The sequence below is a fragment of the Alosa alosa genome, chromosome 6 (assembly GCF_017589495.1).
Source record: "Alosa alosa isolate M-15738 ecotype Scorff River chromosome 6, AALO_Geno_1.1, whole genome shotgun sequence".
Lineage (NCBI taxonomy): Eukaryota > Metazoa > Chordata > Actinopteri > Clupeiformes > Clupeidae > Alosa > Alosa alosa.
In genome coordinates this window covers 1,354,130-1,579,129 of record NC_063194.1, presented here as the reverse complement: position 1 = coordinate 1,579,129, position 225,000 = coordinate 1,354,130, and the positions used below count along the sequence as shown (strand labels likewise).

General features: G+C 44.2%; 10 protein-coding genes and 4 long non-coding RNA genes across 25 annotated transcripts; 5 read left to right on the top strand and 9 right to left on the bottom strand.

Moving 5' to 3' along the window:
- Positions 1-10,129: 10,129 nt before the first annotated feature.
- LOC125296003 lies at positions 10,130-24,283 on the bottom strand. The gene is made up of 4 exons (XR_007193703.1): positions 24,108-24,283; positions 18,043-18,105; positions 17,739-17,827; positions 10,130-10,657 (listed from the first exon to the last, which is right to left on the bottom strand). It is a non-coding gene; the product is annotated as an uncharacterized LOC125296003 (long non-coding RNA).
- A 210-nt stretch (positions 24,284-24,493) lies between these two features.
- tob1a (transducer of ERBB2, 1a) lies at positions 24,494-28,174 on the top strand. The gene is made up of 2 exons (XM_048246935.1): positions 24,494-24,738; positions 26,003-28,174. Exon 2 carries the CDS (start codon positions 26,230-26,232, stop codon positions 27,256-27,258), a length of 1,029 nt encoding a protein of 342 aa, XP_048102892.1. The 5' UTR covers positions 24,494-24,738; positions 26,003-26,229; the 3' UTR covers positions 27,259-28,174.
- Positions 28,175-42,252: 14,078 nt separating this feature from the next.
- LOC125296747 lies at positions 42,253-63,898 on the bottom strand. The gene is made up of 4 exons (XR_007193847.1): positions 63,821-63,898; positions 43,347-43,503; positions 42,678-42,767; positions 42,253-42,559 (listed from the first exon to the last, which is right to left on the bottom strand). It is a non-coding gene; the product is annotated as an uncharacterized LOC125296747 (long non-coding RNA).
- Positions 63,899-70,256: 6,358 nt separating this feature from the next.
- On the bottom strand, positions 70,257-73,977 carry wfikkn2a (info WAP, follistatin/kazal, immunoglobulin, kunitz and netrin domain containing 2a). Its single transcript, XM_048245911.1, has 3 exons — positions 73,792-73,977; positions 73,058-73,658; positions 70,257-72,653 (listed from the first exon to the last, which is right to left on the bottom strand). Exons 2-3 carry the CDS (start codon positions 73,253-73,255, stop codon positions 71,109-71,111), a joined length of 1,743 nt encoding a protein of 580 aa, XP_048101868.1. The 5' UTR covers positions 73,256-73,658; positions 73,792-73,977; the 3' UTR covers positions 70,257-71,108.
- A 7,149-nt stretch (positions 73,978-81,126) lies between these two features.
- ankrd40 (ankyrin repeat domain 40) lies at positions 81,127-88,030 on the bottom strand. The gene is made up of 5 exons (XM_048246838.1): positions 87,404-88,030; positions 86,467-86,615; positions 85,722-86,336; positions 85,107-85,288; positions 81,127-82,895 (listed from the first exon to the last, which is right to left on the bottom strand). The coding sequence occupies exons 1-5, from the start codon at positions 87,535-87,537 to the stop codon at positions 82,746-82,748; spliced, it is 1,230 nt and encodes a 409-aa protein (XP_048102795.1). The 5' UTR covers positions 87,538-88,030; the 3' UTR covers positions 81,127-82,745.
- Positions 88,031-94,809: 6,779 nt separating this feature from the next.
- Positions 94,810-122,245, bottom strand: si:ch73-281f12.4 (Ras-associating and dilute domain-containing protein-like). The gene is made up of 16 exons (XM_048245099.1): positions 121,292-122,245; positions 120,334-120,672; positions 119,496-119,731; positions 117,462-117,820; positions 114,695-115,396; positions 114,482-114,519; positions 112,902-113,128; positions 112,249-112,361; positions 108,285-108,504; positions 107,673-107,845; positions 103,597-103,741; positions 101,731-101,900; positions 101,019-101,388; positions 97,565-97,689; positions 95,850-95,989; positions 94,810-95,138 (listed from the first exon to the last, which is right to left on the bottom strand). Exons 1-16 carry the CDS (start codon positions 121,417-121,419, stop codon positions 95,039-95,041), a joined length of 3,585 nt encoding a protein of 1,194 aa, XP_048101056.1. The 5' UTR covers positions 121,420-122,245; the 3' UTR covers positions 94,810-95,038.
- Positions 122,246-123,893: 1,648 nt separating this feature from the next.
- On the bottom strand, positions 123,894-132,005 carry luc7l3 (LUC7-like 3 pre-mRNA splicing factor). Of its 4 annotated transcripts, none has more exons than XM_048245100.1 (11): positions 131,771-132,005; positions 130,311-130,377; positions 130,147-130,186; positions 129,907-130,051; positions 129,611-129,688; positions 128,996-129,115; positions 128,366-128,527; positions 127,699-128,045; positions 127,194-127,390; positions 126,537-126,736; positions 123,894-124,536 (listed from the first exon to the last, which is right to left on the bottom strand). In XM_048245100.1, exons 1-10 carry the CDS (start codon positions 131,867-131,869, stop codon positions 126,570-126,572), a joined length of 1,422 nt encoding a protein of 473 aa, XP_048101057.1. In that variant the 5' UTR covers positions 131,870-132,005; the 3' UTR covers positions 123,894-124,536; positions 126,537-126,569. The 4 variants fall into 4 exon arrangements, with proteins under 4 accessions (XP_048101057.1, XP_048101058.1, XP_048101060.1 ...); XM_048245101.1 differs by having other exon boundaries at positions 129,611-129,685; XM_048245103.1 differs by having other exon boundaries at positions 129,011-129,115; positions 129,611-129,685.
- A 2,314-nt stretch (positions 132,006-134,319) lies between these two features.
- Positions 134,320-138,739, top strand: LOC125296468. The gene is made up of 3 exons (XR_007193761.1): positions 134,320-134,707; positions 136,844-137,065; positions 137,652-138,739. It is a non-coding gene; the product is annotated as an uncharacterized LOC125296468 (long non-coding RNA).
- A 2,553-nt stretch (positions 138,740-141,292) lies between these two features.
- On the top strand, positions 141,293-159,174 carry unm_sa1261 (un-named sa1261). Its single transcript, XM_048246806.1, has 4 exons — positions 141,293-141,577; positions 147,130-147,361; positions 150,010-150,212; positions 154,391-159,174. The coding sequence occupies exons 2-4, from the start codon at positions 147,184-147,186 to the stop codon at positions 155,279-155,281; spliced, it is 1,272 nt and encodes a 423-aa protein (XP_048102763.1). The 5' UTR covers positions 141,293-141,577; positions 147,130-147,183; the 3' UTR covers positions 155,282-159,174.
- Positions 159,175-163,869: 4,695 nt separating this feature from the next.
- On the bottom strand, positions 163,870-178,033 carry LOC125296095 (retinoic acid-induced protein 1-like). Of its 2 annotated transcripts, none has more exons than XM_048245773.1 (6): positions 177,855-178,033; positions 175,235-177,066; positions 174,876-174,969; positions 174,365-174,414; positions 173,746-173,813; positions 163,870-164,586 (listed from the first exon to the last, which is right to left on the bottom strand). In XM_048245773.1, the coding sequence occupies exons 2-5, from the start codon at positions 177,062-177,064 to the stop codon at positions 173,784-173,786; spliced, it is 2,004 nt and encodes a 667-aa protein (XP_048101730.1). In that variant the 5' UTR covers positions 177,065-177,066; positions 177,855-178,033; the 3' UTR covers positions 163,870-164,586; positions 173,746-173,783. The 2 variants fall into 2 exon arrangements, with proteins under 2 accessions (XP_048101730.1, XP_048101729.1); XM_048245772.1 differs by having other exon boundaries at positions 173,754-173,813.
- A 154-nt stretch (positions 178,034-178,187) lies between these two features.
- On the bottom strand, positions 178,188-198,219 carry LOC125296094 (myosin phosphatase Rho-interacting protein-like). Of its 3 annotated transcripts, XM_048245769.1 has the most exons (22): positions 197,963-198,219; positions 197,068-197,145; positions 196,863-196,928; positions 196,037-196,188; positions 195,352-195,442; positions 194,721-194,832; positions 193,575-193,824; positions 192,128-192,233; positions 189,518-189,604; positions 189,177-189,233; positions 188,131-188,199; positions 187,889-187,978; positions 187,310-187,419; positions 186,627-187,173; positions 186,333-186,425; positions 181,711-183,828; positions 181,148-181,295; positions 180,874-180,991; positions 180,498-180,657; positions 179,911-180,006; positions 179,530-179,616; positions 178,188-179,093 (listed from the first exon to the last, which is right to left on the bottom strand). In XM_048245769.1, the coding sequence occupies exons 1-22, from the start codon at positions 198,086-198,088 to the stop codon at positions 178,923-178,925; spliced, it is 4,932 nt and encodes a 1,643-aa protein (XP_048101726.1). In that variant the 5' UTR covers positions 198,089-198,219; the 3' UTR covers positions 178,188-178,922. The 3 variants fall into 3 exon arrangements, 2 of the variants coding, with proteins under 2 accessions (XP_048101726.1, XP_048101728.1); XR_007193714.1 differs by lacking the exon at positions 178,188-179,093 and having other exon boundaries at positions 179,585-179,616; positions 179,911-180,295; XM_048245771.1 differs by lacking the exons at positions 178,188-179,093; positions 179,530-179,616 and adding an exon at positions 180,182-180,295 and having other exon boundaries at positions 179,915-180,006.
- A 204-nt stretch (positions 198,220-198,423) lies between these two features.
- Positions 198,424-206,739, bottom strand: LOC125296541 (splicing factor U2AF 65 kDa subunit-like). Of its 2 annotated transcripts, XM_048246499.1 has the most exons (11): positions 206,622-206,739; positions 205,536-205,731; positions 205,312-205,415; positions 204,844-204,995; positions 204,246-204,362; positions 203,988-204,126; positions 203,196-203,275; positions 200,830-200,952; positions 200,615-200,701; positions 200,180-200,422; positions 198,424-199,964 (listed from the first exon to the last, which is right to left on the bottom strand). In XM_048246499.1, exons 1-11 carry the CDS (start codon positions 206,668-206,670, stop codon positions 199,833-199,835), a joined length of 1,422 nt encoding a protein of 473 aa, XP_048102456.1. In that variant the 5' UTR covers positions 206,671-206,739; the 3' UTR covers positions 198,424-199,832. The 2 variants fall into 2 exon arrangements, with proteins under 2 accessions (XP_048102456.1, XP_048102457.1); XM_048246500.1 differs by lacking the exon at positions 204,246-204,362.
- LOC125296542 (dehydrogenase/reductase SDR family member 7C-B-like) lies at positions 206,618-212,027 on the top strand. Of its 4 annotated transcripts, none has more exons than XM_048246501.1 (9): positions 206,618-206,740; positions 207,592-207,758; positions 208,377-208,456; positions 208,705-208,861; positions 209,108-209,220; positions 209,509-209,719; positions 210,214-210,306; positions 210,620-210,856; positions 211,167-212,027. In XM_048246501.1, exons 3-9 carry the CDS (start codon positions 208,439-208,441, stop codon positions 211,364-211,366), a joined length of 1,029 nt encoding a protein of 342 aa, XP_048102458.1. In that variant the 5' UTR covers positions 206,618-206,740; positions 207,592-207,758; positions 208,377-208,438; the 3' UTR covers positions 211,367-212,027. The 4 variants fall into 4 exon arrangements, with proteins under 4 accessions (XP_048102458.1, XP_048102459.1, XP_048102460.1 ...); XM_048246502.1 differs by lacking the exon at positions 206,618-206,740 and adding an exon at positions 206,782-206,834; XM_048246503.1 differs by lacking the exon at positions 206,618-206,740 and having other exon boundaries at positions 207,327-207,782.
- A 162-nt stretch (positions 212,028-212,189) lies between these two features.
- Positions 212,190-213,281, top strand: LOC125296059. Of its 2 annotated transcripts, XR_007193713.1 has the most exons (4): positions 212,190-212,399; positions 212,597-212,692; positions 212,822-212,874; positions 213,192-213,281. It is a non-coding gene; the product is annotated as an uncharacterized LOC125296059 (long non-coding RNA). The 2 variants fall into 2 exon arrangements; XR_007193712.1 differs by lacking the exon at positions 213,192-213,281 and having other exon boundaries at positions 212,822-212,913.
- Positions 213,282-225,000: the final 11,719 nt, after the last annotated feature.

Below are 225,000 nucleotides of genomic sequence, written 5' to 3'. Positions count from 1 at the left end.
ACATGTTATTTGCAAAGCCAGTGCTAAATAAACAAATAGCATGCGTGCAACACACTGCCTCACCTAAGCAACAGAGCCCAAATATGCCCGTGCTCTCCACTCTTGTTCCACTTCACCTCCATACACATAAACTCTGCCACAGACTCAACGAGAGCACATGCCAGCCGTGGTGGCGGCACCTTCCGGAATCCATTCACTGAGTCGCCGGACACAAAGCACCTCACAGCCTGAACGCCTCCTATGAGGTGCAGAACTACTCAGGTTCACACCAGGCCCAGTAGCAACACACACACACACACACACACACACACACACACAAAAAAACGCCTTCTGAAATCTGCAGGTGTTGCTTACAAGAGGTCTATTGACACATGGGTGTGTTAGGCAGCTAACGCCTTACCCTTTATCCAAACACAGCGCTCCTCCAGGGCCGGCCTACACTGTAATGAATAGGGAGTAGGGGGATACTTCATCTACATGTCACACATGTGTGGGTGTGTATCTGGGAGAGTGTGTGTGTGTTTCTGTTTTTTTTTTTTTTTTGGGGGTTCATCGGCTGGTCGAGCCATGCGGAAAATTAGTGAATTTGATCTGCACTTTTGGACAGGCATGCACGAGATGAGGGTCGGAGCATAGATATTAGAAAGCTAGAAACCGCATTGGGCACGAGTTCTATTAGGTGGCATACTGTTGGGGGCAGCACGTTCACTGTCTATGGGGGAGTGACAGCAACACTGCAATCAGAGACACCTGTTTGATTTCCAGTCAGAGTCACGTGTTTCTCCATTGGCCTCCAGTGATTGTTGCCCCCACCAAGATGGCGACGCTATTTACGTACGTTGTGGAGCCCAATGCGGGATCTAGCTTTCTAATATAGATAGATAGATAGATAGATACTTTATTGATCCCCAAGAGGAAATTCATTAATATCTATGGGTCAGAGGAGGTGGTGGAGGAGGGGGAGTTGAGGGAAGCAGGTGCATTCTGGGATTTTTTTTGTCGTCCGTGTGGCTGAAACGTGCTTGTACAAGCAGCTCATTGTTTGTATTGTTTACAGGAGATGATGAGGTGGGCTGGATGGAGCTGAGCTAAGCTAGAGCAGAGGTGTGGAGTGTGCGATCCTCTAGCAATAGTATTGACTGATGCAGTAGTAATTCCTACCTAAGGTCTCTGCACTGTAGCTTAAAAGTTATTCCTCATTCTGTGCGTCGCTTTGGATAAAAGCGTCTGCTAAATGAATAAATATAAATGAACATGTCTAGAGAGTACCATCTGTGACATCTTCAAAACAAGCACAAGGGACTGTCGCTGGGACTTTCGATCCAAAAAGCTCTTGGGACGAACTCGCTCCTTGTTTGTCCTCCATTTACATTCTGCCCGAAGCACAGATAGCCGCGGAGTCTTAGCTCATTATAACACATGCTATCTCAAAAGCCGCGGCTTTCATTACGCTTGCAGAGGCGCAGCATAGTTTCTGAGAAACCATCTGGAAACTATGGGGCAAAATCCAGTTGGGCCATTAAATATGTTGCATAAGGTGTGTTTGCCCACGGCGTTCATCAGTGGCCCACAGCCGACCAGATTATTTCAGAAGATCTTTGCGCAAGAAACCCTGCCAAAGTGGAGACAAGACAGCATGAAGGATGAGAGTGACTCAGCAAGTATGGAGTGCATGTTGATGTACTTCTCTGACCTGTCAGTTCCCTTTCTCCTTTCACAAACTCTCTCTGTTTTGCAAGAGAAACTACTACTTTGGCATAGTAAGTGGCCCATAGTTGTTCTGGGAACAGGACTTAAGTAAATGGCAGTTAAATGAAGCCACTCTTTCTGAAAGAGAGAAATGATCATGTTGGGGCATGTTAGGGCATGTTGGTGCAGATATATGCCCCACTTAATACCAAATGGGTGTGGCCAAGTGTGAGGTTTATGCAGATATATGCCCCACTTAATACCAAGTGTGAGGTGCCAAGTGTGAGGTTTATGCAGATATATGCCCCACTTAATACCAAGTGTGAGGTGCCAAGTGTGAGGTTTATGCAGATATATGCCCCACTTAATACCAAGTGTGAGGTGCCTAAGGACACGTGTTCTAAAACATGATCATATCGTAGTCATATCATATCATATCATTGTAGTCTTTGGTTATGTGGTTTTGGTAAGTTCACATACTAATATCCCTTACATTTAAAATAGGCCTACATGTTTCTTGAAAATGCCATTTGTGCCTGATTCCCTGTCCTAAAATGAAATATACTTATCTTTTTTTTTTTTTTCACCATGATACAAGTTTATTAGCTTGCCAGCAAGTTCAGAGAGTTCAAGAAAGGTCCACCCAACCATATCGTAACTGCAACCCAACCTTGCCCTTTTTTTTACTTTATTGCAATTGTTTATCTACATCCATGTAAGGTACCCACTTCACTTATTTCACGTTACATTGCAATTTTTGTTTTTTGTTATTTTATACATACAAGAAACAGAAAAAAGAAAATACTTGACCAAAAAAAAACATGATAGTAAACTTATACAAAACATGACAAACAGAAAAGAGGGGGAGCGAAAGGGTGGGATTAGTAAGGGAAGTGGTATTTGAGCCAACTTGTGTATTTTATTCTATGTGCAATTGTACTTGTTTTTAGGTATTTATAGGTGAGTTATTCATGGGTTTCAACAGGTCCCTTTCCACAGGTGTATTAATCAAGCACCATGCAGTCTGCTGATAATCAAGATGCTTGATTTTATACACCTGTGGAAAGGGACCTGATGAAACTCATGAATACATGTTGTTGACAGATGTGTGCATATCATTTCTATTATTGAAATAAATAATTATTTTATGTAGTATTTTTTCTGGGTATAACTCATTCCTTTTACTAAGTTGGTTCCTAACTCTAAAAGTAAGTCTTTCCATATCTAAAATGTTTTCTATTGTGCTATGCCACTTACACAGATCTGGGGCTTTTTCTTGTTTCCATCCCCTTGTTAGTTGTTTTATTGCAGATATACGTACTATATTGAACAATTTTTGATATTTAGGTTCTATTTTCTTGGACAGGCTTATACCTAAAAGGTTTTCTAATGTTAAGATCTGTTGCAACTCAAAAATATATTTTATCGCTTTAGCAAATTCCTTCCAGAATGTTTTTTAATACTGAGCATAAAAAAAATATGGCTATAATTTGCGTTTTGCTCTCCACAGCTTCTCCAACAACTAGTCCCTAACGGCTGAGATTTCCCGCATTTGTCAGGTGTAATAAAAAATCTCTGTTGTAATTTCCACGCGAATTCATTCCAATATTTTGATTGTGTTATTACAATATTTCCTTTTAGTGACTCTGTCCAGTTTTCCATTGTAATATCAATTTTCAACTCTTTTTCCCATTTTTCTTTAACTTCAACCTTAAGGTAAGTTTTTGGAGTATTTTGTATATTTTTGAAAGATTCCCCCTACATGTTTCCCTATTCTTAATTAAATATTGTACTAAATCTGGTTGCTCCGCTAAGTTTTCCTTAACATAACTTCTGACCTGTAGATACTTGAAGAAGTGTTTTTTATCTAAGTCATATCTCAAAGCTATATTTTCATATGTATCCACCATGTGTTTGTTCAAAACTTGTGAAAATTATATTAATCCTTTATTAGCCCAACAGTCCAAGATTTGGTCCATTCTATTTGGTAGGAAGTCTGGGTCATGCACCATCTCCCTGAGATATACATAATCAGTCTTTATTTTTAGTTTTTTACAAATTCGTTTCCAAGTTCCTATTGTGTTCAGAATGCTAAAATTTTGACCTGTGTGAAGATGTTGAGTCTTTTTCCCTAGAAAAGGTAAAGTCCCTAATGATACAGTTGCCAATTCTCTTTCTATTCTAATCCACTTAGTTTCTACTTCCTTGTTCATCCATATCATTTTTGTTTGAATTTGTGTTGCATAAAAGTAGTTTTGTAAGTTTGGCACACCTAACCCCCCTTCTTCCTTTTGTTGAGTTAAAGATTTTAATTTAATTCTATGTCTTCTATTATTCCAAATAAAATTAGAAATTAATTTGTTCCATACCTTAAACTGGAATTCTAAGAGTGCCAATGGTAATGCCTGAAACAAAAATAAAAATCTTGGGAGGACCATCATTTTAATAGTTTCCACCCTTCCAAACATTCCTTCTGGTATTATTCTCCATCTATTCAAATCCACTAGTACTAAACACATAAAGCAGAGAAAAGCGCAAGCTTTCTGAGAAAATTTAGCTCAGAGATGGGTCTGGTAGATGTGTGGAGAGCACTTCATCCAGGGGAAAAAGAGTACACGTTTTTCAGGAAGGCATTCAGTACACAATAGGTTGGATTATTTTTTTATGTTTAAAGACAATATAACACTGGTTAAAAGATGTATAATCAGCTCGATAAATATGTAGACCATGCAGCTGTGACACTAACAATAGCACTAAACTCTAAGAAAGGCAAAACATTGTGGAGATTAAATAACTCATTGTTACAAGATACAGAATTCATTGATACAATTAAAAAGGTATTAAAAGAGATCAATGATCAACAGGATAGATTCAATCTTGTTATGGGAAGGAGCTAAAGCTGTTATGAGAGGCCACATAATTTCCTATCCATCTGCTAAAAAAGAGCAAGGGAAGCTCAACAGAAATGGTTAATTGAAGAAATAAAGAGGATAGAAAACCGACATAGCAAGACAAATAGTAATGACGACAAAATAGAACTAAAAGAAAAACGTCTTAAATTAGATCAATTACGTACACTAGAAATTGAAAAATTAATGAAGTTCACGGATCAAGAAAATTACGATGATGGCCCAAAGTTTTTAAAAACCTTGGCATATAAATTTAAAAAACAAATGAAAAGAGTATATATCACAAAACTAAAAACAAAACATGACAAATTAATTATTGACAAAGAACAGATTGCAGAGGAATTCGCCAATTACTATGAAGATTTATATAGAGAGGAGGTAAATGAAAATACAGAATCAATTCAGAATTGTTTGAGTAAAATAGAAATGCCAAAGTTAACAGAATAGAATAACATGGAATTAATAAAAAAACCATCACAGTAGAGGAAGTAAATACACAAATTCGAGACATGAAAATATGAAAAGCTCCAGGTGATGATGGTTACACAAACGCATTTTATAAAGTCTTTAAAAATGAATTAACTCCCATACTGGTTGACGCATATAATCATGCACTACATACAAGAAAATGGGCACAAAATTGGACATCATCTATAATAACTCTTATACACAAAGAGGGGAAGGGTGCCACAAGGTGTCCTTCTTATAGGCCCATATCACTACTCAATACAGACCACAAAATAATATCAGCCATATTAGCAAACCGGTTAAAAAAAATATTGCAGATATAGTAAACATTGATCAGTGTGGATTCATACCGGGAAGACTATTGGGGGATAATATTAGAAGAACCTTAAATATAATTGATTATGCTCAAAGACAAAGTAAGGATATCGGTTTAATTACATTAGATGCAGAAAAGGCATTTGATTTAGTTAGCTGGCCATTTATGTTTGAAGTTCTTAATAAAATAGGTTTAAATAAAATATTCTGTTTATGGTTAAAAGCAATATATAGCAATCCAACCTCTAGAGTAAAAACGAATGGTACATTATCTAGAAATATTAAAATACAAAGAGGTACTAAGGAGACCTTCTCTCTCCTCTTTTATTTGCAATATTGAGGTGCTAGCAGCAACAATAAGACAAAACAAATATACTTATCAAGTAAACTTTCAGACAAAAACAATTTGCAGCTGCATTCACCAGACACCCAGTCAAAGCAGATTCAAGGTTTCCTCATTTCAATTAATGAACGTTGCTGTCCAGTCCTTTGAGGAAAGGGTTTGGATTGAAACAACTCTCAGTGGCCTGTGTTGGATTGAATAATCATGCACATAAATGGCATTGCCTTGCACTGAACACCTCCTGTGCTTTGAACACTGTTGGCGTGGTCTGCAACTTAATCATAAAACCAAGAAAAAGTAACTTTTAATGCTGTTACTTTGAATGCACAAATGAATGGCTGGATAGGCTTACAAATGCAGACAGGGACAAAGAGAGAAAGAGAATTCTGAGGGTAGGATGGAGTAGAGACAGCTTTTGATAAGAGAAGAGGTTTTGGGTTAGAAGACTATGGATGAGACATTCTCTGTATTTTATTTTATTTGTATAGTATCTAAAAGAGCCATAGATTATTTCCATATAGCGTTTCAGAAATGTTAGCCCAGCTTAGCATAATTCACTAGAAGTGGGTTACTTATAGCAGTTTGCCTAACGCTAAGATAACTACTATAACCCACCTCCAGTGAGTTATGCTAAGATAGGCTAAGATAACTGGAGTAATCCACTTCCAGTGAGCTATGAGGATAAGATAACTGGTGTAATCCACTTCCAGTGAGTTATGCTTAGCTAGGTTAACAGTGTCAGACTGGGTTACTGCATGCACATAAAGAGAAGGATATATCTTTTTATCTATAACATCTTTGGTTAGACAGCAAATAAGCTCATTTCCCAAAAAATTGATCCTTCAAGTTTTAAGTCTTTTAGTAGGCTACTTTGCACTTCCATATTTAATTCGGTTTCAGCAATATGATGAAATGTTAAAATCAAATGAAATGGGCAGATATCTCCTACTCTGTGGTTTCAAGATTTCAGTTCAGTTGCAAAATGGCAGCAGATATTGGGTCTTACTTTCAATCCGAAGGGAGAAAAAGTGTGATATTAATCCAGGCCCTTAGCAGATGAAAAACAATCCCTTGCATTCTAGGATAATGACAAACCAGAGGGGTGCGACCTTCAGCAAACGAAACCCAATCCCAGTCAATGTGGCTGCATTAGACATTCATAATGTGCCTTTTGTTCTTGTCCCACATGAAAGGAACAATGGCCGGTGACGTCCAACCCATCTGAATTGCTGATGGAACAAAGGCCCGTGTGCTCTCCATGGGGATCCTCCTGTCCTCTTCCTCCTTGTCCTCCGTTTCGTTCTCCTCCTCAGGTCTCTCCCCTTAGCACTCTGTCCCTCTGTACCAGGGACGCACAGAATGCCGCAACACTTTGGTGACCGTCCGTCATAAGACTTGCTATAGAAATGCCATAGAAAGTCATTTGTAGTGATCATGACAGTTGATCGTGATAGTGTCTAATATGATATCATGTTGCCATCAACCATTTGTAATAGGAAACTCCATCCTGACATATGACCTATCTTGTTAGGAAATGTCAGAGTAAAATGTAAAATTTCCCAATATGCAAAATTACTTTTGTAAAATGACCTATGCAAAAGGTGACTAAATTTTTTTTAATTTCTAAATAATTTCATTATGACCATTATACTGTACATTACAAAATTACCTAAGACATGTGCAGTCTCTTTTAAGCCATGTTCCCCTCATATTGCCACCCCGGTTGTGAATAGCTGTCCTCTTGTATCAGCGGCAGGACCCAGGTCATCAGCATGCGGGTGGGGGCACAGCAGTGCTGGCTCAGAGATCCCTTATCGTGGGTTAAACTCCTGTGCCCTCCTCGTCATCCAGGACATTTCTCTCCCCGCTCTCTCTTTCTCTCTATCTCTTTATCACTTTCTCTCTCTATCTCTTTCTGTTTTCTCTCTCTTTATCACTTTCTCTCTGTCTCCCTCTCTTTCTCTCTCTCTCCCTCTCTCTCTTCCTGCTCTTTCTCTCTCTCATCGTGAGGACTCTATCCATCTATCCGAGCCATCCATCAACCAACCAGGCACCTAGTCTGTAATGAGGGTTTTGACCATGAGAGAGGTCTGATTATATGACTGCCTTTAAAAATGCCTGATGAAAATTACTGGAGCATGTTTAGTCCTTGGACGGTAATTGTATGTCAGAGTGTCTGATACATTTCCCCACACCTCTCACATACCTTACACCCACATCTCATACTTATTTAGTTTTTCAATCCCCTGCATGTGAATAGCTGTTTACAGGAAATCACTTCCCGTTTCATTGGATTATATATGCACAGATCTGTCTGCTGGCAAAAAGGATCGCGCCTACATGAGTAACTGGAGCCTGGGGACTGTCGGATCAGTAAGTGCTACCGTGTAGTTTTCTAGTCTTTGGGCCTCATATTTCACTTTGGTGCTGGGCTCCACATATTTTTAGCGATTTTTATCGATCGCATCAGTTTGCTTATCGTGGAGGCTGCAGCTGGAGGCTGGGGGCTATAGAGGCTGGAGGCTGAAGCCGTAGTGCTCGGTGTCCTTGAGATTAAATGCCCTCTCTGCCTCACTCTCCCCCAAACAATGCCTTCACAGGTCCTGCAGAGAGGACAAGGTTCACGCATGCTAACACAGGCTTTTATTCAAACACCTATCCCTTACTCACCAGTGGCAAAATAAAGTGAAGGCCTATGTGGATGTGAAGTCTGACTTGTAAAGGGCTAAATAAATCAATTCAGTGTTGTCACATAATGAACTGCCAATCTTAAATGGTAAACTGGCAAGTGTTATTTTTTCTCTCTTTTTTGTAAAACTGCAGAGGCAATTTTTATTTGTCAAGTAATAAAGTATGTTATTGATTTCCCTCATGCTGAAGGACAAGGAAGAAACTACCCATTAACCATAGGCCGAAAGCACCCATGAAGTCTATGGACAGCCTCATCTGTGTACACATTACAACTCACCAAGATGAGCTTAGACGCACACCCTCTAGAATCAATGAAAAGAAAAGACGTGTGTGTGTGTGTGTGTGTGTGTGTGTGTGTGTGTGTGTGTGTGTGTCCATAATAGCACTACATGAGGGGGTGAAGAGGTGACACTGACACGGTTTGTTTAACTTCCATTCCACTCCACATGGAGCCCTTCCGATCCAGACCTGCTCAGACATGACGGTTCATCTGAGCAGCACACCACCTGGACTGGGCACTGCAGCACAGTATGAAGAATTGAACTGATCTATGCTGGAAAAAGAGTCATGATACAATATGTTTCTTCTATCATGCTTCAGAGTTCGTCAACCAAGTTGGTCAAATCTATTTTACCTGTGTATATTTAAAGTGTATGTCTGACCAGTGCAGACGATTATTTTGTGTAGGTTGAGTGTAGGTTTCCTGTGTCATATTAGAGGAGTGTGACTGGGAACTCTGGTTCCTCTGGGTGAATACTATCTACCTCTTTAAAAAGCATAACCCCCCACTCCCATTTTTGAAGGCCCCTCTTCAGCTGTTGATACTTTTAGAATCATCTCTGTCTCTGAACCCACCAGCCATGTCTCTTAGTCACGCCAGGAAACCCCAAAGACGTGAGGTCTACCCTCGTTGGCTACCAGGGGGGGTCTACTCTGGGCTCAGCCGGCCAGGCCTGATGAGAGAGAGAAACAACCCTAGAGAGTCCGCCCGCCCTGTAATTCCAAAAATCCAAAAACGGTTGAAAGTTAATCTGTGAGTGGGCAGAATAGGATTTGGACCGCTATCAAGGCAGGAGCTGGCATGGGCGTTGTCTCGTATTCCGCCTCGCTACCCTCTGAACCCTGTATTAGCATGCTATGCGCTGCTCTGAACCCTGTATTAGCATGCTATGCGCTGCTCTGAACCCTGTATTAGCATGCTATGCGCTGTTGGGGAGCGGGCTGTCCCGCGGCGGCGGTGGTGGTGGTGGTGGTGAAGACGCAGTAGTGGCTCCAGAGCTGCTGTAGTCTGCATGCGCCTCTCAGTCTCTGCTGCTGCTGCTACTACCACCGGAGGCATCCACCGCCGACTCATCTCCAGTGCACTTAAAGGTCACACAATTTGATCAAACCCCAACGGGCCACTCCCTAATGTCCTATATTAGGCCGAGCCACTGACTCAGTCGGAACTGCGGCACGCCCGTCGGGAGATGGCTCTTTTCAAATCAATTCAGACCAGCACCGGGCCAGATCCAGACCAAGTCTGGCAGAGATCTGACCCTTGCCTGGAACCGATCAACTGCCAAAAGTCTGTCATCAGTGACAGTTTTTACTTGGTGTCTAATGGATTGTTGTCTAGTTGTCTAGTTTCTTCTTGCACACCCTGTGTTTCTTTCAAAGTTCTTTTCCCTGCTCTTGTCTCTTATCCTCTCCTCCCTGTGTTTCTTCTCTTCCTCTCTCTCTTCTCTTCTCTTTTCTTCCTTCTCTTACTCTCCTGTCTCCTATCTTCTCCTCCTCTGGCTCTGGTAACCCAGTCTCATGGGAAACTGATGGGTCGGAATATTCCGCAGCACAGAATTCAATTTAAAGAAATAATCTAGGCTGCTTGTACAGTGCTGTTAGATGTCAGTCTACGAGTTGTCTTGAACACGTGTATATAATTTGGCAACATCACTTATGTTCCACTGTTTATTCAATTGGACAAGTACGATTAGTCATGCATGGCTTGACTTGTTTATTGGTTGTCAGGCATGACCATGAAATGTAATTTTATAGGGGAAAAAGAGGCACCTGGTGAACATATCACGAGAGTGTTAAATGAGGTCACTGGATCGATTCTCTCCGGATGACGCACAGGAAGGTTTGACCACGGCCAACTGCACAGGTGAAATGCGGGGCATGGTGACCAAGTGGTCACTGCCAGAGACTGACTGTGGTCACTGCCAGGCCACCACAACCAGTCAGGATCACCCCCAGTTGATGTCTAATAGTCAACAAAGAAAATGGAATATGTGTCATCAACAGTGGCAGCAGTAAAAGCTGTGTTGTCGCAAACATGCACCAGCAGCCTCAACATAAATATTAGCTGACAATGAAGAGCTGACAACATAATGCTGATTTTTTATAAGGGGGGAACGAAATGCCAAATGGGACAAAAACATTACAACTCCCGGAGTCTTTAAGGGCATTTTCCATTCTTCCAACACCTGCCTATTAATAGAGCAATGCTTATGTAATCTGTGTGTCTGTGGCAAATCAATTTCAGTTCCACCCAGCAATCTATCAGGCCCTTACTTGTCACAGAGAGATAGAGAAAGAGAGAGAAAATAGATTAGGTTTGTTAAGCTCAAATGGAGTTGAGAACGCCTGTCTGAGCGTTTTCCCCTCATGTTGTCCTCATGGCCTGCAAAAGCCACCTTTTTTTAAAGACAGCAGTGCGTAGATAAATGTGTGTTGTGTCTGACGTTACAGTTGTTATTGTGCATGTACTACAAATGAGGGAAAGTGGATCGATTTGATCTGCTGGGATAAAACAAATAAAATAAAAAAAACCTCTTGGAACGGATAAATGGGAAAATGCAAGTTCAAGGGCCAAACTTTCAAACTCACCAAATACACATGTTCAGTCTCATCAAATGCTTACATCTGAAAACAGGCACAGATGCAAAGAAACTAGCTGCTTTCAGACCTAGGTGTAAGTCCGCATTTTCTGCGGATGTCAAGCGTCTGAACAACATAAGTGGACATTTGGAACTCCAAACCTTAGCCGGCTGTTACACTACTCCCCTCCTAGTATTTCCGACGGACATTATGTAAATGAGCTTGTGTCTGAATGAAGCGAAGAACATGCAGAGATTCTGTTCATGTGCGTGTTCAACCACATTCAACCTGTTCAACCACATGGAGATTCTGTTCATGTGCGTCGGTGTCGTTCACACATAATGTCCGCATGTTAGCATCATATCTGAACCACCCGAAGACAAAGATCCGCATATACTGCGGAGGATGTGTCTAAAAGCAGCGACGCACACACACACACACACAAGCACAGCACGAAACCACAGGTTGTGCAAGACAGTGAAAGTGTCTGCTGGCCACATGTCTGTCCTGCTCTGTGAGCGGGAGCCCACTACTCCGTATAAATAGCCTGCTCTCTCAGCCCTGGCCCATGGCCGTGTGTGGGGAGCCCAGCACTCTCAGCCCTGGCCCATGGCCGTGTGTGGGGAGGCCAGCACTCTCAGCCCTGGCCCATGGCCGTGTGTGGGGAGCCCAGCACTCTCAGCCCTGGCCCATGGCCGTGTGTGGGGAGCCCAGCACTCTCAGCCCTGGCCCATGGCCGTGTGTGGGGAGGCCAGCACTCTCAGCCCTGGCCCATGGCCGTGTGTGGGGAGGCCAACACTCTCGCTGGCACAGTGCACTGTCATTGTGCCTCTCTGGCCCAGCGGGAGGATCAACTTACTGATGTTGAACATGTGGAACTTCTCTCTCTCTCTTTGCCTCTCCTTCTCTCCCTCCCTCTATTAACCCTCTATCACCCTCTCTCCCTCTATTTACCCTTTATCACCCTCTCTCTCCTTCTCTCCCTCTCACTATCTATCCTCTTTCACCCTCTCTCTCTCTCTTTGGAGTTTTGCTTTTATGCAGCACTCCCGTCTGTCTGAGCGGTCATCGATCATGGTGGCAATCCATCGCATCCAAAAGGGGACATTTGTCGCCTCCTCTCTGCTTCCTCATAAATCACTGAATGAAGGAAAAATGAAGAGGACGCTGGTTCTCTCTGCCGACCCTGGAGCATCGATCCTCTATTTAAAGAAAACACCTCCTCAAAGTGCACACGTGAGGGCTCAGACGGATGATGACACGCACAACTGCTACACCGCCCCTCTGACCTTTGCATTGTCCCCAGAATTACTCTCCCTCTCTCTCTCTGTCTCTCTCACACACACACTCTCTCCCTCACTCTGTCTCTCTCTCTCTCTCTCTCACACACACACACACACACACACACACACACAGACACACACACACACACACACACACAGTCTCTCTCCCTTTGTCTCTCTCTCTCACACACACACATACACACACTCTCTCTCTTCCTCTGTCTCTCTCTCTTGCTCACACACACACATACACTCTCTCTCACACACACACACACACTCTCTCTCTCACTCTCCCCACTCCCCCCCTTCTCTTTCTCTCCAAGACATCACGTTCCCTTCACCATGTGTCTAACCCCCTCCATCTCATTAATGCCCCGCTCATGGTGGCTGGATGCACTGCTGCACTTAAATGTCACCTGCACATTGAATACAGGAGCAGCGGCCAGTCTGAGCGAGGCTTTGCTATAACCACTCTGACATGACTGCTCATACCAGCAAGACCTCTTTTTCCAGAAAAGTTTATTTTATTGTTGATGTTTGTGATGTAGCCTGATGGGGAGATAACTAGCTCTTGGCGTGGGGTTTGAACTCCGGAGAACCCAGAACACTAGAGGTCTCTGAAGGTCTTGCGCCTGTCTTAATAGGTTGTCAAGCTAGTGGTGTGTCATTCTGAAGTAATTAGTACCATAGAGGTCAATATTCACTCGCCCATCCTCTGACCCAAAATCAGCCTGGAAGTGATTTTATGGACAAAGCAATCTCAGAGAAATCAATGAGACCATTTTGACAAAAGCTCACCTTGTGAACATCTATTCAGTGACAGACATATGATGTAATTGAATTCTATACACACATTACTGTAATAGAGAAATTAAAGATACAGTCCCACAAACCTTTGGTGAGTGTATTTGTTTTGGACAAAATTGCCTGACCAATGAATAAACATAATAAACCCTTTGACTTTCACAACATCAACATTATTTATAAATATGCAAAACAGCTGTATTCAATGAAGTCAAAAGAGTACAAATGAACCAAGCTAATGAATGGTTAAAGTAAGAGTTTCTGGATTAGAGGAGAGGAGGTCTAACACATTGTTGTGTCAGGTGCAATGCTCCAGTTACTTCTGAACGTCCAGCTGACAGACATTTTCTGTCCCAGTTGGAAGCCTTTTTTGCCCCTGGTATGAATCAGAGGCCGAGGTGCGACAGCAGACAGCATCTGTATGAGGTTTTTGCATCTTTTTTTATTAACCCACCACAGCCCCCCCCCAGTGATATACTGCTCAATGAATGGTTACTGTATATGAGTCATGTTTAATTCAATTTAATCCTATTTTATGTATATAGTGACTGGGGGAAATGGAAAAGGTCCCTCTTAACTTAGACGTAGTCAGACCTTGAACAGAACCTCAGCTGAAAGGGGGGACCAATGAGCTTGGGTTGGCTGGATGGAGAGATAGAACATGGTGGATAAAAGGAAAGAGAAGAGAGAAGGAGGATACAGCATGGTAGCACCCCTGCAGCATATTATGGATGGTTTTTTAGTGTGTGCTCTTTACTTGTCCTCATTTTACATGACTACACCATATGTGCCAAACGCTAACAACTGCAATGACACATCACACAGCTGCCTACTATATGTAAAGCCTTAAGTCACATGCTGCGTGTGTGCATGCGTGTTTGTGTGTAAGTGTGTGTGTGTGTGTGTGTGTGTATGCACCCACACACCAAGGAGTGCACCTCGACGACGAGGAAGACGATACCATGTCTTACTGACATGGGTGACATTGTTGCCAAATAAAAATACTGTTTGCATGTGATGCCAGCTCAGTGGGTCAACAGATAGATTGACAGACAGACAGACAGACAGCATGGAGAAATAGACAAATAAACAAATAGACTGAGTGAGTACAGTTAATAATTAAGACAATAATAAACAAGAGACAGGTCAACAGTAAAGATGCTCTTGTGACAGCATTTTAAAGTCACATTTGTTTGCTGTCATCAGCTGTGAGGTCATTGCCACAGCTGTGCCTTTCCATTATGCGCCAGTCAGTGCCCAAAAGGATAGATGTGGTCTACCATAGCCTAGCATGTTCAAGGCAACTTTAAAGCAACACCAAAGAGTTTTTTGTACCTTAATGTTTATTAATTTGTTTGTTTCCAAAATTAATTAATCAACTCGTAACAGGGTGAACGGCACGTCTGCATTCTCTTCGCGGCCCTCTATCGGCTATAACCACACTATGTAAGTTTGCCAGATCAGGTAGCGGATCTATAGTTCGATGGAATGAGACTGATCTCATTCCTGATCTGATGTCGCAATACATCGTACTTTCATAAAATCATGCAACATATTCTATCTTGTCTGACATCGTTATTTGCTAAGGAGGTGCTGAATAAACAAATAGCGTGCGTGCGACAGAGGAAAAGTTCTTTGGTGTTGCTTTAATGATCTGGTAGGATACAAGCTCTCCAAGAGCCTGTCACTAGTACTGATCCATAAACGTGTCCCCAGTTTGATATTTTAGGTAGTAATGTAGATTCCATATCTCTGCTTGAGTGGAAAAACCTCAACTCCTCAGCAATCTAAAACTCAAATGTGTTTTCAGTCACTGTAAATATAATGTCTACATTCTTCAGGTGGTGGAGGGGGGGCGTATGGATGGGGGGGGGTATTCATAGAGAGGCAAGTGTGAGCATATGCCCGAGAAATATGTGAGTGTTTGTTCCTGCCCTGGCTGCCGCTGCGCGTGTGTGTGTAACTGGGCAAGGCGCCATCTTCAAACCGGCCCATCTGCAAACATCTGCACAGGATGTGCCTCCAAATCGAGATATTCTGGGAGTGTTTGCACAGCCCTCTCGTGCCATTTCTTCCCTTTTAACCTTTGCCCCCCCCCCCCCACACACACACACACACACACACCCTCCCCGCCAAGGTAGATGTTTATCAGCCTCACAGTTTTCATTTTGGTTCATAAATATGGAGATGATCTCTCTCTCTCTTTCTTTGTCTTTCTCTCGCTCTCTCTTTCTCTCTCTCCCTCCTCTCAACTCACTGCTGACCAACCACATCTGTACTTGTTGTTTGACTGCAGGACTTTGCAGTAAATACTGTATAATGTTACACAAGATGGAAGCTATAAGCCCAGCTGAGCACAAAAAACTGTGTGCCTATTGGCTGTTAGGGATACAGTATATTCACAGAGCCACCATGACCTGCTGATTGATCATGTTAAATTCAGTCTTCTCACGTCCACAGGCAACATGTCAAATGCACATCATGTTTCTGCATGTGTGCGAGATCCTGGTGGAACCCTATGATGGCCCTCTGGAGTCAACAGTCTTCTAATTGACCTGAAACAGCCAACAGGGACCCCAAGCGAGCATGATTAGCCTGGGGTGGGATAGGGTGTAATGTGAGTGTTCTGACATTATTATAGACACACAGGGGAAAGTGTGAAGCCAGTGTGCAGAAGCCAGTTCATGGAAAAGGAAATGCCATGAACTCCGAGAGTCTGAACACAAAGGCTTCTCAAATCAGATAAAGCTCACAAAAGGCAGGATGTGTTTTACCCTTAAAGGTGTGACGGGAATGTTGGAAAATGAACGTTTTAAAGAATATCTGGGTTCATAGAATTTTAGAACCTTGAATTGTTGCGGAGCGGAATCTTAGAATGTTCAAAAACCCCCACCTTTAAGAAGCAGTAGTGGTGTTAGTAGTGGTAGAAGAAGCAGAGCGATCCCCAAGCAGTATGAGGGCCTGTCCACACGGAGACTTTTTAGGTTAAACGCAGAGGTTTTGCTTCGTCTTGGCCGAGCGTCCAAACGAATCCTGTAAACGCACTGCCCGAAACCGCACTTTTCTGAAACCTGGTCCCAGAGTGGAGAAATCTGAAACCGTAGCCCGTTTGAGTTCGTTTAAACAGCGAAACCGCACATCCTGCTTGTGTATCGATGATGTCATCGCCACACCTCAGCTGCCCTGGACTTGCACTTATAGTATTGCCTAACAATACTAGTTTTCATACATGACATTATCTACGATTACACTCCGTTAATATATATATTACAACTGATGCTGCGCAGCGCCGATAGCTTATGACTTGGTGGACTGAACACTGTTTTTCCCTGTGTTTTTTTATGCATTCTAGCTACTGTCAGTGACGCGGGAGAACTTAAGTTATTAGGAAAGTGCGGTGTAAGTTTAGGCTACATTAATTTGTGCGTAGTGCCAGTGTCATTCATTTATTTTACATGTCTTACAACATATATACATGCATTCACAGTCGAGTGAAATCAGATATCAGCATACAAAGACGCTTAGAACTCACGTTAAGCTGATGGTAGCACACTGAATGCGAATGCACGATTTGATGCAGGCAAAAGTATTGACTGTTACTAACGGAAGGTTTTATAGCAATATTATAAATGTGGCTGACAGAATAGCCTAGAACTTGGGTAAGCCTTTGCGTTTAGTAGCCTAATTGCGGTGATAGCCAAAACTAATGTGAATCACGGACTATCCTACAACCAAAGAAAGTAAAGGTGATTAGTAGGCCTACCTGCGTTAGCCAAATAAAGGACGGGACTGCACCCTTCACAAACCGTAAAATAAAGTTTTTCAGTTTTACAGTTGACTACAGTTGACAGTTCACCATCAGTCCACACAAACAATTCTGGTTTCCTTGCACTAGCCATTTCAGCCGTAGCCTATTCTGTCTGTTTTAAAGCACGCTTTTGCAAGTTTTGGTGAATTTCTGTAAAGACACAGTGCCACCTATAGGCCTGGGGTATGAAGTAACGCGGTTGAGTCGTGTTGAGATGGATCCGTTTGGACGCAAATATTCTTGATACGGTTCCAGGGAAGACGGAGGAAAAAAAGATCGGTTTGGTACGTGTGGACTAGGCCTGAGATGACTGCTAGCCTAATTAGAAGGAACAGTTGGAATATGGAAACAGATTTCTAGTTGCAAATCTAGTATATGTAACTAACTACATCTAATGTCAATGCATGTCTGTGTGCTGTATTTTATTTGGTTTGGGGTTTGCGCAGATTCCCAAAGGAGACATGAGAGATGAGAGAGAGAGAGAGAAATACATAAAAAAACAGAAAAGAGAAAGTAGCTTGAGCTCTTTCACAAAAAGAGATTAAGGAAGTTATAAGGAACATCAGGACCTTGCTCTCTTGTCTGGTCTCACAGCATGGATTTCCTGGCATTTCCCTCGTTCTGCATGCTGACCTTTCCCCTGTAAGACCTGTGTTTTCTTCAGAGGAAATGTCACAAACACAAACAAACAAACATGAAAAACCAGAACGTGTGTCTTTTGACCAACACAGCAGTGTCCTCACACACTCACAGTCTTAATATGTCTTTCAAGGTCTCTACAGCTGCGATTCACATCGAAGTGAAGTGATTAAAAATGTGGAATTTGGTTTTGAGGATGGATCAAATCACATAGGTGCACATGTTCAATCTCACCTGCTGTCCAACTGCTTCCATTCACACGTGCAGTGTCAGTGTCAGTGTCTCTTCCACGTTCTGCTACGCCGTTTATGTTGCCGGGTGGGAACAGCCAGGCATACAGAGAGAGAGAGAGAGAAAGAGAGAGAGAGAGAGAGAGAGAGAGAGAGAGAGAGAGAGAGATCCATAATGAATGAGGTGGATATTTGAACTTTGGAATGCATTAGCTGGCCACCCATTACTCCTCAGTGGAGAATGCAGAGCAGCCCTGAAGCATCGGCGGACGCGGCAGAGGGACATTTGCTCCCCTCATCTCTTCATCTTCTTCCTGTCTAATATGATTCCAACCCTCATTTATCAGGCACCACCCCCCCCTTCACACACACACAGACATACACACACACACCCTCCATAGCCCTCACTAGGCGCTCCAGATTCTTTGGCACTTCTAATTCCTCTTGCGTTTATAATTGCTAACAACCTCCTTGTTGCTTTATTTTTCACCCTTTTGTCATGCTTTGTTGTTTCCTTTAGAAAACTGACAAGAGAGAGAGAGAGAGAGAGAGAGAGATACACACATGCTCAGTTTCCTCTGTTTCTCCCTCACCTATGCTAGTCTGTGTGTTTCCACCTTCCCAACAGCTGCTCTCTCCTATATGTTCTTCAGAAACTAATCTGCCTTCATTCAATACTGCCATGACAAAGAGAAATGGAAATGAATGACAAATATTGTGTTGCCCATAAATATTCAGTGTCGATGCTCTGCATTGATCTGAGCTCCGGGGCGAGCCGCCTCCTTTATGCTTTTATGAGCCAGTCCACTGCCTGAGGCTGCAGGTCTATAAAACGCCTGCAACTTTGGACTCGAAGGGTGGGACACCTCCTCGCCAAGTGGGACACCTCCTCAGCCACTTCCCCTCACCTCGCACTCCTGGCTTCCTTCATCTGCCCCCCCCCCCCTCTTCTCTGAGCCCCTCATTAACACAGGCACTCCTAAAACTTGAAACACCTCCGAGGCTTTGAGCTTCCAGTTGCCCCCCTGGCACTCGTTGAACATGGTCCTGTTTGATCCTCGTCTGTCAGTACCATGCCCCCCCCCCCCCCCACACACACACCCTCCGTAAGTTCAGTTCAGCATCGGTTTCCACTGGGAAAATGTAATCAGAGCAGAGGACTAAATGTAATATACTGGTCTACTCAAGATTGTGTAACTAATGAGTGTTGGTTTTCTAAAAACTCTCTTTTTAAGTAGGCTTGGTCGCATCTCTCATCTGACGTAAAGCACAGTAGGCTTTGGTGGGAACAAAATATAAGTAATCGCTTGATTTGATGATAAAAAAAAACTGCCTCATGAATCTTTGGCATTAAAATTCAACAGCTCCAGTGTGCGACATAAATAAAGGGGAGTACATTAGGCCTGTCAGAGAGAGGGAGTGAAAAATGGCTGCGATTCATTTCAGAACTTTATGGCACAGGGATTCCATTTAATCACAAATATGAAGGGATGAATCACTGTTAATGCACTACGCACAGAAACGGTGCATTCACATATCTAAATGCAACTGTCTCTACAGATGTACCGTTTTACATTTAAATGTGTGTGTGTGTGTGTGTGGGATTGTGTAAAAAGCACCAATATTTCAGACAAAAAGGTGTCATGGTAGAAACTGTGCCTCCATATTTGTGGTGAATGTCCCAAAGAGAACACAAGGACAGTTGCTGGGAAAATATTGCTGGGTAGGTGCACGGAGGCTGAATCCATTTCATCTCCATCCATTTTAAAAAGCAGCCGAATGGCATTTCATCAGTGGGATCTAAAAAAATGATGTCTTAATGCGTGATTCCGGGTAACTGTAAAGCCCCACAGCACTTCCCCACCGTCCTCATGCTTTCTCATTAGCAAATAGAGTCGCTCCTACTCGCTGAGAGGGGCATTTTTTCCCCATCATTTCAGCAAGGTTCATTTTACGCCTCAGATGTCCTGAGAGTGCACTCTTGGAGTCAGCTGAGAGCAGGGCCACCTGACCTTTTGACTCCCGCCCCCCTCCCTCCCCCACCCACACCCTTCTAATTCATTCAGTAGCCCAAGAGCATGTGATTGCCGGCTTTCCATGGAAAACAGAAAGCGAAACAGCATGCCTGATTCACAAGGGTCTGGGTAGAAAACAGCTGCATTCAAAGAAATCAAAAAAGTTTCTCGAGGCTAAAGATGTTATGCCTTCATCATAGAATGATTTTTTTGTGTTCTACATAAGCCTTACAAATTGTGAGTGTGAGTGTAATAAATCCTAAAATTTCCCTCGGGATGAATAAAGTATCTATCTATCTATCTATCTATCTATCTATCTAGGGTTTTGTCCCTTCCTAACTTAGCGGCGCATATATTTAAATGAATAATAATGCTAAAATTCTGTTAATTGATCCAAGGACAATGTGAACCTCTATGTTTTGGAGGTGGTCAAAATATGAACACTGAAGTATTGACCTCGCCTGACTGGACTCTGCATGAATTATGTAACAGACTGGGTTAAGAATGCAACCAGCATCGAAAGTACCCATGATCCAGACTAAGACTCGTGTTACTGCAGTTATATTTACCAGACGTTAACAATGTCTGATGTGTGTCCTCTGGAAATATTGCTTAATTTCACATCAGGCTGCATGGATGGAGACTAACACAAGCAGATAACAACTCAAAAGGGAGCCAACTCATAATCTTACAGTAAACATTACGTAAATAGATATGGTGTGGTCACTGTAGCAAATAAGCATGTTTGTGTTGCTTGGCAGAGATGTATAAGTATATATACTTTTTTGATTCTGTGAGGGAAATTTGGTCTCTGCATTTAACCCAATCGGTGAATTAGTGAAACACAAACAGCACACAGTGAACACACAATGACGTGAAGCACACACTAATCCCGGCGCAGTGAGCTGCCTGCTACAACGGCGGTGCTCGGGGAGCAGTGAGGGGTTAGGTGCCTTGCTCAAGAGCACTTCAGCCGCGGCCCACTGGTCGGGGCTCGAACCGGCAACCCTCCGGTTACAAGTCCAGAGTGTTAACCAGTGGGCCACGGCTGCCCACTATATTAGCACACTATGTAAGCTAGGCTCCTGTACAAAGATAGATAGATAGATAGATAGATAGACAGATATACAGATAGATAGATAGATCCTTTTTTTCATCCCGAGGGAAATTTTAGGCATCCAGTAGCTTAGACAACCATAACACAACAAACACACATGCACATATATCTCATAAAAATCACTCACAGAAATTTAAAGAGTTAACAATTTGTGAAGTTATTACAAAGGTCTGGTATAGACTGACCACGTGATGCAAACTGGGCTTTGGAAGTATTTACATGTAAACTTGCCCTGCTGAAGAGCAGGTTGCACTGACTTGGATTAAAGCTAATTTAAAGGTCTCCCTGGGTCAGTCAGTCAGCCAGCCTGCTAAGATATACACACAAAGTATTTCAGTGGTCATGATCTTATAGGCTAGTGACCCCCTCTTACATTTAATTTACATGGCATGTCATCAAGCAAAGTGTTTTCTTCACAGTCAGAATCTGAATTAGTTTTATTGGACAAGTATGCTGACACATACAAAAAATTAGTCTCGAGTCAGTGGTAACCCTGAAGCCAATATACAGACTATGTATAAATAACATATACTGTATAAGACAATGTACATCACTTTGTATAGGCAATATGTAAGACAATGTACATCACTTTGTATAGACAACATATGTAAGACAATGTACATCACTTTGTATAGACAACATATAGGCTAAGACATTGTACATCACTTTGACAGTAACAGTCAAAAGTATAGGTTGTGATGGAAAGTTCATATAAATAAAATCAAAATTAAATTACAAGCAGAGCTTTCAGGCATTGTCTCATTTGAAATCACTTTCTCTCTATCTATATTCTCATCCACCACCCCACTATCCCAGCTTTGGCCTCATCCCCTTCACACATTCCTCTCTGCAGAACATCAGAGGAACAGAGCATTTGTTTATTGTGCAAACTCGACTCCAGCCTCCATGTTAAGTAATAACAATCAGTGACGTCAAAAGCCTCCGGTCTGATCTCGATGAGAGGGAGGGAGCCAAAGGGAGAGGGACAGAGAGAGAGGGAGAGAGAGAGAGAAAGAAAGAGAGAGAGAGAGAGAGAGAGAGAGAGAGAGAGAGAGAGAGAGAGAGAGAGAGAGAGAGAGAGAGGAGACTTGGCAGCAGGGCAGAGATAAACTACGGGGTTTACTAACTCCTGCCCTGTAAGGTTTGTGTGTGAGTGGCACTATGAGGAGACACCTCAATTAGAGAAAAGCCTGGTGCTCGGTAATGTTTTCCAATAAATGAGCTGACCTTTCTCCACCCTTTGCTTTTCCCTTCTTTCTCTTGCTACTGGCAGAAACAGAAATATCACAGATCATTATAGGCAAGGACATGTATAAGCACATTTATTCTTGTGCCCCGATAAGAACTGCAGTAAGCAGACAAGAATCCTTCACCAGTCAGCAAGAGTACAGAGGTATACCTTGGCAATAAGAATATGAAACCTACATTTTCATTGCGTACCATGCTGAGGTAGGGCCATTGTTGCTACACAGCGAGTGGCTAAGACAGTGTGAGGTCTTATGGGATACAGAGGAGGCATAACCTCTCGCAATCATATAACATGAAAGCACAATTGCCTTGAGAACTAATAAGGATTAAACTTCTTAAATTGCATCCCATCACGAGAAGAGGCCATAGCAAAGAGTGAAAGGTAAAACAATATACCTCTTTTAATGTCATTACGGTGACCTGCAACATTCACAGCACCATCAAAACAAGGTGAGGATTCACAATTAAAAAAAAAATGGTGTAATACCCAGAGAGACATTTGGCTTTTTTTGATCATCACCACTGCTTGCAGCTAATTGTCAGTGTTAATCAGCTAATCAGTGTTCATCAGCTGCCTATAGTAGGAATTAAATACTTTCACAGACAAAATGTGCCCCCCTTGATCCACCTGAAAGAGCAGACACCCAAGATGTAATGGACCACCATTCCATAGACAGAACACTGTCCAGGAATGTGCATGGACAGATTCTTTTGGGTTGTTTGCTGTCTAAATAACTCAGAATGCCTGGCCAGCACTGTTTAGATCAGTGCTATTGTGAGTCATGCTTGAACTCCATGCAAGTCCAATTGTGTCCTCCACACTGTTTTAGGCCCTGACTAGAAAACATCCCACTCAGTGGATTCCTTTGTGCGTTCACAATTCACTGTAACATGTGATTCAAATGGCTTGTGAATGATGTTCAACTCAACACTGCTCCAAAGCTAGTCAAGTTTTTTTTCTTCTCTCGTTTGGTTGAAGACCCCTGATGTAAAATTATAAATCTGTTTAACCAGTCTACATGATGGCCGCATGATAAGTGGTCCACAAACCTGCTTAACAAAGCATATGGAAAATATGTCAGACTTGGACCTTTCTGGCTAGAGGGTAGGCCTATGTGACCTAATGTATCTCTTTAAAATTCAAAACCCACTCAACTGAAATATGACATATAAGACGACATCAGCACCCTGGATACGGACAAACCATTCAGGGAGAGCTCCTGCTCTGTTCCGAGCCAATCAGCATTCGTGTTTTTTCCTCACACGACCACTGACAAGATGTTACTCCACCTAGGTTCCCTCAGCTCTACCCTGCTTCTCGAGGAAACGAATCCCGAGTTCCCGTTGGTTGCTCTGACACACCTACCAAACTGCTTCGTTAAGCACCGAAATGTTTACTTGCCTGGCTTTTCTAAGCGTTCTGGTCTTTTCTGAATGCAAATATGTTTGTTTCCTGTGAGCAGAACTATGGATCGCTGACTGTATTTAAGAGATCGACGCTCGATTAGAAGCGTTATAAACTGCCCTATTGCAATTAGGCTGCTTAAGGCTATGAATAGTCAAATAAAATAAAACAGCATGTCTCGGTCCTATTCATAAGCAAACCCCTAGGTTGAACGAAAAGTCTAACTTTGCCAGATCTATGAATAGATCACTGACTGTATGGAAAGAGTTGATGGGTTTAAATACCTTGAATCGCTTTTACGCATGAACAGTCTGTTCGGAACAGAGAGCAAACAAATTAGGTTTTTATGACCAGAGATGGCTGAAATAATTACATTAAAAGGTAGGTCTCGTGTAGTGGATTCTGTTTTGGGAGATATGGTGATGGAACTAGGTAATGTGTGACGCAAATGTTCTGTATAGGCGTGACTTCGTCTCATTTAATCGTATGCCATTGACAGATAGTGCCAAGAGACCAATGGACGTGGACGTCTTTGCCACATGGGCGGGTTTAGTTAGTTTAAATCACCAATAAAAAACCTAGACGCTGTCTTCGTATTGTTTTGACCTCTGAAACCGCATCACCGCCTACCTCGTGTCCGTGGCGGAGGAAACCTATAAATACAGGGTGAGCTTCATGGTACAGACTGAAGTTGTAAAAACAGCCAGGTGTAGAGAAGCAAGACCTTGCCTGTCGAAAGGTGAAAACGAAAAATTGCTTAAAAAAGAAACTTAAGAAAGATAATCTAGCTATAAACAGCTACACATACTGGAACATTTTTTTTATGATACATGTGAAGAAAATATTTATATCCACTCTCCTATTTGCACTAACGGTACTTTAGAACTACTGAGAATCTTTTTTTTTATCGTGAAAGTAAGTATTTCCTTCTATTTCTTCGTCTTTAATAGCTAATTGAAATGCTGAGTTCTTGCATTTGATAATTGATCACCATTTTGATTAGAAACTCAATAGTTCCAGTCGTTAATCATCTTGCCATATTAAATCCCAGCCAAGTTACTGCGTCAGTCATTGTATTATAATAGGGAGGGGTAAGCGTGACAAAATATATCTATATGAAGGCTGGTTTGCAGCCTGGTGATTTGAGCCCTATAATGTTGATTGTTGAGGCTTTTAAGTTCTTGTTTGATATTATGACATGTCCTTATCGTTGCAATAGGCTATCCCATTTAAAATCGCAGGAGTTAGATGTTCTTTAAATAACGCGTTTAAATCATCTGTCGAAGGAAGGTTATCTAACTCAGCATGTTTGCTTCTGTCAGTGTGTTTTTCTTGTGTGAATTAACTGGATTTGTGTTGGATCTCTGTAGGAATAAACCCTCTTTTGTCTTGTAGTTACACCCAAATCGTTGCATGCATACAAACAATGTGTTACTTGCCGAGAAGAATTTCTTTGCCCAATTACATTAGTTGTTTACTGTGAATTCATACGTCTCCATGTAGCATAAAGCGGGTTCTACTTTGTGAACAGATAACTTCATTCGATCGGAACAACCAAGTCCGTGTGGTGCCACCACTTCGAATCGGTTATGCATTGCATTGTAAGGGTTTAGAGCGAGGAAGGCTAGTTATTATGTAACACGAGATCAGCTCTGCGAGTCCCTCTGCTGCCTGCCTCAGACGATGAACCGCACACAGACTCGTAGGGCTTTTTACATATCTCTAAAAACAAAATGCACGGTTTGCATCTGTTTGCCTTGTGAAAGACACATTGGTAACTTTAACGTTTAGGATGCGTTAATTGTTTTCTGTAGCCTTTTTGTCTTAAAAGGAGGTTGCGCTATCTAACGTTATTCAGAGCAAGTGGTGTCAGCAGGTGGACGTCCTTTATCCGTTGTATGACAGAATGATTTTTTTACTTTTATTCTGTTTTTTTTCTCCATTGATCTACAATTTAAAATGTAATTTCACTCGAACTCTTCAACCATTTCAAGCGTCAGAGTAAGGACTGGTGGGTGACCAAATGGTGACGTTGTATAGCAAGAGTAGACTTAGCCTACTTGCATAAAACCACGTTTGCGTTTATGGCAATTGCATAACACCACGCTACCTCTAGGACTCATAATTCACACTTTATGGCATCTCACTAATTTACTTTTCCTCTCTCTCTCTCTTAAAGGGCCAGAATCACTCATCTGTGAACGAAGACATTTCCTCTGCAATCAGCACTTTGTTTTGAAATTTTGCAAAGTTTTTGTTTCCCTTTTTGTTACGCTGCCAGCTTTCAGGAGACCGTGCAACCTTGGGAGACTTTGACAATACTGCTGACGTGCCAACCTCAAAATCAACGGAAGTACTTTTTTTTCCAAGGAAAAGAATAATTTACACTTGGGCAATTCAGCAGCTATGCAGCTTGAAATCCAAGTAGCACTCAATTTTATAATTTCTTATCTGTACAACAAGCTGCCAAGACGACGTGTGAATATCTTCGGCGAGGAGCTTGAACGTCAGTTGAAGCAGAAGTACGAGGGACACTGGTATCCAGACAAGCCATACAAAGGGTCCGGCTTCCGATGCATACACGTCGGGGAGAAGGTGGACCCTGTGGTGGAGCAAGCTGCCAAAGAGAGTGGGTTGGACATTGAGGACGTCCGCAACAACCTGCCTCAGGACCTCAGTGTGTGGATCGACCCCTTCGAGGTGTCCTATCAGATCGGGGAGAAGGGGCCCGTCAAGGTGCTCTACGTGGACGATAGCAATGACAACGGGCTCGAGTTGGACAAGGAGATCAAGAACAGTTTCAACCCTGAGGCCCAGGTGTTCATGCCCATTAGCGAGCCTCCATCTGGGGCCTCCCCCACATCCAGCTCCCCCTCCCCTCCCTTCGGCCAGTCGGCCTCGGTCAGCCCCACCTTCATGCCACGCTCCACGCAGCCTTTAACCTTCACCACTGCCACCTTTGCCGCCACCAAGTTCGGCTCCACCAAAATGAAGAGCAGTGGCCGCAACAACAACAATGGCAGTGGCGGTGGTGCTGGCGGTAGCGGGAAGGTGGCCCGTACCTCCCCCACCAACCTGGGCCTGAATGTGAACAGCCTGCTGAAGCAGAAAGCCATCTCCACGTCCATGCACTCGCTCTACGGCCTCGGCCTGGGCGCGCCGCAGCCCCCGCAGCAGCAGCACCCCAAGCCCTCCGCCCTCTCCCCCAACGCCAAGGAGTTTGTGTTTCCCAGCCTGCAGGGCCAGGGCAGCCCGGGCGCTGTGTTCCCCGGGGACGGCCCACTCGGCCTGGGTCCTCTCCCGTACAGCAATGCCTTTGACGTTTTCGCGGCCTATGGGGGCCTCAACGAGAAGTCCCTCATGGATGGCTTGAATTTCAGCTTGAACAACATGCAGTATTCTAACCAGCAATTCCAGCCAGTTATGGCCAACTAGGAAAATAAAAATGGGAAAAATTGTCAACGACCAGAAATGTGAGTTGGAAAACGCACATTTGGGGAAGAAAGAGAAACAAAAATGTGGGAAAATGGATAAAGCTACATGTCAACTGTAAAGTCCCAGTGTACCAGTCCAAGCGCATGAGCCCAAGGGTGATGTACTATTTGCCCCCTTGAGTTTATTTTCTGTTTTTGTTATTTTGATTTTTATTTTTTTACGATGGAAAAAGCTTGTAGTACAACATGTTCAAGCTTGGTTACCTAAACTCAATACATTTTTATTTCTTTCTTTTGCCAACCAAGCACAAAATTATTTTTATGGACTGTTTTACGGTAACTATAAAGAAGAAAAAAAAACACTTGTCATGGCCTCTTACAGTATTTAAGACATAGCTGGACAGCCAATTTTTTTTGTCAAAGGATTGGCATCAATAAGTGGGATTTCCTGGTCTTTTTTCTAATTGTATAATTTAATTTAGTACAGAGTTTGTAAAATATCAGAGTATATATATTGTTTCTACGACATGGTATTGCATTTATATCTTTTTACTACTCCAGTGATCTGTGACGGCTGCCTCAGCTTTACGTTCTCTCTTTTTTTATTGAAATTGTAAAATGAATCCATCTTTAAAAACATCGAAGATTGTGTACAGAATATTCCGTAGTGGTGAAAAATTTAAGAATATTTGCTTTTTTTGAAAAAAAAGAAGAAAACATAAGAGTTGTATTTTCTGTTTAAGAGTTTAAAGATTTTTGCTATATTATGGACAAAATGTAATCGTATATTAATTTTGTACCTACATTGTGCAATACTTGATAAAAACAAACAGTATAACAAAGTATTTGGAGTCGGTGTCTTACATGTTGAGAGGGACTGATAGTTTATTAAGTTTGTATTAAAATGCTTGAAAATATGTTCTTGTCTTAATCTTATTTTTTTACATTGCTACTTGAGTGGTATGAGCAGCATAGCAGCTGCTCGTCACCTCTCTGCAGTGATGTGCCATTTTTCTCAAAAATTACCTTTTTAAACCAAACTTCTAGGACAAATGATACAAAATGCCAAATCGTGGGAAGAGCTAAAGCCCAGTAATGGGAGTGAAGCTCCCATTAGTGTTTACAAATGACAGTGAACACACTGGCCTCTCATTCATTTGTTTTTTTGTTTTTGCCTAAAGGGGAAACATAAGTGTCTATATGTTTACTTTATTTGATTGAGTTTTTTCCCCCTCGCTATAGTAAAGCACTCATGCACTCTTCATAATGCAGGAGTAAAAGCAAGTGGCTGATCTGGAGTGGCACATTGTGACTGCCTGCTAGGGCTCATTTGTCTCTGGCTAATGGTGGAGGTGTCCTTGTGCAGGGCTCAGCAGTGGGGATGTGGGAGCAAATGGTCATGGGGATGTCTTTCAGGGATTAGCGCCGTTCTCTGCTGCCTAATCTGTTTTGGATTCACTAGAGCGGTTCTGGTTTCAGTTGGGATGTCACGACGAGGCCTGGGATTTGATGAAGGGGGGGGGGGGGGTGTCGCTGTGCACTGGTCATGGCCTCAGTGAGTGATGCAGCCTTCTGGGCTCTTTTCCCCCTTTTCTCTTGGCTGCTAAAACAGGTGGAGTTGGCTGTGTAAATGAGCAGACAAGGTGTTGGGTAAATGTCAAGCATCTTGGTGAAAAGCATTTAATGGCAGCATTCAAGCAGGATATTTTAGCCTCTGATTAAGTTGATTGAGCAATGACATCTGGGGGAGAAGTGACTTCACAGATGAGTTAACTCGCCAACACACTTCCTTTTGCATCCACGTTGTGTTTGTGCCAAGCAGAGTGGCCCACCACACCCACCGCCCCTTGGGGTGTCTTAATTAGACATGGCTAAAACCTTCTGTCTGCTTCGAGAGTGAAAACAACGTGTTTTAGCACCAAACAAGGAACACTCGTCCAGTCCTAGACAGTCAGAGTAATATTTGTGTTTTTTGATAGACTGTTGGCGTCTGTTCGCAGTGTCCTTCACAGAACAAGTTGTGCAATGATGTCAGTTCTGTGCAACAGACTCTATTTATAAACGGCTAATTTCTGTGCCTACAATACGTCTTTATTTCATCAGTCTTCCTCATGGTCAAAATCACTGGGGTCTGTGCATGTTTTATTAACTAGCTGACGATTTTGGCTGCTGGGGCCAAAGGAAATGAGAGGACTGATCCAGTGAGATGTCCTTAAAAGGGTACTTAACTAGAATCCAATATCTCATGCCACAACCAGATTTAAGCCCTATATGTCTGCAGTGAGCCATATGACATGTGTGCAATGCACAAAGGCACTTGTTTTGCCCACAAGCATCTGAAATATATAAGCTTTGCTTCGTCTGAGTGTTTCCATCTGTTGATGTTCTTTTTCATATTCAAGTGCGAGTGGGTTAGTGGTGAAGGTGTCACACTTTGGTAACCTCAGTGGAGCCTTTTTAAGGGCAAAGATGTGCATGTAGAATGTCCTGTCCACTGTAATTCAACACTTGGCCTGAGGCATTCGACACTGAGGTCAAACCAGCAGACAACAGAAACATGTTTTAGGAAGGAGTCTCTCTCTGTGCTTGTCAGGAGGGTAGGAGGATAGACTGTGTTTTGGAAACAGCGAGGGGGTGTACTGTTCAACCTACTACCATTATTCATGGTTGCTTTGTATTTTTGCTCCTTTTATCTCTCTCTCTCTCTCTCTCTCTCTCTCTCCTTAACACACACACACACACACACATACATTCTCACGTGCACCTAGAGAAGAGCTGAAAGCGTGCCAAAAACAGGAAGACAGCAGTGTGAGCTGCAGTGTTGGTAGCCTGGCTCCAGGCTCTCATCCTCCACTCCTCACCAATGGGATCAACCCACAGTACACATGCCTCTCTAGCTAATCCATGGCCCCACACCAGAACGTCCACTAAGAGGTACCACCCAAGATGGCAAATTCTCTCTCTCTCACTATGATTTGATTAATGACTTTATGCAGCTTTATGTTTGGGGGGAGGGGGGGGTTGTTGAAGTGGGTGGTCAGCCATATCAGAAGCCGTCTGAGGCATGCACTCTCTCACCAACCAACCCCCACCCCCCATAGATATCCAGTAGCACGCTGGCTTATGATACGACAGCAGGGTAGGCATGTGGAATTGTAGGCTCTCTATAGTGAACTCTTCAGAGCCATTCTCCAGAGATTCTCTACAGAGCTGGACACCCCTGGAATCCCCACTAACCCCCCCGGCTCCTCACAGCCATCCACCCTTGCTAGGCGAGTAGGCAGTGGGCCAGCAAGACAGTCTCATCATCATCGCTGCTCCTGCATCTCACTGAAGTGAATAAGCAAATGTCACGTCACGTCACGCCACGCCACGCTCACTCGCCTGTCAGCCCCCAGCACAATGGCCGATCTGCCACGGAGGGACCACGGAACAGGAGGAGGGTGACACTCGCTTGTTTCTCACGGCAAGTTCCCCTGCCAGCGCCATAGTAACCGCTCTTGGTGCTTCGGAGAGGCAGGGAAGTGTTGAGGGGGTTGGACTGTTTGAATTGGCCTGCTGTATTATTTTTCCACCTCAAGGAAATATCTGCATGCCTTTCAAGAGCTACTCTGACATTTCAGGCTGTTATGATGTTGTGCAAGGAAGTCAGTGTACGGGATGAAATCGTTTGTCATGAGCGTTGTTTGTTGTCCTTAGACCAGGAGAGCTGAACTGGTAACAGCCCTGTGTAAATTATTTGGGTGTGATCACTGAGGGGCCTGATCCTAAATCATTATAACCAGCCTGATGCTTCATAAACATAGGCCTTGATCTATTTCAAAAGAGTCCTGTTCTGCTTATATCCTTCTAATGCCACATAAGCTAGTGCAGAAAATAGAGATGGCCAGACCTCGAGAGAGTACGAACGATGATTAATTAACACGAAAACATTGCCTGGTGGCCCTTTAAACAGCCTGTTCCCTGTGATTTATCATTTTGTTTTTAGATTTAGAGGCTCTTGGAGGCTCTTTTCATGCACTAACTTTTCAGCTTAGAACATGATTAGACAAGGCTGTGGAGAGATGCCCTCTGGTTGTAAGAGACCTTCTCCAACAAACTCTTGAAAAACCGGTCAGGTCTGGGAATGGGAAGGCAACCAGGCTTCTTCTCAGACCCACCACTTTGGAATTTAAGCCTTGCTGGCTAAAAAACAGCCTCTCTCACTACATCACTACTTCATTCCTGCAAGGTGAGTTGTGAAGACACTCCAACCCCCCCCCCCCCCCCATCTCCCTATCTCGAGCCACACATCTCACCGTCTTTAAAATCATGCCCCCAAAATGTAGCACTGTAGTTTTCATAGCTTAGAAACAGCGTAACAAGACTTCTAACAGAACCTTTAAAGCCTTGCTGGCTAAACACCAGCCTCCATTGCGGCTTCATTCCTGGAAGGCTGGCTGTGAAAACACTCCCCACCCCACACTTCTCCACCTCACTCCACACGTCTCACCTCCTCTTACCCCTGATCCTCTCTATTACAAACCCGAGAGGATTCATATTGTGGGTCGCGCCTCAGTGCACTCGATATATTACATCAAAAACCTGAGCAATAAGAAAGAAAAAACTGTGAATCCTTTAAGAAGCAGACCATTTCAATAATTTAAAAGAGTGTGTGTGTGTGTGTGTGTGTGTGCACACGCATTGGACAGAAGTGTCCGCTTCGCCTCCCCCAGGGCCTTCACTGTAATAAGGCAGCAAGTGAACGAAGGTGGCTCGAGTACCCAGAATCCCACGCAAGTCAGGCTTGGGTCCAGATTGCAGGATGACTCACTGTTTAACATTTGCATAAAGCACAAAACAGCATTTCAAGCCTCCACTTTACTCTCATGAAGAGCCTGTCCGCCCAGTGCTGATGTGTTTACTCTGGTGGTGATGATGTGACAAACAAACACATGTTTTGGTCCAGGCAGCACAATACAATATATCTTAATTGCTACACTTGTGTGTAGATGCTAGAAATTGAGGATTCTAGAAATAGACATTGAATTTCAATTTCAATTTAATATCACTTATAGAGCGCCAACACATTGCACATGTCTCATGGCGCTTTACAGAGTGTTAAAAAGAGTGTTAAACATTGGATACTATACACCACATTTCAAGTGTAAAGGTCTATACACCACATCTAAATACTCCGTAGTATGTTCCAGAGCCCCTGTCCAATGTTAGGCCCCCTGGTCAAGAGTCTCTATTTACATTAGCTGACGTTTTTATCCAAAATCATTTACAAAATAAAGTAAAAAACAATCAAGGTACTGTGTGAGAATGACATGTAATAAGCAGTAATAAGTATACGCACATACTGTAGAACCAAGTGACAGTTCTAAAGGGGGATAGTCTAGTGCTAAGTGCTAGGTTAAGCATGTCCAGTTGTTTGTAGCACTAAGAGAGGAGGTACTCTCTAAAGAGCTGGGTCTTCAGGAGTTTTTGGAAGATTTACTTACCCTGTTCATATAACTAACCAGTAACTTTGGTGAGAAGAAAGGGGTCAAGCATATAGGCCAATATTAGGCCAATATTGCTCTGTTTGGCCTGGATCCGGAGCCCAACCCACAACCACATGGCTCTGCAGAATTTCAAGTTTGCCTGTGAAAGAGGCATGCTGGGCGATGGTGGTGTACTTGTTGACTTGCGACCTGGAACTGGAAAGAATTTTAATGAAGGTACCACTGGAGGATCGTGCTAACATGGCAGTCATTATGAAACAATGTGACAGATGATAACATAAACATCTGTTTTGAGACTTACAGTGCTGTTAGTTAGTGTCTGTAAAATCTTGGTTTAAGTATGTTGAGAACCAAAATCAGACATGTTACATACTGTAGGTTGTTCAGGGGTTCAGGGACAGGGACTCAAAATCACCTTGTTGAGTTTAAAAGTTATATTGTGAAAGATTTGTTCAGACAATAATGGAGAAATTGAAATGTGTATTTGGGAGCTTTTTTATTTGTAACTAAAACTAACCACCAAGCTCAGTTAGTGGGTGAGTTTTCTACCAGATTTAACCAGATTTCTGCTTAATGTTACCTTATTCCAGTGGACAACAGAGTAGCATGTCAACTGACAGGTTGCGTTTAAGAAACGACACCAAATCACTGGTGAAATGTGTAGATGTTGCCAGAGCTGACAACACAATAAAGCAATAAAACAAGACCATTTTTTTTTAGGTGATTTGGTGCTTGCTGCTCCACTCTGTTCTACCCTACAGTCATACTGCTGCCAAGCCATCCAGGAACGTTGGCACTCCTGTTAAATCAATCAAAAATTAGAGCTAGATTGATCACAGCAAATACCTACACTCTTCAAACAAACCAGTGCTATCCATGTATGCTAATATATAGCTAGCCAGACGTCCTCACTTAGCATATAGCTCATGGTAATAAAAAAAAAAAAAAAGTTTCCTGTGTGGTCTCAGGTGCGGTTTCACCACCCCGCTGACGCTCCATGTCTGGAGGTGTTCCATGTGTTTGGGGCCCAGTCGGGCTTGACTGCTGGGCCGTGTCAAGTGTGTGTGAGAGGATGGAGAGAGACAGAGAGGGAGGGAGCCACTGGCTACTCCCGAGGCAGATTTGAGTGGGAGAGGAAGGCCAGAGAAGTAGCCGCGTAAATGTGGGTGTGTGGCGTTGCATAACTCCATCAGAAGGGATTGCACTCGTGTCTCGCAGCTAACTGTGTGGTTTTGAGGAGGGTTAAAAGATGCCCCCCCCCCCTCACAGAAGGGTGGAGGGGCTGTTTTGTACCGAGAAGCTATTCACAAACTATTCACAGAGTGAGAGAGAGAGAGAGAGAGAGAGAGAGAGGAATGGAGACAAAGCTATTCAAAAACAATTAGTGGGAGTGAAGCAGATAAAAATGTGCAGTTAAATTGAACGACAGTCGCAAAAAGCTCATTAAAAACAGGCTCCTAAAGTCTTCATGCAGTGCCTTAGGTCTGTCTCTGGCTACGCATAATGTCTGCCAGTGAATTCTCTCTGCTCTCAATGACTCTGAACTCACCATCAGTGCAGCTGACCAGTACAGCCAGGGTGAGTTCGCTATAGCCTTCTGTCAGTTCCTCTCTCCATTCAGATATTAAACAGGTGAAGAATGCAAAAATGCATTTAAAGTAAAGAATAAAAACATAACACACCTGCACACAAGCTCACCAGTACAAACAGGGTGAGTTTACTAGTAGCCTCCTGCCAACTCCTGAAACAGTTCACATAGCAAACTATAGGCTACTGTTAGTGCTAGTTATGCTAATTCAGCTATGTAAATAACATTAAGCTACTGTGTAGTCCAAGGCTAATTCTGGCATGTGGCTAAACGGAATAACCCAAAAATAATGTGCATAAACTGAATACAGACAATATAAGGTGAAGCAATCTTATCGATGACAATATTTAATATGAATATTTATTAGATTGCTTATGAGGCTGCAAGCACAAGCTACCTCTCCATACAGATATTAAACAGGAAAGAGGAGGGGGACAGGGGGCTAAGACAAGGGGGGAGAGGAGTGGCTACCAGAGACTCTTACCAGTGTACCATTGAAATAAAAGAATAAGAGTAAAAATATATGACATTAACTACATCTCTTGTGCAATTATATTATTATTACATAAATGTAAGATTTAACCTGTTACACTTACAAGATGCTTTTATTTTTTGTGTATATGGGGGTGGTGGTAGTGTAGTTAAGATACGGGGTTAGCATGTAACAGCCTAAAAAGTTGTGGGTTCAATTCCACCGTTGTGCCCTTGAGCAAGGCACTTAACCCCAAGTTGCTCCAGGGACAATGGCCCTTGTAATAGAATTGACATGAGTCGCTTTGGATAGAAGCGAATGAATAAATGTAAATGTATATCACCAGAAGCTAGTCAGCACTCTCAGGCGCCCAACCATCTTCCCTGTGTGCTCCCCAGTGGGACTCTCATTATGGCTGACCAGTCTCAGGACGAGGCAGAGGGTCAACTCTCCAAGGACTCTCAGTACTTCCTTGCGGTCAGGCCAATCTAAGCTGTCTCACGCACACACACCAACCTACAGCTTCTGGTGGAAAAAAAGCCTCCCCCATCCACTGCAGGGGGGTTATTCATTAGAACGTTTTTATTTCCCAGGGCGGCCTCCAGAGTGGTGTGAGAGTGGGGAAGTGTGCGTCAGGTCTTCTGTTACGGGTAGAGAAGAGCACAGAGGCTGTGATCCCTCTTAGCTCAATAAAGCCTGTAAAGAGATAACAAAACACTGGGCAGTGCTTCCACAGTCCTAGACTGTTACCTTTTGTTGTTTAATGTGTTTGAGTGTCATGGGCGTAGATTTAGGGTGTAACGCTAAGGACTAGTCCTAATCAAAATTTTAAGATGACAAAATTGTCCCCACCAATATTTTAGCGAACTTATTTGTACTGCTGATCATTCCGACAGCCAGCACGACAATACAAGAAACGTCAGGATTATCTGACACGCAGGCAACACGTATGGAGAATGCCAATGCACAGGCTACTTTGCAGTGGCAGTCAAGCGAGCAGGTGTGTCAACGACAACGGTAAGTTACCAGGGCTGTCTGCCAATACATACCCCATAAAAGGCCAAAGTAAAACATTTTGATATTGAATTTGACTGACAGAGCTTTCAATTCGGCAGCCGTGGCCTAGGCTACTGGTTAGCGCTTCGGACTTGTAACCGGAGGGTTGCCGATTCGAACCCCGACCCCTCATTGCTACCCAAGCGCTGCTGTTGTTGCAGGCAGCTCACTGCGCCGGGATTAGTGTGTGCTTCACCTCACTGTGTGCGGAGTGTTTCACTAATTCACGGATTGGGATAAATGCAGAGATTAAAATATACTTATACTTACAATTAACCACATTATAATCAATAGGCCAAAATCATAATTGTGTATCTGTGCCGAATTTCGTAATTCAAGTCCAGTGTAGAACTGAATCTGAACTGAAAAGAAAATCATAAGGCTGTATATCTTGAACTTCCAGTGTGTGAGAAACTTGACTTGCCTTAATATCTCCAACCTCAAGTATGCAGCTAATAAGGAAATATAATTGTTATTTAATTAAACAAGGTGAACTTCTCCCCACTGTGCAATGCAGAAAAGGATGCCACAAGGAAGGGAATTCAAACACACTCTACACCTTACCATCTATTGATGTCATTGTGGTTCATTGAGATATCTGACATTTTTTCTGTTAATTGGCTTGGATACAAAAGGACATTGTTGCCTTTGTCGGTGTCCTTATGTGAACATGCACAGGTAACCTTGCTCATCTTTACTTCATGCATCGACTTCACACCAGTGCTTCAGGGCAGCCGCGGGCCTACTGGTTAGCGCTTGGACTTGTGACCGGAGGGTTGCGGTTCAAACCCCGATCAGTAGGCACGGCTGTAGTGCCCTTGAGCAAGGCACCTAACCCCTCACTGCTCCCTGAGCGCCGCTGTTGTTGCAGGCAGCTTACTGCGCCGTGATTAGTGGGTACCTCACTGTGTGTTCACTGTGTGCTGAGTGTGTTTCACTAATTCACAGATTGGGATAAATGCAGAGACCAAATTTCCCTCACGGGATCAAAAGAGTATTTATACTTATACTTATACTTCAGACCAGAGCTGATGCTTAAGCAAAGGCCGTCACTGAAAAGCTGTGAATGTCGTTGAACACAGCTGTTCTCACATTAGCTGATTGCGATAAATATTAACCATTGTTGCCTAATTACCAATTATTCATCAAGTAGTAACTTGGTGTTTTTCACATAGTATTTTGCAGTATTTTTAAAATACAAAAATACACACCAAAAAAGTATTTTGATACAAAATACAGAGCCATTTCCTTCAACCCAATAAAATAAAAATTACAAAATACTATTTTGTATTTGAAATACATATAACATGTTTCATAAATCTTGACATGTCTAAGTTTTGGGTTGCAATATACAGGTAGTGGGCTCTCTGTTAATTTTAATGAGTAGGCCTAAGCCTAAAGTTACAGCATTTCTATCACAATTGACCAGACTTTGACCTTTGGTCTGCTTTTAACAAAATTCTGGCTATGTTTGTTCCTTGTATTACATCATGAGCCATCACTGTGCCTATTGCATTCTACTGTTGTTAGCCTTAAGCCTAGCTCAGTCATTATGTTATACCACATCACCCTCCATTAGAAGTGCAATGAGCTGCATTGAGCATAATAAACTGCATTTAGAATTCCAAATTCATATTTCTAGATATTTTGGTGAAAGTAACTCAAAAGTAATACAATAGTAGTGTAATGCCTTACAATTCAGATACATATTATAATGTAACAAATTATTTTGACAGTAATGAGTAATACATAATACGATTTTGAAGTAACTTGCCCAACACTGATGACAACCATCACTTTCTATGTATGTCTGTGTTTGTGTGTGTGTGGAGGGTCAATCAAATTCTATGATTGCCACTGATGTGAATGATCTCACAAATCACACAAACCAAATCAAGTTTTAAAAAATCACAAAAAAGTATCGAAATTGAGATTCTTCACTTAGTATTGGTATTGAAACACTAATGTTGGTATTGTGACAACAGGAGTTGGGGATGTGTCCCCACCAAAGCTGAGACCAAACCTACGCCCTTGTTGAGTGTATATGGAACAGTTCGTCATTGAGGTGGTGGTGGTGGTTTGCGAGGATATGAGTTTGTTTGCGTGTGTTTGGGTTTGTGAGTGTTTTTGTGAGTGATTGCGTGTCTTTGTGACTACTGTAGTTCTCCTCCTGCTGCCACACACAGCACTCGACAAATAAACGATGTGGCTTTTCTGCCCTGCCTCTCAATCGACCCAAACGGAGGTGCATGCCTGGGATTCGTCTGCCATGACAGAGAGGTGCTACTGTTGGCTGCCTGCGTGTGTTTACATCTGGCTGTTTGTGTTTAAAGGTGTGCGCGTGTGTGTGTACTTGCGTGACTGACTGTGTGTCACAGCTCTAGATGTGCATGTGTTTGTTTCTGTGTCGGTTTGAATGTTTACATGCTCGAGGTAGAGATTATTTTAGATGGTTCAGGGGGAAATTATTTGTCAGTTGGTGGGTGAGTGTGTGCTAATAGGCTACTGCATATGCGTGTGTGTGAGAGAGCGTGTGTACGTGTGAATGTATGTGTGTGGGTATAAAAGGTGCACGTGTCTACCCTGTGTGTGCATATATGTGTGTGTGTGTGTGTGCATCTCTCTGTGCATCCGTGTGAGAGGCTTTGAGCGAGTGAGTGAGTGTGTGTGTGTGTGTGGGGGGGATTGCACGACGTGTCCATCTTGGGTGCTGGTGGTTTTTTCATTAAGAGCTCGTGTGATTTAGGGTCCCGCTGCACGGCCGCCGCTGCCGACGTCAGCACCAGTGCCCGCCAGCTCCGACCAGGAGGGAGCCAGGGAGAGAGGGAGCGATAGAGAGAGAGAGGGAGGGAGGGAGTAAACACAACCTACACAGCTTGAGCACGAGAGAAAAAGAACCAGAGGAGGCGGAGGAACACCAAACCACAATTCTGAACTACTTTCTGACCCTTTCACACTCTCCCAGGAGGAGAGAAAAGGAGCTGCCCCCCCACACACACACACACACCACCACGGGAGTGTTTCTCACTCTATCAGTAAATATTTTTAGTGTGGAAACTGTCTCACAGTATGTGCGTTAGATACAGAATCTCAACAACCTCCCTCTCCACCTGTGCCACAGAAGGTATGTGATTTTTTAAAGAAAAAAAATAATTATACCAAATAGAAATTCTCAAGGGGGGAAAAAAAAAATCACCCTCCAGCAGAAGAGAAAAATATCTCAGCAACAGGTCGAGGCCGGTAGAATACCAAACTGTGGAACAGGAGTATGAGCAGAGCTCATGGGGGAGGGCAGAAGTAGGCCAGAAAATTTTAGAACAGCTCTGGACATCTGGAGCCAGCTAGCTCCTCCAAACAGGAAGGAAGGAGAGCACCAAGCCTGTGCTGCAGAGGGAATGTGTGTAGAGATGGACTTTCTGCACTGTGTGAGAGTCTGTGTCAGTGTGTGTGTGTGTGTAGCCGTTTCCCATAGGCAAGGAAGCATACTCAACGGCCGCCTTGTCAAGGACGCCACGTTATGGAACTCCGCCGAGCACGGTTCCAAAGTCAAGAATACTCCTTTCATTCTGAGAATTTTCAAGGATGCATCTGTGGATCCTCATGTGAACAAAAATACCCACAATCCTCTGCGTTGACATGCATTGGAGCAGCGCACCTACTGAAACAGAAGTGTGCAGTTTAAAGCGGAAGCGCTCTGGTGTAACTGTGGTGACGTGCACGTCCACACTAGCTAGTCTGTTCCAAAGTAGAGTCTGACAACACTAGGGAGGCCTTTAGCCTTATCTTCGTAGAACTCGACTCGCATGGAATCATTCTATCAAGGAAGCATGCTCAACTTTGAGAAACAGCATGTGAGAGAGTGTGTGTGTGTGCAAGTGTGAGTGTGTGTGAGTGCTCTGACTGGGCAGTGGAACAGCAGAGTGGAGAGGCGAGTTGGAGAGTGGCTTTGACTGGGACACAACTCTCATTGTCCCCAACACCTGGCTGCTCGCCCACAACTGTGGCCTGCACAAGAGACATGCGCAATTTCAGCCTGCTCCATTATTACCCTCCTCCTGTTTCCCTTCTATCTTTCCCTCTCTTCCTCTTTCATTCTCTCTATATCTGTCTTTTTCTCCTGCTGTCACTTCCCTTGTGTCTTCTCTTTGCATCCTGCTGTCTCAGTTTTGTTGATTGCTCCTCGTTTATTATTATATATTATATATATATAATATATTATTATATGTTTTGTTGATTCTCCTCATCTGGCTTACTCTCTCTCTCTCTCTCTCTCTCTCTCTGGCTTTAACCGTCTTAACCGTCTCTCTCTCACTCTTTTTAGTTGTTTTCCATCCTCCCTTCTCTCCTCTTGGCCTCCCCTCTTCTCTCTCTCCACCTTTGTCTTTGTCGCTGTCTCCCCATCTCATCTGCATGAGTACAGTCTTGGTTTGTTCCCTCTGCATGCGCGGCGGCCGTTCCCAGCCCCTGGCTGCTGGCGAGCGCGGCGGCACGCTAATAGCCGGGTTCACAGACAAAAGCCCGGGGTTGTGGAGAGCCAACATGGTGGAAATCACCATTTTCTCCCCGGGCGCAGGAAACCAGTGACACTGATTACAGCTTTTTTGAGCAGGGAGGTGGAGGAAGAGAGGGAGAGAAGGAGGAGGAGGGAGAGAGAGAGAGAGAGAGAGGAAGGGAATGAGAGAGAGGGAGAGGGAGTGAGAGAAGGAGAGAGAGAGAGAGTGGCCTGCACTGTGCAACACACATAATCAGCACATAGCGACCACTGTGATTTATTCACATCACATGCACGCTTGCTCAGAGAGGACTCTCACTCGCTCTCTCTCACTCACTCACTTTTCTCTTCTTCATTTGGCATTTGGCATCTCTTTCTCTCACAAACGTCTATTTTCTATTTTCCATTGGAGTGTAATACAAACTGCCCGAGCCCCATAGTGGACTAGGAGGCCACTATTCTTCAGAGCCCCAAACATGTCTGCCATCACTGCAAGGTTATTCACACAGTTCCACTGGAGATCCTCCCTGTGGTGTCACTACACTGTGAAATTTGGAGATTCTGACTCTGTGCAGCTGTATTCAAACGCCTGCTCTTTTGAGAGGACCTCTGAGAAGACCTCTAGCTATTTTGTTTTTCCCCTTGAGGCTTTACTTGGTGAACAATTAAATTCACCCAAGTACTGGTGAAAAGTGATCTCTTCTAATCGTGCTGAACGGAACAAAAACACGCCTTAACTGTACTGAAAGAAGATACGGAACCAAAGCAAAGCGAATCTAATCTAAAGCAGCAGACAAACACAAGTAATGATGAGTAAAAGGTTCTCGTCTTTAGTATGGAGTCTGTCTCCAGGCCAGCTGTAATGGTGAGGTGTGGGCAGTGTAAATAAGAGGGAAACGGTGCTGGTCAGACACGGCCTTGTCCTGTGGTAAGCAGCCCAGATCCCCACAGAGAAAGCAGAGTCAGGTGACTTTCTCTCCCCGGCTGATATAACAGCTGCCTGAGAAAGGGACTGTATACAGTTTCCATTCTTTATACAGAGGTCTGTTATATGAACACATACTGTACACACACAGACATATACAGACAAGTATGCACGCGCTCTCTCTCTCTCACACACACACACACACACACACACACACACACATACATACAGACACTTAGTTTCCAGGCAACGCACAAGCATGGAGAAGAATACTTGTGCTCTTGTGTCACATACAGTGTGTTGTGGCTCCCAAGTGCTTTGACTTGAGAGGTGAAAGAGACACTTAAAAACACCCATTACTGTAGATGTGCTGCATCACTGCCGCCCGGAGTGATCATATTACTGTTTTTCTTTACGGAGCTACACAAAAAGTTAACTCTTTTGTTTTTTGTTTGTTCGTGTCCATTTTGGACCCCAAAACACTACTGTATTTTTAATGCACCTTTCAGGCTCCTGGACACTCATCTCACTCCTGCTTGGGTTCTTGCATACCCTGGTCACTACCTGTTTGAACTAATGCCCTCAGGCGGACATTACAGAGCAATACAAACACGGACAAACAAAACAAAACAAATTGTTTCCCAGAACCAGTACCCCTGTGCAGTACAGCACTAAATGCTGCTAAAAGTTGATTTTACATATGAAATGAGAATGCCAGCAAAATTTGGAATGTACTGTCTGTGTGTGTCTGTGTGTGTGTGTGTGTGTGTGTGTGTGTGTGTCTTGTTGCACGTTTTCCTTTTAGTTGATTTTAGTTTTTAGTTTATTATGTATATTCATTTTAGAGGATTATTATTTTATTTCAATAGTTCTTTTATTGAACTCTCTTTTGCACAGATGAAAGACATGCACTTTCAAATTCCGTTGTACTTGTACAATGACAATAAAGATATAGTCTATATTCTATATTCTAAACAGGACTGATTCTCTCGCATTGTGTTTCTATTTAGAACATTAAAACCAGCTGCAGTGTTTTTTTTTCTGTCAGGCTTAACAAGCTCAGAACTGTTTCCTTTAATTGATTTTTTCCACACAGTTCAGAGACGCTGGAGACATTGTATATTTCAATTGTCATTTTGCGGAGTAAACAAACTGTCCTTTGCACTGACAACTCCACTCACCGCAGGCACGACTGAAGCCATTCTTAGAGTGGAGTCAGGTGAGGTAGAGAGCATCCCAAGGTTGGTCTGTCCGTTTTGTTTGTACGGTGGTGTTCAGATCTACAGTAAACAAACAAATAAACATTGACTTCAGTATTTAGCAGCCTGCCCTGCATAGTAAATATTTCAGATGTGGGACTGAAACTAGTGTGTCAGGGTCCAGTCACCCCTCACACACCCTTGAGGGGATGACACGCTGGCATCTGATTCGCCCAGGACAGAACCAAACACAGCCTCGGGACACCTGAATGAGCTGACAACAACGACACTGTTGGGAACAGAATTACAAGTCAAACAGCGCCAAGGCCGGTCCACTGAAACCAGGGCCATTTGGTGTGTGTACCGCAGGGACCTGAGTAATGCATTCCATATGCTCTGGTACAGTGACACCTTCCCTGGAGAGAGAGAGTGAGAGAGAGAAAGAGAGGTAGGGAAAGAGAATATAATGACACCAGATATTGCTGCCCCGCAGCCTCCTGCTATTTTTAGCCAGCGAGAGAATATCCATCCACCATATTTTATATCTGCCGGGAATAAGAATTCTAATGCCATATTTACTCTTGAAGGAGATTACAGAAGGCATGAGGTAGATAGCCAGGCCAGAGAGTAGCTAGCCTCATTTACTGGATCCCTGATATGATAAGGTGGCGAGGCAGCCATGCATTTATGTGGATGAGGTTGAACTTAACCGTGTTCTGCATGCTGGGTTTTGAAAGGTTCCGGTTAGCTTGGTTTCTAACCCCCCCTTCTCTTCCTGGCAGAAGAGGTGCTACTGCTGCTGCTGCTTTTAACAAGGCCCCCCCCCCCCCCAATTACTATCAATACCACCACCATCACCCCCACCCACCTGCTGTGTCCTGCTAGAGCTGTTCTGGACGGCCTCCATCAGTGGCAGTGTCCAGTTCTGGTGCTTGGAGGCTGGCCATGCCAGGTCCCTGTCAGCTCGGGATAGAAACACACTAATCATCCAGGCTCTCATCTGTCCAGAGTCACACGTAGTTCACCTATAAATAGATACCATACGGATGTTGCTGTCTCTCTCATTTGGACATGGAATGATCCTCTTTACTACTTACACTACACTCTTTATTACTAAATTACATGCAAGTGAAGTTTTGCGTTCCATTCATTTTGTATTGGAGGTAGGCCACAGAGATGTAGATGAGTGAATCGAACGAGCTAATGTTGTCCGCATCGGCCAATCAGATTGATCAGATCTTTGATGGTTTCATTATTTAACTTGCTAAACACACTAAAAACAACAGTGTGTAGCACTCTTTAACGGAAGGACAGTTCTGATATAAGGACAAGTGACTACTGTAGCATAGCTGTGTATCTAGCTTGCTAGTGTCTAGTGCCGTCTGTTATACTATTTCACATGCCACGGCTCACCCACACAGTGCAGAGAGAGTGTTTCGATTAGCTTACATGTATTACATTAGTCAACACACCCTTTCTGGACAGCCACTGCTACTCATGCCACACCTGGTACAGAAGCTTATTTACAGAGCTTAGTCATCTAGGACCTATTTAATGGACCATATCAAAGAATGATATATCAAAGAATATATTGAGCTCTGAACTGATCTGAGGTGAATTACAATATAAAGGTGAAATATAATATACTAATTATATGATAATATAATGATATGATATTTTACCGATCCCTTACCAAGCATTATGCTACAGAATTTATCTTTATCAGACAACTTCTCGGTGTTGTACAGAAGACTTGTAATGAAGAAATAGCTTCCAAACTGCTCATGCAGGCAAAGTGGTTGAAGCACCACTTTCTGGTATTAAAAAAGTGAGCCACTGGCCACTTATTACTTTATTTAATTAAAAGTTACTCATTAATTAGGAGTAGGTGTACAGTCAGTTTAAAATAGACATTGGCTATTCAGGAACAGGACTTGGATGAAGCTATGTTGCCATTAATATGCTATTTCAGTATCGCATTATTTCTGGGATAGGGTGAGAGACAAATCTCTCAGAGGCTTCGCTGTTACTTTCTAAAAATGCTCTCACCGTCCGTTGGTAGAATATAAGGAAAAGTGCTAAAACTGCCACTACTCTGGAAGCCAAGGATGCAGTGTTCACTTTCTCTCTGCCCTAATTCAAACTTGGCTGGGAGGCTAGAGTGTCCAAGAGAGACTATACCCTCAAGGCTGCTGTAGGCTATACTTTTTTTAGAATGTAAGCTAGCTGTCTTTACGTTCTGATTGCTAACACTAAAATAGATGTCTCTAAAAAATGTCTCCTGAACTCTCTTGGGCCTTGTCATCTGCAGGTACATTTCCACCCATTCTGGTGGTACCAACCAATCAAGAGTCTTATAATGGGTAATGAGGCAAATATATGTGCCTCCCAATCATAATGTGTGCATTCCCAGGGTGCACTCCCAATGTGGCAGGTTTGGTGGAAGTTAGCAAGAATAGCTAACCCAACATAGGGAGGGTTTCTGGCTTTTAGCTCCTGATCAGCTCTTACTGGTAGACCAAAGCAGAACACAACCCTCATACCTAAAACAGAGGCAATACCTAAAACAGAGGCAATCTCTGGAATTTATTTTAAACTAAGGACCAAAAATGGTAACCACAATATTTGGCCTGCGTATGTGAATATGAGATATCAGTAAGAGAGACTAGATGCATAAGTGTTTGCCTCAAAAAAAGAGAGGTGTAAAAAATGAATGTTGTGATCAGATGCACTGTTTTTTTTAATAACCCTAGCAGTCTCTCAGAAGTCCACTTGTCTGAAAAACAACAAGAACAGAGCTTGTGGCATCTGAAGCAATTTGTTACAATGCTCAGAATAGGATCCTCCTATCCCCTGGCCTGCCGGTGAGTGGGCAGGACAGAGATCTGCATCTGTATGCTGTTGTCCCTGTTGCCCCTGAGCTTGTGGCCATGGTGCAGGACGGAGCGGAAACGCGCCAGCTGTTTAATGCTAGGCCTATATTTACAGGTCTTAGAAACAGAAAGCGGATTACAGGCGTCCGCTTCATGCTGCACACAAACATGAATCACGCTGAATTTGTTGCTCTTCCTCCCAGCCCCACCCCATCTCACCCTGCCCCACCCCACCCTACTCTAGCCTCCCTCGCCATCAGTTGACATGGGGGCTCAGTTACAGGAAGGGCTGTAGACATGGAAAGAGGAGGCATTACCTCATAGAACACCAGTCCAGATGCTGTTAGGAGTTCATGTTCATAGTTGGATGAATTTGGTAATATGGTGAATTAGAGGGGAATTGGAAAGGAAGCCGTCTTGTAAACATGGTGAATATGATGGAAGATGATTAGCTGTCCTAGGTCAGGACATTGAAAATCCATCCTTTACCTGTGACAGGTAGATGTATTGCAGCACAGAAAGCATTGAGCAGCCCACAATCTTTGGAGAGACTTTGGACAGGCACCCACTTGTCATTCCGGGACAGCTAAGAGCACAGTTCAAACCCAGGCTGCATGTCAAACTCCAGACGCCTGAGTTCAGGCCTCGTCTGTGGAATAAATCCGTCTGCTAGCCCAGCCCAGCAGTGGAACGAGTAGAACAGAGTGGTATTATGATTAATACAGTTAAACTGGTGGAGCTAAACAGAGAGTGGGTCATAAAGAGACGCAGTGGCTCGGAGAGCTAGACTCCTAAAGGCACTCTCAGCCCAAGGGCTGATGGCTTTAGTGCTTGTTCATAGATTACATCCATACCATAATGCCCTGCAAACGCTTTGGCACAGGCTAGAGGCAGCCACCTGCTCTGGTGCCTGGTTATATCATTCATACCTGTTTGTCTTCATTTTTACTCCTCTTTATCCCGCCGTCTCTCTCTCCCTCCCTCTCTCTCTCTTTCACTCTCACAGACAAATGGATATATCTCATTTCTCTCTCTCTCTCTCTACCCCTCCCTCCCTTCTTCTCTCCCTCCATCATTTTCTCTCTCCCCTCTGCACAGTGTGCGTAATTCAGCTGACTCACAAGCTCCCGTCCAAGCCAAAAACTGCTCCCCCTCATTCCTGACTGCTCCTCAGCATCTACACACACACACACGCACACACACACACACACACACACACACACACGCAAACACACACACAAACATAAACATACAAGAAAGAGAGGGAGAGAGATACACACACCCACACACTCACATACATAAGCACAAATACACTGACATGTATGGACAGACACACACACACATACATGCACACACACATACTGTATCCAACACACGTCAACACACACAAAGACACATAAAAATACATGCATAACCACACTCGCCTTCACACACACACACACACACACACACACACACACACACACACACACACAAACACAAACACAAACACACATATGCAGATACTCCCAGTATGAAAAATGCTCTGTTTGTTCCCTTTATACCAAGATCAGCCATCACACTCTCAACACCCACAGTTGTATCCTCTCTCTCACACACACACACACGATCACACATTACACACACACATAGATTCAGTCACACATTTCTACCACCTCCTTTTCATACATACATCAGTAGCAACACCCACTGGGACATATTGTCCTGCTACACCCTCTCTCTCTATTGCTCACCCTCTCTATCTCTCTCTCGTTCACCCTCTCTCTCTCTCCTTCTCTCACCCAATCTATCTCTCTCCCTATCTACCGCATCCCCCTCTCTTTCTCTCTCTCTCTCTTCCCCTCTGTCCCTCTCTCTCTGTAGCTGGTGGCTGGAAAGCAGCTGTGCTAGCATTTGTCCCCGCTGGCTCCTGTGCACAAAACCTGGGGGGCCTGTGGAATAATGGGCAGGCGCGCGGCGGCACCCCTTGCTGATACAGGCCTCCCTTTATGCGACCTGTAATCTGAGCTTTTGGGCCCACGGGCCCCGGGACGCCCCACCCCCCCCCACTCCGCCCGCTGAATGGACTGGCCCGGCGCGTCTGTGTTTCCTGAGCTTTCACTCTGCTTAGCTCGGCACTCTGATTATGCTGCGCCACACACACACACACACGCCTTGCCGCGCGGCGCAGAGCTGCACCACAGGGCCAGGGCCACGGCCCCTGGGTGTGTGTGTGTGTGTTTTATTTATTTTGTTTGTGCTGAGGAGACATCCCAGGGGTCACCTCCCAGGAAGGAAAAAGACAAAAACATGAATGAACATGGCAGAGAGAGAGAGACAGAGAGAGAGAGAGACAGAGAGAGAGAAGTGAAGACACACATGCACATGTGAAGAATAGAGAGCTAGAGAAGACACTAGGGCTGTGTATTGGCAAGATACAATACAATACATATACATACACGATACATTCAATATATAGCAATATATTTGAATACTGTGTGAATTTGCGATTTTTTAAGTCTAACTTTAGAAAAACTTATATTATAAAGAAGACACCATCATATGAATAAAATATTGAATAAGATATTCTCTTACACACCTTTGAAGACACACATTTACATACAGACCGACACACATACACACAGTGTCAAAGTAATCATCCACAAACCCACTTGGGTAACCTGGGTTGCTAATCACTGTAATGGAGTTTTATGGGCATAAAGTTTCCTCTCAGTCGTCAGCCTATGGTTGTGAAGTCCTTTTCTTGTGGAAGCAGACTTGTTAGTAAGCTTTGTTTGTTTGTTTGTCATGTTTCTCTCAACAGTGTTTACACGCCCTTATTTATCTGTCGAGGCGGGACGCCATTTGTGGTTAAGTGTAAAAAACAAAAAGGCGGCGGCGGCGGCGGAGAGCGAGGACCATCCTGATGCACTGGCAGAATAGAGACGGAGTAGAGAGAAGCCCACACTGACTCTGGGAGCCAGATGCAGATCATGAACTCATTTCCATATCAAAGATGTCTGCTCCAACAGCCTTCTCCGTTTGAAACTCTTATTTCAAATGCTGAAGGTAACTTAGCTGGAAAAGTTTGAAGTCTTCGGGGCAACATATGTTCACATACCCACTCTGGTATGTATGGTGGTAACTCACAAACTTGTTCAAACTGAAGCCACTCTCTTTCTCTTTCTCCCTCTCTCTCTCTCACTCTCTCTCTCTCTCTGTCTCTCTCTGTCTTGCCCTCTTTTACACCACTGCAAGAGTAATTAGTATCGTTAAGCATTAGTAGTTTGCATATGAGCCAGACCATCTGAGCCACAGTAGGCAACGCTGTGTCGAGAGGGATAGTTTTGAACATGGGTCTAAAAATAAGACTGGATTAGAAGCAGAAAGGCATCCACTGCGGAGGGGGAAATGATGGCGGGGGAGGAACATTTGTGCCTGTGAGCACTCAAACAAGAGCACGGTCATCCCGGTGGCGGCAGCCCCCCCTCCCTTTTCTTCTTTCCCAGAAAACAAACAAGCCTCCATTTAATTTGAAATGTCACACAAAGTGTCCTCACCAGCACGTCTGTGTACACAGAAAAGCAGGGGGTGGTTATGGTCCCGGAGGGGCTCGAGCAACCTACCTTGCTGCGCTCCACGCTCCTTTTTTTGACAGGTTTTTTTTTTTTAATTGTTTTAATTAGAGGGATGAGTCACGCCGGCAAACTCTCAGGGGAGCAAATTAATATGGATCCTCAAAACGGATCGTCAAAGCCTATGTAGACAACAAAAAGATGGGGATGGTGTGTATGCATGTGTGTGTGCGTGAGTGTGTGTGTGTAAATGCATGTGTATGTGAGGGGGATGACAACTCCCAGAGTCGTAACCGTAAGACATTAACACAGAAAACAGGTCAGCATCTTGTATATGTGTTATACGTTCTCTCCCATATTTAAATTGGAAACAGCCAAACCCAACTGTCACCTCCCCCGTGACCTTCTCACTGTTAAATCAGCCCGCTCCTCCACCTGCTCAAACACCTGCAGCATCCCTCATCTCCATTAAGTGCCCAGGAGTAAGAAGGAGCTCCACTGAGACCCCCACTGCATTCACACAGACTGTTGGGTAGATTTCTCAACTATTACTCTCAAAGGATTGAGTTAAGAGGACTAGTAAACCTTTCAGGCAGCCTCTATCAGTGTAGAGTAGAATGGACTACAGGCCAGCCTCTATCATCATCAGCCCTGATTGGGAGTGAAACTGAGTGGAGTGAGAATGGTTAATGATGGACTTAACCATGTTGTCCCCCTCTCCCTCTCTCTCCTCTCTCTCTCTCTCTCTCTCTCTCTCTCTCTCTCAATGGGCTTGTACTCTGGTGTGCTGCAGTCAGGACACAGACAGCTAGGCTCTGAGGGGTTGCTGGGGGCTGAAATAAAGAGGTGACTCAACTGAACGCTTAACCTCAGTAACCCAGAGTTCTACCTCTGGCAATTTCACTTTCAACAGCCATCCCTTCAAATGGGAGATGTGCTCTTTGCAGTCACAATAACAGCCGGGTTTGACTGTCACTTTTTGGCACCACTTTGGGAATGACATCAATCAACCTTGGAAAAACTCAGATGGCCCTGATAGAGCTCTCACAACAGAAAAAAACAAACAAACACACACACACACTCGCACTCATACTCACACAAATACACACACACACTAAATAAACGGTCAGTTCTGGAAGCCCATCAACACAAAATACCCCCCCCCCAACCCCAGCCCACTCCCATGCAACTGGTGATTGCGCTCATTGTGTTTTTCCCGGCGGTGTTGCGGTGGTGGTGGCGGCGGTGCGACTGAGGCCATGAACATCGCGGAGCGTCAGATACGGGCCTCGCTTGCTCGCACACTGGTGTGTGTGGAGGCTGTATAATGGATGAGATCACGGGCAGCAGCTCCACTGGCTGCCAGCGCAAGGTCCAGAGAAAACAAGCAGGCTTTATGAAAGCAGTGTGTGTGTGTGTGTGTGTGTGTGTGTGTGTGCATATCTCTGCAAACAATGTTACAAAAAAACTGATGGAGAGGCACAGAAAGAGAGCAAGTGGGAGAGAATGAGAGAGAAGAAAAATGACAGGAAGAGAGAGGAGGGGCAGAAAGAGACACAGAGAAAGAGGGAGAGAGAGAAAGAGAGAAAGGGGAGGAGAGAGAGGGAGGGAGAGAGAGAGGGGGGAGAGAGGGGAAGAGAGAATAGAGGGAGAGTGAGAGAGAGGGAGAGGGAGAGAGAGAGAAAGGGAGAGTCAAGAAGAAAGAGTGAGGTCAACTCACAGCAACTGATAAGAAACTCTTCTCATTGTTCCGCTCCCAAAGCTCCCCGTCCAAAACACGAGACTGGACATTGTCAGGACAGAGCGAGGTATGACTACATCATTGTGTTTACCCAACTCTCTGGCACCAGGCTGACAGCTTGGCTTCTTTACGGCGTGGACACTTTACCATTGTGCAGCTACATTCCTAGTCTAACACCCCACCACCCCTACACACACACGCGCACGCACGCACACACGCAAACACACACATACTCAGCAACACACACACACACGCACGCACGCACGCACGCACACACACACACACACACACACACACACACACACACACACACACACACACACACACACACACACACACACACACACACACACACACACACACACACACACACACACACACACACACACACACACACACACACACACACACGCACGCACACACACACATACAACGCAAGTACAATGAGTCTCAAGGAACGAGCAGATGTTCTACCGACCGCAATTCCTTTTGGGGAAAGGAATGCAAGGAGGAAGCCACACAGCATCACCACCGTGAGTCGAGTTTGGGCCAGGCCAGGCCTAACACAACACACGTGTGCACATCTGCTCCGTGCTCACGCTTTATAGGCTGGCTTTGTGTTGGGGTCTACAGACCCGGGTAACACTCTGTGCTCTTGTTACGTAATACTAGGTACAGCATCATACACAGTGGAAACACCTGAATGATACTGCTGCATAATGGCAATGCTCCTGCTGCATGCTTTCTTTTAAATTCACCCTAAAGCTAACCATAAACCTCACCATTGTAAATGTATACTATCTTAAATGCAAAAACGTACTAGTGCAAAGTATCAACATGTTGTACAGGTACACATGGTCTCTGCTCTACATTGTAGCTATTGCAATAAAGTAAAGGCCTACACACACGGCCGGCAACGCAACAGCGATTTACATTACATTACATTACATTTGGCTGACGCTTTTTAACCAAAGCGGCTAACAACATGGTAAACAGTAAGTTTTAGAACAATTCTCACAATTTTAGGACAGTTTAAAAAAAAACATTAGAGTACAGTAAGAATAAGTCGTCGGTGAGTGCTGTTTTAACAGTTACTTGTCAGTTTAAACGGCTGGTTAGTGCTAGGATCAGTAAGACTTGTTGTAAGTGTTGCTATGAGAGTAGATGTTCTCTAAAGAGCTGGGTCTTCAGGAGTTTTTTGAAAGTGGAAAAGGATGTCCCTGCCCTTGTAGGAACTGGCAGTGTGTTCCACCAACGAGGAACAACAGATGAGAAAAGTTTGGATTGGCTTGAGCGTACCGGTGGTAGAGCTAGACGTCGTTCGTCAGAGGAGCGCAGCGGTCTGGAGGTAGTGTAAGTCTGTATGAGGGCATTCAAGGCAGGCGAGATTTATGGCAGGCGTTTATTGCAGTGAATGGGGCAACGCATGCGGCAAGTGGAACGACGGCCGTCGCATCGCTCTTATCAGCCCTTTTCGATTTTTCAGGGTGATTTTGATACATCAACAGCTGTCTGGTCAATGTCTTTCCACTGAATCGATGGGTGATCGTGTCGCCAGTAGCATGTGTAGTAAATCAATTAACAGAATTCCAGCGTCGCGTTGGACTGTTGCATGGCCGGCCGTGTGTGGTGGGTTTTAGCATAGAGGAGCACACGTACTGTGAGGAGCAGCATGAGCAGCTGCACACGGAGCATCTGTGGTGAAGATGGGAGATTGAGGGGGTCACAGCAGCCTGGGTGGCGGGGAAGGTATCAGGGAATGAGGTAACCTTCATCTCAGAGTGAAGGACTCTGCTAGACTGGTGTGTTTGTGTGTCACACACACACACACACACACACACACACACACACACACAGGTGCGGGTGTGGTAACTTCAACTCTACATGAACAGCAACATTACAAAATATAAATGTTCTTTTTTTTCAGATATATACAGGAGAGGTATTAAATTCCTAGTGCTATCCTGTAGGTAGGGAATGTCCCACAGTGGCCAATCAAAAAGCAAGCCTATTTACCCTGCAAAACAAAACGGCCTTCGAGAACATTTTACTGGGGCTATCAAGGAGGCACCAGATACAAAACACACACACACTATCTCTCTAAAGAAAGAAAGAAATAGGTAAATAAATTGCAAGAGAAGCTGCTCTTTACAGGTACTGAAGATTCAGGAAACAGGAATTTCATATCACATGCAAGAACCAGTGACATGAATGCCTCATTTACATCTGCATTAAACTATAACACACAAACACATTTGCAAACATGAACAAACACACAAACACATTTGCATACATAAACACAAGCACATACAGTACATATACACACACACGCACACATAGAGAGAGAGACAGCCACACACACACAGACACAGACAGCCACACACACACACACACACACATTCACAGTCTATTCTGTGAATTGCCGGGCTCCTGCTTGTTTCCACTAAAAGCCCAGCACAGAGATGTCATGTGGGGATGCGCCTGGGGGCTTAGTGCGTCAGTTATTGATCAAGGCCGTCTGGTCTAGTGGAGTTATTAAGTAAAGCGGAGGCACTCGGGCGGCTGCCACGCATCCCCTCAGCCTGCCACACAAGCAAGATTTCCCCACTTCTGGCCATAAGACGCACTGATGGGACATGAAATATGCATATGATGCACAGCACAGCACACGTTCACACAGCACTTGAGAGAGAGAGAGAGAGAGAGAGAGAGAGAGAGAGATGAGAGAGAGAGAGAGAGAGATAAGCTGGCCTGTCCCATTCCAACTGTTCTGGACCCGTTTTGTTTTGGACGCCGTGAGACATCATGTATCCCCTCTTTGTCACCCCGCCCCCACAAGCCTCACATCCCTCCCCTCCCCTCCCCTCCAGGGTATGAACATGGAGGGAGTGGTACACAGTTTAGAGTGGAGCTGGTTTTGACCAGGGAAGAGAGAGTGAGAGAATTACAGAGTCAGACGGAGTGGGACTGAAAAAGAACAGTTTGTGTCCCTGTGGAACTGGTGAAATGTGTTGCAGAGAAATGAGAAAGAGACAGAAAGAGAAAAAGAGAGAAAAATTCTGTGAATTTGTGTGTGTGTGTGTGTGTGTGTGTGAGAGAGAGAGAGAGAGAGAGAGAGAGAGAGACTTTTTGAGGCAGTGTGTGTGTGTGTGAGTGCGAGAGAGAGAGAGAGAGAGAGAGACTTTTTGAGGCAGTGTGTGTGTGTGTGTGTGTGTGTGAGTGTGTAAGACAGGTTACAAGACACCTGCTCCCCGGCTGTCTGCACAGCTCTTCAAACAGCGGTGTGAGGCTAACACTAATGAGGACACATGGAGGGGGTCACCCGCCAACTGGCCACTCATCTGACGCCTATATGCACTGCAAATGGGGTAAATGGAACTAAATATACTGCTCAAAAAAATTAAGGGAACACTTCAATCATACACTGGATCGGAACTCTGACACTGTTTGGCTCTGAGCAAAAGTAAAACTTTTGAGGCAAGGGTTTTATTTTGCAAGAACTGTCAGACATTCTGTGAATAGTTTGAGAATGGAGAAAAGGGTGGAAGGTTTCAAAAAATGTGTTCCCTTAATTTTTTTGAGCAGTATACTTACCCCAGGGGACACTGGCATGTACAACTAGCACCTTGCAGACTTCAATTGTATTGTATATGGCCATTGCATCTAAGTCATTAGCTGATTTTAATGCAGCATTCTGCTGTGGGGGAATTGTGGTTCAACAAACCTTAACTTTGCGCCTTGGACCTGTTTGGGAAAATAATCTACTTGCACTCTATTTGCACAGCCCTACACCATACTTTTCCATTCCCTTGCAATACTTTAGCATTCCCACACAATAGTTTTTTATTCCCACGCAATAGTTTGGCTTTTCTTCACCATAGTTTGGCCTTGCTGCCTCCCTGCATTGACTCACCAATGCCTCTTGAGTGCCTCACGACGGTTCAAGGAGAGAGGATGGGCTGGGGCTAGCTTGTTAGCATGTTAACTTGAACATCCAAACACAGAGCATGCTCTGTTTTTTTGTCACAAATGGACATTGCTTTCTGTTTGATTTTATTTATTTATATTTTTTGACAGAAATAGTTATTTTATCACATTCTGTTGCTAATTCTTAGTTACTTACAGTAGGGCGCTTTCACACCTGGAGCTTTGAATCAGAACGTGGAGCGTTTCCCCCAAAGATCGGTTTGATTGGGTATGTGTGAAAGCAGCAATCACACTCTGTTTCGGAAACAAAACAACGGACTGAGACCGCTTTGAGGAGGTAGTCTCGGCTCGTTTCCAATCAAACTCGAGGGCGGTTCGTTTGCAGTGAGAAAGCAATTGGCCTGGTGTAACAGAACAACTCGCTGGTGCTTACATTTCTGTAGGCGTACACATTAGGCTACAAGTTTATTCCACTTTTAACCAAGTAGATATCTAGCTAGCCTATGTTTTGAAATTCAAGCAAATGCATTTTAGGCTAACTTTACCAGTGTTAACCTATGTGTGAAAACGGGAGATAGAGTGGGAGAAGCCTAGACTTTGGACATGCACACACACGCACAGATGGAGCTCTTAATAAGTTAAATGTGGGGTTAAGTGTTAGGTCTAGGTGACTGCGGGATAGTTTCTTCAGCTGTCATATGTGTGACCAATCAGGGAACAATTTAATCGCATGTGGGTTTGTTTGTATACCAAAGTTTAATCTCAAGTGGGTTTGTTATATAATTTGTTCCGATGTAAATGCTGCCATGTGAAGACAAACAAGCCCAGGGACAACTGTATTGATTTGACTCTGATTTGGAACAAACTAGGTATGAAAACGCCCTTACACTTACATATAGCACTTTAATAGTTTGCTGGTCTGTGTCTCTATATTCCAATAACATGTGCATTAGCGTGCTGTGCTCTAGAAGTCAATAAAAAACAAATTAGCATATTTCCCTACCTCAGGAGGGAGAGACATCACAGGTGTCCTGGTTAAGACAGCAGTCTCTGTGTGTAGTCTTACTCAATTTAGCAAAGCACAGGATAAGGTAATATAACCTGCATTTCTAGTATACTTTAGAAGCACTTATATACTTATATACACTTGGAAGAAATTGGCATAAAAGTGAATTATGATGATGGCCATGCATGCAGACGATGGCTAGAAGAACCCATATATGTTAGCATTAATCACTAGCACCTCAAAGAGCCAGGCAGTCGGGTTTACATTCTTGTCTGGACCAACTAGCAGCTATTAGCCAAGCCTCCTGCTGCTAGCGCATTTAGAGGCAGACATAAGCTGAACATTTACTATCTTTTCACAGCTCTGCTTGTTACCCTGGTAGGTTTTTTTCTGTGGCTCTTTGTAAAGGTTAACATTTTCACAAGGCAGTTTCCTATTCATTGTCAGCCCTGTCAAAGATAAACGCAACCCCCTTCCCATCTCCGCCTCCCTCCATCGTCACCAATGTCTAGTGCTCTCAGTTAATGTGTAATAATAATCAAGCAGCAATTACAGCGAACAGCAGTCTGAATACAGCGAGCAGCAGTCTGACATGCACATCCCTTATCTATGTAAAGTTGTCAAACAAAGACATCTTGCCAGAGGGCCTCAGTCTTGATGGGAGACATTTTTTGCCTGTTGTCACTCGCATAATAAGGCAATTTGCATGTGCAACAGAGGCGTTTGCCATTCTCACATATGGCATCACTGATCACGTGTGCCTTTGATTCGGTCGGAGGGAACAGCTTGGGGTGTATTTTAATTTCCTCTTGGTCCTACTGCTATCTTGAAACAGAGGGGCAGGGGGGATGGAGAGATGGAAAGAGAAAACCCAAACACACAAAGAAAGAAATAGATGGTCAGCCAAGAGAAAAACAAAGAAAGGGGCACAAAGTAAATAAAAAAAAGTACTAGGGAGAGGTGGAGGGAGGAAGGAATGTATTAAAAGAGAGAGAGAGAGAAAGAGAGAGAGAGAGAGAGAGATGATTGTGAGTATGAAGCTGGCTCGGTGGTGAATAGCTGAGCTGTACTGAGGTAGTATACTGAGGCAGATGGTTGATGGAGTGTGTGCCAGCTCGCAGCACAACTCTCAGCACCGATTATCCCCTTCAAGTTCATCTGCTCAGGATATTGCCCTGAGATCCACGCAAGTTTGCCAAAAAACGCAGTTTCCGCTCTCTCTCGCTCGCCTCTCCCACCAAAACTCCTTTGTGTGTGTGTGTGTGTGTGCATGTAAGTGTGTGCAGAACGTGTTTGTGTGTGTGTGTGTGTGTGTGTGTGTGTGCATGTGCATGCATGTAAATGTGTGCAGAACATGTTTGTGTGTGTGTGTGTCTGTCTGTCTGTCTGTCTGTCTCTGTGCATGTGCGTAAATGTGTGCAGAACATGTTTGTGTGTGTGTGTGTGTGTGTGTGTGTGTTTACATATGCTGATGCCCTTTCGTAGGGTGCTAAATAATACAAACACACTGACCTGGCCTGTGTGATTGCTTCCTGCACTTTTGACTGGATGGGGGCAGACGCCCAACTCCCCCTAGTGGCTACTGTGTTCAACCTTAGAGAGAGACACAGAGAGAGAGAGAGAGAGAGAGAGAGAGAGAGAGAGAGAGAGGCAGGGGGAGGGGTACAGTGAGGGAAAGAGAGGGAGGAAGAGAGACCTGATCCAATTACTGTACATAGCAGGGCCTCTGTCGTCAGGGCCATTGGAGGTTGCAAAGCTGTTGATCCCAAGGAGTAGGTGAAGTGTTCTCTCTCTCTTTCTTTCTCACTCACTCACTCACTCACACACTCACACACTCACACACTCACACACACACACACACACACACACTTTAACGCATGCACATGCATTTTCGCACACACACACATAAACAAACACCAGCACACAAACATAGCCGGTCATAAACACACTCTATATTCTCTCTAGGTCTTAAAGGACCATTCAAATGCATTACTTTGTGCAACACAGCGCTGCACGGCTCTGAGCTCTCTTACGTGTCACTGCACGGCAGACAGGTTTCCACTGCAAGCAGAGAGCCTTGTTTTTATATAAACCCAGCCATAGCCGCACTGTGTCAAAGACAGACAGACACCTCTGCGCAGCAATGCGAGGGCACTCTGCCACAGTACAAAAGGTGCCGGGCTAAATATGGCACAGTGAGTGTGGAGTCAAGGGGCGCACCTTGTCTCCTCCGTGTTTCTCCAGGAAGGTCCAATCAATGACTTGCACACAGAGTGCGCAGCGCATAAGCCCTGTTATTCGCACTATTTTTATTTGCACCTGTTATGTCTGAGTGCCTCACCTGTGAACAAAGTCAGTGTGACATTAGGGCTGGGTGAAGCCAGCACACAATCCCCTGATTGGCCTCTGCCATTGGCTTGGCAATAGCTCAGTTTCTCACAGCGTACTGCCTTTCCAGAGCCGGAGAGCTGGACTCACATTAAACATTTGCAGGTACTATGCTTGACAGAGTTTCACAGCGCTTCATTGTGCATTGTGCATCCGTACAGAATCATATTCTAAAGGAACAGTGTGTTCTGTTTATGTATCCTACTACCTGACTCTGTCTGGTTTGTATGTTGGTAGTGACATGACCCTCTGCACCTGCAAATTTCCAAGTAGGTTTGTTGTTTTCAGATCACAAAATTCTTTAAAAGCCTGTAACCCCCCCCCCACACACACACACACACACACACACCACCACCACCTCTGCTCCATACTCTGCACTCCAAACATGGCCAGGGCAGTATTACCCACTACTGTGAGGCTAAGTATAGCCATGTCTTCCCAAGCTGGGCTCCTCACGTCAGCAGCCAGCCAGTGGACAATATATCCACAAGCATACACACAAACACACACAAACACACACACACACACACACACACAGGCACGCACACACACACACACACACACACACACACACACACACACACACACACACACTGGCACGCATACATACATATACACACACATACACACACACACACACACACACACACACACACTAAAACCAAGGACACGCATGCACGGTCACCCTGGCACCGGCCCATAGACACACGTTCTGTATGCCCGCACCGCACGTCCTTCAGCACTTAAACACTCTGGCCACAGATACACGTGAGGCGACGCAGCTCAACTTATATGTACAGTCAAAACACAGAACCACGTCTGATAGGAGAAATACACATACACACACACACACACAAACATGTATGCACACACACACACACACACACCTACGTTCACTCACACACGCACACACACACACACACACACACCTACGTTCACTCACACGCACACACTCACTCACACACACACATACACCCAAACACCTACGTTCACTCACAAGCACATTCACTCACTCTCTCACACACACACACACACACACACACACACACACACTCACTCAAGCACCTACGTTTACTCACACGCACACTCACTTACACACACACACACACATACACACACAAACACCTAGGTTCACTCACGCGTACAGTCACTCACTCACACTCACACTCTCTCACACACACACACGCACACAAATTCCACATGGATGACAACTCAAGTGAAAAAATCATGAATATTTCTACAGGCATCCTTCCTGCAAGGGCAATTGCTCAGCTGAGAGGTGAGAGCTGCATTTCCCATAGACGCCCTGACTGCTAGCGCTCTGCCTGCCATGAATGAAGACGCGTCCTTGTGCTCACCCGGGCTCATTCAGGAAGAACAACCAGTGGCACCTCTGCTCTGCTCTGTACTGCTCTGCTCTGCTCTTCTCTGCTCTGTACTGCTCTGCTCTGTACTGCTCTGCTCTGCTCTTCTCTGCTCTGTACTGCTCTGCTCTGTACTGCTCTGCTCTGCTCTGCTCTGCTCTGTACTGCTCTGCTCTGCTCTGCTCTGCTCTGCGGGGGGCGGAGGAGGAGAGAAGTGAACGGTGCCCATGTCATAGCCACGCCATCAGAAGCGTTGATTGAGGAGCGGGCTTATGTTGCACTGTGCTAATTATGGCTTCACTGGCAGGCAACACTGACGGAGCGGCAGTCACACGCCGTGCAAGCAGCGCACAGCGAGCATGAGGACCAATTTAAATGTAAATGTCCCCCCCCACCCATTCTCCGGCACACAGCTCTGGCAACCTCAGTGTTCGGCTGCTGCCTACCAACAGGATCTCTACCATTATAACTTGCTTCTAATGGGCACAGATTTAATCAAAGGAGAAAACAGGCCTGTGTGTGAAATGGATGTTCCTCTCTTTCCTAAATCTCTTTCTCTCTCTCTCTCTCTCTCTCTCTTTTTCTCTTTCTCTCCCAGTCCCACACACAATTGAAAATCTCCATAAAAACTATCCTCCTTTTCTGTGGCTATTATGGGATTAGAGGAATTAAGCAGCCTACAGTTTGGCACCGTCATCTCTCTTCATCTCTCTGCCTCTTGACTTGTTTGTCCACATGCAAGGCCGGGAGCTGGTGACTGCAAAGCCAAAGCGTTGTGTTTTTTTCCTCTCCCTCCCAGTTGCAATCTGTCCATTTCTATCTCTCTACTGGCATGTGACGTGAGTATTACAGCATTTCTGTGTCTGATGGAGAAGGGCTGCAATCCTAATATCAGGTCCAGGCTATTTCAGGGTTTGTTTGTTTTCCCCCAATGTTGTTGATGAATTACATGTTGTTGATCCGGGGGTTTCCGTGCTTGTTCGTGTTCATATTGGTGTGTCACGGCACTGCAGAGGGATGGACAAGATGAATAAAAGGGCCCTTTAGGACTGAAGCTCATTCCATAAGACACACTGTACAAGTCATAAACAAGATGCACTGTAAGACAGACAGAGAGAGAGAGAAAGAGAAAGAGAGAGAGAGAGAATATGACATTGTAAGTCTTCTTCTTGGAGAGATAAGTCATTTTAATCCTGCCGCTGTCTAAATGAGAGATTGCCTTCTAGGCCCCACGCACCCCATAAAAAGGTAGTTCTCCACCCCAGCCGTGAGAGTCGTTGCACTGCGTTAGAGAAATGGGATTTGCAGCTTTCTGTCTTCCATCTCCAAAACATAAATGGGGACAGATGAAAGTTGGAGGAAATTGATCGGGTGGAGGTAGTGGAAATGGGGTGAGTTGGGGTGGGGTGGGGTGGGGTGGTCATAATTCCTCTATCTGTAATTTCCTTTTACAGAGTCAGGTAGATGGCCCCTAACCCTGCGTGCACTGAGCAGTCACAGGGCGAGAGGGGGGAGGACTACCCAACACATGAGAAAGTGATAACCACAGGAGCTAAAGGGAGAGTCAGGAAGAGAGAGGGAGAGAGAGAGAGAGAGGTGAAAACGGGGGGAAAAAAGTCGAGTCAACAGCAGCATGACCGTTCTGTGCAATTTACAGTCTCATTATGGGAGGCTGACCTTTCTGCCAAATCATTTTTCAAACCACCCCCCTCTCGCACACACACGCACACACACACACGCACACGCACACAACCCCCATCCTCCCTTTCTCTACTCCCTCTGTCTCTCCTCCAATCAGGCTGAAGGTGTAGTCATCACACACATTTTAACACACACACACACACACACACACACACACTCCTAATGCAGACCTACCACCAGCAGCACCAGCCCCCCTGTCCATCTCAGTGTCTCTTAAATCTTGACCTGGGTTGCATTACTGGAATTGCCTTATGTAAGATCTGTGCACAAGGAGATAAACCAGGTTGTGTGTGTGTGTGTGTGTGGTTGCAACGGGTGGCCGCTCTAACAGGAAATGTCCCTGCACTGAGGCATTGCCCAAATTCAATCTAAATGCAAACACAGCAATTAATAACCTCACGCCCACCACTGGCCACATGTCTGTCTATCTCTTGCCTTTGTGTGTGTGTGTGTGTGTGTGTGTGTGTGTGTGTGCGCGTGTGTGTGTGTTTATAAGCCCATAGGCTGCATTATGTGTTGTAATGTCTGTGTTGTCATCTTGTCAACTTTATCTTCAGGGGCTGGATGTTCTGAACTGAGTGAGCGAGAGACGATATTTGAAAGGGGTCTATGTGAGATAGTCTCCTCTCTCTCTCTCTCTTTCTCTCTCTCTCTTTCTCTCTCTTTCAGTGATGATACACCAGCTCTGCCCCTAAAAGACTGACATGCACACAGACATCAAAAGAGAGCTGTGGAACATGGGTTTTTGTGCGCTAATCACCGTGGTGACGCAAACCCGTGTAAAAGTTTTCACCGACTGACAAAATGAAACGGCAGCGGCTTGCTCCCGGTGCGTGTGCACTCGCTCGGCAGATATGTGTGAGTGGCAGCGGCAACAGCACTGGCGAGGGGTGATTCATCGCCAATGCAGCGTCGTCAGGGCAATTTGAAAACGGCATCTGGTTGAAGGCTCCTGACAGTGTTCCCTGTGTGGGTGGGGGTGGGGGGGGGGGTTTGGGGAGGAGCAGAGAGCTTTTGGTATGGAGGGAAATAACGGCAAAAATGTTCCAGAGATGTGCGGTTTAACAAGAGGCATTCTGCAATAGCACCATGTAGAGAACAAGCCCGTGGCAAATTAAAAGCCTGAATTTCCTGTCAATGGATCGCACTGTGCTCAATCCCTTTTTTGTTGCCAGTAGGCAAATAAGCTATAGACCAAAGTGGAGTAATCCAATTACATATACGACTATAAGTCAAATTCATTGTCATTTAACAGCTCTGAAACCTTATTGATTCTATGCATCAGAAAGGAACCTCATAGCAAAGGGTCAACACATTGTCATGTAAAGCAATAGTATAGGAAGGCAGATTGAATGGACACGTGTCGGCAGCGAAGGTCAACGAGCAGGATGACTTATTTGGTTGATTATACAGATCAGTTTCCATCGCACTTTAAGCCAAACAACACAGCAGCCCAGGCTCCACCCCTCCTGCTTCGGCCTGTGAGTCATTGCCCGCCAGGCATTCTAGGGCGCAGAGAGAGATCGCTCAGAGCCTCTTGGCCGCAAAGGTCATAGCTCCGTGGAGCAGAGTTCACGGCCCATCTGTCCAGTCCTTCTCACGCACAGCAACACAGAGACGGAGAGAGAGAAAATAAGAGTGAGAGAAGGAGAGAGAGAGAGAGAGTAAGAGAGGAAGAGAGAGGAGAGAGAGAGAGAGAGAGAGGATCATATGATTGCATATTATTTTGCATCATATGAAAGCATATTTGAATTGAATTGAGAGGAGAAGAGTAAATAAACATGCAGGCAGCATGTGTATGCTGAGTGTTAAATAGATGAACAGCAGGAGAGAGAGTCTGGTGTTTGTGGTAGAGAAGTGATAGAGGCAGAGAGAGGGCCCTGTGGCAAGATATGAAAAAGACTGTGGGAGGTGAACAGTGAACACACAGCCTAATGAGAGCCCATCTCAAGTTAAAGCCAGGTCTTACACAGACTTGTGCACAGGCAAAATCCACAATGCTGGCAAGCCTACTTCAATGACCCTGCCAATGCAAGGACACAATGCTTTCTGGCTCAAGGCATCTGTCCCATAAGGCCAAAGCCCTTGCAGCAGGTTAGGGCTACGCAGGCAAGGGCTGTGGGCTGGGTTACACAACACTGACAAAGAAAGCTGCCTCAGTCAAAACTATTTCTCTCTTTGTCTTGTTTGCTCTCCCCTCTAGTGACGTTTTACTTCAATATTCCTCTGTTTAGTTTTTGTCTGGCCACTGAACCTGGACAAAACAGTAAGCAACTGCGACTTACAAAAAAGGTTTGGACTAATGCTGGCTAGTAGGCTACTGTTCATCCACATAACACTAGTGTCTGACTCTGCTCATCATAGCAATGAATGCCCAATGGAAGAGTCATCTTCAAAGTTGCCACAGCAACCGCAAGTGGTGGAGCATGAATCCTTGTTCTCTTCTCACCCCGTACAACAATTCATAACTGAGTCTATGTAACGCCGTCAGTCTTGTACACGACTTCAGTGCTATCGAGCACTGTTGGATAAAGATGCACAATTGTTTACCTCAGTTTTGTGCATCAGACTACCACTTAAATTACACATAATCACATTCAGTCACTTCAATTAAGTCGTCTTTTTTATCGTCTATGCCTTTTTTATCATCTATGTCTTGTCATCGCTATTCGGAAGTCCATCTCTGAAGAATTGAGGTGAAATGTTGAGGTGATATTTCAGTCCATGCATTTGTAGACTAGGCTATGGCGTCCAACAGGTATAGTTTTTATTTAACAAACTCACTCACCTTGTTGACAATAGAGTAAGCGGCCAGCATTCGACACTAGTCCACTGGCCGTAATCACATGGTATCACCGTGCAAAATGCTCAAAGGGAAAATAACCAGGAGCCTCGAGTACACTGCACATCTAATGCAGTGTATATTGCTGCCACCTAGTGGCAAAAGGCTGTTCTTACATCTCAATTAACACATTTTCCCCCTTCACTTGTAGCACTTAAAATCCAGCGCCATGAGCAGCAGAAAATAAATGCCATGACCAGCAGAGAGAAAGTTCAAAATTGTTCCCTGTATGCTCACTAACCATTTGAATAGCTTTAAATAGCTTTTGGGGAAACATCTAGCATATGACATAGACAGTGGAGATCAGAAACTGATGCTTGTTAGTCAACCACACATTTTACAGATGACCTTTTAGAAAAACTAAAAAAAAAATGTTTAAAGACATGTTGCACATAAAAAATACATGGGTTTCAAGGATGTTCTGATCCTTCAGACTCTGAAGGTTTATGTTTGTGAACATCATGAAATAGGGAGACTTCTGTGCCTTTTCAGACAGCCTGGGCCAGTTTTCTGAAAGCTGTCTGTCTGTTGAAGGTCAAAAATATAACAGGTGCCAAATGTAACACAAGACAGAATGTATTCTGTTGGCCTGGGAACCAGATGAATCTAAGAGCTCATTGCAATTGCATTTGCTCTGAAACACCCGTCTTGAAAACTGGTTTCCTACAAGAAAAAAAAGGTCCGGGTCAATCAAGGGCATCTCAACATTACGTTGGAGGCCCCAGGGCTACAAATGCTTTCAAGAAAGATGTTCTAAAACAGATGCTAAATAGCCTCGCATATTAGAGTACTGTGTCGCCTGCTTGCACTCTCCTCTGGCCTAAACATGCAGTCCACCCTCGATCACAGCACCATCATGAGGCCAGAGGTAGAGGGCATGTATGACTGCTGGCTTGCTGGCGCTACTATTACAGTAAAAGTTGGTGACCTACGGTAAAGAAAGGTCATTCTGAACACCATTTAAAGGGGAACTTGGCAACTATTTAATCGTAATAAACTCGTTTAGAAATCATTTGGATGGTTAAATGACCTGTTCCGGTGAAACTGCGCCTAGCGTCCCCAGGCGGAAAACCAACCTTGCAACATTGAGACTACCGTCCCGGAAAGAGAAGTGAGAAACAATAAACTCGTTTTAAATCGTGTTTCTTACCTTGTAACATCCACATAGTTATGCCAAACGATGCTAGCCGCTCGCTAGCTTGTAAACAAATCCATGTGCTTTATCGTTACCTTTTCCCACAGTTTAAAATAGCATAATGCACAATTTCTCCAGCAGAGGGGGAAATCCTGCCAAGTTTCCCTTTAATGTAGATATATAATCGCTTCATCTTTGCCGTTAGGAAAAGTCAAGCGCGGTGCAACTACTACTAGTTAACTACTTAAGTACAAATAAACTACTACTTAATTTGCCTTTACCTATTTACCTATTTGCCTTTGCCTTCTTACATTAAGGGCAGGTGGGGCCTTGCCCCACCATCAGATGGTGCTGTGGAGTAGTGGATTATTAGGTATCACTGTGGGTCAATAATTCAGAAAGAGTAAAGGGTTTTGCAATTAGGTTTCAAACCAACCAGGCACTTCACAAACCAAAAAAAATAAATTAAAATAAAAACGTGGTATGAGTCCCCTGATTGGTTGATGGCTCAAGATCCAATAAGCCCATGCATTAAAATGCCCAGGGGACCAATCACAACCACACTTATATGAAATGGGGTGGGCTTTATACTATGGAGTGAGAATTGTCTCAAAATGATTTAAATATATATAAAATGATATATATACATATACATACATTTATAAATATCCAAATACAAAATACAAATATAAAAATGTGACAAATGTGTCTTTGTAAATATATTTTCGAGATTTGAAAATAAATATGCTTGACTTTGTATGTGGAATCTGCATTTGTGAATCTCCTTTTTGCTTTTATGTCGATGACGTAATTTTGAGACATTCCTACTGCACACCAAGATCCACAAATAAGACACCCTCCACTGAACAACCAGCAGATGGCAGTGTTGTACAACATGTCTGTTATCAACTGATAGCAACTGAATCTTTCCGACGCTGTTTTCCCTAGTTCAGTTCAGTCAAGTGGTCTATGACTAGCAGGATTAACTACATGGAAGACACTGGATTAAATGGATAGGTAAGTAATAACAACTAGCCAGAACGATTTATTATCGGTTTTGATGTGTAGTGCCGTTTTTAATTTCATAGACTGTATAAATAAGTCAATTTAGTCAGCGTACAGCTGCTAACGTTAACAGCTAGCTAAACAGCTGGTGCCTGTTCAGCTATGTTGGTGCCTGCACAAAACACATTAAGTTAAGATTTCCTTTAAAACCGATTTAGGGCCCCTTAAAATAAAATGTAGTTTTCCCTAAAGTTATTGTGTCTTGCAACTCAAGTGACAGGCTGTGTTCGTGTTCGCTGTTTTACAGATGTTGCAGATCTTATGTTACAGATGTTAACATAGCTTCTAGGTTAACATAACGTGAGAGCCAGCTCAGCTGAGATCACTATCTGACAGACTGCCATTAGCCTAATGTCAATATTGCTAAATGGACTTATTTATACAGTCTATGAAATTAAAAATGGCACTACACATCAAAACCGATAATAAATCGTACTGGCTAGTTGTTATTACTTACCTATCCATTTAATCCAGTGTCTTCAATGTCGTTAATCCTGCTAGTCATAGACCACTTGACTGAACTGAACTAGGGAAAACAGCGTCGGAAAGATTCAGTTGATAACAGACATGTTGTACAACACTGCCATCGACTGGTTGTTCAGTGGAGGGTGTCTTCGCATTCAAATCTAGTGGTATTTATTTGTGGATCTTGGTGTGCAGTAGGAATGTCTCAAAATTACGCCATCGACATAAAAGCAAAAAAAGGAGATTCACAAATGCAGATTCCACATACAAAGTCAAGCATATTTATTTTCAAATCAAAAAATATATTTACAAAGACACGTTTATTTATATAAATTTGTTTATTTATTTGTATGTCACATTTTTATATTTGTATTTTGTATTTGGATATTTATAAATGTATGTATATGTATATATATCCTTTTATATATTTAAATCATTTTGAGACAATTCTCACTCCATATTATACGATTACAGTCAGAAGAATACTATTAAGGCACATTTTTGTACCCAAATGCCTGCACTCAGCACATCAGTATTAAACGACACGGATGTCTGTCTAAAAAATAATAATATAATAATTTTAGTCTACTAGGGTCAAGCCCAAAAATGAGTTGATAGGGTCCAGACTCTGTTAGCCAGGCTAACCTTCTGTACCACAAAATTAATTATGGAATATAAATTCATTATGGAAACATGTATCACTGTTACTGACATAACTCAGGTTGAATAATCTGTTTTGTTTTTCTGTGGAGGAAAGAAGAAGGTGCTCTCTACAATATGTTGTGGGCACAGTGCTGTGTTAATGTTTTTTTTTACATGGCACCATAATAAAGTCAGTGTGTTCCTTGCACAGAATGCATTCTGTATGTGGAAAGGTCTGTTACTTGTGGCACCTCATAAGGATATTCCAGCACAAAGAACAAACACTCCAATAGGCACTAGGGGATGATTGGAGACAGAACACAGGACTGCTGTGAAGAGGCCAACAGTGAGCATATCTAAATCCCCCTGAACATCTGCAGAAAGATCTATGGCTGAGGTCAGATCTGAGAAGTGGGCCAAGTTTCATGAAATCTATGGCTGAGGTCAGATTTGAGAAGTAGGCTAAGTTGCATGAGAAATGCGGACCAGATAGCCTGCAGAGAGTACTAGAGTACACTACTTGAATTTCCCCTTGGGGATCAATAAAGTATCTATCTATCTATCTATCTATCTATCTAGGGGGAGTGATCAGTGGCAACAGGGGTTTCTTGATTTGGTCCAACTTGTATGTACAACTTCTTTAGATGTTCAAACAAACTATCTGTCGATACTGTTAACTACATTAAGGTTAAGGTTAACCTTACAGTTTTTCTCAGTCGCTTTGGTGCTTTTTGCAGATCAGAATGAAAATTCTCATAACTATTAGTTCAACCTCCACAACATTTAGTCATTAGTGCACATCATTGTAGCAAATTCTCCTTCCTCTGAACAAATTGAAAATGCTTTTGGACATGTATCAGTTGCTTTCATACAATTCTCTGCTGTTTTTTAACATTATCATTTGCTTATGTCATGTCAGTCAAAATGAACTATACTTATGGATGCTGAATAGTCGTTCCCTATAAAACTAATAGTCTTCATTTCATTGCTTGAGTCATTACATACACAATTGTTGAACTAGTTATCAAATTCTGTCACAATGCTGTAGAATTGCAAAGAGCATACAGTAAAAATGTACGTATTCAGTGTCTTGTACTCACTTACTCCCCTAACTACAGCAATGTGTAACTTTACTGTAGTTTTCAAATGGTTGTACAAGTAGTGTATAGTGCTGTCTTGAGCATGTTCAGGTAGTGTCACCTTTTTTTCTGCCCTTTTTTTGCATTGGAAAACACTGAGAGAACTGTCATAATGAAAACATGACAAAGCCATTTGACTATCTTGTTCATAAACGATGGTGTCAAGACTTCTCATTTTGATGACACTGACAGTTTCATTGACATGAATACGTGCTTTTGAGGAATGGACTATCCATTTTGAGCAAGTGACGTGCTTTTGCAGGTCATCCACTAAGTTTTGCAGTTTGCACTAATTGTTTTGAGAAATGCACTAACTGCTGTGCAAATGTTAATAGTGATGTGAGAATAGCACCAAAGCGACTGAGAAAAACTGTAAGATTAACGTTATGGTTAGGGGTTGGGTTTGGGTGATGTTCAGTAATTGTTTTACATACTGAACTGTTATTTTTCCTTTTGGGTAAATTGAGATGTGGAGGTTTATAATGCACAGCATCTACAAGTCCAACATATAACTTTAAGACTTCATTTCTTTGATAGAAATCTTTAGTATTGTCAGCGCACTTCAGTGTTACATTTTGACATGATAGTTTTAATGGAGTATTGGGGGGGGGGCGTTCGACATCTCAGAACAAAAAACATCTGAAAGAAAATATTGGTTCCTCCTGTAGCCAGACTGCCAGTGGTGTGAGGCTGGTTGCGAGACGGCCTGCTGTGTTTGAAATGCATGTGGGTGAGACACATTTTTTTCCGATTATGTTTGTTTCTTCTCCTAATTAGTATCACGTGTGTATGTGAAGCAGCTCGACTTCCACTTCCACATGTAAACGCCACAGCATGCGCTGTGTCCGAAGCTGGAGGTGTAGCACCAGAAAACCATTCAGCCATGAAATTCACTTAGCAGAACTGCTACTGAGATGTTATACAAGTGAAATATCTATGTCCGACGAGGATATGCCTGCATATGTTTTCAGTTTTGTCATGTAAACAAACTGCTCGACCACCAGTAGTGAATGAGCGTTGATCATTTCTTTTGTGATGGAATGTGATGCTATGGGAGAAGGGGGGTGGGGGAGTGGGCCTTTGTAGCTGTTGTTGTTTTCAGCAGGCCAGCCGAAGCTCAGCTGAACTTGAGCCGCACAGCCACACTTGACACTTGTCAACAGGTTTTAATGAAACAGCCCCCTTTCCTCTCCATCCCTCTCTCTCCTCACTCCCCCTCCGTCCTCCTTTCATGAGCGGCTTACGGGGTCATGGGTTGCGCTCTGTGCGCAGGCCCCAGGGTCACAGACGGCTGAGGCCCCCTGGGAAAAAGCCATGTGTCCGCCCCTCCCCCAACACCCCACCACCACCACCACCATCGCCGAACACCCGTTCGGCACAGCCCACTGCAGAGTCAAAAGTTCAAAGGCTGCCTTTAAAACAGAACTCTATCTGTGCTTCGAGACCCCCCCCCCAACTCCCCACTCCCTCCATCCCCGACAGGGTCACTGCGTGGCTGGAGCTTGGCCCAGATGAGGGGCATGGGGGGAGGGGGAGAGGGAGAAGGGGCGGGGGGGGGGAGGTGCAGCGCAGGGGCCAGCGGGATGCTGGAAGACTTTGGGGGCCCCCTCGGCTCTCTTGCACATGAAAGGTCTGCGCGACGCTGAGTGTGGGAGACCCTAAGATGCAGACACAACACATGGTCTGAGGGGCGGAGAAGAGGGGGAACTCAAGAGCTACCTTCCCCCTACCACTACAGAGCCCAACAAGAATGTGACCCGCGCCAGAATTAATGTGCAGGTTGACCGACAATGGCTGCAGTCAGGGAATTCTCTATCATAAAGTATCCTTATCCTAACTCACTATCCTAGTATCCTAACTCGCTGTGAACAATTAGGATGGAACTTGTAGAACTCACATTTCAACATTAGGCTACTAAACAAAGGCAAAATCAGGGTTTTGATTTAGAGTTGCTTTAATTTCTTTACAGGGGGGCTATCTCATTCATATTATGTACATTGTCTACAAGAGATTTTTTGTGGATTTTGAAACACTTCACTTTCAAAGCAACTACTACAGAAGTTAATTGTAGTTTGAAATGAAACGAACCAAATAAATATACAGAAAGTAATATATATATATACATATAGAGAGAGAGAGAGCAGATTATGTATTTTCATAAAATAGAATTACAAGGTGCAAGAACATAAACATTACATGTTCTGTCGTCATATATTGATTTGATATTTAATATAACCTTTTTTACGGTGATCAGCTGAGAATTTACTCAGTATATAAGTTAAAGGTTTACTGCAAGCTGCTATTCTGAATGCCCCTTCACTGAAAGTCACCATGTTATGGATTTTTCTTCAATTATTGCCCAGTAGGCATACATGTACTTCTGACAAGAAGGAAATTTTCATTTTAAAAACACCAAGAACAATTTTAGTTGCACTAAAATATTCTTACCTATGCCTTTTACAGTATAAGTGCTTGAAAGAAAAGTTAAGTTTCCGCTCAAAGCTAGATTCATATAGGATACATAAGATAAAATCTTTTAGGATGGAACAATCAGTTATACATCTGTTAGATAAATGATATATATATATGATTTTTACTACTCTGATACATTTATATATAAAGTCCCATTTGTGAAATGTGGATATTAAATTCATCATTACATCTCTTGGTAGGGCTTGATCCATCATGGACTCAATTAGCCATTGAGTCATTGAGTCCAGATGACGGTCAGAGAAGTTCACAGCCCTAGTGGACGGACTAGGTCACCGTCCTTCACGCCTCGTCTCGCCTAGGCGGCACTTAGATCCTTGAGAAAGTCACAGGTCTTCTTGCTGACCACCTCGCGGAGCTTGCGTACCCGCCGGGTCGAGGAGGCGCCCACGAAGCTGTCGGGCTGGAGCACTGCCATGCCGTTGTGCACGTCGCCCATGACGACGAGCTGTCCGGCGTCGGCGCCTCGCGTGATGTTGGGGCAGGGACAGCTCCAGTCCACGTTGAGCAGTGTCACCTCCAGCGGCTCCTTGCCGAAGAACTTGAGGCCCATCTTGTCGTCCTTGAGGATCTCCTCCACAGTGACCAGCGCATGGCCCGAGTCCTGGTCCTCGGTCAGCTCCGTCACGCGGCCCAGTATGACGAAGTCCGCGCGGCAGAAGCTGGCCACCATCTTCTGCCGCGGCTTGCACACCTTGCAGTTGCTGCCCTTGGGGAATGGGCAGGCGTCCTCACACGCTTCCCGGCTGTCGAAGTTGTTCTCGTTGCCACCGCAGCCGCCGTAGACGAACGACTGGCACTGCTTGAGCGCCCGGTTGTACGCCCAGCGTGGCTCGTAGGCCTTGCAGGGGCCCTGGACGGGCGGCAGGGAGCAGGGAGCGGTCACCTCGGCTGCCCCACACGACAGCATGCAGGCCTGGTAGCTGTCAAAGTGGTTGCGGTTCTTGTTGCACTGGCTGTAGGTGAAGGCGAAGCAGTTGTTCCGTTTGGCCTCATAGTACCAGCTCACGCTCTCCTCACCACAGACGCCCGCGTCCGGCGGCTTGAGGCACTCCTCCGCGGGGAGCCGGACGCTGCCGCCGCTGCTGCTGTTGCCCTTTGGCTGCCCCTCCTCAGCCGCGAAGACCTGCTCGCGCTTGACCACTGACAGGGGGAAGTGAGCCTGCAGCGAGCCGCCGAGGTTCCGGGCCGTGCAGGTGTAGATGCCGGCGTCCTGGAGCTGGGCGTTGTAGATGACCAGCTGGCCGATGTTGGTGACCACCACGTTACCGCGCACATGGTTGGGCCACATCACCTGGTTGTCGCGGCCGGCCAGCTGCTTCTCCCAGGTGATCTCGGGCTTGGGGCGGCCCACCACCTCGCACAGGAAGCTGGCCGTCTCGCCCACGAACACCGACTGGTGGATGGGCTTGTTGGTCATCATGGGCAGCTGGATGTCCATGGGGGTGGTCTCCAGCTGGGCGGTGGTGGGGTTTAAGGTGGTCTCCTCGGGAAGGGGGCTGGTGTTGAACCAGGGCAGCTGGTAGCGGCAGGACACCTCGGTGATGGTGACGCCCTTGTTACAGGCCTCGGCGTCCAGGTAGCACTTGTTGTAGTAGGTCATGCCGTCCGAGGCACAGGTGAAGTGGGGCTCCCTCTCACAGCGGTCCCGGCACTTGCACACAGGCTGGCCGTCCCAGATGTCGCACTCGGAACCCTGCTGGCTGCACATGAACTTCTCGCACGTCGCCTCCTTTGGCATCCCCACGGGCCCCTTCTTGCCTTTGATGTCAAAGTAGCGGGATGCCACACAGCTCTTGAGTCCGCAAACGTTGGCACAGCATTTCTCAAATGTTTCACAGTCCTTTGTTGGTAGAGAGACAAGGGGGAAAGAAGAAAGGGACGAACAGACTCAACAAATGAGCTTTCAAAAAGTTGGCAGCAATAGAATTTTTTAAAACACAAATATCACTAAATGCAAAACAAATTCTCTTATGGATTGGCAAAATTGCACATATGTAGTTTAAATAACAATGCATCACTCAATTCTTATTTAAATCTACACACAAGCAGGCTTCGTGGTGAGAGTATCTCATGGCTTGAATTATTTTGCATCAATTGCTCAATTTACATCTCATTATCCCATGCTCATGCTAATCATTTGTCCTTATTCTTCCATAATGGCGCGTCATAAATCAACATCTTTCGTTCAGTGATGCCCCCCGATATTCAACTTTGTGGAAAAGCGACAGGCGCTTGAAGTCTCACCCGATCGGATTCACACTCCCGCTCGCAGGTACTCATGGCATCCACCCACAGGTTTGGGTTCATTTCATTGGGGCACATTCCCGCGTGTGAATAAACGAGCTTGGGCACAGCCATCGCCCTGACAAGAGAGTCCAACCGCAGAAAGCAGAGGTGTCCGACAAGAAACCAAATCCATCGCGGGTACAGCATCCACCACATGTCCAGTGCAGAGTGTCGAAGCGCGATGAAGAAAATCAGATTGGGCTAAACGCAAACTCAAGTTCCACCAAGTTTCGTTGGTCCTATGCGTGAGTACAGCAACAGGTGGCGCGTAAAACTAGGTCTACAGTCAGCGGGAGGACGTCTGGTCTGTCCGAAGTGTTGACGGAGTGAGGACGTCGATGCACTGCACCACATTTAATAGTGCAATGAGATTAGGTAGCAGCATTGCAACCCTGTTACTTCATCATAGTAATTGAATTGTGCTAGTTGTTCTCCATCAAGACTACAGTGACTATTGTTCCAGGCATAGTGATTAATACAAAGACCAACTTTTGGAAATCTGACTAATTCTGACTCTGCAGGCTACCTGAACCATTGAAACACCGTTTTAACCATTTCGCTGCGAAAAAGAAGATAGAATTAACGTCATAAAATGGAGAACAAATAAAACATATGTGTATTTCTGTTTTAAAGATTTTAAGTGGTTTTGTTCATATTGTCGTGCATTGTTCAAGGCTATTCGTTTTTATTACCTGTTTTCCAGACCGCAAGTCATGTTTTGCCCAAATTGTTTTGGCCAAGGCACTTCTTGATGGAGAAAAATATATTTAAGGTCTTCCCTAGATGTTTTGATGGAAACCTAATTTCCACATGATCAGACACAGTTACATGAGCGTCATGCAGCTCTGAATATGACTTTGAGCATGATCCTGTCGTGCGCTGAAATATAGGGCAGCACCAATGTGTTTGGAATACCACCAGGGGGCGCTGTAATATCGAGAACAAGATATTTCCTCATCAGTCGTAGGAATGCACAGACTGTAACGGAGGGAATTCTAATACATTTAAGCGGAAGAGCTGGCAATGACTAAAAATGAAGACTTAATTTCATGAAGCATTGCATTGAAAAAAATGAGGCAAGGGCCCTCCAGTAGGTCTATACCCGCAACAAAAGCCTCCTGCAGTTTCAGGTTGGGGTATTTATATTAAAATAGCCAATGATCAAGAAACTGAACAATAGAATATTTAACAATAGTTTCAGCTCATTAGTTTAAGTTTCTTTTTATTAGATTTCAATAGCATAAGTAGAAGGAACCTGTTCTATACACTTATTTAAAGGAGCAAATGAAAAAAAAAAACACAATTTTCTAAACATGTCCTCCAAACATCATAACCCGACACCAAATCTGCAAAACCATACACTAATTCTTAGTGTTTGACTCAGTTTTCAATTGACTAAAACACATTTTGCAAAACACAACACACAATTTTCTACCTAACACACAAAATTCTAACAGGAAGTAACTTGATTTCGTTCTTCAAACACAACCCATCAAAATGGCACACTAAATCACCAGTGCTTCACTCTTTCTCTTCACATGTGCAAACACTCTTTACTGAACACCATCCAATCATTGCCTTAGTATAGGTCTATGAATAGATATACTCTCTATATAGGGATAGACCCTTTCAATCTGCTCCTAGAGGATTTCCGGTTGAAATTTTCAGAACCAACGCAGATACTTTGAAAATTAGAGAAAATACAGTAATCGGACTTTAGCTTACAGTAATGTTCTACAAAAAGTTGACTTTATTAAAATTTGTCTTTTTACTCTATTTCCATGTCACCATGTTACAGTACCATTAGCTCAATACATTTTTTTGTGCCTCCAGAAAATGGAACGCTTACTGTAGAATTGTTTGTTTCTGCAGTTGAAAGGGTCTATAGGCCTATGAATACATACTGTACATGACCCCACACACACACACACACACACTTGTCTTTAGAAAAAAACAAAATCAGTGTTTTCCAAACTCCATCCACATCTGGTGGTCAGTGTATTCTTCTTTGCTTTTTTTCTTGTTTGCTGTAAAATACTGTATTCACAACAGCAAATTATTTGGGAAAAATCACTATTTTTGGTTTCAACATTGCTTGCATTTTTACTGTGTATTTCAACTTCTCTTTGTTGATACAGTAACTTTCACTCTTGTATGGAAATACATATAGAAAGCCTAAGACAGAAGAGCTTTAGGTTTTGAGCAACAGTGTGTACATGATGTATCCAAAATGTCATATTATGACAAAAGTGTTTGTAATGTGAGGCGAATGTTTGCTTTAAACATGTGTTTTTGACATTTTGAATGTTGTGTGTCATTTTGCTGGAGATTTGGGGCATTTTGCATTTTGTGTGAGCAGTTGTGGGTTTTGTGTGTGGAGTTTTGAAAAATAGACACAGAGTTTTGAAAACGTGTGTAAACAATTGTAAAAAACTGTAGTATATTATAGTCCAGAAGGGGAATGCGACACACAGCGTGGGAAACTGTGCTGAGCCATTGTACCTCACATGCAGTCGACATACAGCCTTCCTTCCCAAGCACAGCTCCTGCTGGGAAGCTGAGGCCCAACACTCCCCAGACCTAACCTCACTCAGATGCAGACACACACACACACAAACACACACTGCTTAGACTGGACAAGGAAAAGGTCATCAACTGTATGTTATACCTTCATGGAAACAGTATGACTGCCCTCCAACACCAGTTGACCCCAAAGTTTGTGTTCTCGGTGTCTGTGTGTGTCTGTGTGTGTGTGTGTGTGTGAGCGTTTACACTTTGTGTGTGTGTGTGTGTCTGTGTGTGAGCGTTTACACTGAGCGTTTCACACCAATTCCACGCCACTACCACTACCACTACCACTACCACTACCAGTGCGTCCAGTCCATTCCTGCCCTCACCCCTGCCGAGGCCCCAGAGACCTCACATTCCCGCCGCTACACGGCTGGGCTGGCCTGAATGTGTGTCCAATGCAGAATAGCAGCTCCAGTGCTCAACCCCCTGCTCGCCCGACGGACACTGAGCTGGCCCTGGCCTTACGAAGCTTAAGAAGACAAAAACAGTGCAATAAGACCCTCTCCAAAGCAGGCATGCATTTGCTACAGTGCATTGTGTAATGTTGCCAAGCCCTGCTCCACTGTGTTGCCATGGCTACATGAGAGCAGGCAAAGCTGCAGCCGTCCTTGTGGTTTATATGCTGTGAAGCTTGTCTGGTTGCTAAATGCAGTACGAGTGAAGTTGTCTTTTCAACGCGCAAGCATATTTCAAAATTCTTGAAAAGTGACCCTTTGACCCCCATAGTCCCCTGACCAAGACAGTTCATTGACAAGATGTTAAAATACATCATCATTAACCATGAAACTGAATCAATCAATCAGATGGAACATGATGAGATGCAACAAATCAGGAGTGATTCTACGTATATAATGTGTGTATAGTATTGGCTGAGACAATGGGAAGTTATACAGCTTCCCCATGCACTGGTAATGCCTGTGTGGTGTTTCCTGTAGGGTATTTAGCTTCCCTGTAAGTATCATTCAACCACACCATGGACTGTGAAAATCATGTATTGTCAAAATATTTTGAAGTTTTATCTTCTCATCAATTCCTAATGTTTACCTAAACTTATTAGTCATTATTACCCATTTTATGCACGTAGGGACATATTGGCAAGTGTAATAGCAGCAGTTGCGTCCCAAAAATTATTAGTTCCGGCCCTGTTCTATCACACCTCTGAAGAACTGAAGTGAGATTGTAGCCGTCATTTAGAAAATGACGTAGGTATCATTTGAATAATGGCTTACACCTTAAAAAACCTCTCCCCCTAAGTGAACTCTTAACAGTGGAGCACATAATGTGTTTATACTATTTACATCAAAAGCTTCTGTGTGCTTAGTTCATTTTACAATGCAGCTTAAACGCTCATAATAGAAGGACACACTGGCATTGCAGTGAATGGCTTGGAAATGCATTTTTCATTTGGAACTGCCAAGTGTTGTTGTTGTTATCTCCCAATTTGGCTTTTTTTTATTACCAATCTAGATTAGGGACTGAAAAACTTGAAACGTGAGTCCGGCTGGATTGGAGTTGCTGCAACCCTGGACCACGCTGGGTGTGAGTTGCTGCAACCCTGTCTGGATTAGAGGTGTGGGCCAAGGATAATGGCCACAGACTGCCAGCCAGACTGTGGCACACGGTGCTGGGTGGTGAGCTCACCCCACCAGGACCCTCCTCTGCCTGTCACCCACACATACTGGGAAATAGTTCACAGGCTTAAGGAACGCAGGAGGGCACAGGTCTAAGCTGCTCCCCCACCCCACACACAATCAATGTCACAAGGGTTGATTCATGCAGGAACCCAAAGGGCAGGAGCAAGGCCTGCAGGTGATGAACAATTAATGTGGAGCAGAAAATAAGATGAATACAGTGCGGTATGTGATAGCTGCGAGAAGTGTCATATGACATGCTCCAGTTAATGGACTAACGTTAAAGTGCCCATCATTCGTGATGTCATCATGACTGATCGGAGACTGAGTGGAATTCGTGGGAGACTGAGAGGAAGGCTGACACTTGCTACTCCAACACCCTCCAGCTTGTGTGGCTGGTTGTAGGCATTTCACATATATGTATACACCCCAAGAGAAGAGCAGCATCAGGAGATTGGAGAGCAACCCTGACACTTTTGTTGAGGAACACAATAAGAAACCGGTTGAATTGTAAAAAATGCATGTATTTATGTACATATTTGTCTGTATAGTTGTTAATATATGCACTGTGTGTGTACATGGGTATATGCATGTTGTGCTCAGACATACTATCTGGAAACGAGACGTGCTATGTTTTGTTTTCTATTTTTTATATATTTTTATGCATACATTACTTTTCTTTCATTTCATATTAAGGCAGTGTGTATGGGTGGGTGGGGTGGGATTGGGTTCCTTATTTGGAAAAAACAAAAACAAAAAAGAAGGATGTGTCACAATGTACACCCTGTATTACGAAACTTTCCTTCAATAAAAATTTACTTAAAAAAAAAAAAAGAAACTGGTTGAATTTGACCTGGCTACAGGGGCGCCACTGTGTGTGTGTGTGTGTGTGTGTGTGTGGGGTTCTAAGGGGGGGGGTTCATTGACAGGCGGCCCCCAATACTATATATTATGGGGGTTATTGTCTGTCATAGGGCCCACATTTTCTAGCAGCGCCCCTTGCCTGGCTATATGAGGGTTTTTCAGGGTTGTAGGAAGTTATAATCTTCCATGGCATTACGAGAAGAATTTCAGGGAACAGTAATTAGGAAGGACTATGAAAACACGTGAAATTCTTACATACTCCCAGGGCATAAAGGAACAACGTTTTCCTTAATGCCTGATATAGCCTGGCAATGAAAACCCAGTTAATGTGGCGTTATGTCAAAGCCGTAAGTACCTCTGCATGTTTATCCCCAGAGAAGTGCCCTGGTGGCACGAATGCAGGCCTTTCCAATCCCAAATGAGAACCTGTGGGATTTCTACTTAGAATACAGCCTTCATTACATTCAGTGCTTTTGTGGTCTAGGCCTGAAAGGGTTCTCAAAGTGAACGTATAGACATTGTCAGATGAAGGGCAGAGGTTAATAAAGAGTATGAAAACACTGACTGGATTATGGCCGCTTATAAGATTATTGCCCTGCCTGCATGGGGACAAAGGAGAGGGGACTGTTGTATTAATCTGATCCCTTGACTGTCCAAGAGGTCAGACGTCGTCCAGACGTGTGGACACATGCTCACTTGAACAATAAGTTGTCACTCTCTGTACTTGTGTCAGCACGGTGCCATTATGTAAGAGGGTCTGCCGCTCCCATTTGAGAATGGACAGCCTGTGCTCACGACATCTGGAAGACACGCAATAGGGAACAGAGCGTCATGCACTCACTAACACATTTTGGTTTTCAAGTCAGGCACTAAAACCACATGCATGCATGCATGTCCTACTAATCTGACCTCAAGAGACATTACCCTTGGCGTGTCCTTGCTCTCAAGGCCCCAAGCACATCTGACCGGTCGTTACACTGCTGGAGTAACTGTACTGCTCTTGGGTCAAATCAGGTTCAATTAGCATTCAGCTAACTGAGTGAATTTAGTCAGGTATCAGGATCAACACATGAGGTAAGACATGTAATGCAGAGGAGCAGGTCCATCTACCCAAACTAGATTATAAGATCATCAGCTCATCTGAGTGTTCTGATGGTGACCATCCAGAACTGATGAATGTTGAAAGATTCAATCTTCCATTCTGCACTGACAAAACATAAACCTCTAAAGTTCGCCTTCAAAAAATGGGTACCATCCAGATCTCCTTTTATGGGAAAAGATGACACCTTTGGGTCCTTTTTGTAGGCGCACTTCAGATGTCTATAGTCACACCAGCAACATAACACAGGGCACAGAAGGTCAGATGGCCACCTGCTCTGAGCACCCGTGGCAACGTGCCATGACGGTCCAGCTGCGTATGCCGAGCGCCGGGCACAGCCTGGGGCTGCAGCGGGTCAGTCCAACACCACCACTGGCTCACTGGTCGCTCCGGGCTGGCTGCTGGTATGAGTGTGTGTTTTGTGTTTACGCGAGTCAGCTGAGGGTCCTGTGCCAAATCAGACTAAACAGGACAAATCGTGGGGGAGGGCGAGCATGTTATGTCTCCTTTCAGGGATTGTTGCTTTACTAGAAACTTGAGATGCTGTTGTTGACTTGGTGACTTTTGACTTAGATCTCATCCAACTGTTTTGGAAGAAGTGAGTTTACACACCTTTTAACCTATTGGTATGCTTGCTTTGAGACTAGTGTCACCAATGCAGTGCAGGACTACACTATGTGCAGCACAAACTAAGCCAACGAATACCAAGACTGTAAGATGAAGTTATATTGTGAGTTGTGTCCTGCTTTGATAGTAGCTTATTAAATCCAAATCTGTCAGCTATCTGGACAAAAGTAGTCCTAACTGCATTAATTAACTACAGGGGTGGACAGTAACTACTGTAAGTACATTTACTTGAGTATTAATATGTTTGATTATATGATTGCATCCATATGAACAGTTCCTGAATACTTAAGTATTTTTAAAAGCAAGTACTTCTGTACTTCAACTTAATCACTTGTATTGGAGTAATATTTGACAAGGATATCTATACTTTCACTTAAGTAAAGGAATTGTGTACTTCGTCCATCTCTGATTAACTATCTCCAGTATTGTTCTTTTGAATGCAGATTCTGAAAGGCAGGTAATTTGAGCAAACACTGATTTGATTACTCCCTCTTGTGGTGCGCTACAGTATAACAGCCAATGCTATCTGGACATTCTGGTTAAGACCTGTTCACATGCAAGTGCTTCCACGCCCCTGACACATTCTCAAAGTCAAGGCTGAATGACTTTATACTACATTAATGCTACATCTCTAGGATCCTAACTTGACTAGAACAATATCAGACTCTGAATGGACAGGTTAAGTTGTGTTTGCTCAAAATACCCATTAACAGTCATCTCCTAGCATCTGCCAAAATCCCTTGAATGGAAAATCAAACACACCAAGCAAAAGCGCTTTCTAAGGATCTGTAGCAGAGGAGGGACAACCAATCACAGTCCGGCTTTTTTTTTTTTTTTTTTTTTTTTTTCACCAAGCACCTTTCCCAGGGCCAGCGTTTATTTTTAAAAGCACTCAACATCCTCACAAATAGAACAAACAGCCGCCGCCGCCGCCAACGCTGCGGACATGCAGCCCGCCCAGCCTTCAACCCTGCTTCCTTCAGCACTTCCTGTTGGCCATTCTGCACGCGTCTGCAGGAGGTGGTGACGCGCTTCGCTTCATCTCCACTGTGGTGTGGTTCCACGCGCTCTTTCTCCCTCTCCACTCTCTCCGTTTCACACTCTCCATGGGCAACAGACTCCAACGGAGAAAATTATAACATCTAGTTTTGTATTTTTAAAAATAAGACACCTATCCCAAAATACAGTAAATAAAAATATTAAAGCAGATTAGTGTTTTACACATAAACAAGATGGGCGTTATAAACATTTTAATAGTAAAAATCACAGGTTTTGGGCACTCACTGCTAAAACAGAAATAATATTAATAATATTAAAGGAAAAAAGAAGAGCTCTCTCTATAGCTGTCTGTCGATAACCATGTTGAATAGCCACTCATCAACCAGTTAAAACATATATGAGTGGTATATTCATCCAATACACATAGTGCACCTCTGGACCTTTTTCCTAATATGCAAGCCGGCAATGGCAAGCGCATATTTGCAGAAGGTAAGCTCAATATTCACTTTTACAGTCTTGATCAGGTATGAAAAACCATTTGGTTTTGGAGAGGCTAAGCTTTTTTTCCATAATGGCGTCGGTGAGGGCTGCAACCTGCAACTAAACTGGTTAGAAAACAATTCCTACTGAGGCAAACACCTTGTCACGTTAAATCAAGCTTTTTAAAAATAAAGATGTTCAAAAACAATGAATAACAAAGATTTGACATTTTCCTATGTCAGATGAAACTCATCCTTTGAAACTGTGATTGTATTACATACCCCCTACCTATTAAGAGTGATCCTGGGGAAGGAAGCTAAGTGTTTGTGGAAGCTCTTTTTTTACCCTCTCCTAAAACTACCTCTAGTTAGCCTCTGAACTAGAACAAATCTGCTACATGACTCATTTCTGCTCATGAACGACTGGCTTCCTCATGCCTAATAAAACATTATGCTCTGACTGGTAGTCTTCTCTGAAGAGTCTGTCTAAATGGTTAATATAAGTATTTGGTATTAGAGTCATCACAGCTATGGACATTTCACTTTAAAACACAATCACAACAATGAAAAAAAAAAAATTCCCAAATATAACATATCATGGGAACCCAACTCAATAAAGTGCACAAGGGCTCATCCAAACAAAACATACATAGCCATAATTTGCAGCCAGGTTTCTCCTCCCCAAATAGCATTAAATCAAATGTTTCCTCACAGCATTCTTAGACAAGCAGGTTCACCCAAAGTGTGCTCCAACAGCCTTTCCCCCCTAAATAACTGGGGTTAGTGCTGAACGTTAGCACTCCACCGCTCGGCGCTACACATGGAGCTAACATGGCACACGGAGGACTAGTAAAGCCACTAGTAAATACTGCTGACACAGATCCAGGAATGTTAGAGAATAACACTGCACTGGGTGAAGGCAGAGAGAGAGAGAGAGAGAGAGAGAGAGAGAGAGAGAGAGAGAGAGAGAGAGAGAGAGAGAGAGAGAGAGAGAGAGAGAGAGAGAGAGAGAGAGAGAGAGAGAGAGAGAGAGAGAGAGAGAGAGAGCAGGTTTATTCACGTGCAGACAGCAGCACTCTGTGTGTGTGTATGTGTATGTATAGACCTACCAGCTATCTGGCTATCCGCCAAAGGACCCATGCTTGGCTAAATAACTAGTGGAGACATGATGGGTAGAAAGACACCTTTAGAATCATGATAAAGACCACTGAGGAAACGAGTCATATCATGATACAGATCGATGAGGAAAACAGGGCCTTCTTGGCTGGTTAACAGAGAGGCTATATGACAAATCGTAACAGAATTTTGCAAAGGAACCCATGCGACGATGGGCATAAGGCGACGGGCAGAGCGCCACCTAGAGGCCTCAGGAGCCGTCAGTAGGTGAGTCGAGAGGCCTTCATGTTGTAGCAGGGCCGGTCGGCCAGACTGCCTGCGCCCCCAGTGGAAAAGAGCGACAAGCCCTCAGACTTCTCCAGCACCACCTCAAGCTCCTGGAAGTCCTGCAGCCGAGCCACATCCTTGTCCTGCGGACACACAGAGGAGGAGAGGAGATGAGATGATGATGCTGGAGGTAAACAGCGTGCTGGGCAGAGCGAAGGTAATAGACCTCTGAAGTTCGCCTACAAAAAAGCTGCCATCTTTGCCCAGGTCTGAAATGCAGATGTTTTGCCCTACACACTTTTGTCATCTGATTTAGAGTGGCTCTTGTGATCTTCGTTAAGACATAAATAAGTAGATGAGTTAGTTAGCTCCCATGGTTAGTTAGCTCCCATGGTTAGTAGCCGGATCTCCTTATATGGGCAAAGACGACAGCTTTGGGGCTTTTTTGTAGGTGAACTTCAGAGGTCTCGTGTGCTCAGATTTGCTACACTATGGGGTTATAAAAGGTGCTCTAAGTGATGTTGGGCAACGTCACTTCTGTTGACTTTCAACCAAAACAGAAAGCTAGCTCGCTACTCCCTCCCCCTCCCTCCTGTGCAACTGAAACGCTCCTAAACACGCATCTTGTCGGTGATTGGCTGTAACAGTTTATGTTTTTATGGTCCAGGCTGGACCAAGTTGTCAGCAGAGACCGCATTTTTTTTTACAGTGTATTCAGGCCACAGGCAGCTAGCGGATGGTAAGGTGATGTTTGCTGTATGTGACAAAAAATGTTTCGAATTAGAAACCACGTAACATCACTTAGAGCACCTTTAAATGTGAAATTCACAGCTCCTGGCTTTGTTTTCCTGCAAGAGGCAGCGTCCTCAGTGCTGAGGTCAAGCGCTGTGATGGGTGCAGCCAGCCGGACACAGCAGCCTCAGGGCCCCGTGCTGGTGCTCAGGCCTGATGGAGACTCTCCCTCACGCACACATACAGTAAGTCTCTCTCTCTCACACACTCACACACACACACACTCACACACACACACACACACACACACACACACACACACACACACACACACACACACACAGTAACTCTCCCTCACACACACACACAGTAACACTCTCTCTACCCTCTACCAAACATACACCAACACTCTCTCCCTCACACACATAAACTACCACTCTTACACACACACATACAGTGTTAATCAATTGGGCAATGTCTGGGCAATGTCTGAACAATGTTATGCGCAATCACATTTCTGATCATGATAAACTGACTTGATGGTCAAAGTTTAAATCAAAGAGCACATGGGCACATGGCTGAACCAGAGCGGTAGAGAAAACAGAGAAAACAGGTGACACTTCCATAGGAGACTGTGGAAAAAATGGCAGCTCTTTTCCATGCCAGTTTCTGGGTTATGGAGACGGTAAAAGATCATAGAACTGCCATAACTTGGTTAGTAGCCAATGAGTTACTAGATCCCGCCCTCCAGCATCAGGAATACATATCCTGCCCTCCTGCTGTCTGTGCCAAACAGCTATAAAGCACAGCTTTTTAGGAACTATTGAGGCGTACCATGCTCTGAACCATGTGACGACGACATCAGACTGTCGCAACTCTCTCTATGGCTCTGGCACGAACCATAGTACTCAGGAATGGTGCCCAGCAACATCACTCAAAAAGTTGTCTTCTGCATCACCAGCCTAATACAGGCCAAAGGGCTCTTGCTCACAACGCTTCATTTCTCAGCTAGATGTCCACGCTCTATTTGAAGACACAAACAAACAAACAAAACAAACACTAACTCTAAATCAGTAGTAGTTTGTATATGTTGTCTTCAACTGGTTCTGTCGATTAAATCTATGCGACCAAGACTTAAATGTGTAAATGTTGGTGGACAAAGGTCCTTCTAAGCTACAAGTAGTTATGGAATTCTGAAGGAAGAGTTAAAAAAAATAGTGCCTCAATATTGCTGTGGTTTTCCTGCATCGGAATGAATATAAAAGCATCTGAACTGGTTCCTTGTGATGCTAGTACCATATGCAAAAGTGGACTGTAAAATATGTAAACCACAGCCTGAACACCGACTACCAAGAGCTCAGTTCTTTTTGCTATTGTGATTAGGAGCTGTTTAAAGAGAAGCTATGACTCTTGCCCTGATCCAACACTGCATTCCAGACCAGTCGGACATCAGAGGTTGAACTTCAATTCCGACTTTGACGTCAGGGTAGATCGCCTTCCCCCGAGTTTAGAAGTGGGAACTCAGAATCCTTGACCTCCGAGTTTGTCTGGCGGATCCCAAAAAGGGAATATCCAACTTCCGAGCCTTCTGCAATGCAGCATATGAGCCCTCTAGTGGGTACCTTTCTCAGCATGGTGTTGGGCAGCTTGCGGATCTTCTCCACGTGCTCAACGCTGATGTCCAGCTCGCGGCAGCAAACTCTCAGCAGCGAGCGGTAGGTCAGTTCCTGCCGGTCCAGTTCCACCTCGATGAAGTCGTTCTCCCGAGCATTGGGGTTCTGAATGCGCACCTTCAGAACCAGCTCTGAGAAGACAGAAGGGTTGACAGGGTGGTGTTGGAGTGTGGACAACAAAGAATACATAGGAATAACATTGATCAATCATACACTGATTGAAAAATGTCCTCCACACCATATAGCCAATTAATCTCTTGCTCATTGAACACACCATGTAAGTGCAATGTCACTAAATATACTGACAGAACAGACACATGTCTAACACTCTTTGTCCAACTGCTCAATAGTCACTGTCTAGACAACATAAGCAAAACTGCATAACTGATTAAAGGATGGATGAAGGTGAATGAAGCATTAATTCAGGGAGTGAGGGAGGGATGGATGGATGGATGGATGAAGCATAAATTCAGGGAGTGAGGGATGGATGGATGGATGGATGATGAGGTGAATGAAGCATGAGGGAGGGAGGGATGGATGACTGGTGAGGAAGCGAGTGCTCACCTTGACAACTGACGGGAAAGGTGCTGGTGAAGAAGAAAGGCTGGAAGGCGGGCATGGAGCCGGCGGCCTGGGGCCCGTTGAGCTGCTGGGGGATGGACTGCTGTCGGCTGATGGGCGCCTGCTGGCCTGAGCTGGTGCCCGGGGAGGGCACGGTGGGGCACACAGTGCCATTCTGCGCCAACATGTGGGGGAGGTGCGGCTCGGGCGAGATCTCAATGGGCAGGCCGCCATTCATGGTTGGTGTCGGGGTGGACACCACACCGTTCTGCTCCGAAACCGGGATGAATGGGCCGTCTCGGGGACTGGGCAGTGACTGTGGATGCTGTGGCTGCTGGGAAGGCGTGACTCGTGTCGGGGCACTTGGATGCATTTGCGACAGCAGGGCATGCGGTTGCTGTGGCAGCGGCTGGGGCGGGTGCTCCTGGGTAGGGGACAGTGTGGCTGGCTCACTGTCCGGGTCCTCCAGGTCACTGGAGCCGTTCTGGGTGCCATTTTTTGCAATCATCAGATCATCTTTATCGGACCCGGTGTATATGAAGGGCGGGTTGGACAGGTAGTTGGGGATGATTGGCAACTCTGGTTCTTTAACTGGTTCTGGTTCATCCTCTTCCTCCACTGAGGCACACAAACAAAAGTGCTTGTGAGTTATTTTTCACGATTCAGCCTCAGACACATTCATAATAACATGGTTTAATTAATCACTTTAGTTTACTAATTATAAAAGTAATAAGTAATGAAAACATACTTCCTAGTAGTCTTCTGATCTCCGGTTTTTTAGTCAACTGTACTGCTAACTCTTCCTTGGCGGTCACAATATTCTGATCAGCTCCCGAGTTCAGAAGATACGCCACTATGTTTTTGTGGTTTCGTTTGCATGCCCAATGCAAACATGTCCTAAAGGAAAAGAGAAATAACATGTTGAGGAAAGGAGGGACACACGCTTGTGATCCTTTCGCATTTCACCGTTTTCTATGGAGTCAATATTTAATTTAAATATATCACAGGAATAACTTACTATTTTACTATTTAGACTGCCAGGGCACAGCAAACAGCATAGCCAAGCATCTGCTTTAATCTTCTCTGGCATAACTGCAGGTAAGACTACAGTGAAACAAGTGACGACGAGGTAGAACGATGACGTCTCGCCGCCAGAAGAGTGGATACTCTATTCCACGTGCGTAATGAAGATAGTTCATCCGACTTTACATTTCACCCACTTAATATCACACTCAGGGTCACATTCATAATAAGCAAAATATCAATCTGAATTCATCCAAACATTTTAGACAGTGGCTTCTGCCTGGCACTAACGTTAAACCTCGCTTGAGAGTGTTAGGCAACACCAACCATTACCGCCAATTATCTAATCCGTTAATTGCGTGCATGCCAAAAACAACTCAATGCTTGAAAACGCCCTACTGAAACTATGTATTACCCAGCTAGCAAGCTAGACAGCCACTTGAAACACAACTTAACACTGGTTTAATGGATGATAACATTCTTCACCCATGCTAGCTAGCAAGCTAACTAGCCAACCAGATCAATTCTGCTAGCAAACAAAGCTTCGACACCTCTCCTGTTGCTTCATTTCAAAAGTTCCCATTCTCACAATAATGACGAAATAATTCTTATGTGTAAAGCATTTTTTAGCACTGTAATGAGAAATGTTCAACTTAGCTTACCAGCCGTTGATTTCATTTTGAGAGTTGACATTTACTCCGCTCTCGACCAGCCTCTGCACTTCATCAATGTCTCCGATGGCACTGGCCTCTCTTAAACGTTCTTGCAGTTCTTTATCCAACGATGTTGTTGACATATTTCAGCTAAATTGTATGACGCTTCATATGAATTTCAGGTGTAGCTAGCTTGCTAATCTTAAACGCAGTGACGTTACGCTAACTATAAATAACGCTCGCCGCCTCAAGCTTCAGCGGAGTTAACGTTAACGATAAAATGTCAAGATGTTGCTTTGTTTACAAGCTTGTCATGTAAATATTCTTGACCGGACCGTCAAACTGAAAGATTGTGATAAACATGCATTAATTAATAACTGTTATGCTTGGGGCTATTACATAAACATTTACACTTTTACCCGGTTATCAAAGTCCTCTGTTGGTTGGCTTTAACTACTCCTCCCATGCTGGGGGGCAGTTTAAAGAGTAACAACCTTGCACCGTGTTTTTGAGTTCCTACAGTGATCATTTCTGTTCCGCGCCGTTGAATGATTTGGGAGATTTTCAAACTAGTTTACTGTGTAATGAACTGCAGTCAACAATTGTGTACCCTCATACTTACTATTTATCAAATGTATAAACATCACAGTAATCGTTTATTTTAAACCGAAACAAGCACAGTAATTTCTTTCTTTTTTTATCTACCCTTTGAGCCAGTTCAACGGATCGCCTTTGGGTGGCGTTATATTACAATGTATAGGGAGGGAAAGTGAAAACCAGCGCCCCAAGCGGTTGCGTTCCTATCGAAGAGCAGCTCCATAGACCTATTTTTTTTTTTTTTAAATATTGTGAAGCCAAATCAGCGATGTTATCCACAAAAATATTTTTTCAGTGTCTATACAGTAATACTCTTCTAACTGTGAAAATGTCAGACCCTATTTTGCCTTATTTAAAAAAAATCGAAATGGCTCCTTTTGTTTTATAAACGTACTACAAAAGAAGTCACGTGACTTTACCCTTCGACTTTACTCACGGTAGCATGGTTTGTTTATTAACCTGGCTAGCATTGACACTTAACACTTACTGCCAGCTCTTCATGTGAGTAGAAGCACAACACCAGTTATCCAGACAGAAAGGTAATCACCACGCGGTTTACATCACGTTCTGTTATTACAAAAAACATGTTAAGCCAGTTAAGCAAATCGCCGTATTGATCAGTTAGAGATTAAGCACCCAAACATGTGACGTCACACGCAACTGTAGTTTGTTATCAACATGTTACGACAAAAACTCAAAACAATTCAACTGATCCTAAAAATAAGGTGACCACTAGAAGCAATAGAGGTGACCCCAGTGCCTAACATATGGAAGGCATTAAATTAATCCCAATGTTCACTGAGATATATTTTTTCTAAAAAAAAAAAATCCCATTCACTCCGCTAAACTCTAGGAACGCAACCACTAGGTGGCGATGAGATTGCTTTCCCTCCCTATGTTAGGTCTACTGGATTGTCATTACGAACGCAGACTACGGTCTGAGAGGCCTGGTTTATCAGGGCCGGTTCTAGCCTACTACATTTGGGTGGGCTGGTAAAAATGTTGGGTGGGCAACATAGCTAAAAGGTCAAGTTGGATCAAAATTGACATAGGCCTAATTGACTGCAGCAGGGCAATATTTCTGATACATGTATTTCATCATCACCATGGAGGAATTGTGGCAGATTGATTTCATGTTCAGAAGAGAGGTCAGGTAAAAGGTAACTTTTCCAGTAATGCCTTAAACAAAAAAAGGAGGTTGTGTCCTACTATCATAGAGGGAAGACCATCCTATATTTTGGTAAAGTTTACAGTGATAAGTAGCTTACCCCCAGTTATAAAACGTAAACTGGTAAACTGCATCAAGTGATTGAAGTGTGAAAGGGCTGCATGCATGTACACCATAGGACTGCCATTATAGTTAGATAATATATAAAATAAGTATTTCAAATACAAAATATTATGTTGTCATTTGTATTTCATTTTGTTGAAGAAAATGGCTTTGTATTTTGTATCAAAATACTTTATATCTGCATTTTGGCCCCCAAATATCACCTCAAGTAACACAATGTAATTTCCTTTTAATTCATAATTTACCCAGACTTGTGATCATATTAAGATTCAGGAAGATGATCCAGTGGAAGATGAGTGACTCACACACTCACACGGATGAGTTGCTCACACACACAGTACACTCCCTATTACCAACCTCAAGTTTCTTGAGAACTTTAATGATCTGTTTCTTGATAACTTTAACAATCCAATCGGAAACACATGGAACCGGGAACCGGTAGGCCTAACCAATTATGATTTGTCTCCACTTCATTTTGCTTGACAAGACTTTTTGACAAGACAAGAGTGCAAGACAAGAGTGCATCTCTGATACAGTATTTAGGCTATGAGATGTAACAGGCAGGTAAGCATATTGATCTGTTGACTGTTTGCGGGTTATGACATGTCTCGTAGGCAGAGAAAAGCTGTTGCTCTCAAACATTGTCCACTTAATCAACAGAGTAAGTGTAGGCCTACTGATGAAGGTATTAGATATCATGCTCCTTTTAAAGAGTATGTTTAGTACTTTCAAAATACATATTCAGTATTTTGGTTTTACACATGGTATGGCTATGTATTTTGTAGTTTATTTTGATGTATTCAAAATTAGTGTATTTTATATTATATTTTAAAATGCATATTTTTTATGTATTTTTGCCCATCCCTGCCAACAGCTAGAGCCGTCAGGCAGCTACAGTGCTACACCCATGCCCCCCATAGTACAGCACTGTAGCTGCCTGGGTTTTCAAGTTGTTGTTGTTGGCTGCAGCAACTCAAGCTAGGTAGCACTGATTGTTTTCAGGTTTTTTTCTGGTACCAACAGCACTCAGTGACTTTAAGAAACAGAAATCCATGTGAAAAATGGCCAGAAATTTACTTTAAGGCATCAGGAGGGGGATTACCTACATAGGCCTACCTAAGCCTACTGCACAGGTATGTACCATCTAGCTACCATTACACTCAACACCAACTCATCTACATCCAAGCTGAGTTTGAGACTGCACACTGCGCAGATGCACAACTGAAAAAAAAACTTTGACTTCTCTACTTTGTTTGGGTGGGCAAGACACAATGCTTGGGTGGGCTTAGCCCCTGCCTATAGCCGGACCTGTACTTTATCATTGTGGACATTAGGGAGTATCACCTCAAAAATTATTTATGTTTATGGTATTTGGGACACTTTAGTCCAAAGCGACTTACAGAACACCACATTAGTTAAAAATAATAGTCTCAAATTAAGTTGAAAAGCCATTAACCATAATAATAGCAACAATATTCAATATCAACAATGAAAATAATGAGTTGAATATTAACAAAAAACATAAACATACAAACCATTCTCTATAAGAGAATGAAAGTCCCAAAACTATCACAAAAATTTAGAACTTTAGGTAACTAATTCTACCAACAAAGAATCACTGAGGAAAAGAATCTTGACTGTTACCTCTTTTAATAATTAATGGATGGTCAACACAGCAGATGCTCATCAGAGGACCGCAGTGAGTGAGAGGGGATGTAGAGCTGGATCACGGAATTGAAATAGCAAGGTGCAGATCCAGCAAGTTTCTTATAGCCAGAGTGAGGGATTATAATCTAATTCTGGCTGATATAGGAAGCCAATGAAGCGGAGTTACATAATTACGTTTTCTTTGGCTGATAAAGACCAGACATGCTGCTGCATTCTGAATCATCTGTAGGCTAATGGTCTCACTACATAAGCAGCAATGGGCCAGCTAACAATAAATTGCAATAGTCCAGTTTGGAAAGAACATGACCTGCACTAGAAGTTGTGTCATATTGTGTCAGATAAGGTCTCATCTTGCTGATGTTGAATAGGATAAGCCAACATGTTTTTGTGATTGACGCTATGCAGAGAAATGTAGTCGGACACCCAAGTCACATGCCAATTTAGCTGGGGTCAGTGAAGATTTGCCAAGCTGGATGTTTATCTGTTGGGGAATAGCTGTATTAGCTGGAAACACCAAAAGTTCAGTTTTGGAGAGATTAAGATGCAATCTTTCTTCCAGACTGAAATATCCCTGACATGCAGAAATCAGAAACAGTAGTCATCAAATGGGGAGGTCAGGTAAAGTTGAGTATCATCCGCATAGCAATGATTGGCAAATCTGTGGCAGCGAATGATCTCACCCAAGGAGGTTGTGTAAATAGAGAAAAGTAGGGGCCTTAGTACAGATCCCTGAGGCACACCTGTGGTGTGGTCATGAGACTTCCCTACATGCAAGACTTACGTTTTCAACATTTGCAGCTTGTTGCATATTGAGCAGGTACCTTATCAGATGAATCAGTAATCCCGGGAATTTTTTTAGTGACTGGGTGAATATTTTTCTCGTCTTGCACCTTACAACAATATTATTACAACTTTAATCATTTACTCAGTCATCCACTTTGTGTAAAGAGGACAAGTGGGCAGAGCTGTTAATATTCACAGTGCTCCGGCTGTCACATTCTTCTCTTTTGACAGCTGAAATGGCTGCATCACCTCCCAACCGAACACAATTACACATTCTCTCATAATGACTCATTAAGTACCATAACATTTCTCTGCATTCCTCCATTTCCTCTGCTGTTTGTCGTTGTCCTGCATGACCCAGCAGCTGTGTCCATTCTCACCCCAAAGGAATGGGGCTCTGGATGGGCAGGACCCCACACACACACACCCCACACACACACAGCCAACAACTCACAGCCCGGCCAGGCCTGGACTTGCCTCAGTCTCCAGACTGGATTTCCTGTGTCTGAAGGAATCTATTCCCTTCACTCCCAGGCACCGTGGGCTGAGGCAAATGACTGATGTGGCTATGACACTGATACGAGTAATCTCTATACTTGTAGTATGTAAATATAGAAAGCCATTTCTCACCAAATGTGAAACAAGTAGGCCAATGCTGTTTAAGCCAGCTTCCGTATAGACCCCAAGCCCAGAAGAACTGGGGCGAGAAGATCACTTTACTGAAACTGAGTCACCCAACCGTACGGACCCCTGTGACGAGGCCAGCTGTAATAAAGGCACCCTGGTCTCACTGAGTTCTGAGGCTCTGATTCAGACCGCAGTAGGCACTTGTTCATTTCCTGAATACTAATAAGGCTTCCTGCTCCTCCTCACCCCTCCAAGAGATAACAGTGCCCTTTTGTCATTCAGCCAGGAGAAACACAAAAGGGAGCTGTAGTTTTGACAGGAGGAAGGGGGCATCCATCGTGACCCATGGCAACCGAATAGGTGATTTATGACATGCTTAGTAGTGGAGCCTTCCTCACAGGATAATCAGCACATTCCTTTGGTATGATGCACTAATAACTCACCACTAGAAAGCAAGACACATTTTACCATTTGTCCATTTCAGGAATTATGTTATTGTTACCTTATAGTGCGAAAACGCTCCTTTCCAACACACTCAGTTTAGACTTGGTGTAAAGTTTGTGCACGTATTCCACAATTCACAATTCCTAAATCACAGACATGTAGATGGAAAGTGCTGCATCTGCTCTGCATAGCAAAGGGGGCAGGCATCCACCCATTTGTGTTTGAGAGGGGGATTGTTTCTCCAGTCCTCGCGGTCAAACTTGGAACAAACAAGCAGACACTAAATACATACAGGCTGGCCACAAAGTGTCACAACCGCGCAAGAGGGCCGTTAGGTTGACTGCGCAACAGCAGTTTGAATAGGCGACTCCTCTCACAGGACATTTTTTTTTTAAGAGCAGTGGTGATTTGCAATTAAGACAGACATAGGCTGCAGTGAAATGAGTTTTCTATTTTGGTCACAAAGCAGAGTGTCTCACACGTCTCTTCTGGGACAGTGAGACGGCTCGCTGTTTACACCATGTAGTGTACTCTGTGATTGTGCTTACTATGAACGTGCACATTCATAATGTGTTTCTGGTTTGAAGTTCCCACGGTTGATTGATTTGAACAGCTAATGTACTTGCTGGGCAAGCGGTCTTTCCACCTGACCTGAGGCAAATGAACCTCCAGGGGAACAATTTCAGCACCAAGACTCCAGATGCACTCGTGGCATCACACACACACACAGGAAACACAAGTGTATAGCCAAGCAGCTTAAACAGCCTTAGTCATTGTCAGCAGTTGTGGCCATGCTTTTCTCATCTAGTTTATTGCACTCTGCAACAGTAGAAGGGCTTTAACTGGCCAATTAGGACAAAGCTGGTCGGTGCGAGGGCTGGAGAGGCGCAGGGGCTGGTAGAATACGCAGCGGGTGAAACACAGACACGCAGCGCAGGGTGCCTGGCTGGTGGGAAACCACAGGCTTCTATAAACGGACTCAGTCTTGCCCACTGCAGCATTCCCTGCAGGGGACACACCCATGGATCCCTGCTGCTTTTCCCGTTAAAAGCCAGTGGTTGTCCAGCAGCTGGAGTCCCACTTTATACACACACACAAATGCACGCGCACACACACACACACACACGCACGCAAGCAGACATATATACAAATAATACAGACACAGGAAGACGGGAATATATTCAAACCCGCGTACACTACAATTTCGTAACATAAACTAAAAAGAACATCTGTCGGAAAACCAGTTTGTAAATCAGAAAACATGCATGGCTCTTTGCTTTTAATTTCCAAATAATATTTATTAAATACATATGACAACATTAAAGAATACAAATATTACAAAATTATAACTGAACACTTTTCTTTGTTGATCATAAAAATCAATAACAATAACACTGCTGAAGTGGTACTAAAGAGGTCCATACAAGAAGCAGTCCTCATTTGGGCGGCTGCACGAGGCTGGATAGCGTGTCCTTCCTACATTTCTGCATTTCTGAAAGCCACTGGATAATGGAGACATAATGTTGGTTTTAAAAAGGAAGGTAAAAACAGTCAGATGGCCGCCCTGGTGAAGTCCAACACTATTTCTTTCCCTCTCGCAATATTTGGTAACATGTTTGAATATGCTGAGGGCTATTATAGGATTTGTGGTCTGGCAGGAAGGACGTCTCGGCGCTGCTCTGTTGCCAGTCAGAGTGGAAGTGACCTTGGTCGTCCTCAAATAGCCCGGCTGCGGAAGGCATCTCTGTTCACCACAGTCATCCTAACCTGACCAGAACCACTGGGCATCTGCTGAGAATGGTGAAGGGGAATTGCAAAGTGGGCTGACCATTAGCCCACAAGGCAACCTTAAATATGCCCCAAGGGAAGGGTTCCGCAGATAGCTTGCCTTCATCAGCACTATGATGCTTTTTGCAGAGTGTTCGGTTTGGGGCAAGGCAGGTCTCCAGTTATTGCTTTCTTTAGTGCTGATAGTCAACCCCCACCCCCCTCTCATACCCCAAAACTTCAGGGCTGTTCGGACTTCTCAGTTTTTTTGGTGTAAGAGATGCATGCTTTTTTTTTTTTAGAACACAGGAACATGAAAAAAAACGGATGAACACAGAAAGAGAGTCTCTTTTTTTGTAGACTGAGAAGGAGCCTGTCCCAGTCAGAAAAGCCACGGTTATTCCTTTACAGGCTTTCGGAGGCCTCAGCTGCCTCATGTCCATTTAGTGCGTGCTGTTCACGTTGTTTCAGCACTTTGCCATGGCGCTCCTGCCACTGGACCGGGCCTCCGTCTTGGCCACCAGTAACCGGAGCGAGTTTCCAGACGTCCGGATCAGCTCTCTGCCGCTGCTCGTCCCAGACAAGATATAAAAAAAAAAAAAAATATATATATAAGATATGGATTCAAATAGATAAGACCAGATATGAGACATTTTACACTGACCAAAATCTGTTTACTATTAGACAACGTCAACAGATGTTTCAACAATTACCACTATTTCCCACTATAGCACTAGACGTACATTATTCTCTTGTGTGCCTGTGCCTTTTGTGTGTGTGTGTGTGTGGTAGTGTGTGTGTGTGTGTGTGTGTGTGTGTGTGCGTGCGTGCATGCGTATGTGTGTGTGTGTGGTGGTAGTGTGTGTGTGGTAGTGTGTGTGTGTGTGTGTGTGTGCGTGCGTGCATGCGTATGTGTGTGTGTGTGGTGGTAGTGTGTGTGTGTGTGTGGTAGTGTGTGTGTGTATATGAGTATATGTGTGTGTGTATGTGTATACGCGTATGTGTGTGTGTGTGTGTGTGTGTGCGTATATGTGTGCATGTATATGTGTGTGTGTGTGTGGTAGTAGTGTGTGGTTGTGTGTGTGTGTGTGTGTGTGTATGTATGTGTGTGTGTGTGTGCATGCGTATGTGTGTGGTAGTGTGTGTGTGTATGTGTATGAGTATATGTGTGTGTATGTGTGTGTGTGCGCGCATGCGTATATGTGTGCATGTATATGTATGTATGTATGTATGTGTGTGTGTGTGTGTGTGTGTGTGTATGTGAGTACCACCACTCACGTGTGGTAGTCCATGCCCACCAGGCTCACTCCGTTCACTGCCAGGATGCGATCGCCCAGTCGCAGCTTCTGGCACCGTGCAGCGGGGGAGTCGGGCACCACGGACTTGATGAAAATGCCCTTTATCTTCAGGGGCGTTTTCTGTTAGGGCCACAAATGAACACAAGCAGGTGATTAGGTTAGGGGCTGAGGTCGCAAAGCAAATCCAAACTGGTGCGGGCTTGGCTGTATCCTCTTGGCTACCTGAGGAAGGTCCTGTTGGTCAAACATCTAACCAGAGAGAGGAAGGAAGGAAGGGGATTTGGGATCCTGCATGGGGTTTGTGAGTTGTTTTTAAACATATGATTTTCTTTACCAGAGCGACAAAAAAAACTTTAACTTCAAGGTGGCCATAAGGTTGTAATTTGACCACTCACTGGAGTTTAAAGCCCCATTGCAAACAACAAAAGAGAAAACAAAAGCCAAAAAACGAAACAACAATAAACACACCAGATGACTGAATGTAACCTGACAATGTTGAGTGTGTGTGTGTGTGTGTGTGAGAGTGTGTGTGAGAGTGAGAGAGAGTGTTGAGTGTGTGTGCGCTGACAATAGCTGTGTCTCATGTTGATGTGCCCTGAGCGCTCGATCCTCTGGTTTCTTGTCGCACCACTGAGACATGCTCTGGGGAGGGGACCTGGAATCTGCCCACTCTGAAGTGGCCCCCTTCAACATGTGCGCTTCAAAATGAGCTCTGGCAGAGGACACGTCCAGCAAAATTAATCTGCACCCCCACCATCATGATGTTTTGTGTAAAACAACGCTTCCACCCACACACACCATTTAGAAACCAATACCCCCCACCTTTAAAAAATAAAAATAACCACATGTGTGCAAACTTACTTAGGCAGCAAAAACACTATTAAAAGGACCTGATACCACTCAAGGGGATTGACAAAGAGGTCCCTGTTTTAAACACATGTTTAAATAGGATGTTGCAAGGCCAATAGAGGGGGTGCTGAGCTGTTAAGTGGGCCACAGAATGCAATGCACCAGAGAACATTTGCACAGCTGTTTAACTGAGAAGCATATGTGGGGGGAGATGGTTTAATGTCTCAAAGTGAGATATTAAGTCCCTTGAAAGATTTAAACATTCAAATTCCTAGTTTCCCTACACTCCTTCTCCATCCAAGAGAAACATGATTATTCTAGATTTAGTCGGAGATGTGCTGTGTGGTATCACCCAGGCATTATGTGAAAAACAGAGAGGTCTGACTCATCCGCTGAACATCACACAGCCCAGAAAGAACCATTTGTAGCTATGGAAACAAAACTTTCATGGGAGGAATGACAATTAACAGCCAGCATGCTCTGCAGGGTTAAGTAGGAATAATAATGGCCTACTAATCAAAACCCAAACCATGACTGTTCTCTCTAAACATGTCATGGCAGAAAAGATTACTGTTCTAGCAGCACTCACTTTACTGACATGAAGAAACAAACACTGAAGATGAATAATGGAAGAGAGTCTAGAAAACTGCAAGATGGGGGACGAGCGTCACACACACACACACCAGGATTGTGCAAAATTCCAGAATTTAATTGAAAATGGCTCTTAAAATCCAATTCAAATCTTGAATTTCACTTGCATTTCAATTGAGGTAGCAAACAGGAAGCAGAATTGAAATTCGTATTGTGCACAAACCTGGCACACACACACACACACAGTGTTGTTACCATGCCATCCACGAGGGCGAGCCCAAGGCCGTGGGGCCCTCTTGTCAGCTCCACGGTGAACACCTCCTCCCTGTCCTCTTCATCCTCCTCCTCCTCTCTGCTCCCCTTCTGCTGGTCTCCAGCACCTGTTAAGGGGGAAGCAGAGAGCTGAAGAACCAGTTCCAGCACACACACACACACAGTTACATGACTCCTCTGCGGTGCGGTGCGGAGCGGCACACTAGGCTGTGTGTTGCTGCTGTGACGCTGTGAGGTGGCTGTGGTTTTGTCTCCACTCCCGGTGGAAGTCACATGCTCATCCAGCGGACACCGTGGCTTTCGGTTCCCCTCTTCAGGTCGGGGATTTGAGTTGAGCATGGGGATGGAGTGCAAACTGTGGTGTGCGGGGGTTCACCACAGGAGAGATTGGGAAATGGGAATGAGAGGCCATGGTGTGTTTTTTGACCACATATCTTTTTATCAACTGACAAAAGTACTGTGTAGGAAAAATAAGATGACTAGATAATAATGCTGATCGGAATGTGCTGGAACTGTTGATGTGAATTGAATGTGTTGATAATGGAACTGTTTAGACTAAAATAGTTTAACAGCACTGTTGTCATCATACTTTTATCAACTGAAAAAAGTACTGTGTAAGAAAACTAAGATGGTCAGATGATAATGATGACTAATGGAACTAAAATAGTTTAAAAGCACTGTTGTCATACTTGAAATCTTCACCAGCAGTGACAGCTGGGGCCCTTTAGGGCAGGAATCTGAACATCAGCTGAGACCTGTGAAGCTCTGAGGGCCAGCATTACTCAGGACACACAACTACATCATCTACTCTCCACAGCAGGACCCTTATCACCCACCCACCCCCTTAACAGAAATCGCTGCCCTGTCATAACACACTCACACAAACACACGGTTTGTTCCAAACAGCTCCAAACTTTGACCCTCGACCCCATCCTCAAACTCCCCCCTCCCCTCCCCAGTCCCCAGCTCCATGTGCAGGAGCGGCCCAGGACAATGGCGGTCCCGATTAAGATTCCGCGCGCCAACCCAACTGTAAATTCCCATGACGGTTCATCCGCTGCTCCTTTCTCTCCGGACATCACCACCACGCCGCTAGTCCCGGCTCGAGATTATAGGATTAGTGCCCAGCTACCAAAATAGCGTGACGCGTTTCAGACCCGCCGCCCCACAGAGTTCAGCACGACTGTTTGGCAGGGCACCACCATGTGCGTGCGTGTGTGTGTGTGTATGTGTGTGTGCGTGTGTGTGTGTAAGAGACCTATCAACAACAATAAACTGTGGACGGTAGCCAGGATTGGCTGAAGTAAGTCAGGTCGAGGCCTCTATATTTTGACTTGTGACTTTTGGCTCTCGCTAAATGTCCATGTGTCCTGTGGGTGTTGGATGTGGACACAGCTGAAGTTTATGCTAAAGTAAAAAAAAAAGGAGTGCTAATCCCTTGTGAAACTGCTCTGGGAAAATAACTGCTTTTAGGGTGCTAAGAGTTTTAAAGTGAAACAAAAGTGTATCATGTGCTGGGAATGGGAACGTGTGTGTGTGTGTGTGTGCGGTTATAAGCCCCACCTAATTGAGAAGAATTAAACAATTCAGCTACTGCCTAAGGTAATATAGCTAATTCTGGCCCTAAGCTGCCTCCCCTCCTGACACTATTTAAACAGAAAACAGGTCCTCATCAATCAGTGTGACACTCCCAGACTCAACCCTGTACGCCTGTGAGCAGCGGAGACTGCCTCCACTCACTCTGATAGAGACTAATTGGCCTGGCCTTTTCCTTCTGAACTTTCCCTTGACCTTTTTAAGACACTGGCTGAGGAGGAGACGGCCCCCGAGTCCATAAAGTTCTGGGCTTGCCTGTGGTGTGTGTGTGTGTGTGTGTGTGTGTGTGTGTGTGTGTGTGTGTGTGTCTTGAGAGAGGGACAAAAGAAGCGGCACTGAGGAGGAAGTAGCCTTCGCTTTGAACCTGGAAACCACCCTGCGGAGGGAGGGAGGGAAAACGGCCGAGACACAGTCAGGCTCGGCAGGTCTGCCCCAAGACAAATTAAAAAAGATGAAAGAGCCAGGAGAGAGAAAGAGAGAGGGAGAGACAGAGAGAGGGAGAGAGTGAGAGAGAGGGAGAGACAGAGAGAGGGAGAGAGAGGGGGATGTAAGGGAGGACTGGAGAGACAAAAGACAGAGTAAAAGTAGAGATGGAAAGGGAGGTGAATAGTGGGGAGGATGAGAGGAGGAGGAGGAGGAGGAGGAGGAGGAGAGAGCGAGTGCCATGCACTAAATCTTGCTCATCTTAAGTTCAATTCCTCCCGTCCTAAGCTGCTGGGTCTGGTCTGAGTCAGGCGAGTTGCCCACCCACTCCAAAGCTGAGCTAATCAGAGCGCTCGGCAGCAGGGCAATAAAGCAGGGCAGACAGGGGAAGGGCAGGAGTGCTGGGGGCGTACAAGCAGACGCTGGGATTGGTGCTCTCTGCATCAGCAACACCAAAGTCACTCTCATTAGGATCATTTAATCAGATCCGTGTGTGAAACAAAAGCTCGGGCTTAGGCTCTACCTCCCCGCACCACCAAAAATACACACACAAGCATGCTGACCGATGCCAACAAACACTTCTTCCTGCAGTCCAAAGGACTAGATTTAACAGTATGAATGCTCTCTTGCTTCGGTAAATTAGTGGCAAAAGTCTGATATGTTGGGGACTCTTAGTAAAGGATCCTGTAGCTCAGCTCACTGAAACAGAAAAGCAAAAGAGCGGTTGTATGGTACAGTAAATGGTAAATAGACTGCACCCACACACACTGATGGCGGAGGTTGCCATGCAAGGCGCCAACCAGCACATCGGGAACAGTTCAGGGTTCAGTGTCTTGCTCAAGAACACTTTGACAGAGTCAGAGGGAGACAAACTCAAACAAACAATCTTTACAATTACTGAACGACTCCTCTACCTCCTAAGCCACCACCGCTCCATCAATCAGTATCAATCAATCACCGCACGTCTCAATCAATTCTCCAGGAATCCCTCCATAATTACATGGCTATGGAGTTCAAAGTATGTGGGAAGTTGTGGAAAAGCAGTACTCCCAAATAAAACTAAATACAGACTAATAGTATATACTGATGATGGATACCTACAGGACCTTTCAAATATATACTCTGCAGCCTACATTGTTTTGCTAACGGCTACCTTGATGAAATCGGGACAGGGGTCAAGAGCCACATGTGTGACGAATGAAACTTTATAAGGGCGCCCCACATTTAAACAGTATAAAGTAGTAAAGTATGAAATAGGATGTGGGTCGGATTGGGATTCATTTGTAACCAGAAACCAGTGTTAGCAGGGGCCATCCTCCCCTCCCTGCCCTCCCTGTGGCGAGTGGCCCTGTCTGGGCCAGGTGGTCAGGGGAGCGAGGTGGGCAGTGGGTGGTGGTGGTGGTGGAGGTAACATTACCTTTGCGGTGGCTAGCGTTGTTGTGCTGGGCCCCATCCTGCAGGCTGGCCTCCAGCTCGGCCTGCTCCATGTTCTGCGGCGTGTTGGGCGGTGTGAGCAGGCAGGACGGGTCCAGCGCCAGGCTCTTGTGGATGCCCAGGCCGGCCTCGCCCGGCAGGCTGCTCTGGAGCTCCAGGCTCTTCAGCTTCTGGGTGAGCAGGCCGGCCTCGCACGAGCTCAGATCGCTGTGGGAGCCGCGCCTCTGCGAGTCCAGCGTGCCCCGCGACAGCGCTCGCCGGTGGGCCTCCGACCAGGACGACGGGGACGAAGGGATGGACGTCTGAGACTCGGTGACGGAGGGGGAGGTCAGTGACTGGTGCCCGTCTGCAGTCTGGGAGAGACAAGAGCGACGTTAATCAAACCAAGATTTAAACCACACGTTAAAGATCACCTCAGAGCTGAAGTCAGAAACCTCCCACGACACCAAGACAGCTGAAACCTCTTGTGGGACTAGACTCCATTTCCTGTGCTGCTTTTCCCAGACAGGGTTAAATTTTAGAAAAAATATTCCCATCTACTGTAATCTCATTCCAGACCCCAGCATAGTCCTAAACTAACCTTAATCCTCATCATGTGTGTGTGTGTGTGCGTGTGTGTGTACGTGTGCGTGTGTGTGTGTGTGTGTGTGCGTGTGTGTGTGTGTGTGCATGTGCGTGTGAGTGTGTTTGCTTACCTGTGAGCTGACGGGAGTGTCGTCTACAGGGAGGGTACGGAGGAACTCCTGCATCCTCTCCAGCTGTCTGAAGAGCCCCTGGTCCACCACAGGCTTGCCCAGCTCCAGGTGGAAGCTGTGGCTGGGCAGGATGAGGGGAGGGTGGTTGTCAAAACTCTCCAGGATGTCACCTGGAACAGGAGAGATTAAATGCCATTTACAGAGAGATCTATAGGGCAGACTAAAGGGTTCTTTACACCTGTAATTAATGAAGCATCCCACTATTTGGCATATTATCGCCATGGGTATGTATTACCCTGTCCTAATCTAAAGATGGCGTGCATAATGTGAGCAGGACTCAAATCCATGTCAGCCAGCCTCTGTAGCTCTTTAATTAATTAAGACCAAAATGAAGCCCTTCCAGGAAGGTTCTTCATGCATAGCTTTCTAATAGACCCATGTCGTGAACCTCTTTCAGGTTCTTGCCTTGTGTGTTTGTTATAGACCCAAATGAAGCCCTTTCAAAAGGTCCAGGTTCTTTGAAGGGTCTCAGCATACACAACACCATTCAGCACCACATGAGGTTGGACTTGTTTTCAAGATCACTCCAATGAGAGGACTCGACTGGGCCAAGGGTCCTGTTAGGTAACTCAATCTCAAGGAAAGAGTTTACCAATGACAGCAGTCCCGGTCGCTGCCCGAGGTCAGGGCTATTTTATTGGCAGATCTACAAAGTTGTGCTGGGGATCACCGACTCCCGCTGACAAAGGCAGGGGACAGGTCAGCCAAGGCACAGATGACGGAGCACACAGGGAGGTTATTCAGGGCGGCGTGGCAGGAACACTCAGAGCACACACGCACATGCCAGGCATCCCGGGGGGTTGAGATTGACAGAGGGAGAGAGAGAGAAAGAGAGACAGAGAGAAAGACAAGGAAAAGGGGAGAGAGAAAGAGGGAGAGAAAGACAGAAAGAAAGATGAGAGAGAGGGAATAAGATACACTGAGAGAGGTTGATGGACAGAGAAGAGGGAGAGAGAGAGACAGAAAGAAAGACAAGGGAGAGGGAGTGAGAGAGAAAGACAAGGGACAGGGAGAGAAGGAAAAAAGAGATACACAGAGGGGTAGATGGACAGAGAAGTGGTGGGCGTTAAAAAGAAGGGATAAAGTAAAGAAAGAGAGAGAGCAACAAACGAGATGGATGCTGGGGGGTTACAGCAGTGAGTCACAGTGAGATCGGAGATCTAATGCCAATCTGTTCAGTGAGGGTAACGCAAGGGCACAGCCTGAGCTGCCCCGTGCAGAAACACGCCCATTAACCCTGGTGTCCAGGCCACGCCATGCCAGGGCTCTCAGCCACACTGGTGACTCCAAAGCTGGCGTGCTCAATGCCACCTCCTCCACCTGCAGCACCACAGGCAGAGGCTGCCTGACGTAGATTAGAGTCCTGTTCACATCACGCAAGTCATCTTTAGATTAGGACAGGGTAATACTTGACAATACTATGCCAATCAGAGCCATTGATGATATGTTTATGCTGGATTACAACGAGTGTACTGAGCAGTTAGTTATATAATGATGAATGGTTATGTGCCTACCAACACAGACAAAAGGAGAATTCTACACACATAGAGAGTGTTTGTGTGTGTGAGTGTAGGTGTGAGATGGTGAGTGTGTTTGTGAGTGAGTGGACATGACAGAACAATAAATAAGCGTGCGTGTTTATCTGTTATAATTTGAGACAGGGTGAGGTGAGGCGTGGTGTGTGTGTGAGATGGTGAGTGTGTTTGTGAGTGAGTGGACATATCCGTTAGTATTTGAGACAGGGTGAGGTGAGGCGTGGTGTGTGTGTGTGTGTGTGTGTGTGTGTGTGTGAGGGGCAGTGCTCACTGGTTCGGAGCGCGGCCTCGGCGTCGTCCGGCGTGGGGCTCCAGCTGGAGGGGCAGCTCCTGCCGGGGTTGTACTCCCGCAGCATGTGGTGCAGCTGCGCCGGGTTCAGGTGCAGGAACTCGGCCCTCAGGGATGTCCAGGACGCCTGTAGTCACACACACACACGCACGCACACACATACAAAAGAGACACAAACACAAACCTTTCAAATATACACTTCGAACACAATTGGAACACACAGAATGAGGATCAGAACACTGGGGAGTTGAACAAGACAGGAAGTTCAACCATACAGCAGTAAGAACAAATGAGTACAGCCCAGTGAATTTAGTTAAGACAGCACAGAATGGAAATAGGTATTTGATGACAAGACACTGCATTTCCAGACTGTTTGATGGGCTCTCTTGGGCTTTCTTAAATTGCCTGAAACAGAGTGAGAAATGAGCGCAATTTTCTACCAATAAGATTACTTCCACTCACGGGCCTCTTGCGCTTAAATATCTCCCCACATTTATCTGTAATTGGAGGCTTCTTTGCGTCGTTCCGTGGAGTGATTGTATGACAAATGGGTTGGGAAAGAAGACTCGAGGAATGAATGTGCTGTCTGTCGTGTGGAGGAACGGCACCGCAGTCAGTAATGGACTCCTCTGGCAAGACTCTCTTCTGAGAGCCTCTCTAGGTCTCTCTCTTGCCTATCATTTTCTATACATCAGACACAGACATAAGCACACACACACGATGATCACCCTCTAGCTCGTTCTTCATTAGTCTCATTCTACCCCCCCTCTCTCACACACACACACACACACTAGGCAGTCTCCCTTCAATAGCCACCTATCTAAGTGCACAGCTAGCCTATCATTAGTGTGTGTGTGTGTGTGTGCGTGCAGCAGCGTTTGTGTATGGTAAAGGAGAAACCGAGCTCTGACTGCAGTGGGCTGGCACGTCACCCAGCAAGCCAGCCAGCCAGGGGCCATGGAGAGGCCTACGCTCATCAGCGCCTCCAACCAACCCCACCCCAAACCCCCAGAGTGGAAAAACCCCTGCTGAGGGAGCCTGTGGAGGAGGTCTCCAGGCATCGGAGTGTGTGGAAAGTAGGCTAGGCCTCATAAGTCATCAGCTGTCACACTATCAAGTCTGCCTGATCTTAACTGGCCTTAGTTGAACTGAGTGTGCTCCACCTTTTCTGGTGCAGCAGAGCTAATATAATGAGTGATGAGCCTCAAACTAAAAAAAAACAAAAACAAATAGTGTCAGACAAGCTAGATTTACTTTATTCAAAACAGCTGAGGGTACAAGCATCTACCACTAATCGAGCATCTACTAATGTAAAAATACACAGTCATTATAAACAGTCATTATGTCTGACGTCTAAAGGGAATCCGTTAGTTTGCCGTGACTAGAGCCTTGACTGACTTCTGCTCAATCGGATTAAAGATGATTGTGCAAACTTAGCCCATCAGCGATGATGGCACTCATCGGCAGAATCACAATCGCATCAGGGTGTGGCCCCTTGTCACCTGACGACCGAGAGGAGAAAGCGTAACCCCTTTTTGGCCACTATTCCCTGACTTCATGTTATGAGGATGACGGTTTTGTTTGTTTGATTTTTGTTTTGTCTTTGTGTTTACTAAAAACCTAATAAAAAGTTAATCACAAAAAAAAAAAGAAAAGACCACTAAGTATGAGCTAATGCTGCAGGGAGGGCAGGCGTAGCCCACTGGAGCCAGCCTCAGAGGAGGCCCTGCAGCTGCCATGACTCAGATCGTGCCTCGAGGAGTCTTTCAAAAGAGGAAGATGCTGACAGAGGAAATGATCATTCTTTGTGTGTCGTCCTTGCACGTCGTCTGCGTCTTTTCTTTCTTCTGAAAGCAAGAACCACAAAGTTGAGAGGAACAGAAACAATGGAGATGGAGGGAGGGAACGATAGGGACGGGATGGTCACCAGATGAGTCGCTGATGAGAACAAGGAGTCTCTGCGTCTTCTGGGAACTACTTCTCTTGCTCACCCCCATCTCCCCTCTCTTTCTCTCTGTTTCTTTCCCATCTGTTGCACTCTCTAGAAAATTGCATCGAATCGAGGATTTGGAGAATCGTGACACCCCTAATAAGGACAGCTCACAGCAGGTGGGGAGGAATTAAAAAAAAAAGCGGATCCCCACTGGCTGTCCTTCTGTCTTTGGTGTGACTCAGTAATGGGTTTAGCAGGAGTTAGAGTCAAAGCTCATTTGAAAGACGACAACACCAAAGCGTAACGTAGCGTAATGTAGTGAAACTAACCCTTGATCTTCTCAATGACACCAACATGCAGCCTCTCTGAACAGAAAACAGCATTAGGCCATATGGGCCTACCATGTCCCAGTGTAGCAGCAGTGAGATCAGCAGCACACAAAGCATTCAACAATAACACATTCCTACATCCATGTGCTGCTTGTTATTCTCTAAACATAACCCCTGATGGTTGTAACCACACAAGATTGGCCCAAAGAGCTGACTGGACCTCTACTTTGTTGAAACACAGTGTGGCCTACCATACACAATCCATCCCCACCTCTCCCAGACAGACCTTATCTAAGAGACTCCCCCCACCTGCTCAGCTCGTCTTATCAACAGCTGCCCTCTCTCGGGGGGAAAACAGCTGCCCTCTCTCTCCCTACTCGCTCATATCTCATGGGAAAGAGCCTTGGGTTTGGTGTGCAGGCTGGCTCCTTTGTTTGGCGCTGTTTGGATGGGAGCGAGAGTACCTCTCCAAGTGTCAGGGCTTTTTATGGCCTTAAGTGCCCTCATGAAGCCAGACAGGCCTCTACTTCACACAAGTCAAATAGAGGGAGGGAGAGAGGGAGAGAGAGAGAGAGAGGGAAAGAGGGAGAGAGTGAGTGAGAGAGTAAGAGAGAGGGAAAGAGAGAGTGAGTGAGAGAGTAAGAGAGGAGGGAGACAGAGAGAGAGAGATATATGAGTAAGTGAGTGAGCGGGGAAGAGAAGGAGAGAGAGTAAATAGAGAGACTTTCTTCTCTGGATTACAGCAGTACTGCTCTTAAGGAGGGATTAACTTCTGACTGCCGCAAGTCTTCCAAGGTGCTTCCATCAACACCAGGCCACTCCACACGACGCGGCAGCTACCGACTGGCCTCGGACTACTGGCCACTGGCACCTCACAGAGTTCCTGGTGTGCACTAAAGTGTGAAGGTGTTTAATAACCAACCAGGAGAGTGGTGAGGTCATCCGCCTTCATCTCACGCTCACTGCAGTTTTATGGGACCCTGTGAAGTAGCGTTGCTCCATAAACCAGCTGTCGGCTGGGACTGTTTACCCAGTGAGGACTGTCCACAGCAATCTGTAGTTTTTTTCATTATAGGCGTACCCTAATTGGACCAAGTTGTGGGTGAGCTATGTAGGTGTAAAAATAGTTAAGACTAGGGAGACATGAAGCAGGCTTGTATTAGATCACCGAGTCATTAAGACAGATGACTGAAACAGATACCCGACAACGCCTGGCATGTTTGTATAATGTGGGGCGTGTGCAGGGGTGGGTTGGGGTGGGATGGGGTGACCTGAGGCTAAGATATGAGGTGATTTTAACGTCTGACAGACTGGAGGCGTGAACGAGACATCACAAAAACAAACACACACACACACACATACACACACGCGCACACACACTTTTCCTGCCTTCTTATCACTCCTCCATCTGACATAATGTAAGCCATGACTCATACATTCCTGGCTTCTGTACTTGGCTTTTTTTCCCTTTTTCCGATGGCATCCTGATGATGCTTATGCTCGCGCATCACAATCACACGGCCGCTGCCGTTTCCCAGAGGAGAGACAGAAACCCAGTTGGTGGGGGGTTTGGTGGATGATGTAAGGGGTCATTAAGGTTGATTTAGTTCTCTGGGTTCTGCTGAATGTTCTCTTCTCAGTGCCGTGGCGGGATTTGGGATTTGACTAATGCTTCACGGCTGGTCGGTCTAAGAAGGGGCATTTAAAAGTGTGTGTGAGTGTAAAGGGGCCAGAGCTTTGGGGCTTTGAAGTGTGTGTGTGTGTGTGTGTGTGTTGAGGGCCAAGGGATAGCAGACCTGAAGGAGGTTCTCCTTGGGGGTGGCCAGCAGGTTGACGGCGGAGGAGAGCTTCTGGAAGAATTCGGCAGCAAGGTCCCCCAATCCGATCCCCTGAATCCAGTCCATGAGGAGGTCCAGGTTGGCACGGATCTGAACCCCGCGGGACCACTGGTAGAACCCACCCCCAGAACCTGGAGAACCGAAGACAAACAATCAGCCACCAAAATTCCTCTCAAAAGAATGCACAAAAAAAAACAACAAAAAAAACACACATGGACTCCTCTCAAGTACTAGGTCATGATGTAACCCAACCTGTATGCTTCCTTAAGAGAGATAGAGAGTATAGCCAAGCATTAGCCAAACATTTCCTCAGACGTAGCCAAGAGGAGCGTGGAACGCTTCAAAAGGTAACCACATTGTTTATATTACGCCTGTTGGACCGTTCCCACCATACAGAAAAGAAAACCCACTTCCCCAAGCATCCCCCCAGACATAGCCAAGAGGAATAACAGATAAGATCACACCTATGGGAGGATTCCCATCATAACAAAAACAAAGCTCCCTTTCTCTGTATTAAATGTGTCTTTTGTTTTTCTCTTTTCCCCTTGTGACTGGCGGAGGGCTGTTCACCTCTCTCCATGAGCGTGTTGAAGAGCGAGGCGTTGGTGAAGAAGAAAAGGTAGGCCAGCAGCTGCGAGGAGATCTGCCCGTGCACCTGGAAGGCCTGCAGCAGCTGCAGCGCCCCCTGCAGGACCTCCAGCACGGCGCTCACGCCCGCCGGCACCCGCAGCGCGCCGCTCTCCGAGAACGGGTTGCTGTCCAGCAGCCCCGGCAGCGTCGCGTACATGCTCTAGGGACGGACAAGAGGGGGATGGTGGAGAGGGTCATAGGAGAGACAGAGAGAAAGAAAGAAAGGAAGAAAGAAAGAAAGAAATAGATAGTGAAGACAGAGGGAACAAAGAGAGGGAAGGGGAGACATATAATAATAATAATACGTTTTAACATTCTGACAGGAACAAATGAAAACTGATTATGTGCGAATACATAAGACAGGAGTCTCCAGTTTCATAGGATGGTGAACGTGACAGTGGAATCCTTTGGAAAATACCAAACGAGTGACTGGGAGACAACTCCTTCACACCTTTTCAATGGTCAGACACCACCTCCCTCAGCGCAACACCGGACGGGACGAGACAGGATAATACCTCAGCTCCTACATGACCAGGAGCACAGACTGGGACAGGAACAGCGCTCACAGCTCAGGAATGCCGGAACCTTCTCTGGGCTCCCTACTGGATCCCTGAATTGACCAGCATATCTCTTTCTCTCGCTCTCTGTCTTTTCTCTCTCTCTCTCGGGACAGGAAGGGCCAATGTGACCTACAGTAACTCCAAAGCTGGCAGTCCCGTCTCACTCTCGGGAGGAACAGGAGGAGGCTGGGAAACAAAGGGCACCCCTGACAACCCCCCCCCCCCCCCCCCCCGCACGCACAGGCAGACTCCACTCCTATGACTGGAGCTCTTAGGGAAAGCCATGACGGTTGAATCCCACAACGCTGGCAAACTGAGCCTTTAAGGGACTAGAAGGAGATAAGGCCCTTCCTAAAAAGCACTCTCAACTCGGTTAAGCGGTGCAGAAACAGGACAGCAGGACGTGTCCCCTCCTATCCCATGATTCCAGACAGCCTTCCAGTACACTTCAGGTAATTCTCACAACAATGAAGATTAAAGGCATGATAGGCTAAGCTCGCTAGCCACAAACTTAATCCGTCTGTTTGGGTCGCTCTGTGAGAGGGAATGAATTGTAAGCCCTGACTTAGTTAGAAGCAAGACTGCCTCTGGGATCATTTCAATGAGATCTGATCCTGGTGTGTGTGTGTGTGTGTTTTCACAGACTACAGCGGATTCCTGGAAGCAGGAAATTCACTTTTTCTCCCAAAAGTGACAAACTGAGCATTGGGACAAAGACGAATGAGGACATAAAATAGGTCTTAAGTCAAGTCCTGACTTTGGCTAACAACTTGGACTTTAAAACTTCACATGAATAAATCCACATGGGCATTCACACACACACACAACAATAACAACAACCATATAATGGCTACATTTCCAAATCTCATTTCAGTTGCCAGAATGTCTGATCCCTACACTGAGGGGCAGTAAGTAAGCTACTTCCTGGCCAGGGCAGCCCTTGATCTTTAATGAGGCCAGTGTGTGGATACGACTAGGCTGATGAAAACCAGCACTCCGCACCGCAACGCACCACACCACTGACCTGGGGAGGGCAGACAGGGGGGACAGGCACCTCACTTGGGCAATACAGCTCCTTCTTCCCACTGTGTCCCCCAACACACACACACACACACTTTCTCTATCCCTTTCACACACACACAGTTTTTACCCTCCCTACAACAGGCGTTCCCCTTTCAGTCTTTCAGGGATGTGTCATCAATTCTCCTGTGTGTGTGGTGTGAGTGTGTGTGTGTGTGTGTATGTGTGTGTTTCTACACAAGAGCACCGCTGGTGACCTGCTGGAGGAACAGAAAGAATGGACTGAAACGCTCACGCCATTCTGGAAAACCTCTGAACCCATTCAGTCTGGGCCGGCCAGCGCAGCGGGCACCGGTCATGCCAGCTCACCCCAACGCCTCGCCGGCGGCTACTCTGAGGTGGTCTGGCCGCCAGAGTGCCAGGTTGCTGAACAAGAGACAAAAACAGAGCCCCGCGGGTTGGTGGCCATCTATTGAGCCACGTCTCCGGTGAACGCGAAGCCCGACACATTTGATGTCTCTTATTGTTAGTGCTGCCTGTGACCTCATCTATCAAAAGGGTGTTGTAACAGTTTCCTCCGAGCGTGCTCAGTGAATTTGTGCGTAGTGAATTCCATGCTTTCCAGTTACACTCTGTTCTTCCTTTCTGTGTCTTTCCATTTCAGCGTTGGCCATCACAAATTCCTCCACGGATGCCCATCTGTCCCTCTGCCAGTGGACGTGTCTTTTCCTGAGCAGGAAGCCGGGCCTGTGAGGGCAGTGTTCTGGTCCGACGCAGAGCAGCCTACAGCTGTTTCCCTACGGTGCTAGAGCCGGACCCACAAGTCCCCTTACCATGTGCGTGAGTGCGTGCGTGCTTTAAAAGTGTCCCCTGTGCAACTGGGACTAAGCTCTCTCTCTCAGCACTGGCCAACACAGCCACACCGTAGTGGCCTTAGCATTGTGTATTATGGCACTGACACACATCAAATGATAGCCAACTTATCTGTTCCAGTCAGGCGTTGCATAGGTACACGACTTGTCATCACCATACAACATACCCACTCTGGGGGGTGGTGGGTGTGGGGGGAGGGGTTTGCTAAGCCGGTCACAATGAGAAATTGTGACAGGCAGTGCGACCGGTTGGCCTTGATGGAGGAAACAGGAAAGTGAAACCCCAAAACAAACAGATCTCGGCACGCCACCAAAGAGTATAGAAGTAACAAGAGGCGAAACTCAATAGAACGTTCCATTGCAACAAACTTCTATACTCTTTGACGCCACACTCAGGGAAGCCAGTCGTCGGGGCCGCGGTTGCCATGGGGACGAGCCACCACACATGCTCCACCCAGGCCGCATCACAGACCAGTGTCTAGGAAAGGGGGGAATGGAAAGAAAAAGAAAACAGACCAGGGGAGAAGAAGAGCGCGGTTAGAGAGAGAGAGAGAGAGAGAGAGAGAACCAGAGCCAGAGAAGAATTATAGAAAGAATAGACGCCTGTGGATGAGAGAGAAGGATGGAGTGGAAGACAAGATGAAGAAGAAGAGAAGTGGGCACTCTGTGGTCTACAGAGGCTGTGATTGGCCAGCGCTTGGCGCCTCTTTTCCCTGGGCCTCATTGTGCAGCGGAATGCCTCGTATTGTTGTTTACAGTACCAATAAACAAGCCATTTTAAGAAGCCAAACACTATTCACATAAAGACATGCTCCAGAGTAGAATCTCATACAAAAACAAAAACAGCTGAAATATACGTGTCTAGAGAGAGCCCTACTCACTCTCACAATAGATGCCATGCAACGAACAGGAGAACTTTTGGTCTTGAAATGGTCTGAGCCCAAAGAAAATAGCTGGTTATTGTTTTTGGGAGAGAGAGATAGCATGTCAAAAACAAAGACACACACACACACACATGCAAGTGCGAACATGCAAACATGCACGCACACGCACACACACACAAAAGTATGAACATATGAACACACACACACACACAAAAGTATGAACACACACACACACACACACACACAGGTCTTTAGCTAAAAGCAGCATGGAAAATCTGTGTTTCCACTGGCTTGTTGGGACTGCTTCTCTGCTCTTGGCAGCCTGTGCAGGCAGAGGGAAGAATGGTGTTTACAGAAGTCTTACGTCCTGTCGCACTATTCCAGCATCTACAGAATGGGCTCCTTCGCCTTGTAGGGAAATAAAAAAGGCTACATCCGAAGGAGAGATTGAAACGGGAGGATACATTTGATTTGTGTGTGTGTGTCTGAGTGTGTGTGTGTGTGGGTGTGTTTGTGTTTGTGTTTGTGGGTGTGCAAGTGGGCATCATTAATAAGAAGCCATGCTTACTTTGGTGAGGTAATAGACACACTGTTGGAAGGTGAACATGATGACCTCCTCCAGCACGGTCATGGCCTCCTCGCTGGCCGTGCGGGTGGACAGGATCTGGGAGTCGGAGAGGCCTGGGGCAGCAGAAAAGGGTCAAGAGGTCAACCTGGTGCTGTTGACGCCGCTATACATTTTGATGGCCCATGAAAACGCAATCCAGCTGGGAGTTCCCCACACACAGTGGCCCGAAAATAGCCCAGTTCAGAAAAACATTCTATGAATATGCACTTTTTTCAAAGCTACAAAGCAGTTGAATACAATGTCCTGAACAACAAACTATTCCTTCCATTAAGCTCTATTGAGGATTGAGAATTATAAAGGGAATAATGTGGGTCTATGCTGATTAAATGGAAAAGTAGATGCTGTTCGTAACGGCCTAAAAAAGGTTTTGAAGTAGTACAAACTCCCAGTGGTATTCTTTTGTTGTTATTCTTTATTTGGATCCCTAATAGTTTCCACAAAGTAGTTGCTAATCTTCCTGGGTTCCACAGTACAAAATGATACTCAAGTAAAAGCACATGATAAAGACAATACATTAGGATCAATAAACAAGCTCACAAAAACAAAGAGACAAACAGAAAAGGGCGTTTAAGAGGCTGCTTTCTGACGGCTACCTGTGCCATGCTGGCCGTCCAGCTCGTCCTCCGTGTGCTCCTCCCCATCCCGCTGCTGGACGGTGGTCTGACCCCAGGGCAGCAGCAGGGGCACCTCATGCTGGATGAAGTGCAGCAGCTCGATGGAGTTGGCCATCCACAGCACCAGCGGCTGCAGGCCTGGGACCAGCTGGGTCATGCCCAGAGGACGCACCTCATCCGGCTCCTCCAGCCCCACGCTAGAGCGCCTACAGGAGGATACACACAACACAGAGTCCCATTTAACCACACCAACTGCCCCATTTAACCACACTAACTGCCCCATGTACCCTCACCAACTGCCCCATGTACCCTCACCAACTGCCCCATTTACCAACTGCCTCATGTACCCTCACCAACTGCCCCATGTACCCTCACCAACTGCCCCATGTACTCTCAGCAACTGCCCAATTTACCCTCACCAACTGCCCTATATACCCACCACACCAACTGCCCCATGTACCCTCACCAACTGCCCCATGTACTCTCAGCAACTGCCCAATTTACCCTCACCAACTGCCCTATATACCCACCCCACCAACTGCCCCATGTACCCTCACCAACTGCCCCATTTACCCTCACCAACTGCACAACAGATGCTAGACATAGAGCACACATGTTTTTAGCAGAGTGTAGCATAAGAACATTACAATATACTGCAACACTGCGATATGCTGGATTTAGACCACAGAGCTTTCGCATAGTAGAATCTCAAACACTATTCTATTCTATACAGAGCCCATCTCACAGGGACCCAACAACAAGAGCAGGTCAGTATAAAGCAATAAGCAAAAAACCAGCTTTATGCAATGTTGCTGCACACACTGGTCCTCACAGTAGCCACTGCATTAGCCACCTCACACTGCTGCAATTGCCTCATAAAACACGTCTTGTGACTGATTTTGGAGTTTGGTAATGCAATGGTGGAGTTTGGTAATGCAATGGTCACATGGCTTTCCCAGAGACCCGTTCCAGGGTTGCACAGTTACTCGACTGCGCAGGAAGAGCAGCTGGGCCCCTGCTGCGCGAGTGGAAATGCCTTCCCTCCCCACCGCAGACTGTTCGCCTCGGAGGTCATGTTTTAATCAACACTGCTGGACTGTTGAAGCCCAGTCTGAATAATGGAGACCATAATAGCCACCTCACATACACACACACACACACACAATCACGGAATTGTGGAGGGGGGTTTGGCACACAATCACGGTTTGTTTATGACTGCCTGAGCCCTGATGGTCATATTAGGGACAAAAATAGATAGAGGAGTTCCTATATTGACAACCTTTGTCACGTTCAGGAAGAGGAAATGAGAAGATGACATCATGAGCCATAGTCAGGGCTGCTTAGAGGACTTAAGATAAGCTGAGTAGATATCATGGTGGAACATTAACCTCAATTAACCCTTCAAATAAGTATCTGTGTTTCAGAGGGGCTCCAGCTTGCACTTAACTCTTGACTAAACTATGCTTGAGTAATTCTGCAATACAAGCTCACGTTGAAAACAAAATGGAATGCTTTACATGTCTGTGAAGATGAAAAGTCGGACATTAGAGCATGCATACCTGTCTGGTTGGATCACGGCTAATTCTTTGGTTCTCTCCTGTAAGGGGAAAAAATTAGATAAGATTCAATTTTATTGTTTAAGTGCATAACTTTACATGCTATTATCATCACAGAGGCCAGAAGGCCAGTGAGAGCCATGTGGGGACTGGTGGTGGAGTGGACTGGTCAGGAACTGTGGGGGAAAGAGTGCGAGACGGCTGGACCCAACTCACCCACATAGTCAGCTGGATCTGGCTGGCGATGCGCAACAGGAGCCGGCGGAGGTCAGCCATTTTGAAGTGGGCGGCGGAGTGCTGGACACACAGGCACAGCAGGAAGGCCGGCGTGAGCTTGGGCGTGTCGCCCACCGGCTCCACCGCCGCCAGGATCTCGTCCAGGAGCCGGTCCTCCTGCGGCAGCGCGTAGGCCAAGCAGAGCTCACGGCCCTCCAGGTCCCTCCAGCGCAGGATGGGCCGGCCGAACCGCCTCCTGCCCCCGTCGACACCACCGAAGGCCCTGCCCGCTTTCCCGGACCAGTCCGAGGCCTCGCTGCCCGGGCACAGCCAGGTGATCCAGGCCGGGGTGCGCGGAGCGTCGCCGGCCGTGGGGTCCTTGAACATGAAGAGGTAATGCTGACCCAGGCCTACCAGGTCGCCGGGGCTGAGGGGCGTCTCGTGCTTCAGGGGCACGCCGTTGTGGGTGACCGCCGCCCCCTGGAAGGGCTCCAGCAGGGTGAGCCCGGCGTGACCGCCCCCGCCGCCGTGACTCTCGCTGACGTCGGGGTCCTGGCGACGCACGCGGCAGTGCTGCGGCAGCACGTCCGGGGCGAAGAGCAGCACGTCCACCTTCAGACGCTCCTCGTCCTCGCCCTGCAGGTGCTCGCCGCAGCAACCCAACACACAGCTGCTCCCACTCATCAGGTAGATCACAAAGTCCTGGGGTGGGGTGGGGTGGGGTGAGGTGGAGAAGGAAGTAGGGGTGGGGTGAGGTGAGGTGGGGTGGGGTGAGGTGGGGTGGGGTGGGGGTGGGGTGTAGTGGAAGTAGGGGTGGGATGAGGTGAGGTGGGGTGGGGGGGGGGGGGGGGAGCACAGTCAGAACAGAGGCAGCACTGATATCAATCTACAGAGCACAGACACAGGGATCACTCTGCCCCATGTACCCAGAGCACAGACACAGGGATCACTCTGCCCAAAATCGGATATCTGGCTCCATTGGGTCCATAGTCTTGGGGCTCCTTTCTGTTGTTGGTCACAGTTGCCTTTCCATATGACTCATTCATTGTACTTTTTATGGTCAGCAGTGGAAATTTCCCTTTAAGACTCACAATAAGCAAAATATTTCCCAACACTAGGAACGCCAGAAACCTCTAACAATTACCTGTTGTGTCAATGAATAATCTGTTCTACAAACTGGGGAAGCAAACATTGCACATTTTATGGCACCATGACAGAAACAGGATGTTTTGACACGGACTAAATGTTTTTATATTCTCCTCTTTTTCCCAGGAGCACTGAGAACACAGGCGCGCACACACGCACACACACACACACACACACACACACACACACACACACACGACTCCTCAGGTGACCATCATAAAGTAGTGTCATTATTGCAGTACTGACTCTAGCATTACCCAGCAGTCACTGGCTCACGCTGCACTGCCCTCATCCAGCAGGTACGATACCTCCCCTCCATGAGCTCAGCCCAAATTACAGCCGGTCACTCTCCACTTGCCTCACTCCTCTGGAATGTTCACTGTATGTACACTACGGCCTCTGACAAAGGCTCCCAAGGACAACAAACATGACCAGATAATTAGGAGGAACAACAGGTTATTCAGTAACAGGAGGGCATTCACTTGGGTCTTATGGGAGGGGCAGGGGGGGCACGTTCCTATGGAACTGGACTAGCAACCTTGGATGGCCGAGCAAGAGCGCTGCACACTTACAGTTCATTAATATGAGCTACTGTGTCCACACTGGGCTACACGTGCTGCCCTGATCCCGACTGCTGGCTCGTTGCGAGGGACAAACAACATGTTTGGTGGATGCCCCCCCATCCTGTCCTATCCTGTCCCTCATCAATCCTGTTAAGGGCCAGCAGGTTCACCCCAGCCCCCCAGCAGAGGTGTTGGGGCCTGACTGGTCTGCTGGCATAGCAGGAACAAGCTGTGTGTGTCAGAGAGAGGGAGCTCTGTGGGTGTCAGTGTGGGTTGTTGTGTTCCGTGCTCTCCCGCTGGCCTGTAATCTGGGATATCTGCATGTTCATTAGAGAGTTGCAGCTCTGGCGCTAGAGCAGGCAGGACAGAATGTTCTTGCATACGTGTTCCACTAATGGACGGTTCCGCCATCGCATGAGACGCCCACCCCCCTCCCCCCTTCTTCCACTCCAGCGGGCAGGAGAGTGTCCAGAGGGAACTGGGGACATACTGGTCACCTGGTTCCCACATGGCTTTGTGTCTGCTTAAACACACACACATTCTCTCTCTCAGCCACACACACACATTCTGCAAAAAGGCCCCATGCCCTAACCTTAACAATAGCCTCCAACACGCTGGCAAACATACTACACACACACTTAAGTAGCCTTGGTTCAACAGCACCAGGGGATGTTCTCTTCCAGTTTAAACATAGATGTCCAATCCTACACATGCACCATATGCCAAAACAACCAGCATGCCAGCCAGCATGCCACCCACTCACTCCTGATCACACCGCCTGACCTGGGAGGCTTCAGATAACCTTGAGGGCACTTTAATTCGTTAATGGGATAGATCCCGATTACGGAGGACACTACCTCATCCACTAAAACGAAGTTATCTAACAAACACCATTCACAAGTTGGGAGGAACAAGAAGACTTAGTACACAACATTTCATTATTATACCTACATATTTTCAATGAATTGACTGAATTTCATGACTTTTCCCAGGCGTGGAAAGTGGGATTCTAAAACGTTTTCCAGGATTTCCATGAGGACTTCCCAAGGGTCGCTCACCTGTCTGTAGTTGTAGCCCTGCAGCAGCAGGAAGTAGGGGAAGTCGAATGGCGGGTGGACAGAGTACTGCGTGCTGTTGTCGTCACTGCTCTCCGTCTCCTCCTTTTCTGTGCGCAGGCTCCGCGCGTCCGCCTCGGACGGGCTCTCCGGTGGGCTGACCGCTGCCGCCGCGGTGGGGTCCTTTTGGCCCCCGATGGCCCGCCTGGCTCGGCCGGCCTCTTGGCCCATGGCCGACACGTCCATGTCGCTCAGGCTCCTCCAGATGGCCTGTCCATCGGCCTCGCCCTCGCTGCCGTCCACAAAGAGGGAGGTGACGCGGGAGCGGCCGTGCTGCAGCTTCCGTGCCTGGGCATTGAGGCCTGGAGAGAGAGAGGCCGCAGACAGACCACATCAACAGGGAGAAGACCAGGAGTACCACCAGGAGACACAAAACTACAATTTGGCAAACTTTGACTCTCCAACAGTGTTGGAGACTCGAACTCTTTCATTCATTTTATCAGACTGATGTAAGTACATTGTTTCAAATCCCACTTTTCCTTGTTTAGTGTCCCTGTACTCCAACTGGGCAATTTCCCATAGGGGATCAGTAAAGCATTCCATCTACCTACCTGTCTGACACTCAAAGACGTTGCAAATGGTGCAAACTTTAACCACATTATATGTTTTAACCTGATAATAGCTACATCGCTAATCATCAGGAACTTGCTGTATTGTCAATGAAGAGATGTTATACTGTTATATTAGTGCAGATTCTTTCGACTACATTCTATTACTCACATGGTCACATTCCGAACACTATACCAAAAGAGGGGGAATTGAGTGCATTCATGTCAATGGTAGGTCATGGCAGAGCACAAACAGGACGCCTGCAATCAGGGACAACTAGCCCAGCTCTGTTACCACAGGCATGGCCTTCACAACAATGGCCAGCTGACTGCGCACAAACCACAGGTGATTAAAGCCACAGCTATCAGGCCCACCTGTGTATCTGACTTGATAGCCCCCTTTCTGGACAGAGAAAGGCTTCCCAGCAGTTTGAAACTCAGTTCCCACACTCATCAAGGCCAAGTGATAGAAAGAAACGTCATTCAAGGGGCTATGTACAAAGCAAAACATTGAGGGATAAAAAGGTGAAAATACAGAGAGAGAGAGACAGTGAGAGGGAAAGAGAAGGGGGGGTGACCTGATAACACCTCCTAAGCAAACGGCAGTGGGACTTCATCAGTGCCAGGCCTGCCAAAGCGGGTTGAAAAAATAAAAGCTGAGGAGGAAATCCTGAGTGAAAGAACAAGAGGTGTTCTCTCTCTCTCTCTTTATCTCGCATGAGCAGGCGTTTGGGACTAGCCTGACGCCACACTCACTTGGCCCACCTCAGCCAGGGCCATTAAGTGGCCAGATCTGCTCTGCTCGGAGGCTGGGGTGGACCGAGTGGGTGTTGAGTGAGCGTGAGGGGCATGTTATCGCTGATGGAAGTGGGCGTTTGACTCGTTTTGCATTGTTTAAACTGCAATGAGGGCACTCGCTTTTTCCTCAAAAGTTGTGTTACACTCACACTGTCAAACACACACTCACACACACATACATGCAACAAGCCCCAAGCCAAAGTCAACAGGACCACCACACATTCCCCAGGCTTCAGGAAGCCAGCACCAGCGGAAAGATAAACACACTGTCGTGGGACACATTAAAGCGCGCACACACACACACACACACACTACACACACACTACACACACACACGTCTGTTGGAAAATACCTGACAGCCCCGACCAATAAAGTGCAATTATGAGGGGGCCTCTTACTTCCTGAACAGCCCAATTGTAGGGGACAATGACACAAGAGGATAAGAAGGTGTCACAATCTATTGAGAGTGCTCCCATTATCAGAGTTTAAAGGGAGTGCGTTAAAAAAGGCTGGTGTGGTTTGACGCAAGAGGAGCTCTGCTAATCCCCTAACCAGTGGCTTCTCTGCTGGGGCTCCATTTGGCATTTCAGTTGAACTCAGGTGGAGGGCCCAGACAGTCGAGGTGGCCTACCTGCAGTGACGTCGTCCGTGTCCCGGGCGCTGCGCTCTTCCACAGCGGACCTCTTCTGGATCTCAAAGCGTCTGGACAGTCCCTGCTTGGGCTTCCACAGCGCCTGCAGCATGAGCGGCCGCTCGTGCTCCCCCACCACCCGATAGCACTCCGTCTTCCACTGGTGGTCAGCGCCCGTCTGGCCAATCACGTCGCAGAGCACGTAGTCGGACGAGTCTTCTTTCTCCAGACTGTACCTGTTAGGGGGATTAGAGCAGCCAGAACGTGCTGGTCAGCGACAAGGCCTGCTTACATCAGGACCAGTGTGCTGAGCCAAGGCCCTCGCTGAGCACACTGTGATTTGAGGTTTCCCAAATGCAGCTCCAGGGAGTGCAGACTCAGACCATAACAAAGCTAAAGTTGCTCTTAAGTTTTGATAAGATGAATAAGCCTGATTGCACTGAGCAAACACATTCCGTTTTTTGTGCTCAATCATGTTTTAGACAAAGGACAAAGACAAATTCAGTGTTATGGAGGACCAAGCCTTAGAAATACCAGTCAAAGCAATGGATACAATATTGAATTTGAAAGTGAGTTCAAAGCCTTTGGCCTCACTCTCCCTTGCCAACAGCAAAGTCAGGCATTCAAAGGATGCAAGCCTGCTACTGTGGGGAGTGTGTAAGCACCAGAGCAATTAGGTATTCAGTGATTCGTTAAAAAGGCCACTTTCACATGAGCCCTTCAGGGAGCACACCCGGAGGACACACAACAAGTAGCAGCTGACCAGTTAAGACCTGAGCCAGGTTGACCCCCCGTGACATGTCCAGACTGTAGCCCAGTGCAGTGGCCGCTCTCTCACCTCTCCAGGGCCTCCTTAATGAGCTCCTTGGCACTGGAGCGGCTCGTGGCCAGCACGCTCTTGTAGTTGGCGCCCTGGCAGATGTCGCTGCCGAAGATCTTCAGGATGCCCGGAGCGGACATCTGGCTGGAGAGCTCGGCGGGGTCATCGGCGACCGGGTGGGGGTCGCTCCTGTCCCCTACTCCACCCAGGCTCCTGCTCCCGCCGTCCCGGAGCAGGGGACTGCGGTTGAACACGGTGGACAGCCGGTTGTTGTGGCGACGGATCTTGCTCTTGGCCGGCTGCCGCACGCCTGTGGAGCTCTCCACCGAGCGCGTGGTGCTGTCAGACGTGTTGGACCTGAGAGAGAGACGGGGGGAGAGGGATGGAGGGAGAGAGCAGGGGAAGAGAGAGATAGCAGTTGAGGCCTAAAAGCTTGGTGGCGTGTGTCTGCACAGTGTTCTGTCTGACTTTCTGCATCATCTCTGTCCATCTCCCCTTAAAAGCATTCCATCATGGGACAGTAGATAGACCCACACACAAACTCAAGTCAACAGCACCACATATTATGCATAAATTACCATTTAAGACCTCTATAGGAGAGACCAATGGGAGAAGACAAATCCAAAAACTATCAGGTTGCCTCTACAGTATTTCAAATATGAAGCTGACAACTCCTAGAGTTCCATGGCGTGTGGTACATAGACACATGTGGTACATAGACTTGACATGTCAAGCATGATAATGAGTATTATTCATGTTGAAACTAGAGCAGGTGTACATCTAATTGCCCATCTAATATTAAAATCTAACACAAGATCAATGATCAAGTGCATTTCGAGTTCCACTGCAAAACGACAAACTGACACTGCCGCAGAATGGTTTATACTGTAATGTTTGACGCAATTAGGGATCCACAGTTCTATTATGCTGTGGTGCCCTGATATGTACAAACTTAATTAACTAATCTTGAACTTACTGTAAGGAGCCATTGCTTGACTTTCTTCCGAGCTTGGCCAGGCGTCTCTTCGGTGAGCGGATCAACAAACCCACAGGAAAACTGAGTGCCTGTTTGGCGATGTGGTTACTCCGTTCCTCTGAAATCATGTTAACTTGTTGAGGTGATAACTGCGTTCACTTATTTGCTTTAACTATTTTAGGACGCAAGTGCTGTCTCTTGTAAAGACAAATAAAACCTATTGACAAAATGCCAGCTTGAGAGCGTAAAACAGTTTTGCCGAAGAACCATATCTGTTGAGACGGCTAACGTTATATTCCCATTTGCACGCGGACTCTCCCATAGTAACGTTATGCCCAAGGCTGTGTTATCCAAATTGATTTTGTTAGTCCCTGATACATCCAGGCATCGATGAGGATGAAATAAGTCCGTTTCTTGCTGAAAAGAAACAGCCCATAGCCAGTAACAACAGCAAACTACAATAACATTCAGAAACTGTAAGTTTGAAGTTAAGAAATTTGAAGACTTGTTCCTCTTGAGAGTGGGCTACTTGTAAAGTTAGCCAAGTCACAGTTGCACGTCTTCAACGAAGGCACGTTTTCGTAGATGCCTCAGATCTTTCCATCACGTAATATTGATGAACAAAATCAATACATCTCCTTTGTATAGAATGTACAGGGATGGTTTAAAATATTTTGTAATTTATAGCCGTCACAAAATTTCCACCCATTCGGAGCCGGGTCATCCAGCGTCAACAGTCAATCTCAGCCTGCTCTGAATCTGACTGGGACGCTTTTGAAAAGTTGCGAGTAGCGGGCTGAGACCCTGACGTCATTCTAGAACGGGAGGAGACAACTTGACGGGCAGTCGCGGGGAAGTGTGTGATGCGTTGGTTATGTTGTAATTCAGTAACAAAAACGTAAGCAAGCAAAACATAAGCAAAAACGTTAGTTATTGTTAATCAATATTGTATCAGTTCCACTGAACAAGATAGAAACCCTGAGCACAAGTGTGAATCGATAACTTTAAACACCGGTGTCCGTAGGAAATCTTTTGCGAATTATTAGTAGTTGAGCGGGTCAAATATTAGGCTACAGGTCAATATTGTTGTCTATAAGTTAGGCTACTTCTGTGCTAAAAATAATATTGTGGATGACACTTATTGTGGAAATGATTTCACAGAGAACAACATTCGATGCCATAAGCAGTTCCCTCATCGTGGGTAGAGGGAGCAGGACTTGAGGAAAGGGAAGGGTGGGGAAGGATTTCCTTTGCCCGGTGTGAGAGTGCAGTTGCATGACGGGGACTAAATTCTGCGCAGTCTAGTTCATTCTCGACTATTCCTAGTGATCCAGAACATTGCTATTATATGCAGACCCTACTAATACACAGAAGTGTGTAAATCAGAGTGACCACTGAACTTGCACTTGCTCCCCTCTCCAATAGAAGAAATACTCCCCCTGCCGGCTAAATTAGAGCGCTCATAGTGAACAGTAGGCATGGGACATAGGTCACACAACTACAACGTCCCTCAACTTCTCAGGAAAAACCCTACACATGGTTTTAAATCGTTGCTGGAATTGGAAACCCAGTGGATATACACCACGACCTGAGGCAAAGTAATTATTAGATCAACCACATGGTAATGTTATGTCCCGCCTCACATAGGTGCCATAATCAAGGCGCCCAATGCACACTAAAATTGGAGAAAATAATTTAAAAGATTGATGGGGTGGCCTGGTTGGGGCATAGACTGAGAGCGGTGACACAAACATACAAAAAGTAAAATAGATATTATAGCCTTATATTCAATAGTAACTTGTACATTATGAAACCAAATTGTTTATTTTATGTAATTTTTTTTCTAAAGCTCATACCTTGGTATATGCAATGCAAAGATAATTTTTTTTTTTCAAGTAAAGCAGTAGCCAACTACCATGAAGTGGCGATGTGCATGGACAGAACTTCATTGCAATAGTAGAAATCAGCCCAACTGACACTTGCGATGCTACGCGTGTCCTTACATATCCATAAATATAGCCTAAATAATTTGGCCAACATAAAATCAACAGAAGATGTTTGTTTTGGCTAAGAAAACTACTTTTTGGTTGCTTTTTTATGCCTTTAATGCGACAGGATAGTGGAGTGTGACAGGAAGTGAGAGGGAGAGAGTCGGGGTGGGATCCGGAAAGGACCACGGGGCGGGAATCGAACCCGGGTCGCCGGCGTACGGTGCCCCAGCCAGTTGCGCCACGGCTGGGGCCAAGAAAAAAATGGATTTTGGGGGTGGTCTATACCCCCCACCTGGCTCTGCTTACTATGCTGTGTAGTACATTCTTCCATAGGCCTATTTCACAGGTAAAGCAGGCATGAGCGTCTTTAAAAGAGGGTTACATGTTCTAGTTCATGGCAAACGTAGCTTTGAGATACTCGTAAGTTGTGAAAATTGAGTTTCAAATTCAGTGTGCTTAAAAGCAACCACACAAGAGTGTGTGTGTGTGTGTGTGTGTGTGTGTGTGTGTGTAAGCTATTGCTTAATTAACGTTAGTAGCATCTAACGTGTGGTACATTACAAAGTCAAACCCAAACCAGTTTAATACTCAAGTAGACAATTAAGAGACTGTTCATTTTCAAACATTTTATTCAAGACAAATACATGTTCTTAAGATTTGAACAAAATTGAAAAAATAAAATAACTCACTTCTCAAAACTAAACGTGACTGATTGGGTATGCCTTACAGAGGGGAAGAGAAAAATGGAACCTTCTTGCTGTCCATTCCTAACACTGTACAAATGCTTCAAACCGAGACTGAAGGGCAAAAATAGTGACATGAATACCATTACTTTACAAACTGAAAAGAATAAAAATAAAATAAAACATGCCACGGGTACAGCTTTCATTTTTATCCTGAATGCTGGTGAACAAAGTAAGTGTAGACCTTAAAACACACTTCTCCTCTACCTGGTTTTTGTGTACTTTCATTTTTAATTCATAGCAGTAGTTAAGACGGGAAAGACATTATTAACAGAAATGAACACTACAGGTCCTGTCAATGTAGCTGCAAAAAAGGGCAACCTCTCTTAAAACATGTTTTTATTTTGCTAAATCTGTTTTTGTTTTGTTTTATGGTTTTATTATTATTTTAAACTGTCAACAGGCCACTACACATCTGTGGGTCACCTTGTTTTAAGCAGCAGAGTTGCGTGTTCTGGTCAGGGGAGGTCTTCGGTTCTTCTGTTCTCCTGTCAGGGCGATCCAGGGGTTCCTGACGTGCACAAACGTTCAGAGAGAAAACCAGATTAGAACGGGAGACGCCACATGTCCGCGTCAGGCAAACAGGCTGCTCAATATGCACCACAAACCACTTCAAAGTAAAAAAATAAAATAAAAAAGGAAATCTGCTCAAAAAGGAACACTGGCATTTCACAGAGGCGTCACCATAAGGACACCAGGGCAATCCACATGACCCATGAACCAGGAGCGGAGGACATGACTGACTGCATCAGAACATGATGAGCACAGCTCATCATGAGCTAGACCGTAACAACCCTTTTTTTTAATGCTTGCACTAGATGCTCAAAATGTAAAACAAATAGACAGAATGGAATATAGAGAGAACAGAAAAGAGAGCGAGAGATTAAGAAACAAGCGAAAGAAAGAAAGAAAGTAAGAAAGAAAGAGAGAGAGTAGTCTGCCATTTTAAAATCATTTGGAGGAAAGCACAAGGCTGAGAGGAAGGCCTGAGGTACTAAGGTGGAAGATGTCAACCTGGAGGTTAAGACTAGCCCATTTAATATCCCCTCATCTGTGCAATCAGCATGCAGACATCCATCTCACGATACAGCCCCACAGTTGCAGAGTGCTAAGTGAATTACTGTGGCAGAGGACAATTGTTAACACTTACTTATTTAGCAGTTTGTTACGCCACAGATGGGGAAGAGGCTGTGATAATGAAACTGAAAGCTATAGATTGATCAAATAGGACTGGGCCTCGGCAACAATTCTATCTGTGCTGGAGCTACAGCTCCTAGCTTTAACACCCTGTTTATTCTTTCAGGAGGAAAAGGCCCAAGTGTCAGATTTGGGGATATAAATTGGGATCTTTAAACTTTTTCTTTGTTTAAAAATTGTGTATCTTCTGGTGGGCAGCCTTCTCATAACACAAAACCACAACGTAAAATCTTAACTGTGTCAACAGAACATAATAAAACAACAACAAAACAAAAATAAAAAGTACATCAAGCTTCTGAAAAAACGTTCACAGGCAACAGCATTCAGAATAAATATGGATGTGGGTAAAGAAAGGAGTACCTTGGGTGAGTACCTGCACAGTTTGACAGTATCCTTGATTTTTAATTTGGCTTTTTCATGAGAGGGGGGGAAGAGTCGCTCACAACACCAACGCTGTGGTATGAGGTATGGAAGTCAGCTGCAATTATTCATTAGCCCTATACTTCCACTCCCACAATGCTATCTGGCTTGTCCAGTTTAAGAACACTGCGTTAAAATGCAAGGCAATGAAGCACAAAAAAAAGACGGCACACATCCTGTCGTCACTGGGAGGAAAGAGAGGCGGGACTGCAGTTTAATGAATTAATGAGTCATTAGTTTGTCTTAAAGACTCGTTTTCAGATACACCTTTAAAAAACAGTACTGAGAGTTTGAAAATACTGATTGACATGGGAGAAGGGACTTAAAAAAATGCTGTGTGCCTATATATGTCTGAGCATGTATAGACACACAAACCATTTTGTAATGCTTGATATAATGGGGCTTATATGACTTTATGAACTACTGTTTACTGTCAGCATAGATGGGTTTTTCATTAGCAGTTCAGCTTGAGACAGCACAAAGCAATGGCCACAAAAAGTCATATCATAAGAGTTAAAAATTTGGAAGAGAAACTGGTCTAGAGAGACACATGTATGTTATGACCGATACAAAACGAAGTACCTCCGAGCACGTTTCTCAGGGCTACACTGGCTTTTCCCTCTGGCTTTGAGTTTCTGTCTACCTTCTTCCATCTTCAGTGCATACTTACGATGCACTAGCCAAAAAAAACAGGAAGACAAATCAAAAGACATAACTGAAAGTAAAGGAGGGAAGGTAAGGGAGGGGAGGGAGGAGGTTGTGTGTGTGGGGGGAGGGGGTTGTTAGGGATGGCAGTGGGGGTATGGTGGGGAGAGGGGGGGAGGGAAGGAGTGGGGTGGGGTGGGGGGGCAGGGGGGAGGAGAGAGCCAAGCTGGAGGGGGACTCTGCACTTACCTGGGCCTGATCTGAGGTCCTATCAGATCAGTTTTAATTGGACTGAGTGTCACCTTCAGATTGGATGTCTTCGCGCGTGCCATTGAGCTCGGCTTTGGGAGCATCTACCTCCATGGACTCGGCCTTGGGGAGCTCGCTGGCCTTGTCGTCACTAGACGGCGCCTTTTTGCTGGTGCGCCTCTCCTCACCGTCCTTGTGGTCTGGAGGAGACACCAGCACAGCACACCACAGCACAGCTGATGAACTCAGATACAGTAAGTGTAACATACTGATATATCACTGTATGCCTGCAATGCTAAATAAATAGTACAATGGGGATGGCCTTTTAATCAAATTAATGTATAAACATGAAGTTGTGCGTCATGTTATTGAAGGAGAGTAAAGTTGCTTCCCTGAAGATGAGTTAGATGTAGGCTACAGTTAAGTTATGTTGGCCATTCATTCATACACATGTGGCTGAACAACACATTATGTATGTAATGACATGTCAATAGACACTCAAGTCTCTAGGTAAGCTTACCTTTAAACAATGACAAGGCTATAAAAGATCTGGCTTATCAGATTGCTACCTAAGAAAATCTGGACCAGTGTGGTCTAGTTGTCTGAAGTGGAACAGCTACTTAAAATGAAGGTGAGAAAGCTGGAGCTGGTTCTGACCTTTGTCTTTGGAGGATCGGTCCTTGTCCTTCTCCCTGTCCTTGTCGCGGTCCCGCTCCCGCTCCCTGTCCCTGCTCCGGCTGCGGTGCTTGTGGGACTTGCGCTCCGAGCTGCGGGACCTCCTCCTTTCCCTGCTGCGTGAGCGCTTCCTCCTGTCGGATCGGTCCCGGCTGCGCCTCCTCTCTCTGTCGCGACTCCTGTGGCCACACACACACACCACTCTTCATTTAATCTATTCCAACGTGACACTTCTCTTGGCTTCTCTCTAGATCATTAACCAACCTCACTCATAAATGGCTATTCAAATTTCCGAGAACTAAAAGGACAAGTTGTCCCACCTTAAATTGCTGCAATATGAACACTGATGTCATACTCTTCATACAGTGTTTGGACTACTGACTATATAGCACAACACACTCACACATTTACTCTGAATCTATATAAAAATCAACAGTTCCTGTATGGCCAACAATAGTGCTTGCTGTGTGTCAAGTGGCAGTAATACCTGCTGCGTTTGCGCTCGCGCTCACGGTCCTTGCTCCTGGAACGTTTGCGGTCTCTCGAGCGACTCCTCCGGCGGTCTGACGCCCGGCTGGAGTGTCTGCTGTGTGAGCTGCTGCGTCTGCCCCGTCGCTCGCGGTCCCTCTCCCGCTCGCGCTCTCTCTCCCTCTCACGCTCGCGCTCTCTCTCCCGCTCCCGCTCCCTTTCCTTCTCCTTCTCACGCTCCTTCTCCTTCTCCTCCTCTTCCTTGCGCTTCTTCTCGCGCTCCTCTCGCTCGCGCTCCCGGTCTTCGCGCTCCTTGCGCAGTTTGGTGTCCTGCTCGGGTTCCTCGGAACGCCTCCGCAGTTTCTCCTGCGAGAGGGAGAAGGCCGTCAGTATAACAGGGTATACATCACCACATACGTGTAGTCCAAAACACAGTAGGTTAGCCAGACCAGAACAGAGGCCCAGCCACTCTAGACCTAGGTTATCATAAAAACTACTTCCAGAGAGCCTGCAAAGTTTTCACTATACTATTTCAGACACTTTCTCACGATGATATTGTGGGACTGAAGCCTATGCAGTGTGACCCACATTATTATACGATCCCACCTGAAAGATGACAACTAGTCTGCACTTATACAACAGTATAAGTCGCAGGCCTCATCAAAGTGATCTACACACACACACACCTTTAGCTCCTCTACAGTAGATTTGATCTTGGCATAGCCCATGTGCTGCTTGCCCATCAGGTGGTCATCCACCCGGGACTGGGCATCGCCCACGATGAGGAAGGCTCCGCACACCTCACACACCTCCATCTGCTTCTCCTGAGCCGCAAAGCTCTCAATCGTCTGGTGGGGGGAATAAGGAGAGAGGTCGGCAAAAACAATACTTTAAGGCAGTCAAGGTGAGCTAGATAAAATAGTACTGAAGTATAAAAACATTGAAATAAATGTATTGTTATGGGCAGGTTTTATAAAGTACAGTCAGCCTTGCTAGCATCTGCTGTTTAGAACACTAAACTATAGAGTCATCTCCAAACTGTACATACTGAATGGGTGAGCATATGTTGGCCTGTGTAAGACTGTGTACCGGTATTAACAGTACGCACCATCAGCACAGCTGTGGAGTGCCCTATGGACTATATTTAAGCCTGAGTATGTGTGTGGGAGCGAATGAGAGGTGGTTGGAAACAGGAGAATGGCGCAGAGTATGTGTGTGTGAGCGGATGAGAGGTGTTGAGACAGGAGAATGGCGCAGAGTATGTGTGTGTGAGCGGATGAGGGGTGTTGAGACAGGAGAATGGCGCGAGTCCTTACGTCCGTGGGACTCACCGAGGGGGTGGAGCTGAGCTGCTCCCTCTCGTCCTTCAGCTGCTCCACCAGCTTCATCATGCCCTGCGCCTCCTCCACCCGACCCTCCGAGCCCAGCTCCTCAATCTGCACAGCACAGGCACAAAGCCACGGGGAACAAACAGATGTCAGCTACAGCATCACATCCCACCCCCACCATTATGCAGCACATCATACAGCCCAGCTACAGCACATCACACGGCCCACCCCAGTGAAACTGAGGTCAGCTGCAGCAGATCATACACCCAAGTGGTTCTCCATCCGGCTGCTGAGATTCTCTTGCATCACATGTTTCCCATCTTTCCCTGTTCTGGAAAACCTGCTTGCACTCTCAATCTCCTAGAATCACCATTAGCTGAGCATGTCTACAGTAATTAATCCAAAAGTATTTTAGTTGCACCTATCTCAGTGAAAGGTATTTGATTGGGTCAGGAAAGAGAGAAGATATTTCGGGACAGGGAGGTCCAGGGGTAAAACTGAGTATGAGGAGTATGGGAACACCATGGTGGTTTCTGTTACTGCAGCTGCTCTATATAATGACTAGCAACAGCACCATCCCATTCACACAGCACACAGGCTTACCTGCAGGACCAGCTCCTCAATCTTCTCTGTCAGAACCAGGGCCTTCTCCTCATTCTTTGTTGATGGACCAGGTCCCTGCTATTAAGGAGTACGCATAAGCATGTTGTTAAGAACACATAACCTCTTCGTAAAAAAAAAAAAGAAGCAGAGTTAACACATCTTAAAACCATTACTCGTCATTTTTGTTGTTAAAGTCAAACTACTATATACCATCTATTTTTGATAGCATGACATAAGATTGCGTTGTGTAACACTTGTTTTGCCACCAGATTACATTGAGAAAGTGGGGAACTTACCCCAGCGGCCTGCTGTGCCTGTGACAAAGCCAGCCTGGCATGGCCCCTGCGAATCCTTCGCTCCACCTCAGCCAGCAGACTCTGCAGGTATCGCAGGAAGTCCCGCTCATAGCCTTCCTTCATGAAACGCGAGCTCTTTTCATACCTGACGCACACAAAATACACGTCATTCTTTCCCATTTACCCACATAGAGAGGTTCTTTAAAATGTGAACACCTATGGACACAACACACCACTTACAATTTCCTAAGGTTTTCATCATGGATCTTTTCACAAGGACCTGTGAAGCACAGTAAGTAACATGATAAGTAATAAACATGAGGGAATTGATGTCCCTTCAATTCAGTATATATATTTTGTGAGTGTTTCTGTACTGTGTACAGTAAGGTCAATCCTTTACTTACCCAGATCTGATCGGGTGTTTGTGAATAGCTCGGCAGGACAGAATCCACACAGGTAATATTTACATACCTACAAGAGAGAAAACAATTGAATAACTAAGCATCAAATTAGGCATAAGTGCTTACAGAAAACCAGGAAAATGTGCCTGAAATCTAGCCAACCGAACAAATAGAAATACAACACTGCTGAACACCGATTCTGTGTTCATTTCCCTAAATCACTTTTGAGTAAGAATTTACCTGATACCACATAAAGCTGTGGTTTTCTCAATAAAATACGACACTGGGTCCACTTTAAATACATCAGTGTAAATAAGAACAACTGACAATCCCAACAATACATTTCCAAACTTTTAAATCTGTGCGTTCTCTCGTGCGAGTGACCGAGCAAGCCTGTTGTATAACAGGTGAGTCGACATGTTTCCATGAACATAACGCTGAGCAACCAAACTGAAAGGAACTTAGCGACAGATGCACTGTTGCATTGGCTCATTTGACATCTGTGCTGGGCGTAGTGTCACTAATGCTATTTGACTAGTTTGACTAACTTGGCATAATTATACTATATCGGCATATTATCTACTTTCAGTTCAATCATAAGCCAAGCGTACTGACGTTAGCGTCAGGTAACGTTAAATGGGGATGATGTCCGACCGACATTCGCAGCACCGCCAACTGTTGTAGTTAGTTAGCAAGCTAACCAATGGTAGATACCGAATCATACGTAAAATGTAATTATTGCTTGGGAAGTTTAACATGTCAGTATTGTGGGAACACGGGCCTGGTCGTTAACAAAGGTCGCACAATGGGCGGGAATGGTTGCTTAACATGGCAGGCTAATGGTTTCGCTGCATCTCGTCGTCAAGGCTGGGTTGCTAGGTCTCCACTCAATCGCCTGCCTAACTGTAGTATAACTTGCTAACAAATCCACTTGCTAGAGAGAGAGAGCTATCCAATAACGGCATCACTACTAGCTTATGTAGCAACTACTTGTACTTGTAGCAACTATGGCTAACTGATAGACAGCATGCTAATGGCGATAGCAAATGTTAACAGAGGTGCAGGATTTTCTTTAACAACTAGCAGTACTCCAAGATTAAAGTTACCAACTCAAAAACGTGATTAAACACACAACAATGCCAGTTATTTTAGCAATAACACAGCATCAATCTTAATTCCGTGGGTTAGTCTTACCCCAATCGCAAGGTCTTAGGGATAGACACATTGTGCTAACTAGGTATCGATAGCAAGGTGGCTAGAACCATGGCTAAGTAATATATAAACTTACATTAATCCTGACTGATGTTAAAGTTATTTTGCCGATTGACTTATTTTCACTTCTGTTCAGACTTAACATACCACATGAAATACACTCTCTGTTGTCGCGTGCATATTACTATCTTGTCAACTAAATGTTAACGTCAGCTATGCTAAATCAAGTTAACGTTAAGTGGCTCACTCACAGTCTCGTGGTCCCAGCGGACATTACTTCGTTTCTCGTCAGGGGCCAAATTTCTATCCCGGCCCATTAACTCGTCGAGTAACTGGGCAGCAGAAAGCATTTTGACAGAGAATAGTTCGCTATTCACATAAAATTCTTCTTTTTCAGCATTTAACTTAAACACTACTTTGCGCTTCCGACAACACCAACAAAATGGCAGCTGCCTCGACACCGTTTACCCAGCATGCATCTGAAGCATGTGTGTGGTGTCAGAGAATGTGGTGTGATAGTTGTGATGACGGCGGTTCGGAATGACCCCGCATCCTTGGAAGGTAGAGCCAGACAAACGTTTAATATGGCTCTTAGTGATTATGTAGACTATGATACATACTTCATCATACATGATGATATTCAGGGGTTAAATTGGGCCTTCATTCATGGTGTTGAATATGGTGATAACTAGCCTAGGCCACTACTACCCAAACTGTTCTTGTTCAACTGTTCTGGGCCCACTTCCCCGAAAGCATCTTAAGCCTAAGAGCGTCGTAAAGTCCCTCTTACGAACGTCTTAAGATTTGCCGACTGTTTCCCGAAACCATCGTAGCTTAAGAGCATCGTGAAAACACTCGTAGATCTACGAGTGCTCCAGAGTACTCGTTACCGGCTAAGAGCGTCTTAACAGTAGCCTACTTCTCACTGAGGTCACCAACAGGACATACAGAGGAATTAGGCCTACAACTTAGAATACATAATCCTTTACGTTCCCATTCTTTATTGTGTTTACCTGTGATGAATCAGATTTTAGCGTGCAAAATAGCCTACATTTAATGGTCATAATAATGTGATGAAAAGCGGACAAAAATGCAATCAAGTTATGAAACGAGACGTTGCCAGAATAGTTTGACATTATCTTTGCTAAGTGAATATTTTATTAGGCCTATGAGGTAAAAAGCAGAGAAAGCAACATGTGGTTTAGTCTGTAGCCTACTGCATCAAAATCTAAGCCTACACATTTCCTCTCTTTCTTTCTCGACTTCTTTCTTATCTTCAAACGTGTTCTTAAGTGGCACCGCGAAAAATTATTGCATGGTGCAACAATCTAATCTTAAAATAATTACAATTATTTATGTCTCTGTGTGGTATAGCCTACTTGGGATGCTTACATGCAGATGTCAAAGTGTTTCTAATTTCGTATTGATGTGAATTAATGTGTAGATCCGAAGTTTAAATGGTAGGCCTATAGCTGTGACGTGCAGTCACCTGACATCATCGTCAAATCAGAGGATATTTCAGAACTATTAACGTGGACAGCTCCCCTTAAGAGCATCTTAAGAGCAGTGCATGCGCGTTCACGCGACGAGCATGTTCGGGAAACAGTCGGAAAAACCAAACGAACGATCGTAAGATGAATCGTAGAAAACCCTCTTAAGAGCGTGTCTCCGTCGTTATCGGGGAAGTGGGCCCTGACCTGTTGATTTCTAGGCAAGTCATTCTGTCCTTTTATGTTGTATGTCTGTCTTGATTGATATGCCACAAGGATAGGCAATGAAAACATGACAAAGCTGACCTTTGAGCTTGTGCAGTACAAGGCTTTTGAGTTCCTGTGATGGCCAGGAGAAATGTTCAGTGGCAATAATACTGTGATTGTGTTGTGTAGTAAACACATAGCTATATTTTGTTAAATTAAACAGAAACCATTAATGCCCCATATAGAAATGTATTTGTGACAAGATTATATGTCATATCTGTAAGGGTTGTAAAATGATGAACTAGGCTCATGCCTTGGCATGTATAAGTGAGATGCATTATTTGCAAATTGCCAGCAGGTGGCACAGTTTCATGGTGGTTGTGTTATCATACCAGAATGTTTGGTATGGCTCTGTGTACTTTGTTGCCAGATGTTGAAAAGGTGTTGACAGTTGATATTTTATAATTACATGTATTGACATGATATCCTCCAATGACTTTAATTGTTCTTCTCCCTCAGAATGACAGACATAGCCAAAAACATTTACTGTAAAACATAGAACTGGTGGATAATTGGTAGAACACTAGCATTTGACAAGTGTGTCTCTTGACCTTTGTTAGCAGAATCTGTTACAAGATCATATAGATGAGCCTGAGGTACAGATTTATTTCATGTAGTCTCTGGGTGGCCCTTGGGGATCAATAAAGTATCTATCTATCTATCTATCTATCTATCTATCTGTCTATCTATATCAAAGAAGCAATGTCCTAGAATCTACCAATTAGAATCTAGATTAGTTCTGGTTACTGTATGTCAGGGTCAGATCTGGCCACTCTCATCCGGTTCCAAATATTTGCACCTTTATAGATCTTGTGGTTAGTGTTCTCTCTCATGAAATTTCAGGATGTTGTCGTTCTCTCCAACATCAAAGAGTCCTCTTTCTGTCCTCAAACCTCTTTCTGTTGTCTTTCCCAAAATAGACATCCTGGCTGACCCCTATAAACCCTGTGCTTATCAGGTAAAGGTAAAAAAGGAACTATAACATTTCCATAGCATTGATTTTCTGTTCTGGTCTTTTGTGTACATAATTCATATAAATTTGATCATCATGGTTCATTATGCATTCTGCGATCCCTGTTGTCCCTGCTAGGAAACAGTTCCCACGGAGGTTTAGTGTGAAACAGAAGCCATTGGTTCACACAGACCACAGTCATTAAACTTGATATCCACACCTTGCCTCCACACAGCTCCCCTGATTTCATTTCTGCTGTGCTCAGTGGCACGCTGGCTGTTGGAGCACAGCCTCTCTGCATGGCGTAGGAAAGGCATGGAACCGTGGCACCGGAGCTAAGCCCTGGGCAGAGGAACAAAGGCTGAGAGAGAGATAAGAGGAGCACCCCGTGCTTTGGGCTCCCTGGCATGCTCCTGCCACCTGCTGGCGCCTTGGATAATCCTGTTTTTGCAGTGCATTGGTCGTGCATGCTGCTAAATGTGTGTGTGTGTGTGTGTGTGTGTGTGTGTGTGTGTGTGTCTTAGATAGTGGCCTCGCTTGAAAAGCGGTCCACGTACATCCTTGCTCCTTTTGTTCGGCAGCGCATGGATACAACAACCCCTACAGCGAAGAGCTGAGGAGAGACAAAATGCAATTAAACACCAATAAGGGAAAATGACGTGTATGCAGAGCGAAAGCTTTAATCTGTCTCTGTTTGGGGAGCTCGGCGTAAATCTGTTTGTTCTGTTCTCCACAGCTGATTAGGCAAACATTTAGCCTGCTGCATTTAACAGTGAGGGATCACATGCATACAGACCAGCTATTATGAGCAATTTCACCAAATCATAACAAAATTGGGGTTGACCAAGACTACACATGATTTCAGGCTCCTGTAGCAACAGAGAGGTATGTAACAGGAAGGCTCTAAAAAAGGGTCCTAATCATTTAGTTAAAAAAAAGCTTCCCCATTTCCCTCACTACAACATGGCATTACATTAGAATACATTTTCACCTTTCGCCTTGTCCTGGAAAGGGCACATGGCTGTTTTTTTTTTGGGGGATATGTGAGCTGCTCATTTGGCAGGGGGGGATACTGTAACCTCCGTAGGCCTGGTGATGACGTAGTCAGGAAGGGAAGGCGCTTGGCCAGGATAACTCAGTCATGTGTGTCCAGCCAGAAAGCACACAGTTGGGTTAATATCGCCCAGGCCAAAGCCATATGGTCGCACACAAGAGAGGACTTCCTTCCTAAATGAGTTAGTTTGGGATGTAGTGGCTTTTGTTCTTGATCATCATAACAATCATAGCTGTTGGCCATGGCCTGTAGAACTATACCTCAAACCAGCTGTGGATGAACTGCCAAATGGTGGGGTTTGAAACATGACCACAGGTGATGCAAAAGTCCAACATTGTGATCCTGGGTGGTGAACAAACTACACGTGTAAGAACCAACACAGACAGACATAATCTCTTGCTCCTTGCCATGTCATGAAATCGTAACAAAATAGGGCTCGACCGGGACTACACGTGATTGGTGATTGTGCTCCCGTATCAACAGGAAAGGATATAACAAGAAGGCTCTGAAAAAGGATCCTAATAATTTCTTTTTGAAAAAGCTATTCTATTTCCTCCCAAACTGGGGTCACTTCAACATGTCAGTGCATTATAATGCATTATGCCCTGTCCTGGTAAGGTTGCTATTTTTTGAATAAGTGGGCGTGAGCTGCAGGTCTGACGATGACGTAGCCAGCCAGAAGATGCTTGGCCAATATGGCTTATGTGTGTGTAGCCACCAAGCACACAGTTGGGTTAATATCGCCCTGGCCAAAGCCATATGCTCACACACAAGAGAGGGCCTCCTGCTTAAACAAGTCAGTTTGTGATGTGGTGGTTTCTGTAGAAGTTTATGACCATTAGAGTCATAGCTGTCAGTAGCACATCACTGGTAAAAACAGTCAATCACACCAGCTGCTGTTAAACTGCTGCATAACAAGTAGATGTACAACTCCTTAAAAAAGTGACGGCGCAGACAGACACACCATCTCTTGCTCTTTGCCATGCAGCAGCACGATGCTGGGACCATGACCACACGTGCTGCAGAACGATTGCTCCCAGCCCCCCTGGAAGGCTGTGTCCCCTGGCCGCATCTCTTGGGCCTATTGTGCGCAACGAGGGCATATGACACGAAGCACAATGGCACACACACACACACACACACACACACACACACATAGAGGGAGGAGGAGTGCAACAATGGGTGCGATGCCATCACTCTCACGTGTACCTCCTCAGCGTCCCCACTGTCAGACACCACGGGTGCTCAAGACCGCTCGGGCTCGGCGGCTCCAGCAGAAAGGAGCTATTGTCCCCAGGCTTCTCTCATCCCCTTAGCTCATCAGCACAAGGCTGAGAAGTACCAGACAGAGATCTATGGGTATTGACAGGGAGAATATTAAAGGAAGAGGGTATGCACACTGTAAAGTTTCGAAATATAAGAATCTGTATTGGGAATAAGGTAGGAGTAGCTAGACCGTAGCATTTCCAGCTGTCTGTCAAGGTCTTATTTTTATCTCTCTCTCTATCTCTTTCTCAGACTCATGTCTATCTTTCTCTCTCTCCTGTCATTTCTTCACAAGGAGCGCTGTGCATTCTCATTCCCAGTTGCACTAAAAGACAGAGGACGAGAGAGAATAGAGGCTTGTGAACCTGGAGATGAAAATACGCCATTAATATTCTGACTGACGAGTCGAGCTAAGCAGGGAAGCCAGTCAGAACCTGGAGACTCAGGGACTACCACCAGCCTCTCAGACAGCCATACACACACATGCCCATCCATTTGTGTGTGTGTGCATGTTAAGGTGGGTATATGTGTGTGTGTCATTGTCTCCCTCCACAGCACCACTGAATCACCAGCCACCCGGCGTGGCCCCTGATGCTCAATTTGATGGTCTGAATGATAGCCGATAATACAAAACTAAACCCCGCCCAGGTCAGACAGCGAGAGGAGAGGGGCCAGCTGGGTTATTAGCGCCCTGCGCGCCGCTGCCACACGTGGCTATGTGCTGGTGCACGCGACACGTGAAGCGCCTATTCAATTCAGTCACTCTGACCTTCGTGGGCAGCTGTGAACTTCAGCGAGTGCGGCACATATGCTGCATGGCAGATGCTCATCTGTGTGCGGCATGGGATTGGTCATAACGAAAGCTCTTTTTTCCCCCTCGTCTTTCCTCCCTGCTACAGAGAATGAAAACTCTCCGTACCTACCGATAAATGAGATAGTGTGTCAGGAGAGAGAGATGGGTGCTCTGTTTATAACACTAACACTACATTAACACTACATACCCCTGCATGCCTGAGTTATGTAACTCCGTGAGTTTCCTCTACTCTAATAACACATTGTGAACAGGGTGGGGTGTTTATTACTTAGTTATTTTCTTTCTTCAGAACCCCACCATGGAGAGCAGGTTGGGGGTCGGAAACAGGGAGTCCCAAGGGTCGCCCATTGTTCTCTTCCATGGCTCCAGCGTGGTCTGGGCTGAGGACTTACTAGGGTGAGCCCCGGACAATGTGCTCATGTCTCCGCGGGCGTTGGACGCCAGCCACAGAACCTCTCATCAACTCTCCACACCTCGTCAGCCACTTCGCACACACACACACACACACTGGCGCGGCTCGGGCGCTGCTGACTCCAGCCTCCCCCCTGCGGCGGACCCCTCTCGCTGTGCGAATGCTCATTAGCGTGAGGACAATTATGTAACACCATCAGTCTTCATCACATCGCTCCCCGAGTGGTGCCGGCCAGGCAGCGGAAACAGACACACAGAGCTGTGGGACGGCAGTAGAACCTGGCTGATATCACCCGGAGCAGATCTCTGGCTGAGTTGAGGAGTTAAAGACTTAGGGGGACAAGCAATGGGCCAGCAGGGCATGCGATGTACACATCATTTGGGGATGGGAGAGTGGATCTCAGTCCCGAGCCCTGGTTTGCAAGTGGGTGGATGGTGGAGGGAGCGGAGAGGAGAGAACACTGGCTAAACATTTTATCAGTGACCTTTGACCTGTGTGGTCACTCCTGCTTTGACAGGTTACTAACACAGATGCGAGTCCTTGGTCAAAGTCAGATGGAAGAGCTTGATGGAAAAGAGGCGGTTTTAATTTATTAGGACCTTAAATGGAGGCCTACTTCTGCCCTCTCAGCAGTCTGTAGTCATGATGATGGATCACCTCAGCTCTCTCTCACACACACACACAAACACGGACACACACACACGCACAGCCTGAGTGGACAATGAGACCCACCCTGTAGTGGGATCACATGGTAAGTCTGACATCAGTGCATGTCTGACGCATTTAGATGGTTTATTCAGTGTTCTTCAGCTGTCAGCCGTCAGACAGATTTTTTTTATACACCACACACATGTGCCTGGCGGGAATACAAATAGAATCCTACAGAGAAAAAGACAGTTGATGGTATCAACTGTGACACTGAAAGAGTCTACAGGTGGATCTGGAATATTTTCCAAACTGTTCCACAATTTATAGCTTAAATTTAGAGTTACAGTGATTCAATGTAATTGTATAATTAAAGTGTACAGTGTTAAAATGAAATGGCAAGCCCGATGTCATTGTGTTTTATAGCAACACAAACGCTCTCCATCTCTCAAGAGATCAGAGGATATATGAGTGGAGTGATATGATACCTCCCACAGTGCTCTACACCAGAGGTTCTCAAAGTGTGGGGCGAGCCCCACTAGTGGGGAATAGAGACATGTCAGGTGGGGCGTGACGAACAGGAGGAAATGTGTCTTTTTTTGTGCTTATTTTTTAATAATGAAGATCAGATTCAAAACAAAATAGCCACACACAAACATAGGAGTCATAAACAGACCGACATATGAATTCAAATAGCATCTGGTCCAGCAGGAAATGCAACGGTGTTGTTGAAATCGACTCTGCCACTGGTGAGGGTTATCGGCTTAATGGCCCAGTTGACGGGGTGAGACGGGGCTTGACAATTCCCCACCATTCATTGGCCATTTATTTGATGTTCTGATAGTTGACTGTTTGCCGAATGTCTCCTATCATCTGATTAATGTGATTGCTCTAACTGGTGAGTGTTGTCTGTGCACAACACAGAGAGGCAGTGGATGTGAATCTGCCACTGTGTTTACTGCAGCACTGTGCCTGTATATTTGCCATCCCTGTGGGTGATCAACATTGTGTGCTCCCTGGAAAGAACCTGGGGAACTCATTATGCAAACTTCTGGGGAATTGATCAAACAAAGAGGGCTCAAACTGAGCGAGAATAAGCCAGCAGCAATGTAATTACAGATTCTCAGAACACTCATGCATTTTGCAAATATTTTCTACAAGGTTTTTTTCATGGGACTTCCATGAAGATTTGATCCGGATACGTCTGTAACCTATATATTCAGCCTGCCACATGAAAGGCTGAATATGCATGAATGAAGACTAAAGACACACTTGACTCACACATGTTGTGAATGCCTGTGTTGTCATGAAACTGAAAAAATATACATGCACACACCAAATTATGTTTTAATTAATAAAGCCAACTTTGAATATATCCATTAAAAGATAAGCCACCTTTAAACGACAGAATAACTATATGTTTTTCTTAATTGTGGCTTCTCCAGACTGAATATGCACCAATAAATATCTCTTATTACACATTAATCCTCAATGACATCCGTTAGGAAGAGTAAGTAGGCTAACTGGTGCTCATTTGTCATTCTTTTACGTCATTTGATTGCGCATTCCGTTATGTTTTCTTTTAAATGGCACAACCTCTGCTAAGCACAATCTACACCACTATTCTTTAGCATATTAAATATGTCCTTATTTTTCCCAACAGTTTATGGATTGCATGTTGTGCATGTAATTTTAGAAGTAGGATACTGCAGCGTCCAGTAGCTCTGGAGGAGCTGTCCCGTTTGCACGAGGCAAATCCTGTTACGGTCTGAATACAAATTCTCCACAATGACGTAGTTCCTGCGTCGGAGGGAGGAGAGCGAGCGGGCCGAACATGAATCATAGCTTACCAATTTATCTTTAGACTACCCTGCTTAGTGTCCCGTAGAAAGTGTGTCGACTTTAAACGACAAATATTAATTAAGTGTGTTTATGTGCCTTATCCCATTCCCGTTTGGCACTGCCTCTGTCTCTGTCAATTTTAGCCAGTGACCACGCACATTTGGCCAAATGTAGGGCAGTTCATTACCCGCCCTGTTAAAGCAAACAAGATGCTATTAATGAGCATATTTTAGTCAGGAACAGTGTAATTATACAACTGTCCACAAAAAAGCATCTCTCTCCAGGAAATCATTCTGTTTGAAGCAACCAGGCATAGCATGGAGAACATTGCCAGCTGTCATCACGGTTTTCCCAACATGGGACTTGCATAAAACTTCTGATCCTCCTAAAGAGATAGTGAGGCAGGCCAATGATAAATCTTACTGTATGCCTATGTTCAGCTTATCTGTTTGCAGTAGGCCTACATTTGGATAAATCTGTAGGAATTGCTCGTGGGTAGCACATCATACTCTCGTTTGTTTGGCCTTCGCGAGTCCTGTTGTGGAGATTCGTTTGTGTCTCAGTTGGGTTTACCTTGTGTGAGCTCATCCTAAGTATGACAGCTGCTGTTGTCTCAAAACCGTAAGAGCATGCCCTTTACCAAAAAAGCAAATGATTGCACTATGCATATGGAGATTATTTAAAAAAATAAAAAAATAAAAAAAAATCATGCGTTTTTTAGATGATTGAACTCTGTGAAGGCTTTTATTTTCCAGTCATTAATGTGATTTAGTTGACTGACAAGCACATTAGATGAATACAATAATGATTTTATAACGGTATAAACACTGAAACAAATTCGCTTCTGGGAAGCGTTTAATGATTTTAATTGGCCTACTGTGGTCAAGCACTGCGTCCCGCATCTTGCAGGTTCCTTTTGCGCAGAGGCACTACAGAAAAATCTGTATGGAGACAGAGGACCCCTCCCCGACAGACCGGTTGCTTTGGTTCTCTCTTGGTCGAATCTCCAATTGGCTAGTAGGCGCGGTGGGCAGGAACTCTGCCTCCCCTCTTGCTGTCATTAGTGGCATCCAGAAACTGAGGAGACAATAGGGCAACAGCAATACGCCTGGTTGAAGCAACAGAGCGACAGCACCCAGCAAGGTGACACACAGCTACTGTTTGCAGGAATTTATCAGCATTTCAACGCAAATAATTAACTAGTAAATCAATGCACTCGAAGACAGCGAGTGGATACCCATTGCATCGTGACTGAGCGACTTTCCTGTTAATGGAGTGACTGCAATATGTCCCGCATATCGTAATCGACTTGAAAGGTGAGTGTTTGCAGCGGAACGATTCAGCACAGGAGGCTATAAATATCAGCTAAGCCATTTGTGTTTATTCTTTGTGTTGATTATTTGTCGTAGCAGATGGATTTTTCAAAGCTAGCCTACTTGTTTTCAGCAAGAAATATGAATGATTTTATATCATCAACAAATTGATGGATTTTCGGTTTAACAGTTTTAACTGTTTGTTTTCTTAGAAGTCGTTGAGAAAAAGGTGTATGTGTGTCGTCAGTGTGGTTATTTTTTTTTATTTTGTATTTTTCCCATGGTTGGTTGGTTCAGGTCGTTTGTGTATCGGTATCCTTATCGTTTTTGTTTCAGATTACATTAGTATTACTGCGCAAAACAATACGGATAGATTGTCCCCAGGATAGAAAGATATGCGACTTGAACTGTTGTCACCGAACTGAACTGAGCGTTAATGCGGGGCCAGGTTGTTTGTTTTCTGTTTAGTTACAATATATGGCTGCTCTGTCCAGACACACTGTCAGACTGAGCATTTGCTTACATGCATCACATCTACAACTACAACAACAGCATTTCTCTCTCTCTCTCTCTCTCTCTCTCACACTCACACACACACACACACACACACACACACGCGCGCACGCGCACGTATCCATGTACAGGTACAAACACAGGCACACAATCACAAACAGAGCAGAAGCACTTTTAAAACGATTGTGCTGTTCCATGAAGGGTATGCATCTGTAAGCTTAAATTCATCTGAATGTTACTAAACTATGGATGGCTGTTGTCAGATAAGTGAATGCCATAGACAGACAATGGTTAATGTCACTTCTGATAGAGATATGAAACGTCATTTTGAGTGTGTCGAGTGAGTGAAGCCTGTCTACCGTGTAATGCCTTGCTTGGTTCTCATGTCTTCCCTCAACTTTGAGCACTTTCTTTTCCGCCCTTCTTTTCTCTCTCTCTCTCTCTCTCTCTCTCTCTCTCTCTCTCTCTCTCTCTCTCTCTCTCTCCCTCTCTCTCTCTCTCTCTCTCTCTCCATGTTGGCCATTCTTCCAGACTCTGCCCATACCCTTCCACTATCAGTCAAGATGAACGGACGTCTCTGTGTTCTTTTCAGAGAGAGAGAGTGTTTGTGTGAGAAAGAGAGAGAGACTGTGTGTGTGAGAGAGAGGGGGGGCACAGTCAGCTGGCCAGGGACCTCTCAACTGATCTTTCTCCAAAAGCCTGTACACAATGGGAGTGCTGCTGGCAACTGAGAAGACAGCCATTGGCCAACTCCCTTTGATGAGCTTCAACCTTACATGAGGATTCAGGAAGAATAATAAGTGAGAGAAATAGAGAGAGAGAGAGAGAGAGAGAGAGAGAGAAAAAAAAAAAGAAGATGGAGGTGGAGAGAGACAGGAAAAGTGTTTGAGACAGAGGCAGACAAGACATAGAGACTCATATGGTGAGATAAATGATGATGTCATAACAGTGCTCGAGAGAGAGAGAGAGAGAGAGAGAGAGACAATGGAAGGCAGGCTGTCAAGGGTCTCAAGGCTCAAAACCAAGCACAGACCATGTAGTGCAAAACAGCACTAACAGGGAAGACTCAGCCAAGACAGACACAGCATGACCCATTCGACTGGCAGTGCCAGTCAAGCCAAGCGAACAGCTGACCAAGCCACATCTGGCCCTCTTGAGGCCCAGGTCTTGCCCACACCAGGCAAAATGACCTCTAGACTCATCTGCCCTCTGGATGAGTGAATCGGTCTTCTAGCAGTGGTTGAGATCCGTTGCATCATAAAGTACAGGGCTGCGCAGTATTTTTGTAGGAGATTCGATTAGTTACCAAGACCCACACCTCCAGCAGCGGTGAGGAGTTAGCCTTTGTGAGTAATCTGACAATGGTGGGTAGGGCTACACTGTGCATACACACGAGAGAAAAAAGGGTTAGTCTAGGACGCACCTTTTACTGTTAGGATTCCTGCAATGGATCTCAGAAACACAACAGACTCGCAATCAGCCCTCTGTGTGATGCTGTAGCATGCCCGTTCCGTTTCACACCCATGTCTGTGTGAAAGAAAGAAAAAACGTTTTATTCAGGTTGTTGGCATGCCTACACTGTTTTTCACTCATCATTTAAAGATCCTAAATTGGATTAGCTACTCTGGTTCCTTAACAAGTATAAAAAAGAACGTGTAGAGAGGGAAAGGGGAAGAAGAGGAGATCAGCTTATATCAATAGTTCACTCCTTTTTCAGACAGAGAAAGCGAAGAATGCAAAAGAGAGCAAAACCACACAGTGAATCTCATCACACCGTACACCCACATACACTCTATTTGTGCTTTTCATTAGGGCTAAGAGGAGCCTGCCGCTACTCTCTCATGCGGTTCAAGGGCAGAGATGGGGCTTCCATGAAGATGAATGTTTTCCACCGAAGTCGGAGAGAGCTGGTGCGTGGCTTAGTGTGCTGTTTGGCCACACTGCTATTGCAATGTTGGCTATTTGTTGGTCTTGCCCACGTGGCAAAGTGTAGTCATTACTGTGATTTGTTGCCGAATGTCAAAGTACAGATTTATGTTGGTGCGCCTCATCAAAAAGAATTGGCCGAGAGAACTGGTTGCCATGGGAATGCTGTGTTGTTCGTTTTTTTTTTATTATTTTAACAGGTAGCCCTCTGTTATCAGATGAATAACTAGTTGAATATTCAGCCACCTTCATGTCTTTTCTTCAGCTGTGTCATCCAACTCTGCATATTTTTAAGGTTATGTTCAAGGTGTGTTGCATGATCTCATTTGCTGATTAGGCTTATTCACTGCACTGGAGAGGGATTTTGTGTGTGTGTGTGTGTGTGTGTGTGTGTCATGTGTGGGAGGTGAAGGTGTGAAGGTGACCAAATTGGAGAAGGAGATGATAAACTATTGCACAGCAGTTTTACTGGGTATGACTTTCTCACAATTACAAACAATATCCTTCACCAGATCTCATCTCAGTCTTAACACTATACCAGAAGATGAGCTGTGACAGGACACTTAAAGGGTCAATAGGCATACAACTTTGTCTCAGTAATAGGAATACAATGGTCATTATTATATTGTGCAGATACATACAGAAGATCCAAAAAGCTGTAGAAGGCTATAGGCCTCGGCACTGCGGTGCTCCGTGGCTGAGAAGAAGCCTTGTGTAACAAACAACTCTCCCAGGACAATAAAACCAGTGAGGCGATTAGAATAAACGTGTGATAAGCCGCTAGCTGTACTTCTGCAAACCCTCTCGGATACGGCAGCAATAATAATCCCACGGTAGCAGCAGGTAGCATCTTCTGGTGCGGGCTGCGTCAGCATTGCAGCAGTGGAGCGGGAGGCTCTGGGGCTTGCGCGTCCTCTCATGTTTTGGCCGGTATGATGTGGCGGCTGGTAATGCAGACTTTGTGTTACTGTGTGTGCGTGTGTGTGTGAAGATGTTGGGTTTTCGCTCGACCCTTTGCTTTTTTTTACCTAGCCTGCTGGAGGCCTAAGGTGAAAAATGTTCTTTTTTACGGGTGACACTGACGGAGATGAGACAAAAATCATGATGCACACACACATGCACTATACACATGCTGAGTATTCTTTCCCCCTCCCTTTCCTCTCTCACATCTCTGCCTAGCTTCTTTTCTGAAGTCTGGCTTAGCCTACAACGTTGTCTTCCAAGGTGCCCATGGAAATCACATTCTTAGACACGGTCATTTCATTTCACAGACCTCCACAGATGGTGCATATGGGCCGGATGTGCCATGCATCTAGTTTGAACGGGAACTGGCAATGCATCAGCGCCATCAGAGGTGTGAAGTCTGTCTATTCTATCTGCTGAAAGGACAGAGATTGGAAATCAGCGTGTTCTTACTCCCAAATGGCAGCTAACTCTGAAACATATTTGTTGGCTCTGATCTGGAACAGATCGACTGGAGAGCCAGGCCACATTAGGGCCAGATAAGTTCTGGAACCAACAAACTATAGGTGGCTTCAAGCTCTGCCATATAAATATGAGGCCTCAAAAATGTGTGCTTCTTTTACTAGGGTTATCTTTTTTGCATAAAAAAGAATAGGCCTAACACATTTAACATGGAAAATGCAAATATAACCATCCTGCAATAGTTGATAAAAATTGTAGAGAGATAAAATGGAATAGTAGGGCAGCTGTGGCCTACTGGTTAGCGCTTCGGACTTGTAACCGGAGGGTTGCCAGTTCGAACCCCGACCAGTAAGAACGGCTGAAGTGCCCTTGAGCAAGGCACCTAACCCCTCACTGCTCCCCGAGCGCCACTGTAGCAGGCAGCTCACTGCGTCGGGATTAGTGTGTGCTTCACCTTTCTGTGTGTTCACTGTGTGCTGAGTGTGTTTCACTAATTCACGGATTGGGATAAATGCAGAGACCATCAAAAGAGTATGTATACTTACACTTATACTTATACTTAGTAGGGATTAAGATTAATGCATTTACCTTGCATGGTTTAAACAAATTGCAAAACGTTAATGACATTGCAGTATTTAATCAAATAATTAAAATGTCCAAAATAATTAATGACGTTTTCCATATTGGAAAAGATCAATCAAAGATACATAGGAATCACACTCCTCATGTGTTTGCACGATAAAAGTTTGGTAAAGAGTTTGCATGCTTTTCACATTGAATACTTATTCTTGAATTTCCCCTGGGGATCAATAAAGTATCTATCTATCTATCTATCTATCTATCTATCTATCTATCTATCTTCTTGTTGTATGTGAAAGAAAGGGACAATAATTATGCACATTAACATATATACTATACTACATGAAAATGTCCATTTGAAGTTTAAAGACTTTTTCCATTTGGGTTCACATGGTTTCCTCCTTCCTTTGCTACCAGATTTCCCCATGAGTATGTGAGGTTGCGGCGCGGCTCACACGTTCAGCTCCCCGGGAGTGCCACTTCCGCAGGGCATGTGGCTTTGCAGCCATCACACTGAGCCCCCTCAATACCTCAGTGCTCCTCGCTCAGCTGAGCACATTCATAGCGCTTTATTGACTGACTTACGGGGTGAAATGTTAATTGGAGTTACATAAGGGGCAAAAAAGTTGGCACGATGTATTGAGACTGTGTGTGTGTGTGAGGCAAAGGCTTGAATGGGGAGAAGAGAGAGAGGGATCCGCTTTTGTCATGCTAACAGGAACTTGCCAGGCCCTTTTGAAATTTCACCTTTTTGTTTTCAAACAATGTTCTGGTTTTTGTTCTCCTTTGGTGCGCTGTTCCTGTCAGGGACCGATGCGCGCGCGTGTGATCTTTTGCACTTAAAATGAGTTCCGCTGAGTAGGAAGTAGAGCAGGATGCAAAATGTTACATAATGCTTTTTCCTCCCTTCTTTGGGCTCTGATAATTCCAGTCATTGTCACACTGATGTTTGTGATAAGAGAGAGTGTGTGCATGTGTTGCTGTCTTTGAGACAGCAAGACAAAGATATGACATTTTCAACCCCCCCCACCCATTAGTTCCAATGTTAAGAAAGATCAAATGAAAAAAGGAGAAATACATTCCTCACCTTTCTTCCATTTCTCTCCTCTCAGTCTCCACATCGTCCAGATCTCCCGCCTAAGTTCTCGGCCTCTCCGTCCAGAAGCATGACCTCATCCTCCTCGCCCCACGTCTCCCGCGCCTCCATCGACATTCTGGAGGAGCTGCAGCTCATCGCCGCTCAGAACATGGAGAAGCTGGAGATCAACCGGTACTATGAGGTCATCCGCGAGCTGGGCAAAGGGACCTACGGCAAGGTGGACCTTGTAGTCCACAAAATCAGAGGTGAGTCAGGTGCTCAAACAGAAGCAACAGAATATCTCATTATAATCTATCTAATCTAAAATAATATTGAATATGAATTTTTCTAATTCTAATCTATCTAATCTAAATAATATCAAACATGTATTTTTCTAATTCTAATCTATCTAATCTAAATAATATCAAACATGTATCTTTTTCTCTGTGTAGACAAGAATACTGAAATGAAAATGTAGAGAGTTAAAGGGGCTTTCATCAAAGGCATCTGCCAGAGCCAATTTGGTGCAGACTGTCACATTCTGAATACTCAAAGTGCTTACATCGTGCTGTTCCAAATGTATTGAATCTGGCCTCTGTAACTTGAGGCAAACTAATACGCCTTGATCCTTTATTTTCCGACTCCCAGCTGCTCTGGAGAAACCTACTTGTCAGGGTGTGAGCAGACGGCAATGCACATTCTTTGTAAAGATGGATGTACATAAAGTGAAATACCTGTGCAGATTACTTATCAAAACATTCACCTCTCAGAAATCTGACCAGGGTGCTGTGAGAATGCAAGCAAATTCTTCACCATTTGTCCTAATGCCTCGGCAGCGAGGTCTGTTTCAAAGGCTCTGTATCTCCCATGAATACACACTTTAACTCTGTGTGCAGTGAGGGCTAATGATGCTATTGAGCGTACGTAGTTTCACTGGTCTATTCTTTACCTTTTTTTTTGGTGGGCAGTGAAAAAAGAGCTCACCATCTGTTGCCGATGCAAAATGAGCAGGCCTTTTTCTTCTGAGAGCACACAAAAAGACAGGCTTTTTGAGCGACCTTCTGTTTGTTGAGTATGCCTCCGCTTTGCCTGTACATTGGCACTGGCTAACATACAGCTCACTCATGAAGTGCTTTTTGCCTATGCTCTTGAGTATATGAGTATTTATGGCATTTGTACAGCTCACGTTCTAAGACGCCCCACCCATAACTGTGTAATGGAGTATGATATTAGGGAGAAGGGCCAGAGTGTAACATAAAGGTTATGAATTACAGCTTAGGGAGTAGTTGGCAATGAAAAATAACTTTGGGTGCTTACTTAGCACGATCAATTTAGCAGCCCACTCCCTCTTGATGGTAATAGTTTTATGATGCAGTGATATACTCTGCACGTCCTATCTTTATGCACACCACTGTGATACAGCAAAAGAGCAGCGATTGCAGTCATGGAATGGTGGGTCATTACCCAAAAGCAGAGTGTGTGTGTGTGTGTGTTGTTTGGGGGGGGGGGTTGTAGTTTCTGGTGTTTGCAAATCTTTTTATGCATTTTATGCATCTTTTTAAGCATTGCAAGAATAAGATTTAAGCAAGACATGCAGAAGCATTTTAGTTTCACTGCTGCTCTGATGCATTCGGCTCTTGAGGGTGTACATCCCTCTAAATAAATGCTATATCCAGGGTGTGCTCAAGAACTGTGTGTGTTTAACTATCCAATATAACAGTGGAAATCATGCACTCCTAATTAATCTTTCATAATATGGAAATATCTTTTTTCACATAGAGAACAAATGACTCTATGAGAATACATATTTGTGCAATGAGTCTAACTGGATAATTATGTATTTGTATGACTGCCCTTTTTCAACGTTCACATCCCGCAGAGAAGATGATTGACAGGATTTCATGCAGCTGTCTGGCTGTTTCTGTGCTTTACTAAGCTGCTCAAAGCGAGCTGACTGCTTTGTAGAGTCTTGAGCGATGCACTGTATTTTACCATCCGTGTCTCTCAGTGGAAGAGCAACAGGAGTGGAAAGATTCCCATCTGGCTAGCTGGTCTCCAACAATCTCCCCGTGCTGCAGTGGGGGAATCGCAGGAGGCTTTTTAATTCCATGGCTTTGTTCTATGCAATCACGATTACGGGAAAGACAGACAGCCACAACAGCATCGCTGTCCATCAGTGTCCGTTTTCAAACTCAGTGCTCCACTCAAGTCTCGTCTAGTTCCTGTGCATTCTCGTCATTGGTGGAAAAAAAAAAACAGCATGTCAGTATCGGAGATGCTTTGGACCATTTCCTTCCCATTTCCTTCATATACGACTCCCCCCAGACTTCAAATCCATTCTATTGCTTTTAGCGTCCTTACATTATAAATGAAGAGAAAGGATTCACCGGCAGTCTGAGAGCACAGAAGAGAGTTATTATCTACCTAATTTCAGATGCAGTCGTTCTTAAAACAGAACACTTGCTTACAAGCCTCAGGCCCCTGAGGAAAGCAGAGTTGACCTTAGACTAAGGTTTTCTTGGAGCAAGACAAGCATTTGAATTTGAATAGCTTTCGCCCCCTGAAAAACATAGTTTGATATGGAGCGATCAGTATGAAGCAGAACTGTACATATTTAAGGACTGAGAAGTCGACCACTGCACAATGACACCTAATATGATGCTTAGATGAATCCACTCTGTCATAATCAAATAGGATTCGTCCAAGACCTGGTGAAAATACCAATTGTCTTTTATGGTGACATAAACGAATGTTCTTTAGTGTGCAATGTTAGAAATTACACCACGTCTTGGTCGAATCTCCTATTGCGACACCTTCTTTAGAATGTCAGCTGTGAGTTGATTTTTGTACACCTATATTATTATTTTATTCTACAATATATTGAGTCGTTGGTATGCCCTTCTGTGTCCCACAGGCACTAAAATGGCCCTGAAGTATCTGCGGAAGAAGACCACCAAGCTGAAGAGCTTCCTGCGAGAGTACAGCATCTCCCTCTACCTGTCGCCCTGCCCATACATCATCAACATGCACGGCATCGCTTTCGAGACAGACGACTACTACATCTTCGCCCAGGAGTACGCCTCCGCCGGTGACCTCTTCGACATCATTCCACCCCAGGTAAGGGAAGAGGCGTGATTTGGTGTGTGTGTGTGTGTGTATGTGTCAGCACAATCAAGTGTATGCTTCTGAGCTCTTATTACTTCAGTCGTCTCTCACAGGATATGATGAAAGGCCACCAGTATCTACCAGTGTTTCTGAGTATGGAAAGTATAATAACTAAAATATAACACAATATGTATTGTTAGTTGGTTATCTTGTTTATTGTGTGTAATAACGGCTATTAGAAATTAAACATTGTGAAATATAACAAATTGAAAAAATGAAACAAATTGACACTGATAATGGGTAAAAACGTTTTATGAGTATCAGTTCAGTTAAGAGTTTGAGTTGAAATGCTTGTATCAGTGTTTTTGTTCGGTGGTGCATCATCTAGCCCAGATTCACTTCAACTGAGAAGTTAACAAAAAATATTCCACTATTCCACAAGTTAACAAAAACAGAAAGAAAGAAAGACAGAAAGCTTTTGAAATGTAGCCTATCCCACGCTTCCACAAAGAGGCATATTGAACTAATGTTTAGGCTACATGTTTTTTTGCATGGGTAGGCTATATTGTTGTTTGGTGATTTTAGCCTACTCCTTTACTACACCCTCTTCTAAGCAAACAAGGCATATAGGTTCATCATGTAGCATAAATATTTAGCTCTTTCTTACATGAAATAACTTTAATTTATCCTCTCTACTTGTCCCTGTAGTCATGGCCTCCTCATCACTAATTTCGGGCTCATAATTTTCAGTGGTCGACTGGTTGATCAGAGGCTACAATTTTTTACCGCATAGGCCTACACAGATCAAACTTCAGTTTTGTTATTAATATTTGCATACTGCAAAGTCTATGAATCGGATACAAAAGGCTAACATTTTAAGTAATTGAATATGTTGCTTGCAAATAGCTTGACAACGCTACAAACGTCCAATATTAGCCCAATAACTGCTAATAATCATTGCCTATAGGCTATCTCTCTTTACCAGTTGCCACTTTTGTCTGTAGGCCTAATCTAGAAGCTTGGCACATTTAGCAACATCTACCTGGCCGTTTCAGTCCCTCCTGGCCTCTTTCTTCCATCCATCCTTCCTGACGCTTATGGCTACTGAAGGGCCGGCCCGGCTCTCCGCATCTGAAAAACTTTTTGGAAAAGACGGGCTATATGGACCAAACCAACTCTTTTTGGGAGGGGAGAACTCCCTCACATGGTAGGCTACAACCCATGCAGAGGCACGTACCAGAATGCGGAACGTGTAGCCTACTTTAAGAGAAGTTAGACTAACGTGACAAATGTCAATATTTTTTTCCTCCAAAAGTGAAGCGGCCCACCGGGAATTCTCCCGATTCTCCCGATTACCCACCCCGGGCCTGTCTAGCCGCGAGTCCAACATAGAGGCTTATTTGGGGGCCAAGCAGCGAAGCGTGTTTCTACGTTTTCCTATTATTATTATTATTATTATTATATGCAATTGAAGTCAATGGCAGCCCATAGAACCGTCTGGTAAAAAGTTGGGAAATTTGGCACACTAATTGGGGACGGTCCCATGATTCATGTCACCAAGTTTCATGTCGGCAACTCGAACCCTCTAGCGCCACCAACAGGCCAAAGTTGGAAGTGTGTTCACTCACGTAACTTTTGACCCGTAGGTCCGATTTTCAAAAGTCAGATATCGTTGGAATCCTTGGACCAAGCCGAGTTCAACGCACCCTATGACGTCATTTTCCGCCATGATGGATTTTCCGCCATTTTGGATTTCATCAAAAACACTTAAAATGTATCAGGGGTCACATACTTTCTCTGATTTTTTACACAGATCATCTTCAGACCAAGCCTCACAAAAGTTATCACTTTTCGTCTTCGGAAGTATTACCGTTCGCCCGGAACAGCCAATCAAAATGTGCGGCAAAGCCGCCAAACAGGAAGTGAGCTCATATCTCAGCAACCCTTGCAGTCATCAAATCCAAACTTGGTATATGGACTCCTGACCTAATTGGGAGAACACACAACCAATCTGGTAACCTTTGACCGCTAGGGGGCGCTGTAATTAGCAAAACCTTTTTTTGCCCGTAGCTGCTGAAGTGTATTATTCTGCCATGGAAGTCTATGGCAGTCCATAGAACCGTCTGGTAAAAAGTTGTGAAGTTTGGCACACTGATTAGAGACAGTCCTGTGATAAATTTCATCAAGTTTTAAGTCGGCACCTCATACACTCTAGCACCACCAACAGGTCAAAGTTGGATGTGCATTCACGCACCTAACCTTTGACCTGTCGCTCTGAGTTTTCAAAAACCAGGTGTTGTTGGTGTCCTTGGACTAAGTTCAATGCACCCTATGATGTCAATTTCCGCCATGATGGATTTTCCGCTATATTGAATTTTATCAAAAACACTTAAAAGTTTTCATAGGTCACAAATTTTGTCCGATTGACTCCAAACTTGATGCACATCATCTTCAGAGCATGTCTCACAAATGCATTGCTTTTTGTCTTTCGAACTAAAACCATTTGGCCATAATAGCCAATCGAAATTGGTGGTGAAGCCGCCAAACAGGAAATTACCTTGTAACTCAGCCAATCTTGGGTTGTTTGGCATGGAACTTGCTGTGACTGCTTAATGCTATATACCTGATGCAACCGCATTGAGTTACATGACAAATTTGGACCGCTGAACTGACTGCTTGGCCCCCTCATTGCTGCTTGCAGTTATATTTATTATATGCAATGGGAGTCTATGGCAGCCTATAGAACCGTATGGTAAAAAGTTGGGAAATTTGGCACACTGATTGGGGACGGTCCCATGATTCATGTCACCAAGTTTCATGTCGGCAACTCGAACCCTCTAGCGCCACCAACAGGCCAAAGTTGGACGTGCGTTCATGCACGTAACTTTTGACCTGTTGGTCCGATTTTCAAAAGTCAGGTTTGAAAGCCGAGTTCAAGTATGACATCATTTTCCGCCATTATGGATTTTCCGCCATTTTGGATTTCATCAAAAACACTTAAAATGTATCAGGGGTCACATACTTTCTCTGATTCCCACCAAATTTGACACATCTTCAGGCCAAGCCTCACAAAAGTTATCACTTTTTGTCTTCGGAAGTATTACCGTTCGCCCGTAAAAGCCCATCAAAATTTGCGGCGAAGCCGCCAAACAGGAAGTGAGCTCATATCTCAGCAATCGTTGCATGTATCAAAACCAAACTTGGTACATGGACTCATGACCCCATCAGGTGAATGCCGATTTTGTGACCTTTGACCTCTAGGGTCACTGCAATTAGCAAAAAATGCATTTTGCCTTGTAACTTTGATGTGCTAGACGCGGAAACTTGCTTTGACAGCTTATGGCCATACGTCTGATTGCAGCATTGAGCTAACAGCATTTCGTTGCCATGGTTACTCCGGCCTCTCTGCTTGGCCCCCTCATTGCTGCTTGCAGCTATATTTTTAGATGCTTTTTCATGACAAATGTTTCAGGGGATATACTCTGAGATTAGGCAATGTTTTAAAGCAACACCAAAGAGTTTTTTGTACCTTAAAATAATGTTTCCAAAATTGTTTCTGTGGTTCATCAACTCGTAACAGGGTGAACGGCACTTCTGCATTCGCTTCGCGGCCCTCTATCGGCTATAACCGCACTATGTAAGTTTGCCAGATCGGGTAGCGGGCTTGTAGTTCGATGGAATGAGACATATGAAACTACAAATTTGACTTGCATGATGTCGCAATACATAATACTTTCATAAAATCATTTTGTTCAGTTATTTGTAAACGATGTTTTGCTGGATAAACAAATAGCGTGCGTGCAACAGAGGAAAAGTTATTTGGTGTTACTTTAAAATTACAATAAGCTCTCCTACCAACAGTGAAGTTAAAAAAGGACAACGTGTAGCATTTTCACATGAAATGACTAGCATATACTATATTTTCAGACGTGGGAAGCTTTCAAAAGTAGGCATAATGCTATGACCTTGTGTATTGTGCTCATGTTCAGGGCACTTTTGGGTTTATACTTCTTCACTTTCTCTCATTCCGGTCCCTCACAGTTTAAAAAAAAATCTCATGCTGTCTATTTTACTTTCCAGGAAATGTTATAACAGGTTCTGATGAGCCTCTTTTAGTTCTTTTCCTTGGATAGCTAAGTCTGCTTTCTGCATATCTGACCGACATTCTCTCATTTTTTTTCCGTATCCAGGTGGGTCTCCCTGAGGCTGTTGCCAAGCGCTGTGTCCGCCAGGTGGCTATTGGCCTGGACTTCCTGCATGGCAGGAAGCTGGTGCACCGCGACATCAAGCCCGAGAACGTGCTCATCTTCGATCGCGAGTGCCACAAGGTCAAGCTGTCGGACTTCGGCATGACGCGGCGCGCCGGCTCACCGGTCAAGCGTGTCAGCGGCACCATCCCGTACACGGCCCCCGAGCTGTGCGATGCCTCGCGGCGCGACGGCTTCCTGGTGGAGCCCAGCACGGACGTGTGGGCGTTCGGCGTGCTCCTCTTCTGCATGCTCACGGGCAATTTCCCGTGGGAGAAGGCGCTGCCATCGGACGCCTTCTACGAGGAGTTCTCCCGCTGGCAGCGCGGCCGCTCGGCCCAGGTGCCCTCGCAGTGGCGCCGCTTCACGCCCGAGGCGCTGCGCATGTTCCGCCGGCTGCTCGCCATCCAGCAGGACCGCCGCTGCTCCGTCAAGGACGTCTTCGCCCACTTCGACGACTACTGGATGCTGGACACGGAGAATGGAAATGTGCCCGGCGTCATCACGGGATCGGTGTCACCTTCGGCGGTGTCGTCGGCTGGGGCGGGGGCTCACTCTTCCTCATCCTCCGCGGGCGGCAGCGGCCCTCCCGCCGAGCTCAGCTGCTCTTCGTCGTCCGAGGAAGAGGAGCTCATTGAACGTCTGAAGCAGCAGAGCCTGACAGCTGTGGTGACCAAGGGCGGCATCGTCATGGAGCCCGTGGCAGCCTCACACTACTCCTCCTCGGTCAACAGCTCGCCCGCCTCCAACGGCGGCTACGAGCGTGGCTCTCGCGACAGCAACGGCAACGGCGGCCGCATCCTGGTCACCACACCCATCGAGATTTGTGTGTAACCGTTGATAGCCGTTTTTATTTTTGTTAGTAAGCTGTGAGGCAGATGCAGTTTAGATTACTACTGAAACACTGGCCACCTTGTGGTCAGGGGAGGATGTGAAGAGAGACAAGACCGATAAGACTGTGTATATGGGACTGGATGACGGACAATGGGAAAGGACATGAGCTAGTTTAGACAGAGGTGACATTTCACTTTCCAAATTCCCAGTGTCACCGTGACAAAGTGTGAGGGAGAGAGGAAGACAATCACAGCTCATCCACCCTGTGTGTGAAGGAGGTGACAAGGTCACATTAACACCCACAACAGTAAACAAACAACAATGGAGACCAAACTGCATCCCCTGAAAACTAACTCGAAGGACAAGACGCCTGCCCTCCATTTTATTTTTGCAGTGGATCTGGCATGAACCTCATTTCCCTAAAGCAATATATCAAAAACAACATTGTGCAGTAAAGACCAAACAGGCAAACCTTTAAAAAGAAATGAACAACACAAGGAAGCACAAAAAACACAGGGATGGATGCCTCCGCAGATGAAGACGTGTAAAATGGACAGTTCTGAACCAACTGTTAAGTTATGCTTGATTATCAATTTGTAAATGCAATGTTAACAGTGGGTCTACTGTGTTTATATACTTGCGTGTTTGTGGGTATGAACCCATGGAAGAGTTTTTTTTTTTTTTTCTTGTTTGGCTGATATAAGTTATTTATTTGAATCTTAACCTTTATTTGTGGCCATTCATTTTTAAGTGGTAACATTGGGTTTTTAAAAACAACTAACCTTTATGACCACAGCTGCAGTTAGGGAACATCAAACAAGGCCTCATCGTTTGGTTTACCAAATGTACAAAGTATAGTTAAATAAAATAACAAGTCATTTTGTGAGAGCAGTCCTGCACCATCACCTCCCCGCCCCTCAACCACTGTTCGAGCTGTGGAAACAACAACAAATAGTTGCCAGTCTTACTCTGAACCAAGAAAACAAAAGAGTAATGTTTACATGCTTTGGGTTTACTACTGGAACAATAAGCTACGGGGTTCTCTGTTTTGGATGATGTCACTGGGTTAGGCCCTAGCAAGGGAGTTGAGGACTTGAGAAGACTGTATAGCTGCTACACCACATGCTCATGTACACAGATGCACATGCACATACACACAGGTGTAAAAAACACATGGAGGATTTTGTTTATCCCCCCCCTTTTCTTTGTACTCAGGTATGTCAACAAGCCTTTCAGTAATGCTTCAAAATAGCATTATTCATATTTGCTTTGTAACAGCAAGACAGTTAAATGATTACATCACCAGAATCTCAAATTATTTAGCAATTTAGCCCCCCCTCCCAAACAAAGCACTTAACCCAATAAAACCAGGTTTGGATTATGTAAGAAAAGTGTACTGTAGACACAGTGCTGCCAAGTAGTCATTTGCAGAGACACAGAGGAAATGCTTTCTGTCACAGATTGGCAGACCACCTGTGGAGAGTGCTGAGATCCATCTGCAGGGAAAGATTATTATTCTCCCTCTTGCCACGTACAGCGCTATTTGGACATTTGCGTTTGCAGTGTCATGCTAAGACCTGCTTTCTCAAGCCTGCAAATTAACTTCCCTGTGTCAAACTGCAAAAAAATGACTTCAGAACATATGGCCCACATGGACTGAAACATCTCTCAAGAGCAATGCTGCTGTTAAGGTCAGAATATTTTAAATGAAATGAGGCGGGAGATATTAATTACATTAATGAGTCCTTGTAAAGAAATTGAAATGAAGCACTGGACAGCACACTCTAACTATATCACTCGACTGCAATCTAACTAGCCATTAATCTGACTGATGAAAGACTTGATTTTAATGACAAGAACAATACACTGTTCATATGCCACCAGTATCTGTGCATGTGGACGTACTCCTGAAGTGTTTCTATAATTTGTTTGCAATTATTTGGTTTAATTTCTGGTACTTAAATATTAATGGAAATTAATGAAAGTCTGTTATAAGTGAAACATCACATTTGAAGATATGAAAATTAGCCCCAAATTATACAAAAAGCACCAGTAGTTTGTTTCAGTGCCTTGCAAAACACTCCAAGCCACAAATTCTTAAAAAAGTGAAGAATTGAATATACAAGGCATTTAAGAGAGACTGTCCAAGATTACTGATGTGGAATTGATTTAATCACTGTAGAAAGCTGGCCTCTAGTAAACCAAGAAGAGGTTACTTTATAGATATTATGGGTAGACAGGTGTGGCATTATTATATTAAAATGAAATTATTTACTACAGATGACAGCTTAATATTGGGTACAAGACATCTGTCTGCATTTTGAAGTTAAAGTCATGTAACAGCATTCTGTAAAAACGTGTTGTGTTTATATTGTTTCTGAAGTTGTTGAAAGTCAGTTGTTTCTCCATAAACTCTGAGCAGATTTCATTTAGTGGTGACAAGCAAAATGAGCCGATGAAAAGTAACAGCTTTTATGGCCGGACATCTACAGAGCTTTCATTGACCTCCAGGAGTATCTCGGTTCACATGGACAGTAGATACTGACAGGTTAACACTACCGTATCACCCTCAAGATGCAGTCTGAAGTGTTTCAAGATAATCCCTCATGTTCTGCTAATAGTTTTCTTTTTTTCTCACTTAAGTTTCTCAGTGGGTGAGGCTATTTTTTATTGGAATATCTTGATTTTCTGTAAAGCCAAGGAACTGATTGACACTTTTGTTTTTCCTCTTAGTAAGGCATTGAATGATTTGACCCCACTGTCTATTTTATACACATTTTTATGGGGTCATCATTTGTGTAGATGTGTTAAAGCCAAGAGCATTTGTTTGAAACTGCATGGTCAAAAATAATATGAAACCGTATCCACACCTATGACGTCTATTATGTGATGACATTTTGCCGTGCCACAAACTTGCATCACTGCAATGGATGTGAGGGTTACTGGTCATTTACTACCTGCATTTTACTGTACACTGAGAGAGAGAGCGAGTGCATGATGAAAGCAGCTACTGAAAATGAAGAAGAGAATATACCAGACAGCTCTCTGTCCCCCCAGTCATGGATTAACATTTGTTGGCCATCCTGCCGTGCCCTCTGTTGTTTTACCAGAAGGAAATCTGAGCACATGCGATAAGGATGGACTTGAAAATGACATAAAATTCATTCGAAAGAGACTGACATTCCCCTCTTCAAAAATGGCTGGAGTTCTGCATTTCTCAACGGCAATGACGGTGGGTAAAGGAACACTTTTGAGACAAAGTCCTGTATTTGTTTGTCCTTTTTTGAATACCTGCATGAATAAAATACTGTTCTGAAAAAGACACTGGAAATAAATACATAGCCTTCTTGTCAACAGTGGTACAGGTATTTTATTGTAGCATCGATGGAGCCGACCTCTCCAGATTCTCTTCACTACTTTGATTAACAGTTTTGCCACAGACTGTGGTACCTCTTTGTGCAATAGTCATCGTCTATGGAATTCAGTGGCTCTACTCATGTCAAATAAAAGGACGAGAACCTCACGTCTTTTTTTTTTTTTTCAAACCATGACCCAAAGCAGTCCGTGTGGGAAAAAAAAAAAACAGCAACAACAAACATAACAAAACAAAAAAAAGAAAAGAAAATGGCATTAGAGACAGCCGTCTTGGTGTACAGTGCTGTTAGAAATGTTATGGAACCTCTGTGTCTCTGATGCATCCTCTTCATGTGCCGTTGTGTGGTGTGTGGAAGAGTAGTGTGTAGTTTAAAAAAAAAAAAAAAGTGTGTCGCTAGACTCGCTACAGAACTCTTGTCTTATACCGCAGAGCCATCTAATGGCAACCTGTCCTCTCCGAGACTTCTCTTTTTTTTCTTTCCTCTCATTAAAGATGAAATAAAGAAAATGGAAGCTTCTGTCTGCATTTGCTCTGTCCCTTTGAAGTGTGAAGAATCCCTAGGTGCATGGGAGAGAGGTGTGTGTGTTTGTGTGTGTAGCTAGGGGAAACAAGTGAGCAGCCTGTTGGCAGTAAGACAGAAAAGTGTACCAGAGCACTGGAGATTACTGCCAGTTACATCACAGAAGCAGCATGCTAAGTGGGCAAAGCTGCCTCTCAAATAGTGGTGTGATGATTATAATCAAACAGGACTCCAACTCTGTTCAGGCATTTGCACAGGGACCTCCTTCACACAAGTTGTGATGACTGTCATTTTCCAGAAGTGGTCGGTGGAAATGGTAGGCCTAGTAGTGCAGATGCAATGTTCTGTACCTTTGTACCTTGTTTCCCGCCTCGTCGCTTACCTCCATTATATTTGATGCCTAGCCAAGGCCCAAGCCAAAACAGCTGACCCCAACAGCTATTAGAGCTTGAGGTGGGCGGTAGAGTGCTCTGTTCCTTCCTACTCATAACCAGCATCCTGCCTAATCTCCTCAGCGCACACACACACACACACACACAGTGATCTCTTATGAAATTGTTCAAAGGAGATTCTATTCTTAAGCCCTCACACTTTAAGCCTTCACTAGTGAGTGTAAAACAGACCAATTTATTTTCAAAGCCAAAGCAATACTTCCTTGTGATGACTGAAATACGGCAACAAGAAGCCCAGGTCTATCCAGAAAATAAAAAATGAGAAATGTGCTCTTAGAGGCCATGAGGAAAAGGCCTGTTGTCTAGACCTGCTGCAAAAAGAATACAAACATATCTGTGCAACAGCTAATCACAAAGACAAAACCAAACATATCAAGGCCGAATGATGTCCATGGAGGCGAGAAGGGAAGGGGGTCGGTGTGAGCGAGACACCAGTGCTGATACACGCTCATCCAGAGGGCTAGCTCATCGCTACAATCTCTTTCAGGGTGGACAGGCAGGAGAAAAATACGCTCACTGGAGCAGCAGAAATGCAGGAAAGGAAATGCGAGCAGTGCGCCTGCCCTGCAAAGCTGTTACCATCACCAGTCACACACACACACTGAGGGGAGGGGGAAACAGGTGGTATGGGGTTGTCGATGTGTTAGCATTAGCAACTCATGTTAAAATACACTAATTAGGCAGTGATTACCATCTCGTCTCAACTCTCATAGTGAATGCAGACACCTCCTGGTTGTGAACTGACTGAGGTAACACACACTTTCTGTTTCCCCCTGTTCATGAAAGCATATAGTGTTGTAGGCCTATCGCTGAAAGGGGCAAGGCACAAATGTAGGCCTATTTGGCCAATCAAATCAATTATTCAAAGCTTTAACAAATACACACAAACAAAAAACATGACAGCCTTGCCTATGACATGGATATAAGTGTAACATTGGGTTCTGCTAAATGCCTCCTTGACCTCTGGTTAGCCTGGTGGCCCGTCGGCTACAAATCAGCTAAAATGTTACACAAATTACAAAGTTGGCTCTGCTCCTGTAGAAGCAGCTAAAATGTTATTTACAATTCAGATGAGTGGCAACGCATTTACTGAGGGAACAGGTATCCTGGCAACAACAGAGCAGATGGAACAGACAGAGGAAGGACAAGCAGTTCTGGATTGGAATACATTGCCAGTGATGATTTCGGTTCATTTAACCTCATTTAACGGCTACAGTAAAGGGTAGCTTGCTTATATGTCAGTCTTGTCACTACATTCTTTATAATCCCATCAAGTCCTTGCATGTGGCTTGCTGACTTACTACATTAGTCCTGAGTCTACGAAAAACCCTGACACTGAAATATAGTCAGGAGGAGGAGGTAGGGAGCCAACCAATGGGGCTGTGAGTAAACATTTGCGGCCTTGCAGAGAGAACTTCTCCAAAGAGGTTTCAGGAATCAGCATCAGTAAAGCGAGAGCAGAGAGCTATAGGACAGAAGTGTGGGCAGACTCAATCTTAAAAAGGAATCTTCTGGAGTTGAGCTGCACACAAGATACGGGCCACTGTGCAAGAGCAACAACGTATTTCCATTCCCCTTGACTTCTACATGCATCCCCAACCCATTTCCAACCCAACTAAAGACAGATTGAAAAGATCATGGTGTTATAGTGACAGAGTAGACAACATCTGGAGACAAAACTGCAATAATACCACATCACTGACATTGCCTTAGGCTTATATACTGTGGCCACCAAGGCTTACTGATCATGCTTCCAGATGCCTCTGAACAGGAGGACTAGAAAAAAGACTCCATGCAGGAACACTCTGGGACTTAAAGCTGAGCTATGTGCTGTGATGGTGATCAAAGGAACATTTCTGCATGTGAACCAGGGAGCAAAGCAAGCTGGAGAGCAGAGGAGAGAAATTGAGAGGCATCAACTATATAAGTGAGAAACCTTGTGCAACAAGCCAACCACCAAACCCCACACACGCACACACAGACACACACCCTCCTTTTCCAGTTAACATCCAAGAAGATAAACAGCGGCCATGACTCATCGCACCATGCAGAAAGGCACCGAGAGGACTTCAAAAGGAGACTCGCTCGCCTGAGAATGCTCAGCGCTGATCGCAGCGCCTCCGAGTCCCCGAGCGACTTGCTGCCGTCTCCACACGCCTCGAGCTTCCGCACCGCCACACAAAAACGCCCCATGGCTCTGCTACAGCTCTAATTGAAGCTTAACGGGCACACACACCCACAGGGATGCTGAGATGCTCACCCACACAACATGCCATTGGAAATGGCCCTGCAGAACAACTACACACTGGAGCATTGGATTGTATGTATGCATGGATGATGCCCTGCATTTAGAAATGTCAAAACATATAAACTGAATTTTCAATTGATTTTGCAGCACAGGGCCAACAGGGTCAAGCAATCACAGTCAAGCAAACCATACAAAGGGCCCTGGCAGGTGCAATAGAGTGATTTTCCATAGTATTCACTTGATGATTACAGTACATTGCAGAATTAATTAAATTACATTGCAAAATTAATCTCGAAGATAGATTATGCATAGGTTTCATTTGGGTGGGGATGACTGTTTTAGACAATACATTAATCAGGCTAAGCGAAATGGAGTTAATATGGTAAACATTAATACATTAAAATGTGGAATAATGCAGACAGAAAATGGACCAAAACAGTGAATGAGTCACCGAGGATGTACTTTTCTCTCCAAGTGAACATATGGAACCCCTCTTTTGTGTAGCAACTTTCCATATGGTCTTTTAGAGGCTATTCTAAGAAACAAAATAAGGCAATGCGAATGATTAAATGCACAGGTTCATATTGATTGGCAAATACATAAAAAAGAGCAACTTGCTTGCATAAAGGCACAGTTTGTTTGTTTGTTTGTTTGTTTAATTTAAGGCCATTTCCGCAACTAAGGCTATTTAATGGCCAGAGCACTATGTGTTAGAAACAGAAACTTAAATGTTTTTTAAAATCTATGCTAATAAGATATTCTAAAACCTTCAAAGGTGGGACCTTACTAAAAACATCAGCTATAGAATTTTGATGATAAAATTGTTGTCTTTTGGTTCTCAAGGCAGGGCAACAGATCAAAATATGTCTGCATAAAGGCACAGTAAGAGGCAGATCCTACATATGGATGTGGACCAGATGCCATGCTATTTTTTCAGTCAGACAAAAGAAGACGTGCTACTCTGAGTATGCCAAAGGAGGTGATGAGGGATACAAGGAACATACAATATCCACAGGTCAGAGTGACAATCGCTATCCTCCTGCAGTTGCACTCAGCTCAGAAATATTTCTCTCCTTCTCTCTCTCTCTCTTGCTTTTGATGCTGAATATAGCACGAAAAGCCCTACAGGCAGCTTAGCACTGCATGAAAACTAGGAGGTCGGACAGGGTATTATGAGTCATAAACCAAAAAAACAATGGCTTCAGGGAGATTTCAACACAATGAAGATTTCTGGGAGGTGGAAATGAAAGTACTAGTATCTCTGCGCGGAAAGGTAAGGTATGGTATGAAAAAACATTCCAGCACCAAATGAAGGGTCCAAAAATATAACTTTCTGGCAGCAGAGACACCACATATTGGCTCTATATTTGAGCTGCAATGAGAATTGCAAATATTGAAATTATTTGATATATTGATTGAATATATTTGATTAAGCAAGCCTGTATGGGGAAAAAAGGGAAATAGTCAAAGCATAACTTCCTCCCCAGCTGGGCTGAGGAAGGGGTGTGAACTCTTGAATGAGGTCTTGATCTGGATATGATATTCACCAGCAAATTTCCATAGAAATACTAACTTTGTTAAATACTAACAATGTTAAAACTAGCTCTGATGTGTCACCACAGCTCAGTCATATAATTTAGTTTACAGCTCATAAAAACCCATTTAAGGGTGCAGTTCCACTTTCCAACCGCAATGCCATGCTGAGCAGGTAACAGGGCTGCATATGGGGATCCGTCTCTTTCTCTGGGCTTCTCCCTCCATTGCCACTACAACCCAGATGGGAGGGCTATTCTAGCGCCCCCGTTCGAGAAGAACATCCTGGCAGGGCCTTCTGCTCCCTTCCTCCCCCAACAGCCCTCCATCCTGATGGCTTATTGAAGAGGGAACATAAAACATCGCACCGAGGCCTTTCAGACACTTCACACCGAACATGGGGGATGAGGCCAGCAGCCAAAGAGCACACCACGACTAGTTAAGTAATAAAGGAATTTATTGAAATCCAACTTATTTGCAAAGCACGAGGAGTATGGTGAAATTGAGTAGCGGCAAATAGAACAGATGTATCTGCCCAGCCCAGATGCCAATGCAGCATTTCATTAGAAGGTGAGCAGCAGATGGAATGTGAACAGCAACTCAAAGGTTCCGTGGGACAATATTCCAAAGGTCCCTCCCTCACACTGATTCTCAAGTAATAAATACACATGTTAAAAAAAAAAAAGCAAGTAAGAAATAAATATTTTCACATCAATGACAAGGGTCTGGGTCCCACGTATTCATTCATTCTACTCATTCTCATTTTTTTTTGTAAAACACAAAATAAATTACAAATAAAAAGTTGGACCTCAAGGGCAAAATCGGTTTAAAACTAAAAAAGAATTAACCTTCTGCCTTTCTATCTGATGACCATAAGGTCCGAGTACTGACTCATATACGGCCTTAATGGACACCAGTTAAACTAGCCACAAACCAGGAAAGGGAACAAATAAAAAAAAGTAAAAGTCCCAAACTCCATTGGTCCTTATGAAAATTGTAAACCTATTTTTTTAAAAAAAAAAAAAAAAAAAAAAAAAAACAATTTCAAAAATCATCACATTAATTAATGTAAACATTTGCGGAGGACCCATTTCAGCCATCCCTGCAGGTTGTGTGCTGCGCTGAAGGCACGGGGTAAGGGACCGCGTCACCAGCTTCATGGCAAACAGGGTTGACCTGTAGAAGAGATACAGTGTGAATGCATCGTCCCAACTGTGCTGTTCCAATGTTAACTTCAGATCACATTCAACGCTGATGTAAATTATTATGACCGGCCGCGCAATCAGGTTTAGTCATTTTTTTTTTTTTTTTTTCTTTTTCGCGATGCCCAAATTTCCGTCAATGATTCCCGGGACACTGAAAGACTGGGGTACACGAAACTTGGTGGACATGTAACCCCACATGGATAGCATGGAACCATCGTTTTGATCTGTAGCCCCCCCCGCTGAATTGGACCCCCCGAAAGGAGGGTAGGGCAGACACAGTTTTCTGTGAATATCTCAAAACCGTAGGGGTTAGGAGGACCATTTTTTTTTTGTATGTTGATCTCAAGGGGCCATGTCAACCCATTCCATAACCACTCATTTCATGTATAGCCACCTAGTTAAACACAAAAAGTAAAAATGAGGTGGTGTAATTGAAGGTATCTGTGACCTAACATAGTCAAAACTGCACGAAATTGGAAGTGTAGGATCATTATGACACCCTCTGTATGCACGCCAAGTTTTGTGGAATTCCGTTCATGGGGGGCCACACAATAAATTAATTTATGTTACTATACACCAACTGGCCTGTAGGTTTTCTGTGAATATCTCGAGAACCGTGAGGGCCTAGGAGGTCCACCTTTTTTTGTATGTTGGTCTTAAGGGGGGCATGTCAACCCATCCCATTACCACTTATTTCATGTATAGCCACCTAGTTAAAAATTAAAAAGCAAAAAAATTAGGTGTTTTCATCTCAATATCTCTGGCTGACAAGGTCAAAACTGCACCTAAATTAAAAGTGTAGGATCATTATGACACCCTCTGAATGCATGCCAAGTTTTGTGTACTTTTCGTTCATGGGGGGCCTTACAATAAAATAATTTATGTGTACATTTAGTGACGTACACCAACAAGGATTCCCGGGACACTGAAAGACCGGGTACACAAAACTTGGTGAGCATGTACCCCCACATGGATAGCATGGAACCGTCATTTTTAAGTTTTCATCTGCAGCCCCCGCTGGACTGGACCCCCGAAAGGAGGGTAGGGCAGACACAGTTCTCTGTGAATCTTTTATGGTATGTTGGTCTCAAGGGCCCACATCAACCTGACTCATAATCACTCATTTGTGATTTGCCCCCGGTAAAAAATGAAAATCAGAAGGATTAAAAAAAGAAAGCCAAAATAAATATTCATCATCATCATCATGGCTGCATTTTCAGTATTGGCGAGAAGTAGTCGTTTGTCCACTAGATGGCGATCGTTGCAGTGAGGCGTAATTTTGTTGGAAGTTAAAAGTGGGTTGGAAAAAACAATGGACGCTTCATACAAGGACTGTAATTTACCGCAGCTTTAACATCTAATAAGGATAGGACGATGTTCACATGAAGTGTAATTCTCATTTCTTCTTGAAGCCGAAATAAATCTGAGGATGTTTATCGGACATGCTTGGTTTTTACTGCAGGTACGTTAATCTTGTAATATCAATAAGGACCTAGGTAATGTTACCGTTAGCGTTGGTTGAGTGATGGAGGCATTTGATTTATTGCATTTGTAGAAAACTATAAATGCGGTTATACCAAGCAAATGTATAGCAGCACTGTTTGTATCTTTCGACTGTCATTTATTGCGTGCTACAAAAATCATTCTGTGCAATGGAAGATTTACCAACGTTACACCGGGTCTGATACAGTTTTGCCTATACATGCGTGAGACTGAGACGCCTGTTTATTTTGCTTTAAGTGCGTGCAGGGTGTGAGAGGGGAATCGATGTGCTTTGATTACAGCTTGGTAGTTGTAGTCTGTGAAATTAAAAAGCACGTGTGTCAAGTCGGCTTTTATTGTCAATTTCTTTACATGCACTGGTCATACAAAGAATTGAAATTTCGTTTCTTACTTTCCCATGCAGACATAGACATGCTTTAAATACAGACATAGACATACTATAGACATAGCCATAGACGATAAACATTAAAGTGCAAGACTGAAATATAGAACATGTATGTATCAAAATAGAAATATAGGACATATATATATAAAAAAAAATAGAGGTAGTTGTGTTGTATATTTATATAGTCTTAACAGTTACATGAAGTTTAAACTTGTGCTTGTGTGACCTGTATATTTACATTGATATGCAGTATGCAGTAATTTCAAGTATATCAGGCTTGATGTGAAGCAGCAACACGTTAGGGCTCGCCAGTCACAGTGCAGTTCCACAGGGCGGTGTTGGGGGAGGGGGTTAGGGTAGACAGGATCCTAGTTTCCTAGGTTCCTGGCTGGCTGGTGGGTGGGGGGGGGGGGGGCTGTCAGTGATGGGAGAGTGGGTAGAGTGTTCAGCATCCTGATTGCTTGGTGGATGAAGCTACTTGCCAGTCTGGTGGTGCGGGAGCGGAGGCTCCTGTACCGCTTTCCAGAGGGCAGGAGGCTGAACAGTTTGTGTGCAGGGTGGGTTGTATCCTTGACAATCATTAGTGCTTTGCGGGTGAGGCGGGTGGTGTAAATGTCCTGCAGGGAGGGGAGTGGTGCTCCAATGATCCTCTTAGCTGTGTTAACAGTGCGCTGGAGGGTCTTCCTGTTCTGATCTGTGCAGCTTCCGCCCCACACTGTGATGCTGCTGGAGACGATGCTCTCGATGGTCCCTCTGTAGAATGTAGTCATGACAGGAGGCGTGGCACTTGCCTTCTTCAATTTGTGCAAGAAGTAGAGGCGCTGCTGGGCTTTCTTCGCCAGTGATGCTGTGTTGGTGGTCCAGGAGAGGTCGTCACTGATGTGCACCCCCAGAAATTTTGTGCTGCTCACTCTCTCCACAGCATCTCCGTCGATGGACAGTGGTGGCAGTTGTTTGTGGCCTCTCTGAAAGTTGACAACAATCTCCTTGGTCTTGCTGACATTTAGCAGGAGGTTGTTGTCTTTGCACCATTTAGCCAGCAGGTGTGTGAAGTATCCAAACAATGACACCTTCATTTCATTATGGCTGCTTTAGCAAAACACCTTAAGCTACTGTGTAGTGGGTCCCATTTAGAAGTGGCTACTTCATCAAGGCTTTCCTTGACTCATGGAGCTGCGTGAATGTTATTACAACTTTTCGCCACGATATGACAGTTTAAGTCCGCTTGATACTGTAAGGCGTAAGCCATTGGTTTCCAAAGGAGATTTTATTTGTGTCGCCAGCATAGCCTATTGACAATTTATGTTGTCAATAGGCCTACCTTATAATCCTACCTGTAGCTTAGGGAAGCTAACAACTTTCTATTAGGATCTAGTTTGTTAGTTACCGTTTTGTCATAACTCCCTGATGCATTTTTGCATTTAGAATAGCCAGAGCGTGTATATCTCAATCGTAAAATTAAACAATATCGGGTGCCTATGGACTAGGCTGGGTGAACCCAGCCTGATCTGCCCGCTATTTATTTTTTGATTTCTTAAAAGATTGAGCTTGGTCTGATGAAAGCCAGACTAGCCATGGACCTCAGTTAAACAATGCAAGGGAACATGAATCAGCCTATATTTGCACTAACAATAACGGACAAAAGCTCTTCAACTTTGGCCCGTTAAAATGTGTATGAACAGTCTAGCGACGCATTTCATCAAGGCCCATTTGGACATGTCAGTTATTTGCACCACTGGTTAGATGTAAAACAGCATTTCGTTTCAGACTAGGCTACTGTTACTTAATTTGTGCATTAACAATAACGTTTCAGACTACTGTTACTTAATTTGTGCATTGACAATAAAAGTATTACATGAACTAAAGATGACTAAAATCTTATGTAGAAGAAGAAACATTCACAAAAAATCCATCCATCCAAAAATGACCTTTGTTTTTGATAGCTGTTGAAAACGGCATGGAACTGACAGAGATGTTTTTGTTTATAAATACATAAAAATAAATAAATAAATAACATTATGCTGATACCTTTTGCTTTTCCCAAATACAATGTAGCCTACAGGTGTAAGTGACCTTTCATCAATCCAGTTGCAATGGATGAACTGTGATGAACTGCCCTACTTGTGATTGTTTAGAGATTTTAAAGGTTTTATAACAATTCTACATCTTCTTTGGCTATTCTACAATCTATTCACCTTTTCAGCACCAGTAGGGTACTTTCTGTGCAGCCGCACACACACACTCAGGCATGCCAAACAAGCATACACAAAAGTTTCAAGAGTGGGGGATGGAGTAAAATATGGAGACAAATTGAAGTGTGATTTATTTTCGCGGAACGGATGTACAGGACTGAGCGGCGGTCATATTTTGTACCGCTATGCGGTACATCTAGTTTTAGATATTGTTATTATCACTATTATTATATAGCAAGTCAGAAGTGACTTGAAGAAGTATCAAACTGCTGTTTTGGGAGGTATAGATTTCACAGTCTCTCTAAAACTGTTATAGCACTAAAGCTGGGTTATGTTACCAAAATGCACTAAATTTCCTTCTAAAAAGACTGGTTGAAATGCTGGTCAAGAGAATAGCGAGCTTACTCCTATGTGACCTGACTGAGCTACTCCTTTCTTGACTCTATTCAGCTCTATTCAGTTATCGCAAATGCTCTTGCAAGGTAGACCACAGAGGCAATTAGATGAGTTGGTCTTTCTGTCCACTCTCTGCCAAAAATTACCATATCAACTGCATAAAATTACTGGTACACACCTTCGTCATGTCATACTAAAAGGCCAGCTTACCGATCCACTTGGAGGTCCACATGGCTATATTTTACTGTCTGACTGGGTTATTATGAGAAGTGAGATGTTAACCTCAGGCATTTTCCAAGCCTCACGTAAGACTGCAGGTATCAAACCTCTCCTGAAGAAAAGAAACCTTGACTTCTCAGTCAGTTAACAACTACAGGCTGATGGTAATTTTGATACCACAGATGAATAGAGACCCAGTCAGACCAATAGTAAGAAAAATCAGGAACAGAGTTTATTTTTCAATGATGCGCATCAAGGGAGAGACAGCATGACTTCACCTAAATATCTATCAGCTGCTCTAACTAGACAAGGAAATAGGGTTTAAGCATCCTTCCAGGCTGACGGGAGATGGCGTTGGTCATCCCATCTCACGTGGACTACACTGAATCAGACTCTGATTAGTGGCAACCTGGCAATCCGGAGCAGATAGCTACTGACACAGCCATGCAGGACAGTGAAATACTGTAAAGTCATAATATTCCCGCTTATCTAAATACATAGTCACACACAGATATACTCAGGGACAGTACAGATATCATACAGTCATTATAGAATCATACTTTTAGTATCAAAGTGACCCACTAATGAGAAATGCAGAACATTAAACCACATATTGGAATATTGGACATAATGCAGAACATTAAACCACATATTGAAATATTGGACATAATGTTCTATTCCACTTTCTCTCAAGGCCCATTTCAAATTATTTAAGACAGACGTTTTTAACCAGATCAATAATAACTTAAAAACGAATGGCTTCTGTGATAACCTCCACAACATTTGACAAAGACTGAGAAACAAAGAAGAAAGATCGAAAATTGGTGCCTTTTAAGAATCTAGGGCACTTTGGATGAGTACACATGTCAGGGCGGTGTTAGAGTAGTGGTTAAGGAGCTGGGCTAGCGTGCAATAGCCTGAGAGTTGTGGGTTCAATTTCCCTGCTTTGACCAAGCCCAAGTTGCTCCAGGGACAATGTAATCCCTAGTTGACATAATGTTAAGTCACTTTGGACAACAGTGTCTGCTAAATGAATAAATGTAAATGGAATCTTAATTTCAATAATCATGAGTCATCACCAAATCACCATTTTGGCACCTCAGAAACATAGCTAAAATCAGAGATTTTGTTTCTAGGCAGGATTTAGAAAAGCTCATCCACACTTTCATATTCTGCAGGGTTGACTAATGAAACGTTCTTCTCACTGGCCTCCCCAAGACATCCATCAGACAGGTACAGTTAACTCAGAAGGCTGCCAAGAGAGCAAACTACTCCAACCCTCAAGTCTTTGCACAGTCTGCCAGCTAAGATTCAGAATTGAATTCAAGCTCCTACTTACTTTATGCAAGACACTAAATGGCTTGGGCCCTAAATACTTTGCAGAAATGCTAATGCCATACCTGCTAGAGACCTTAGATATACTGAAACCGTCGACTGAAAAAATAGTAGTCCCCAGAACCAAAACAAAACAAGGTGAAATGGTATTTTGGATTATTTAATAAAGGAATAATCACAAAAAAGGTAATTAAGCCATCCTTAAAAATATTTTGTTTGCCGTAACCCGACCGACCCTGTCAATTTAGAACCGACTCAAATATTTATTTTTTTCCCCTTTTAGTCTGACCGACTTGCCGGTTGTAAACTTGCGTTAATACCGACCGATTGTTTTTTTTTTTACTCTAAACAACCAATACAAATGCAATAAAATAATATTTTTAGTAGGCCCAAGTACTGTGAATATAAATTGCCTACATGCAAATGTGGCTCACTTAAATAAAACCCTGTGGCGTCATCTCTACACCATTGGTTTTACGCATGTCACACTATGGCCTAGGCTATTTATTTATTTAACGAAACTTAATAGAACGACGTTGTTTTTTGGAACTTTCTCAGAAACAGAGCAGAGACTGTATAATACAATACTCAATGCTATACAGTGTATAGTCAAATTTCAATATAACGTGGCCAAGAGCTATTGTAGCCTTCTTTCTGGGTACATGTAGATGAGCCCTATGACCCCAAAGTCTGCCATGACCGGGCCTCAGGTCAAAGAAGTTTGAGAAAGGCTGGTCTATATAACCTGCATTAGAATGATGTTTGCAATGGTGCGCCTGAAGGCACGGGTTGAAGACCCAGTCAGTTACGGCCACGATATGCACATTTGTGTAAATTCATTCCCTACGTAATCACCATGACCAAAATTGTACTTTTTTTTTTTTACTTTGAATCTTGAAAAAAAAAAAAATATTGACCTACCTACCGACCCATTTTTTATTTTTTTTGGCTGTTACTGCAAACAAAAATACTTTTTAAGGATGGCCTTATGGTCACATTTTACAGTGGGCAATGGGGTAAGTAGCTCCTCGGCGACTGTTTGCCCAACCCATCTGACTGCAAGTCAAGACAAGACGCATGACATCTCTACAATTTGACAGGACAAATACTATGCCAATAAATAATATATGCCAATAATCCTAATAGGGTCATTCTGTGTCAAATCAGATAAGGTTGTTGTTGTAGATTTGGGAAAAAGTGCAAAAAGAGTGACATTATGGGTAGTATAAACTTGTTTTCGTACGCATTTGGAATCATTATTTTTTTTCTTTACATAATATATTTTATTAAAGGTTGTATCAGCGATTTCAGGCCCAAAAAAGGCCCAAACATAAATGATCCTCTAATCTTCCCTAATGATCTGCTAGCTGCCTGCCCCATAAGCAGGCCATCAAAAAAACACGTCTCTGTAGGCAGCCTAGGCTCCGAGATCTGTACACAAAAACAATTGCTACCAACAAGTGTTGGCAACCACTCAAAGGCAAAATAAAGTGTTTCAACCAATAACCGGCCGAGATCTTGGCGTTTAGAAGAGTTTCAATTGCACGGGAGGGAGGGGGAGGGAGTAGCGAGCTAGCTCTCTGTTTTGTTTGAACATCAACAGAAGTGACGTTACCCCGCTATCGCTGATACTACCTTTAATGTTGTACCAATATTCGAGATCTCCACATTTAATGGGGAAGTTGTGTTTTTTGGTCATTTTCATAGGATTAAAATTGTATGTGGGGTAGCTAGTAGGCACTTGGTATGTGGGGTAGCTAGTAGGCACTTGGTATGTGGGGTAGCTAGTAGGCACACTTGGGATGTGGGGTAGCTAGTAGGCACTTGGTATGTGGGGTAGCTAGTAGGCACACTTGGGATGTGGGGTAGCTAGTAAGCACTTGGTATGTCGGGTAGCTAGTTGGCACTTGAAAATATATGTGATATGTGAAAGTTTGGTCAGACTAAGAATAATACTTTTCAAGAAATTAATGCCCAATCATGGCCTCCAAGATAAGGCATTTCTGAGTGTAAAAATGATACAAAATCAAGTGTGAAAAAATGTATGAAAACATTGGAATTTCACAGAAATATTTTACAGGTCTTAGTTTTGGGTCCTAAGTATTAGGTAGACTTTGAGCTTTGAGCAAAAACTATTCCTGGATTTTGTCTGACTTGACACGGAAGGACCCAATACATTTTTGGAGCCATATTTTAGTTTACATGTTTAATTTAATAAGTAATATTAATGCAGTAATTTGAGATTTTCTTATCGATTGTAGAGATTCTGAGCTTTCTATTGACAACACAGTTATGCATGTACAGTAGCATATACTGTTGCTTGGTGATTCTATTTGGATCTCATTTGGCCCAGCTTTTTCAAAGTTTAGGTCTCTTGTAGATTAGATGAACAAGATATATGCTTAGTTCATCAACCTTTAACAACATTCCTGAGTTGTATGTGCAGTAATGCACCAGGCTAAGGTTTCTGCCGAAATTTCTCTACTGACAAGATGCATGACACCCCTAGATTTTAATTATACTAATTTATAATAATATAATTATATTATTTAATGACATACTACTGACATTTCCTAACATTGTGGTTGCTGATGATGGAAGCAGTACTTACTGCACCTACACAGCACCTCGACTGTAGTCGCAAAGAAGTGCAGCAGCCTCTCCTTCTTGTCTTCTCTTTTCAATGTACCGGTACACAAATTAATATTGTCATGTAGGAGTAGGAATGGATTTCTTCAGGAAACCTTGCAGTGTTAATGTACTCAATCGTGTCAAACTGTGTCTTCCTCAAAATTAAGCTATGGCAGCGGTGACGCTTAACTACAGGCCTTGATGTTAGAAAATCTTTTCCTGCCTGCCTTTTATGTAAATAAATACAAAATGCACTCATATTCCAAATAGCATTCTTTGCTGACAAATTACCCAAGATGCCGAGAAAACATTCACATAAACTCTTTGTTCATAAGCAATGCTGTTCGTGACAGTGCTGTTGTTTTAAATGTCAAAATAGTTTATACATATGTCATTCTGTTTAAAAAAGGATTAGTTAAAAGAGGAAAGAACATCGGCTTTCCAGCCACCAGTGCAGAAATAAGCTCACCCACACACCTTCACTGGCACCCTGTCTCCTCTTGCTCGTCATCTAGTGACAGGTCGGTGCGACTTGTTCTGGGGAGGAGACGGAGATTAACACTGGCTCACATTTCATTATCTCTGGCTGTCAGATAATTTTTTAATCTAAAAGTCGGTTTAAATGAATCAAAGTTACTGCTGACATTTTGGCATGAATGAGGATTGAATCATCTACATCCCTCAACCAACCAGGTCCTTGTTTCCCTGACAACTTCATCACACCACATTCATCATTAAATGACCCAAGAAATACCATTTGAACAATGTTCAAATGTTCTATTGTTGTGGCATGCCCTAACATTGTGATTAAAGGGCCATCAAGTATTTTATTGTGGTATAATGCTTCTGGATTTAGAAGAAACTAAATGTATAATAAAAAAAACAATGTTTCCCAATATAATTCCCTGAAACATTTTGCCCTTGTTTCTTGCTTTCAGATCTTCTTAATGTATTTGTTTCTTTACATTTCTATTTTACACAATGAAGGTAAATGACTTGACTTTTAACAATTACAGTGACACTGTGTGGGTCTAGGTAAGTTGAGGGGGCATCAGGTGTATACAGTAATATATGTCAAAAACGCCTACCTTGTGCTTGGGGCATCTCATGGAAAAGTTGTCCTCACTCAGTAGACAGCCTAAAAAAAAAAAAGAAATGTATGGATTAGATAACAGGAATGAGACATCCCGTTTAAGTCTCTTTCTCCCTCACACTCACACGGTCACATTTAGACAGCCAGACAAACCAGTTCAAAGAAGAGGCCAGACAGTCCAGAAGTGCCTCCCACACACAGGAAGAACAAAAAAACAACAGACAGTTTCCGTGACCTGTCTTTTGTGACTTATGTAAATGCTGACCTGATTTACCAGTTTTAGGTGGATGAAAGAGTGGGTGCGTAATGTTTTTGTAAATTGGTTACGTATGGGTAACTTTTTAAATTTTAGGTGAACCCACAACTTTTTAATCACACAATTTGACGCTGCAAAAATACATATCTATCTGTTTCCAAACTGTGCCCTTGTCTCTTTTCAAATGCACGCTTGCTCCAGTGAGACTGTGACCATATAAACTGTGGGCTCGTTGGCGTGCCACACTCACCTGACTGCAGGGCACAGATGTAATGGTACTTATTGCAGCATCCCTTAAAGAAACAGCCGAGTGTGGCTCCCACTTTGTGGCAGCATGAACAAACCTGCAGAAAAGACACGTCGTAAGGGCACTCAACTTCCACCAGAATACATGATGCAATGATATAAGAACTTGGACCCTGACCTTAAAATACATACTTGTACAAGTATTTTTTTTTTACTTTTGTACCTTCTAAAGCTATAAAACAATAGACAAAATCCAAATATGGATGTGCCTGAATGTAAGGAAATCATCACACTATTTCACAAAAGTGCTTTACTGGGCGCTATTCCACAGGTGTTCTGTTTAAGTGCGGAGTTTTAACTCACAGTCTCCTCCGCGAGCCTGATGGCCTCCTCCAGCCCGTACAGCCTCCCTTTGATCAGGAAGACACCTGCAGACCAGATGCTGCAATCCTCATGCAGCCAGCGCTCGCCAGAGTTCCGGTCCGCCACCAACACAGCAGCAGCTTCGGAGCAGTCGTCTTTGGCCCAGTCTCTGCGGGGCCTCTTGCTGGGATTCCCTGGGGAGTTCTCTACGGAACCCTGACTGGCTCCGGCGCATTCTGTGTTTTGCACCTCCCTCGGGTCCCACTGGTCCAGCAGCTTCGAGGGCGGGTTGCATTTGGAGGGGTAGTACGGCCCGTGCAGGTCTCCCAGGCCCATGCTGTTCGCGGGCCAGCCGCACAGGCTGCAGGTCTGTGTGGGCATCCCTCTGCTGTCGGCGTTCAGGCGGCCCAGGCGCAGGCAGGAGGTGCTAGGGACCGTCCCTGTGGCCTGAGCAGCAGGCCTTAGCGGCGCAGCGGAGCGTTGGCGCCCCTTCTTCCGCAAGGCCTCCTCTTCCTCCTGCCAGTTGACCACGGTGCAGGCGGAAACCCCCCTGACCTCAACGCGCACGTAGGGGCAGAAGTTGGCGTCCGCCCGGCTGTCCTTCTTCTCTTCCTTCTGGCTCAGGTTGGCATATTTCAGCTTGATTTCTGGTTCTTGGGGCGCGAACATGGAGGAGGAAGATGACGGGGCCTGGCGATGCTTCTTCCGCTTGCGCTTGGCAGGAGGGACTTTGCCAGCCGAGGCCTTAGCCTGTCCAGGGCTCTTGGTCTTCTGCTGCTTTGGTGTCGGTTGTGCATTCACTGTTGTCACTTCACAGGGGGCTCCAAAGTCCTCGTCAGAGGATGCATTGCAGGATGTGGGTTCTGGGGGCTGTGCAGCAAAAACCCCTGAGGTAGAGTATTCACTTGCCCAAATGTACATGGCATCGTCTCCACATTCTCCTGAAGAACCAGTGCTATTTGTGTTAGTGTGGTTATTATGATGAGTCTGTGCACAAGCTGATAGCTGTGGGCTCGTGGATACTTGGGGACTTGGGGTGTTTTTGCTATAGTTGGACACAGGCACCTCTACGACATCACTGTCATCACTCTCGATGTATACAGGGGAGGAAGAATGTCTGACCTCAGCAATGTGCTTAACCATTACTTTTTTATGAATCGGGCTGACCTTGTGCCCCTGTGAAGTGATGGCTTGATATGAGACATTATGCGATGGCAGCTTAGGAGGAGTACCAACACTACTTTCAACAACAGTCTTATAGCCCTTTGAGGGACATACAGATTTAGACACCCATGGTGTTGAAGAATTGGTCTGATTACTGTTACACCCAAGGGAGCCCATTGCATTTTTCCCAGCAGCCTTTGGCATTGGCAAATGGCTGGCAAGTCCATTTTGGTGGTTCACCCTGGGATGTCTACTTGAGTGACGTGGCACCTCCTGATCAGCGTTCCTGACCATGTCTTTCTTCGGTAGTTCTGCCTTGCAGTTGTAGACTACAGAGGGAAAATGACTAGCAAGCAGGTGTCCATTAGACCTGCTTTGGGAGCCTAAACGAGGACTTGTATCAAATGGTTTCCTGTGAGCAACCTTTGGGTCATCCTGTGTTGGAGTCTGCGGACAAGGCTGGGAAATACTATGTTCTGCTCTGACACCAGAAAAACCCATTGGACTTTGGCCAGCTGTGCCAAGATCACACCAAGTCGGCTTTTTCACCAATGCCTCTGTGGATCTTGAACTAATGTGGCTTTTTTTGAAATTCATTGAAAGATCCAAAGCTGGCAGAAGGGAATCTTGACAATGGATCAGGTTTGACTGGTTCAGAGGTTCCATAACTGTAACATAACATGTGAACGTGTCAATATCAATCAATAAAAAAAGACATTATGAGACTTTGCATTTTAGTTTACTGTTGATATTTCACTTAACTCCCTCCAACCATGTTAAAACTGGAAGTGTCAAAATCATTGAGAACGTCAAAATGTATTTAAAAAAATAAATAAATAAAATCATTAATCGTTGCTATAACGTTAACCCCGAGACTGGCGAAACTGGGTGACTGAGGTAAAGTTAAGGGAAGGAACTGACAGAACACTGTGTGTCGCTAGTGAGACAGCGCATCCATAGTGTGAACTCTAACATTGACTGCATACATCTGTGGTGGTGTGACCCATTCAGTGTAAAATAGGGTCGGCAGCAGTCAGACACATGAGAAGAACACAAGGCAATCGATATAACAAATTTGAAGTGGGGACCGGTGTCTTAGCAGAAAAACCCATTTAAAGAGCAAAACAGGAAGAAAACGGAGTTGATTCTTGCCCAATAAGTTTAGAGTTACGTGTTGTTTCTATAATGTCTGATTAAAAATAAAGTCAATTGAAAATGTAAAGAGTCTATTCAGGCATCACTGAATACAATGGGATCAGGACGACAAGTGCAGGTGTCTAGTCACATCAACTGATATTGTAAATGAAAGTTAAAGGCTATGGCTACCTAGCCACGCTAGCTAAACTGGTAACAAAAGAAGCAACACTGTTAGCTTCTGAGCTAGCAGTTATCCAGCTAGCTAACGTTAGCAAGCTATCCCAGTTTATATCACATTTAAATTATCTAAGGTACTTACCAACAAATGCTACCTCATATCTCACAGGAGAAGATATTCCGAGAGAATATCATGGCGCCGAAGGCACAATTCACACGTAAAACATTTACGGTACTAAATGAAGCCCGTTTCCAAGAACAGGTCCACGAGCTACACTTCCACCCGGGTTCCTCCAGTCAGCTGTTGGCCGCGGCTGCCACACTGCGAAGCATCATGGGATAGTCAGACATGATGAAGGCAGCTGCAGGGCAGTTTGAATAGGTCCAGCAACAAAACTTTTCCTCTAAAAACATCCCATTTTCATACTTGGACTTACATTTGTATATGTATCCCTTGGAGACACCACGACTCATATTTAACATTTAATAACAAAACATTTAATTTGATTACAAAAATGTATCTAAAAAAGAAAATAGTAAGGCCGATACATAAGTGGTGACAAAACTGTCCTTTAACAGTGATGTGTAGGCTATGTGTTCACTTCACTACTTCCACACTAGGCATGAAAGGGCATGAAAACACCATTAACAGAAATGGAGTAGCCTAGGCTACATGTAGACATGTAGGCTAAACGTTTGCTCTCAGATAAATACTGATGTGAACTTGTTGACATACTGTATCATTTATATTACATTAACATACATTACATACAGTCCTCAAACTATTACAGAATCAAGATGGTTCTAACAGTACAATGTAGTATGACCTAAATTTATCTGAGGGAAACCTGTGACAAAACACTAGCACAGCATATAAAAAGTCAGTCAACAGTTGTTGCACTTGGTATGTTATAAATTCAGCACCATTTTCAAATTATGGCAATATAAGACGAATAAGACACCTAATTAAACAAATATGTGAGTGATATGTGACTGGTGGGTTCCCAGGTTCCGTTCATTTCAAAATGACCTCTTTATCATGCTTCCTGCTGCCACAAGGTCATCAAAAATGCATGTGCAACTCTGAGAAGAGCCCACAGACTCATGAAAGTACACCATGTTAAGTGCTACACATTTGGTGATTTTCTGAGTCAGTGAAATCTCTCTCCATCCCTCCTGGTCTCTCTCTGTACTTGAGGGCACAAAGTGTTCAGTCATTTCCCCCTGCATCCAGCTGCTCCTCCATTGAAGAGGCCTCCAGGGCCTTGTACACCAGCCTCAGATGCTCCCTCAGCTCCTCAACGTCACGCTGGGCCCTGACCCTGGTTGTGCTGAGCTTTTTGTGCATGTCTGTGCACTTCTCAGTGGCATACCTCTTATCCTTGAGGTGAGAGAAAGAGAAAGACAGTCAAGCGAGAGAGAAGAGAGGGAGAGAAAGAATGTAAGAGGGACACAGATAATTGTTTTGTCCTTGTTCCGTATAATAGTTTTGTCCATCTCCTTATAATATACAGCACATTCAGGAATATTAGATTCAGCTAGTAATAGTGTGATAAAAACAGTTGTGACAATAAAGCCTATATGAACTGAATTGGAAAATTCAGCTGACAGAGAAAGGGAGAGATGAGAATGTGCGTGTTATTCACAGTCTCTCTCTCTCTCTCTGTGTGCGCGATTAGAATTCAGAAGACTCTCCATGACTCAGCAGACTGGCCATAGCAGGCCGGGTCTTGTGGTTGTGTGGTAACCAGTGGCACTTGAGTGTGAGTGGAGTGTGTGAGAATGGGGTGTGTGTGTGGGTGTGTGTGTGCGCTCACTCTCTGGGCCGTCTGGAGCTCCTCCTTCAGGGAGCAGATCTCCTGCTTCAGGCAGTCCACCTCAGCTCTCTTCACGCGCAGGCCGATCTGTAAGGCAGGTGGATCCAAGTGAGACACAGCCAGACATATTACTTTCCTACCCGTCCCCTAGGCTTGGCTTAAATCCCAGCTAGAGCATGACAAGACTGCTAATGTGCTCACAACCATCTGGCGCAAAAGATAAATAAACAGGAGGCGTCGCATCAGATGAACTGTTATTATGACTAGAGTGACATCTAGTGGCTTGTTTCACCACACATGAAAACCAATTATGATTGCAAAGTGAGCCGACAGCAGAGAAAGCAGAGCATACTATTCTAATATGACAATGACAACACATACATGTAATTCATAAAGAATCTTCTCTTGTAGGATGGGATCTTCTTTGAAGAGTGAAGATGGTAAAATATTCTCTCTGGCAAGACCACCACTCAACTCCTAAACAAAACACAAATGTGATCAATATTAAGTCAAAGTCAGACAAAAGTGTATTTAATATGCTTAAAGGGTAAAAACCATGGAAAGCTTATCTTTGCAATACTGTACGATGGGATCTTATATTCTCACACAAAACTGTTCAGTCATGCTGTTACTCAAAAATACCAATGCTCACATTACAACCTTATATCAACTGGCAGACAGTCATCCAATGGAACTTAAATGTAAGATACTGTATGTCGCCATCAGTCAAAGATAAATAATTATGCAGAGTGCCATGAAAATCCACCTAAGTGCCAGATCGAGAAGAGAGAGAAGTTAAGAGAGTGGAAGAGGAAAGTACTTTTTAAACTCAAATGTATAAGGAGTATTTAGCTATTTTTTGACTATTAATAGTGATGCTGCAAGACAAACAACAAACACAGACAGACAGACACACACACACACACACACACACATGCAGAGCATTGCTGTTTTTGCTGTTTCTTTACCTGGTGGCGGGTGCTAATCTCCTGGTACTGGCGTTGGCACTGCTGGAGGGCGTGGTGCTCGGCCTCCAGAGCCTGTGCCAGGTGGGCGCTCTCCAGACACTTCAGAGAGTACTGCTGGGACAACACGTCCAGTTCCCGCTGGGTAGAGCACAGCTCCTCACTTGCGCACGCACACACGCGCACACACACACACACACACACGTTTTACATATTTACACAATACGCACACATACACAAACACAGGTACAAACAAGCAGAGCAGAATAAGGAGGGGATACAAAATGAACAAATAACACCAACTGGCAAGAATATAAAACAATTAAAAATTCAACTATCTCAAATAAAAACATGAACTAAACATGTCGCCAAAAAATACCTATGTCTCTTTAGTATCTCTTCCACCTCTGCATTTACTGGGGCGCCGTTTTCTAGATGTCTACCCTGAAGAACCTTTTCCAGTTCCTCCTGATGGACCCTCTTCATGGCCTCAATCGCTGAGAGAAAACAGAAAAAGAACTTTGTTTATCTGCAAAAAATTCTAAATACAAGCCAAACACACACCACAAACCAACCCACCCACACAAACACACTCACACACACACACACACACAGGGTTCAAAATCAACCCCCATGGTTCCCTCTTCCCACACCTGCCAGAGTGGCGGCTGCTTCCTCCTCCAGTAGCTGTTGCTTGTCCTGCTGGAGCTGGTCCAGGTCTCTTTGGTGCTGGAGCTGCAGCTCAGCCAGGGCCCTGTGGTGGGCCTCCTCCATAGCCTCAAAGCCACGCTCACACATGGCCTGGGGGAACATCAACCAGCACACACTCATTAGACAACTGTGCCTCTGTCAGCCCATCATTTTCAAAGTATTCCCCAATAAAGGGTTACAGATAAGGGTTGTTGTTGAATAAATAAAGGTTCTCTTGGAGCCCATACAGTGTGCAGACCATCTCCTTCTCTGACAAGTTTTGTCTGGCACCTGTTACAACACATTTTGGATGTGCGCACCGGTCTCTACAAATACGTAGATTACAACACAGACAACATGAGTGTAAGAGTAAGGTAAGAGAAAATGATCTGAACCAAAATGTGCAACCTCAATTTCACCCAACGGAAAGGGTCATTAAGTTGTAGTTGCTGTGCAGTAGAGGAATAAGTAGACATAAAGAAAAAAAACAAAAGTAATAATAAATGAAAGAAATGTGTACTCTCACCTGTAGAGTTTCCAAGTCTCTCCTGTGTTGCTCCTGAAGAGCAGGCATGCCTCCATCACACTCATCCCTGCTGGGTTCAGCCAGGTCTCCACTCATGGGCCACACTGATTCAGGCTCTGGTGCTTCCTTCACAGGAGCCTTGGGAGCCACAGCCACATCCTTCCTCTGAGATTCGGAGTCTGGAACATCAGTCAGGTCACCTTTCTCTTCCTCTCCCTTAATTGAAACAGCATCTGCTCTTAAGTCTCTTAAGACATAAGCACCATCTGAGCATCTTGAGTCCACAGGGCATTTCTCATCGAGGATATGACCTCCAGACCTCTGATTCTCTTTGTCTGACAGTCTGATGCAGAGCTCTTCGTTTTTCTGTCTCAGCACCTGACAGTTCTGACAACTCTCTTCACTCCCCCATGAGCCCAGCTCAGTTTGGACGCACTTCTCCTGCGCGGCCTCAAGCCGACTGATGATGTAAGCGGAGAGAAGCTCAGAGGCAGCGGCCTGAACGTGAAGGTGCTCGGGGTCACCCTGCCTACGCCACAGATCGCACAGATCTTGAACTGTGGATCGCAGCTCTGTGTTTGCAGAGGAATCAAGGCAGGAGGTAGTGCAGTTTAACAGGGAAGCTTTCAGATTCACGCTCTCCCTCAATTCCCTCCAAAGGCTGTCATTACAAAGGCGTCTGTACAAACTCAATATCCTCTCCGCTTGCTGCTCTGACGTCTCATCTGTTACCTCAGCTGTTTCAGTCCCGCTGACGTGCGACTCCGAGAGAACTGAGCCATCACTTGTCTGAGGCTGGCAGGCATCAGGACCTGCGCTAATGATCGGTGAATTGATCGGCGGGGGAGAGAAATGCTTGAGTGCAGAGAGGTAGAGTTTAATTTCCTCCAGCTTGGCCCCAGCCGCTTCAGCCATCAGCCCGTCGGAAACGCCGGCCTCAGCACAATGTGCCGGGCTGGCTTTGAGGAGGTTCAGAGTCGCCCAGATCTCCTCCTCCAGGCGGAGCCTGCCGCTAATGCTCCGATTTGCGTCAACATCCTGTCTTTCTGATAGAAAGGGCAGCAGCGTCGGCAAATCAGTCTCTCCCGTCACCCTCAGCAGTTTGCCAAGTGCTTTAGACCTCGTTTGGAGTTTGTCCATCAGATGCTGAGTACCATCCTCCTCTGGACCGTGTCCATGACTAGCCTGCTCCTCTGACTCGGTTTCGCCGTTTTGAGCTCTTTGTACACCCAGCAGCACCTGTGACTGTATGACCTCATCTCTCTGGCTGCGAGGCGTTGTTGGGGTAAGGGTTTCCTGGGCCTGCTGGGCCTCTTGGGCACGTAGTTCAGCGCAATCTAACTGGTCTTCCAGCAGGCCCTGTAAGGCCTCCTGTACAGGCGCATGTGAATGATGATCTTTTGGCTCCAGAAAGCAGAGGCCCTCCAGGGTGGCTTCTCTTAAGTGCAGCCTTCTCAAAGTGTCTCGGAGTTTATCGCTCTGTGCGGCCAGTTGGGCTTGGGCCTCCTGCAGCTCGAGGCATTTCCCTCGGAGCTCGTTCTCCAGACACCCCACTCTGGCATCGGTCAGCTCCTCCAATGTGGACAGATGCAGTCGGCCATCTTGTCTTTCGTCGAGTTCCGCTCGGAGCCTTTCTATCTCTCGGTCGGCCTCGGTCAGTTGGTGGACCATTTCCTGGTTCCGTTGGTTGAGGGCTTCGTTTTCACGAGTGAGGGATGCCACTTCCTGGACGAGCCTCTTCTCCACCTCCGAGCCAACCTGGTCTCCAACGGCACTTTGACTTGGCCTCTGTCTCACCTGTCCCTCAGCCGAAGAGTGAAGCTCCTCAAAGCTTGTGAAGCTGAGATGTTCCAACAGTTCTGGACAGCCAGCTTCACTGGTGATTCTTCCTTGTTCCTTATCTGTTAGAGCGTCACACAATGCCAGTGAGCTCTGATCTAGAATGGAGGAACCAAAGTCTAGCTGCTTCTGCATACATTGTCTTCGTAGTTCCTCCAACCGCAGTAGCTCTTTAGTCTCTTCATACTTATCTGTTAGACTTGACAAATGGCTACTGTAGGAGCTTGAGTCCATCTTAACTGGGATATCTTCACTCTCCTGGACATCAGTGCTCTCGAGCTGTGTGTAAAGAGGATACTTTTTAACATTGGGAGGTGGCTCAATGACATGACATTGTGCATTGTCAGGTGGTGCAACCAGGTAAAATACTAATTTAAACCATGACATAGTAGATTAAAGTGAACAAACGGTGGAAAAACACATGGCGCCGTGCTGATGGCAGCCTGTTGCAGCAGCTCTTGCTCTGTGTGGAGTTTTTAAGTGTTTTAGGCAGTAGTTACACTTTGGTACTTGGATGTGTATGGTACCTTGAGAGCTACCACATGCTATGTCTTGTGGGTGAAAGTAATTTTTTGTTTATGTATGGACTATGTGTGTGCTTGCTGTATGTTCTTAAGGCTGCTGAAACAACTGAATTTCCCTGTGGGATAATTAAAGTATGTATGTGTGTGTAATATATATATATATATATATAATAAAAAAATAAAAAAACCAGAATAATATACAAGTCTCGTAAACATATTTAGCAACAAAAAGGCCATAGACAACATAATGTTGAAAATGAAGATTTGGACTATTTCCTGGAAAATATATGTTAATTTTGAATTTGATGCCAGCAACATGTTTAAAAAAAAGTTGGGACGGGAGCATGTTTACCACTGTGCTGCTTCAAGTCTTTAATTAACAAAATTCTGTAAATGTTTAGGAACTGAGGAGTCCATTGGCTACAGTTTTGAGAATGAAATGTTGTCCCATTACTCCCTAATATAGGATTTCAGTTGCTCAACATTATGGGGTATTCTTAGTCAGGCTTTTCATTCCATTATGCACCTAATTTGATAAATCTGGACTGCAGACAGGCCATCTTAGCACCTGGACTCTTCCTCTATGGAGAAATATTATTCAAATATGTGCAGAATTCATTTTGCTATTGTTTTCCTGAAATATTCAAGGTCGTCCCTGGAAAAGACATTACCTGGATGGCAGTATATGTTGCTCAAAACCTGTATACATTATTCAGAATTGATTGTGGTTTGCCAAATGTGCAAGATGCCCATGGTGTAGGCACTAATGCTCCTCCACACCGTGAAATATGTTGGGTTTCGAACTGAGCGCTAAAACAAGTTGGATAGGTTGAATACTTGGATAGGCCCTATTCAAGTATTAGCCCAGATGAGTCCATGATTTCCAAAAAGAATGGCAAACTTTGATTAGTCTAACCACAGGACCCTTTTCCAAGTTACCTCAGTCCATTTTAAACAAGCTCAGGCCCAGATAAGAGGGTGGTATTTTCTGTATCATGTCTCATGTTCATGTTACAATTTTGGCTGCAGTTTTGAATTGAGTATCAAACTGGGCACATAGACAATGGTTATCAGAGGTTTTCTTGAGCCCATACAATGACAGGTCTGGAAACAGGTCTGGTGTTGATGCAGTGGCAGTGCCATCTGAGGTCCAAAAGACCACGGTCATGCATTTTGTTTTTCAGCTATGTCCCTTGTTTGCAAAGATTTCTCTGGATTCTCTGAATATTTTAATAATATTATGTCCTGTAGATGATGAACTCCCTAAATATGTCACAATTTCTTGTTAAGAAGCATTAAAATGACATTGTTTCATCATTTGTGCAGACAAGTTTACACAGAGTGATGAGTACATCTTTACTTCTAAGAGACCCTGCCTCTCTGGGATTCTCTTTTTCATACCCAATCGTGTTGTCTGTTACCCTAATTAGTTGTGAAACATTCTTCCTTTTGTTTTCTTTACACAACTTTTTGTTACCCCCGTCCCAACTTTTTTTGAAACATGTTGCTGGTATCAAATTCAAAATTAACATATATTTTCCATGAAATAGTAAAATTTGTCCTTTTCAACATTTGATATGTTGTCTGTGTCCTTTTTGCAACTAAATATGAGTTTAAGAGATTTGCAGATTATTACATTCTGTTTTTATTCACATTTTACACAACGTCCCAACATTTTCTGTTTTGGGGTTGTACTTTTTAAATTTGTATTTATTCACGTTTTAATAAAGTATTAAAATGTGAATAAATAAAGTACACAATAAAGTATTCATAAGTTTTAATACCAAGGTCAATTACAAAATAATAATGTGTTAAGCACTGTAGACACTCTCAGGTATACTTAACTAAAATGTTTTGGGTGGTGAAATTGCAAATACAGTCTAAAAATGTATTAAATGTTGCACAGCCATTAAGACTTTAACACATTTTTAAAAGCCTTATTTGTCAATGACCCATATACCAGTACACTTCAGTCAGACACAGAATCCTTTTTTTTTTTTAACAGTCCAAATGCATTTCAATATGCTGCAATTAATTCAGGGAAGTGATAATAACATATTTCAACATTGAATCAAAAAGTCATTCTAATTTAATCATATATCCTAACACTGACAGGATATTGAGTGTAAATTATTCATATATGACGCTGTGTAAAAAATGAAGACACTAGGCTCCATCTACAGTCATGACTAACTTTGTGACATCTGTTATGATAAAATATTGTGATAATATTAAAACATTGATGGAATGCAAATTTACCTGGAAGTCCCAAGTGGAGCTTATCTGTTGATCCAGTGTTGGCTCCTCTCTATGACAAGACGACCCGGCCAGCTGGGCAGTCAGCTCCTTCACCTGTGACACAATGCTAACGGTTACACTGGATCTGTGTGGTCTTTGGTCCAGCCTTAAGTCACTGAAGAACCAATTCACTGCGCAATCTGTTCCACAAATTACAACAATATCAATCCACAGACACAATACCTGCTTTGTTCCCAGAGCAAGCAACATAGTTCTGACCCAAGGTCACAGAAGAATACTTCAGGGAAAACTCACCCTTCTCTGGTAGTTGCGCAACAGTTTGTCCAGCTCGCCAATGTCCCTGGCCTGGGTGTCTGGGTAAAGCGGCACCTTCCTCTCCTCCTGAATGCCCGCCTTCTCCACCCGCTGCCAGCGCTCCTCGATCTCCTGTGCCCTCTGCTGCTGCTGCTCCAGGGTTCTCTGGTGGTCACACGGTGCGCCTGTGCCCACACCGTCCTGGACAACCTCCTCCTGGCAAGCGGACTCGAACACGGAGCCCATGACGCTTTCGTATCGCTTCCTGCGTTCCTCTCGCCTCCGCCGCCGTCTCTCCACGGACCACACCTCCACCTTCTGCTCCTGCTCGCCGTCGGTGCCTTTGGGCGGACCGTGCCGGGTGAGCTGGAGCGCGCCTCTACTGCTGGGCTTGCCGTGGACTCCCTCGCGACGTTTCTGACCGCACCGGCTCTTGGCACCGTGTCTCATCTTCGATGACACCTCTGGGGAAAGCGAGTCGCGGGTCAGGTCCGGCTCGGGCAGAGCTTGCGCCGACAAGCCAAAAGGGCAAAGGTCATCGGAGAGACTGCCCAGCAAACAGAGAGAGGAAGTTGATCAGTGCCGGAGACAGGAAGTTGATGTGTGTAAAAGACTGCATATCACTGACTGTATATCAGACAGCGATACTTAGCATTGTTGGCCTCAATCTAGTCATGACTTACTTTGTGATGTCTGGTGCGTTGGAAGGTCGCACGTTTTTGGCGAGGGCTTGGATCCAGTTCCGGCGTATGCCTGCAGTCATGGCTGCCAACGTGTGCACTTGGGTCTGTGTCTGAACAAGTGAGTAAATAAAGAAGTTTGAACATATGGTGATGACTGAGAATTCTGGAGGACATTGGTTGATGTTATAGAATGCTGCTCATTTAAAGGTTGTATCAGCGATGGCGGGGTAACGTCACTTCTGTTGGCGTCCAAAACAGAGAGCTAGCTCGCTACTCCCTCCCCCTCCCTCTCGTGCAATTGAAACTCTCCTGAACGCGCATCTCGTCGGTTATTGGTTGGAACACTTTATTTTGCCTTTGAGTGGTTGCCAACACTTGTTGGTAGCAATTGTTTTTGTGTAGATCTCACCTGGGCTGCCTACAGAGATGCGTTTTTTTGACGGCCTGCTTATGGGGCGGGCAGCTAGCAGATCATTAGGAAAGATTAGATGAATGTGATCATTTATGTTTGGGCCTTTTTTGGGCCTGCAATCGCTGATACAACCTTTAATAGAAATAGAATAGTGACTGGTTCCCTACGTGAATCTGAAAGCCATAGTTCCTCTGGATTTGATACTCAGTGACTTGATGACAGGTTGTGAGGTCTATCTCTCCCACCAGCTCCGATGCCTTGGCAGGATGAAATGAAAACAACCATTTGTAAAAAGGGGGGAAAAGAGAGTGCAACGAGCGAAACGCACACAGAGCAATAGTTACGCTCCGTTTTAGAACAGATGAATATGAACGGCCATAGAGCGTTTTCATACGAGCCGTGAGCTTACCTCCTCTGCTACAGAGTCCTTGTAATAACGCAGTTTGTGAGTGGACAGCACAAACCAGTTCTTTTTCCACTAGAGGGAACCAAACGGACAAACACACATGGGCACACAGAGGGTGGTGAGCTGAAGCTCAGGCAAGATTTCCATGAAGAGGAAACTAAACAGTCACAGACATGCACAGCTCAGTATCTAGCTAATTAGTCGCATACAAAAGAAATCTGGCATGACATTGCCCAACACACACACACACACACACACACACACACACACACACACACAGGTCTTTCTGTGACTAAGACCATAAGTGTCCTGCTACAGATTACCCCAGACCTTTCTGTGGAAATCCGCATGTAAGACATCGTAAATAAAACACATAATTACAGCTTCCCACAAGCAAATTGCTCTCCTACCGTTATAAAAGACTTTGGTTGATTGCCGATCAAACCTCAAAGCATTGCAATTCAGTTACTGTACAAATGAACACTGGGAAGCGCAATCCACAACACTGGCTTCACACCACTTGCTTTATAATCATACATAACTTACTACAGTGTTAGAGTTAACATGGACAGATAGATTTGTTGTCTCCTACAGTTTTTATTCAATTCTTATGTTTTAATGTGCTTATTTGTAAAGCACTTTGAATTACTAATATGATTGCATTTGTTTGCCCTCCACTGACTAAACTATGTGATTACTGTGCAATGCCTGTTTGTCGTGTATATTTGTGTGTGTTTTTCACGGATGCCCTTAAACATGACACATGGGGAAGGAAACATACCTTTGAAATGAGAAATATTTACGCCTCAAGTTTGAACTTGCCGTGTAAGAGGACCATATAAGTAGCATAATCTGTCATGGATGAAAAGACATGCCATTCTCTCTAAAACACCATTCTTCACACTCTGAATGGCCCGAAGTCACGGTGGAAAAGAGCACACCTTGTGTGTGTGTGTGTGTGTGTGTCCACTCTCCACACCACTAGTGCTCCCACTACCCCTTTTGTGAAGAGAGAGAGCAAGAGAGAACTGGGTGCTCAATGGGCTCACCTGATTCTGCTCCTCCAAAATAATGAGCCAGCCTTTCTTAAAGTTCAGCAGATCAGGCTGCACACATACAGGGGGGAAGGAAGGAGTAGGATTTTAAAAATAAAGAATTCTGTGGCATTTACATTTAAGTTCTCATTTACTTTAAAAAAGAAATCTTGACGTGATTCCTCCCCTAAAGGAAACATTCTTCAATGTCTGACTACTCTCTATTCATAACTGTTTCCAGTTAAGACGCTAACTCTTCCCATAGCGATGCAAGCACACCATTATAAAGTAAATCACACTGTTTTTGAATTTATGGCAGGTTATCCGAAAGTTGAATATTTAAAATGTCAACTCACCGTCATCACTGACTCTGAAGTCCTGTTGTCAGGTGACTGTTCTCTTCTCTCGGGCGAGCGGAGAGTAGAGGACACACCAGGACCTTTCTGTTAGGAGCAAACATGTCAAATTACTATTCACACACAACCAGGATGGTTCAACAGCCGCCGAACAATCGAAGGTCAAAGGTCATGGCATCTCTCACACATTCCTCAAAGCTGGCATCTTGCCATACTGTAGCTTGCGGGCTCATTTCTGTCCTGTTCTGAACTGTGTGACTGGACTGCTGCCTCTGTGGAGAGCTGAGACGGAGCGGGCCTCTATCGCCAGACAACGGGCCGCTGAGGAAATGGAGCCCAGAGGCAGCGGATGCGTTGGGTCCAGACTACAGACAGTCTCTGGGCCTCATAACAGGACACACCACAGCAGGATATTCAGACTATAAGTACAAATGATTTTCATGTATTCATGTATGTATGTGTATATATTAGGGCAATTCCATGGAAAATTGCATTTTTTGTAACATCCATAACGCCAATAAAATGTGATGGTATGGCATGATGTGAATGATCATGAAATTTGAGCATTTGCTATTTTTGGCTGAAGAATGTAAATGAGAAAAAAAAAAAAATCACAAAAAATGAAAGTTATCATTTCTATCATACAAATGCCAAGGTATTTCACTGGCGTTATGGATGTGACAAAAAGTCCATTTTCTGTGGAATTACCCATTATATATATATATATATATATATATATATATATATATATATATATATATATATATATATATATAGTGTGTGTGTGTGTGTGTGTGTGTGTGTGCGTGTTTGTGTATGTTTGTGTCCCTGGGTGCCTGTGTGTGTGCGCGTGTGAGTATGAGTATGTGTGATGCAAATAGCACTTTGTGAAACTAATCAGTGTACTGTGCAATAAGTATCTAGTGTCTGGACATTATTTTAAGCAGAAGTCTTTTTTTAAAGTCCACCACTGGAAGATGTAACGCCACTCTGGCTGCCTGAGAAAGTCCCAGAACCCATCCAGGCTTCATGTATTAATAATGCTGCGTGCCCCAACTCAACGCTCCCGATGTCATGGAGAAACATTCTGACAGAGGAGTGGGCTAACCATTGCCTCCTATAACAAGAGGGGTCTATTTCTGAGGCTGGTTTTCCCCTCCTGGGAAGAGCCCTCTCACCTCCTGAGGGGCTGGGCGGGTGGGAAAGGGGAAATAGGAATCTCAGAGAAATCTGCCCAGCAGAACACAAGAGCAGGAATCCAGGGAATCACCCTTGATCCATCCCTCCTCAAAACACAAAACAAACAAACAAAAACAAAAAAAACCCTTGTAAACAAACAAACAAAAAAACATCAATAAAATTGATAGCAACAAATAAAAATCAACTGACTTGTTAAGAGGTCAGAGAACCTACACTGCCGATACTGAAAAGTGTTCAACATCATGTCTTCGCTCATGTTTGGAGTGTGTCACACAAAAGATGGCGGCAAGAGGCAGTGACCTCCAGACAGCTGTTGATTAAGCATGACTAGAGGATATGAACTGAATTTGAAATTATAACAACGACAACAACAACACATTTTATTTATAAAGCATCTTTCAAGACACCCAAGGTCTAATATAACAGCACTTACAAAGATAATTTGCCATACGTACTGTAGCTACAAAACCCTGTGACTTGTCAATGGCCTGTCAAACAATACCAGTGTTTACAGTAATTACAGTGTTCAGGAACAGGACGCACACAGACTGCCCTCAGGCGGACCAAGAACCAGTTTTGTTCGGGAGCGCGACAATACAAACCAAATATCCTGTCTCTTCAATACACTCAAGCAGTGGCAGCGCACAGGTAAACACAAACACTTAGTAAGTCACACGCTCACACACACACACACACACACACACACACAGTGCAAGCCCCAACAGCTCCACTCTAGTGCTTACTGACTCATGCTATCGGTGCCAGAATGCTCTTCACCTGTGTAACGCTCAGACCTGCAAGCCCATCCTAACAGCAGTTCAATCAGGCCAGAGGTGACGCTAACACCTGGACCTGTGACTCAGTTGAAACGCACAGCGTGTGGCGGCCTAAACAAAACCAGCTGTGCCTAGGGCATACGCCTGTGCGCTTTTCTCACACCATCAGGACTGAGTCACTCTGTATGAGACACAGGAGATCATGGCATCAGACATGGCATCAAGGACAACACTGTTGTTGTGTTGTTGTGTGTCGAGTTGTGCCAGCTGCACTATGACACACTTTTGTCCATTTTCACCTGGACCAAAAACCCCTCGACCGCTTCCATAAAGATACAGGTCCTTGGAGACTCTCTGCAGCTGGTAAGTTTATTGAACCTTCTGATGGTGGTCCTCTGTTGTGCTGGTGTGTGGGGAGCGTTCTGGCGCATCACATAGGTGGGTGCTACTCATGGTGGTGGTTAGTGAGGTTCCCTCTTCACTGTAAAGTGTTTTGGATGTCTTAAAAAAGCGCTATAGAAATGCAATATGTTGTTGTTGTTGTTTTTGTTGTTGTTGTGAGTGTCTGTGTATGGGGACCTCCGTAATGCACAAGGGGGCATGATGAGCTTATGTGGACGGAGAGAGGACCCACCGGTTTCTGTGTGGGCTGAGGCTGACGCCCGGTCCTGGCCTGCTTACTGCTGCTGCTGCCGATCGGACCCTCTACCTGCACGTCTGCTCCAGCTCGCCATACCTCACTGAGAGTGACAGAGGAGATAGGGAGAGAAGAATGAGGAAGGAGAGAAAGATGATGAAGAGGTTGTTGTTGTTTAGTGTGTGTACAGAGAGAGAGAGAGAGAGAGAGAGAGAGAGAGAGAGAGAGAGAGAGAGAGAGAGAGAGAGAGGGAGAAGGAGAGAGAGAGAAATGAGAAAAGGAGAGGAGGGAAGAGAGGCAGAGAGACAGAGCGAGATGTCAATCATCAGAAGACTGTGCTTGTTTAACTGCTGCTTCCTCCACTCTGGAAAGACAACACTGCTTCAGTCAACAGCTCTTCCAGAACAAGATGACACGTTTGTCCATTTTCCCCTGTTCTCTTTGAAACACACACACACACACACACACGCCAGCACACACAATGAAGTCCTTTTTCCTGTCAGCTTGGGTCTCTAAATGACAGTGTATGAGGAAAGACTAATATCCTGCCTGCAAGTATTTATGAGGAAAAGAAAACAAGTCAATACAAGCAATCACCTTAATTTAATAACAAATCAAAATTTGCTCCTGTTGGGACTTCTCACAGAAGAACATTAACCATCTGGATTGTGACGTTTGGCTTTTGAAAAAAGGCAGGAAGTGACATATTTGTGTCACAGAACCTGCGTGCATGATTGAGTATAAGGGTTTGCTCTGAGAGCTCTTGTATAAGCTAAATTTAAAAAAAGCTGCAATGCTAATGGAGGGGTAAGGGCCTTTGATGTCTGCCCGGGTGTGTGTGCTGTGGCGTGTGTAAAAAGCCTTTTTACTGAGGGGAGGCTGAGGAGGCATCTGCTGTCCCTAGGCACTAAATTGTTTGCACATTGAGCTTGTCCCTTGCCAAATAGCTCGGAGTTTGCTGAGAGGATTGCACACACACACACACACACACACACACACACACGTAAGGACAAACCCACAACACATACAAACTGACAGAAACACACCCCTACACAAACATACACACAATCGTACTCATACAAGCTCACACACACTGACACACAAACGTGAATACAAACTCTCTCTCTCACACACACACACAATGACAGACAGACAAATACACATTTATACACACATACTCTACCCTCCCCACTTAGAGACAGACAAACATGCACATGCATGCGCGCGCACACACACAATTAAGGAGATGAAGTACAAAAAATAAAAAATGCCTGTAGAAAGGAAAGCTGCAACAAACTATTTGACTTGGCACTCTTTGGAATAGGGGGAGTATATTTGGCTGCGTCTGAAAGGACCCCCTCTTCAGCTCTGCAGGACTCCTGCCCCTCACCTCCTCTGTCTCCTGCCCCTCACCTCCTCTCTGGCTCTGCCTCCTGCCCCTCACCTCCTCTCTGGCTCTGCGTCCGGCTCCTCCAGCCTCCTCTGTCCACTCCTGGCCTCCGGGCTGCTTGCACAAACCGGGCTGTCGGGCACGGACTGCGATGAAGTCATCATTTGAGGGTCTGCGCTGGTGTTTGCGTCCACCTCTGAGTCCTGTAGGCTGAGGGCATCTCCCACCTTAGCATGAGGAGCACTATCCGTTGCTGGGTGAACACTCCTCTGGCTAGTTGGGTCGACTGTGGTCACTTTGTCTCCTGTTGAAGTGTAAAAACATGATTCAGATTTGAATTTGTATGTGTATCCTGCATGCAAATTACAGGAAGAAAAACAATTACTTTCTTGATCTACAACCCTGCCATTGGCCTTTTGTTAGTGACTCCAAAATGGGGTCTCTAACCATCTCAAAGATGGTCTACACCGTCAGGGTAATGATAAAATAAGTACACTACAAATATTTGTGTTCCAGCACATGTGCTTCCTTGTAATCATACCCTTGTTAGGGGTGTTGCCATTGCCAACCATAATCAAACAGCTGGGCAACGTTCTAGAGCTTCACATGCATTTGACAAGAAAACTCCCTCCCTCCCTTCCCGAGATCACATGGTTCCCCGTCTCTGATGTTCTGTGCAGTGCGGAGCTCCGAGCAGTCTCTCTGAAACAGGCGCTGCAGTGCTGCGATCCTCCCATGGCTGGCCCCCTGCTCATAATTACAAGGTGGCGAAGGCAGCAGCTGAGACATTTTTCTCCTGTTTTTCACTCTCTGTGGAATCAAGACGGGGAGGTGACAGATCCTGGGAGAGCCCAGTCCCAGTAATGAGCAGGAACATCACTCCACTGCTGCCAGGGTGTCTGTCACACTACCCACCCCCTCCCAACACCACCAAGCATCAGCCATTCTCTCTCTCTCTCTCTCTCTCTCTCTCTCTCTCTCTCTCTCTCTCTCTCTCTCTCTCTCTCTCTCTCTCGACCCTGAGGAATGAGCCAGCCATTCTATTCTACCCTGTCAATCTACACACAGGGCCGACAAGTTCACATAGACATGAATATGGTTGTGCAGGAAAAAAGGTGGCTTGCTACCACTATTCAACTACCCAATGACCTTCTGAGAAACCAAACAAATGGACAACAGAACATATCACAACACACACACCTGAAGTAGAGTCTCCCTTGGAGCTCCTGTCCTCCTCCTGGTTGGAGCCGCTCTGTGCCGAGTGTGCTGCGATCCCACAGGTGACCCCAGGCAGCTTCACACTCTCAGGACCCTGTGGAACAGGGGACCACACCAGTGTTAGCATTAACATCTCACAGGAGAATTACACAACTTGAACCCAAAAATGTTATTTAAACACAGCTAAGTGAGAATTCCCTCCCACCCCCAAAATGAAACACTTATTCATTTATCATATCACAAGAGGCAGGTTTGACTAAAGCATGCATTTAAACATAACTCAATGGCATAGTTGGCCTAAAATGAAAATTCCTACTATATCGACTTACTTATTCTCCTGAAAAAGAACAGTCATATTATGTGTCTTTGTATTTGGAATTGAAAAGGAATTGGGTGAAATGTCTCTTTTGCAGACTTTAGCTTTCTCTTTACTGTGGCAGTGAATTGTGGCCGGTTTATTTTGTTTGCTGTTTTTCTGATCTACTCATTCTATACTGCATGACACCAGTCAATATTTATTCACAAAAATGTAGTCATTTAGTCTCATCATCATCAACAACAGCATAATCATAATCAACAACAGCACTGTGAACACTGGGGGTGAGGGACTAACCTGTGTGGCTACAGGAGGCCTCTCTTTGCTTGTGGTCTTCTTGCAGTTCTGCTTGTTAGTGAGTGGGTAGACCACTAGCTGCTCACTCCATCTGTTGGGTGGGACAGGGTGGATCACAGACATGAGACATGATCACACCAAGAAATCATTCTCTGAGGCTGGACTTCCAGTAATGGCAGTTGGGCAAACCCATCACTGTATTGTCATCCTTGAGAGACAGGCTAGATTGGATGGTGCTCAACCTCATTGTTGCATAAGGCTAAAACATTTGAGCTAAATTGTGCACACCCTGTCCACCCTGTATTGGATCCACTGATTGTGTTGCTCTAGCACTATAGTGACTATATATTTAACTGGTCTGATGAGGTTATATTTATTTGGGAAGTGATTACATATGAATCATAAGTTGTTCTATGAAACAAGTTTCATGAAGGTTCGCAATTCCTTTTGCTTTAGTTAGTGTAAAGGTCAACGCCCACTGGTGGCATCTGACGTGCGGCAAGTGATGCCAAAGTTTAGAACTCCATTACTTTTAACGGAGCAAAGCCCGCTGGCAGTGCCTGATGTATGTCGACACCAAAGTTTAGAAAATTGTTCTCTCTCTTGACCATCAAATCTATAGAATCAAATGTCGTCGCCAGGGGGGCGTTGGCCATAAGGATATGGATATTGCCTTAGGCCTCACCCGTTGATGATGTCCTTGTTTTCCCCGCGGATGTAGAACTCTTGGTCAGGGGTGATGATGCACAATGCATTCCTCTGCCCTGTCTTCGTCTCCGCATCAACCACGTCTGTGCACAGGTTCATGTTTATCGTCCCTTGGGGAAGAGTGCTTGGCTGTGGAGTGAAGAGGAGAGGACACGAGATCACAGCTGACACGCCCCTATTGGCATTAAAGAGGCCCTACTATGAGCGGAATGCAACATTCATCTTTCATCTGAGAACTGGTCACCAGTAACAGATTGCTGAAGCACACAGTGCCACTACTGAGAGGTTTATGTCTTATCTTCTGCTCAGGACACCTCCAAGACACTAGATCAAAAGAAAGGTCAGTGGGAAATAGCCTTTGGAAACAACCATAACCAGAGCATTCTGGAAAAGTACAGACATACACTGAGAAGGATTAGCTCACAAACGGTCATGAATGATCAGCCCCCCTCGCAATGAACACACATGGTACAAAGATGCATGGTGGGTTCTCTCATAAATCAGCATCAATGTGCCACTAGATGGTCCAGAAATGAGCGTCTGCTAGTATACATGGTCAATACCACCTGGCCGCGATTCCAAGTAGGTGGTTTAGTGGCAAATCTACGTAAGATAACCCAGAGGAAGTTGTACACCTCATAATAGAATAGCCCGGAGGCAATATCCAAACTAAACAAAGCCAAAAGCCTTCTATTAGGTTTACCACTTCCTCTGGGTTAACTTACCCAGATCTGTCACTTAACCACCTACTTGGAATACATCCCTGAAGGGCTTTGAGAGACAGAACTAAGCATACCACTTACCGACTCATCCAGAGCAAAATGCAGACTGCCTTGTTCATAGAGAATGAAGAATCTGCGTTGCCATTTCTTCAGTGGTGTGGGGGGGGGGACAAAACAGATGCTTTACTTTATTTATAAAAACAGGCCATTACTGATAAGAGAACCTCAGATCATAACTACGATATAAAAGGTTTAGTCTCCTGCTGTTGAGCTGAGTTTCCCATACCCTTGATCGTTGTGCTGGGTTGCCAAAGTCTGTACCTTCTGGAGCAAGACATAACCAACCTCCATAAATAGGCTTGGCCTGTAAAGGGACACAGGAAGTGATAGTGATCCAAAACAAAGTCAAACTGAAGACATTTATCCTGCCACTTTCTATTGTTGGTGGCTACTTTAAAACAGCAAGTCATCCCTTGGAGATACACCTCAAGATTACTGTAAACGTTTCCATTGTTCCAAATTATAGGCAGCAGTGGACAAGAGATAAGCTGTGGTCACATTTGAATTTGAGCCCGTGCTGTCTGATGACCTGCTATGTGAGGAATGAAGCTTGGGTGTCCAAAATTACTGTGAAAGCCAAAACGCAGGGATTGTGCTGCTGTTGCTGCTTTTGTTTGTAGCGAATGTGTTTACTGAGAAATTCAGGACAGGTTCCCTCTAACCACACACTCTCACAAGAAACCCTTACATCTGGGCATAGTTGAGATTCTTTACAAGTTTTCTGGCGTACGATATACTTCACGAGGCAGCAAGCTTCTTTGCCATCACTGACTTAACGCATCACGTCGTTGAGCAACACATGTAGCCTAACTCAATACAGGTGCTGGACGATCTATCAGGTAAAGCCTGTAAGCAACACGCTTTTGGTTTCAGTGAATGTTTAAATTAAAGTCGAGGATAGTTCATTGAATTATACACACAAGCCAAACTCGAGTAAGTGAGACGTTAAAGGAACTACATCCTGTTCTTCAGTGTTTATTTACAGAATCACAATATAAATAGACTAACACTTGAAACGCCACATATTCTTTCATTTGGTTTCCAAACTGCAAAAACGTCAATAAATAGTCAATGATAAATGAAAAATTGACTAAAATGTCAGAAGAGTTTAGGCTACCTACCTGAATCAAATCTTCATTGGTTCTCAGGTGTAGTTCACGGGATTTGAAGCAATTTTGACATTTGCTTTTACTAAAGATATTCGCTTGGAATTTGTTACAAAATGTGTCCATTTTCATCGCTGACATGTTCTCGCTGTAAAACTTCTAATCTAAGAGACTAGACCTTCCGATGACAAGTTCTTCAGAGACTTTCTCTGTGTGACGAGCCTACTTCGGAAGGACCTCTACTCAAAGGAGGCATCAGTGCACTTGAACTGTCCGATCTTGTCCAACTCAAAATGTCCAATAACTGTCGCCCCCCACCGATCATATGCAGCATTGTCTCAAAACAAAGCTGACAGCATAAGCAAAGCATGGGCACGTCAGCATCAATTCCCTCTTCATCCTTTTAAATCTTTTGATTAACTTTATCTCGCAATGGACCTCATGTTCAACTCAAATAATTCACAACGTAAATTGAGTTCATATTTTATTTTTTATTGAAGACAAGGCAGTGTGGAAGTCTAGCTGTTTCCGCCACTTCGGGGGGGGGGGGGAAATCAGATTTTCAAATAGGCCTAAGTCTGAATTTTGAGATACCAAGTCAAAAAAATGAGAGAAAATGTTTTGACTCTTCTCAAACCATCAAAAAAAAATCATCAAAAAATAAATAAATCTGATTTCCCATCTTAAAATGTCAACTTTTGACTTAGTATCTCAAAAGTTTTACTTATCAACTCAATATTTTGATTTCAAGTAACCTACAGTTTTCACTTAATATCGCAACATTTTGATAGTTTGTGGCCCTTTTTCTCCTCTAGTGGCTGAAACGAGCTTCCATAAGTGGCAAATATAGAATGATTTAGAAAAAACTAAAGCATTCATTTGCACACATTCATAAGGTATCATGAATAAAGCATAAAAGCATTGTACATTTTCTACTAAGCATTTCATTGATATCTTTATGCTGGTAACAGTCACAAACAGGTGCTACTTCCAAGTGATTTGAATAGGCAGACTTTGGCAGCATCATTTCAGGTGTAATGCAAACTTTTACTTTACTTTTTGTAAATGTCTGAAATCAATAAGATATCTTTAATACTAAGGTTAATAAATAAATAATTCCATATAGACACTCAAGAGCACACTTCGGCACACACACACACCATCATCGAGCTTGAGTATACACAATCATAAACCAAGTCATAGACAATCATTCCATACAAAAAACCAACCAAACAAAAACATAGTTATGGTACCTTTTGAAGATAAATGTTTTGCTAAATATTAAAAGCACATTGTACTGTTTTATTTCTGTACCTTTGCATTTCTAGGTGACGTGAAAAAATACACCAAAACTTTGACTATTGCTTCAGAAAAGCATAGTCATGGATGTGCTTCTTCATCTGGAGCAGTGTAAGTACAATTCTGCATTATTAGGGAAATTCATCTCACATAAAAACTAACATTTTCAGTAAGGTTTGACCTAAATGATAGGCTACTAAAAGCAAATATCATTAATTGCTAACTATGATATGTATACCCAGGTGATTGGAGTTTTACATAAATACAAACATTCATATCTACTCAGTTCCCAAAAGTGTAACCTGTCTTGTAAACTTCACAAAGCACAGTTTTCTTATCATAATAAAGCATTAATTGACTACATGTCTAAAGCAATAGCTTAATGAAATGGTTAGGATCCTCAAAGTATTACCGGTATACATTTATCTATTTCTATAAAAATCTTTGGAAGATCTATTCCTTCAGTCTTCAGTGTCAGAGTTAGCTTGTGGATAGAGTGCAAGGGACTGGATGCATGTGAAAGGTGTAATAAATGTCATATGCCACACAGAGGAGGGCAGGTGTGCACTGCTCACAGCAGCTTTCTTTAGAACTCATGTCTGTGATACATGTCGGGATTGTAGTATTTGGTGACGACCATCCTGTTAGCAAACTTGCGCCCAGTCAATGCTTGCATGGCCTTCTGACATTCCACTGCAGAAGCGTATTCCACAAATATCTGGAATGAAGAGAAGAAACACATGATCACATGAACTTTTTCAAGATATTTTTTGAGTGTGTGTGTGTGTGTATAAGAGAGGGAATCTACTTAAAAGCAAACAACAAAACAACAAACAAAAATAACATTCTCTGGAACAAAATTCTCAAACATTCTCCCTGGGTGGGCAGAAGATGAAGAAGAAGGTTCCAGAATATGCCACGTCGGCGGCTGACCTTTCCACAGCCCGGGACCTCCACTCCATCAACGGGGCGCGGGATCTCGATGGAGCGCACGATGCCATATTTGCAGCACTCCTCCCGGATGTCCTCCAGGATCTCGTCGTAGTCCTCGTCGTCCACCAGCTCCTCGGGCATGACCATATTGAGCAGACACAACACCTCCGTGGGTAGGCCTGAGTTATGCAGCTTCTGTAAGCCCGGCACCTGCAGCATCACCGGTGTCTCGATAATGGCCGTCTGGAGACAAGCCAGAGAAGAAGGGAGACAAGGAATAATACAGGGTAAAGGAAATCAGAAAAAAAAAACTGACTAACGGTTTTTATTTTAACACATTTGTTTTAAGAGTGTATTTTAAGAGTGTATAGAGAAAAAGACAAGATCATGAAAAAATAATTGATCATGGTAAGTGCAGTGGAGTAGGGGACATACCGGATTAGAGTTCTTGGCCCCCACGCTTGCCCTCTGGACAATCAGCTTTTTGTCGCCCAGCTGCATACCGTTGAGACCAGCCACCGCCTGTGAGCGCAACCCACAGAATCACTGGACCTCACCATGACATTAACCTCAAAGGTCAACTTCAGGAACAGGCCCGTAAAAAAAATGGAAGTGTGAACTTGTTTGCCTGTGGTGCTTGCCATACTTACCTGATCGGTGGCGCTGATATCGACATATTCACAGAAAGCGTAACCTTTGGACAGTGATGTGGCACTGTCTTTGACAAGGTTGAAAGCTTTGAGAGGACCGAATGATGTCAAGAGCTCCTTAACCTGCACAGGTAAGAGCAGGGGAGAGCTTGTTAGAACGGGGGATGCCAGCGCAGGCCGAATGTCTGCATGCTATGCTGTCTGTTTCAAATCTATGAGAAGGTAAATCAAGAAGTGAGATGGCTTTGGAGCTGTGCAGAAGGTGGTATGGCAAAAAAACAAATACTGTGCTCTGTGCTGTACTGCTTCAAGGAGGAGTTCACCTAGGTGTTAACTTGCGAGCCCCTTAAGGAAAAAGTGCATGAAGATTTGGTTTTAATTAATTCCCTGACAAATGTACCATCATCTTCATGTGACCAAATAAAACTGAAAGATGAAATTGCTTTGGGGTCCAAACTTTGCTTACATGGAAAAAAACAAAAAACATATTGTCCATGTTGATAGCAAGTTAGCAGTAATAGTAACAGTAAATTAATTCACAGTACAAATTGAAGAACATACACATCACTTTGCATATGAAACCTTGGCAGAATTACTGTTTTCCCACCAACCAAGGTTAAAATCCTGGCTGATATACTGTACATGGGAAGCATTATTTTCATTGTCAGCAGTTGCTGAACAAGACCAACTCTAAGACCCCAATTCAGACAGAGCAGAAGCCTCTAGGTATCATATCAGGGTCATAATGCATGAGCGTTTAGGGAAGCAATATCTTACCTGTCTCAATCAGTAAAGGAAGAGAACCTAGAGTTTAAACCTCAACGTTATGGTTACCAATTCAAGACGGCCCTTAAACCCTGATGGTCTCTCCTAACCATCCAAATCGCCCGGTCACCCAACTCTTCTGCTACCTAACCCAATAACCCGTCACCCTTCCCGTCACCCCCAACCCCAAACTAAGCTCATTTTGGGTCGCTATCGCGCTCCAAGAAAGAAATGGGAAAGGAAAGCAGCCAGGGAAGGGGACCTGCTGGCTTTAGAGGTGTATCCGTGTGAAAAACGGAATGTCTTACTTGCCTTGTGTTACATGTTGGCATGGCAGCAGTAGGTCAGTACTACTGAACAAATTAAGAGCGGAGACTTAGAACGATCTTACAGGCCCCTAGCTGGGGACAGAGTGGGGGAACAAAAATGAAAGAGCTGTGAGTATCAAAGCAGTAGCAGTGACTGCAAGAGACAAAGGAGAAGGAAAATGATCACACACCAGGGTAACATTGACGTCCATTTTCTTTTCTTGTCACTAACTCTGACTGTTTTAAACATGACGTCTCCAATCACAGGATTACATGTGAACTGCAGACAACATGACAATCCCCCATCCATTTCATGAGAGTTAGGTTAATATGAAGTACAGTGTGTTTTATGTCGTTGTTTAGGTCTGACCAATTACACATTAATTTAATAAAGGTGTTTCTCAAAGGTATATGACAAAGCTATTTACTTAACCTACCCAAATTAATTCAGTCAACTACAATTCTGGATTGGAAATGGAACATTTGTTAAAAATGAACACATATAATCAATATAGTGGTATCCTTCTATATCCAAAAAAACATTACCCAAAAGCAACCTTAAAAATATGTCATGCTCAATGTACTTATATTGTCCAAGTTTCTCTACATGCTACATAAAGCTAGCATAAGATGGGAATGTTAATTTATATATAAATATATATATATATATAACTTTTTTATGTTTATTAAGACTGTGTAAATTAACGTGTTAAGAAGTTAAACTACAAGAGTAATACAACCATCCATGCTGTGAAAATACTTTGTAAGTGATTAACAGAACCATGCCAATGAAATATCATGTGATGGTGAATGCTACTGATCTTTCCATTTTTGGCTTTGCAACTCAGTCTTTCAATGACTTTGTCAATTCTTTCACAACAACCATTGTGACAAGCTGCTTGATGCTACTTAAACATTAGCGCTACAATAGCTTCCAAAAGCTTCCCTAAATCAAGCTCTGTTAGCTGGCATTATTAGTAGGTTATTGAGATATGTTGTTGAGTTGTTTATGTCAATAAAGATCTATATGATATGGGGGGGTGGGGGGGTGGAGATACTGATTGGCTAAATCCATAGGCGTCAGAAGTGCAAGTAAACCAAAAGTAAGCCTGCTTTCAGAAATGTTCTTCGCAAAAACACATTGACATTATTAATATAAACAAGTGTTCACAATGTATTAGTTCATATTAACAAAATGGGAAAAATATGTATATCTTAATGCTATTTGAGCTAAAATAAGTGCATGGGCATGTCAAAATCAGTAGCTTGGTGACAGAGAAGGCTTGTATGTACCTGATCATCATTAAGATAGTTGGGTAGGCCTCCAATGAAGAGTTTATGTGGTGAGTCTGGAACCACTGTGGATACAACGCCTGGGGGGGGGGGGGGAGGTAAAGTAATATTTAAATCAAAAAAGGTCATTCTAAAGAGGATATGATGCAATTGAATTATCAGCTTCAAAGAACATTAACGTGCAAGTGACTATTGTGTGGAGGTTGAAAAAAACATTTTGGGAAATTAGATTAGACTGTACCAAAGCGACTGAGAATAACTGGAAGCTACTTTGATTATGGAGCTGTGATGTAGCTCAATGTTTCTCAAAGTGTGGTCCGCAAGCTATCCCAAGTGGTCCGCGAGCAGACATGGTAAAATATAATATAGATTTGTTTGCAATGTTGAACCAACGTGTATGTAAATCCAAACAGTTCAGCAACATGCCTATGTAAACTACGCCAGTTTAAATCATATGAATTCTCTGACACAATAAGCAAGGTGAGTAGGCCTATTGTGTAATATACTGTGAAAGTAGGTCTACTACTTTTTTTTTTAGCTAGGTGGTCTGCGATTTTTTTTTTTATTGGTTAAGTGGTCCAATTACACGTTTGAGTCTGAGCACGTTTGAGAAACACTGATGTAGCTCATCACCAATCACTGCATTAAGCATGACATAGCTCATAGCTCTGAAGATGGCACAAAATTCAGTCACGCTAATATCTTTTTCGATGTGCAAAGCCCTGATTGAAAGGGATCCTGCTGATCTGACAGCTAAAGCCTAAAAGCTGGCTTCAGAACTGCAGAGCTAACCTGGAACATGAAAAGCTGGCTGCTCTGCAATCCCTGGAAGGGGGCGGTAATCATGTGGTCGTCTGATCTTTAGACACTGGCCCTGGAAGGGGATTCCATCGAATGCCATGGCCTGGGTTGTTTCGTCTACAGAGCGGAACTGTTTTAGGGACAAAAACATTAAATTAAGTCCATACGTTGAATAATAATAGAATTTCCTTAGCATTTCTGTTACATAAGCCATCAAATCAGGTATATAGAGACTAAGGCTAGGCTTACTTCTAAAAATGCAAAATTCTTGTCTTGATTGATTTGCACGGCAAGCACGGGGCTACTAGGGGCTTGGGAGAGGCCGGCCAGACGCATCTGGGCATTAAAAAACTCTGCCATGGACTCCTGAAAACACAAATGAAGACCAGGGGCATTGTCTCGACAGTTAAGGGCCATTCACACCAGGAACTATAACTATAACAATAACTATATTCATACGATAAAAGCATCCACACTGACCAACGATAAGAAAATACTCTCTTTGTGTTGATGAATGTGTTGGAATTTTTTTTTATGGATTCTGATTGGCTGTCAGCTTTTTATTGTTCTCAAAATTGGTCTGAAAGTGATCCCCAACTATATCGTTCTTCATGTCGTTATAGTTATAGTTTAGTTGTGGACGTTGTCATTAATATTAGCTAAAACGATATTTTTGTTGTTATAGTTATCATTCTTGGTGTGAACGACCCTTTAGCCTGGAAACAGCCAACACTCTGGAGTCCCCTCACAGTGCTTATAGCACAAAACAATCCATACATTTTTTTTTAAGTTTACTGTGAGTTGGGCCTTTTTTCTCTAGAGAGGATGACTAATCCTCCGGGCTTACCTCAGTCACACCAAAAGGAATATTGCCAACATAGAGGCGTCGGGCTTGTCTGGTCATCTGACTGCCCACAACGGGCACTTGTGTGGGTGTGACAGACACTCCGCTTGTGCTGGAGGTTGCCAGCAACGCTATTGTGGGGATCTGGCCGGCAGCTGAAGGTGAAAAAAGTATGTTTAAGGTCACTTAGCTGAAAGAATACAAAAATGCATGGCACCCTGACATTCTGTGCCCCCCCTTCCCCATTTCTCAATTTTGCTTAAGGGGCACCTTCCAATGCACTTTACAGTGATGTGTGCTCTCACTTTTATTCCAAGGCAGCCTCCATAGAGTGAAGACATCACTATATTTATGTGATTGTGATTATTATCCAATTACAACTGCTTAAGTTAACAAATTACTTTTAAAATGTGTCTGAGGATACCATGGGACAACATGCTTCCATTAAAAAGTTAGCAGAAACAGAGTCACCTTGCATGGCCTTATACTGCATGGGAGTGATGTGTTCAAAGCCAGGAGGAGGCATATCCCAGTACTTGTATGTCTTTTTCTTCCTTGTTCTCCGTGGAGAATAACTATAAAAACAGCAACACCTTGAAATAACACTGCATGCTGACCTGACAAATACAGAGAAAGCTAAGGAGGAAAGGTTAATCTATTACACAAGTACTTATGGAGTGGGCAGCAACACCTACCTGTGCTTTTTATGATCCCTGGAATTACTCCTCCTGTCGCGGCTCTTGCGGTCCCTGCTGCGGCTCTTGCGGTCCCTGCTGCGACTGCGCTTATCCCGATTGCGACTGCCCCGGTCTTTGCTCCAGCTTCGGTGCTTGTCGCTGCGGCTGGGTGAACTGCTTCGGCTCCTTCTCTTGTGCCGTTCCCTTTCTCTCTCTAAAAGGTCACACAAGAGAGGAAGTCGTCTTTATTTTAAAAGCCCATGAAATTATGAACGAGAAGAACTCTGGTTACGGTTAGAATATAATTCTCAACATTCCATGCTGATAAATTGATAACTTGTTTCAATTAATGTCTTTGCATTCGCATCTTGTGGACAGACTAGCTGTAATTATGTGATAGTACACTGGGGGCTTAGCGAGAGGACTACGAACTTCCAACATTAAAAGATGCCATAACTAGGATGGGCTACGACAACGTATGGTAGCCTATATTTGACATTTCTAAAGTTGGCTAACTTATCCAACCGATAACTCATAAGTTGTAATGTTAACATCAACTTCATTCATAAAATGGCATTGGGCTATACCAAGGTACACTATAGGTGTCGCTCATTTACTAGTCAATATAGGACACAATAGCTGTCATATGACATGTAGCCTACATCCACCATGTATCCGACTGGCAGGTCAGTCTCGTGTAGGATGCTGGTATGAACTATAGTTAGCACAGATTAGCTTGCTTATCCGCAGCAGTAGGCTACAGCAAGTTTACAAATTAGCTGGCTAAATTAGCGGCAAGTTTTTGGGTTTATGAAGATCACGTTATGCTATCGATGAGGTTAGTTAGCCACCGCTGCAGACAGAACAGCAGAAAAGAGTTACTTTTAACCAAACAAAATTTACCCATAGCTGGTCGTCAATCCATTGGAAATCATATTAGGTTCAGTTAGCTGATAACGATACCTTACGTCATTTTACGAACCAACTAACAAACGCAATAGCTAGCTTTGTAGTCAATAGCTACTGGGGTCAAATAATAAATTCGCCCATAAACACCGACGAATATAAATGTACATGATGGGATAATTTAAATAACAAAATCACCTTGCCGATTTTCGCTTAGTTGTTTCTCAAACTCCTCAAAATCCGACATTTTCCCACACGAGTGCAGAACTAGGTTTGGAGTGCGAGTCAGCCTCGAGAGGTCCAGCTCAATTTCCCAGGTAACAGAAAACCCTTTTTTGCAAGCTAAGCTAAATAGATTTCGACAAGGCTGGGATTCACTGGTGCAAATAAAGTTGGGATCAAGAGAGCAAGGTAATGTTAAGGCAACATTTTCCTGTAAATTGAGTGAACGAATTCCATGATGTTGCTACGGGCTTTCCAATGTATGAAAAAAGCGCGCATGCTCAAGGAGAGCTCTGCAAAACAGCTGATTTGTAGCCTCGTCTCCTCAAATTGTAATTTGATGGGTAGAGATATGATATGATATCATGTTTCCATTCATGAAAATAAAGTAGCCTTGAATTCTTTCGATTAAGCCAAGATATTACTTAGGCTATTTCCAAAAACACAATTAATTTAACTGGCCACATTTCTTAGTTGTTTATCAGTTCTCATTCATTAGGCCTAATTTGACTTGTGCCACTGGACACTCATCAGTTTAGGTTAGGCTAGCCCTGTCTATAATATAGATCATCATCTGCAGATTATACTGAAGGAAGAATGACAAGACATAGGAAATATACCTATGTCTTTAACCAAATGTCTAAAAACAAAGAATTATGTGTGTGTGTGTTTGTGTGTGTAGGCCTACTTTTACTATTCAGTTTCTTGGATAGGGTAGCATACACAATAATTAGGCCTACACTTTGTTTATAGATATTTGTTCTACTTTTTCCTGTTTCAAAGTATGCCAAATGCCATGTTTGCGATTATCCATCACAGCATCCCGTCACACTGCGTACACAAGAACATAGAGAACTATGCTGCATTCAAAAAACACTGGCCTCTCAAAAACCATGCCTTAAGAAATGTGACACCCGGTGTCCACTAACCCCCTTCTCTGCTTCAGCCTTGCCATGTGCACAACATACATGGAACATGACTGAGTCAGCTGTGTGCTATTAAAAGACCCCCAGTCCCACAGCACTGCCCTGTGGGTCTATTGCTGTCTGGAAAATGGGCAGCTAGGGGGGAGATTACGGGTGAAGGCAGCCCTGACTCCTGGACATCAAGAAGGTATTTGTACCAGTAGCGCACACAGTATGTCCTGCTTTCATGCTCGGTGAAAGATGTTACAGTTAACATGAATGTTAGTAGACAACTTCAGTGACCGCAAACAACCTAGGATGGGCTTTTGTGGTGAAGAGTTGCAGCTCAGAGTTTTGTGCATTAGAGTAAAATATATTTGGTCATTGCTTGTTATGCTGGAGGTCTTGGGATAGTGGCTTCTTTGGCTTCTGTCAGTTTTGATTTCTGAAGCAAATGTGTTCAGCTTTAAATTGAAAATGGAAATAAGTTCCCTAAGCCCTGCTAGTTGCTGTAAATAGGCAGCTAGTTGTAGGTTACTGTATATTTAGAATTGCTTCAAGGATAGATGGTGAACTACGACTGCATGGATGAAAACCAAAACTTGTTCTTAAGCTGCATGTATTGTTCTGATGTTTGAAATCTACAGTGATACTGTAGTGAAAGCTTAAACATGTCTATTTTGTTGTGATTACTATTATCCTCCTAGCATTGTTGTGTAAACAACTACATGGGCAGTATAGCATAATATATATAATCATGTGGTATGACTTTCTTGAGATATGCTTCATCTGGTATATGAGAATTAATCATATTCTCTCTTTATAGATTAAATCTCCTGAAGCAGTACAAATACATTTAAGTTTCAAGGGTCCAGAACAGCTATCATAATGGAGGATGTTCTTTTGGTAAGTATTAATTATCAGATATCTTACTATGTTAGGCCTATACATTATTATTATTAACAGAGTTTACATTTGGATCAACATTTTAGGTTAATGGTTACCCTCTGATGTTTGTTGTTAATATTAGGTTATGGTCAATTTTGGGTATCTACTCTTCCCTCTAATGTAGCTTTTTATGTTAAAATAATGTATTGTACTACATGTTGCTCATTTCACTGTAATAAAGAGGGAATGTTTTTTTTTGGTCGGAGGGGATGGATTGGACCACTGTGCTGCTTGTGCCGGCGGTGGTCGTGGTAACAGCCGGGATCATTTACCTGTACAGCACGGTGCTCAGGTTAATGTCCAAAACCACGGTGCGGAACAAAGTCGTGGTCATTACAGACGCCTTGTCTGGACTAGGAAATGGTAATGGCTCTCAGAAAGTGTGACTGTCATTTTCGCTTGACCATGTTTTGAGCACAGCCACCAGCGACTTCAAGGCAGCGCTGCCTTGCCTAACCCTAACCCTAGCACCTTCCAGGCAGTGTTGCCTTGAAGTCGACGATGGGGGCCCAAAAGACCATATATTGTAATTTTCCTACTGTGGATACATTGAGATACTGGACTGGGGTCAGTCAGTCACCCTTCACATTCAGACTCACTGTTTTGCAGAGTGTGCCAAGGTCTTTCACAAGGGAGGTGCCAGGTTGGTCCTCTGTGGGAAAAGCTGGGAGAAGCTAGATACTCTCGCTGAGCAGCTGGCTAATAACTGTGACCCCACTGTGGTGAGTCTGGAGCCACCCTATATATTTAAAACACATAGCAGAATTAAACTGTTTTTCTCACCTTTGTTCAAATATATGAATTTACATTGGGTTTTATTGGGTCTGAGAGAGATGAACTGACTAAATGATAACCTTCATGTTTATAATTAAATGAAACATACTGTTGAAATGTCTGACCTGCTCTTATTTAATGCATAAATGACAAAATGGCCGATGAATTACTGGATGGCTAGAACAGTCTAGAATCTCCTAACTACTTTTGTCATTACCTGTTCCACCAATCTGTAGACTTTCCCTTCCAAACTGGTACTGCTAGATTTCAGTGACATGGAGGAACTACCTGATGTGATCTCCGAGGTGTTGGAATGCTACGGTTGCCTGGACGTTCTCATCATCAACGGCAGCATGAAGGTGAAAGCTCCTGTGCAGGATCTGTCTTTGGAGATGGATAAGGCCATCATGGACATTAACTACTTTGGACCCATTACTCTGGCCAAAGGTAATATAGCATCTGATCAGTTTACACAGCTCGCTTTTGTAGCCTTAGGCCCAGTTTGATGGTAGGCAGTGACTCTCTACAGCAGGCTTGTGCAAAATTCCAGAATTGAATTGAAACTGGCTCTTAAATTCCAATTCAATTCTTGAATTTCACTTGCATTTCAATTGAGGTAGCAAACAGGAAGCAGAATTGCAATTCGAATTGTGCACAACCCTGCTGTACAGTGAGTGGACATGGGTAGTGTTCACCATGCAATCATTTCTTTATTGGTTAAAGTCTTTGGAGCCACAAAAAGCAATTATGGTACCCATTTTTTCACACAAAAAGGCACAAATGACCTGTATTATCTGAATTAACTGTATTACAGTTAGCTGTCCTGTAAATTGCTGTAAATATTGCATTAACCAATGTAAAATTTGATATGAAACTGAGACAAAGATGATTAAAAGTTGATGACAAAACAGTATGGATGCATTTTCTGTTTCATTGTGTAGGTATTTTACCATCCATGATCTCCAGGAGGAGCGGACACATTTTGCTAATCAACAGCATCCAGGGGAAGCTGGCACTGCCATTCCGCACCACATGTAAGAATATGTTAGGAGCAGATGAGACATATCACATCCATTTCAGGTCATCCATGTCCTGTCATTTAGAAACAGTACCCACTTGAGATTTGTATGTCTAAGTATGATACCTACGTGCAGGTAATGTTATGCATGACTTGAAATGGAAAGGCACAGACCAGACACTATCACAATCAAGGGACTGTCTCTAAAATCTGATATTTGCATTTCGGTAACTAGATTAATACTTAATAACTGATGCATGGCATGCGGAGGAAAACTTGAGTGAATGGTGAATTAATGGTGACGTAATTGAGTCTTTCCTGATCTGCAGACGCTGCTTCCAAGCATGCTGTGCAGGCTTTCTTTGACTGTCTGCGTGCCGAGGTTCAGGAGTATGGCATCTCTGTGAGCACCATCAGCCACACCTTCATCAGCTCTCCGCCCCCAACAGAAGAGACCCCCATCCCAGCAGAGGAGACCCCCGTCCCAGCAGAGGAGACCCCCGTCCCAGCAGAGGAGACCTCCACCCCAGCAGAGGAGACCCCCGCCCCAGTATCTTCCAGGAAAGGTATACCGACAAGTCTAGAGTCCGATTTGTGAGTCATTTTTGTAGCCCTGCAGCTTTGATTGATAGTCATATTCCTAGAGGATGCTAGAAAGATGATGCGTTTGTTTAACTGTATATTAGGCTGGTTGGAAAAATGTCCAAACAGCCTAATACTCTACTGTTTGGAAGAATTTTTTGCCTAATATTAACCCACGCACGCAGGTGGCAGTAAGAAATTGGGAGGAAGAGGATGAACAGTACTGGGAAATGCATGAAGTTAAAATGTCATTGTTAAGTTGCTTTGCGTCTTTCTTTTTCTGTTTCGTTGTAGCCTTTTCCCTTGGCATTGCCCCTGAGCATATGGCCGCCGAGATTGTGAAAACGTTGAGCACCAAGAAGAAAGAAGTTGTCCTGGCCCGCTCCATTTCGAAAGCAGTGATCTACGCCCGTGCATTCTTTCCAAACTTCGTCTTCTCAGTGATGGCCGCAGGAGTGCAGAACAGTGCTACCGCTTTGGACCAGGATTTATAACATGGGCACAACAGAAGTCACATGAGCCATATGATAAATGACCAGGGCTGTAATGGAGGCTAAACGCAAGTAAATGCAGTTTATCCAACTCTGAATTTTCAGAAAGAGTTTCCACCTATCAAAAGAGTTTATTCACCAATTGCAACCTATAACCTTCAAAAATCACACTGTATTATCCACATTCACAATATGTAGGCCTACTCTCGTCAACACTCTAGGAACCATTTAATACCACTGATATTGTTATGAACATTGGAGTTGGACAACCTCCACCATCATCAAACATGTTCTGAATGCCTTGATCTGATCTGATACAGCATATGGTACAGTCCACCTTACCGTGATCACAGAATTTATAGTGTTCCCACCTCTTATTTTACCACTACACTCCTGTAAATGACAGATTACACAGTGCTTGGACTTACATCAGCTCCAAGGGCAGCATGTTAACTGACTTTCTTAAGATGTATGATGAAAAGTCAAGAGAGGTTCTAGTATTGTGAGTTGATGACATGTTATTGAGAGGTTTGGATCATAGACATTGCATAGGTATTGTGGTGTTGACATGATTAAAAAAATGGTAGGCCTATTACTGATATTGATACTGATATTACTGTAATAATAACAATGGCGCAAAAAATAAATGTCTTTGTCTATGTAAGACTTCTGTTTTGAGCTTTTCAGTAGGCCTACAACCTCATCATTCCAGTTTTTAGCCTATACTGACAAATCATATGTTGCAGTACTGCGCCACCCATAGACTGTAGGCTATATGGTCTATGGCGCCACCTAATGATGACCTGGCAGTGGCACTTTTCTTTCATGTGGGTCGTCGTCCGGTTGCCGTCGGTCTGGGAGACTTGACACATCGAAATGTCTTTTCTGTGGAATCGTGTTTGTGAATACAATCCAGTTTTCACGGGTTTAATAAGGACGGGCAGAATGTGGAACAGTGTTAGCGTCGCCGAGAAAATCCCAACAGTGAAACACGACAGAGCTGCACAGTGTTTTACTGTAAGCTTGAACACAGCTGGTAAGAGTAAAAGCCATTGCCTCGTTGGCTGAGGCACAATCTGGGCGATAGCACCAAATATAGTCCGTGGCCTAAATGCATAGGCCTCCCTGGAATCTAGCGTACACGCGAGGCTATAGCCTACGCGTTTTCAAAGTAATAAACCCACTGTGAGTAAAAAAAAAAAAAAAGAAATAAATGTCGTGTATTCCAATCAGGCACTCATGACTACGCCACCCTGCGGTACAATCTAACCGGCGACGGAGAAGTAAATCTAATGTCAACCAATGTTCCTGAGTCATTCCGGGCCCAAGGTATTGCAGCACACCTTGCTAAGGTAAAGCTGGCCTGGTGACAGTGATATTCAGTTTCAGGAGGCTTCAATAGGCCCACAAGCGTGTTGGGTTTTCAGAAACAAACCGTTTTTTTCTGTCATTTTGCAGGCCGCCATGGACTTTGTTGTGGAAGAAAAGTTGAAGGCTCACATTTCTTGTTGGTACATCAAAAAATATGTGGAGGAGAACCCTGATTTGGGGTACAATAATCACATAGTCGATTAATTGTTGCCAATTACGTATTACATGTTGCCCTACGTAGGCTCCAGTCTAGGCTATGTCCAGCTATTTCCCCTTCATTATCTCTAATGAAGTTTTTTGTTGTGTGTAGGTTTGAAATGTCTAAAAGCTGCAATCATATTATAGGCTTAAAAATAGTTGGACTATGTCATTTTAAACTTAATTGGTGTCCTCATGTTGTTACAAATGTGCCATATGTATTCAAGCACAGATGTTGGTTTGCTTTTTACTCCTGCAGAGTGATGCAGAGGCACACCAGAGCACCTCTTAATTCCGTGATCCTATCACATCAGACCGATCCCAGTAGGTATCACAGAGATGGTGTTTATATTCAGTCAGCTGTCAAGGACCTCTTGGCCATGATTGGATGCAGGATATGCATTAATTCCACATTAAAGCCCAGACCAGTTTGATCCCTTCTGTTGGTGACATGCTACAGGGATTATGCTAATACATATTTGCTGGAGAAATCTAAACACGTGTAAGGACATCCCCAAATAATTTCATCATCTGAATGAAAGGGGAAATCTTTGAATAGGAAAGATCTCTGGCCTTCTACACAGACTACGGTTTCTTCCCAAAACACAGTATGTCTTGACAACAGGCCATTTCAAATCAATAAGCAGATCAATTTCATTTCCAGGGCTAAGAAATCTAATTCAGAGAGACATAGCGGCTGAACTATCCTTAATAAAGCAATAGGCTTTTTTGCCTCAGCCCAGTATCATTTCAAAAGCAAAAAACAAAATGGTGCTTTTTTTTTTTTCTCATCAAAACTATAGTGATTCCTTATTATGAAGGTCCAAGCCACATATTAGATATTGATTTCTCATACCTCGGCTCGAGTATGGCCTATTTGTGTGAGGTGAGAATCCAATAATCTCAACCTTGAATTTGGTCTTTGCTCTCTGCATCTCTCTGGCTTCCTTGTTGCCGTGACCGTGAACCTAATGTCCATTAAAGTGAAGGGGGGATGGGTGGGAGAGTCATGTAAATGGTATCCCACTAAGAAAACTCAGATTTATGTCTATGTGGGGGATGATAATAGCCTTGGAGAACCTAGACAAACCCTTGGCAAATTTGAATTCGCTCTGCAGGTCTGTCTAGCCAAGAGGCCTTTCACTCCCATTTCTAGTGTTCCTGAAACCTGGCATTTTGATCAGCGTCCATTGGTGATGCCCCTTGGAAATGGCAGGTGAATGAACCTTATCCAGACCCAGTCCAGATCTCAATGTCAACTGAGATAACTGAGCTAACCAGGCTGGGATGATGACTGTGTTAGGGCCCAAATATAGTCTTGCGTCAGTGTCCTAAGCACGCGCCGGGTGCATAGGAGTCATCAACGCGGCATGCGAGGGTGTCATGTGCCTCCCAACATATGTGACTACGTAAATGTGCACGGAGGAGTATGCCTTTAATCAACAATTCTGTACATACATGGGTGGGCCATGTAGCCTGGCGAGCCAGACCCACATTAAAATGTAATTTGCTGCCACTAGGGACCCGTCTAGATTTCTAGGCTATGGGCCATGTACTGTCTACACAGAGTTTTATTTCTAATGGTGTTCACTATTAAGGTTTCAGTAGCCTATATAATGCAGTATCCCATTTCCTACAATAGTTAGTCATATTTCTGATATGTTTCTGGATTAGTGTGATAAATCGGTAATTGTGTTCTACATTGTGGAATAGAGATATTAGATAATGGATTTATTACAGCATTAAAAAGTAAAGAGCTGGCGTTTAGATATTATGATAAAATGACCCGATATTGGCCCATATTTTCTCATCTAGACTGGCATTTAGTAAAGCGGTTTTAACTGGACTCAGGGATAGGCAGAAATACATCAAAATGTATTTGGGGGCCAAGCAGCGAAGCTGCGAGGCAACCCATAGTGATTCTATGTGTTCTTCTTATTATTATTATAACGAAACGCTCATTTGCCATTGAACCATACAGTAAAAAGTTGGGAAATTTGGCACATTGATTCGGTATAGTCATATGATTAATTTAACTAAGTTTCATGTCAAGTGCTCTAGCGCCCCCAATGTGTCAGATTTTGCATTACATCTATGCGCTTAAAGTTTCAACCATACAAATTGAGGTATACTTGGAATCCTTGGATGAGGCCGAACTCAACGCACCCCATGACGTCAATTTCCGCTATGTTGGATCTTCCGCCATATTGGATTTAATCAAAAACACTTAAAAGGAATCAAAGGTCATAAAGTTTGTCCGATTTTGACGAAACTTGTCGCAGATGACCGTCAGACCATGACTCACAAATGCATTGCTTTTTGGAGCCATATTCAAGTCGCCTGTCACGACCAATCAATCAAACAGGAAGTGAAGTAATATTTCAGTAAAGTTTTAACGTATCAAAACCAAAGTCAGTACATGGGCTCAGGACTCAATACGGAGGAGGCTCAATAAATTTGGTGACTTTTGACCTATAGGTGGCGCTATACTTAGCAAAATTACATTTTGGCCTGTAACGGGTAATGTGTTTGAAATTAAAACTTGCTATTGGTGTCTGTTAATGTTAATGTTAATGTACCAGTGGTGTCTGTCGGAGGCCCTAAGGATGACAGATGTGATTTTGTGACGTGAACATAATTGATCCGGCCGCCATATTGGATTTAATCAATATAACTTAAAAGTTTTCACAGGTCACAAAGTTCATCCGATTTTCATGAAACTTGGCACAGATGATCTTCAGACCATGACTCACAAATGCATTGCTTTTTGGAGCCATATTGATAACCCGTCGCCCGTGGTAACCAATCAAGTTTGGCAGCGAAGCCACAAAACAGGAAGTGAAGTGATATCTCAGCAAAGCTTTCGCGTATCAACACCAAACTCAGTACATGGTCTCAGGACCCAATTAGAAAGAAGCTCAATATATTTGATGACCTTTGACCACTATGTGGCGCTATTATCACAGGAAGTGGGCTCATATTTCAGCAATGCTTTCACGTATTGAAACCAAACTTAGTATATGGACTTGGGACCTTATCCTGAGGACACAATAAATTTGGTGACCTTCAACCACTAGGGCGGCGCTAGAGTAACACAAGATTAGGTCATGTCTCAGCAATGCTTTGACATATCAAAACAAAACTTGGTTCATGGACTTGTGACCACATCCTGAGGATGCACAATCAATTTTGCGACCTTTGACCACTAGGGGTGCTATAATTTGCGACACTTTCTCGTATCGACACCAAATTTGGTACAAGAACTCGGGACCACATCCTGAAGACGCTCAATATATTTAGTGACATTTGACCACTAGAGGCACTATAATTATCAACACTTTCTCGTATCGACACCAAACATGGTATGTGGACTTGTGACTACAACCTGAGGGCCTTTAATACATTTGGTGATGTTTGAGGCATGCGTATGTGTGGGGAGCTATTGGGGTGTGTGGGAGAGGAGGTTTATCTGTGTATATGTGTGTGTGTGGGATGGGGGGTTAATTGGGTGTGTGTATAATGTAACAACATTGGGTTGCCATGACAACTCCTGCTCAACTGCTTGGCCCCCACATTGCTGCTTTCAGCTATATTTTAAAATAAAATACCGTAATTTTAAATCCGTTCCTTCCTTTTTATTATATGTACAAATTCATGAACACATATTAATGTTTTCTTTTTTTAAGAGGGTTGAATAAATCACAACTAATAACTATCATATCATAAACACAAATGTGTGCATTGGTATAGAAAAAAAGTCCAAATATTGTGGCCAAAGCTTAGCAAATATTCAAAAACTTGGGGATGTGCAACATTTACATGTCTGGTTTGCTTTCTGAGTAGGCCTTTGTATGGCTATATTACCATGGCTCCATGTGATCATGTAAACAATATTCAACCAAAATAACTGCACTGTTGATTAAGCTATGACACTTTTTAAGTCAGTTTTTGCTCCTTTCCTTCTCTCTCTTTAGGCCACTCTGAATGCATCAGCATGAAAACATGAGAAATATCAGTAAACAAACAAATGTCTTGTTTGTGTGTCGTGCCGAGAGGCTATTCCCCTGCTCAATACAACCAAATCCACCAATACACAGGCAACACATTAGATTTACTAATTTACCACAAAAGTTTATTTAAACAAACAAAATAGATACAGGACTGTTGGAAACACTCCCCCGACTAACAAACATAGGCTAGAGAACCAAAACCCATTTTTTTCATGCAGACCCACAGCAAGGTTAGGTGACTAGACACAGCATTCATTGGCACATCACAGGTTAAAGCACATAAAATCCACAAAATCCATCAATTCATCAAGCCAACAACATCACAGTGATTTCATTCCACACCAGAGGAGGGCAGGGAAGGCAATTAACCAAAGGTCAGCAGGTGGCAACAGACCGCTCCTGATGTCCCCAGCCCAACTCATATAACAGTCCTGCACAAGATAAAATGAGTAGCCTACGTATGGTCGGCGACCTCTGCCGACCAGTAAATTAAAAGTCCAGACACAAAGCACAAAAAGATGGCACCAACCCACTCTCAAATGGCCTATTAAGTGTCCGAAATCCGTGGGATGCAGATCAGTGACGTCACGTTCTTGCGTAGGTAGAGTCGCGCAGTCCCGAGCACCGCGAACGTGCCTTTGCAATTGCAGCAGTGTAGTGGCTCGAAGCTCTGCCTCCAGCTACAGGGGAATCATAACAGAACAATTCAGTGGCAGTGAGTGCATAGCTATAGCAAATCATTTAGACGGTGGCACGGCAGGGGATTAACAGATTGGAACCATAACTTCCCTTCTCAAGACGAACTGAGTCCAAGTCAGCGTTGCACCTACTGTCAACATACGAAAATCAGGGCACAATCTGCCACTCCAGGAGCTATCAACATGCGGCGGGATAGACAGTTCAGACGTTCCTTAATCAAACACGCTTGCGTTGTATCGGTCACTCTCCGGCGTCGGTCACTCCAATGGAAATGAGCCTTATTAGGCGTATTATTAAGGATTAAAGGAGAGAGTTTATTGTTTTATACAGTTTATTATCACAAGTAGGAATGGATAAAATGTTGAAGGTCGCCAAATAATACTGTCCGGAACAGCAAGGCCTCACTATCACACGGAAACACAGAGCATCAGACGCCTCAATCTCTAAACTGAAGAGTACACGTGAAACCTCACCAAATTCACACTAGAGGCTAGCTTTAGGCAAGTGCCAGACCATTCAAAAACAACCAGTCCCTTCAAAACAAGGTAGAATGCTACGTTTAGTGGAATTCCGTGTTCATTTTGCGGCTATAATGAGGGTTCGGTGCTATGTATGTATAAAGAATGTGTGAGGCAGAAGATAATGACACAAGGAATCAGTGACACAAGGAATGTAACGACGCAGTCTTTTATTGACAACTGACATCCAATCTCAATATTAACTGTTGAATATAAAATGTTTGCTTTAGTTAAAGTAGTGAGGCTGATATGTCTACAGTATATACTCAAATACAATCTGGCTTTATGAAAAATCTGAAAAATTGATTATTAAAGATAGATTATGCAGATGCAGGCCTTAATATGCCTATAAACCCTATAGGGTATTTTACACAATCTAACATACATTTCTCATGCAACCCCTTAATGCTAACTCCAACATCACCTTCTGCACAAACTAAAAATGTGTATTAAAAGCCTGAGTTTCATACATGCAGGGTGCACACTCTGTAATGTTTATGGTAAATCTTGTCATTATTTGAATGAAAACAGTTTAGCATTACATTCTATGTCAATGCAAAATTGTGGAAGTTAATGTGCTATATAAGTTGTATTAACAACTGGAATAATTACTTAATAATCTTTAAGTAAGCAAGCAAGTTAGTTTGAAGCTCAAGTTAGTTTGAATGACTACATTTTGTTGAATGTGTGTGTGTCTGTATACATGTACATATGGATGTGTGTGTGTGTTTGTGAGTGTGTGAGTAACAACAACTTTCGTATGAACTTACAACTCAGAATATTATATAATATACAGTACAACAAACTTTACCAAGTTAATTTACTTACTTTTTCTAAGACAACAGGTTTTCACAGTTTTTTAAGTAAAGTGAACTAATCACAATTTACACTGTAGCCTTTTCCTTATCCTCACCCATTTGACGAGAGAGTGTAATGAAAGACGGCGGAGCTTCATTCTTCAGGCAACAAAAACACCTGATATACACGTTCTCATCATTTGTAGGTACAGAGCACCACACCGCAGAGATACTCTCTTCTCCCTCCGTTTTACCTTTCAAACAGTTACTGATGATTCCTTGACACGTTTTAAAGTCGTAAGATCTCAAAATGATGGGGTCCTTTGGAGGAGACCCCTCGATCTGTCCCGTCATAGTAGACTATAGGTCTACAGACTCAGTTGCCCCAATTGAAAATGAAAGTCGTAGCCTAAAATGATATTACACCATCTCTCTTTTCCTCCTAACTCGTTGGGAGGAGGATCTTGATATCTGGAGGTAAAAATGGGCTTCGGTTTTTTCCTTGCCGGAGCGTTCGCCAAGCCTTCGTCAGGTTTAGAAATCCTGTTTTGAGGAGTGACTGCTTCGCTAGACGGCCCCGCAACAGCATCCATATCAATAGTGAGCGTCTCTTCCTCACTGCCGCTAGCACTGCCGCCAGCACTTATTCTCTCAGTCATGTTTGCTCTTTCTCTCTAGCTCTTTTATCCTCTCTGTGTTTACGAGCCTCTGCGCTTCATGGCCTAGCGTGTCTTAATGCTGAAAGAATACCTACGTTTGCAACATAGGCTACATGTATGTAATCCTACACTACCCCTATTGTGCTTGAACTTTTCAATCGCATGCCATAAGGCTTAAAAGAGAATTTTAAAAAGGTTGCCCGGGCCCGATTGCATCTGCTCCTTTTATCCTCTCTGTTTGTACGACCCTCGTCCTTGATGGCGCAGCGTGTCTTAATGCTTAAGGAATGTCTGTGTTTGCAACATAGGCTACATGTATGTAATCCTACACTACCCTCTATTGTGCTTGAACTTTCAATCGCAGGCCATAAGGCTTAAAGGAGCATTTTAAAAAGGTTACCCGTGCCTGTTTGCATCTGCTCAGCCATTTTCACACAATGGCTAGCCTAGGTTTCACCTCCTATGCGCGCTGATGCTGCAGAGAAGGAGAATTTTAAAAAGGTTGCCCGGGGCCTGATTGCATCTGCTCCTTTTATCCTCTCTGTGTTTACGAACCTCGTCCTTGATGACGTACCGTGACTTGATGGTTAAGGAATGCCCCTACGTTTGCAACATACATGTGCATGTGCAATGTTCAACCCCTACCCCCTGCTGTGCCTGTACACTCAGCCTCTAACCCGGCCCACAGGCATTTTTGATTCCTCCCCATTTGATTCCTCCCCATTTTGAACCCTGAGTTCAGAGCCCTCGCAAGCCACGCACGCCGCACAGGCCCCCAACACAAAAATTCTGTTCAACACTGTGTCCTCTCACACTCAGGTTGTGCTTTACAGACTTTTATTTTAATTTATTTTTATTTTTCAATAATACATTAAAAAAAAAAAAAAACATTACTTCTTTTATACATTTTAAAAAAAGTCTAAACTTTTTACGGTTTCAAGGTACAAAGCAAAGTTACACCGATGTTGCTGAAAGTTCCAGAAAAACAAGACCGGTCCCCACCCCTTCGTATGATGTCATAAGACACGCCTGCAGAAAGTAAGACCTCCCCATCATGACGTCATAAGATACGCCTACCTCACGTGATCAAGAATGATCTGGAAGGTAACGCCCCCCTGAATCAGCGCATTTTTAATTTGACCTCTGACCTTAGTGGGAGGGCCCCCCATCCATCATCTTGACAGAAGGTGGATGTTATATCTCTCTAAGGAGGTCTTTGATAAGAAATCCCTAATCTGCCATGACTTTGTCTCCTGGCTGTAAGAGGTTGAGAATGCCAGACTCTTTGGTGATTTCTTTATCTGAGATGGAACCTGCATACAGATTGCTGACTAGGCTAATAGAACCAAAAGGAGTAATGCCAATCAATGACTTTAGTGTTGTGGTACCCTTGTAATGGGAGTATGTGATCGAATTCAGAACCTTTGAGCTTGCCGTTTGAATATGGATCTCGGTACAGTCTAGCACTACCCGTGTGTTGGGGAATGTCCTTTTAAAGGATGGTGGCATCATTTCATTAATAGCCTCTCTACTTGGCCATATTGGCAGTGTGCTTAGCATGAAGAACAAGTAGTTCCCCCATGTTATGCAGGTCCTACTGACTGTCGTTGGTGATACGCTAAACCGCACAGCTAAATCAACAGCAAAAAAACCTTGCTGCACACGACAAAGGAAAAGAAAAAACTGGTCAAAGAGACATAGGTGCTGGGCATGGAACCCCGGTTTCACAATGTGGTCTTCATTGTGATTTAACCTTTGCATTTGACTCCATCTAATAATTGACTCTGCTGTGGGTTTTAAAGCTAGGAAGACTGCTTTCAGTGTGTCATAATCTTTAAATCCAGTGTAAAACATTATCAACTGTGGCTCACACTGGAAACGTTGGAGATTAAACTGCTCCCGTCTCAAACTTTGGTTTTCCTCCTCCAGACAGGCAATCTCTCTCTTTGCCGCTTCAAGCTGTTCTTCCACAGACAAGGAGTTCACCACATAGTATTGGTCAGGCACTGCCTCTGAAACCTGTATGGAACTGTGTGAGAAAAAGACAAAAAAGAAATGAGATTACAGATATATAAACATATTATTTAGGCATGTCATAAAACCAGAGGTGCAGGAGGCACGGGGGACGTGGGGGATATGTCCCACACAGTGCTGAAGAGACAGCCGTTGTCCCCCTCACTTTTGAAGCCTTATAGGTACACTAAATAAATAATAACATAGGATTTGCGCTAACTGTAAAACTCCCCATTAACAGCATCATGTCACTAACCACAGCCATCTACAGTACTGTAAGACTGCACAATCTCATATTCACTCTGTTGGATATCTGAAGCCAGTTTGTCTACTAACAATCATAAAATAATCCAGGCTACTTGCTTAGCATAAATCATTTATCATCATCATCTTTATTTGAGGCAGGCTGGTATTCGAGGTAGGCTTTAGACATGCATTTTGTTTGGAGCTGCATGCATACCCGTAGGCTATCAAAAGCATTTTCGGTTTGGTTTGGGATTTAATGTACTTTTTGACTGTTTGATTATATTGCTAAATGTTGGGACTGATGGGCACTGAAATCTGGAAGATATTTGATGGTTCACTGTTAAGTTTCATGCAGTTGAAAAAGTGTTGGGATTTCCACTGCTGTTTATTGCGAGACAAGGCAGCCCTTCATTGAATAGGGGTTGTGCTGTAATGGAAACCTTTTTGCGTAGCCAAGTCGCCTACATTGAGTTATTGTTTAATTATGCATGATTTAGTATTTTTTTTTGTTTTAAATAAAATTCGTAGGCTGGAATGCCTTGAGCCGCAACAATTGTGTTTAAATGTAGTAGGCTTCAGCCTCTGGCAATTAGCTCGAAAGGGGTGGCAAGAGAATGAGCTTGAGCGTGTGTTGGAGACCCATGGTAAAGAAAGCGACTTTTCTTTGCCAACCGTAGGCTATTAATCCAACCAACATAAGACAATACAATACAACATATAATAAAATATTAAGAAGAGGTTATTTCATTGATTTAAATCGAACAATGTCTTCTAAGTGGACTAATGGCAATTGGTATGGTAGGCAATTGTTACCCGTCTTGTATAGGGAACCTGCCTTTATTTGTCCTGCTATAAATAGAATCAATCCGGGCATAATTTGAGGATTTATGGTAGCCTAGTGCTCAACTCCTCCTGCTCAACATGACGTTAGCTGTTATGTTTATGATAACAAACTCAACTAGCCTACATATCAACTCGTTTTCACTAGCCTAACTATAAAATACAAGTCTATCAACGTTTTTGTTCTAAGACATTTATTTCAAACATAATTTCAAGACACAAATTGGATAAATATTAACTGCAAACACACAGTGGGAGTTGATTTGGTTTATACCAGACAATTTAAGTAGGCCCTAACTAGGCTATTTGATCATGTAGTCTATGTTTGGATCATAGGCATGATGATTCATTCATGGCTTCATAAAATATCAACATCCCATGTTGCTTTTGTCTACCAATAGCCCAAGTAATGACCAGTATTCTACCATTGGCCCAAGTAGTGAAAACAATCAATGTTATTATCTTAATATTCTGGCAAGTTTAAAATATGATGGTCGAAAGTGGGCCATAGGTGGCAATCCGATATCTGGCTCACTATGGGTTTGTGTTCACAATTTGGTCCCCCTCACTTTCAAAATATCTCCTGCGCCCCTGCATAAAACCATGCAATAGATAAATACAACACAAACAATAGTCTCAGTCATCAGCTTGTGTAACTAATTCTACCATTTCATTTACCATAAAATAGGCCTACCAACTTGATCAAAGTAACATGTGTTAGTATTATTGATAATTGCAATCCAGCAGCCCTGTACATTACCAGGTAACTCACTTTTCCTCATCATGCAGAGGCCTATCTGAAATGTTTTCCTCACCAATGTTACCAGTATCACCGCCCGCAACGCCGCCCGCTGGTCATCGCTTTCCCGATGGCACGCGACATCTTATGAAGCCAAGAACCTGACTGTTTGTAACTGCTTGAGTCCTGTTTTTTTGTGCTTTTTTACTGAGGGCAATCATATTAATCGTTGATATCAATTGCAACACCCAGAGGAATAAAAATCAATTTTACAAAATAGTGGGATGCCGCGATTGGCGGACTTTCACCTACACCCCAGTAGCCGGACTTTCACGGACTTTGACCTACACAAGCAGTAGCCGGCGTCAAGAGACTCTATGAGACTCCCGCGACATCTTATGAAGCCAAGAACCTGACTGTTTGTAACTGTTTGCGTGCTGTTTCTTGTGCTTTTTTACTGAGGGCAATCATACTAATCATTGCTATCAATTGCAACACCCAGAGGAATAAAAAATACATTTTACAAAATTGGGAATGCAGCGATCTGCGGACTTTGACCTACGCGGTAGCGGTGTCAGGAGACTTTATGAGACTCCGTGACATGTTATGAAGCCAAGAACCTGACTGTTTGTAACTGTTTGCTTCCTGTTTCTTGTGCTTTTTTTACTGGGGGCAATCATATTAATCATTGATATCAATTACAACACCCAGAGGAATAAAATACATTTTACAAAATTGGGAATGCAGCGATCAGCGGACTTTGATCGGCGGACTTTGACCTTCTGCGCCAGTAGCGGCGTCACGAGACTCTATAAGACTCAGCGACATCTTATGAAACCAAGAACCTGACTGTTTGTAACTGTTTGCGTCCTGTTTCTTGTGCTTTTTTACTGAGGGCAATCATATTAATCATTGCTATCAATTGCAACACAGAGGAATAAAAATCGTTTTACAAAATAGGGGAATGCGCGATCTACGGACTTTGACCTACACGCGTAGCGGTGTCAGACTTTTTATGAGACTCCCGTGACATCTTATGAAACCAAGAACCTGACTGTTTGTAACTGTTTGCTTCCCTGTTTCTTGTGCTTTTTTACTGGGGGCAATCATATTCATCATTGATATCAATTACAACCCAGAGGAATAAAATACATTTTACAAAATAGGGGAATGCATCGATCAGCCCGGTTTTGATCGGCAGAATTTGACCTACACTGCGCGGTAGCCCGATTGTCCGCGAGACTTTATGAGACTCCCGTGTGACATCTTATGAAACCAAGAACCTGACTGTTTTGTAACTGTTTTGCGTCCTGTTTCTTGTGCTTTTTTACTGAGGGCAATCATATTAATCATTGATATCAATTGCAACACCCAGAGGAATAAAATTACATTTTACAAAATTGGGGAATGCCGCGATCAGCGGACTTTGATCGGCGGACTTTGACCTACACCGCGCGGTAGCGGTGTCCACGAGACTCTAATGATGTATATACTGAGCACTGCATTAATCAGCGTCTCGTCCGTGGCACACATAGGAAGGCAGCGCT

Bases quoted from the DNA above. Each gene is read 5' to 3' on its own strand.
- LOC125296095 (XM_048245773.1), bottom strand. From the start codon at position 177,064: ATGGAACCTCTGAACCAGTCAAACCTGATCCATTGTCAAGATTCCCTT. The intron at 174,970-175,234 runs GTGAGTTAAAAC...TCTTTTCTGCAG, and splicing joins TCAGGCTCGCGGAGGAGACT to GTTTGTTCATGCTGCCACAA. The intron at 173,814-174,364 runs GTAGGCGTTTTT...TCTCCTCCCCAG, and splicing joins TGAGATGCCCCAAGCACAAG to AACAAGTCGCACCGACCTGT.
- unm_sa1261 (XM_048246806.1), top strand. From the start codon at position 147,184: ATGACCTCATCCTCCTCGCCCCACGTCTCCCGCGCCTCCATCGACATT. The intron at 147,362-150,009 runs GTGAGTCAGGTG...TGTGTCCCACAG, and splicing joins TGTAGTCCACAAAATCAGAG to GCACTAAAATGGCCCTGAAG. The intron at 150,213-154,390 runs GTAAGGGAAGAG...TTCCGTATCCAG, and splicing joins TCGACATCATTCCACCCCAG to GTGGGTCTCCCTGAGGCTGT.
- LOC125296541 (XM_048246499.1), bottom strand. From the start codon at position 206,670: ATGTCGGATTTTGAGGAGTTTGAGAAACAACTAAGCGAAAATCGGCAA. The intron at 205,732-206,621 runs GTGATTTTGTTA...GTGACCTTTTAG, and splicing joins ACTAAGCGAAAATCGGCAAG to AGAGAGAAAGGGAACGGCAC. The intron at 200,702-200,829 runs GTAAGTATGGCA...TTGCGCTCACAG, and splicing joins ATATCAGCGCCACCGATCAG to GCGGTGGCTGGTCTCAACGG.
- LOC125296094 (XM_048245769.1), bottom strand. From the start codon at position 198,088: ATGTCAGCGATGAAAATGGACACATTTTGTAACAAATTCCAAGCGAAT. The intron at 188,200-189,176 runs GTGAGCCCATTG...GGTTCCCTCTAG, and splicing joins TTTTGGAGGAGCAGAATCAG to TGGAAAAAGAACTGGTTTGT. The intron at 187,174-187,309 runs GTAAGTCATGAC...TTTGCTGGGCAG, and splicing joins AACGCACCAGACATCACAAA to TCTCTCCGATGACCTTTGCC.
- si:ch73-281f12.4 (XM_048245099.1), bottom strand. From the start codon at position 121,419: ATGATTTCAGAGGAACGGAGTAACCACATCGCCAAACAGGCACTCAGT. The intron at 115,397-117,461 runs GTGAGCGACCCT...ACCCCACCCCAG, and splicing joins AGGGCTACAACTACAGACAG to GACTTTGTGATCTACCTGAT. The intron at 113,129-114,481 runs GTATGCATGCTC...ATCCTCCTGTAG, and splicing joins GCCGTGATCCAACCAGACAG to GCGCTCTAGCGTGGGGCTGG.
- ankrd40 (XM_048246838.1), bottom strand. From the start codon at position 87,537: ATGTCAACAACATCGTTGGATAAAGAACTGCAAGAACGTTTAAGAGAG. The intron at 86,616-87,403 runs GTAAGCTAAGTT...CTTTTCCTTTAG, and splicing joins CAAAATGAAATCAACGGCTG to GACATGTTTGCATTGGGCAT. The intron at 85,289-85,721 runs GTGAGCACTCGC...CTGTCTTCTCAG, and splicing joins CTTTCCCGTCAGTTGTCAAG to AGCTGGTTCTGAAGGTGCGC.
- luc7l3 (XM_048245100.1), bottom strand. From the start codon at position 131,869: ATGCTTTCTGCTGCCCAGTTACTCGACGAGTTAATGGGCCGGGATAGA. The intron at 128,528-128,995 runs GTAAGGACTCGC...TCCCCCCACCAG, and splicing joins CCTCGGTGAGTCCCACGGAC to ACGATTGAGAGCTTTGCGGC. The intron at 128,046-128,365 runs GTGTGTGTGTGT...TCCCTCTCGCAG, and splicing joins CTACTGTAGAGGAGCTAAAG to GAGAAACTGCGGAGGCGTTC.
- LOC125296542 (XM_048246501.1), top strand. The intron at 209,221-209,508 runs GTGAGTCTGGAG...ACCAATCTGTAG, and splicing joins ATAACTGTGACCCCACTGTG to ACTTTCCCTTCCAAACTGGT. The intron at 210,307-210,619 runs GTAAGAATATGT...CCTGATCTGCAG, and splicing joins ACTGCCATTCCGCACCACAT to ACGCTGCTTCCAAGCATGCT.
- wfikkn2a (XM_048245911.1), bottom strand. From the start codon at position 73,255: ATGTGGTGGATGCTGTACCCGCGATGGATTTGGTTTCTTGTCGGACAC. The intron at 72,654-73,057 runs GTGAGACTTCAA...CTACCAACAAAG, and splicing joins GGGAGTGTGAATCCGATCGG to GACTGTGAAACATTTGAGAA.
- tob1a (XM_048246935.1), top strand. From the start codon at position 26,230: ATGCAGCTTGAAATCCAAGTAGCACTCAATTTTATAATTTCTTATCTG.